General features: G+C 40.9%; 2 protein-coding genes and 1 pseudogene across 41 annotated transcripts; all 3 read left to right on the forward strand.

Moving 5' to 3' along the window:
• Positions 1–12,518: 12,518 nt before the first annotated feature.
• SCEL (sciellin) lies at positions 12,519–137,771 on the forward strand. Of its 38 annotated transcripts, none has more exons than XM_089680413.1 (31): positions 12,519–12,661; positions 46,156–46,212; positions 51,296–51,425; positions 51,778–51,840; positions 55,785–55,850; positions 60,342–60,407; positions 62,392–62,415; positions 62,500–62,562; positions 75,417–75,476; positions 77,522–77,554; positions 78,887–78,961; positions 81,425–81,487; positions 83,453–83,524; positions 86,743–86,802; positions 88,965–89,024; positions 91,193–91,252; positions 93,421–93,480; positions 98,113–98,172; positions 98,478–98,537; positions 102,117–102,176; positions 107,598–107,660; positions 109,844–109,900; positions 110,753–110,806; positions 113,274–113,336; positions 115,432–115,494; positions 118,135–118,185; positions 124,178–124,483; positions 130,906–130,980; positions 132,274–132,382; positions 134,065–134,167; positions 135,663–137,771. In XM_089680413.1, the coding sequence occupies exons 2-31, from the start codon at positions 46,179–46,181 to the stop codon at positions 135,677–135,679; spliced, it is 2,130 nt and encodes a 709-aa protein (XP_089536539.1). In that variant the 5' UTR covers positions 12,519–12,661; positions 46,156–46,178; the 3' UTR covers positions 135,680–137,771. The 38 variants fall into 38 exon arrangements, with proteins under 38 accessions (XP_089536539.1, XP_089536541.1, XP_089536542.1 ...); XM_089680415.1 differs by having other exon boundaries at positions 107,601–107,660; XM_089680416.1 differs by having other exon boundaries at positions 62,503–62,562.
• LOC149459912 (U2 spliceosomal RNA) lies at positions 30,403–30,519 on the forward strand (annotated as a pseudogene).
• A 29,760-nt stretch (positions 137,772–167,531) lies between the features above and the next one.
• Positions 167,532–248,538, forward strand: SLAIN1 (SLAIN family member 1). 3 transcript variants are annotated; one of them, XM_089680455.1, is made up of 8 exons: positions 167,532–168,222; positions 185,862–185,998; positions 215,111–215,260; positions 217,531–217,680; positions 221,976–222,329; positions 231,168–231,317; positions 243,764–244,046; positions 247,230–248,538. In XM_089680455.1, the coding sequence occupies exons 1-8, from the start codon at positions 167,819–167,821 to the stop codon at positions 247,303–247,305; spliced, it is 1,704 nt and encodes a 567-aa protein (XP_089536581.1). In that variant the 5' UTR covers positions 167,532–167,818; the 3' UTR covers positions 247,306–248,538. The 3 variants fall into 3 exon arrangements, with proteins under 3 accessions (XP_089536581.1, XP_089536582.1, XP_089536583.1); XM_089680457.1 differs by lacking the exon at positions 167,532–168,222 and adding an exon at positions 182,739–183,883; XM_089680456.1 differs by lacking the exon at positions 215,111–215,260.
• Positions 248,539–288,358: the final 39,820 nt, after the last annotated feature.

Below are 288,358 nucleotides of genomic sequence, written 5' to 3' on the forward strand. Positions count from 1 at the left end.
GCATTGAGGGGACGGACAGTGAGGCAGGCACTTCAGACACCTCTTCTCCTCGGAGTTTCAGCAGAGGGGCAGGTCCACATCCCTGCCACGGGTGCTGAAGGCAGAGTGCTGGAGGGGTGGGCAGAGTATGCAGCAGGTAAGTATGTAATCCCCGTACCCTGGTGACAGCACTGCAGCTTCATTTATTAGGTAGGGGGGAGAGGGGGGGGGGGAAGAGGACATAGAGAGAGAAGACAGAGAGGGGGGGGGGAGAAAGAGGGCAGAGAGAGGAGAGAGAGAAGGCAGGGGGGGGGGGCTTGCTTTAAAACGTACCTTTTTGTGGAGCTGGTGGAGAGATCAGTTAGGCTGCAAGCCGACGATCCCCGCAGGATGGATTGGATCTGCGGATTGGGGAGGATAATGGATCGGACTCCGGTCCATTATGCTCAATCCGCAGATCTGATCCATCCTGCGGGGATCGTCGGAGGGGGTGTCACCAAATGAATAAAAAAAATAAAAGTCACTAAAAATAATACCTACCTGAAGATAAGCCCTAGTGCATTTTTTAACCTAAAAGTAAAATAAGACACTGTCTTATTTTCGGGGAAACACGGTAGTAGTAATAATAGTTTTTTTCTAGTTCTCTGTGTTTGCAGAAACTATAAGCTAGCAGTCACAGAGAGCGATTTAAAGAACTACGGAAACTGTTATTAAGTGTTCTTGCATGGCAAGACCACTTACTGTTATCTCACATATATATTCTTATTATTATAGCCAAATTTACCACCCTAACTCCTCCCACAGTTTTTACACTACATAGACAGTAATATACCGAAACGTGCGGATTGTTCCCAATTGGTGTGCTGTTACTTTGTGGAACGTTTCGCTGAATGGTTTACGAAATATCGCCGTTTTTGTGGTGAAATTGGTCCCATAGGAATGAATAGCGCAATGTTCAAAACTAGAGTGGGAGCTGACAAAGCTAGAGTGTGAGCTGAAAAATCAGGACATGATTTCTAAACTGCCATCACTCCCTCATTGTCAAGCCCACCTACACAAATCTTATATCAAAACGTTCAGCTATCTCTGCTGCCAAAAATGTCGACGGCTAAGCCATAGTCCCGATAGTTTTTACAATATGACCATTTGTTTGCAACTCACGCCGCCCATTGACATTCATTGAAACTCCACTCTAGACACCTAAAATTTGAAGGGCAATTTCTAAACTGTGACTGTGCCTTCATTTTTAATATTTCAGAGACATGCTATGCATCAAAATGTAGGTCTGGGTCCTGTGATTCTCACAAGTTCTTCGTTGTAGGATTTATAATTTTAAAACTACAACCGTTTGAAGATGGCAACCGCCAGTGAAGTGAGCAAGTTGGAGCAGTTTGTTTTTAACCGCTCCTCTGCCATTGCTGTAGAGTGAGTTGCCATAGGAACCCAGGTGTGTGAGCATGCAGCAGAGTGACAAAAGCTACTCTGCCCACTCAAGTTGTAGACTACTGGTGGAGGCAAGAACACTTCACACAATTTCCCCAGAAATTGTAGTTTTTCTAGTTCTATTTACTATGATGGGCTAGAACACTAGAGGAGCTCAGAAAAAAGAGCCTGGTAGCTTGCAGTCATAGACAAAGTAGAAAGAACTAGTTTAAAAGCCAATATTATATTGCTAATATGGTTCTTTCTGGTTTCACAGTTCCTAGCTAGCTCTTTCTGCGCTCACCGTGACTGTAAGCTCGCAGCTTCCTTCAATTGACAGTGCAACAGTATGCAGCACCAAGTGTTTTTGTACATGCCATGCCAATGTAATGTATGTGTAATGTAAACTGCATATAAATGTAATGTATGTGTAATGTACATGTGATGTATATTTCATATAAATGTAATGTAAGTGCAGTGTACATGTAATGTATATTTAATTTAATAACAGTTCTCTCAAGTTTTAAGAGTTTATCCTTCAGGCAGCCCAAGGTTTGAAAAAATATACCAGCCTTATCCTTTGTGAGCTAATTCTTTACTTGGAGTTATACTTTTTTTTTCATTACCTCCTTTACGGTGCTACCTGGTGGTCCTTTAGGTGGGCTTTTATGCAGCGCAGCTTCTTTATCATGTGACTGCTGTGATTGGCTGTCATAGCAATGACATGATCAGGGGTCTGTGGGACAGGCTTCCCATGGTGAGACCACGGTGACAGCCAGAAGCATTGACTAAGAGCTATTGGTGACAGCTCAGTCAACAAGCTGGTAGCGTGCAGTTACCATCAGGGGTGAACTGACAACTCATGGGGCCTCCAGGCAATAGGAGATCATGGAGCCTCTGTGTCCTAGCCCACACCCAAAAAAGCCTTTGAAAAAGCCAATGAAGGGTACCAGGGGCATCTCATGGGGCCCCCTACTGACCCCGGGCCCTCGGGCAGTGCCCGAGTGTTCAAATGGTCAGTCCACCCCTGGTTACCACGCTGTCTCATGGAAGCATATGTGCAACGGCTGGGTGTTAAGGCCTCATACTTACTGGGCGTTTTCCCAGCTCTTCTAAATGCATTTCTCCTGGTAGGAGAAAAGCAGCTTCAAAAACGCACCTAAGCCACACTTTTTCAAACACGTTTACAGGTGTTTGGATGGGTCAGTCGTTTTTTCTGCCTAAATGCTCCTCTCTTTAACCATTTGCCTACAGGGCACTTATACCCCCTTCCTGGCCAGGCCAATTTCCAGCTTTCAGCGCTGTCACATTTTGAATGATAATTACGCGGTCATGCAACACTGTACCCATATGAAAATGTTATCATTTTTTTGAGACAGATAGAGATTTCTTTTGGTGGTATTTAATCACCTCTGGTTTTTTGATTTTTTTGCTAAACAAACCAAAAACTACTGAAAATTTTGAAAAAAAAAAATTTTTTCTTAGTTTTTGTTATAAAATTTTATAAATAAGTGATTTTTCCTTCACTGATATGTGCTAATGAGGCTAATGATGGGCACTGAGAGGCTGCACTGATGGGCACTGATGAAGAGGCACTGGTAGGTGGCACTGATGGACATTGACAGGCATCACTGATGGGCACTGAAAGTCAGCACTGATATATGGCACTAATAGGCGGCACTGATGCGCACTGATAGGCGGCACTGGTTGGCAGCACTGATAGGTGGCACTGACTGGCATTGATAGGTGGCACTGACTGGCACTGATAGGTGACACTGAAAGGCAGCTCAGATGGGCACTGATAAATGGCATTGATGTGCACTGGTAGGCACTGATATGTGGCATTGATGTGGCACTGATGGGCACTAGCAGGTGGCATTGATGAGCACTGACAGCTGGCATTGATGGACACTAACAGGTGGCACTGCTGGGGCTACACTGATCATCAGGGCACACTGATCATTGGTGCCCTGATGATCAGTGTACATGTCCCCTCTGAGTAATGCCGATTACCGGCTCTCCTCTCCTCACGAGCTATCAGCATGACAGCTCGTGAGGAGAGAAATGCCAATAACCGGCATTTCCCTATTTACATGCAATCAGCTGTGATTGGACAGAGCTGATCACATGACCGAGCCGACGTCTTCGGCTCTTTCCATTGATCGGTGATCCTCTGTGTCCGAGGGACACAGCGCACCACTGATCGCCACGCGAGAGAACCGCCTTGCGCCCATCATTATCTTATATGGCGGGCGGGAGACGGTTAAAGCCCAAGTGATTTATTTTTCTGCCTCTAAATGCTTCTGCCTCTAAACAGCTGTAAATTCATATATGTGCATGGACACATACAGTAGGCTTACATGGAGGGGTGTTCTTGAGCTGTAGTGTGCATGAGGCCTAAAGCTCACCTTTCCTGCTGTTGCATATGTGCATCATGTGGTTGTCAAGAGAGTAAAGGTTAAAAAGGTATAACCTATACAGTATGTAATGCATATTTCTGGAATGTAATGCATGTAGCATAAATTCTTTTATGATACTGATGCTGTGGACATATTTCTGATGTGTCATTATGGTGCCGATACTGTCTCTGTAGACATGTTGCAGGTGTGTCAGTATAGTACTAATTATATCTATGTAGACATGTTTCTAGTTGTGTCAGTATGGAACTGATGATGTTCGTGTTCTGGTTGTTATTGCAGTATTGATTCTCTGTGGACATATTTTTGGTTTTGCCAGTTGTCATTGTTTTTACTTGTGTACCCTCTTCAGGAGCTCTGAGTTTTTGGGTCCCCCTAAGCTCTGCACAGCCAGACAAAACACATTTTCTACACTTTCATCCACAGTCAGTAAACAGTCCATGAGCTTGGTTTTTGTTGTTTTATTAGGGATTAAAAATCTGGATGGGATGCCCAATTTGATTGAAGAAACAGCAGAATGAGGATGTTTCCTGCTCTAGCACACAAAAAAAAAGACAAACGCTTGACTGCACTCCAGCTGGAACCATCACAGTCCTTAGTAGAATAACCCCCATCTAGGAGCTTGGTGTCCCCGAGTGGATTTTTTTTAGCAACATGACAACATGTAGGAGCTCTTGGTCCCCTTAGTTTACAGAATAGCAGTCCACCTGCCTACGATATCTGATCCCAGGATAAGGGAATGGGTAAGCTTTGAACTGTCCCCTGAAGACTTGTCAGAACTTGCATCCAGCAGACTTCTCCCGTCTAGGCCCTGGGAGTGTAGAGGTACTCCCACTGTCCTTGTCCTGCAGCTGTGGATAGAATTACTTTCATGCTTTCTAGCTGGGCTGGTTCCTCTCCAAGCTTTGCAGGCTGTCCTTCCCCGATGGACTGCAGGGCAGTGGAGCTCCCTCTTTCAGCTTCTCATCAGCTTCCAACCTCCAGCCTGGAAACAGAACAGAAGCCTTCCTCTGGGGCTCCCTCCCAGGCTACAACACAAGACCTTCAGCAATCCATATTCCACCCAACTCTCTCATATTTATGGGCTAGTCTACCACACTACTAGGGCCTCTTGGCCTAAGATTGGTCAGAATCCAGTGAATATACAGATTGAGGTCTCCAGCTTTCCGCCTACTGGCTTCTGGAAGCTTCCATGGACCTCCAGAACCAGGTGGAGGCGATAGAGTCCCAATCTGCTGAGTCAGCCTGACCTCACACTGAACCCACAGTAAATCAGACTTACTACCATAAGCCAAAAATAAACATACCTTACACTAGCCTCACCTAGTGGGCGCTACACTTTGATTTGTAAGGGGGGCTAACTTTTTCATGGATACAAAGACTGTGGCATTAGTGACAGTGCACTTAGTATGCTGCCTCCTGTTTAAGGGTCAGTTAATACCACAACATGCACATTTTGTAGCATTTCCGCACGGCATGTTTTTTTGACAGCCCATTAATTTCAATGGGTTGGCAAATGCGTAGGAATGCGCAAAAAGCAGCAGGCACAACATTTAAAGCTGTGCCACACTAAACCACATGATACTGCGGCACCATGTGTTTTGGTGGCCACAAATGGAATCACATTTTCTAGATGCATTGGGGTGCCATTAACAATTAATGGTACCCGCGTGCGTCTAGAGATGGCTATTTGTTCCCACAAGGTGCAGGAAATACGCATGGAAACTCGCATTTCCCACCTTACAACTGGTGTGAATGAGCTTTTAAGCCCCTTAATTTTTTGCCACACCCACAATTTACTGTGGTGTACTGTGCATGCTGCCTAATTCTCTTTTGGGTGCCCAAAGCTGAACCCCTTTCCCAGGACAAAATAACTTTTTACAGTTTCTAAATTCTATTTCACTATTGAACTTTAAATGTCTGACTTTAAAGGATAAGATCACCTTTCATAACATATTACATGTTACACCCATATTCAGGATGTAACATGTAACATGTTATGAACGGACCGGCCTCCGCACCCCCTTGATCCCCATTGTGACAGTTGGCGGGGGATCTTCTCCTCCTTGCTAGCTGTCATAATTTTTTTTAAAATGTGCCCGTGCAGGGCTCCGCCCACCTGCATCGCTAATTCACAGTATTCTATGAATGGGAAAACTACAAATCCCGGCAGCCTTTGCGGCTGTCGGCTTGTAGTTCTCAATGAACTACCACAGCGCTCCACAGTGGCTTGGTAGTTCATTGAGCCTTCCTGTCAGTAAGTATCTGCTTGCCCATACAGGATGTACGAGCAAACAGATACACTGACAGGTCAGAGGGAGACCTGCATGGCACCAGCGATCTACTGATCGCTGGTGCAATGCTTTAGAGGCTCCAGGAAGAAAAAATAATAAATGCGCATTTTTTTTTACCTGCAAAAAATGTGCATTTCTGATTTTTTTTTAAAAGATGAAATTACCCTTTAAATGCTGTCTGTGTTCCCATAAAAGGGATTTCTTGTGCTGTGTGGCACCTGACAGGAAAAGACTTGAAATCTCCTTCATGGGATAATAAATCTAGACCTTCCTCAGTAAAGAAGTTGTGTTTACTGCTGAAGGTATCTTTATTGGGGGATTCTGTTCTTTTCATGTTCTCTTTGGCATCCATCAAGGAAGTTAGAAGATTTCCATCCACTTTCCATTCCGTTTTAAACTTGTTTAATAGAGGGGGTACACAAAAAAAGAAATACAAAGATAACAGAGGTTTTAACCCTTCCAGGAATATACAGTATATATAATATAATTCTTCATGAAATCTTGTTAGCTGCTTAAAGGTTTCTTGGGAGTATTCCATTTCAATTGCATATATATATGCAAACGCATACCTCCTTATAAGCAGATGGTATGAACACTTGCTGACTTGGCTCCATCCACTGGCATTTCAACTCTTCACCAGAAGTTGAATAGAAGTTGAATTTTACTTTAGGTAAGTCCAGCACAAAGTTTTTTCAGTTTTTTTAACCACTTAACATCTTGAAGATTTTGCCCCCTTCATGACCATTAGATGCTGTACTGCAATGGCAGTGATCAACGACTTATAGTGGGACTGTGATAGGGTGGTGGGAAATCTGGTGCTAAAAGACACTGGTGTTGATTTACTAAAGGTAAGTATACTGTGCACTGCAAGTGTAGTTGCTCCAGAGCTTAGTAAAAAAAGATGAAGCTTCGCTTAGCAAAGAATACACAAATACATGCAAGGAAAATAAAAAAACAAAATTTTTGCTTGCACATGATTGGATGATAGAAAGCAGCAGAGCTTCCCTTCATTTCAGATCTTCCCCCCAGATCTAGAGCAACTGCATTTGCACTGTACTTGCAGTGCACAGACTATTTGCCTTTAGTAAATCAACCCCACTATCTGTGAGGGTCTCTGACACTGACATTGCTAGTGACACTAATATTGACACTGCACTAATGACACTGGCTGGGAAGCAGTTAACAACCAGGGGCAATCAAGGGGTTAACTGTGTGCCTAGCAATCTGTAATGTGTGTAATATGTGCTGATTTTACTTTGCTATCTGGCTGAAGAAACAGCCAGATTGTTGTTCCTATGCACACAGAACTCTGTGTGTGATTGGACACAGCCAATCAGTGGATTTTAGCCAAAATCATTGTCTGAAATCTGCTGCCAAACTTGTGCTGTGTCTAATCACAGCAAGGGATTGGGTACATACGTACGTACATGATTGTGTCTGTACCTGTCACCCACTCACTGTATATTTACTCTGAGGGGCCAGCAGGTGGTTAAAGTTTAAAGACAATAGCCTTATGCATTCTGTATCTGTAATGACTAACACTGACTGGGGAAACATGGAAAAAGCAGGGAAGATCTAGTGAGGACTGAACTATATAGCAACAAACAGGAGGGAAGCACAGAGGGAGATACCTAATACAAAGATAAATGACTTGTAGTGGCACTGAACTACCACCTAGATGTCAGCACACATCAGAACATGAATAATAATGCGCATACACATTTACTGTAAGTGGGTGGATGTACACATTACTGAGAGGGGTACCTTTAGGGATGGCTGTAAAGTATCTGGTGCCTTAATTAGCAAATTTAAGCCGACTAACATTGGGACCTATCTGTACAGTGGTGCACGTTACTGTCTCTTTAAACTGTATGCAGTGGAGGACTGTAGGATTTCTAAGTAATTGGCAATCTCTACTGACATAAACTGTGGTCAGTAATGGGATAAGCATAGTTGGTTCTGCTCACCACTCCTGGTCAGGGGTGGACTGGCAACTCATGGGACCCCTGGGCAATAATGGATCATGGGACCCCTGTGTCCTTGCCCTAACTCAAACCACACCCAAAAAAACCTATGAAAGGTACCAGGGGCATCTCATGGGGCCCCCTACTGACCCCGGGCCCTCTGGCAGTGCTCGAGTGCCGGAATGGTCAGTCCGCCCCTGCTCTTGGTACACAACAGATCCAGTCCCAAATGATTGGTGGTTTGTGGTGGCTAGGTCTTCACGATCATGTCCCCACAAGGTGTAGACACTCACATGGCAACAGGTCTCTCCAGCTCTCTTCCCAGCATAGCGACTTACTTTTCGGTGGCTCAGTCCTCAGGCTCTCTCAGGTTCAGTCTCTCTGAATGTGGGCACAGACAGGTAGGAGCAGCAGGTCTGTACCCCACAGTGTGAAGCACAAGAGGCTTATATTGGCTCAGTCCTTGGCACTCCAGCCTTCACCAGGCACTCTCCATGGGAAAGATCCAAACAGCAACAGGTCCGCATTCCTCCAATCATTTGCCTGGGAAAACTCTCATGCTCTCCCCCCTCCCCCATTTGCAAGGCAGGTCTACAGCCCCCATTCACTTGCATTGTAGTGCCCTTCTGGAACTACAAGTCCCATGATCCATTGTGACCTCCGTGTCCAAGAAAGAGGGGAAGGGAGCAGCTGCGCTCACCTATTGTGATGACTTGTAATCAGGACTTTGCTCTCCTATTGTACCCACATTCTCAGCACACAACCTACTCTGACCAGAGCACAGCAGTGGGAGAGGGGAAGAGATGGCAGACATACACAGCCCGCAGCTTTGCCGCTCTGCCAACACACAGCAGCAGGAAGAGGGGAGAAACTGGTTCTTCTCTAGCCAGTGGGTGCCAGCTACATCATATTCTAATTTGATTTTAAAATGTATTTTTGCCAAAACCTTTATTCTGAATTTCAATAAAATAGGGAAAGGTTAGAACTTCTGGCATTTTGAACTTCTGTCATCACCTTGACTTTGTACAGATTAATTTTCTCACTTCCTGTTGCCGTCATGATAAGGGAAGTAAAAAGAACTCTCCCCAGTGAAACTTAGACAGCAAATAATCACAAAATAAATAATAAACAGGAGTTCTGACCCCTCCCTAGTCTATTCAAAACTAAGAAGAAAACAACATAGCTATACATACACTTTAAACTATTTCACCTTGTGAAGCTGTTTGGTTTTTCATTGAAAGACAAAGAGTCAACATGTGCAAAGCTAGCGGTATTCTTTCTTATACTGTACATATTAGTAACACTGTATAATGTTAGAAAAACAAGTCTTTATAAAAGGTTGCCCTTGGCAATCTACATAGAATTGTTAGAATAAATGTCATTCCTTCCTTTCTGAGTGATTATCAATTTGTTTAAAAGAGCTGTATACTTTTTCATGTTATTGTTTTTACTAAGAGCTGAGGTTTCAAATGCTTTGGTTGAAATAGAGGGGAACACTAGTTCTGGTGACAACCAGGAATTCCCTTAGTTTGGGGGGATTTCATCTCATTTCCTGTTTTGGCAATGGGACTGGAAGTGAAGATCTTCCAAATTAACATGTTGCAAAAAAAAAAAAACCCCAAAACTGACAGATTATAACTCTCCCTAACAGTATCCAAAATGAAAAAAAAAAAAAGTTTGGACTTTTGCCTACGTTAGTATAAGTGTCATATTTTATCAGTAATGCATATGCTTTGCATCTTAGTATCATGTCATAGTCTTAGTTATATAATATACAGTATATGATTTTAATTAGGTAATGCTATTTATTCAATCCATATGACACGTTGTCCAAATGCTGTTCATTACATAACTAGTAGCTCTTCCAAAAAAAAATATTTTTACAGCTGGAGACAAACGTATATGTATCTCCAATTGTTAATATCTCATAAAACCTTTAACATGTTAACGTCATTTCAAGGTCATTTTCAATATTTTCAGATGTGTAGCTTTACCACACTGTACTGAGAGGAAATAAAGGATAAATATGTTGCAGAAAAATATTTTAATAAAAATATTGTTTGTTTTCTTGGAAAAACAATAAAAAGAATTAAAGGATAAGTTCACCTTTTGGACAAAAATAATAAATGCACATTTTTTTGCAGGAAAAAAAATGTGCATTTATTATTTTTGTCCAATTGAGCCTAGAAAGCATTGCACCAGTGATCAGTAGATTGTTCATGTCATGCAGGTCTCCTGCAGACCTGTCAGAATATCTGCTTGCCGTACGGGATGTAAAATTCTGATAGGAAGATTTAATGAACTACCATGGTGCTCCGCGCCATGGTAGTTCATTGAAAACTACAAGCCAATAGCCGCTAAGGCTGTCGGGACTTGCAGTTTATTCATTCATGGAAGTCCATGAATGAATGATGCAGCCGTATGGGCAGACCCCCGCACAGCTGCGCTGTTTTCAAATCTGAAAAAGGGGGGGGGGGTTGTGCTGCTGCTATGGGAACATGTTACATGTTCCACCCTAAAAATGGGTGGAACATGTAACATGTTCCAAAGGTGAACTTATTCTTTAACCGCTTCTTGTCTGTCCTATAGCATATATGAGTACTGCTATAGGGCAGCATGGGTGCGCAAAATCACATATACATGTGATTTTGTACCTTTGGGTAGGGGCACACGTGCCCTACCCTGGGCCACCATTTGTGGCCACGGCTGTCAATCACCAGATCCCGGCTGGTGATTACTTACCGCTGCCCGGTGATTGCCGAGCATCTCCGACGGGGGGGGGGGGGAGAACTGTTTGCAAACAAAACAGTTCTCTCCCCTGTCAGCCATGCAAAGCAGTGTACTTACAGTGAAGCAAAAACACACAGCCCAACAGTAAAACACACCCAGCACACAGTTAACCCTTTGATCGCCCCACATGTTGACCCCCTCCTGCCCAGTGTCATTAGTAAAGTGTCAGTGCTTTTTTTTCTTTGCACTGATCACTATTGGTGTCACTTGGGATGTCAGTGACACCAAGTCAGTTCCTCCCAGTGTCAGAATGCCCGCCGCAGTCCCACAGTCCCGCTATAAGTCGCTGATCGGCGCCATTACTAGTAAAAAAGAAAGCAAAAATCCCAGTATATATACCGCCATTTGTAAACGCTATAAATTTCACATAAAGCAATTAATTTACACGTATTGGGATTTTTTTTAGCAAAGAAATGAAGCAGAATATATTTTGGCCTAAATTTATGATGACATTTTATTTTATTTTTTTTACTGGACATTTTTAATAGCAAAAAGTAAAAAATACAGTTTTTTTCTCAAAATTGTCGGTCTTTTTTTTTTTGTAGCGCAAAAATAAAAAACACACAGGCAATCAAATACCATCAGAAGAAAGCTCTGTTTGTGGGGAAAAAAGGACGTTAATTTCATTTGGGTGCAGCGTTGCATGACTACGCAATTGTCGGTTAAATTAATGCAGCGCCGTAACGCAAAAAGTGGCCTGGTCAGGAAGGGGGGTAAATCCTCAGGAGGGCAAGTGGTTAAAAATAATATATTATAAATATAAAGTGCAGCGCTCTCCCTAAGAGAGATACACATGCGGCCCTTTGGTATATGATGTGTGGCTCTCAGACCTCAGCAGTCTGTAGTGGGAACATTGATTAGGGGTAATAGCACTGGTCTCTATTAGTCTCTGATCATCATTTCCTCTATTAAGTCTGCAGTCTGGCAATCCTCTCAAGTATTTCATACATTATGCACAGCTCCTAGGTGATGTCAGGGACCACAGTTGAGGCCCCCTGTAACTCATAAGTTGACAACCATTAATCTAACTGGTTGGCATGCTCTGCTGGCAAGGATAGTTAAAGTATGGTTCCTATATTATTATTATACAGGATTTATATAGTGACAACAGTTTGCTCAGTGCTTTACAATATGAAGGGAGACAATACAGCAACGATACAGCTCAATACAAGAGGGTTAGGAGGGCCCTGCTCCTTGGAGTTTACAATCCAAGAGATTATTGAATAGCATCAAGAGCCTATTCGGGATTCAGGCTGTCTTATATAAAGTATAGGGTTAAACATTTTTACGAATTCTATTATTCTTCAGCTTTTTACAGCTTGTAACATGATAAGCAGCATTCTTCAGGTATTTCAGTGTCTACCCTCCAGCAATGCTCATGTAAACTAGGTTTTTACTTACAGATGGGCTGATATTTACAGTATATATATATATATATATACAGTACATATATAGATATATATATCTATATATATTACAGATGTAAATGTACAGCCTAGTACATAAATACCAACAGTGTCTGTTGTTGGCTAGTAAGCAGTTGCCAGTTATGTAAAAAATGCAAAAGTGCTTTGACACACACAAGCCCTTAATATGTGGAAAGAATTTACAGGTGACACCCTTTTCCACACCCCTGCCTCCTACAGGAGTGACTCACATTCTGTAAGGGAGAAGACTTGCGGATGTTTTTTTTCGTTCGCTCACAGAAGCCTGGCTATACCTGCACAGCAGGTGACTTACGTTGTCTGCTAGATAAGACCATTGTTCTGGCTGCAGAGTGCCCTCTGTTTGTAAGGTAGGTTGATACTGACATTATCTTGCCTTTTCGGACCTGTCTATGTAAGGATAATTAAGAACAGGCAGATGTCTCATTGAGCACAAAGAGTGGTGATACAACTGCCTGTCCTTGAATGCTTCGAGCAGTGCCAGGACCCACTTATACCTTCCAACTAATGAAAGAGGGGAATGCATGTGGAGTTAAATCTTTCTTCCCTTGTTTCCTTAGACAAAAACATTATATATTGGTTGCTACGGGCTTCTGCATTTAACACATTATTGCCTTTGACTGTTTGCTGGATCCTCTACATTTGTCTTTTTTTTCTAGATTTAAATGCTTTGTATTATATTTGCATATTTACACTTTGCTCGTCTGTTCTTTTATGATTATAGATCTTTATAGATCCTTTAGAATTAAACACGTATAGTATGTCTTTATCTTTTCTGCTCTGTGCAAACTAAACTTATTCTACTCAACTGAAAAAGCAACGTCATTTGGCTCTTTTTTATGTACCTTAATTGCAGGTGTTCATTGAAGATTTAGTATAGTTATTTAGGTATGTATTTTATGCCAGACATACCTACCAACATGAACATGTATTATTTATAAGAAGTTAATTAGTATTATGGCTTTTAAACAGCAATATTAAAGTGCTAGTAAAATTAAAACACAAGTTACCTGCACATAAAAGAACTCATGGCATTCACAGATATGCTTGCAATAGTCCCCATATTTTGTACAAAACTTGAGATATAAGGTACTGAAATTGCTATGATTTTAGCATGCTGTTCTTTTATATCACCCATTTTATGGTAAAGGAAGTCATTTTTTTTTTATTTTTGAACTGAACTTTAGATTGTGAGTTTGAATTTTAAGTCGTGCAAGCCAAGTTTAAGCAGCTCCCTGTGGTGTAATGCAGATATAACACAGTACGTACCGCAGTATCACACAAATTTGGACCCATTCATTTCTCTGACTGCAATGTGGTATGTTATGGAAAAAACAACATACATACGTATTACTGCATCAGTGTGTGTTTTAGGCACAGAAAACCAGTGTGGAACTGTAGAAGCAAATTATAAATTTGTCTGCACTTACAGTTTTCTCTTTGTTTCCCTGGAAAGTCCAACAAATACCCATTGAGCCTGCCAGTGTAGTCTGCCTAATGTTTCTTCCTGTGATGGTGTGGCAACAATGCTGCACTGCTCCTGAATTTAGAGCAGAGTTGTTACTCTCTTGTAGACTATGGCTGCTTGCACTACAGTGGGATGAAAAAATGTTGCAGAGGACGTGTCTTTCAGTATTATCACTGCTGATTCACAAGACTGTAGCCTGTCAATCATCACCTACTCCTGCCCGCTATTACCTTGATTGACAGTACTGCCTCTGTTGCACAAACCCTCCCACTGGGAGCTGCAGAGCCTGGAGGAGGGAGTGAGTGAGGCACAAGTGAAGGAGGATTTGGCTTTGTAAGGGGAGGTAAAGAACAATTTTGTTTACTTTATGAGGCTTATGCATCATGTAGTTACTGAATTTGGTACTTGTTTAGACTGTCATACAGGAGTCTTCAGTTGTACTTTAAGTCAAGAACATGCAGAAAATTTGCCTGGACACTTAACAAAACATGTACTGATGCATGTGAAATAAGGGTCACCACACAAAATGTATGAAAACGCATGCCAACTCGGCGGGTGGGCCCTAACAGCTGTGGTAAAAGTCCAGTCCAGTTACCAGCAGCTAAGCTCTCGATTGTTACTTTCGGGAGCTTTCCGATCATGTGACCACTATTATTATTATTATTATTATACAGTGTTTATATAGCGCCAAAAGGTTTGCTCAGCGCTGTACATTATAGTGGGGGACAGTACATGAGACAATACAGTAACAAAACAGTATATGAGGGGTTCAAGGGCCCTGCTCTATCGAGCTTACAATCTAGGAGGGAGGGGATAGTGGCACAGGAGGAAGTGGCTATGACAGCCAATCATGGTGTTCACATGATTAGAGACCCCACCTCCAGAAACTCTTTAACGGGCCGGGAGGCATCGGTGTTAAAGGTTAAAAGTGCCACTAGCTGTTGCAAAAAATTTACAAATTGGTATTTACTTGCCTGTGTAGTGTCCACATTCCTGCATACTAATGCTTCACTTTTCTTCCTCTGCCAAACCCATGCTGTCATCTTGCCTTGTAGAAGTCCTTTTTTGACATATTCTTCTTACTTCTTCTCTATTGACCCACCTCATCTTACACATGTGCCATCACAATTTAGACTCACCTGTTGAAAAAAGTAATTTTTTTCCTGGGATCTCACAAAACCTTGCCTCATAGTTTAGGAACAAAATCTCCTGGGAAGGCACTGGTGATGTAACCTTTCCATGAGGCATCTGTGGGGCCATGGCTACATCACCAGTGCCCAGGGGCGGACTGACAACTCATGGGGCCCCTGTATCCTCGCCTACACTCAAACCACACCCAAAAAAGCCTATGAAAGGTACCAGGGGCATCTCATGGGGCCCCCTACTGAGCCTGGGTCCTCGGGCAGTGCCCAAGTTCCCGAATGGTCAGTCCGCCCCTGCCAGTGCCTAAGAATACCAGGAAGTATTACATTAAAGGTAAGTACCAGCAAAATTATTTGTTTAAACAAATGCAAATTCCCATTACATTTTCACAAAGTTTTGCGCATTTTCTTTTATGCAGGCACTTTCAAAAGAGCTTAGTAACAGTTTAAAGTGACCCCATGGTCACTTTTAAAGTGCTTGAGTAGTGGCAACTAGGCCACTAGGGGTGCCTAATGTATAATTACATACATTGTATAGTTCTTGACCAGCCCCAGAGATCTGATGTGCAAATAACAAATTCAGGAACTTAATTTGCACTTGACCTTACCCCTTGCTCTCCCAGACCTCTATATTGATCTGAAAGGCCACCTATGCTTATGGTCCTATAGGAGATACAGATAGAGGAAAGGGATGGGCCTAAGTATGACAGTTCCTGTTTGCATTTCACATCACAAGAGATGTATGCACCCATCACTGATTAATTTGTTTGCACTTCAAAGCAAACACATATAATTGAAAGCTGTATACAGCTGTATCACAATGGATAGCAGATCTTCATACTGCATAACAATACAGGTCACAATAGGTAAACTCATTATGTATTTGCTTACCAGCACTTTGACTCTTATGGAAATCGAGTTTAAGAGTAAATATGAAGTTAGAATGAGATAACACACCAGAAAAAGCCCTACTGTATCTGGTGTTACAGCACCTCTATCCCTTTTTCTCTTTCACAAGTGACAGCATTAGTGACAGCTCTTTTGGGAATTTACTAAAGTTCCTATTAAATGACGCATGACAGTTCCGTGATCCCATCTGTGGACTCAGGCAGCCTATAAAAAGACAAGCTTACCCAACCTACCCTGGAAGAACTAGTTCTGTAAGTTTTACTGTCATGGACAGCCAAAGACTGCATTTCAAACATATCTGTACTCTGTCTCGCTTAAGATTTTTCATTGTCTTGTCATTTTTGTCAAATTAAGGGGAATAGTAATTATTTCTTGGACTAAAGAGAAGCAGCAGTAGACATATAATTATTGTCTAGTTTATGAAACGGCAAGATTTAGCTGTGGACATTTGTTCTAGTTACTGCATGGAAGAAAATATGATTCATTTGGGCTGATTTGCTGAAGGCTTGGAGAATCTTCACTATAAATAAATTGTGTGAATATTCACTTCAATTATCTAATCGTATAAAAAGCATCTGCACGTGCTGGGGTGTTCAAAGGAACCAGTAATTAACTTTTCACGTGATTGGACCATGGAAGTGAACAATCACACAATTTTATGAGTGAAGATTCTTACCTCTTTGAGTTAAACAGCCTCAATGGCTTATTTAAAAATAGTGCAAAAGGTAACAGACCTATCCTGGCTGGTGTGGGCTCTTGTGTACTTCAGTTAGCCTATTTTTCTAAATGGAAAAAACTAATGTAGCCATACCTCCCAGCTTTCTGAAATGGGGACACCTTTTAGCTCACAGTATGTTGGAAAATGACACGTGCCTGCCATGGCCCTGGTTAGACGAACCATAAAGATCTAATAGGCTGATAATGACTGACTAAACCAGTTTTTCTTTTCAACTGGCTTTTCATAAAAACAAATGCAGTAATATAGAGGCTGGATAAAATGTTTAGTGCAGAATAACACGTTTGGTAGTAAAATAGTAAAAAGAGGGAGAACTGAGGTTGCACAAGGGTCTCAAAAGGAGGGACAGTTGGGAGCTAGGCTGTAGCTTCTATCTATAGTAACTTGCAATTTCTTTCCTCTTTTCAGTCTACATATTCTGCAGTGTTTTGAAGAATGTATTGAACAACACAGATGAGTGCCTTCAGGTTTCTTCATGGGTGCCTTGGCAATATGTATAGAAATTGTATACAAGCCAGCAGATGGATGAAGCCTTGCCTTTTAGTTAAAAGGTTTGCAGTGTGCTCCATTGCAACCTTCAGGCATTGGCATCCTAACAACCAATGACATCATTGGCTGATAAGGAGGACAAAGGACACCTGCACAGCATCCTTGTTTGCCCCTCTCTGTCAGCACTGGGGTTGATGTTGGGTGTCCTACATGTGTGGATGTTGCTTCATTATGTAAAACTATTTGTTTAGTTTTTTACATTTTACAATGGGGTGTATTGAGATTGTGCAGAATTTTAAAGGGTGTCTTAGCTGAAAAAAAGGTTCAAAAACACTTTTCTATACAGCAGAGGATTTTTCAGTCTGATATCCTTTTTGGCGGCAAAGCGACAAACATTACCGCAAATTTGGGTGAAAACCAATTAAACTACCACTGCAGTTTTGGGAGGAAAAAAAAACAAGAGGAAACCCACTTTAATAAAGATAATGCCCTTGGTGGATACTGAACCAAAGACAATACTGCAAAAACTCAGAACTTACAACTAACCATTATACTGCCCCAACTGGCTTCTGATAGTTTGCTGGGTCAATGTCATCCTCAATATATGAAAATGTATTGTTGTTTTTAAAAGGTTTGGTCTTGATGATTTGCAAATCAGCTTTTTTGGCAAATTTTTGAAAGCTAATCTTTGCTTGCTGTGCAGTTCATGTCTCATTTTTTAAAAATATACTCTGAAATCTCATCCTTTAACTTCAGATGTATACCATGTGGTACTTAAATATTTATTACAATGGGTGTTTTGTATTGCCTGCCATGAGGCTTTGAAGTGGGAGGTGTAGAGCATCATAAAATCCATCTCTAATAAAAGGCCCTGTTTGGATGTTCATCTACACAAAGCAATAGCGTCAAAGCTTTTTGGGGGCACGCCAGTACAAGTGCATCCTAGCTTCACTGGGCTGATCTGTCGTTAAACAGTCACATTAGTTTAATATCAAGTTTTATTGGAAGTGTTTCTGCTGTAATTACATACTCAGACGCCTTTCACTATTAGCACTATAAAAATGATAAACAATTGATGGAAATTACATTTCATACCTTTTGATGGCTGCCTAACTCCTAGGGAAATATTAGTTTTACAGATGCATTACAAATAGGCACAACAAATGAGAATTACTTTAGTGATAACTAAGAGTATTTTTAATAATGACATTCAAGTCTTGTTTTCAGCATTTAATGGGTAAAATATGCTTATGAGTTTTAATGTTTTTTAGGGACACTGATAATAAAGTTTTTTGACTCATCTATGTACAGTATAGTATTATTCTTCAAACAGGATTTAAACCCTTCCCCACTAGAGCTAAGCTTTGTTATATATGCACCATGGTGGTACCTGCTTCTGTATGCATAGGGAACACAGCACTGTAATATAGATCCTGTATCACCAAACTCATTCTAAATTTTCCAGAAAGAAGGACTATTTGGCAGTAAGACTCTTAGACAGTCCCAGAAGCCCTTAAGCTGGCTATAGATGGTGTGATTTTATTTCCTGCAATCACAGTCAGTGTTGATGTGGGAATCCCTCCCATGTAGCTATTGTGTTCTCCCTGCAGGGGAAGCACTCCCATTAGTGAGAACACATAGTGATTATTGCTAGCTTCTACAGCTATGAAAAATTCGACATGCTTGTTGTACACTAGTTGATCGATCAATCATCCTGCCCATACATGGTTTTGAATCTTGTCAGGGCCCTCTAAACTGATCAAGATTCGAACCATCTGTGGCTGGCTTTACTCAGATGATGTTCTCACCTTGCTGTATCATTGGAAAGGCTCTGTCCTTATGCAGAAAATAGTATATGTTTTCTTTCATTTTTTTCCATGTGCTGTGAGCAGTGGTGGAGGTGGATCTTAATACCCCACCTACACTGGCCATTACTGTAAGCAGGCAATTTTGCATGGGCATCCAGTGTAAGGGGTCACTCCTACATCGACCGGCATTGTAAGAGGGCAGTGGAAAAAAACATAAATTTCACAGTCTGTTTCTTTTCTGGCAATTATTATTATTATTTTCTTTTTAGAATAATGCTCAAATAAATTTTTGTAATGTAGAGCAATGGGTTTACTGGGTGGAAAATTCTTTTTGTTACCTACAATTTACTGACCCCATTAATATACAATGCATTGTAGATATACGCTTTCACAGTGGTTCCTTAGGAGCTAACAATTATTTCAAGGGTACCTCCAGGGAACAAAGGTTGAGAAAGGATGGCATGGATACATGGTAAAAAAACAGGTGATATTTACACCCATTATTTTAAAACTGATATCTGTCAAGAATTATTTTCTTGACAGATATCAGTTTTCTTTCTTTAGGCAAAAGAAACTGGCTTTGCTTTCTTGTTTACTAAACATCAAAGACTTCAGTGTGTACATTGAAGGAATTTTAATGGTTGTTCCAGTAGTAGTGAACCTGGTTTAGTATATGTTCCTCCTTATTGGTTGCTTAATTAACATATTATTAGCAATGGGTATCTGTTTGTGACACATTCCTTTATGTAAAGCCCCATATACACTGGCCAAATATCAGGCGGTATCAACAGTGACGTCACTAGGGTTGGTGTCACCTGGTGCAGTAAAACATGGTGTCACTATGTTTTACCACATTGATGCATCAGCGTGGCTCTCCCCCCCTAGCCTGCCACAGTGCTCTGTTCTGCCACTGCAGAGTGACAGCTCGAGCAGGACAGAGCAGTAGACACTGGGCAGGCTAGAGTATCGGGCTCTCTCCTGTCTAGCCTGTCTCAGTGTCTTGCAGGGCACTGGACAGGCTAGTTTCGGGCTTGATATGCGCACTGGCCATCCCACCAAGTCCTTCAGTGCACCCACTTTCACCACTCTTACAACTTAATATACAAAAAGAAAAATGTATTCCAAGTCATCAGTGCTTTCAAGATTTAACAGTAAGGAATTATATTTTGGCCAAAGAACAGCAAAGCGACAGCCCCATATGTTCAGCCAAGAGTTGGCCACAGTCAGAGGCAGGCTGGCAGTACAGGCCTACATCCACACATGTAGCTCCTCAGCATCCCTATAATCCCAGTCTACATGAATGTCAGCTCTCAGGAATTGTGCAGCAGCAATACTAGCACCTACATTCTGCGAAAGCTCCCCTAGGCACACACTACCATTCTGGTCTCTTCATCTTTCTCTAGTCTTCTGGCCTCAATTTGGCTGAACAAGGCTCTACCACTGCTGGTAATGTGATGACCGACGCCTGTGCCCCCACTGGCAAAACAAAGGAAGCTGCAGGTGAGAAGAGCTCTGGGTGGCTGGGCCCATTGGGACACCTGGGCAGCCGGGCATCTTGTGGCCCTGATGGTGTCACCCAGGTGCGGTCTTTACCCCCTGCACCCCCATAGCAATGCCACTGGGTATCGGCTAGTTCAACAGAAATTGGCCGACATATGGTCTGTGTGTTCGGCAGCCGGTCCAACGAAAGCCAGATGAATGAAAGGGCATGACCAAAAAAGGTCTGCTGATCAACTTCTGATAAGTGCTCCCAGCCAATGGCTGTCCCAAAAGTAGCACCAGAATTTAAAAGATTATAGTATATTTCAGTCTAATCTCCTAGATTCCTGAAAGAATAAGGAAGGTGTGTGCTCCACAGCCTGCACATTTAACAAAAAAAAAAAGAGATTGACTTTCAGAGGTATGATCTGCAACAAAAACTTGGAAAAGATCAGCTCAGAAACATTATACTTCCTAGCTATGGTATGTAATGAAGAAAGACAACCAGGAAATAGAATAGGGATTTTGTTAACCCTAAATTGGGAGAATGTTTTTTATTTTATTATGACATCTACTGTATGAATGCTCTGGGTGACAATAAGGAGATTTATTCTGGGGAAACCAGTAAAGTCCTAACAACAATTACTTGGTCCCTTAAGAACTACCTGCACTAATTTAGGCAAGCATTTGCACCATTGTTGGCAACATTATCCCAGCTAAAATGTAAATGTAAGCAAAGGGGCTGGTGATGAGTACTTCCGCTTTAATTTTGATTGATTGCACACGCAAGTGGCCAGATTTGAAAGCCGCTATTGGACTGAAGCTGTGACAGGTACCTGAAGTGGGCCCAACACTGGCACTTTAGGTGCTGTACTCCTGACAGAATTCTAAATTGTGTCTGTGACACCCTTTGTGAATTCTGATTGTATTCTAGAAACCAAGTCCAATATCATTGAGATATAAGGTGTCAGAATATGTAAGAGAGCAAAAGAAAAAAAAAAAAAGATTCGAGGAATCAGTAAAATAGGTTCATGTTTCATCATGTCCTGTCTTACAGAAAGTAAGCAGAAGGTTTTTATAAGGTATCTATTATACAAAACCTGTTAGATTGTAATCTAAAGTATTCTGCCATAGAACTTCATGCTTTATAGCTTTGTTCACCATGAAACATCCTGGCTATACACAGGGCAACTTCACCACTTATCGTATGTACTCTCTAGTGCCTCAGGATATGCACAGCCAAAAGGGAAGCCAAGGGAACCAAGACAGCAACAACCAAAGGAAATGCTTCAGGGGTGCAGCCCTCCTCAGACGGGAAGATCAGCTACTAGATAGAGAATAAACAGGTGGCGCACACACCTAGTGCATTATCCTAGTGCATTATCCAAGGTTTATTGAAAGGAGTGAAAAGTAAAAACATACTCACAGAGGAAGCATGTATCTAAAAAGCATTTGCATAATGACGATGGCCACAACGGCAAGCAAGGTGTTCCAACTGTCATTGGGGTCAAATGGCTGACGCGTTTCCGGGACAAATTCCTTTCCTCAGAGCTACTGACCAGCCTGTATTGTGGTCAAGCGGTAAACAACGTCACCACTCCATGGGCAATCACAAAAATAAATGAAAAAAAAATGCCAGCAATCTACTATCCTAGAGTCAGATAAGCCATCAGAATTTGGTTGAGTTTGAAGTTGAAACTGGATAACAAATCGACAGCTTCAATAAAAATGAGAAATGGAATAAAAATGGGAAAACTGCCGCAATCTTGTAGGAAATTACCTGATTTTTCTGACACATCGATTGGGTTAGTTATGATCTCATCTCCTAGCTTTTTATATGTTTTCATTTTCTTTTTAAATGGAATAAAAAAATGTGATCATTTGACATGTGTATGAAAACCTGACAGGCAAACCTGATTGGAATGCTCATGTGAAAAGGACCTTAGCATACACACACGCTTAACTGCCCATTCTCATATTGGGCTAAAGCTGCATTCAGATGACTAAATAACTGCAGCCAGGGGTGGAAGGTGCTTACTGGTGGTTGATTCCACATAGTGTGCGCAACTAGTAGCTGCTGTCAGATTTGTACAAACTAATGGGAGGCACTGCTGCACATGAGTCCGGGGTGGGCATTTCTGAGGAGTATTGGCTGCAAACAAACTGGCTGATGATAGTTGGCTAGTTTGCACTCAGTGTTGCTGCATCCAGAAGTGTGTTTACCTACCTCTGAATTTAGCAATCTAGTTATAGATATTCAGCAATCTCAATTCCAACTGATTCAGTCTTTTAACGAATCAGCCAAGCCAAGATCAAGCAGTGGACAGTATAAATGAACATACAGTATTAGCAATAGGGTTCTTGTACAAATGCATCACCCATCCTAGCTGTTTAATATCCAAAGTGTCTTTGCTGCCTTTAAAAATTATAAGTATCGTATAATAATGACAAATGTGAAACTACCTAATCTAAGAGGTTTATGTATGAGCAGCTTTCATCAGCCAACACACTGGCAGGTCCCAGTGTTAATGAGGAACAATCTGACAACTGCCCATCTTCAAAAGATCTGACATCTCACAATTTATTATGCCATTTGATGTATTTTAACATTGGAACATGTGTTCATTTAATGGACTGATATTTCTTGGCTGATTGCTACTTTTCACAGTGATTTTATTTTTCACAATGCATCATTTTTCCAGCAGAAATATCTAATAGAAGCAGATTTTTGTCCATCTGAAATGCTTCTTTTAATTGACAAACATCTTTCAACAAGTCAGAATGTTTGCAAAAGAGAAGTCTATTAGCATTTTAAAGGACAAGTGCCTCTTTGTTTTACAAATGAATACTGTAAGGAACCTAGCATACTTAATAAATCAGCTATATAAATGCTAAGCCTTAGATTGTGCTCATTTAAGGGTGCACTCACACTAGTGGTTTGAATCAGTCCTGGGTGTAGTTCAGCTCCTTGGCCCTGTTTGTTTGTGTATTGTGAGTGCTCTGAACTTCAGGATCAGTTAAACGCACTGAGCCTGCGACAACGTGGAAAAGGTGATCCTAGGCATGGTTCACTTGTGGTCTGGAACGTTTTGCTGCAGTGTGAATGCAAACCTTGCCAGAGTACAGAACTCTTAATAAATACCTGTGTACAGAAGCAAGGATCACTGGTCTGGTAGGGGTGATAGTATAAGTGTGCCTGGGACCACCTGCCTAAAGTCTAGTGTGAGTGCAGGCCAGAGGGGGAGTAGGGAGAGGGGACAAGTAAACCTGGGCATGGTTCACTTAAACCAGTCCCAGTGAGACCTACCCTTAATCTGTTACTAAAGTCAATTAAAATAGTGGGTGCTTACATCATCACTAAGTGACCATTCAGGCTCCTGTGGAGGAACAAGTACACAGGAAATGCTCTCCTGTGCGCTACAAGTCCCAGCATTCAATGAAGCTGAGGAAAGTTGCCCTTGCAGCTCCCCTCTGTTTGTTTCATCTATCTGTTAGCCAGCTGGCGGACATGCTAAAAAGATTTAATAGCATTTCCATACTTATTAATCTTCCTCAGCAGCGATGAATGGAAGAACGATGTGCCAGTCTCTGGCATTACACACCAAGATTTTAGTTTCAACTGCCAGTCTTTCTGCCTACAATTTAGCCAATTGGAACTTAGCATTGGCAAAATCTTGCTTACTTACTGATTATTGTCATCTTCACCGAACTGTGTATTACTAGGGATGAAAGTATCATTCTTCCATTTATGAACAGGAAATAAAACTGTGTTACAGGTACACTCAGCAAGACACAAAACTGTTGTGTTAATGCTATTGGCAGACTGCATTGTATATGTCATATTTGATTTTGCCCATAGTTACACAGTAAAGAAAAAAAACAATATTAGCACCATCACAGGTTTATAATTGTATCAAACCATACTTTTTTAGTTTAGTAAGATCTAAAGTACCTTTTCTTTACTAATAATGGGTGCTCTCATGTTGGTCAGTGATCTCACAATGTCCAACAGAGTACTGATTTTGATCATATAAAATACATAATATATATGATAATATGTTGAATCCAAGCACAGTTGCACTTGTAAAAGCCTGGAAGAGAAAAATCCTTACTTTACCTCGCAATTTGGATTTCACACCCTGATTACCTGGAGTACCTACTTTTGGCAACTAGCTTTCCCTTGATGACACTTTTGTTATTCAGTTCAATACTACTTTTTGGCTTGGCTAATGGACCATCTCAGTGTTGTCTTAAAAGGGCATCAGAGTTCAGATGAAGTATATAAAACTTCACTGATCTCCCCTCACTTTCTGTCCTGGGGACAACCTTTTTTACCAGACAGGAACCGAGGATATTTATCCAACGGAGCTTCTGACCTTAGAACCTGTCAGGGTTTGTAATCCTTTCCCACTCTATCCACAACTGAAAAAAAAGTTGGGTATAGATACACCATGCAAGGGAATATATCTTTAATTTATTGAATGACATGAAACTCTGTTGACTTAAATCAGTGGTCTCCAAACTGTGTCCCGGGGGCCAGAGGGGACCTTTTGCTTATCTTTTCTGGCCCTTGCGGCACTATTCCTCCAACTGACACCAGTGATGAGAAACCATTCTTTCCACTGACATCATTGAGGGCACTATTCTTTCCATTGATACCAACAATGGGACCTTCTTACTCCTATTAAAACCAAAATATGGGAACTGTTTATGCCAACTGATTCCGGGGTATTTTCTATTCCCACTGGCCACAGTGCAGACCCCCCTTAAAGCCTGAATGACAGTAAACTGACCGTTTGCATAGAAAGTTTGGGGACCCCTGGCTTAAATCATCCAAACATAAGATCCTGGATTTTCCATGCATGTGATTGGGTAATCTTTGCAAAGTGAATTTTTTACCACATTCGCTAGGATAAGAGAAAATAGCCTAGCAAAATGTAAATTCCCTTGCAATGTGAACAGTCTATTTGTATTTAGTTAATTAGCCCCTTTAAGTCCAAAAAGGTAAAATTATTTAAACACCGTATGCCACACAGATATATTCTCCACAAGCTCATAGTCTATTCCTTTGACTCTCTTCAACCATAACACTGTAAAGTGCACTACTCTTTAGAGGTCCCTCCTGTCTTCTAGTTTTCTGTCCAGCTCTCTGTTTCATTTCATTCTCATCTCTGTATAAAAAAAAATGGAACTGGGAAGTTATCTAAGTACAGTACTTTAGAAAGTAATGACACAGCAAAGACAGAAATCAGATGTGCAAGAGCAATCTGACTACTCTCCTGCATTCTTGGATGGTCCGCCTTTGCACCTGAGGGCTTGGCTCAGAAAAGTATTTGTGTTTAAGCTTTACAGGGTGTTTGAGAGAACAGGAAAATGGTACAGGCAAAATCTTTTGTTCCTGCCCTTAAAAGAAACACTAGGAATCAGAATACAGTATACTTTCAGGGAACACTACCAATCAGAACAGGTTTTCAGACTTGTAAAACTGCTTATTCCAGTCAGCAGAGGAACATCTGCCAGACCCATCGGCATGAGGGAGTTGTCAGATCTCATATCTTTTTCTTTGGTCACTTTTAACAGAGATAAAATGTGAATTGACAACACAAAGAATGAAAGGAATAATATAAACAGTGAAAATGTATTGTATAACATAAAACGCACTACTATATAAACAGGGACAGACTGACAACTCATGGGGCCCCCAGGCAATAGGAGATCATGGGGCCCCTGTTTCCCTGCCCACTCAAGCTGCACCCACATAAAGCCCCTCCTACATATTACACTGCCCGCAATACATGTGTTTGTCACAGAATTTTTCTACAATATGTTCATTACACAAAATAATGAAAAAAAACACATTAAAAAATACATTAAAGAGATCGCAACGATGGTACATTTCAAAATGAAGGTTTTAATGAATGTTTCCTATTCCTCCCAATGACACCAATGATAGGGCACTATTCCTCCCACTGACAGCAATGATGTGGCACTATTCTTCCCACTGACACCAATGATAGGACGTTATTCCTTTCACTGACATGAATGATAAGGCACTATTCCTCCCACTGATACCAATGATGGGGCATTATTCCTCCCACTGATACCAATGATGGGGCACTATTCCTCCCACTGATACCAACGAAGGGGCACCATTCCTCCCACTGATTCCACAAAGGTTGGGGCACTATTCCTCCCACTGATACCAATGATGCGGCATTATTCCTCCCACTGACACCAATGATGGGGCACTATTCCTCCCATTGACACCAAAGGTGGGATGCTGTTCCTCCCCCTAATACTAGAGGTGCACTCCCACTGATGCCAGGACAATTTCTGATCCCAAAGACCACAGTCCGGCCCCTAAAAACCTGAAGGACAGTAAACTGGCCCTTTGATCTAAATTTGGGGTCTACAAACATTCTAAACAAAGCAAATTCATGTGTTAGAATGGCTCAGTCACAGTCCAGACCTCAAAATTGCTGTTCACAGACGCTCTCCATCCAATAACAGAGCTTGAGTGATTCTGCAAAGAAGAATGGGCAGAAATGTCCCTCTGTAGATGTGCAAAGCTGGGAGAGATGTCCCCAAAAAGACTTTCAGATGGAATTGCAGCCAAAGGGGGTCCTACAAAATACTGACTCTAGGGGGCCGAATACAAGTGCCGCCACACTTTTCACAGATTTATTGGTCACAAATGTTGAAACCATTTCTCATTTTCCTTCCACTTCACAATTATGTGCCACTTTGTGTTGGTCTATCACATCCAATCCCAATAAATACATTGTAACATGACAACATGGGGGACATTTCGGGGGGGGGGGGGGATACATTGTAACATGACAACATGGGGGACATTTCAGGGGGGGAATACATTGTAACATGACAACATGGGGGAACATTTCAGGGGGGAGAATACATTGTAAAATGACAACATGGGGGACATTTCAGGGGAGGAATACATTGTAACATGACAACATGGGGGACATTTCAGGGGGGGAATACATTGTAACATGACAACATGGGGGACATTTCAGTCGTGAGGAAGACTTTTTCAAGCCACTGTATGTATCACTGATATCTATACACTGAGTGCTATTCCCTATATATAACACTGATATCTGTACACTGGGTGCCACTCAGTGTACAGATATCACCGTTTTATATAGGGAATATAGAACAGAAGACTACTATTAACCACTAGCCTACCGAGCACTTATACCCCCTTCCTGCCCAGGCCAATTTTCAGCTTTCAGCGCTGTAACACTTTGAATGACAATTGTGCGGTCATGCAACATTGTCCCCGTATGAAATTTTTATCATTTTTTTTTAGACAGATAGAGCCTATTTTGGTGGTATTTAATCCCTGTGGGGTTTTTATTTTTTGCTAAACTAACCAAAAATCAACTGAAAATTTTGAAAAAAAAGTTTTTCTCTTAGTTTCTGTTATAAAATTTTGTAAATGAATAATTTTTCTCCCTCACTGATGTGCGCTAGTGAGGCTGCAGTGGTGGGCACTGATGACGTACTGGTAGGTGGCACTGATGGGCATTGACAGACATCACTGATGGGCATTGAAAGGCAGTACTCATATATGGCACTGATAGGCGGTACTGATTGGCAGCACTCATAGGCGGCACTGACTAGCACTGATAGGCAGCTCAAATGGGCACTGATATGTGGCTTTTATGTGCACTGGTAGGCACTGATATGTGGCATTGATTGGCACTGATATATGGCACTGATAGATGGCACTGATAGGCAGCACTGGCTGGCAGTGTTAGGTGGCACTGATGGGCACTGATAGGCATCTCAGATGGGTACTGATGTGGCATTTATGTGCACTGGTAGGCACTGATATGTGGCATTGATTGGCACTGATATGTGGCATTGATTAGCAATGATATGTGGCATTGATGTGCATTGATTGGCACTGACAGGTGACATTGACGGACACTGACAGGTAACATTAATGGACACTGACAGGTGGCACTGATGGGGCTACACTGATCATCAGGGCACTGATCAGTGCCCTGATGATCAGTGTAGATGTCCCCTCTGAGTAATGCCGATTACCGGCTCTCCTCTCCTCACCAGCTGTCAGCGTGACAGCTGGTGAGGAGAGGAATGCCGATAACCGGCATTTCCTTATTTACATGCGATCAGCTGTGATTGGACACAGCTGATCACATGACAGAGCCGACGTCTTCGGCTCTTTCCGCTGATCAGTGATCCGCTGGGTCCCAGGAACACAGTTCACCACCGATCATTGGAGTGGGAGGACGTCATATGATGTCCTCCCAGAACAAGAGAACCGCCGCCTGCCTGTGATTTCCTTATATGGTGGGTGGGAGGTGGTTAAGCTGCAGTGCTGTCAGTGTCACGGGGGTTGGGGGATTACACACTGACCTGCTGCAGGATACAGGGCAGGTCAGCACAACGATGACTCCGCTCTCTTCTCTGGCTGCCCTTCCTGTAGCAGGGATGTGGGACCCGACCCTCTGAGGAAACTCTGAGGAGAGGTGTCCGAAGTGACTGCCGCGGCGCTGCCCCGTTGCAACACTTCCTTTTTTCCTCCTTTCAGCAGCGGCATATCCAGAGGACGGACTGAGCCTCTCATGGGGCCCTCTAGTGACCCCAGGCCCTCGGGCAGTGCCCGAGTGCCCAAATGGTCAGTCCACCCCTGTATATAAATGATATGCTCTCAACCTTCATTTAATATGAAGCAGTACTTATCTTTTAACTTAGGGCATGACTACAAGTGGTACACTGGCTGCAACAGCTCATGAGTCCATTAAATTAAGAGACAAAACTGTGTCTTATTTTGTCAGCTTTGTGCTCAGACTACATCAGCACATGATAAAGCAGCATATCCCTATATTCACATTCTCTTTTTTCCTTATACTGCATGAACTAACCCCCCCCCCCAGCCACCCCTAAATACTTACCTTAGCCCAATCATGATCCAGCGCTGTTTCTAAGAGCAGAATCTCTCTCTGCTCTCTCTCTTTTCACAAGACACAGAGGCAGCAGTGCAAGCCGTTGGCTCCTGCTGCTGCCAAACAAATATTGTGAGGAGGGAGCAGGAAGCGGGCTGAGCCACGCTGTCTGTGTCTGTGGATGCTGGCAGCCTGGCTCAGTATCGAGCCCACACGAGTGCTCCCATAGGAAACAGCTTCCTTTTGGGGAACTCACCGAAGAGGAGGAGCCAGAAGCACCAGCAGGGTACCCCAGAAGAGAAGCATTGGGGCTGCTCTTTGCAAAATACAGATTTTGTTTAATTTTATAATTTATTTAACTTAATATGGAAACAATACCCTGCTTAATGTTTGAATTTTGCACAGGATCCTGTGTTTGGATGAAGGATAAAGGAGACCCTTTTTTCAAGTCCTTATGTTTATTCATTGTACGTCTAGCTGAACCTCTCTACTGGTACAGCAAGGCTTGCTCCTGTACACAATGCAGTGAGGTAGTTCTCCACTCTTTCCGCCAGTGTACATGGATCAAAGTGATGGAGGGGCCAACTAGGGATTAGGGAATCAGGTTAAATTCTCTCCCTGCCTTGTGATAAGAACACTTGTCAAACAGGGCACAGTATACCTTTTATAGGGTTTTTTTTTTATAATATATCACAATTCAGTGGCAGAATTTGCTATTTTGGAAATCCAAAGTTTAATTAGTATGGTTAGCAAATATTTAATGATTTTTGTTGCACATAAGTGATTAATATGAACACTGCTGACTGCACATATTTGGTAAATTTGCTAAGCTTCGACATATTTAATTAAAATATTGTTAACACTTCACAGAAGTTAGTGGATTTGACAGAAGTGGCATGGTTTTAAACCTGGCAGCATTGGATGGACCAAAACATGATATCCCAGAGGTGTTCTATTGGATTTAGGTCAAGCAAGTGTGGGGGCCATTTAATGCCATCAATTCCTTCATCCTCCATGAACTGCCTACATACTCTCGCCACATGAGGCTGGACATTGTCATGCACTTGGAGGAACTCAAGACCCACTGCACCAGCGTAGGGTCTGACAATGGGTCCAGGGGTCCCATCGCTTCTTGGCCTTTTGGCTAAGGTCAAGTGTAGTATTTGTTCTTATCAGTGTCCAGTAGGGGTGCTCCACCATCATTCCTGCTTGCGGGGATGTTTGGTTGTATAGTACTCCTGCTAGTAGGATGGGGGTCCTGATGGTTAATACAGGGCGGAACAGAAACCGAGGTGCCCACAGGCAGTTGGGGCCCGGGAGTAATTCCCCCTAGGAATGCTAGAGGGGCCCAGTTCCTCCTGATTTGAGCGGATCTACCTTGTCTGGCCAGGGGCCGGGGAGGCAGAGAGTCCACGGAACAGTGTCCCCTGAGTGGTCGCCTCAGGGGTGCTCTTAGTAGCACATGGGGATGGGATCCCACGTGTGAAACGTGCACATGGTCACTGTTCTAAACACGTTTTCTGCACTGCGCCTTTTAGGACTAGGCCTTTTGGCTAAGTCCAGGGAAATTTTTATGCTACGGGCCTCAGGGCCTAGCCAGTGCACAATTGCACGGCCACTTTTTTATTTTTACTTATTTATTTAATTTATTTTTTCTCCCACTGTTTGTCACTTTTTTACTTATGTGTGTGTTTTTTTCCTCACGGATGGTAGGGTGTGGGTCCTCAGGCCTACCCTGAAGTCTAGAGGGAGGATGTGTGGCCTTCTGGTTCCTTCCTCCCCTGTCCCTAGGGGGTTTCTCTTTGGGAGAGCCCCCTTACCAAGTACTTGGTGGCTGGCTTAGGCTAGCCACAAGGAAAGGGGTCCGCCAGGCCTTTTGGCTAGGTGGACCACATGGGAACCTTAGTCCCTGTCAGAAGCTTCGTGCCCCGGGGGATCAGGGTAGAGGTCCTACCCCTTCGGGGGGTGGACAAAGCACACCCCTAAGTGCACTTTTTTGTGTTGGTTTTGCACTAGCACGTTTTTTGTCCACTTACGGGTTTTTGTTTTTTGCACTTCCGCGGACTTTAAAAGAAAAAATGGGTCCAGGGGTTTCATACTGATACCTAATGGCAGTCAGGATGACATCGTGTAGCCTGTAGAGGTCTGTGCATCCCTCCATGGATATGCCTCCCCAGACCATCACTGACCCACCACCAAAATGGTTATGCTGAACGATGTTACATTCAGCATAACATTCTCCATGGCTTCTCCAGACCCTTTCCCGTCTGTCACATGTGTTCCGCGTGAACCTACTCTCATCTGTGAAAAGCACAGGGCACCAGTGAGGCACCTGCCAATTCCGGTGTTCAATGGCAACTGCCAATCTAGCTCTATGGTGCCAGACAGTGAGCACAGGGCCCACTAGAGGATGTCAGGCCCTCAGGCCACCCTTATGAAGTCTGTTTCTGATTGTTTGGTTGGAGACATTCACACCAGTGGCCTACTGGAGGTGATTTTGTAGGGCTCTGGCAGTGCTCATCCTGTTCCTCCTTGAACAAAGGAGCAGATACCGGTCCTGCTGATGGGTTAAGGACCTTCTATGGCCCTGTCCAGCTCTCCTAGCGTAACTGCCTGGAATCTCCTCCATGCTCTTGAGACTTTGCTGGGAGACACAGTGAACCTTCTGGCAATGGCACGTATTGATGTGCCATCCTGGAGGGGTTGGACTGCCTGTGCAACCTCTGTAGGGACCAGGTATCGCTTCATGCTACCAGTAGTGACACTGACCCTAGCCAAATGCAAAACTAGTGAAAAACAGTCATAAAAGATGAGTAGGGAACAAAATGTCAGTGGCCTCCACCTGTAAAACCATTCCTTTTTTGGGGATTTTCTCATTATTGCCCATCTACTGCACCTGTTGTTAATTTCATTAACACTAAAGCAGCTGCAACTGATTAACAACCCCCTCTGCTACTTAACTGACCAGATCAATATCCCAGGAGTTTAATTGACATGATGCTATACTCTGATTAAAAAATGTTCCTTAAATTTTTTTGAGCAGTGTACATTTACTTGAATTATGTTATCTGCCAAATATTTGTAGTTCTGTCAAGCCACAAGTTGTGTTTCAGCTAACCCTACCAGATATCAGAGCCAGTTCATGGACTCCTTTGCAGCCTTCAGTGCAGTAAAATAGAGTCTTGTCCAGGATCTATCCCAACTTGTAACTGGACCATGAAAGAAAGTCAACACATTGATGAGGTCATCCTTATGTAAACATGTTCACTGTGTGACCAACAGCTTTATACAAAGCAGTAGAGCACTGAAGGCTTCCCATTCACAGAATACTGTGAATGAGTGACATGTCTGGGCGGGCAGAGCCCAAGTCTATTTTGTATTGTGGCAGCAGACCCAAGGAGAACTTCCCTGGTCTGCTGTCACAGCAGGGATGGGGGGGGAATGGGGCAGCTACAGTGCTAACATGATAAATGTCACACCCTGAATACAGGTGTAACTTGTAACATGTTAGAAAAGGTGAACTTATCCTTTAAGACATATTTCGGTTGGGATACTCAACAGGAGTTGTATTTGATTGTCTCCTATTTTCAGACAATGTATATTATCCTATACCTTATAACTTTTGAGACACTTTTAACATTTAAGCCTCTGCTCCAGTCTCATTGTCTAATTGATGAAAAATGGTTATTATGCATATATCTTAGAGCAAGGAACTGCCAAGCCAGATCACATTTGAAGTTTCACATGTCGGGATATGTCACACTATTGAGTAAAAATCAAAACATTATATATGACAGCAGCGTTTGCAACTGTCTATCCAAAATGCTGAATGTGAACAAAAATGTCCTTGTATAAACAAAAAAGAGTGAGAGTTACTAAATCAGGTGCACTCAGAATCCTGTACATCTGTGCATGGTAGCCAATCAGCTTCTATGTTTAGCTTGTTCAGTTAAGCTTTGGCGATAAAAACTGGAAATTGATTGGTTTCTATGCAGAGCTGCACCAGATTTTGCACTCTACATGTTTAGTAAATAACTCCCACAGTGTCCAAATGTGATGAAATGTTGAGGTGGGTACCTTGCAAAACCACTGATCCTCATTGTTATTTAGTTTGGATGTTCAGGTATCAATATTCACCACTTACGCATTTTGTGTCTAGAACCCATATGTCTTTAGAAATTAGGTATGCATGAATGGATTTAAGAAAAATAAAACCGATTTTTAAAATATTTTCTTCATTTCGCTAATTTTGTAGCATGCAGCTTTTTGTCTTTTGTTTTCCGTAGTCTTTGAATCCATAAAACCCTGATTAATACATCATGGCTTAATTAGGTATGCTATTCTCAGTAGACCAGGGTGGATTATGGGAGTACACTGAGAGTAATTAGATGAGATATCGGGTTCAATGTAAGGGCAAGGGCTTAATAGATCTATTCAGGTAAAGAACTAAGAAGCTGGAAGAAATATTTACATAAGGGAGAGGCACACTTGTAATGACAGCCATGGATAAGCGAGCTATTGCCACTGACAGCTCTGATTATAAACTATAAAATCTTGTTTATATATCCTTTCTCATTGTTCAAGGTTTGATTATTCTTCTTCTACCTTGTGTTGATGCATCAACAACATTTCCATAATTTCTGACAAGGCATTGCAAAGCTTTCCTTCAAGGCACTGTAATAGCTCAGATTGCAACAATTGTCTAAAATAAGCATTCTCCATCATCACAGTGCTTGTTGGGTACCGTGGAGTAAGCAACTAGTAGCATGTAACCCCTGTGATAAGAATGCTTATCAGACTTATACTCTTTAAAGTATTCTTTTAATTTTAAGTTCCTTTTAATGACTTTTTAAGAACGTTGAAGTTGTTCTCTAACCGCTTTCCCTCCGCCCTATTGCAGAAATACTGCTACAGGGTGGCAGGGCTGAGCAAAATCACGTGTATATATATGTGATTTTGCATTTACGGGCAGGGAGTGCACGAGCCGCACGCACGCCCTACCCGTGCTGCCATTGGCAGCCTCACCTGTCGATCACCGGGTCCCGGCCGGTGATTCCCTGCCGGCATGCAGTGATCGCCGAGTATCACTGACGGGGAAGAGACCTGTATGTAAACAATACAAATCTCTGCCCTGTCAGCTCCTGCAGGTTGCTTTGTATGGCTCTGCATAGCAGAGCCATAAAAGTAGTGTGCTGACAGTGTAAAACACACACAGTGCACACAGTAAAACACACACAGCACGCAGTTAACCCCTTCCTGCCCAGTGTCACTAGTCTTTTTATTAGCATTGATCACTGTATTGGTGTCACTGGGGATGTCAGTGCCAGTTAGTCAGTTCCTCTCCAGTGTCAGAATGCCTGCCGCAGTCCCACAGTCCTGCTATAAGTCGCTGATTGCTGCCATTACTAGTATATAAAAAAAAAATCCAGTATCAGTACTGCCATTTGTAGACGCTATAACTTCCACGTAAACCAATTAATTTACACGTATTTGGATATTTTTAAGAAAAAACATACAGAATACAGAATACATTTTGGCCTAAATTTATGACGAAATTTGATTTTTAAAATTTTTTTACTGGATATGTTTAATAGCAAAAAGTCAAAAATATAGTTTTCTTCTCAAAATTCTGGGACTTTTTTTTTTTAGCGCAAAAAATAAAAAACGCAGAGGAGATCAAATACCACCAAAAGAAAGCTCTATTTCTGGGGGCATAAATCAGTGTCTCCTGATTGATTGTCACTCTTTCCTCTTTCTGGCTATTCTCACTTTCAATCTATTTTATCTATTCCTCCTAGCTGTAGGAATCTAGACGAAAGTAAAATTTGGATTAGTAGTCATGTTATTTCCAGTTATTTCCAGTGTCTGTAGTCTTCAGTTTACTGCACCAACGTTTGCAGTCTTGAGGAAGTATCAAAAGTATCAATCAGCAAAGGATAGTCTTTGCATTTTTAGCTGAATTTGCTAAGTTTCATTTTTCCTTTAAGTTAAACTGCCAATCTTACCAGATCATACCATGACCACAGAATGGTGAGCAGAGTGCTTTGCATTGCTGCCATCCAGTCATATCTAGGTTCCAAGATTGCTATAAAACCAAAGCTATGACGTTTAAATGGACTCTTCCTTTTAATGTCGGTGTCTTCCTGTTTGTATTTATGTAGCGCTACCCCCCGAAGGAGCCGCTTGTATGTTCTCCACGGGCTCCCCTTGCTTCGCCTCATAGCCAAACAAAGTGTATTTCTGCAGCCAAATACACTCACACACACTTCCGCTCGTTGTCTTCAATGGCCAGTCTAGGGGATGTTTCATTTTGGGAGTTTATTGTAGAACTGGGGATAGGGATTGTAAATTTAGTAGGATACTCCAAAATTAGAACTATTCACAGTGGGGACATCTAGCTAATCTCTTAGTTGAACACCTATGAAGTCTTGGCTGACAGTAGATAGCAAACTTCCTTGTAACATATAGCAGCAAGTAGTTTAGGAGTGAGCAAAGTCCCTTTTTGTGGTAGTAGTAGTTACAGGGATGAGCTCCTCGGGTATATGCCAGTTACGACAGACTGCGACAGCCCAAAGGTAACGTAGCTGAGCAAAGTCCTTCACATTAGGAACACTTCAACAAGCTCTTCAGAACGCTAGCTAGTGTTCCCTTTTGCCAGACCCACGCTGACTATCAAACACCAGGGGAGGTAGCAAGCACACAGAGTCCCCAAATTCTTCAATGTCAGTACTTACAAGGCCCAAGGACAGAATGGTTGACTCCTTCCAATCTTCCAAACAAAACTACTGTACTGTACTGTAGATCCCAGGTCACTCTCTCTCTAACTTCAAGTCCTCAGATCGACCCACCTAAGGTCGCATGGCAACAAGTGCCAGATGAGGCAGCCTGCCTCCAGCCTGGCTTGTGCAATCCACTTTTTGCAAGTGCAAGACACTGAACCGATGTGCTCTCAGAATATAAATACCACTTCTCCAGCATTCAGTGGGGCAACCCTCCCATGCAAATGGCCAAGGTTTTATCCATATTCATGCTGTTCATTTGCCTAGGCCCTACCCATGTTCTGGAAGGCTCTCATAGTTTTCTGAAGGCCAGCAGAACTCAGAAAAACTCCAACAGCACCAGAGCAGCATGAGCAAACCAAACTCATCAATCACAGCACTCTGTTAAGCAGAATACCAGAATACTGAATTTACCTGACAGCCTCTCTAGTAAGCAGAGAAACACAGCTATGCTTAACCCAACTATACACATCCTAGCACCTGACTAGGAGGGTGCTACATTTACAATGGCAAGTCCTAGAAAGAAGGCACAGATGATAATGGGATTTGTTTCTGAATTACTGAAGAACAGGTTACACTAGTTAAGAAAGAAAGAAAATCCAAAGATATTCTGTGCTGTAATAACTACATTACTGCCTAATTGAAATATGTTTGGAAAGTCTCCAACCAGTGAATAGAAAGACTGTCCACACACATCACAGACTGATTGTACAATCTCTTGTAGATGAACCTACAACTGTGTAAAGTGAGGGCTTACCTGACAACTCATTCAATTTATATGCAAACAGAAAGTCCATGTCTGTGAACCAAATGCAAAATCTGGGTGCTGCTCAGGTTCTAAAGAGTTCTGGTCAGGGCTTTTTTTTTCTCAGAGAATACAGTAGGTGCAGGTACTCCTTCTTCTGTGACAACCCTTGCCTCCACCCCTACCCGCCTCTGAGCATTGTCCCTTGGTTCCGTGCCCTACCCACCTTACAGTATGGCCCTTTTAGAGTACACAGAACCGAATATCGTTTTTTGTGTTAAATAATTTGTATGCAATTTGTTATTGATAAAAAGAAAAGCAATATAATAGATCCCCTGCAGCCAGCAACAGTAGACCCCACAGCAATAATATACCCCTGCAACAAAATATAATCCCCTGCATGTAGCAATAGATCCCACCAGCAACTATATATATCACAAAAATGTGCAAAAATAGACCCCTCCCTCAACAGTAGAACCCTCCCAGCAACCACTGACTCCCCAGCAACAATAGATCCCTCAAAAGCAACAGTAGGCACAACTGTTACAATAGATCCCCCAGCAGCCAGCAACAATAGACCCCTCCTCCAACAGTAGATCCCTCCCAATAACAACTAACCCCTCCAGCAAAAATAGATCCCTCAGAAGAAACAATAGCCACCCCAGCTACAATAGATATCCCAGCAGCCAGCAACAATAGACCCTCCAGCACACCCTGTCACTCCTTGCCATTACATGCATTCAATGCTGGAGGAGCCGAAACCTTGTTTCCCCACGTTCCCACTGAAAAAAAGCACTGGTTCTAGTCCAATGCCAACTGCTGTCCATCTCGGCTCAATCAATTGCTATGTCAGTGTGTAGCAAGAAAAATATCCCATGAGCTACAAATCATTGCAAACCCACTGTGAAAGAGTATGTGGCAGCCTCAGCCTGGGCTTCAGCCAGGCCACGTCCCCAACGCATTTTGCTCTGCCCCTTGGAGCTTAGTTATTATTACGTTCCTATGGGCGGAGAAAAACATCTTAGAGGCATGGCGCAGCTGGAGCCCAGGCTCAGGCTGCCACATACTCTTTCACAGTGGGTTTGCAATGATGTACAGCTCATAGTATATTTTTCTTGTTACACAAGGAAGGCCATTTCACTCCATTTCTGTTGTTAAAGGATATTGCACATTAAAATTGTAAAGTTTTAAGGGAATTTAGCTAAAAAGAATTACCATGCTCTCTACATTTCCTAAGATTTCATGATCCTTCCTAAATAATATAATAATAATATAATAATATTGACAAATAGGTGTTTGCTAAAAGCCTGATCTGCTGGTATAAGTATTTGGCTCTTAGTTGTGCTGCATTTTAATCTTATCTTTCCCTCTAGTCAACATTAGTCTGTTGTTAGGTGCAATATGCAGTTTATACTTACCCTGCATTGCATTTTATTACACTGTAAGGCCTAATGCACACAAGGCATTTTTGCAGCCACTTTTAGGGGCGTCAGGCATTTTTTTCAAATAGCCTTCCATGTTATCCTATGGGGTTTATTTACTAAAGCTGGAGAGTGCAAAACCAGGCTTTACTTCTGTATAGAAACCAATCAGCTTCTAACCTCAGTTTGTTCAATTAAGCTTTGGCAATAAAACCTGCAAGCTGATTGGTTTCTATGCAGAAGTGAGCCTGATTTTGCATTCTCTATCTTTAGTAAATAACCTCCTATGTGTCCATGCGAACATAGATTTTAAGAATCTTTTAATAGCAGGAGTATTTACCAGCAGAAAAAAAAACAGGGCCAGTGTGTCTAGGAGCATCAGTGTTTTGGCAGGAAAAATGCTAGGTGCGTTTAGTGCTTGAGCATTAAGTAATTTCAATGGCCAGAATAAATTATTATTCTGGCCGATGCAATGAATTAACTCCCAAGCACATGATGCTTTCAAATACTCCTAAACTCTTGTAAAAATGTTAGACACTTTCATAAGTGTCAGGTGTTTTTTCTGCCAAAATGCTGCTGCCAAGAGGAGGAGCATTTTTAAAACGTCCTATGTGCATGAGACCCTAAATCCTTTAAGGGATAAGTTCGGAGGTAAATTAGGCAGAGGGTAACTGCCATTTTAAATTGGTTTGATAATCTGTGTAACTTTGGACAAAGAGCAGTATTACAGTCAAGGCCAAAAATATTGGCACCCCTGCATTTCTGTCACATAATGCCCCACTTCACCCAGAAAATTGTGGCAATTATAAGTGTTTAGGCATTTTCATGTTTATTTATTTTGTTTGTATTGGTATGACACAAAAAAGTGGAGAAACAAAAAGGCAAATCTGACACATTCTATGCAAAACTCCAAAAATGGACTGGACAAAATTATTGGCACCCCTGATTTAGTATATTTGGTAGCACACTCCTTGGATAAAATTACTAAAATCAATCACTTGCTGTAACCATCAATGAGTTTCTTAAAAATAAATATGTGTGCTTGTGAGCTACTATTTAGTATTGAATAAATTAAAAATAAAATAATTACTATTGTGGTTCACTGACACTTTTTACACATACCCATATAACTGTGCAAAAATAACTAATATATATTTTTATATGTGTCGCACTCCACTGTGAATAAATTATTATTTTATGAAAAGATATATATATATATATATATATGTGTTTAAAACACCATTAATTAAATTATTAAATATCTGTGACAAGCCTTATTATATATTTAAAGTGCAATATGTGCTCAAATAAATTATTATAAATAATCAATATACTCAAAATTTATGAAATATAATCATGTCTAGATAAAAAATAAATTCAATAAGTGTTCAATTCACAATATAGTGTCCTAATCAATAAATCAAACAATTCCAAAGTAGTCCACTCCGTGACTGTAATCAGAATATATCTAGCTCAATTTTAGCCAAACCGTCAAGTTAGGCTAAAATAACTGTTATGTCCTTATGTGGTCAAGATGATAATTTTCATGCTTTAATCCTGTTCCAAGTCGATGGGTAATTAACTGTAATATTGCACTTTTCCCACTGGGGGTCTCCTGGGCTTGCTGATCGCTGTTTGTGTTATGGATGGATGAGGGATTTCTCCCTCTGTCCTGCAGGGGACTGTGCAATTCCTCCACCTCTCCTCTTTATTCCTCCATTTTTTGTGTTACCATGCAAAATAATAAATATATAGTGTCTTATCCTTTTTCAACATATCTTTATTAACAATCCATATATGCACTCACATATTTACAATTCAAATTGCGCTTTGTAAAATCAATTTTGCCTCAGTGTGTGCTCTGCACACAATCTGTACTCGCCGTGTGTGTTGCCTGAATGGCGTCGTGACTCAGAGCCCCTCCCCTACACGTTACGCCAGCGAGTCACGTGGCTTCATCAGGGGATTTGATTGAATCGAATATTATAAGGCTTATCACAGATATTTAATGATTTCATTAATGGTGTTTTAAACATATATATATATATATATATATATATATATATATATATATATATATATCTTTTCACAAAATAATAATTTATTCACAGTGGAGCGTGACACATATAAAAATATATATTAATGAGTTTCTTACACCTCTATACTGGAATTTTGGACCCCTCTTCCTTTGACAACTGCTCCAGGTCTCTCATATTGGAAAGGTTCCTTTTCCCAACTGCTGTTTTGAGATCTCTTCACAGGTGCTCTATGGGACTGCGATCTGGATTCATTCTGGCCAGTCCAGTACTCTCCACGCTTTGTTTGAAACCATTTCAGGGTGCTTTTTGACATGTCCTTTGGGTCATTATCCTGCTGTAAGACCTATGAACTCTGATGGAGACCAAACTTTCTGACACGGGGCCGTACATTGCACCCCAGAATTCTTTGGTAGTCGATTTCATTATGCCGTGCACATGGTCAAGACATCCAGTGCCTGAAACAGCAAAGCAACCCCAAAACATCAGATAACCTCCACCATGTTTGACTGTATTATTTTCATTCTATTGCTTTTTCTGAAAAACAGTAGAATGATGGGCTTTACCAAAAAGCTGTAATTTTGTTTCATTTGTCCATAGCACATTCTCCCAAAAGGATATTGGCTTTCTCAGATACGTTTTGGCAAACTCCAATCTGGCTTTTTTATGTTTCTGAGCAGCAGTGGGGTCCTCCTGCGTTTCCTACCATAGCATCCCTTTTCATTCAGATGGAGATGTATAGTGCGAGCTGACACAGTTGTACCCTGTGCCTGACGGTCAGCTTGAATTTGTCTGGAAGTTGATCGAGGCTCTTTAGCCACCAATTGAACAATCCTTCATTGCAATCTTTTATCAATTTTTCTCTTTCGTCCACGTCCAGGGAGATTAGCTACAGTGCCATGGGCTGTAAACCTCTTGACAATGTTGTGCATAGAGGACACAGGAACATTAAGATTTCTGGAGATGAACTTGTAACCTTGAGATTGCCCATGTTTTACACAATTTGTGTTCTAAAATCCTCAGACCATTCTTTGCTGCTCTTTCTCTTCTCCATGCTCTATGTGGCACACAGAGACACACAACAGAAAGGTTGAGTCAATTTTTCACTTTTTTAGCTGGTTGCTGGTGTGATTTCTATATTGTCAGCACCCGTTAATTGATACAGGTGAGTTTAATTACAAATTTCAGGAGCATTACAAACTTGGAATGCAATTATTTCTTACAATTTTGAGAAGGTGCCAATAGTTTTGTCCAGTTCATTTTTGGAGTTTTGCGTGGAATGTGTCAAATTTGGCTTTTTGTTTCTTGACTCTTTTGTGTCACACCAATACAAACAAAAAAAAATAAACATGATAATGCCTAAACATTTGTAATATAGGGGTGCCAATATTTTTGGCCATCAATGTATGTTGACATCCACACAATTTCAGTTAGTCTTAAATTGTACTTAAACCCCAAAACAAAGATATTATGTATTGTATTCCTTGGATGTGTTGGCTTTATTATTTTTATGTTTAAAGGCCCTCTCTTTTATTTTCACCTATTGATCGTTCCAGTAAATCATTTCTTGTCCTAGGGTGACAATGAATACTCACTGTACTATATCTATCTTTATTGTCCCCCTAGGCTGCTCTCCTTATACAGGCTACAAAATCCCACTCCCTACTCAATTCATAATATATAGGAAAGTTGCTTTGTAGCTCACAGTAGATAGCTGAGGAAAATGATAACGGTGTTTGAGTTTTCAGTTCAGTCCACACGAAGTTAGAAGGATAAGGGTTTCTGTCAGGATCAATTGGTATTTGCACTTGGATAAATCAACTTTAATTCAGTACAGAATTAAGACCCTAGAATTTGCTTTGAATGGGCTCAGGCACCCATGTGAAAGAGGCTTAATAGGGATGATGGATTGGTGAGAAAACATCTCTGTGGTCTGTACATTGACTATAACTTATACTTTGTGCACAGGTGTAATAATGTGAAAACTGTCACTTCATCTGGAATATTGCCCTCCCTAAGTTGACAACGGAAAGATTATCCTATATTTCCTGTACCAGAGACACAATGGGAAATGGGTGGAAATCTTTCAATAGTGAGAAGAAATCTCACTTTACACAGCTGTCACTGGAACAGATGGCCTTATTACAGGAATGGACTGAGGGCAGGGCTGGGCTGAGGGGTAGACAGAAGAGACAGTCACCTTGAGTGTTTCAGCAGGAGGACATAAATAGGGAAGGACCTGCAACGTAAGCTGCTGAAGAAGTTCACAATCCATGGGTGGGTGGGTGAGTGGGGCATTTTGGCCTTTTCACCTTGGGTGCTAAAGGACCTTGTGCCATCATTGCTTCATTGGATGATTCTCATTCATCTTTTGTTCTGGTGACAAATTTTTGATTTTTTATCACTTTTTTGACCAGGTGTCACCAGGACAAATAGAGAGGGTGAATCTCCCTAGCAGGGATGCAGACAGCAATCAAAAACTGGCAGGGGTTCTCAATGATCCTTAGTCTATTAAAAAAAAAAAAAAATTAAAGTAACATGTTATTAATTTTACATGTATTATTATTATTATGTGTAAGACAGTTAAACGTTGCACTAGTTGGGCTGCAGATGCCATCAAATTGTTTTGGCTATTTCAACAATACATAAGAATTATACATACTGCAAATTACAAAAATCTCTATGGAATCATACCAAATACATTTTTCATGAATAGCAGGTGGTATCACTTCATACTTTCCATGTTAACTAGCCAGTACTACAGAGATTACTCATGTACTAAAAAGAGCAGGTAAGACAAGGGCAAGGCTGCAGCCCTTCCCACATTTCTCTGTCACATGATAGGATCGGGTCAGAGAATTATTTGGCAAGATGCAGTACAACTAAAGAACCCGCCAGTTTCACTGTGTGTCTCTACATATTTTAAAGAGGTGTGGTACCTTAGTCACCTTATCTTTTACTCTGCTATGATTTATGATCTAAGTAAATGTCCTAACTATCTGGAAAGGTCTGTTCGTTAAAAAATGTGCATACTACTGAGGGCTACACTTTCCAGGTAGTTTTATAGCATACCTTGGTTTTGTTGGATTTAATCCAGAAGCTAAATAAATTATGCACATGGAAAATCTTACTTACTTGAACTTATCTGTATTGAACTTTAGCTAAACAGGATTACTGTATTGTAACTAGAAGAGGCACAAGCACAGTTGTCTAGGGTAGAGAGCAGGCTGGGGCATTTTTATTATGATTACCATTCTCCAAGAAATGTATTGTTGCAAAAGATATATAGAACTATGCAAATGTAAGGCTGGTGACACGCGGGTAACTCTGCCACTAGTGTTCCTGTCACTCAGAATTTGACAAAATTGCCAGCAGCAGGATTGCTAAGAGGCTGCCTGTTTAATTCCTATAGAATCATACCCTTTGGAATCTGAGGCCGAGAGATGTGGCTCCCATCAATAGTGATCAAGATTCAGCAGTGTTCAGGCCAAAGATAGAGAAGCATCTTGCTAGGTGTGGCTACAGAGGAAGTGATCCCACAAGGATACACAGGCAACCTTTTTAGTGACCCTGCCACTGGCTATTTGTCCTGTGTGTCATCAGCCTAAAATGGACTGTGGAATAACATTTTTTTTCTATTCTGTGGTAAAGTAGAAAAGTGAAGTTAGGATATTTGAATTGGTAATTGTTATTTACATTTTAAAATGCATTATGTACATGACATAATTAGGCTATGTTCACACTATCTTTGTTAGCAGGTGTTAGACAAGCATTTGGGAAGTGTTTTTAATGCTCATCAATCGCCTATGAAAATTCTACACATGGCAGCACACAGCGCTGGTCACACTGAAGCGTTAGCGTCACGGCAAAATTGACGCCTCATGTTGAGTCAGGAGGAGTTGAAGCCTCCCATTCAAGTCTATGGTGATGCTCCTCAAACGCCTGGCAGGTGTTTGTGGGGCATTTGTGAGGTGGTTGTGAAGCGTTTGTGGAGCATTAATACCATTAAACTTCATTGTAGGCATTTGTGGTGTGGTTTTAACGCTTGGCAAAAGCCTATTAAACGCCTCAAAAATGCTCATAGGGCGTTTGAGGAGCATTTGAGGAGCGTTAAAAATGCTTCCCGAATGCCTGTCTATGCCTGTCAAACGCTATAGGGGCAACGACATCATAAACAATTAATTGTATCAAAATGTTATTTTTTTTTGTTTTAAATAAATCCAATGTGCATATGTCTATAGTGAAAACAGACAATGGTGCTTCGTGACAATAATATGTGCCACATCAAAATAAAAATCAACACAGATACATAAATATCCATAAATCTGCATATACTAGTGCTAAATGAATAGTGTATACAAATACCAAATGAACCGTACAAAATGGTGAACTGTCCCTTTAACACTCCAATATCTTCACATGTGCTTGTGCGATATATCTCCTGTGCATCGTGTACCAAATATACCATCAACAAGTGTCCCAATATTATGGTATCAAAATGCAGGTGAACCGTCCCTTTAAATCCGCTGTGCTCCAAGTGGATCTGAGTGATCACACTACTGCATACACATATACGGTGCTCCTGTGTCACCCCATAGTGCTTATCCACCTCTGACACACTACTGTGCTCACCTTCAGGTTTGACCTGAATACTCAGTTCAAACTATGTCTTTCCCTTTATCCTGGGAGGGAATGCTGGTACAAAGATCCTCACCACCGTCAGCACTTAAAATCTCCAAAACGCTCCACAGACACATGAAAAAAAATGCTCCATATAGTGAAGTATAGCCAAATGTAACCAACATTATTAAAATACTGCTCAAAATACACTCACATTTAAAAGTGTCCACCTGGGACACTACAGGTTCAAAGACTCATTATACAGTATCTTTCTTGAATAAAAGTGCATGGATCTCTTATCCAAAATGGCGGCACATGCACTTTCGGGTTAAAGGCTTGACATCATCAGTGTCATAGGGTACGCCGATGACGTCAAGCCGACAACCGGAAGTGCATGTGCCGCCATTTTGGATAAGAGATCCATGCACTTTTATTCAAGAAAGATACTGTATAATGAGTCTTTGAACCTGTAGTGTCCCAGGTGGGCACTTTTAAATGTGAGTGTATTTTGATCAGTATTTTAATAAAGTTGGTTACATTTGGCTATACTTCACTATATGGAGCATTTTTTTCATATGTCTGTGGAGCGTTTTGGAGATTTTAAGTGCTGACGGTGGTGAGGATCTTTGTACCAGCATACCCTCTCGGGGTAAAGGGAAAGGCGTAGTTTGACCTGAGTATTCAGGTCAAACTTGAAGGTGAGCGCAGTAGTGTGTCAGAGGTGGATAAGCACTACGGGGTGACACAGGAGCACCGTATATGTGTATGCAGTAGTGTGATCACACAGATCCACTTGGAGCACAGCGGATTTAAAGGGACGGTCCACCAGCATTATGATACAATAATATTGGGACACTTGTTGATGGTATATTGGGTACACGATGCACAGGAGATATATCGCACAAGCACATGAGAAGATATTGGAGTGTTAAAGTGACAGTTCACCATTTTGTACGGTTCATTTGGTATTTGTATACACTATTCATTTAGCACTGGTATATGCTGTTTATGGATATTTATGTATATATGTTGATATTTATTTTGATGTGGCACATATTATTGTCACAAAGCACAATTGTCTGTTTTCACTATTCACATATGCACGTTGGATTTATTTAGCACCGTATTTGAGTTTATAGTACTGCGCTGCATTCTTTTCATTTCTGGTTTACATTTGGGAACACTGTACATGCTAGCTGCAATACTTATTTTAAAGGAGGTCCATTGCGCTGAGGGTTTCTCATATATGTTTTTTTTTCTTTTCCCTGTTTACTAGATATAAAGAAGTTGTTCAGCAAGATGACTACTTACTCCTTTAACAAATCTGGAAGCGGTAATGGCTAAATTATACATTAACTGAGCACAGTCAATTCTTTTAGTTAATAGTCCATGAAACATGATGCACAAATTCGAGGCATGCCTTAGCCCACGGCAATTAAAGTGGCATTGAACCCAAAATAGAAAAAAAATTAGATACAGTATTGCAGTTTAAATGTGGTAGCTGCATTGGTTTTCTTTTTTTTTCATATTTTTCCCCTTATTTACATCGGGTGATCTTGCCACTAATGCACTTCTAGTCTTAGGGTGTCTCCACTCTGGATGGAATAGACACAGACACCTTTGGACAGCAACATTGTCAGTATGTGGAGAGGGTAGTGTTAGATACACTAGCAGATTTAAATGGACTTGACTAACAAATTAAAGCCAAAATCCACCTAACATTTTTTAAGCAATTAGAGCAACAGTTTTTTTTTCCTTTTGCGAATAATGTTTTACATAAATTAATAAATTCTGACCACGGTAAGTACTGCTGTCAGTTTTAAATGATTTTTCTCAACCCTCTAACTGCCATGTTTCCTTTAACTCTCAGTCTCCTAAAGCTCCATTCACATCTGAGCGTAGCATTTTCGTGCATTTTTTGCGCATTTTGTTGTGCATTTTTATGCGTGTTAGCGAATGTTTGTGTGCAATTTGTTCAGGTGTTTTCAGTCTTTTTTTTAGCTCCGGCGTTTATGTATTAGCCAATAGAGAAAAATTTCATCTGTGACATCAGTTGTTGCCATGTTTTGCCATGCAAGAAAAATGCTTTTGGTTGCACGACAAAATGCACGAAAGTACATGAAAACGCGTGATTTGCGCTTTTCCATGTATTTCTATAGGAATGAAAACGCATCAAAAACACATAAATCTGCCTGAATGAGCTACAAAAGTAGCTTCAAAACTTTTTTGAGCTTCAGTTGGTTTGCTTCAGGCGACTTGGAGTGGAGGTGTGAACCATCTCCATACAGTAATATGGATTTTGTCTCCCTGAGGGTTTTGGAGCTTCGAGCTTTGCACTACAAAACTCTCAGGTGTGAATGGGGCCTAAAGGAAGTTGAAAAACTGCAGGCTTACTGGCTGGATCACCAGTGAAAACAAAGGAAAAAAACAAAAGAAAAAATAAAATGAATGCAGCCAACACACCTAAGAATTGGTAAAATGTAATATAATAAATTTTTGCTTTAATATCACTTTAAGAACAAATCTGCTTGCTTTAGTGTGGCTGACAGATACATGTTTAGATACTTTAGGTGGACATCCTTGCTTTGTGCATAGTGGTACTGATTTATGAAAATTGAAGGTATTGCCAATAGCTACCAATCACATTACTTGGCAACTGTCTGTATTTAAAGCTAAATGGTTGTTACAGGTTATGTCACCATTTTTTTCGCTATTAATTAGAAAATGTGTAATTCTCCCCACCCAGATATGAGCAACATGGGCTTCAAAGAGTTAAAATATTCATCCCTATTATCAATATTATTATTATATAAGATCTATATAGCACCAACACTTTGTGCAGCACTTTAAAAAAATTAGGGCAGACAGTACAGTTAAAATTTAATTCAATACATCTCTACAAATGTCAGCCCCATGATAAAAAGCTTGGGGGGGGGGGGGCGGTCATACCTGGAATCATTTATCAAAATTACTTACAAATGACTGTTTCCCTACATCCAACTATTGTATTCAAAGCAGTGCAGTGAAATGGAATTTAGGGAATGACATTTATAATCTGACTGAATGCTATGAGGCAAAATAATATAAACCTTGATATTGTGCTCCCCAATTTGGTAAATTGAAGCGGTGGTCAGTTACTTTCTTTTTACAGTGTATCTTAAAAATAAGGTTACATTCAGCTGGATGTAGCAGGTAAATGGAAGCCGATAAGGCATATCTCCCTAAATGTTGCAGGGGTGACCGCCTCCAGATAGAGTTAGGTTAGACTTTTAAAGGATTCAGAGTCCCTGTGAGCCAGCCAACAGGATCAGGTTGAGAAGGCATTCTTGGATTAGTTTCAGTCAGATACCACCCGGGTCTCCATAGTGATTATGTCATTTAGAATCTGTGCCCATTTCACAAGGTTGGGTGAATGTGTGGATTTACGGTGTCTAGATATTGAGACCCTGGCTGTTTATAGGCAGTGTTTCAAAATGCCTTTTTAGAGAGGTACCCAGGTTTCATTAGAGTCAGCCAAGTGGAAGCCGGATGTGTTATATTTGCACATGCTATTATAGAAGACGTTACTTAAAAAGGGAAATAATAGATGACATCCCCACCAAATGTGGAGATAATTACATAGCTTCTTAGAGTATTTCCAATAACAACTTGAAGTTGATGGATAGATATGGTTTAACTCTAGGGAAGTGTGGTACCATAGGAATATGACTTTGTAGCTTTTTACCTGAAAATAGGAAGAATTGTCAGCTTATTAGTAAGTACATAGCATTTATTTCAGTCATCATCAGAGCAAGACTCCCCTGGTTACTGTTCCTATTTAGACATAGTAGGAAGTCTACTCCAACAGTATCTCTAAAGCTGGCCATACACAGATCGTAATTTGGCTGGTTTAGCAGGAACCATCTGAATTTTAATCTATCTATAGGCAGAATGGTTGTACTGAAGTTCAAAAGGTTGAACTATAGTCTTTGTCATGTGAATAGAGAAGCTGCCACATATCACAGAGAGATATGGTATACATGTAAGCCTGTTAAGGCTGAAAGAGAGAGAAGGGATCTAATGAAAGAAGTATTGGAATCCAGGACAAGATTCAGATAACCTCCAATGAGCTTGTTGTCAGTCTTGTAGATGGCAGATAGTTTTGATTCCAAATGACTTTGGTTGGAAATATAGCCATTAACAATTGTGTAGGTAGTGTTATAAAGAGAGAATTTCAGGAACAGCAATTTGCCTTGGCCATTTCTAACAGAGTCAAGAAAAGTACAGGGCAGATTATTTTAGAAGGTTATGGACACTTCAAAGGATTTAGTATTAGGTTGGGCAATGTACTCACAGACGACAATATTTGTTTTCTACGGTGGAGAGGCATCACCCTTGAAATAGGTTTCGTGTAAAGACAGTATATCGGCTTTATTTTTGTCCAGGTATATTCATACAATTTACATTAAGCAGATTTTAGGAAGGACCATTATGAAATGGAAGCAATACAGGGTACAGATAAAGCCTACTATAGTGTAGTCCAATTAGTCATAAAGCAGGTCAAGTGGTTAGTGACCAGGTGCAGGTTAAAAAGAAGCGTTCAGGTAGACATATTGAGAGGAGTTGTGATGTTCCAGGGATGTTTGGGGGATACTACAAGATCAGCATAGATATTAGAAAAAGTGAGGTTTTAATCCCCTCCAGGAGCTCAGGCATCTTTATTCTGATCCAATGGGAAAGCATGGATTTCTTGTTGACATTGTAGTTGCTAGGCTTATTTTGTTGTCCAGAGATAGTTTTCCATGATTGTATTGGGGGGCAACCTGGAAGAATAGTTTTTGTTGGAAAGTCAGGGAGTGAGACTTGCAGACGTTCAAAATTCCCTACACCTAGGAGATAGGGCATGTCATCCTGATGGTGAAACATGACTGAATTCCAGTTTTTGTATGCTACCAGTTGAAAGGGATATTTTATTTGTCATTTTCTGAGCAATTTGAGAATTGGCTTCATAGTTTGGCTTAGTAATCAGTAAGTCAGAATAACTTCATTAGCAGTTGATTGGGGGCCCGTGGTATCCCTCTTCTGGACTTAGTAGCCCTGACAAGTCTGTCTTTGGCCAGCACTGGGAATGGAGAAGGAGCTGTTGCAGTGGGAGGTGCTGGTGGTGCTGGTGTGCGCATCAGCTTGAGACAATGCCACATTAGTCCTTGTTGATCATATCCGTTTTGCTGGAGCGCCCAGTGGCAAAGGAGCTTTTTTTTGCTTGGAGGAATCAAAGAGGGAACTCATCCTTCCAGGAGTAAGTTTTGGGACCAGATCTTTTCACCCATCTTGGGTCATTAACCCCTTCACGCCTAAGGGTAAAACAACAAACAAATCTTAAAGCCTAAGTAAAATTTTACGACTTTGACATGTGTTAGTAAAACCGTACAAATCACCACAACTACTTTGTACATCCAGATTAATTATACCTTGGTATTTTTCAGGACAAATTGGGCTTTGATTTGGTGGTAAATGGTAATGGATATCTCCTGATTTTTTTTTATTACCAAAGGAAAACTGGCCCGAAACAGTAAAAAAAATATTTTTTTAAATTTAGCTGTGTGTTTCTTGTTACTACCATAACCTACCACCAAAGAACAACCCAAAATACATTTTCCAGCTCTTGACGATTGCAGCGATACCATATATGTGCATGTTATTTGTTGTTTGTACCTGTAGTACAGCCCAGAAATAGTGCACATTTTGTTTTTTGGTTTCTTTACCTAAAACACTGGCACTAACTGACACTGATACCAATTAAAAAATAAATAAATAAAAATCTTGACCTTTGACAAACACTAACTCTAGCACTGAACTAGATCAAACCTTGATCTAGGTATTTTTTCTTTATTTTCTTTATTTATCTTTTTTTTTTTTACAAACAGTTTTCTTTTTTTTCTCTCTCTACAAAGTATCTCCCTCGTCCATTCAGAGAGAAAAAAAAACAAGGAGGGCAGGTTTGAGTTGACTGATCAATGTGATAGCCAATCAGAGGCTATCACAGCGATCATGTGACTCAGAATCTGGTGTCCCGGGTCCCGATCGTTAGAACGGGACCTGGGGCTCTCAGTGACACCCCGGTCTTTGTGCTGAGGCATACTCCCAGCACACAGACAGGTACGCAAATATGCGGCTCCACAGAAGAAAGCCCAGTTCTGTGAGGCCGCATATTTGTGTGACGACGGTGGTAAGTGCCCAGGTTAGGATGAGAGCTGCAGTGGTGAAGGTTCTGGACTATCACTGGCAAGCCACATACCCTTTACAAATGTGCTGTACTGTATATTATTTTCTTTTTTCAATCAGTCAATCAATCACTACCTTGATGACTAGATAGGAGACACTCTCCAGGTCTATACAAGTCTTGTATACAAGTTTTTTCTTTGCTTTGTTTCCAGCAGACTCTAAAAGTAGTACCCTGGGATCTGTAAACAGACAGAATGTGATACAAGAGACAAACAAGAGAAGAACTTTGCTAACTGACAATAGCTGGATAAAAACACGGCCAGAAGATGAAGAAGAAAAGATGTAAGAAAGTAAACTTTTAAACAATCGTGTTTGTTCAAAGTTTCATTCTAGGGCCCTGGAGTCCACACGTTCACCGTTGTAGACAGTGCTTCATCACCTAACCACACCTATCATAACATTCAGCAAATTTGCCAGCGGTGTTGTTAGAATATAAGGATGTTTCAAATCAAAACCATCAGTTTTTCTAGATTTAATAACAGAAGAATTCATGCTTATGCATACACAAATGTATGTTTATTGTTTTGTTTAGTACCCCTTGGGTTAGTCTTCCCATGCCGTTTTACATTTGTAACTATTTTGCTTGATATTATACTGTATGTATGTTTGAATATTTTTTTCTCATATTTTACAGGAAAGAAGAAAACTATGGGAAAAGTATACTAAACAGATACAAATCCCAGGACAACCTGGACAAGTAATAAGAACTATTCTGTCCTGCAAATGCTATTATATGTACTGATAGAAAACCCTTTCTAGCAAAGTATAAATCCCTTATGCTTATGTCTAACTTTCCTATATAAATGAGATGTGGAGAAAACAGATCTGTTGTCAATAACTCTCGGTTTACTGTAATGACAGATTTAATAACAATATGCTATTATTAGTAATAGTAAACTATCAATGGACTGGTTTATAAAATCTGATTTAAAGGATTGGTCCCCTAATCAACATAACACCATAACACCTCCTTTCCTCCAATGTTATTTTGATTATTCAAATGCTCCTTCTTAAGGTTTTAACATTATAAACAGTTGCATTTATCGCATTGTTTTGTTGACACATAGGCAAGGTAGCATGTCAAAATAGATGATACAAGACATGGTCCTTTGACCAACAGAGTGTAGATTCAAGGTAAATCCCCATTTGGGGAGCCTGTAATCACCTACACTTATCTCAAAGGATAAGCACCTTTGAGAACATGTTACTTATTCCACCCAGTTTTAGGATGGAACATGGAACATGTTCCCAATGCTGCAGTCGCCACCTGATCCCCATCCCCCCTGTGACAGCAGTACAGGGGGAAGTTCCCCATACCTTTGAATAGAGTGTGACTGTGTGGGGCTCCGCCCACATGGCCACATCATTCATTCACAGAGTTGTGTGACTGAATGAACTACAAGACCCGACACCCTTAGCGTCTGTCAGCTTGTAGTGCTCAATTGACTACCACGGCGCTGTAGAGCACCGTGGTAGTTCATTAATTCTTCCTGTCAGTATATCAGCTTGCCTGTACATCCCTTATGGGCAAGCAGATACACTGACAGGTCTGCAGAAGACTTGCATGGCACCAGTGATCTGATTGCTGGTGCAATGCTGTACAGGCTCCTGCAACCAAAAATAATATATGCTAATTTTTTTACCTGCAAAAAAATGTGCATTTATAATTTTTGGTCAAAAGGTGAACTTATCCTTTAAATGTTGGACTCAAATGTGTCATATTTATTATTTTTCATGGCAAACATTTGTCCATAGAAGCAATGGAAAGGCAGGAATATTAACCTGTTACCCAACAGTCTGATGTCCGTGAGGTCCCTCTCTTTTCCTCGGGTTCCTCCAGCTACCACTCTTTAGCTGTGTTGATTGCCTGGCATGACATGATGTCACTCCCGCACATGCACAGGAGTGCCAGAAATCTGACTCGTGGAGTTCCGTTTACCTAATTTAGAGGATTGTAATCAGGCAAGTAAGTGCATTTTATTGCAGAAGCAACATTGCAAGTCGCTTCTTCAATAAAAGGCCTGCTTGTTTGCAATTTTTTGTTTTGTACATTTAGTTCTACTTTAGATTTAGCAACAAGGATGTATAGTACAACCGCCTTGGCATCATTGGGAAAATCATCAATATAGATATGCAGCCAAATGGTTTCTTTAGTAGTGACTGTTGGTTGAAAGAAAATGTTCAAAATAAGTTTAAAAATATAATTTCAGTAAGGGATGTGCAATGCCAGAATATGTGTCAGTGACCCAACAAAGCCACACCTCTCCTTTTAGCAGAGGGAAAGGTTAACAGTACAGGGTAAGGTACCATCTGTAAATAAATTTTGCAGAAGTACATTGGGTAGCTGCATATGATAACTTAGTATTAATTATTAAGCCCAAAACCAAAATATAATATATTGCAATTTACCAATCCTTAAATGTGGTGGCTTCATTGGTTTTCCCTCTTTAGGCTTTTTATCCCCTCTGTTTTGATCTGGTGATCTGTCCTGTAATACACCTCCTGTATTAGAGCGCCCCCACTATGGGAGAAGGAGCATAGGGGCACCTTTGGTCATCAGAACTTTCAGTCTGGGGGGGAGGAGAGAGTTAGATGGACTAGCAAATTTAGATACATTAACAAATTGAAGCTGAACTCCAGCTCACACTGCAGTTACACAAACAGTTACAGCAGCAGTTTGTTTTCTTTTGTGATAAAGGTTTTTATGAATAAAAAAAATTGATCATTTTTAGCACCCCTGTCATTGGTGAATGATTGGTGAAATATGAGCTTCACCCCATTGTGTTTTGGAGCAATGTAAATACTTGATTAGTTTTGAGCTATGTGTATTTAATAGAAGATAGGAAGGCCTACTTGATGTAATACTGGCACAGAATGATTTTGCAAATAACGTATTATCAGTATATAGCGTTAGTATTCCCCCCGTGGGATAAAATTTGCAGTCCTTACTTGCGTCCAGGCTCTCAGGTAGATGTGAAAGATACAATATTTTAAATACCATAGGTGGTAAAATGTGTTGCATAGTGTAAAGCTGGCGATACACAGCGTTCCTAATGAACCAGTCAAAATCTGCTTTGTGGGTGGTCCTGTTGCCACCCTCCCATCTGACAGCCTTCAATTGTTTTGTTGAAAAAATATACTTTTTTTTAAGAAATTACATTCACTCAGTGGTATTATGCCTAACGGGTTGTGCGGAGCAATTTCCCGAACTATCATGTTATACATGCTGCTTTACCCTTAGCAGTATGGCCTCTAAGGTACCACCAATAAAGCCCAGTGGTCAATGTCAGATGTGTAGTGCTTCAGTAAGGCCTCTGCTCCACACCTTCTATATAGTACCACAGCAAAAACAAAAACTTAAAACATTTAATTGGATGTGATGGGGGATAGAGAAGAGATATAAGGGAAGGGAAAAGAGTTCACAGACCCAAAGCTTTATTGAAGACAAAGGGGTTAATCCACTAAAGGATTTTGCATGCGATATAAAGGACACGTGACCCAGAAATAAAATATCGAATGTGCGGTAAATACCGCACATTTCTAAAAATGTGAGCTAAATACCATAAAAAGATAAATAAATCATTACAGTCAATTCACTAAAGAACACACATTTGTTATTTATCAACTGCCAGTAAGCAGTCAGTATTTTAGAAAAGTACATAACAATAAGGGGATCTCTGCAAGGGCCAGTAAATGAAAGCTATACAATGTATCGATGTGGAAATGTTCTGCCCTGAGCTCAGGAATTAAAACAAATTGTAACATTTCACCAGAAGGAGATTGTTCTCTGAATTAAAGCACGCTAGAATGTTTTCACAGTTTCATAATATTTCACTGTGCATTTATTTCTTCCTTTGGTGCAGTGTTAGCTTGGAAAAAATAATAGCAAAAAAATAAAAAAATAATGCTGAGTTTAAGTGATAAGTATTGTGAAACATAAATATTTAATGCATTCTGTAATTTTTTTTGTGAATTGACTACTTTTGAGATAAATACCGCATGGGTTATTTTAACTCAAAAATGTATGCGGTATTTATATCTTAGTGAATTAACCCTAAAGGCACATAAGGGAGAGTGAGAGAAGGGAAACATCCTTCAATTGAGATATCAAAGGAGCCTGATGGAAAATTTTCAGCCAAAAAGCAGCTGCATCCAATCAGATGCAGCCACTGCCCAGGTATTCAGGCAATCAGCAGCCACTGCCAGAATACAATAGATGCAGCAGAAGATTCCTCCATCTGTGTTTTATAGTGTGGATGGAGGAATCTGTTAAATTTTCTTTGTTCAGCCTGACTGTTGAATGAAATTAATCTAAGAGTGCATGGCCAGATTTAGAGTTAGATGTAGTCAGTGGGTGTGTATGCCAAATGGCTAAGGTGGCTTGAATTGCAGGGTGCGGTAAAGTAGATGGTGGGTAATACTAAGGGGACAGTTCTAAAGGCATAAAAAGTGTCTTTATTTTAAACTTTGCTGTTATTTTTATATAGAGAAGAACCCAGTTCTTTTTACAGGTGATTGGACATGTACTAGTCAAACTATACTCTACATATCTGCTATTGAAATAGAGATGCACTGTACATATGTGTTTGATTTTCCTGTTTTACAATATTATGTCCTGAGCTGTTTGCATTTGTTTCCTAGGAATAATGATAATGAAGAGAAGGCATCCATACACAACAGGTTCAAGTCAGATGATGCACTGGACAGGTACTGTTTTCTGTGCATTGTATCTAGTGTCTGCTGGGCTCAATGAGAATATCTACAATTTTGAGTTAGTTTAAAATTTGTCACAGATAGACTATTTATGTAGGGCATCATACCACTTGTTGGTAAATCCAAAGGATATTGTAGAGGTTGTATGTAAGATCAGTTGCCAGCCGTATAAATTGTTATCAGTCAAATTTTTAGGAATCCAGTGGAAGGACACATCAGAAAAACAAAGCAATAAACGCAGGGAATAAGTAAAAAAATATTTGTTTCAAAAGCATTTTTTATTTCCCTATGGCTCTCAACACTCTCAGACTGCTAGGCTACATGCTAGTGCTTGGACAATACATTTACTCAGAGTCAGTATGAACCTTTATTTATTGCCTTACAACCAGTTTTTGGTTGAGAAAGCCACTGCTGTCAGCTAATAAAAGTTACTTCATGTACATGGGTGCATTTACCATGCATTTATATTGATTTGTATTAAATAATAAAATCAAAGTACAAAGTGGACGGACCTTACTTTATTCCTGTCCCTATGTAAAACAAATATGAACAATAGGTAGCCTGTAAAATAAGAAGTTTGTACACACCTTTCCGGAGGGTGGTGTGCTCAATTTTCCCTGTCTCAAAGAATTCTGGGTGCCATTGCTCTCAGACACTTTTGGTTGTGTTGAATAGTCTGTCTTCTGCTGGATGCTCTGGATGCTGTGGTCTCTCCTACCAGCATCAGTAGTAACGTTATAAGGGCCAGCAGGAGGAACTACAGCACCTTACAGGGGGTGCTGGTGTATTGGATACCAGTAGTGCCTGGAACTCTTCAAGGGGTGAAGTATGAGTCAGCACCCAACAAAATGGTAAATTAAAATTTTCTTATTTTACAGGCTGTGTTTTGATCGGTTATCTTTACATAGCAATAGGCTAACATTAAAGCAACATTTTCTTTTTGTCAATGTCCATCCCTGTTGAATATGAACTATTCAACCTATAAAAAAACTCCCTGATTAAAAACTTTGCTCTAGTTTGTCCTATGGGGCCCGAGTTATTTTCTTATTGTGAGCTCGCATTTTGCCTTTTCAACAACTTAGAGAAGGTAGATTCAGGCATGTCAAAAACATTTCTGTTTTTCTTTTTTTCTGTCCCAGCTTCAGGCATAGCTGCTGACTTTTGACAAAAGACAAAATTTGCATATGGGTTCCAGCTCTGACAAGTCTGCTTAGGCTGCTTGTTTTGGGGAAAACAGGAGTGTTTAGTGCCTAGGAGCTTGGAGAATGGAAAGATACATTGTAATTAACTATTCTCAAAAGCCTAGGCTAAGGCTGCATTCACATTAGAGCGTTTTGTAGCTTGAAACTCCAAGCTTCAAAAAAATTCAAACTTAAAAAATCAATTGTTCTCTATGGTGTCTGTTCCCTGGATCAGGTGTGAACAGGCTTCAGCACTTTTGGAGCTTCGAGATGCAAGCTACAAAACACTCAAGTGTGAATGCAGCCTTAAGGTAGTTAGAGACATGAGATGAGTGTTTGCCAGCTTCAGCTGATACATAGATCTGTAGATAGCCACGAGCAGCAGTCGGTGATGATGGCTCTCATGGGAGCCAGCTGTTTGCTACGTTGGATATTTCCAAAAGACTCCTACTTTTTTTCCTTTTTTTTTTTATTAAGCCAGTCAGGTGGTGTCTACCACCCTGTTTTCTAGATAGGTGTAAGCAGGGCGTGGATAAGGGGGTACCATCAGTCCTCCTGGACAGCAGGGGCCAGGCAGCTGGGTGAATTTGGATGTGGGCACGGAGGATGAACGGCATGATGGTGTGGGGGGGGGGGGGCGCAATTACAGAAACAGATCCACTGTATGGCTCTCTCTGCAGCGGCTGAAATCTAGCTTCTCCTTTCCCTCCCACCTTCCACTGGCTTTCAGCTGCTGCAGAGAGAGTCATACAGGGGATCTTTTTCAGTAATTTCCCCTGCTGCACCCATAACCCTCTTTGTGCACTATACATTCCCCCTGCTGCCCAGAACCCCCTGTGTGTCCCTAACCCTGCAGTGCTGCTGGCTTCCCTCCTCTCCTTCCCACCAGCAGCTGCAAGCACACAATAGGATCCTTCAGGATGGAGAGTGGTGAAGGGTCTGGTAAAAATGTCACATTTACCAACCCCTTCCTTTCTTGAATGAACACATTGAATGATCAGTACTGATCACTCACTGTGTTCATTCATAACATAGTTACATATATTTTTTCTTTTTTTTGGGTGGGGGGACCTGTCAGGTTGGCTTTATGGGGCCTCGTGGTTTCTAATAGCAGCCCTGGGTGTAAGCTTGCACACCTGGGTGTAAGCTTGCACACCTGGGTGATCTACGCATGCATGTTTCTAGCAAGATTTATAGAAAAGATGCCTTTCAGTCATTAATCTGTACCACTACATCCACTCTCTAACACCTATGGCCAACTGAACACAAGTATCATCTGCAGTGACAAATTTTGGTGTACTATATGAAGTAATCAGACAGAACAAAGAAAATAATACTGTAAGATGCCACAGACCAGAGAATCAGAAGGCAAATATGGTCCTTTGCTAGTAAAGAACTATATTTTTACATATATTTTTACATGCCAATACAAAAACGGGGATGTTTAAACATTAAGCTTCATTCAAAAGTATTGTTACAGCATTTTAATGTTACAATGTATCTAAATTATGAATAACGAAATCTGCATGCTCTTTACACTAGCTATTTAATATTATATATTCTTTTTCTGACATGTAACACTACTTACTGAATTTTAATATTGTAATCTAATAATATTATTATTCTGTATCAGTCATCATACATGTATTGAATTCTTTAGCTCATTTATTTTGTGTGGTTACCCTATAATAGTTTCATTGTCCATTTTAATAACAAATCCTCTATACATTATTATTATTGTTGTTGTAATGATAATGGTCATTCTCATTGCAAGTATCCAGTGAGTACTATATAGCACATTTTGCACATTGTATTTCCTGACAGACGCAGAGAAATGCACTTTTTATACCACACAATTTACTACATAGCAACAACAAAGCTGACACAAAAAGAAAAATAAAAGATTACTACCTTTTACATATTTTCTTTACCTTATGCCTGTACATGTTTCTACGCATTCTACTATTTTTATTTAGTTTTATTACATTTAAAAGCGTAACAGAAAAGTATAGTAAGATTGATGTGCACAGGTAACTTTTGATTATGCTATTGTAATCTCACCCAGGCTGTGATCAATCATTTATCTGGCTCTTGCCATATACTGCAGACATAATGGGGAAGATTTACTAAAACGGGTGCAGCTGTTCATGGTAGCCAATCACTGCTTGTTCAATTAATATTTGGCAATAAAACCTGGAAGCTGATTGGTTTCTGTGCAGAGTTGCACTAGATTTTGCACTTTCCAGGTTTAGTAAATAACTCCCTTTTTGTCATCAGTTATATACATGACTAGTATAGTGTTAAAAATCAGTCTTTCCTGTGCACAAACCTTTCAATAAACTATCTGATGTTGCTGGTAGACCTCCATACAGTAACTATGATGATGAATGAACAGCTTTTCCTAAACTGCCAGTTATCATGGTCTAAGCCAGTGATGGCCAACCTAGCAGGTATAAGGAACCTCAAGTGCAACCTTTGATTTCACCAGGGGACCATTCCTAATGTTTTGTATTGGTAATCCCACAGCAGACTGTCCAAGACTGCAAAAATACCATTAGAAATTGCAAACATATTACAGATATAGTTGGAGACTGGAGTACGTTTGATGGCCTCTTCCAATATTTCAGAAAAGTCAGTTCAGGGGCAGTAGGACTATTTGGTTTATCCATACCTAGTCTCCAAAATACATTTTTCCTGAAGGAGTGTATCAGGGTTGACTACCATGTTGCACTCTGGGCTATCTTTCTTCTCCAAGTGGCCCCCTAACTCAGCTGCAAAGCAGCTCCAAACTATTGCACAAAAACTTTTTCTGCAAGTCAGCCAGGGTTGTCAGTTCACCACATAAACGTTCCATATGCACAACCAGCTCTTGCACATTAACAAGTTCTGTTTCTCGACAAGGACTGCAGTAGCACTGCCCTCCAATTAATTAAAGACCAAATCCACTAGCTAGGGCTGAGGCACATAGTACAGACACGCTACAGCCTTCAGTTTCTCAACCTTGTCAGTTAAGGGTATACTTTGTCCATCAAACGTTGGAATGATGACTATGGAGGCCTCCATGGGTACCACTACCATGCCTGTGGGTGACGCCAAAGAATAACTTGGTGACTATATCCTGCCAACTATGCCAAAATGTGAAACCTGTAGCAGTGGCCTACCCTGTTTTCTGAGCAGCATGGAAATGAGGGTCTGTATGGGTTATACATTTTCTAATTCTAAAGCAGAAAACCTTTTTACAATGTCTTATCTTATCCCACATAAACACCTTTATTTAAATCTATGGTTCCATATTTTCCTACAGAATTTCATTGAGAAATACATCAGAAAGAGGAAATAAATCTGCAACACTGGAAAGAATGCCCATGAGGTAGTCTTGCAAATCAAGGAACGCTTAGCTATGCATTTTGAATAGATAATTGAATTTTACATTATTATTTTTATTTGCCACAAATTACAAGCTTTTTGCAGAGGGTTGTCACGCTTGGCAATGCTTTTCCCCCATTTAAAGGCTTGATACCACTGTATGGAAACAACTGTATTTTCCTGATAATCAAAGAAATGTCATCTACATTGGGAAAGGGGCCCTGTTTTTGTTTAACAGAGGGAGATAAGGTACTTTGCATTGGATTGCACTGTGTCACCAATTAAATAAGGCATTCTCATTCATAATGGGAATTTCCAATAATCTGATTTACCTGATGAAGCCAGCCTTCACCCTGTAGTAAAGTCCTAACAAATTTGTGGTATTTGATTCATAGATAATGGAACACCTGAGTGGATACAACATATTTTAATTGATTGCAATTCCAAAAAGAGAACACATTTGCTGATTAGCTCTGTGCCTGTCTGAAAGGAATGAATCGATGAGCTTCCTGTTTCCAGTGAGCAGCTCGCACTTGCAACACAGCACACAAGCATAATGGGTGCATTCTCGCTTTGCATTGCTCTATTGATCTATTGCTTGCCGGCTTAGCAATATATATTACCAATATACTATATATATCAACAATGTCTTAAATATGCATAAGTTCAACCTAAAATATGTTAGATATACAAAGGACCAGATTTTTTGACAAACTGAATAATCATAGTTTTCCAGGTGAAAACCTGCTGAAAGCATACCCTAAAACTTATTCCTTTAACAAAAACATACACTTTATGTTTGTGCAACCTAATTAACCTGATACTTGGCTATGAAGGCTTTTTCTCATAGCAAATTGTCTTAACAGTGACTTATTAACATCCAAAAATCCAACTAATGATTTTATTAACTGATCTCATTAACAATCTAACTTGGTAGAAGCTTTCAAATTTATACATAATTTGTAAAATTATAATAATTTTGCTATAAAACAGTTTATTCAGATATTGTTTTAGAATATTTTGTTTATGTACTGTAGGTCAATTTGATCTCTGAAAATAATAAAAAAAAGTTCCTGACATGTAAAATACATTTACAATTACATTTTTGGAAGAACTAAATCATAACATTTTTACATGATATGCCCATAAATTTTGTGTTGTATTCCAAAACATCTACAATAGCATTTACAGGATAAAAATGATTTTTAGTTACGGTATCTCTTTTAAGTGCACCTGTACCCAGACTATGGACATTAAATTATTTACACATCATCAAAAAACATTTTAAACCCTGGATCACACTGAATGCACTTGAAGTAGTGCATTTTCAAAGCCGCTGGTCAGTGTGATTTCATGTGCAGCTTGCTTGACATCTGTGTGACGTCATGCACAAATATCTATGCAAGTCACACATGAAATCTCCAAAAATAGTGCAGGAACTTATTTTTCAAAATTGGTGCTGCACCGCAAAGTCGTATTCACACCAATTTGAACAGTTCCATAGGTACAAATAGGGTGGAACTTATCATGCAATTTGAAAAAATTATCCAGGGCTAAAACAAGCAATCTATTGCCTGTCTAGCTGTTTTTTTAGGTGAAGTTATTTTTTCTCAAAGATGATCAAAGATTACAAAAAAGGCCCTATTTTTGGGTATTGGTTGGTTTCTAACAGCTTAGAAACACCTGCTGGTAGTTTACATTAGAAGGTTGTCAGCCTGCCAAAATCTGAGAGAAAAAAGCTAAATTTTGACTGCCTGTGTTATGAACTTTGAAAAAATATTTTTTTCCACAGTGCTTATAGAAACAGAGGTGAATGATGGCTTGTTTTAAAGTGCTCTTACTGCTTGACCAGCATATGCAACTACTCAGTGTGCGTAATTTGGACACAAGTTCACTTTAAAAATACTGAGCATCTATCTGCTGGCCTAGGTTTAAAAATTTACTAATAATGGTACATAATTCTACATTTTTCTCATCTCTTTTAACAGTGAGCCAGAGCCCGTCAACAAAAGGTATGAAGGCATTTGTCTAAATACTTAATATTGCTGCACTAATATTTGGTTTCATCATTTTAACAATAAATATTACTAAATCAGCAGGCAATCTTGGGCTCCCAGTAACAAGACAACAACAACTACCACCACTGAGGAATCAAAGAGGTATTTATGCAAAAGAACTGCCATTGTCTTGTGATGTATCACCCCTCTTGGTAGATTTTTATGTGTGCAAATGCTCTAGAGCAGGGGTATTAAATTAAAATTCTCCAAGGTCCAGGCAGTAAAATTTGCATGCATCAGAGGTCCGAATCTCATGTAGGCCCCTGTGGTGCATTTTCGTTTGCGCCAAACCACGTGTTGCTGCGGTGCGATTTTGAAGAAAAACGTCTTCAGGATTCTAGGAGGTAGTGCTTACCTACCCACAACGTGTGCACCAAATGCACATGTACAGCTCACTTCTCAAATTAGTGTCCTCAATCCCCACTGTACATCACAGTCCCCTCCTCATTTACAGCAAGATTCCTCTTGATGAGTGTCCTCAGCTCCCCCTTTACATCACCCCCCTCCACCTTTCACAGTATTGTTCTCACACTACCTTGATATCAACCCCCCCCCCCCCCAACAGTACTGTCCTCTACCTCTTTCACTGAAGATTACTCTGCCCCTTATTAACCATTTCCATACCGGGCACTTTTACCCCCCTTCCTGCCCAGGCCATTTTTCAGGTCTCAGCGCTCTCACACTTTGAATGACAATTGCGCGGTCATACAACATTGTACCCAAACTAAAATGTTATCATTTTCTTCACACAACTAGAGCTTTCTTATGGTGGTATTTAATCACCACTGGGGTTTTTATTTTTTGCTAAATTAACAAAAGCCTGAAAATTTTGAAAAAAAAACAACACGTTTTTCTTTGTTTCTGTTATAAAAGTTTGCAAATAAATAATTGTTCTTCATAAATTTAGGCCGAGATGTATTCTGCTACATGTCTTTGGTGAAAATAACCCAAATTAGGATGTATTTTTTAGTTTGTAGGAAAGTTATAAAGTTCACAAACTATGGTATGGATCTGAAAATTGATCAATCCTGAAGTACTGACAGCCAATCTAATTTCTTGAGGTCCAAGAATGTCAGGACAGTACAGATATCCCCCAAATGACCCCTTTTTGCAAAGTAGACAGTCCGACGTACTTCATAAGAGGCATGGCAAGTTTTTTGAAGTTGTATTTTTTTTGTCAGAATTTTTCGGAAAATGAAAAAATTATTTTCACTATTTTATTTTTACATACTGTCACCAGTGCAGTACAGCGTCATCATATAACTGGCATGGCGGTGATCAGGGACACTGACTGGTGACAGTATGAAAAAAAAATTTTGTAATTTTGTTTATTATTTTTAATTTTTTATTACATTTTTTCTTTTTTTTAAGATTTCATTTTCATATTTCACTATGACCAAAGTAGTACAATGTTACCATAGTAACATTGTACTACTTTGGGAAAGTGATCAGTATTTTTTTTTTCACAATTTGCTTATAGGAAAGAATTACTTTGCTATAAACAAGCATTTACCTGAATGACATTGATTCATTCAGGGCTTTTTTTTTTTTTTGTTTAGCTGTGATTTGGCCACAGCTAATCACATGACACAGCTGTGATTGGCCCAGCTTGTGCATGTGATTGCTGTGACCATTCACAGCTAGGCACACTAGTATACAATGGATGGCATGAATGAAGCCATCCATTGTATACAACTGTCGTGTGACCTGCTGTGATTGGTCACAGCAGGTCACATGGTACCGGCAACGAGGCTGGTACTCAGATCTGTCATCGGCCGTGTCCGAGGTGCACGGCCGGTGACAGATCGCGCCTCTGCATGGCTCTGCAGGCGCGCAAACTGCGCATGCTCAGGAGGACGCCATATGGCGTCCACCCGGAACTGAGGAATTTTGCCGGCCGCCATCTGGCCATAGGCTGGGCGGGTAAAGGTTAAATAATCCCCCCACATTACTGTCCCCAGACCTCCCCATGTTACTGTCTTCAGCCTCCACATTACTGTCCTCAGCTCCCGCCACATTACTGTCCTCAGCTCCCATATTGCTGTCCTCAACCCCTCCCACTTTAATGTCCTCAGCCCCCACACACCACAGTCCTTAGCTCCCCACATTACCCCCACATTACTGTCCTCAGTCCCCCCACATTCAGTCCTCAGCCCCCCTTCAAGCTAATGTCCTTAGCCCCTTTAACTTCACCCCCCCCACTATCCTACCTTACACAGACAGTGATTGATAGACAGTGATTGATTGCTAGGATTGCCCTTCATCCTAGCAACCAATCACCTGCTTGTTAACCTCGGGCAGCTCCCGCCCTCCATCCAGAACTGTCTTGCCTGCCACTGTCAGCTCTGTGAGGATGACCATGAGACAGCTGGGGGAAGAAAAGGCTCCTAAATGGCAGGACTGCAGTCCGCCATTTAGTGATGCCTGCTCTAGAGGGTTAAAGATGTTTTCCTTGGGTAGCAGACATATCAGGATCCTGCTAGCAAGCATGTCTATGGGCATCTCCCAATCTGCTCTTATTTCAGTAACAGAATATCAGTATGGGTGTTGCACCTTTTTCTCAAACTCATTCTGTCTAAAATTGAGCTTGTAATATTGCCTTCTCCCTGATCACCTTCTTGAATTTACCATTGAGATCAAATGCACAATTATTGTTCCCTCCACACACCAGGGTGTTAGGTGTAATCATAGACTCTAACTCCTCTTTCGGGCCCCACATTCAATAACTTGTTAAATCTTGCTGCCTTACCCTCTTGAAAAGTTGCAGAATTTGCTCCTTCTTAACTAATGACACCACAAAACAACGTATTCACTCCCTGGTTATCTCCCGCCTTGACTACTTCAACTCTCTTCTCACAAGCCTACCTTTACATAGGTTTTCCCTCCTTTAGATTATCATGAATGTTGCTACTAGACGTATACACCTTGCTAACTGATCCATGGCTGCATCCCCCCTCTGCCAATCCCTTCATTGGCTTCCACTAGCCCAACGTATAAAATTCAGAATACTAACTACAACATACAAAACCATCCACAACACTTCCCCCAGCTATATCACTAACCTCATCTCGAGATATTGCCCAAATCGTCCACTCCGCTTCTCCCAAGACATTTAAATCTCTATCTCCCTTGTTTCCTCCTCCCATGCTCACCTTCAGCACTTCTCCAGAACCTTTACCAGAACTCTGGAACTCCATACTGAAGTGTGTCTGGTTAGCTCCTACCCTAGGAGCAGCATCTGCTCTCATTTTTATGTTTAGAATAATGATGCAAGTATTTTGTCTCTGCCACTTTTTGTTAATTCCACCCAATATTGCAAATGAGTTAGCACATCCAAAGCTACCCAATATGACATATAAAGCTTGAAGAATCCTGTAAAAAGTTAAGCTTGGCCCTGCCCCACATGCTTCTCTATTGGTAACTAAGGTTGCTCATCACAATTAGTAACTAACTGAGAGGCTTTGAAAAATGTTGGGGCCAAGCCCAACCCTTACAGGAAAATTAAAGGTCTGCATTTAACTGCAGGTGCTGAAATTACATCTCCGAAACCACCTGTCTATCATTTATCTATCTATCTATCTATCTATCTATCTATCTATCTATCTATCTATCTATCTATCTACAGTGAGGAACAGAAGTATTTGAACACCCTGCGATTTTGCAAGTTCTCCCACTTAGAAATCATGAGATTTTGAGCAACAACCTCCTTCCCTCAGTCAGAGCATTGAAGATGGGTCGTGGCTGGGTCGTCCAACATGACAACGACCCGAAGCACACAGCCAGGATAACCAAGGAGTGGCTCCATAAGAAGCATATCAAGGTTCTGGAGTGGCCTAGCCAGTCTGCAGACCTAAATCCACCTGCAATGTGAATTTCAGACCCCTCCATGATTTCTAAGTGGGAGAACTTGCAAAATCGCAGGGTGTTCAAATACTTCTGTTCCTCACTGTATCTCTCTTCCCCTCGCCTCACTCCTTCAGTCTCCACGCGAATCACTAGCCTTCTGAACGACATATCAGACTGGATGTCGCTCCACTTCCTCAAATTAAACCTTGCCAAAACCGAGCTCCTAGTTTTCCCACCAGCCCGTGCCCCCCCCGAGCTCTTTATCACGACCAACAATGCCACCATCAGCCCCACCACGCAAGCCAGAGTACTAGGTGTCATTCTAGACTCCAGTCTGTCTTTCCAGCCCCAGATCCAATCGCTGACAAATTCATGCAGACTCCACCTCCACAACATCTCCAAAATACGCACGTTCCTAACTCCAGAAACTACAAAGCAACTCATTCACTCCCTTATCATCTCCCGACTTGACTATTGCAACTCCCTCCTCACCGGCCTACCCCAACACAGGCTATCCCCACTTCCGTCTATCCTGAATTCTGCGGCCAGACTCATCCACCTTACCAACTGCCCCGTATCCGCCACCCACCTCTGCCAATCCCTCCACTGGCTTCCGATTGCCCAATGCATAAAATTCAAAATATTAACATTAACGTACAAAGCTGTTCATAATACTGCCCCAAACTACATCACCGACCTGACATCCATCTACCACCCAAAACACACTCTCTGCTGCTCACAAGACCTCTTTCTCTCCAGTTCCCCTCCTCCTCCCGTGCCCATCTCCAGGACTTCTCCAGGGCTTCCCCCATCCTCTGGAACTCACTACCCCAATCCATCAGACTGTCACCTTCCCCCCACACCTTCAGGCGCACCCTGAAAACCCATCTCTTCAGAGAAGCCTACCCTGCCCTCCCCTAATTTGCTGATCTCCTCCGCTCTTCCCACCACTCCATCCCCCACAGCTATTTCCTCCTGTACCACTCTCCCCTCCCTCCTATATTGTAAGCTCCAAGGAGCAGGGCCCTCGAACCCCTCGTGTATTGTATTGTACTGTATTGTTACTGTACTGTCTCGTGTACTGTCTCCCATTATAATGTACAGCGCTGAGCAAACCGTTGGCGCTATATAAATAATTTGACACTCGATTTTTACTAAGGGTAATGTGTGCTAACACTTGGTTGGAAATACATAAGTTTGTGAATTAAATAAATAAATTAACTGTATTGTTAATTTTTTTTTCAGTTGTTCTGTATGTTTAGAATTTTATTTTCCTTGACTATACCCACAATGACAATGCTTGTTCCCTTGGATATTTAATACTGTCAGCTTCCTTCTCCTATGCAAGTCATCCAAAATGTTTGGGATTTGTAATGTAACAGTTACGTGCTCATACACTGTGTATCCTAATACTGATTGATCATTTTACTGGCCTGTCATGTAGTGAAAATGGCATGGAAACACAATAGTTTCATCAGCAGTCCATCAATAATCCGTCCCCATTACTTCTCCTACACTGCCGCATCTCCCACTGAATGTTCCTTAACATGGTGATCTAGCTAAAATGCATGCCCTCAGAGATTACTGTGACCTTTTCTGTCAGCACAAAGTAGTCTGTAAATCTCTGCATTCATACTATTAATATTTCACTCATGCAATAGGAAGCCTGAGTGGCTTGTTACTCAGTTATGTACTTTCCTGTTATTTGCTTCTATGTATATCTTACATATACTATACAAGTAAGTAATTTTACGAAGGTTAGTAAAGATTTATGTATACTACAGTTAGAGAACACAATCAAAACTTACTGCAAATCACGCTGACCTTTTTTGTTCCAACAGGGGAAGTGCAGGAGATACACAATACTTTGGTAGGCAGGCATGCATCACTATCTGCGTGGGAATTTGGACCTTTTGAATAAATTATGTTTTAAATTAAGTAGGCAGATTACATTGCCTGTGTTAAAAGCCTCTGATCTCAGCAGCCTGTTTTGACTTGTAAGTTATATCTTAGTTGCAGAATAGACACAGTACAGCTGAACATGAATTCCTTCCATTTGCTGCTATAGTCTTAATAATGTCAGTATGTATGCTTTTGACTTGGCATCACTATATTCTAACTGTCCCAATGTATCTCCTAGTTTTGAAGGATTTCTCTATTATACATTTGCTCAGGGATGGATTTCCGCTTAACCAACATAGGCTGTGGCCCAGGGTGGCAGGGCTGCCATAATACAGTGTAGATAAAATTTACCCAGGTTTGTACACCTAGAACTGAACAGCTAGCAGAATAAGGTGACATTATAGTCCATTTGTTCTGGTCATTGACTTAAGGCATATTGATGAAGTGACCAAGCTGTCTCTTTCAGCCTCTCTACTCAGTGTCAGTGGGTCTTGTGTGGCTAAGATGTCTAATCCTTGTAAGTGTGATACGAAAGCTAGTAATAATTAAAGCCATATAGGCTGAAATGCGTCAATTAACTGCATTTGTGCATACTGTACACTGTGGTTTTCTGAATAAATTCAAGATTTTACAAGCTACAACGGTTGTGCAAATCAGCTATCTGGATGATACGAAAGCTAGCCAGTTGACTGGGGTGTAAAGGTTGGAAGAGATGGGGGCACACAAGATAGGTGGCCTAGGTGAGGTAAGAAAAAAGGATTAGGCATTGTATATGCACCTAATTGTTATAATTAACCACTGCAGTTTTAGAGGCCCTAAATGTACAGGATTTATTCCTTCTTAAATTATAAACACACATAAGGGCAGCATCTGTAGTAAGCATTTACAAAGCATTGAAGTAGCTTTGCATAGATTTACTAAAGAAATGAATAGGAGGGATGTCTTTAAATTAGCTTTAAGTAGGCTTCTATATGCTTTAGAAAACCTATGACGGTGCTTTAAAAGTCTGCTGAAAGTTGCTAAAAGCTGGTTAAAATAAAAAATAGTTTAATCCTGACCAAGGCTTTTTTCTCAGAAAATAGGTACAGGTATCCCCCCCCTTCTGAGTCATTCTACTACTCCGCCCCCTACTCACCTCTGAGCACTGTCCCTTGGTCCTAACCCCTACCCACCAACCAGTACTGCACCTCTTTTAGAGAATTCAGATCCAGATGTAATTTTTTGGTGCCAAGTGATTTGTATGAAATTTGTTAATGATAATAAAAAAACAGTAAAATAGATCCCCTAAAGCCAGCAGCAATAGATCCTCCAAGCAACAATAGACCCCCCCAGCAGCAATAGACCTGCTCAGCAACTATTGATCCCCCAGCAACAATAGACCCCCAAGAAACAATAGGCCCTCCCAGCAATGATGATTATTATTATTATACAGTATTTATAAAGCGCCGATAGTTCGCTCAGCGCTGTACATTACAAAGGGGGACAGAACATGTGACAGAACAATACCAATACAATGCAAAACATGAGGGGATCGAGGGCCCTGCTCTTTCGAGCTTACAATGATAGATCCATCCAGGAACAATAGACGCACTGCAACAAAATACTACCCCAGCAACAATAGATCTTCCAGGAGCCAGCATCAATAGAACCACTTGCAGCCAATAAGGCCCATTTCACACGGGCGTTCCGTTTTTTTTCATCAGTTCAGTCACATTTTTTAAGAAAATGGATCAGTTCACATCAGTTTTTCATCAGTTCACATCAGTTTTTCATCAGTTTACATCAGTTTTTCATCCATTTCTCACCAGTTTACATCCATTTTTCATCTATTTTTTTATCTGTTTTCATCCGTTTACATCCGTTTTTAATCCATTTACATCCATTTTTCATCCATTTACATCTGTTTTTGTCAGTTTACATCTGTTTTTCGTCTGTTTACATCTGTTTTTGCCCATTTACATCTGTTTTTCATCCATTCCGTTTTTTTAACGGTAAAAAAATAGGGCTTCTTCCGTTCAAAAAAAGGGATGTTAACAGATGCATACATTAACGGATGTAAATAGATGATCTTCCGTTGACATCAGCTAGTCCATAGAAATACATGGGTGTCCGTTTTTCATCTGTAAATGGACAGATGAAAAATGGACATACGGAACGTCCACGTGAAAGGGGCCTAATAGTGGTGGTCAATGGTGAAGTTCCCTCTTACACTGGAGATCAGGGTAACAATGCCCCCTAACATTGGTGGTAGAGTGCCCATATATTGGAAGTCAGTGTAGCAATGTTGGTAGTGATGGTAAGTGGTAAAGTGCACTCTTACATTAGAGGTCACTGTAGACATGCCTCTAATATTAGTGATTAGCATGAGTTCAGCTAAAGAAATGATTAATGTCAGTGGATACCTAAGTGAGCAGAGGCTCCTTGACCAATGGTTCTAGCTCTACCGTGTGTTCTAATTACTAATTGGAAACAATAGCTCTAATTTTTATGGGTCACATTTAACATTTAATGTTCACATGCACATTACTCTTCTGCATATGCATTCACAATCACAAGCGATACAATGTTAACTGCAGTAATGCAGGTGGCACATGAGCCCATTACTGGTCTAGAATGAAAGCTTTCATGTCTGAGAACTCTTTGTTCAGCCTTTTTTTTTGTTAAGAATAACTGTATGAATCAGAGTTTGTGCTGGACAAGCTTTGCTTACTTTGGCTTCATTCACAGCATTGTACTCATTGTGGAAGAAATCAACATGAATGCTTGTAGTGTTCTTTGCATTCAGTGTTATTATCATTGTTGCGTTTAGTTTTGTCACTGCAATTTATAAGGCGTCAGCAAAAACTCTGACACAGACAATAGATAATATGGAAAAATGTGTGAATGATGACTTTTAAGTTTATATGTATTCATTGTGACTATTGATTTAAAAAATTATAAAAGAGAGAGGCTGAACCATAGTTCATAGACAGCATAACAATTTGCATTAGCCACTGTGCTGCCCGCACAGTGGTTAGCACTTCTACCTGGCAGCACTAGGGTCATTGGTTTGAATCCCAACCACAGCACCACCTGCCTGGAGTTTGCATGTTCTCCCTGTGCCTGCATGGGTTTCCTCCAAGTACTCCAGTTTCCTCCCACACTCCAAAGACTGGTAGGTTAATTGAATCCTGTCTAAATTTGTCCTAGTATGTGTATGAATGTAAGTTAGGGACCTTAGATTGCACACAGTAAAAAATAGGACTATCCAGTTCAACTTGCCAGCCTACCCCAGTCTAATAATGGCTATTGTCGGCAAGGAACATGGATAAGTATAACTTATCAAAAGAGGGGGATAAGAAAGCCAGTTCAAACTGCCAGCCAGTTAGCCAACTATCAAAAACCAAATTAACCTGTCTAAGAACATGCGTTTAAAAACAGGAGTTTAGTTAGCACACATTTGCAAATACATACGTAAGCCACAGAGCCACATCACGGCACTCTGAGTATCTGTGGTCTTAACTCTATAAATCTAGAGAGTCCTCACAATGGAGGCACATGCATTTAAATGGATAGAAACAAGGGCAGGTGAACCTGAGGAAGCCCACCCCTCATTAAGGTCATGGGAGTGCACCTGACACCCAGCATGTAGCACAACGGCAGCCAGGGTGTCCAATGCACCCACTGAACAAATTAACATACAAAGAAAAAACTGGTTACCTACCCAGGTCTATAACTGGCTTTTTAAACAGTGAACATGGAAGGCGTCACAAAGTAAAAAATAGGACTATCCAGTTGAACTTGCCAGCCTACCCCAGTCTAATAATGGCTATTGTCAGCAAGGAACATGGATAAGTATAACTTATCAAAAGAGGGGGATAAGAAAGCCAGTTCAAACTGCCAGCCAGTTAGCCAACTATCAAAAACCAAATTAACCTAAGTACATGCGTTTAAAAATAGGGGCTTAGTTAGCACACATTTGCAAATACATACGTAAGCCACAGAGCCACATCACGGCACCCTGAGTATCTGTGGCCCTAACTCTATAAATCTAGAGAGTCCTCACAATGGAGGCACATGCATTTAAATGGGTAGAAACAAGGGCAGGTGAACTTGAGGGAGCCCACCCCTCATTAAGGTCATGGGAGTGCACCTGACACCCAGCATGTAGCACAACGGCAGCCAGGATGTCCAATGCACCCACTGAACCTTAGATTGCACACCCCTTGAGGGTTAGGAACTAATGTGAATGTACAATATCTATATCTATATATATATATATATATATATATATATGTGTGTGTGTGTGTGTGTGTAAAGCGCTGTGTAAATTGACAACACTATATAAGTACCTGTAATAAATAAAATAATAATAAATTAGCTATTCTGGAATGCCTTTTCCATAGTAAACATCAGCATGTGAAACAAACATCTACCTGGTTAAGGAGTGTGGTGAAATTTCACTTTATGACGAATACCCAATCAAATTATTAGGAAAATTCAAAAATTGCATTTTTACTTGTACATATTTGCATATTAACGCCTTTGGCGCCGACACCTCCTGTATTTTTAAAGGGTTTGTGATTCCGGGAGGTGGGGGCAGGGTTTAGGGTCATTTGACCACCACGATTGGCTGTCACAGCAGGCACATGATCCGAAAGGTCCTGATTTCAAGTAGTGCAATTTTATAATTTCATAATTTACTTTTGGTACACAAATCTGCAGCTGCTTGGTGTCAAGGTCCAGCCACCGAGAGGCTGCATATTTGCATACTATCGGAGTCAACGGGTTAAAGTCAATAGAGTGTCACTACATTCACCAAGCTCTGGGGATAATTCCCTTGCAAAGTGCAACTTCCCGTGTAAGCAATCTATTTACTTTTAGTAAATCAATCCCACTGCATGTAGGGAAAAGGCTCTTAGGGGATGTACATTAGTTCTTAGGGTCATGCTCATGTCAATAGAAACTGAAAGAATTCCTGCAAGAATTTTTCACGTCTGGTGATAATGTCACAAAGAGTAATAAAAGCTGTTTCTTGCTACAGGAACAGGGTAAAGAAAAATTAGTTCTAGGACATTCTTTAGAGGGGGTGAGGAAGGTTTGCGGAAACATTTGGGTAATGTCTGAATATACTCTTTAAGGAGAAGGAAAAGATAAAACATAGGTTCAGTATTTCCAGGGCTGTATTCAGACTTAATACTGCCATCATGCTGCACAAGCTTCATCCTTTTTGTCATATGACTATTTTAGTCAATACTACTGATAGGATACACTACTAGAGGTAGTATGAATTTTGCTTTATATGCAGAACTACATTTCAGCAATGTGTATATGTAACTGATGTTGCGCTACTCAATTAAAAAATCAACTGACCCACAAATGGTGAAAAATAACAAATGTGACAATAGAAATATTAAAACAAGTAGTAGAGCATAAATAGTAAAACAATAGTGACCAAAACAGTGACCAATAATAATAAGTGAACCAAATAATGTGAATAAGTAGCATAAATCATAAATAAAGTGAACAAACTAATTTGTGTATAAAGACAACAACAAAGTGAACAGTCCCAATAAATCTGTGTATCTTCAGCAAGACTATGAATAAACCAGTGACCACTGCAAAAGACAATCCTCCACCAGCTAGCTGCGCACTCACCTCTGGCTGCGACCCACAAGGGGTCATACAAGGCTTGAAATAAACTCAGCGATGATATCTCTGTATTACCCCTCGATAACTTGTCAGGGCAATCCTCTTTAGTAAAGATAGTGAGCAATCCCAAATGCACCAGCCGTAGTATTTCAGATGTCCCCTCCGAAGTATAGCAAAAAACTCTCTCCTCTCCCATGGGCCATATTTTTAATATCTCTACTGTCACATTTGTTATCTTTCACCATTTGTGGGTCAGTTGATTTTTTAATTGAATAGCGCACCATTAGTTACATATACACTTTTTTTTTGCATTGTTGGGATTATAGTTAGGTGCTTGCGGCTACTTTGTCATTTGTAGGGTCATTGGCAGCACAGGAGGATTTTTCACTTCATTACATTTCAGCTATATAAACCACCAAAAAACAGAAAGTAAAGAAGATTCCATGAACAGAATAAAGAGCTTAGGTACCTCTACCATGACATGGACATCTTACCCTACACTTGTCTGTTGAATTTCACCACAAATGTCCAGAGTTCAGAACAGGAAACAAAATAATAAAGTTCTAACTATTAGTACATTTTAAAGTTTGGTGATCCACCCCTCCATACCCTATAGCTCTAGGCACTGGCCCATTGGTGCCAATATCGCAAACACTGTACAAAGTATATTTATTCTTTTTTTCATTGCATACCTTGTCTTATTTTGTAAAACCAGTTCTGGTCTTTTTCTAGTGCAATTACATAAACAATGGAATGGTTCTTTTCATTTATTAAGAAAATTAAAGAAAGTGAAAATAATTTGTATGCTATGTATATAAAGAATTCTTTATATTTTCATAATTTGGTTAACAGAGTTCCATTAAGACAACACATTTTTTTAGGTATGAAGGTTTTCATCCATTCCTATCGGTACTGACTTAGGTGTCCATTTATGAACCAGCGGTAATAGATCGCTGCTCAGTTCTCCGGCATTCTCGGAGAACACAGTTCTCCTGTGAATGCAGTTTATGAAGCAGTTCTCCGAACGAAGGGAGAACGGTCTCCAAACGCCGGAGAACGGTCTACAAACTCTGGAAAATGGCTGATTTTACTATAATCTCGCGAGATTACAGTAAAAGATCAGTTTACTAAGCAGAGGTAAATTATCTCTGCTTAGTTTGCGGTCCCTCTGATTCTCCAGCTCTGGGCTGGAGAATCTGGAGGGAGAACACAGATCTCCAGCGAAGGGCTGACATGATCTCCTGAGTGTCATAAACTGTGAATGACCAGAGAATAGCTGAGATCCGTTGAATCGCAGCTATTCTCTGTGTCATAAACGGACACCTTAGATGGACAAAATACTTAAGGTTCATTGTGTGTAATAAAGTTTTTATATGCCGAAGCTGAAAAATCAGCATGAATGCAGAATAATTAGCTATTCAGCACAATTGGATCTGTATTTATTATGCAAGGAAAATTATCTTACAAATTGTCTTACAAATCTTCATTACAACTCTATTCCTGATCAAATAATTGGCGCAAGGCATGCATGGTAACAGTGAAATCCGTGGTTGAAAACATTATTTTATTTTATGCAGGAAGTCCTGGGGTCCAACAAACAGGAGCACAACCACCACAACAACCACAGAAACCAAACCGTAAGAAAAATACTGATGTTATAGTGTACATAGAAAATAAAATATGCATGTGTAGAAATACCGCGCACTGCCCCCCTCTGAGGTGTAAATCTCACAATGTACAGCTAAACACAAAAAATTATGTTTAGACCAATCTGTGTAGGTGTATGTGTAATAAATGGTGAAAACTGGTGATAAGCAGGGTTAAGATTTTTCAGAGTTTATCACAGTGATAGGATCCAAGTGATATGTTTAATAAAGGGTGATAAGTCAGGCAGGAACTAAAAACAGATTTTTTTATTCCTTCTCTTCACCATGAATTCTCAGTGATAAGTACAGTATAGGGAGAGTAATAGGAATGGACCTGTTTAACCACTTCCTGTCCGGCCCATGTATATAAACAGATGGATGGGAGCAGTGCAGGGGTGGGTGGCCGTTTATAAATGGCCTCCCCACCCCCTGCTTGTGTGCGCTACCTGGGAGTGCGTAGCACCGCGATCTGTCCCTCCAGACACAGTGGAACACTGATCATTGTACAGGACCTCTGTGTGAGGTCCCGATCACGTGATCACTGATTGGCCAATCAGTGATCACATGAAGAGTAGTAAGCAAGATGTCACTTCTGACATCAATGCTTACTACATGTGAAATCTGTGAATGATCACAGAGGTCATATGGTACAAGGCTATTCACAACAGCCTTGTACCATGTGATAAGCTGTGACCAATCGCAGCTCACACAGTATTTCTCAATGGCTGCAAGAATGCAGCCAGAGAGAAGGAGAAATGATTTTCAGCCTTTATGGGTGAAAAAGCAATCAGTGTAAAAAGAAAAAAAAAAAATCCTCATAACACCCCCACAAGTAGTACAGTGTCACTGTGGTGACAGTATGTAAAAAAAACCCATAAAGATTAATATAAAAAAAATAAAATAAAAATGTAAAACAAAATTTAGAAAAATTATAATTTTTGGTTATAAACTAATTTGTGTTATTTTTTTTTTTTACTAAAGAGATAACTGAAAAAATTTTGGCCAAGGTTTATGAAGAAAGATTATTTATTTGCAAAATTTTATAAGAAAAACACTTTTTTTCACAATTTTTGTACTTTTTCATTTATATAGCAAAAAAAATTAAAATCCCAGTGGTGAATAAATACCACCAAAATAAAGTATTATCTGTCTCAATAAAAAATGTCCGGACTTGAAGTGGTTAATAAAGAGTGACAGGAACAAAAATGTCTTATCACCATGATGATCATGGTGGACCTCCATCATCGGGACCTCTGTCTTTGTTGTACTGTGCCATGTATTGTCCCCCCCTATTGTACAGCGCTGAGCAAACCCTTTGGCGCTATATAAACTCATAGTAATAATAATAATAATGATGAATACGGAGAAAAGACCCCTAGATTTATCACCAAGTCAGACTTGGTGATAAAGGCCTTTTTTGGAGAAAAAACTGAGAAAAGAGCCAGGAAGAGACCACTTAAATATTAATCAAGCATAACTGCAGGATTGCTCATGCTGTAAACCATCTAATTGGGTGCTTTTCAGCACATAGTTCCTCATTCACCCTGCCTTGACCCTCAGGGAGAATTTATTATCAACTATAGGACTGTTTTTTTGTTGTGCAGATGCATCTGAAAAGACTCAAGAGTCAGACACATTCGGTTTGGCAATCGGCAATTTCACGGCTGCTTGCAAATGCTGCATCAAATGCACTTAGGGCCTGTTCACACAAGAAGGGACACTTTATGATGCATATAACTCATAATCACAGTGATATTTCACTGCTTTTTACCGTGGCTTAACACTGTGATAATTCAGAAACAGGCTGAAACTTTTCTCCAGCAGTAATAAAAAGTCATGGTGATGTGCAGAGAAAAGATGAACAATGATAATGAAGGAAATTACAATACCTATTATTAAATGGATTAGTGTATATTAAAGGTGAGCAATAACAGTTAAATAGACTGTATTTGCATATAAAGATTCATTTACATAACTACAAATTACAATGTTTCAATGTCTATTAAGTAATTATGTTACTTTTTACTTATGAACAGGGCTGTTTCTAGCACACCAGATGGACAAAAAATGTAAGATCTCTTATTACCAGCTTTATTACTGCTTATTAAAGTACTCAGTAAAAGAAGAACGTAAATCATATCAAAATAAATAGACCATCTATTATAATCTACATAGCTTGGTTTATAAAATTAAATATTCTTCCTTTCTGATTAAATCGGTGTAATTATGTCGATATGAATCCCTTTCTTATATAGTATAACTAACCAGGTTAAAGAGACCCTGTCACAATTGAATTAAAAGAGTATGGCCCAAGCTTTTTTGTTTCATACTTCTCTTCTGGGTCACAGGAGTGCACTTACTTTTGTTCTCCTTTGACACAGAATCAGCTGACAGCTGGCTTTAGCCTGTTACAGAGCTGCTCCAGGCTCTGGAAGAATCCTGACCATATTGTCAGGATCCACTTTGATGCCTGAGCAGCAGCTGGCTCAGCCTCTCAGTAGTCATGCAAATCATATCTCTATGCCTTTGTGGCCCATGAAACAGCTACCTTACAGTAAGAAAACAACATAGAATATAGAGTTGTTTGCCAAATATGCATATAGTCATTTTTGGATTACTTGCTATCATTTCAAGATGTGGAAACTGTCTTCTATCGACTGGACATTTGGAAAAGGAAAACAGTATAATCAGGCTGACTGTTGTGAGTTGTCCCAAAGGGAACCAAAAATTCCTGCACTAAAACACTGTTCTAGGAGAAGGTATTTACAGGTCACCACTTTGTTATAAATAACAAATCAAGGCTTTGAATGCAACATAATGTGAAAATGGAAATCTGCCCTGGCCCTATCTGAAGTCATTGATAAAATGGATTTATATTGTACTCCTGAGCGATTACTTGCTATGAAAAATGATACTTTACTGAAATACTACATTTCTTGGAATGCTTGGCTCAGACATTGTTATTGTAATATTTAAAGGGCCATTTTATTTTTAATGATACCTTGGTTAATGTTCTTCATATGCAGTTGCTAGTATTGGATAACATCTGACACCTACCTATGGATCTGCTATAACATTGCTCACTTGAAATTGTACCGTAATGTGATACATGGCTTCTTGGACACCTGGATTTCTCTTTGGATAATACTCTCTTTTATAATCTAATTATCCTGGCTGATGTTTGTTTCCCTTTTTTCTGTTCACGCTAAAACATCAGTGAAGAAATAATGAAATAAAAAATCAAGGCTTTGTACCTTATTTAAAACCTTTTTTTATGGATAGCTATAGCAATTTGTAGTATAATATGTAATATTATGGATAGTTATCAATCAATATTTAGTGTTTAATTTGTAATTTCATATGAACAAATCTAATTCTCATATATCTCTCTGTGTATATAGCACCATCTACTCATCAGACACCAGGACTACAGATAAGCCAACAAGGACCAATTTTATTGACAGTGCCAGATCAAGGTATTGTTGCCAGTAGTTGCTTTTAAGTGCAACTAAGGTCTGCATATATGGTAGTTTACATATCCAAAATCAGTGGTTCTCATAATAAAACTTTAGGTGATACTTGTCAGGATATGGAGTGCACCTAACATTTTTGTATGGATCTCTGCTGTGTTTTGTAGTCAGTTAGGTGTCAGTATCATGGACAGGCAGGGCTACTGATTATACATTTAGAGGGTTATGTGATTCATAGAGTGCTGAAACATTGATGGCAGGAGCATAATGAAATATTCTGAGACAGAAATGGACTATAGAGTTTAGGAGCATTGCAAGTATTGTGAAAGACTTAAGGCACCCTATGGCGCAATTTGTGAATGGTGGGCATAACCAGATTTCATTAAACACTGTGGCTTACAGGGGTTGGTTAACTAGAATCTGAGCCCACTTGCTGTATTCATTGCACAGATAAGCCACAGTGCTTGTACCCACAAAACGCACAATAACTATCCTGGTAATAATGGTCGCCAGGACAAATATCCCCAGTGTGGATACAGACAGCACAAATAACTTCATTAAAACTCATATAATATAACTTTTTTGTGATATAATAATACAATTAGACCCTAAAGTGTCATATAAAATCTCAGAAATCCCAAAAAAGTGTCCAAAAAAGAAAACTCCAAAGAAAAGTCCAGTGTTCAAAAAGGTCCCAGATTTCCAAACTTTTTCATCCAATAGGAAGGATTGAATCCTATTCCATCCAGTAAAGAACCTCAAAAATAAAAAATAAATACTCTAGTGCATTACCTTTATATAAAGGAATAATCACTCAGTGCAAAAACTCAACCACTTAAAAATGTGCCAAAAACCTTTTATAAAATAAATACATTTTTTATATAGTGCACATAAGTACTACAAATTAGACTGTGAGCACTCTGTGATCACTGTAACACTGTGCATACACCAAAAACCAGCACCAATAAATATGCACAGTGTTGCAGTGATCACAGAGTGCTCACAGTCTAATTTGTAGTACATATGTGCACTATATAAAAAAATTATTTATTTTATAAAAGGTTTTTGGCACATTTTTAAGTGGTTGAGTTTTTGCACTGAGTGATTATTCCTTTATATAAAGGTAATGCACTAGAGTATTTATTTTTTATTTTTGAGGTTCTTTTCTGGATGGAATAGGATTCAATCCTTCCTATTGGATGAAAAAGTTTGGAAATCTGGGACCTTTTTGAACACTGGACTTTTCTTTGGACTTTTCTTTTTTGGACACTTTTTTGGGATTTCTGAGATTTTATATGACACTTTAGGGTCTAATTGTATTATTAAATCACAAAAAGGTTATATTATATGATTATTGCACTTTCTAGGGAGAAAGTATGACTTTTTGAGGGGTTTGAAGTGGAGGAGGTTATATATTTATTTGTTAACTTCATTAAAACTGTTGGGAACAACTAAGCAACCAAGGAACCTTTTGGTAAAGAGTATGTAATGTACAATACAGCTTACAGTGTAGCGTGGTCAAGACTATATAACAGTCAACATAGCATATAGAATACAGTGGTAAGGATGGTGTAATACACAAATGAACCCCTTTGTGACTGCAATATGACTTTAAAAGTTCAAAGGTAAAGGCCCCTTGCCATGAGAATATTAATTACCTTTGCAGCAGAAAGCAACTTATTTGCAAATGTGCGTCTTTCTAGATCTTAGACCTGCTCAATTGGAAAAATTAGCCATAGAGTCATTGTCAAGTTAAATGATGAATATCAGCACTGTTGGTTTTGGCATCTCAGCTTCAAAGAACACTGGTCTGAAAAGGTTAACAAGGTCAGCAACCAGCAGTGTGTAATATTCAGCACAGCTTGCGGAGTGCAGCGGTCAGCAGTATGTCAACATATGAACTGTGCAGAGTGGCTATTGTTGGATTCTCTTATCTTGGTGGTCCGTTTTGGGTGGGAGTCCATGTTAAATACTTTTGCAGCTATAGATAAAATGTAGCACAAAAAAGACATAGTGCTAATACCAAATATACTAGAAAAGCAAAGATAAAAGAAGACAAAATACACTGTTAACTGATACCCCAAGGCATACTAAATTATTGGATATTTGAAAAAATGAAATCCAATGAAATGTGTCACCTTTGGGATGCTACAAATGTGAAGAATATTAGCATGTAACAGTATTGGTGGTCTCCTGTGAGGAAATGTGTGGGTTAATATCACTCAGCTGGTTTAATCTCATCAGTTCTGGAAACGATAGACATTTACATTTTGAGGGTTGCTATAGTAACAGCTCACCCTTCTGATTACACACACAGCATATGAACTACAATGTCACTGCTGTAAGCAGTACATATCTAATTCAGAGACTCCAACAAAAGCTCCCATATTTGCATCATGCAATTAAGTGATGTATTTTGTACACCATGCTCATGAGATTAAGTTGCGCCCTGTTCGTTGTCATTTTTAGATTTGAAAAAACAGAAGAACAACCTAGCCCACCCACTTCTCCACCACCCAGAATTGAGAGCAGGTAAATGTTTTATAATATACATACCGTATATTACTTTGTACAACAACTTGAATTTGATGGAGCTAAAAAAGTAAAGGATAACAATTGCAGAATTTTGGGTGGCCTTTTAAAGCACAGCTCCTGCCAGAATATTTAGCTAAAAATGTTTTGGATACAGCAAGGGAAATATAGTGTTCCCTTCAGATTTTTATTGCTGTCTGGGTCCTTGTTGAGGAGCTGTCCCCTTGTTTCCTGTTGGAACAAGAAGTGATGGGAAACCATTGCTTCAAGGAAACAGAAAAACACATTTTAGTACTGCAGAGTTTGAACTGATAATGTTTTTAATATCCCATTATAAGAAAACCTGGTTTTAGGTAAACTTTGGTGAGCTAGATCCATGCAAACTCATCATGCCTCTCAGGAATTCCAGTGCTCAAGATGATCAGCGTTTCTAACAAATACATGTTTTGATAAAGGCTTCTTGTTCTCTTGTCCCAGCAAAGGACATATTACTTTCTACTCAATGCTTTTTCAGTCTCCTGTCCATACACAGGTCATTTCACTTTCTCCATAAAGGTTTCTAGTTCTCCTGTCTATGCACTGGACATTTAATTTCTCCTCAAATGTTTCTCAGTCTCCTGCCCATTCAGAGGACATATCACTTTCTCCACAAAGTTTTCTGTTCTCCTGTCCATACAGAGGACATTTCACTTTCTCCATAAAAGTTTGTTCTCTTGTCTATGCACTGGACATTTAATTTCTCCTCAAAAGTTTCACAGTCTCCTGCCCATTCAGAGGACATATCACTTTCTCCACAAAGTTTTTTGTTCTCATGTCCTGCAAAGGACATTTTACTTTCTTCTCAAAGGTTTTTTAGTCTCCTGTCCATACAGAGGACATTTCACTTTCTCTATAAAAGTTTATTGTTCTCCTGTCTATGCACTGGACATTTAATTTCTCCTCAAATGTTTCCCAGTCTCCTGCCTATTCAGGGGACACATCACTTTCTCCACAAAGTTTTTTTTTCTCATGTCCATACAGAGCACATTCACTTTCTCCATAAAGTTTTCTTGTTCTCCTGTCTATGCAGAGGACATTTCAATTCTCCTCAAGGCTTTCTCAATCTTCTGTCCATGCAGAGGACATTTCACTTTGTCTACAAAGGTCTCTCTTTCTCCTGCCCACGCAGAAGACATTTTACTTTCTTTACAAAAGGACATTTCACTTACTCCACACAGGATTGCTTGGATCTTAAAGAAGGGGACATACCAAAGCTTGTCCTGAAAAATTGTATGTTAGTGCAAATAAAAAAAAGTATCACAGACAGTATTAATTGTTTCTGTCACAAGTGCACTAATACAGCTACAATCACCTCCACGCAGGTTTATCATTCTCCTGTTCATGTAGAGGAGGTTTAATTGCTGATGCTGCATTCTTCATAGAAACAAATGAAAAGACCAACTTCCTAATGGGTGCAGCAGATGGGCAGAGTTATGAACTGCAAAGATTTTGTACTGTATTTCCAAGAAGTATAAGATGTCAATAGGTGATTCAACATGTTGGCTTTCATGGAAAACTAAATGTAATGGTAGGTGAACTAACCATTTGAAGAGAAATCTGCCATAAAGCAAAACACCTATGTGTGAAAAACATCTGATGGAAGTAACCATCCATGGAACATTCACTCTTTTAATGGGTCAGAAAAGAGATGCATCCTTGCTGCCTGGAAAAGGCTTTAAGTGCCTTTTAACACAGGCAAAGATAAATCTGCGTATGTGAATACTGCAGTCATTATATTTTCAGCATGGAGGTTTGAAATGGTAAACATGATCACACCACTTTATTTGCTAAAGATGTGCCAACAGTAAATGCATACTTAATATTTATTTGATTATCGGTATATATAATTCATTGGTGGTTGTATACTTAATGAAAAATAAACATTCACTGATATGCTGTGCAATAATAAATATATTTTTATTTTAGGCCGGCATACCCTTCTAAGCCTGTTACACCTGACAGTGGAGAAAGAAGAAGTGCAGTTGAGCGAAAGCAAAGGTAATTAACGATGAAAGTAGGAATATCTATACAAATCCAATGAGGTACTACAAAGTACACAAATAAAGTTTAGTAATCAGTATCATTAATCAGATATTGTGATTTTTAAATTATGTACCAATGATACACTTTGAGTGCCAACAAAATCACCCATGCAAAATATTCTAAGGAATATTTTCCTAAGACTGGCCACAAGCTTGATCATCTTTTACTGAAAGCAAACTAGAGGCATTTAGATATGATGCTATCTTTCTTGCAATCACAGATCTTCAAGATCTGCTGCGGCTTTGGTCTCTAATTTGGCCTAAAATACATTAAGATACAGGCTCAGCACTGATCAGTTTCTTGTGGATAAAAGGGAATAATGACCCATTAATCTGAGATTTCCAACATTTGTATAAGCAAAAACCACGAAAAAATACAACTGAAAATTTTTATTTTTTAAATCATGTGATCTTTTTGGATCATACATTATATACATATGCATTCTCTTTATCTGGCAACATCATTTTGGTATTATCCGGCACCATTGCATGTATATTTTGCAAACATTGTACTTTAGTAGATTCAATTGCTACTGTCTATAAAAATGATCTTTTATAGACTTACCTATGGGAACAAATCTAGATTGGACGAGGATATCACACTTGTCTTATGGAACACCTCGCTAACTGTGTGACAGAAAAACAGAGCAGCAATCCAGATGTCAGGTTTTACCTCAATGGTACCAGTTGGAGAACATCCATCTAACTGACATCTTGGGTGATTGGTAGGATTTTTGCAGCGTGGCAGATGTCTTTATGCAGCTGAACTTTGGTAGCGCATGCCCTAGCTTGGGGGACAGCAACCTGTAGACCGCGATCTACCGGTAGATAATGGCCAGGTGACTGGGTGACCCACCATCCCAGAGCATCAGAGTGCAATGCAGAGGGACTACTTGTAAAATTGGAGCTGTAGTAGGGTGCAAGAGCCACATAAGCCTATGCCTCCTCTGTAGTGCTGGCTCTTGTCCCATGCAGAGTCATACCATCTGCACTCCACCTCTTATCCCAGCTAGCGATCTTCAGATTCTTCACCCCCATCCCAACTGCACCCCCTTTAGCTGCAGTGGCCAGGGGTGTATACATGTAGCAGCAGGAGTTATACACCCTGTCATAGTTGGTGGGTGTAGCACCTGCCATGCATAATCCATTCACGCAAATGCGGCCTCTCTGCAAGTGCCCTGCAACTTGTTGCAGTACAGCAAACAAAAGGTTAAAGCAGGTAACGTTGAGTCTGTTTTAACCCCTTTGACCCCGCAGAAGCATGCAGTTTCGGACACTTGCATAGTGGCCCAATTTATGTGAATTGGTCATGATTGGCAGGTGGCAGAAACCACCAAAAGCAACAAGGGGTTTACTTCTGCTGTGTCATGTGTACACCTTTGGCTGCCTCAGCAGCTAAAGGGGGTAAGGATTAGAGGTGGTATAACTGCCACTCAACTGCAGGATTTTACCACCTTTGACTTTATGTGTGAATCAGGGGTGGACTGACCATTTGGAAACTCGGGCACTGCCCGAGGGCCCGGGGTCAGTAGGGGGCCCCATGAGATGCCCCTGGTACCTTTTTTATAGGCTTTTTTGAGTTTTGGCAAGGACACAGCGGCCCCATGATCCCCTATTGCCCGGGGGCCCCATGAGTTGTCAGTCCGCCCCTGGTGTGAACAAGCCCTAAGGGCACCACTGCTGAATGCTCATTCACAAGGGCTCATTCACAAGTGCAGCAGGCACTGCTGCTCCTCTGAAAAGCAATCTGAGTGTGTTTGACAGGTGGTGAGGACGCGATATGTTGCCTTCTCAAGACCTGATATAAACCCATGATTTCTGTGGAATGTATGCGATTGCCACACGGCAGTAGTATGGTAGTTAGAGGTTTAAATCAAGTGTGAGGAGGCGACACTGTGCCCGGTGATATTTGACTTCTCCCATGTTGTTCATGTAGATCTCCACCTCTTTAAGGTTTCCTACCCCTGCCCTAACCAAATATATCTTGCCTACACTCCAAATGCATACCACGTTCATATTGTAACTTTATTTAAAATAAATCGATTTTTATTGGATAAATGCAATAAGTGTCCATCCTTCCCATGATTTTCTATGCTCATCAGATCCATACAGTGGCTGCAATGCAGTATTTATTCTGATTGAGGTATTGTAGGAAAAAAAAACAACTCTCCCTCAAAGTTAGCAGCAGAAGTATTGAAATTAATCTTTCAGCCAGGACTTCCCTCTTCCAGCAGTGCCATGGCAGCCTTTCAGCCTTCCAATCTCTAATGTAAACATGGAAGCAGCATTAGCGAAGCTGCGGAGAGAACAGAACAGTCTGAAGGACTAAGGTGTCCATTTATGACACAGAGAATAGCTGCGATTCAACGGATCTCAGCTATTCTCTGGTCATTCACAGTTTATAACACTCAGGAGATCATGTCAGTCCTTCACTGGAGAATCAGAGGGACCGCAAACTAAGCAGAGATAATTTACCTCTGCTTAGTAAACTGATCTTTTACTGTAATCTCGCGAGATTATAGTAAAATCAGCCATTTTCCAGAGTTTGTAGACCGTTCTCCAGCGTTTGGAGACCGTTCTCCCTTCGTCCGGAGAACTGCTTCATAAACTGCATTCACAGGAGAACTGTGTTCTCCAAGAATGTCGGAGAACTGAGCAGCGATCTATTACCGCTGGTTCATAAACGGACACCTTAAAGTGTTACTAAACCCTGGACCCTGCATTCACTATATCTGGTCTCCCACAGTACATAGAAAATGTAAATTCAATTATTTTAGTAAATATAAACTGATAAATACCTTTTCTCATCAGCATTTAGAGCAGTCTTGTGACTTCTATCAGTGTCCAGCCTAGCACTGGTTAATCTCGTAGGAGGAGTTTTCATTCTCCTCTGACTGTCCTATGACGCTGCATAACCCCTGATCCATTCTCTGGACACTGCTGATTGGCCCTGTGCTGATCACATGCACCCCCCCCCCCCCAAAGAAAAAAAAAATTCTCTAGCAATACACAGCAACTGTTACAGCGGTCAGTGAAGGATTGATTTAAAACTCATTTACTGCCTAAGAATATGTAAATGCCTTAATGTCCATAGCCTGACAACAGGTTGACTTTATCTCTAGCTTGGAGTTTTGAATGTAATTCTTGACTGTGCAATTGTAATTTTGGTTACAGAAGTCAAGATCTGGATAATCTCATTGAAGTATCAAGCTCTAGAGTTGTGAAGAGCAAAGGGTAAGCTATGGCTAGCGATCTTCAGATTCTTCACCCCCATCCCAACTGCACCCCCTTTAGCTGCAGTGGCCAGGGGTGTACACATGTAGCAGCAGGAGTTATACGCCCTGTCATAGTTGGTGGGTGTAGCACCTGCCATGCATAATCCATTCACGCAAATGCGGCCTCTCTGCAAGTGCCCTGCAACTTGTTGCAGTACAGCAAACAAAAGGTTGTAGCAGGCAGCGTTGAGTCTGTTTTAACCCCTTTGACCCCGCAGAAGCATGCAGTTTCGGGCACTTCCATAGTGGCCCATTTTATGTGAATTGGTCATGATTGGCAGGCGGCAGAAACCACCAAAAGCAAAAAGGGGTTTACTTCTGCTGTGACATGTGTACACCTTTGGCTGCCTCAGCAGCTAAAGGGGGTAAGGATTAGAGGTGGTATAACTGCGACTCAACTGCAGGGTTTTTCACCTTTGACTTTATGTGTGAACCAGGGGTGGGCAGACCATTTGGAAACTCGGGCACTGCCTGAGGGCCCGGGGTCAGTAGGGGGCCCCATGAGATGCCCCTGGTACCTTTTTTATAGGCTTTTTTGAGTTTGGACAAGGACACAGGGGCCCCATGATCCCCTATTGCCCGGGGGCCCCATGAGTTGTCAGTCCGCCCCTGGTGTGAACAAGCCCTAAGGGCACCACTGCTGAATGCTCATTCACAAGGGCTCATTCACAAGTGCAGCAGGCACTGCTGCTCCTCTGAAAAGCAATCTGAGTGTGTTTGACAGGTGGTGAGGACGCAATATGTTGCCTTCTCAAGACCTGATATAAACCCATGATTTCTGTGGAATGTATGCGATTGCCACACGGCAGTAGTATGGTAGTTAGAGGTTTAAATCAGGTGTGAGGAGGCGACACTGTGCCCAGTGATCTTTGACTTCTCCCATGTTGTTCATGTAGATCTCCACCTCCTTAAGGTTTCCTACCCCTGCCCTAACCAAATATATCTTGCCTACACTCCAAATGCATACCACGTTCATACTGTAACTTTATTTAAAATAAATCCATTTTTATTGTCTATTTAAATTGAATGTGTGGCCAGGCTATGGACATTTGAGTACTTTTTTTATTGTAACCAAATAGTAAATGAACTTTTAAGGAATCTATTTAAAAAAAAAAAAATTTGGATAAATGCAATAAGTGTCCATCCTTCCCATGATTTCCTATGCTCATCAGATCCATACAGTGGCTGCAATGCAGTATTTATTCTGATTGAGGTATTGCAGGAAAAAAAACAATTCTCCCTCAAAGTTAGCAGCAGAAGTATTGAAATTGATCTTTCAGCCAGGACTTCCCTCTTCCAGCAGTGCCATGGCAGCCTTTCTGCCTTCCAATCTCTAATGTAAACAGGGAAGCTGCATTAGCGAAGCTGCGGAGAGAACAGAACAGTCTGAAGGACTTAAAGTGTTACTAAACCCAGGACCCTGCATTCACTGTATATGGTCTCCCACAGTACATAGAAAATGGAAATTCAATTATTTTAGTAAGTATAAACTGATAAATACCTTTTCTCATCAGCATTTAGAGCAGTCTTGTGACTTCTATCAGTGTCCAGCCTAGCACTGGTTAATCTTGTAGGAGGAGTTTTCATTCTCCTCTAACTGTCCTATGACGCTGCATAACCCCTGATCCATTCTCTGGACACTGCTGATTGGCCCTGTGCTGATCACATGCACCCCCCCCAAACAAAAAAATTATCTAGCAATACACAGCAACTGATCATGTGCAGACTTGCCACTGCTGCTCTATGGCAGATGGATTGGCGACAGCAAAGGAAGGGGAGGATAAGAGAAGACAGGATCAAACATCCTTTTTACACAATGCAGAGGATTAACCCCTTAGGTTCTACTGTGAGTATAACAAGCATGCTTTACTGCGTATACAGACTGATTTTACTGTTGTGGGTTTAGTAACACTTTAAGTGCTTTGGCTATGAACTTTGGGGCTATTTTGCTCAACAGTGCTTGCTGTTACAGCGGTCAGTGAAAGATTGATTTAAAACTCATTTACTGCCTAAGAATATGTAAATGCCTTAATGTCCATAGCCTGACAACAGGTTGACTTTATCTCTAGCTTGGAGTTTTGAATGTAATTATTGACTGTGCAATTGTAATTTTGGTTACAGAAGTCAAGATCTGGATAATCTCATTGACGTATCAAGCTCTAGAGTTGTGAAGAGCAAAGGGTAAGCTATGGCTAGCGATCTTCAGATTCTTCACCCCCACCCCAACTGCACCCCCTTTAGCTGCAGTGGCCAGGGGTGCACACATGTAGCAGCAGGAGTTATACGCCCTGTCATAGTTGGTGGGTGTAGCACCTGCCATGCATAATCCATTCACGCAAATGCGGCCTCTCTGCAAGTGCCCTGCAACTTGTTGCAGTACAGCAAACAAAAGGTTATAGCCAGCAGCGTTGAGTCTGTTTTAACCCCTTTGACCCCGCAGAAGCATGCAGTTTCGGACACTTGCATAGTGGCCCATTTTATGTGAATTGGTCATGATTGACAGGCGGCAGAAACCACCAAAAGCAACAAGGGGTTTACTTCTGCTGTGACATGTGTACACCTTTGGCTGCCTCAGCAGCTAAAGGGGGTAAGGATTAGAGGTGGTTTAACTGCGACTCAACTGCAGGGTTTTACCACCTTTGACTTTATGTGTGAACCAGGGGTGGACTGACCATTTGGAAACTCGGGCACTGCCCGAGGGCCCGGGGTCAGTAGGGGGCCCCATGAGATGCCCCTGGTACCTTTTTTATAGGCTTTTTTGAGTTTGGGCAAGGACACAGGACCCCATGATCCCCTATTGCCCGGGGGCCCCATGAGTTGTCAGTCCGCCCCTGGTGTGAACAAGCCCTAAGGGCACCACTGCTGAATGCTCATTCACAAGGGCTCATTAACAAGTGCAGCAGGCATTGCTGCTCCTCTGAAAAGCAATCTGAGTGTGTTTGACAGGTGGTGAGGAGGCGATATGTTGCCTTCTCAAGACCTGATATAAACCCATGATTTCTGTGGAATGTATGCGATTGCCACACGGCAGTAGTATGGTAGTTAGAGGTTTAAATCAGGTGTGAGGAGGCGACACTGTGCCCAGTGATCTTTGACTTCTCCCATGTTGTTCATGTAGATCTCCACCTCTTTAAGGTTTCCTACCCCTGCCCTAACCAAATATATCTTGCCTACACTCCAAATGCATACCACGTTCATATTGTAACTTTATTTAAAATAAATCGATTTTTATTGTCTATTTAAAGTGAATGTGTGGCCAGGCTATGGACATTTGACTACTTTTTTATTGTCACCAAATAGTAAATGAGCTTTTAAGGAATCTATTTTAAAAAACAAAATTTGGATAAATGCAATAAGTGTCCATCCTTCCCATGATTTTCTATGCTCATCAGATCCATACAGTGGCTGCAATGCAGTATTTTTTCTGATTGAGGTATTGTAGGAAAAAAAACTATTCTCCCTCAAAGTTAGCAGCAGAAGTATTGAAATTGATCTTTCAGACATGACTTCCCTCTTCCAGCAGTGCCATGGCAGCCTTTCAGCCTTCCAATCTCTAATGTAAACAGGGAAACTGCATTAGCGAAGCTGCGGAGAGAACAGAACAGTCTGAAGGACTTAAAGTGTTACTAAACCCAGGACCTTGCATTCACTATATCTGGTATCCCACAGTACACAGAACATGGAAATTCAATTATTTTAGTAAATATAAACTGATAAATACCTTTTCTCATCAGCATTTAGAGCAGTCTTGTGACTTCTATCAGTGTCCAGCCTAGCACTGGTTAATCTTGTAGGAGGAGTTTTCATTCTCCTCTGACTGTCCAATGAGGCTGCATAACCCCTAATCCATTCTCTGGACACTGCTGATTGGCCCTGTGCTGATCACATGCACCCCCCCCTCCCCAAAGAAAAAAAAAATTCTCTAGCAATACACAGCAACTGATCATGTGCAGACTTGCCACTGCTGCTCTATGGCAGATGGATTGGCGACAGCAAAGGAAGGGGAGGATAAGAGAAGACAGGATCAAACATCCTTTTTACACAATGCAGAGGATTAACCCCTTAGGTTCTACAGTGAGTATAACAAGCATGCTTTACTGCGTATACAGACTGATTTTACTGTTGTGGGTTTAGTAACACTTTAAGTGCTTTGGCTATGAACTTTGGGGCTATTTTGCTCAACAGTGCCTGCTGTTACAGCGGTCAGTGAAAGATTGATTTAAAACTCATTTACTGCCTAAGAATATGTAAATGCCTTAATGTCCATAGCCTGACAACAGGTTGACTTTATCTCTAGCTTGGAGTTTTGAATGTAATTATTGACTGTGCAATTGTAATTTTGGTTACAGAAGTCAAGATCTGGATAATCTCATTGACGTATCAAGCTCTAGAGTTGTGAAGAGCAAAGGGTAAGCTATGGCTAGCGATCTTCAGATTCTTCACCCCCACCCCAACTGCACCCCCTTTAGCTGCAGTGGCCAGGGGTGCACACATGTAGCAGCAGGAGTTATACGCCCTGTCATAGTTGGTGGGTGTAGCACCTGCCATGCATAATCCATTCACGCAAATGCGGCCTCTCTGCAAGTGCCCTGCAACTTGTTGCAGTACAGCAAACAAAAGGTTATAGCCAGCAGCGTTGAGTCTGTTTTAACCCCTTTGACCCCGCAGAAGCATGCAGTTTCGGACACTTGCATAGTGGCCCATTTTATGTGAATTGGTCATGATTGACAGGCGGCAGAAACCACCAAAAGCAACAAGGGGTTTACTTCTGCTGTGACATGTGTACACCTTTGGCTGCCTCAGCAGCTAAAGGGGGTAAGGATTAGAGGTGGTTTAACTGCGACTCAACTGCAGGGTTTTACCACCTTTGACTTTATATGTGAACCAGGGGTGGACTGACCATTTGGAAACTCGGGCACTGCCCGAGGGCCCGGGGTCAGTAGGGGGCCCCATGAGATGCCCCTGGTACCTTTTTTATAGGCTTTTTTGAGTTTGGGCAAGGACACAGGACCCCATGATCCCCTATTGCCCGGGGGCCCCATGAGTTGTCAGTCCGCCCCTGGTGTGAACAAGCCCTAAGGGCACCACTGCTGAATGCTCATTCACAAGGGCTCATTAACAAGTGCAGCAGGCATTGCTGCTCCTCTGAAAAGCAATCTGAGTGTGTTTGACAGGTGGTGAGGAGGCGATATGTTGCCTTCTCAAGACCTGATATAAACCCATGATTTCTGTGGAATGTATGCGATTGCCACACGGCAGTAGTATGGTAGTTAGAGGTTTAAATCAGGTGTGAGGAGGCGACACTGTGCCCAGTGATCTTTGACTTCTCCCATGTTGTTCATGTAGATCTCCACCTCTTTAAGGTTTCCTACCCCTGCCCTAACCAAATATATCTTGCCTACACTCCAAATGCATACCACGTTCATATTGTAACTTTATTTAAAATAAATCGATTTTTATTGTCTATTTAAAGTGAATGTGTGGCCAGGCTATGGACATTTGACTACTTTTTTATTGTCACCAAATAGTAAATGAGCTTTTAAGGAATCTATTTTAAAAAACAAAATTTGGATAAATGCAATAAGTGTCCATCCTTCCCATGATTTTCTATGCTCATCAGATCCATACAGTGGCTGCAATGCAGTATTTTTTCTGATTGAGGTATTGTAGGAAAAAAAACTATTCTCCCTCAAAGTTAGCAGCAGAAGTATTGAAATTGATCTTTCAGACAGGACTTCCCTCTTCCAGCAGTGCCATGGCAGCCTTTCAGCCTTCCAATCTCTAATGTAAACAGGGAAACTGCATTAGCGAAGCTGCGGAGAGAACAGAACAGTCTGAAGGACTTAAAGTGTTACTAAACCCAGGACCTTGCATTCACTATATCTGGTATCCCACAGTACACAGAACATGGAAATTCAATTATTTTAGTAAATATAAACTGATAAATACCTTTTCTCATCAGCATTTAGAGCAGTCTTGTGACTTCTATCAGTGTCCAGCCTAGCACTGGTTAATCTTGTAGGAGGAGTTTTCATTCTCCTCTGACTGTCCAATGAGGCTGCATAACCCCTAATCCATTCTCTGGACACTGCTGATTGGCCCTGTGCTGATCACATGCACCCCCCCCTCCCCAAAGAAAAAAAAAATTCTCTAGCAATACACAGCAACTGATCATGTGCAGACTTGCCACTGCTGCTCTATGGCAGATGGATTGGCGACAGCAAAGGAAGGGGAGGATAAGAGAAGACAGGATCAAACATCCTTTTTACACAATGCAGAGGATTAACCCCTTAGGTTCTACAGTGAGTATAACAAGCATGCTTTACTGCGTATACAGACTGATTTTACTGTTGTGGGTTTAGTAACACTTTAAGTGCTTTGGCTATGAACTTTGGGGCTATTTTGCTCAACAGTGCCTGCTGTTACAGCGGTCAGTGAAAGATTGATTTAAAACTCATTTACTGCCTAAGAATATGTAAATGCCTTAATGTCCATAGCCTGACAACAGGTTGACTTTATCTCTAGCTTGGAGTTTTGAATGTAATTATTGACTGTGCAATTGTAATTTTGGTTACAGAAGTCAAGATCTGGATAATCTCATTGAAGTATCAAGCTCTAGAGTTGTGAAGAGCAAAGGGTAAGCTATGGCTAGCGATCTTCAGATTCTTCACCCCCATCCCAACTGCACCCCCTTTAGCTGCAGTGGCCAGGGGTGCACACATGTAGCAGCAGGAGTTATACGCCCTGTCATAGTTGGTGGGTGTAGCACCTGCCATGCATAATCCATTCACACAAATGCGGCCTCTCTGCAAGTGCCCTGCAACTTGTTGCAGTATAGCAAACAAAAGGTTAAAGCCAGCAGCATTGAGTCTGCTTCAACCCCTTTGACCCTGCAGAAGCATGCAGTTTCAGGGCACTTGCATAGTGGCCCAATTTATGTGAATTGGTCAAGATTGGCAGGCGGTAGAAACCACCAAAAGCACAAAGGGGTTTACTTCTGCTGTGACATGTGTATTATTATTATTATCATACAGGATTTATATAGCGCCAACAGTTTACTCAGCACTTTACATTATAGTGGGAGATAATACAGCAACAATACAGTTCAATACAAGAGGGATTTGAAGGCCCTGCTCCTTGGAGCTTACAATCTAGGAGGGAGGGGTTAATGGTACAATAGGTAATAACTGTGGGGGATGGAGTGTTTGGAAGAGTAGAGGATTCCAGTGTTAGCAGAGGGCGGGATAGGCTTCCCTGAAGAGATAGGTTTTCAGTGATCGCCTAAAAGTAAGCAGAGTAGGCGATAGTCTGATAGATTAGGGTAGGAAATTCCAGAGGATGGGGGAAGCCCTGGAGAAGTCCTGGAGACGAGCATGGGAGGAGGAGACAAGGGAGCTAGAGAGTAGGAGGTCCTGCGAGGTGCGAAGAGTACGGTTTGGGTGATATTTAGAGACAAGATCGGTTATGTAATTTGGGCACTGTTATGAATGGCTTTATATGTCAGTGTTAATGTTTTGAATTTTATTCGTTGGGCAATGGGAAGCCAGTGGAGGGATTGGCAGAGAAGGGTGGCAGAAACAGAACGGTTAGTAAGGTGGATGAGTCTGGCAGCAGCATTCATGATAAACTGAAGAGGGGATAGCCTGCGATGAGGTAGGTCAATGAGGAGGGAGTTACAATAGTCGAGGCATGATATGACAAGGGAGTGAATAAGTTGCTTAGTGGTTTCCGGGGTTAAGAACGGTCGTATCTTGGAGATGTTGCAGAGGTGAAGACTACATTATTTTGTCAGCGATTGGATCTGGGGCTGGAAGGACAGATGGGAGTCTAGGATTACACCTTGGACCCTGGCATGAGGGGAGGGACAGATGATTGTGTTATCGATCTTGATGATGAAGTCATTGGGGATGGCACGGGCTGGGGGGAATACTAGGAGCTCAGTTTTGGAAAGATTGAGTTTGAGGAAGTGGAGTGACATCTAAGCCGATATGTCACTTAGTAGGCTAGTGATGCGAGTGGAGACTGAAGGGGTGAGGTGAGGGGTAGACAGATAGATTTGCGTGTCATCAGCATAGAGATGGTAATTGAAGCCGTGGGAGTTTATCAATTGACCAAGGGAGGGGGTGTAGATGGAGAAGAGAAGGGATTCAAGGACAGAACCTTGAGGGACCCCTACAGAGAGAGGGAGTGAAGAGGAGGTGGCAGCGTTATAGGAAACATTGAAGGAGCGCTGCGATAGATAGGAGGAGAACCAGGAGAGAGCGGAGTCTCTAAGGCCAAGAGAGTGCAGTTTTTTGAGGAGGAGGGGATGGTCAACCGTATCAAAAGCCGCGGAGAGGTCGAGTATTAGAAGTATTGAATAGTGGCCATTGGTTTTAGCAGTTAGTAGGTCATTAGAGAGTTTTAGTAGGGCAGTTTCAGTGGAGTGTAGGGGGCGAAAGCCAGACTATAAAGGGTTTAGAAGGTTGTTGTTGGTGAGGTGGGAGCTCAGACGATTGTAGACTAAGAGTTCTAGGAGTTTAGAGGTGAATGGCAGAAGGGAGATGGGACTTAGGTTGTTCAGGTTGGTGGGGTCCAGGGAAGGTTTTTTAAGTATGGGAGTGATGCTTTAGAGGGGAGGGGAAGGCACCAGTAGAGAGGGAAAGATTGAAGATGTGAGTGAGGGAGCATAGGATGGAAGATGAGGGTGACCGAAGGAGTTGCGAAGGGACAGGGTCCAGGGGGCAGGTGGTGAGGCGGGCTTCTGAGAAAACCTTAGTGACCTCTTCAGTAGTAGCAGGGTCAAAAGAGGAAAGTTGAGGGAGGTTTAGTATGAGGAATGCTAAGTGGAGTGGATGTCTGTGCACTGGCGATGTCCCTACGAATTGCGTCAGTCTTGTTTTTGAAGTGGTTTGCAATCTCGTGGGCAGTGAATGACGTACTAGGTGGCGGTGGAGGCGGAGAAAGTAGGGAGTTAAAATTAGAGAAGAGCCGACGAGGACTGGAAGAGAAGGTATTAATGAGAGTGACAAAGTAGGCTTGTTTAGCAGCGTGGAGGGAGGAAGTGTATGTTAAGAAGGCAGATTTATATCGGGTGAACGCTTGGTGGGATTTGGTTTTACGCCATAATCGCTCCAGCGCACGACTGTGTCATTTGAGGTTTCTGGTGTTGTCAGTCTGCCAAGGTTGTAACGGTCGGGGCCTGATGCTTCGTGTTGTTAGGGGAGCAAGCGAGTCTAAAACGGATGAAAGCGAATTGTTGTAGACAGCAGTGGCCAGGTCAGGGCAGGGAAGGGGATTGATACTGTCATAGAGTTGGTCAGTTGCAGAGTGGAAGGGAGCAGGGTTCAAGTTTCGGAGATTTCTGCTGGTAATTGTTTGCTGTTTGTTGGGATAGGTGTTAGAGGATGAGGTGACTGTAAAGGTGATGAGATTGTGATCAGAGAGGGGAAAGGGGGTGTTTGTGAGGTTGTAGGGAGTGAGTGGAGGACTTTATACACTGTGCTAGTTCAAACGAAGAGGTTATGTGGAAGAGTTGGGATGTAGCCGGGTTATTGACGTTAATAGGGATATTGAAGTCTCCGAGAATGATAGTGACTAGCTCAGAGGAAAGAAAGTAGGGTAGCCAGGCGGCAAAGTCATCAAGCGGGACATGGGTCCAGGAGGCCGATAGATCACTGTAATCTACATCTTTGGCTGCCTCAGCAGCTAAAGGGGGTAAGGATTAGAGGTGGTATAACTGCGACTCAACTGCTGGGTTTACCCGCCTTTGACTTTACGTGTGATCAAGCCCTAAGGGCACCACTTCTGAATGCTCATTCACAAGGGCTCATTCACAAGTGCAGTAGGCACTGCTGCTCCTCTGAAAAGCAATCTGAGTGTGTTTGACAGGTGGTGAGGAGGCGATATGTTGCCTCCTCAAGACCTGATATAAACCCATGATTTCTGTGGAATGTATGCGATTGCCACACGGCAGTAGTATGGAAGTTAGAGGTTTAAATCAGGTGTGAGGAGGCAACGCTGACACTGTGCCCAGTGATCTTTGACTTCTCCCATGTTGTTCATGTAGATCTCCACCTCTTTAAGGTTTCCTACCCCTGCCCTAACCAAATATATCTTGCCTACACTCCAAATGCATACCACGTTCATACTGTAACTATATTTAAAATAAATCCATTTTTATTGTTTATTTAAAGTGAATGTGTGGCCAGGCTATGGACATTTGACTACTTTTTTATTCTCACCAAATAGTAAATGAGCTTTTAAGGAATCTATTTAAAAAACAAAATTTGGATAAATGCAATAAGTGTCCATCCTTCCCATGATTTCCTATGCTCATTAGATCCATACAGTGGCTGCAATGCAGTGTTTTTTCTGATTGAGGTATTGTAGAAAAAGAAAACAATTCCCCCTCAAAGTTAGCAACAGAAGTATTGAAATTGTTCTTTCAGACAGGACTTCCCTCTTCCAGCAGTGCCATGGCAGCCTTTCAGCCTTCCAATCTCTAATGTAAACAGGGAAGCAGCATTAGCGAAGCTGCTGAGAGAACAGTCTGAAGGACTTAAAGTGTTACTAAACCCAGGACCCTGCATTCACTATATCTGGTCTCCCACAGTACACAGAACATGGAAATGCAATTATTTTAGTAAATATAAACTGATAAATACCTTTTCTCATCAGCAGTTAGAGCAGTCTTGTGACTTCTATCAGTGTCCAGTCTAGCACTGGTTAATCTTATAGGAGGAGTTTTCATTCTCCTCTGACTGTCCTATAAGGCTGCATAACCCCTGATCCATTGTCTAGACTTCTGATTGGCGCTGTGCTGATCACATGCACCCCCCCCCCCAAAAAAAAAAAAATCTCTAGCAATACACAGCAACTGATCATGTGCAGACTTGCCACTGTTGCTCTATGGCAGATGGATTGGCGACAGCAAAAGAAGGGGAGGATAAGAGAAGACAGGATCAAACATCCTTTTTACACAATGCAGAGGATTAACCCCTTAGGTTCTACAGTGAGTATAACAAGCATGCTTTATTGCGTATACAGACTGATTTTACTGTTGTGGGTTTCAGTAACACTTTAAGTGCTTTGGCTATGAACTTTGGGGCTATTTTGCTCAATAGTGCCTGCTGTTACAGCTGTCAGTGAAGGCTTGATTTAAAACTCATTTACTGCCTAAGAATATGTAAATATCTTAATGTCCATAGCCTGACAACAGGTTGACTTTATCTCTAGCTTGGAGTTTTGAATGTAATTATTGACTGTGCAATTGTAATTTTGGTTACAGAAGTCAAGATCTGGATAATCTCATTGACGTATCAAGCTCTAGAGTTGTGAAGAGCAAAGGGTAAGCTATGGCTAGAAATGATGGCACTTGCCAAAAGTGTTACTTAACATGTCCCAAACTCGGTGTGACTAGCCCCTACTGAGCTCCAGATATTGGTGTGATTTTTGTGGTGTCAAAAAGTTTTCTTTTGTAGTTGGACACTGGCTATACACATCCTAGCCAAGGTCTAATATAGTAGGCTAACCTCCAACTTTTGATGATAACATTATATACAGTAAAACACATTCAAGTTTTAATGTCAGTGTAGAGCATCTCTGGCTATGAATGTGAAAAATCATTGATTTTGCAATTATTTTTGGTCACAGAAGTCAAGATCTGGATAATCTCATTGAAGTTTCAAACCCTAAAGTTGTAAGCAGAAAGGGGTAAGCTACTGCTGTAAAATAATGCAACCTTTCAGGAGTGTTACATATGTCATTCCAACATATTTTCGTAATTATTCCATGTCATTATAATGCAGGCTGGTATAGTTTAGAATAAAATGCCTTCAGCTGAACTCTTCACAAAAAAAAAATAATTAAATTATTTATTTTTAAGAACATTGTAAGTGTTAACCACTTGCCGCCCAGCCACTGTAGAAACACGGCGGCAGGGCGGCACGGCTGGGCAAAAGCACATTTTAAAACGTGCTTTTGCAAAACAGGAAGGGGGCACGCACGAGGCGCGCCGCCCTACCTGCACTGCCGATCCCGGCCGCGGGTGTCAGTCGCAGGGTCACGGCCGGTCATTACCGGCTGTGTCCCGCCGATTAGCGGCAATCACTGACAGAGAGCACGACTGCAGTAGCTCTGCTTTCTGTCAGTTCCCTGACAGCTCCTGACATGCTGATCGGGAGAGAAGAGTTTATCTCTCCCGATCAGCGTGTCCCCGTGCAGTGCACACCCCCGCCCCATAGTAAAACTCTCCCCTCACACAGCTAACCCTTTCAGTGAATAAAAAAGTTAACCCCTTCCTCCCCAATTCCATTAGTACAGTGTCAGTGTTTTTTTTTTGCACTGATCACTGTATTGGTGTCACTGGGGATGTCAGTGACCCTAAGTCAGTTCCCCCCCAGTGTCAGAATGTCCGCCGCAGTCCTGCCATAAGTCACTGATCGCCGCCATAAGTCGCTGATCGCCACCATTATTAGTATAAAAAAAATTAAAAATCCGAGTATCTTTCCCGCCTTTTGTAAACGTTATAACTTTCACGTAAACCAATTAATTTACACGTATTGGGGTTTTTTTTAGCAAAGACATGTCGCAGAATGCATTTTGGCTGAAATTTATGACGAAATTTGATTTTTAATTTTTTTTTACTCTACATGTTTTATAGTAAAAAGTCCAAAATATTGTTTTTTTTTCTCAATATTGTCAGCCTTTATTTATAGCGCAAAAAATAAAAAATGCACAGGCGATCAAATACCACCGAAAGAAAGCTCTATTTGTGTGAAAAAAAAGGACATAAATTTCATTTATGTACCATATTGCATGACCGCGCAATTGTTCGTTAAACTAGCGCAGCGCTGTATAGCAAAAAAATGGCGTAAATTGCAGTATCTATACCATAGTTTGTAGACGCTATAACTTTCACACAAAGCAATCAATATACACTTATTGGAATTTTTTTTACCAAAAACATGGAGCAGAATACATTTTGGCCTAAATTTATAACCAACTTTGAGTTTACTATATATTTTTTATAGCTGAAAGTAAAAAATATCGTTTTTCTTCAAAATTTTTGGTCTTTTTTTGTTTATAGTGTGAAAAATAAAAAGCACACAGGGGATCAAATACCACCAAAAGAAAGCTCTATTTGTGTGAAAAAAAGGACGTAAATTTCATTTAGGTGCAGCATTGAATGACCGCGCAATTATCAGTTGCATTAGTGCAGCACCAAGTAGCAAAAAGAAGCCTGGTCATTAAGGGGGGTAAATCCTCAGGAGGGCAAGTGGTTAAATATTGTTCTTTGATAACACGAAGAAAAATATTTCACCACTAATTTCACCAGTAATTTAGGCTATTTTTGTGGTCCATCAGTGCCATATATATAAAAAGTTTATTTTTATTGTGAAGATTGACCGGTAAAATTTTATATATAGTATGTGTGGCATTTTTTAAATAAAATTTAAAACAGGGATTTTCTAGATTTCTGGAGTATAAACAAACATTATCTCTGCTGAGGTATATGGCATGTCTATATTGCTGCTCTCTACTTCAAAATGTATACTTTTGTTTATGCCATATAGTACAACTCTCCTTGTGGATAAAGAGCTGTCTTCACAGTACACATGGGGTTTTGTGAAGCAGCGATCCAGCCATGACATACACCTCAAAAGCAAAAAAAATAAAATAATACAGTATTGTGCCATAGTGACTTTTAACATACTAGCATGCACCAATTAAAACAAATAGATATTTTGCATTTTTTAAAATATAAATTATGTAGGCAGTGCAATTCTGTACTTTTAATACCAATTTGGGAATAATGTTGAAACTAATACAGTACAGTTTTAAGTATTCACCAAATAAATATGCAGCTTTGATATGGAAAGAGTTATTTGCGCTTGATTAATGCTTTTAGTATTTATTTTCTGTTCTATTTCTGTTAGATACTTATATTTGTGAAATCAGTTGTGTTTAGCTGACTTTTATTTGCTCATAAGTAGAGAGGGGTAATAAGAGGTGTGACACAATAATACACTTTCTACTTAGCATTTAGTTGGGTGCCTGGAACAAAGGGGAATAATCAATACTTGATTACCACATATGAAAACACTACACAGGCTCCAAAAAGTCCACACCTGGCATCAGGAGGATAATTGTGTGCTTTTTATTCAACTAAACAAGAATCATTTTTTTATATAAGGTCCTTGAATGATCTGTGTTTTAATAAAATTATTTGAAGAGAAGGTTAAAGTGTTACTACACCCATGACCCTGCATTCACTATATCCGGTCTCCCACAGAACATGGAAATGCAATTATTTTAGTAAATATAAACTGCTAAATACCTTTTGTCTTCAGCAGTATGTAGCAGTTTAGTGATTTCTATCAGTGTTCAGCTAAGCATTGGTTAAAGCTTGTAGGAGGAGTTTTCATTCTGCTCTGACTGTCCTATGAGGCTGCATGACCCATGACCCCTGTCTGGACAGTGCTGATTAGCCCTGCTCTGATCACATGTACCCTCCCAAAGAAAAAAAAACCTCTCTAGCAATATGCACCAAACTGAGCATGTGCAGAGTGTGTCCTAGGGCTCTGCACTATCAGCAGATGGATTGGGGACAGTAGAAGAAATGGAGGATCAGAGAAGACAGGATCAAACAGCCTTTTTACATAATGTGGAGGATTAACCCCTTAGAATCCACAGTGAATATGACAAGCATATTTTACTGCATATACAGACTGATATTACTGTTGTGGGTTTAGTATCACTTTAATGCATTATTTAATGTGAGCCAATGACAAATGAAATGTGCTTAGTGTGCCTACTCTTAGTTGCTGAAAGTGGATTTCTGACTTGATGTTATGTATTTCATATAGCATACAGGTATAAAGAGAGGTTATTCAGCATTTATTGAAAAGTTGAAGTATGTAAAATAAATGATGGAAACCAATGGCTTATGAACCTCCGATATCTCTCAGCTGTCACTGATGCTACTTGTTAATAAATAGTTGTCTGAATATGTACAACATTGGACAGTTCCTGTAAGCTATGAATCAAACAAAGTTTCTCCAAATTATATAATTTTATTTACATGATTAACATCAATTTCAACACAGGACCACTGAATGCTGCTTTTATATGTAGTGTTGTCCACTGTTACAGTGTTAAGTGAATGTGGCTCAAACGTTCTTGTGGTTAGCAGTCTTGTTGATGCCACAAATAAAACCAAGCTGCTTATGGATTATATGTGCCCATGTTACTTTACATAAATGTTAAATTTGTGTTTTTATTTATTGACAGAACTCAAAATGTGGATAATCTGATTGATATCAAATCCACTGTAGATAAAGGAGTGAAAAGGTACATGAAATAATATTGTTAAGCATTATTACAGAAAGAGGAGTTATTGCTTAACTTTACTCACGTACCAACATGAATTCATTGTTTTTGTTGAGCTTGCCATGCAAATTCCATTTAATCAATAGAGAAGATGGGACTTCCAGGGTGCATAGACATGAATACCACACATTAAAAGTTATATAATTTTTATTTCGTATTTTGGTAAAACACAAGAAAGGAAAAAATACAAAAACATAAAAACAATTTCAATTCTAAGAATACCAACTGAGATTCAAACTTGGTTAGGTAAATGTAGTATACTCCCTACATGTTTCGCCCTCACGGCTTCTTCAGGGGAGATTTTGTGAGGAAATTTCTACCGCCAAGGCAGTCCTGGATGTGAAAGCTCACAGAGCTAGAAGAAAATGACCTAAATATCTTAATTGGCCTACACGTCCAAATCAAATTCCATTGCATATTCAGGGTTCTGTTAGAAGATTTTACTTAAAGGATAACTAAAGGCAATATTTTTTTTTTTAAGTTTTGGACAGAGTGGAGAGGGATTAGAATGCTTGTCAGGTTATATTGCTGTCTGTGCCCCTGGTTAGGGAGATGCATCCTCTCTATTTGTCCAGTGTACCATTATCATTGAAAGTGAAAATAAAAGAAAATCCCACATTTTGGGTTGTCCCCAGGAAAGCAATAGAGCAGAAATCTTCTAATGGGGACACTAGTTCTGGTGGCCTGGGGGGTCCCCAGTAATTCCCCCAATTTGATTTGATTTCCTCTCACTTCCTATTTGGCTTTGGGACAGGAAGTGAAAGGAAATCTAAGAAATGGGACACAGATGACAAAAAAAAATCTGATGGGGTTAGAACCCTCCCATAGTGCCCAGTCACACCTGTGAGATTTCAGGTGTGATTTGAGAATTGAAATTGCACCTGAAATCACATTTAATGAATGTGAATATCAGTGTCTTAACATGTGCAATTTGCTGCAGCATGATTTCTAAAGTAGTTCTTGCATTACTTTTTCTGCAGTTTTGTTGCGATTTCACATACATAGAATATAATGGAAATCACACTGCAAATTGCAAGAAATTGTTGAAAATCTTCACAAGTAGCAATAAAGACTTTAGAAATTGCACCTGAAATCGTGCTGAAATTGCACACAAATCACACGATTTTAAATTTCAGCAGTGTGACCGGTGACTTAATCTATCCAAAATGTGAAACAAACTTTTGCCTATAGTTCTAGTTTAAATAAATTTTTACAATATGATCATGTAAATTACTTTTTGCCTAATCTGCAATTCTTTAACCTTTTATGATCAGAGATCATTGATGCTTAAATGCCCTGTCCAAATTAAGCAACATTGATGTGTGTTGGTTAGCTTGACAATAACTCTGACCTAAATAATTTTTATATTTTTGAAGGGCATATTAAGCCCTACCCTGTTTTTTATCTTATATTTTTTTTTGTTAATGGATTTTATAATATTATTATTTTTTCTGTTATTATGTTGTAATGGATTTAGAAATTGCATGGTACTGCAGTTTTCATCCGCAGGTTGAAAGGTTTTTTTTCCCCAGCAAAGTCTTCAGCCTACATGTGATCACAATGTCATACTGATGACTGCAGTAAACTATAATTGTTATTAGTTGCTAAAGGAAACTGCACTTTCCAAACAACTGGTGCTTTTTGCATAAGTAGGTAGTCTGAACATGTTGTGCACCATTGATATCTCTTCCGTGTCATCCATGCAATGAAAATAATCCTTAATAAAGCTGTGCTGCCTGTCTGTATAGATAATAACTGATATAAATGTGCAAATCTATCTCAGTAACGACTAACAATCGGTAATTATATTTCTGCCCATTTTTTCTGCAATTACATATCCAGGTGATTTGTAGACGTTTCCTATGTCAACTTGACTGATGTGTAATTGTGGCCCTTGCATAACACCGTGTTCTGTTCTGTGGCAATATAATAAGATCATGCCTAAAAACATATCTAGGCTATAAATATGTATGTATGTATGTATGATTCCGAGCCACATGTGCTTCATAGCTATCTTTGATGTTGCCTGTGGCAAGCTGTCAGTGGGTGCACAGTACTTGTCTGTCATTTCATTCACAAGTTTCATTAAACACTGAATGCTGCTTTCAGAGTAGAGTAGTTCTCTGCCAGTTGCTATCTAATTTGGCTCACATATTGATAATATGTGTGGTTAATAACCTTGCCACTGTTAACATGTGTCCTTTTAAAATGCAGATAAAACAAGTAAATGTATAAATAATGTAGTGAGAAAATTTATGAATTTACGTGCAAGCATTAGAAATCTAATTGACTGCCTTGGGATGTTGCATTTAAAGGGAAACTAATAAGAATTTGGGTACTTTTGGTGTAATTAACTTTTTAGGTTAATCATTTTAAAATTATATTTATTTTACAAATAAACATTTTAAGTAGACCCTAATCAGTGGCTAAATGGGCAGCACAGTGGCTAAATGGTTAGCACTTCTGCCTGGCAGTACTAGGGTTGTTGGTTCAAATCCTAGCCACAGCACCACCTGCTTGGAGTTTGCATGTTCTCCCTGTGCCTGCGTGGGTTTCATCCAGGGACTCCTTTTTACTCCCACACTCCAAAGACATGCTGGTAGGTTAATTGGCTCCTGTCTAAATTGTCCCTAGTATGTGTATGTATGAGTGTAAATTAGGGATCTTAGATTATATGCCCCTTGAGGGTTAAGGACTGATGTGAATGTACAATATATATGTGTAAAGCTCTATGTAAATTGATGGCGCTATATAAGTACCTGAAATAAATAAATCTAACTACTAATATCTCATACATTTTTACATGTTTATGTAATTTCAAAAGTTGCTTATAATCTATTTAAATCTGCAACTTTTGTTAAAAGCATATCCAGAGTGATCTTGCCGCTCAACTCCTTGTTCAGGCACTTCCTGATAACCTCCCTGGTTGAATCTACAAGCGGCCATGCTGACACACATTGAGCAGGCATTGCTCATTATTGTCACTATCAGTAAACTGGTCCAGAGCAATGATGTTCAGCCGATGTTGGAGCCTGTACTTTACAAGTACAAAGGAAATGGCTGAGGGAATCAGCAACACTGAGATGCAAAAAAGCTTGAAAAGGTGAAAAAGATATTTTATTTTTTTATTTCAGGTACTTCTTTATTGCCGTCAATTTATGCAGTGCTTTATATATATATATTGTACATTCACATCAGTCCCTAACCCTCAAGGGGCATACAATCTAAGGTCCCTAACTCACATTCATACATACAAATACTAGGGCCAATTTAGACAGGATCCAATTAACCTACCAGCATGTCTTTGGAGTGTGGGAAGAAACTGGAGTACAAAGAGGAAACCAATGCAGGCACAGGGAGAATGTGCAAACTCCAAGCAGGTGGTGCTGTGGTTGGAATATAAACCAACAACCCTTGTACTGCCAGGTGGAAGTGCTAACCATATAGCCACTGTGCTGCCCATTTTCTGAATAAAAAAACCCAGAAATTGCTTATGATGGACAGTACTTTAGGAAACTAAATGTAATCTACTTAGTGTTTAGATCTACTTTAAAACTATATGCACCAATGGCACAGGATTCACAAAGCCTTGTGGATTTTTAAAGAGAACACAATAGAAGCCCATGAAGAAAAAGTATCAACACAACACCAAAAAAACCTCATTGATTCCCCCAGGGGACCAAGTACATGTAGGACCTGGTCCTATTTCAATCCATCCCATGGTTGCTGAGCTTGTTCCAAGCTGCTGTCCACCAACATTGCTCACAGGGAAAGGAATAAATAAATAAGGTATGATTGACAGCTCTGATTTCTGGCAGCAGGAGCATGCTGGAGAGGGGCACCATCATTTAGCATAGCAGAAGTAGGGATCAGCTTGTATCACAATGCATTGCAAGGGTCGTGTGATCCATCTGCCAGTAGATGTGGTTGAAGGAACCCTGTGATCTTGCTGACTGGCTACTAATAAACACCGAGGCACCTCTGAGCAACACCAAAGACTTCTAAAGCAGTGGTTGCAGCTGGGTTTTTCAGCAGACTGTGAGAATAAAGAAATGGAGTGGAGATGGTGCCTCTAAAGATACACACTGGGGGAGATTTACTAAATCTGGTGCACACACAATCTCCAGCAAGTGTCTCCTAGATCTGCTGCAAACCCAGCTGCCACCACGGCTACAATGTGTGGAATAGCCTACAAATTCCTGTCTCCCCTATTCCTCAGCAGATCCTCTTTAAGGGATCTGTGTATGTGAATGCTAATTTCACAGAGTGGGTTGTGTTTTCAGTGTGTTCTCTCCCTCCAGATGGTTTCTTGTGGGGTTTTGGGCTGTGGCAAGATGAACAGGTCCTGTCGGGTGATGGTGGGGGGAGGGGAGGTTAAGTTAGATTGCCCCACAGTTAGCAATCTGATTATCCATTTTATTAATGCATTTAAAAAAAGGGAGATTCTTGCAAAAGGGACAGTGGCTATAGGCTGGCTGTAACTGCCCCATAGGAATGCACGTGCATTGGATTTCAGCCGGACTTGGAGCTGACAACCGACACAAACAGAAAAAAAAAATGCTGAGCTAAGTTCTACATGTCCTTGGCCCCCTGGGGGATTCAATAAAGTTTATTACATAGGGTTTGATATACTAAAACTGGAGAGTGCAAAATTTACTGCAGCTCTGCATAGAAACCAATCAGCTTCAGGTTTTATTATCAAAGCTTAATTGAACAAGCTGCATTTATAAATCCTGTATAATAATAATTTAGAAGCTGATTGGCTACCATGCACAGCTGTAACAGATTCTGAATGCTCCAGTTTTAGTAAATCTCCCCCAGAGTGTGGATACTTCTATTTTTGTCTAAATAAACTCTTTATGGCCCCATCTGAAAAAAAGGCATAGTGGGGGGGGGGGGGGGATGGGGACTGCGTATCACTTATCTGGCTCATTCAGTTCTGTGCATAAACATGAGTTTGCACGACTGAGCTCTGTAAAAAAAATTTTTTTCCACAGAACAGCTTTGAATATATAGGTTTACATGTGAAAAAGCCTGTTGGCTTGAAATAAATATAAAATAACCAAATATATTATATTCACCTGATTTAAAAATATAAATTCTATTTATTTGTTACCTTCATTTCAGTCCTGATCATATAACAGACAACATACTGTGTGTGTATCTATCTATGTATCTATCTATGTATCTATCTATGTATCTATCTATATATATATATATATATATATATATACATATATATATATACACACGCCCACACACACACACACACAAATGTGATGCATTCCTTTGATAAAATAGCATTTTTTATTGAATAAGGCCTTTAGTAACAATATTCTGTGTTGCATCACGTGAATGTTACATTGTATTTTGATTTTTTAGCAGAGCTCAAAATATGGACAACCTTATAGACATCAAACCCACTGCAAACAAGGGAGTGAAAAGGTATACTAAATGATGAAAATCTTTAACCTATAGTATAGAAAAGTTTTTTTTTTTTCTAGCACAGAAATCATGCATATATTTATACAGAACTATATTATACAATAAAACAAACGTGTTATGCATTATTATTACTATTCAGTAAAATGTACTCCTAATGCATAATAAAACAAAGTCTCAAGGCTTATATGTTCAGTGCTACAATATTTTAGGATCCTAAGTGCAAAGGCCAAGAGCATTTTGTGGATCTTGGAACAATGTGCACAAATTACTGGAATGACAACAATAAAAAGGCACTTATGTTCCAAGAGAGGAACAATGGGAAAAAAATAACAGTCATTCTTGAATCAGGGTTATTGTGCCACTGTCCAAAAAAATTGTATGGCTCAGTTGGGTTGGTTTTCTGAAAGACAATAGTCTGTTCACTTTGCAAAGTGAATGTTAATTTTTAAGGTAAAGTTACCTTAGCTTAGTTAATAAGCTGAAGTTCTCCTGATGTCCATCATCCAATCATGTGCAAGCAAAAATAAATGTTTTTAAAATTTTCTTATAATGTGATTGGGTATTCGTTTCAAAGTGAACTTTCACCACATTCACCAAGCTAAGTGAAAATCCCCTTACAAAGTGAATATGTTCTACTCTTTGTTTAATACTGTAATTATGAAAAATGTACTGAAGATCTTTTTGCAAATTAGTTCTTTTAAACAAATTAGGAACTGATTGTTCTTTAATAATTTGTCCAGTCCTAGCTAGAACATACAGTATCACCAGACAAAGGTGACTACATTTTACTGTTCTTTTTTTTTGGATGTTGTAGGTTGCATAGACTAGTTTTAGTAAATATCTGAGAGCTGAATCACCTTATGGTTGTGGTGAGGTGTTTGCGCTGTGGTATCCAGAACTGCATGCTTTTTGGGGCCATTACCAGGGGGTTAAAATCTTCCTGCTGGATTTTAATTTATTTTATACTATGCAAATGTAACTGGAGGGTTAAGAGGGTCACCCCCAACTCTGAGAGCCAGAGCAGGGTTATTGGAGCTGAAGAACCCAGGGGATGTAAAAAGCCACCTAGTGGTTCAGCTCTCCAGTGTGTAACTACTAGTGAAATATCCCTTTTGTTTTTTGCAAACCTTTGTGTTCCCCAGAATACTATGTTTCTCTAGTTTAGCCACAAATTCACTTCTCATTTTTATGTTCATGGTTATACTGTATGCTCAGCAGTTTTGCAGATATACTAAATAATCAAATTACAAAGGGATGCATACAGCCTAATGCCACATATCACTGCAAAAAATTAATGGGCTACATTTAGCTTGCTTAAAACTGCATTCCAGAGAAATAATGAAATACATATATGGAACACACACACGTGCACAATATACACTAGTCATTAGACGTGATAGCTGCATTAATTTTTCTTTTTAGGCCTTTTCCCCTCTGTTTTCAGCTGGTGATCTGGCCAGTAATACACTTTCTGTCCTAGGGTGCCTACACTCTGGATGGAGGAGCAACATAGAAATAGAATATTATTATATTATTATTATACAGTATTTATAAAGCGCCAATAGTTCGCTCAGCGCTGTACATTACAAAGGGGGACAGAACATGTGACAGAACAATACCAATACAATGCAAAACATGAGGGGATCGAGGGCCCTGCTCTTTCGAGCTTACAATCTAGGAGGGAGGGAGTGGTGGCACAGGAGGAGATAGCTGTGGGGGATGGAGTGGTAGGAAGAGTGGAGGAGGTCGGCAAGTTAGCAGGGGGTGGGGTAGGCTTCCCTGAAGAGATGGGTTTTCAGGGTGCGCCTAAAGGAGAGGAGAGTAGGTGATAATCTGATGGGTTGGGGCAGGGAGTTCCAGAGGATGGGTGACACCCTGGAGAAGTCCTGGAGGCGGGCATATGGGAATATAGAAAACAAAGCTTAAAAAAAGAAAACAAATTCAGTCATCAGATCTAAGAATTGTCAAAATGCAATATGATAGATGTTTACTTCTGTAAGTGTAAATTGTTATTACCAGATCTGAAAAAGAAGTATCAATATTAAAACAATTGCAACAATTAATTATGCTTTTTCTCGCTCTCTTTGCCTTTTTAATTACAGCAATAATTTTTTTTCTCTCTCTCTCTTTTATTTACCTCAATTAATTCTTCTTTTTTAACACTCACTCTGTCTCTTTTTAAGTGACCAACTGGATAACCTTATTGAAATATCAGACACTGCAAAGAATACTCGTAAAAGGTGGAACAATATATATAATTTTATTTCATATCTAATAAGTATTACAATGAGATTCAGATAGAGATATATGGCAATAGAAAATAATTTTGTGCTTGTAAATGAACGTAGGAGAATGTATTGATCCATGGTAAAAAAGAAGTATGGTAAAAGAAGTATAAAGAGGTACGGTAAAACATTTCAGCAGAATCTTCAGAAAGAGAAAACATTCTTACAGTAAATGTCATAAATCTGATCAATGTATACTGAAAAAAACTTGAAACAATATATAATCACAGGTTACCTTAATGAAAACCTCATGCCAATTGAATCAGTACATTCAGAAGTATAAATGTCTAAATACGAGTGCAAATCATGGCATTTCATGTAATAGTTGAGCTTTGGACCCAACCTTTCTACCTCCAAGTCCACATATTGGTCATTTATTGTGATGGATGGCAAAATGGATCAATAGAGAGAGAGAGTATGAAGTGAAACAGCTTTTGCTGTGTTCTCTCTTTTTATTTGGGGAAGCCCTTTATTTTATAGTGGAATAAAGTGGAGCTTGTCTCGCTCCAAAAGCTCCAAATCATCACTGACTTCTGGGTCCAAAAACTAGGCTACTGGGTACACAGTATGCACAATATACCACTGAAGCCCTTCAAATAGCAAATATTTTATACCACATTAAATATGTACCTATACATTTGGTTATTCTTTGAAAGATAATTTGATTAAAGTTTTAATAATCTGATACTTTTTGTTATTTCCACCATTTAATACATTCCTCTCTCAGTATTTGCAGTATAGTTTTGTATCCGTTAAACACCAATTCATATTCTATCTCATAGAAGTATAAATATATATATATTCTAGGGAAGATCAACTCAGTGACTTCATTGACATAAAAAAACCTGAAGCAAAGGCCAGGTAAATATCTTGCTTAAAATGTTAATAATCACAACTACTTCTACTACTGTTACTATTACTTTTTATTCAACTATTGCTACTTTAATTTTACTACAACTACTATAATACTACAATGTTAATAAAGAGATTTTTGCTTGGAAAACATTTAGCTGAAGTAGGAGAGGAAAGGAGGAAGGAAACCTCTTTTCCACGGAAACAGCCAAATTTAGCAATGTCACATTTCTTTATAAAACAGTGTTGGCTTCAAATAATTATAGCTGAAATCTATGGCAATGACTGCATGTAGACAGTTGAAACACTTTTATGCATTAATGAGACCTTAATTATGTTTTAGGGAGGAAAAGGTAGGGTAAAGCCTTTGGAATCTAAAGAGTACCAAACTGCATTAAAGTAGAACTAAAGGCAACACTTTTTTCGATTTTGAAAAGAGTAAGGGAATATTATAACCCCTGTCAAGTTTTTTCCCCTATGTGTTTCCCATAGGGGAAATGTCCCTTCACTTCCTGTACCATAGCCAAAACAGAAAGTGACAGAAAATCCCACCAAAGTGAACTAGTGTCACATACTTGTTCGAGGCAGAGCTGACGTGAGGGCTTTCCCTTACATCTCCTATCCTGTTTCTCCTGAGGTTGATGACAGGATATAACAGGGCACAGAGTGGCACAGGTGCCTTGTAGGAGATCATGGCTGGAAGATACTTGTAGCAGTTGCAGAACACAGGTCACAAGCCAGAATCATCAACAAGGTATCAGGAACAAACAGAGTAAAAAGGCCTGGTACAGGAGCAAGCACAGGATCAGGTCACAGACAGTAGAAGCTGACAACCACTCAGCAATCCTCTAGTGCAACTTTAAATAGGCAAGTGGCAATTTGGGTAACCATGACAAATAGGGGAGTAGAACTCCCTAATGGAGCAACGACAGAAACAAAAAACTGACCCATATTCTAAACCCTCTCCACTCTTTACAAAACTAAAAAAAAGATTTGTCTTTAGTTTATATACTTGAAATGTTGATCTTTATAGAGTTGGTAGATCAAAAAATATTACGAACATATCATTATATCATGATTGAGTTTGAAATATATATAAGGAACATACATCTCTTTGATGTTAGACTACATCTTCCCATATCATTATCCTATCTGTATTTCACCTGATGTACTCTTTCTACTCTATCATATGTGAAAATGTATTATGAAATTATTGGTTTGGATGCCACTGACCTTTGGATATTGGATCTGAGTTACATTTTGAGCTTGGAAGAATTGGTGATTTTGTTCCAATCTCCGCTCATCAAAGATCTTTGTTATATGTCTTCCCACAGCCCAGATTAAAGAAATTATACCCTGGCACATCCCATTTTAGTTTTAGATGTTATGAATATCTGTCACACTTGAGTTTAATATTTTGAAGAAGCGATTGTTACCGTAAAACGTGTCAATGTATAAAAACAAGTGAACAATTTATTCTTTTTATTGATGAACTGTACACTTATGTGCTTTTGACATATGTCCAATAAAAGTTGTTAGGATTACTTTTTATGCTATTATGTCTGTAGAGTTGGCCATATATATAATATAAATACCAGTGGGTCACCCTAGAATACCCCTTTTCTGACATAAAAATATTTTGCTAGGTGTGCCCTTATCAGCGACTCAGAAAGATTACAGACAGAGACATACAAGAAACTTGTACTTTTAGATGGAGGTCAGCTATGGCAGCTCATCTGCTTCTCTTAGTGTAGACAGCCTTTAAATGGCTCTGATAATTAGTTTTATTCTGGCACTACTGTAAGTCAATTTTGGCTTCTTGGCAGTGCATGTGTTACAGCATGGTATACATTTTAACCTGCCCAGAAATGTAACCTACTACACCAACTTTCCCTCCCATCTACTTGCCAGTCAACCACCTTCACCAGCCCCTACAGGGTGAAGCCTAGAGACATTGGGGTAGATTTACTAAAACTGGTGCACGCAGAGTCTGGTGCAGCTGTATATGGTAGCCAATCAACTTCTAATATCAGATTGTTCAATTAAGCTTTGGCAATAAAACCTGGAAGCTGACTGGTTTCTATGCAGAGTTGCACCAGATTTTGCATTCTTCAGCTTTAGTAAATCAACTCCAATAGTATTATTAGAAAGCATATATGTATTTTTGCTGATGCTAACCATGCATATGCTTCTCGTACAATTTCACCCTATTCATAAAATCTGTACTGAGAATGGGTGATTGAGATTGCTTATGCTCTCCTTCTAAAAATGCTAGCTGTCAGATTTTCGTACTTCCTGAGGCACTGAACAAGTATACAGATTGGCAGCGCTAAGGTCAGTAAGGTCTAAGGCAGCCCTATATTCCTCTACTGGTGTCCTTTTAAATAGCTGTAATAATTTGTGTGTTTCATTTTTCTCAAACAATCTTGTGTTAGTATAATTTCATTCAACAATACTACATATATATATTTTTCAGGACTCAAAATGTTGACAATCTAATTGAAATTAAAAATACTAACACTGCTAGTACAAATAAGGGGTAAGTACAACATAGAAATTATTAGATTTATTTGACAATCACTGTAGATGAATAGGCCAAGTCAAAACTGTTAACTCTGATTTGGGTGCATGTTGATAGTTTATCTCTCAACTTGCAGGTAATTCAGTCAGTCACAGTTTCCACAGTGGAAAACCACTTTTGGTTAGGTGGCTGTTTAACTCTCATGATGTGAGTTTCTGAAGGTTTACCAGGCTGCCAAAACTTTATTCCCTCAAAATCCCAATCAGGTTGAGTTGGGTTTTCCAGTTTTGCTTCCAATTTATCCTTAGCCCAATTGGCTGCTTAAAACAATTTTTTGTATTCTGTTCATTAGAATTTACAACATTTTATTATAAAAAGTTTGTGTGCTATCCTGTGGTTGATGTGTTAAAGTACAAACTGACTGTACAATCTTGGTTTAGATTTATAAAAACTGTGAGAACCTCTGAACTATGCATTGAATTTATATACAGTCAGGCAGGCCCCTACTTTACAGTTGATGGTAGAGCTAAAGGTGATTGTAATTTCAGACCGCAACATGTGTTGTGTGTTTTAGTTTTTTGCTTCTTGTGGTGTGCCTATTTAATGCACTTTGTGTCAAGGGAGTTTATTTATTTGAATGGGCATTCATTTATTTGAATGCATCAGAACAGGCAAAACAAAAGATATGTAGCAACACAGTGCACCACAATGCATGAAAATCAGCAGAACTACAATGTACTAATGTGTTATAGTGTTCTAACATGTGTTGCGGTTACGTGCATGTTCCCATGGCTGAGAATGGGCCTTTAAGCTCACCATTGCCCTTAAAACTAAATTAACCCCTAAACCCTTAACATTAACCTAACTTATAAGTTTAACATTTAGCCTGATTTTAACCCCTAAATAAAACCCAAATTTTACTATCAAGGCAATATTAACAGTGAATTGTATTCATTTTTTTCAGTACATTCAAAGCTGGTTTCCATCACTGTATCATGTAGACCAATGGTCCCCAAACTGCAGCCCAGGGGTCAGATGTGACCCTTTGCTTGCCTTTTTCCAGACCTTGAGGCATTATTCCTGCCACTGACATCACCAATGGGGCATAATTCCTGCCACTGACCCCAACAATAGGGCACTATTCCTTCCACTGACACCAACAATGGGACATAATTCCTTGCACTGACATCAACAATTGGACACAATTCCTCCCAATGACACTAATGATGGAGGGCTATTCCTCTCACTGATATGAAAGAGCATAGTTTACTCCCGTTCAGCACAGTCTGCCCCCCTAAAGTTTGAATGACAATAAACTGGTCCTTTGTTTAGAAAGTTTCTAAACCCCTAATGTAGGCAGACAAACATAGTTCCCAAGGCAGCACCCCACAAAGATCAAAGCTATTCTGCTGATCATTTATTTGTTAACTGGTCCTGTTCCAGTTTGGTTTATTGTGACAATGCCTAAAGAAAGCTTATAACATTGAAGATACTTATTTTTGTATTCTGGTAAACCTATTGGGAAGTTTTTGGACTAGGTATATAGTATACTAAAGCATTGTTGAGAGTCTATCTTGGCTTTTTGGCAAGGAATGTGTATGGTGAATATACCCAATACTTACCTGGAAATCACTACTCTAACATCCACAGGCCACAGCTTCAGCCAACCCATATAGCCACAACAGAGGGAGGGTGGCATGGGGATATCAGGAAGAGGAAAAGGAATTTAAATAATGCTGCTACTGTCAACTAAGCATATGTTCTTCTAACTACTGTTTCACTAAAAAACTTTACTGAGATAATATGGAGACTGCTTTTGTGACCTGTTCTAAATATGCCTGGAGCTTGAAAAGTATGCAGATTTGGAGTTCTGAATTCACTCTAGCTTTATAATCTCCATACTTTTTCCAGATCAGTGACTAAGAAAGTACTAAATCCAGAGACAGCCAGGAAATTAATATACTTAGAAGGAGATCACAATGACCACCTCTGTATTTCTCTCAGTAGAGGTTTTCTTTAAATAGCTGTAATAATGTGTGTGTTTTGCTTTGTTTAAACAATAATGTGCATGTGTGAGTGCTTTATTAAACAATAATGCATGTATATTTTTCAGGGCACAAAATCTTGACAACCTTTTTGAAATTAAAAATACTAACACTGTCAGTACAAATAAGGGGTAAGTAAACTGCATAAGTAATAGAACTACTGTATATGACATAAGCACAGTAGATTAGTAGTTGGAGGGATAAAGGTTCATTCAAATCATGGCGGTTCACTGCGGTGTGTTCAACGCACAAGCGTTTATGTGCATTATGTTATACATTAATATGAATTGCGCTGTGGCAGCCAATTCATGTGAACGGACTGCCAACACACCTCAGTGGACTGAAAATTAAACCTGCAGCAAGTTTGGCCAGACCTCTGCAATGCAACACCAATCCTTTTGCATTAATGCACGTTACGTTTGTTGTGCACTGAAGTTTAATTAATTGTAAATGACAGCCGATGCTCTTCCAAAATACACGCGTGTTGCAATGCATTGTAGTGCAGCACAACCCAAGGTGTCCTGCATATTGAGCTGCAAAATATTGCAGATGGCACATGACTGGCTTTTTAACACAAAGGTTTGTTTATTGATTGTGTCATCTGTCATTCAGTTTTTCATAAGTAAGGTGAGATCATGCTAATAATATGCACATTCATAGTATTCATTCATATGCATTCATAGTATATATAATTTTTTATTGTAAAACTCTTGTTTGCCATTTTGAGTTTGATGTGTTCGTTTTTGGCTTTCAAGAATCAACATGTTTTTTCCCTGCATTGAGAGTTTTGTTGCCAAAAATGCTGCACATATTTACTGCACAAACAGCTTTTATAATGTTACACACTTATCACACCTGAAAACTTGACACTCACTAATGCCATAGAAGATGAACTATGAGTTGCAGCATAAAAGATGGATCAATTCTCAGCCTGTCTTTGCTGAACTGGCTGAGATTCGATCCATCTATGGCCTAAAAGTGTATCTAATGCCAAATCTTTTATGTTTAGATTTTGATAGAGCAGAGAAAGGTCAGAACCCTTGTAAGGTTTTTTTTTTTTTTGTTTTCTATGTGCCCATCAGATTAACTCTCTATTGTCTTAGTGACAACTATCTTTGGAAGTGAAAGTGAGAAAAATCCAAAATAAAAAAAAGTTTGCCTTGAGATATACTTTAATTTCAGCATTTGCCCTTTAACCTACATTAATCCCTAAACTAACCTCAGCCTAACTCATGAATTTAATGATAAACTTGCCCTTCAACAGAGCAATAAACACGATAATGAAATACTAATGTGTAAGCACCCAAACTTAGCCCCCAAAGGACACCCCTCTGCTTGGTCAACACCTATAAAATAAACATTTTTAGCATTTCTTGTCTTACCCTGACTTAGATTATTGTGTCAATGTGTACGAAAAGCATATATGAGATGACTATATTTGTGCTGAAGATGGAAAAAAACTAAAGCCAGCCATTGATGGTTCAAATATTGGCTGGTTCAACAGGAACCGGCCAAGATTTTAACCATCTATGGGCAGGTTGATTGTACTCAAATTGATTGTACAACTTGGGTGCAATCAGCCTGTTGGATTTTTTAGGCGATTACTGCCAGCGGTTATAGCCACTAGCAATAATCACTGTGCTGTCCCCGTCAGGAGAACACAATAGCTCCACTGGAGGGATTCCCCCATGAACACTGACTGTGTTAAACGGAGTGATTTTTTTCCGTGCAACCCGTGGTTGCTGGAAAGAAAATCGCATCATCTATGGGCGGCTTTAGTGGCATATATTGAGAGCTTTGGTACTTCTTTAAAGTGCCCCAAATTGTCCTCACTGAAGATATCTGCTTGAGGTGATTGTAGCCGTATTAGTGCACTTGCGACAGAAACAATTGAGTACTGATGTGATACTTTTTTTATTTGCACCAACATACAATTTTGAGGACAAGCTTTCAGGATATGTCCCCTTCTTCAAGGTCCAGGCAGTACTCAAGGTACTGCCTGGACCTTGAAGAAGGGGACATACCCCGAAAGCTTGTCCTCAAAATTGTATGTTAGTGCAAATAAAAAAAGTATCACGTCACTACTCAATTGTTTCTGAAGATATCTGAAAATCCCTAGTATACAATTCATACCACCTAAGGTCAAAGGTGCTCAAAGACAGACACAAAGGAATAACCTGCGATATGAAATAAACAACACACCTAGAACCCACTTGATTGGGAAGTGTAATTATATTTATAGGAAGAAGAACAGGAAATGTAGTCAATAAATATGTTACTGCCAATCTACCTGGATAGAAGGGAGTTGTTTGCCGAGACCACTTCTCCACTTCCCATTGGTTGCTAAATTGTAGGCAGTGCACAGCAACATTGACGTTTGCATAACACAACTTTATTGTACTTTAGATGTAATAGTGTAGGCAGCTACCTACACTATAACAACCAGGGATGTTGTGCAACCTGGAAGCTGAATACACTCAGGGCTGGCCTTAATGACATTTTCCACCATGTCTCTATGAGTGCAGAAGAAGACCCATTCTTATTTGTGTTAAAAGTTTAGTCTGTAATACCAAACTCTGTTCCTATCCATCTGGGAGTCTTGGATGAGAAGGGCAACCCTCATAATGGTAACAGTAGGCATGAAGATTCAGGAACTTAAATCCAGATACCCTATTTACAGTTGCAAGAAAAAGTATGTGAACCCCTTGGGATTATGTGGAGTTTTTTTTTAGTTATACATCTCTAAATTTTCTTTTACTGGTACATTGAAGAAAACAAGATTTGGATGACTTCATTTCCATAGCAGGAGAAGGAAACAAGGGGTGAGAATATTAATTATACATAAGATATTATTTCTGCAGAGCAACTTTGATTAATTATTCTTAAAGTGTATCTAAGGTGAAAACTTCAATTTGTTTTAGTTTTGGACAAAGCAGAGGAGAGGTAATTCTCTACTTGTCCTTGTGTCTATTGTCACTGGTAGCAAAAATACGAAAAAATTCAAAATATTGAGTTAAGAATAAACTATATGCACAGTGACATAATAGACTAAGTGAGATGTTCTGTGATTAAATGTGACACTTTGCATTCCTCTACAACTGCCAATCATAGTTTTCAGGCTGACTGAAGTCATGAAAGTTGCTATTTGCATAAGGATAGGCATGCCCACCATTACAGTGCCCAGTAGGGAGCTAGTCTTTACAGTTTCCAAGCAGCACTGCATTGTGGGCAGCAGTGTGGTGTGAGCATGTTTCCACTATTCTCAGAAGTACTGGACTCTTCTTAAGGCTGACAAAGCCCGATGAAGGGCAGGCAGAGGTGTGCAATATGTAAGATGAAAAATGGGAGAGTGGCATGTGTACATGATTTAAAAAAAATATGCTATGAGACAGATGTGATTTTAAGTTATTATTCTTAGAAGAGTTAGTTCTGATTTAATGCACTTAAAAAAGAATATAAGGAGGCTGCCATTGCTTATGTTTTTTGAAAAAGCCATTTGCCTGACTGACCCTCTGGCTGCAATACTTTAATTTATTGAGGCAATGAGACACAAAAGACTCTTGACATTCCTAAAGCTGCCCATACAGGTATATGGCTCAGCTATTTTCATTCAGCCAGCGGGCTGAATGAAAAAACTGAGCTGAATCCCCCATCCACACATTCAAGGTAATGCAGGAATCATCCCCCCTGTGTAAATGTATTCCAACAGCGGGACTCCCCCAGCATCAGAATACACTGATCAGTGCTGCAACCAATTGGTTGCATTGCATGTGCTGTTTGAACCAACATTTTTCAACAGCCAGAGATGGCCGACCATATTTTGATCCATCTATGGCCAGTTTTTGACTTTCCTGATTGGCATATTTGTTCTGGGTCAGTGGCTCATACTATTAAAGCTAGAGAGTCAAAACCAGTCAACTACCATTTCCATAGTCAACATATTTCTGTATACACATGTACATTTTAATTAGTACTCTTTTATTGAATACGGCTGCTTATCATGATCAAGCCATGTTCATATGTGAAGAAAAGCAATAATTGTACTGAATTCATTTCCTAATGGATGGTTTTAATTTGTATGTGATGTAAATGTGATAACAAATACTTTTTAGAGAACATGGAAATAATTAACAGCCATCTGAAAACAAGTGAAGGATAAGCAATTCCTACTAATTTCAGCTGGGTTAGTGCAACAGATTCTAAATTTAGACTGTGAATGCATTGTTCTGTTATAGTACACAAATAGCGCCATTCAGACACAACGAATCTGCTTTGTCATTTGCTATTAGAGAATGGCTATGTTAGAGGATCATTTTTAATGTAAAAGCCTGCAACACTGGCAAAATAATGAATTACAATTGATCACTGACTATATGTTCAAAAGGATAGGTAGGTTAATGTTTTTTCAAAAGCCTTAGCAGATACAGTGTATTAAAGTCTTATGATTATGTTTTAACAGAGCAACAGGCATTTGTAACAACCTGTAATTTCATTCTTGAACTGTTACAATTATCAAGTAAATTTTTTAAATTTACTTGTATTCTCTCCCTGTCAGAGCTGATAATAGACAAACAAAAACTTGCCATATTATTAATAATAGTAAATATATATATAATTTATATTGATTAAGACCTCTTGCACACAGTAAAAACGCCATATTTTTTTACTGATTTTAAATTAGATGCATTGTTGTCTATGGAACAATGCACACATAATCTGGCTGAAAAAAGACAAACTTCCATCCAGTTCAACCATAAAAAAAAAAAATATAATCCTATTTGCACAGTTGATCCAGAGGAAGGCAAAAAAACCCAGCAAAGCATGATCCAATTTGCTCCTGCAGGGAAAAAGCTTTCTTCCTGATCAGCTGAGTAAAGATATACAGTGATGAGTACAGAGCCTTAAAAACAAATATTTTACATTTGAGAGCAGCAATTTACACACATACATATGTTTACGCATCTATAAGCATCTATTTATACAAGTATAAATTAGTATGTTACAACACTGGCAATGAAGAAGAATTTTACTCGTCTATATATACCCCACCACCTGCTAACCTGCCGACCTCCTCCACTCTTCCTACCACTCCATCCCCCACAGCTATCTCCTCCTGTACCACCATCCCCTCCCTCCTAGATTGTAAGCTCCAAGGAGCAGGGCCCTCGATCCCCTCATATTTTGCATTGTATTGGTATTGTTCTGTCACATGTTCTGTCCCCCTTTGTAATGTACAGTGCTGAGCGAACTATTGGCGCTTTATAAATACTGTATAATAATAATAATATGCTTGTGCACCTTTACACACCTATACGCATGTTTAGGCAAGGTCTTTACAGAACATTTTACTCACGATCTTTCTGTCAATAAGATCCTGAGTATAAACATCAGTAAGTAATTACACCTGTGTGCAACTGGCCTAACCGTATTGACCTCCTTTAGAAGAAAATGTGTGATTTATCAGCCCTCAGCTCACACAGGTAAAAGCTTAAAGATAGCCATAGATGGATTGGTTGGTTCAGCAGGGACCAGCAGAATTTCGATTCATCTATGTTCATTCCCATGCAAGAGGAGTCAGTCTAATGATTGATTTCTCTTGAACGGGACTGTTGGAAAACATTTGTATGATCAGCGCTACAGCCAATTAGCTGTAGTGCTGATCAGTATATTCTAAGAGCGGAGAGTCCCCGCTGTCAGAATACAATAGAGCAGCAGAGAGGATTCCCCTCAATTGTGTGAATAGGGGAATCCATTTGTTCTTTTTTTTTTTTAATCAGCCTACTGATCAAAAAAACAATACATGGTATGGCCAGCTTAACTTGAGGGTGTTACAGCCTGATACTGGCCTGACATGTTTGCTTTGAGTGGACATGGATTTGAACACCTGTCAGGTTTTTATTGATACTTCTGCCCCCATTAGGGAGTTTCACCCTCTCCATTTTTCTTGTTTACCATTATCATTTAAAGTGGAAGTAAGAGAAAATCCCAAATTTTGGGTTGTCCCCAGAACAGAAATAGAAGGGAAATCTTCTAATGGGGACACTAGTTCTGGTGACCTGGTGAGGTTCCCTTAATTTGCAGTGACTTCCTCTCACTTCCTGTTTTGGCTATGGGACCGGAAGTGAAGGTAAATCTCCCATCTTGGACACAGATGGCAAAAAAAACTGGCAGGGGTTATAACCCTCCCTTACTCTATCCGAAATGAAAAAGGAGTTTGCTCATAATTTTGCTTTAGGAGTGGATATACAAATGACCATTTCTAACTTGTTCTCTTTAATTTGTTGTTTTCTTAGGCTTTATTTATATTCATTGGTTTTATTGTAGCAAAACACATCCATTATGCCATATGGAAATGCATTTCAAGTAGAAATCCCTTTCATTCCTATAGGTTTTGTTCACATATACGAGCTGCAGTTTGCTGTGAATGGGAATCTATAGGGGCCCTAAGTGTGTATACTAGCTAAGTGTGTATATTACCATGTGTGCTGCATGCACACCGAACAGTATAAATCCAGCCTTAGGCAGTGACAATGAGGGTCTATCATCCACCTGGCAACAGGAATACACACTTCCCTCTGTTATTGTATTATAGAAAGGCGGAAGGCATCACACAAAGAAGTTTTAATATATCTTACTAGATGAGCCAGGATACCATATTTCTGCAGAAGGTGATATAAATCCACAAGTCTTAGTTATCTGTCAGGGAGAAACTGGTTTTGTGTAGAAAGGAGCTGAAGCTGGGATTCAGTTTCAATTTGACTCCAATTTAATTTAAAAAGGTTTGTCTTGGGAACCTGTAATTTTTTTTTTTAGAAATTATCTTTGCTGATATGGTTGTTTATCTGCCAAACACTGAAAATTGTTGCTTATAAACGTCAATCCTGGTCAGGGACTAGGCAAGGACTAATACAATAAAGGGAGGTGCAACTCATATGTGAATGTTTAAAAATCAGTCTTCTAGAACAGAGTTGTCCAATCTATTTCCATTGTGTGTTTTATGGAATTTTATGGTTTGGTTCAACCAGCCATTACATACATATGAGAGGTTGCCCCATTGGATACAGATTGCCAAGTGGGAGACTTCACTTTTACAGAAGCTGCCCTGTCACTTATGTTAATGAAAAGCAAAACGCTTGCCAAAACATGTTGAAATTAAGATAATTTAATGGATGAAATGAGATTCCAAACAAAATGGAATGGGTTATTATGGTAAATGCAAGGGCAATCAGGGATCCCTTTATTAGGGATGTATTGTGATATATATATGCTTATAAACAGGTAGTGCATTTATTCCAAAACTCCATGTGCCCATGTGTGGTGCTTCTTTACATTTCCTTTGCTTTTGGTGAAAAATTTACTGAGTTCTGCAATTACTATCCTTCATTGCTAAACAACCTATTGCATACATTAATAGTGGTGTAGCGGTTACTATTGTTGCTACCTGATCATGTTAGTTGGTTTTACAGGCAGAACTTCTTTCTGGCATAATCTTTTCTGTCATCCCCTGGTTCTGGAGGTTGAACAACAGAGCCAAAAGATAGCTTGGAAGGCTGAGCTCAAGAGCACTTTACCTTTCTAATGCAGTGGTTATGTCAACCACTCAGGGCCAGTGCTAGACTATTTTGCACCCTAGTCAAGACCAGCTACTTGCGCCCCCCCCCCCCAAAAAAAAAAAACACAGTGGAAAATATTAAATCAACAAAACATGAAACTGCTAAATTTCTTTTAATTTGCAAAAATAAGTGCCATAGGATGCCACCAGCACAGATATTAAAGACAAAATCAGTGTCATGGACAGACTGTATCTGTGGCTGTCAGTGGCAGAGGTCACAGTTGTAATAAGTGGAGGATGATGGATCCACACTGACAGATCCCAGGCTGAAATACCCCAGGCAATGCGGGAGATAATATTCTATAACAGCAGGCAGACCAGCCCACACACATAGAGAGAACACCTGAGCTGAGCGATCCCACACAGTGACAGATCCGACACAACACAGCACTACTGACACAGATCAGCAGGCACTAGAACAACAGGCTGTGGGATCGTGATGATGTCATCACTCACTGACACATTGCACATGTGATGGTTGGCTGGCCGGGTCACACTCACATAGACACGAGACATCAGAGTCAGACATTACCTGAACAGACCTGACCATTACCAGGTCAGCTCCACATCTGCTGATGAATGGGAAAAGAAGGGAACTCCACAGTGAACAGCAGCCACCAGCCAGCTTGCAGTAAGGTACTGAGTCTGAAGAGGATCACTGGACAGAGCGGCAGACCAACTGCTACACTGGCCCCAGACACTGGCATGTTCCTATGTCCGTTCATCCTCCCCTCTGCCTCCCCTCCCCTTTGCTGAAAGATCATTCATGATGTGGTGGCATCCCACACAGAGAGAGTGCTGTGCTGCGCTCAGGCACCCTTAGGTGGCAGTGCACCCTAGATGACTGCCTAGTTTGCCTACTGGAAGAACCGGCCCTGCAACCACTATACTAACAACATCAAGCTAAGTACTGTATGCTTGATGCTAGAATGCGAAAGGTAAGACCGAGAAGTCCTAATTAAAAAAGAATAGCTGAAACAACTATTTTACAGCACAGGTGGGTTAAGTCAAAACAAAAAAAGCATATTTAATGATTTGATTTGGGACTTATTGAACACAGCTGTAGCTCTTGAGTATAATATTTGCTTGCTTCTGTTTGCAGTATTTTAGCAGTTTTTAGTAACTGTTTCTAGTCAGTGCGCTATTAAGATTCTGTCATATACTATATGATGAATATAAAATTCATAATTTAATCTTTTTAGGACAACCACATATCCTGCTAATAGCAGTAATACTACAAACCGTAGTTCAACTACAACCACCACATACAATGTTACAAGCGACACCTCTGATGCACCAAGCAGACGTTCAACCACAAGCAGAACTTACAATGTTACCAATGACTCCCAAGATTACCCGAGCAGAGTTTCGACTTCCACAACTACTTACAAACGTTCAGATGACAACAGTGAAGCTCCATCCCACCGTTCTACAACAACAACAACTTATAAAGACATTACAGATGGGCCAAGCACTCGATCCAATGTTAGCTACACACAAGATTCATGGTAATTCAACAAAGTAAAACAGATATGTTTTGTGTATTAATTGATCTCCATATGTTTTTCAACAAAATGCTAAAAATTCCTGATTTTTCTGTGGCACAAATATCATTTGGTGTTTTTTTTTTTCTTTCAAAAATGCCAATTCAGTTTTACAAAATATCAGGGATGTAGAGAAGACAACATACAGTCAGCCATATAATACGGTAGTTACAATGCCAAATACAAAAGAGTAACAGGAAGATAATGTTACAATTACCCCCATCTTTAAGACACATTGTATGAAAAACCATAAACACACCAATCAACAGTCAGGTGGTGGGAATGTACAAGGGGTTACCAAGGGCAAAACCCAGAATATGTGCTTAAGGGATTGTCTCCCAGCATGCATTGTAATGCATCACTCATGATAAAGTACCTTATTTATATAAAAGGCTGATGATGGGATTCATGCATAAAAAATGAAAAAAAGGAAGAAACAAAAGAAAAAAAAGATCAAGAGAGAAAAGAAAGGAGTAGGGAAGGAGGAGACTTGGGATTCTCAAGTAGTGAAGGTACCACATAGTCAACTTTGTGAGAAATGTAAGGCTACCTTCATATAGGTTGCACACGGTTCCCAGGTTTCTTCAAACATTGCTTGTTTATCATTAATCACACTAGCCACCTTTTCATGGATCATGATCCCGGATATCTTATGTTTCAAATGGTTGATGGATACAGAGGGTTTCTTCCACGACCCTGAAATGGTGATCTTGGCCGCTAGCGTCTTCATAACATTAGGAAGGGAGGTAAGAGGGGAGGTGATAAAAAGGAGGACATCAACTTCAAATCATGTGCATTTATGTTCTGTAGGTCCACAGATGACCCCTTTAATATCTTGATTGTCACAAATAGCTATAATCACTGTTCCAATCGCAAATGCGAAGATAAGAGGAGACAGGGGGCACCCTTGATGAGTGCCCCTTGCAATCTCTATGGGGTCAGAGTGGTAACCTGCAAACTTGACCTTAGCTTTTGGGTGTGAGTACAAAGTTCCCATGATCTGGAGGAAGTGAGGCCCAAAGCCCCAGGCTTTCAATGCTTGAAACATATATGTTCAGAACACTGAGTCAAAAGCCTTCTGTAAATCCCAATTGTAAATGTGAGAGGATAGTAATCGCCTTCCTTATATGATCCGGGCCTTATCTGCCAATGATAAAGCCCACCTAGTCCTTGTGCACATGACTCTAAATGACTCTGAATGAAGTAAAATAATCTGTTGGCCAACACTTTCGTAAATAATTTTAGATCATTACCAATCAGAGATATTGGGTGATAATTGTCTTTAGTAGGCTTAGCACATTTGAAATATATGCTAAGAGTGAAGAAGGATCCAGGGGGGTGCCATCCCGTAGAGCATTGAAGAACCTGGCCATGTGGGGGACCAATAGGTCTTGAAACTGGCGATAATATAGGGCCAGGAAACCATCGGGGCCCAGGGCAGAACCCGATTTCATAGCTTTAACCACTGCCAATATTTCAGGTACAGTAAAGGGTGCTTCCATACGTTTCTTATGTTCTAGGTAATTGGATGCCTGTCAAGTATTGAGCACAGGATTGAAGGTCTTCCCCCACTGGAGCTTTAAACAAAGAGGAATAATATTTCCAAAAGACTTCTGATACCTTATGGGGATTTTGAGAGTAAGAACCATCAGAGCAATGAAGCCTAGGGACTGCGTTTGTACATATTTTAAGATTAATTTTATGAGCTAAAAGGGAGCCAATGCTATCCTTGTGCATGTAAAAATGAGGCCCAGCAAACAAGTTAAAACAGATATCTTCGCACCAACAGGGATTTGATAAAAGGGAATCATTTAAGCAACATTGTGTTGCCCAAGCAGGTACGGACAGAGTTATTAGGGAAGCAGACACCAGGGAATGGTCGAACCATGCTACCTCTCTAATAGTGGCTTTAGCAATACGGGTACCAGGGTAAATGAGACAAAGATATGATCTATGTGTGAATAGGTGGAGTGAGGGGCCGAATAAAAGGTATAATCTCAAACTGAAGGATTATCTCCCGCCATATATCTACTAAATTAAGATCATGGATTACTTTAGCCACTTTAGCCTGCTTTAGGAGCCCTTTTAAGAACAGAGTGCTTGGGATTAAGCTTATCCAAACTCAGGTCAAGGGCTAAGTTAGTGTCTCCCCTGCATAAAATTTGTTCCTCCAGGTAGGGAGCCAGAGCTTGCATTAACTTAGTGAAGAGTGTGACTTGGCCACTATTTGGGGCATAATAATAAATGAAGGTGCAGAACTGTTTGCCTGCCAGACCCTTCACCAGAAGAAACCTCCCACCTGGATCCCTAATACATTTGGCGAAACAGATAGCAACTCCTTTGGTTTTGTCAGGAGCGTTTGCTAACACTGGATAATGTTTGTGTAAAAAGGAGGGTCTGTAGGAATAGGAAAAATGTGTTTCCTGTAGCAGGAGAATATCCACCTGACATGCGTGGTAATGCTGGAATGCCTTACGGCGCTTAATGGGGTAGTTAAGACCCTGTGTGTTGTAGGAGATCACCCTACAGGGGGTCGAAGAGACAAGGGGCATACTCATAGTTCCAAAACAAAGTCTCCATGGCATATAATAGCACTTACTTTCTCCCAATAAGAACGCATCTTTACCATTTCCAGTACACGCTTACATGGATAAGAGGCAGCAAACTTGTTCCTAAGTCTCCAAAGAAAGAAAAGAAAAGAATTGGTGGGAAAAGAGAGAAAAAAATACAAGATATGTATACACAAACTGCAACCAGAGGGTGGGAACCTGCCCCCAGGTTAGGGCAAAAAGGTTTGGACCACGACCCAGTCATGCGAGAATTGGGCCAAAAGCCTGCATAAGCAAGATGCTGGCACAATTGAGGGTGTATGACAACCTGTCCAGGCCAGAACCACATAATACTGTAATTACAGAACCTCAGTAAACATATAAAAATAGTAATATTACGTTTATCAAAAACTAAAAAAGGAACAGTAGCATTGGGAATCCCTGTCCAGGTGAGGCCCAAAGGCACCCAGGCAGGGAGCCCCTCAAAACATCCCCCAGGCGGTAGCAAGGAGACAATAACAAGCTGAAAAAGGATGCAGTAAAAGTGCAATAAACAATTAAGAAACTAAAGTTCCAGACTCATTCATGGTCCTCATGGGACCCCCAATTCCCAGCAGTTAAGGTGGAAAGTGAAGAGAGTTAAAACCCGCTTTCCCCATATGGGGACATCTCAGATTTTTCAAAGAGACCTAGGCCCAGCGCCCAGATGAAACTTGGTGCCATAGCGGATATAGAGGGTGGGTAGAGCCTTCAGGAGGGCCCGAGGTCATAGGAATGAAGGCTCTCGGGGATGAACCATCTTGTGAGATCAGGCCAAGACGCAGTAACAGTTCCTCGCCCTTCCTGAAAGTGGAAAAGGAATGTTGGCAATTGGCATATGTGAAGTATAAATGGAAAGAGAATTCCCATTTATATTTGATAGCTTTGCGTGTCAGCACCTGCAGCAAAGGCTTCAAGGCCCTGCTCTTTTGGGCCGTGAAGGGGGAGATGCCCCCAAAAACTTGTATGTCATGGCCAAGGAGGGAGAGGGAGGATGTTTCCCTAGACTTCTGCATGACCAGCTGCTTGGTTTTATAATAATGAGGCTTGACAATGATATCTTGAGGTGGGCCATCAGATTGCAATGCACAGTTGACCCTGTCCAAGACAAGGTGATGGTCAGGTAGTTCAGGTAATAATTCTGAGACTAAGTGCAGATATGAAAGTTATATCTTCGGGATCGGTTTTCCAAGTTATCTTAGCTAGGGCCTTATCCAGTTGTTGTAAGCTTTCAATGCAGCCTGTATTCTGATTAGTCTGGGAGACTGTAGCCTCTAGCATGCGCTCAATAGCATGGATCCTGATGCCCAGTTCCTGCAAATCAGCCTTAATTGACATAGTAATCTGTTTTGCTGTTCTGGCTTGCTTAGAGCAGATCTGAAAATTTAGCAAACAGAGTTCTGTGGTCAGTGTCCTTAGCGGGGAGCAGACTGGCCATTGGTTTAGAGCCATTTAAACTAGCCAGAGACTGCAAAGGGTGTGAGGACATTAGATTGTCCAGAGTCCGCTATGACAGTGACTTACTAGATGCTGGGGACTACTGTGATGGAGAGGTTTTACTCACAGGAGAATGAGATACAGGATGTTTTGTGCTCAGATCAGCATGTCTTGAACCCCCTGAAGCTCCACCACTCTGAGATGCTGACTTAATGGAGGTAGGCGCCATCTTACTCTTGTCTGTCAAGGAGCACTTGGTTGGCAGGGGATGGGAATGGTCCTGGCGCTCGGTTCCTCTGGCCATCGGTCAATGCCAGGTGCATTCCTGGTATGCTGGGGAGCAGGTCCGCCATCACCACAAAGGGCCTTTATTTCCTTGGCCAGGTGTGACGCTCAAGGGTTAAGTGGCATTCTTGGAAGCTGTGTGCATGCGCCCCAATGGTGCAATTTTTTTGTGCACTTCAGTTTATATCAAGCTGACTTCTGGAAAGTCTATGGTAGGAGTATACAATAATGAGACCCCATGTGAATATATTTTCTATAAATAACATTTGAAAAATTGAAAGGGTAGGTATGTTTTTTTCCTGTGGAGGATCAATCAGTTTGGCTATCAAATGTTCTTATTTGATTTATATTTTCTATGTAAGAGCCAATAGCCATCTAGGACACAATTCACTTGATATATTCACTTTGCAAGGGAATTTTATCGTTAAAAGGGAATTTTCACTTAGCTGAATGAATATGGTAAAAATCAACAGTGCAAAGAGTTCCCAATCGCATGCTAGGAAAAAAAACAGGAATTCTGCTTGTACATAATTGTATGATTGACATCAGCACAGTTTCACCATGTTCACTAAGCCAAATGAAAATTCCTTTACAAAATGAAAATTCACTTTACAAAGTGAACATGCTCTACTCCTTTGACAAACAAACGAAACCAGTGCTCAAATCCTCATGCAGACCAAAGGAAATTTCAGAATGCCAAACGAAGAGGTGCTGCCCTTCAAAGATCTGGAAATCTGGACACTGGTGAACAAAAGCAGACAAGGGCGCACTCTCACCGTGCATTACCGTGGTACACCACGTATATATTGTGTAGAAAAATGGATATATACTCACAAAACAATGGAATTTAAAAGCAGAATAAGTAATCCGCAATAACAGTCAATGCAATAATGTGCCCTTAATCGGGATAAGCTAGCTCTGAGGAAGGGGGTTCATCTCCCGAAACGTGTCAGCTTATCCCGATTGAGGGCACATTATTTCATTGACTGCTATTGCGGACTACTTATTCTGCTTTTAATTTCCATTGGTTTGTGAGTATATATCCATTTGTCTACACAATAAATACGTGGTGTACCACGGTAATGCACAATGAGAGTGCGCCCTTGTCTGCTTATGCTCTACTCCTATAGTAAATTAATGTCTGTAGGTTTGTGTTCCCTGACAACCTTACTTTGTCAGCTGTGTTACTGTTTTTCAAGGCAAGAGTCTGGACCTAGAGGTCCAAACAACCAAAGGTAATACAAAGAGAATTTTCTCTTTTTCTCTGTGGTCATAGATGTTGTTTTTTGGAACAGAATGTTCAGCTAATGTGAACAAAAACTTATATATGACATTTATATCTAGTTTAAAGTACAATTCCAGCTTACAGCTAACTAGTCTTAAACATGTCCCCTGTCCTGTATTAACACCTATTCTAAGTAACCTGTGTAAGAAACATGTATATACTTACCTATTTTCAGGCCATTCTGGTCTGACCTCATTATCCTAGCTCCTAGCCATTGTCAGGAGCACTCTCTCCTCTCCCCTGCAGCTGCCACTGGCTGTCACAGGGGAGATCACATGAACAAACCTATAATCATTAAGTGAATACATTTTTCTTACATAGGTTAGTTAGCATAGGTGTTAGAAGAGTAGTGGGGACAGTTTTAAGGCTATATGGGTATAAGCTAGAATTCCATTTTACGTGCATATAATATTTTAATTTGGCTGGTAACTACTACATGTATAGTGCAACATACATCATATGTAGCATCAACTGAAAACATCTAAAAGTAAAAAGATCAATGGTGTGCACGTACTCATAACAACAATCTAGACATTAGTTTCTAACAGTTATGGGTCTGATTTACTAATCTCTGAAGTAAACTTGTATGATCAGATGTTGGAATACACACGTTTACTTCAGTTAAGCTCAAGTCACAATTTAGTATATGGATCCCTTGGTGTAGTAAGGATAACTATAGATATTTTATAATTGGTAGCAATAGGTTGTTGCAATTCATTATTTTTATTACCTTGTTAATAATAATTGCCACTGACATATTTTTTATGCAGTATATTTATTTATTTTAACAGGAAATCATCACCTAGTACATATGGACAATCCATTATCTCAAATTCAATTAAAACTGTCTATTCCACTGCTGATCGGTAAGGGCAAAGCTTTCTTTTGGTAACATGATCCTGCAAAAATTATTTTATTTGCTGTGTAATCTATACCCCAAAAGACATGAAAGCATTAAAACATTGGTTTTGCTTTTTTTTTTCAAATAGCTTTACCGTAGTAAAAACTATTTTAATCTATAATTTGTACTGTTTACACTAACACTAAAATTATTTTTCTGGTAGAAAACATGGCAAAGGTTTTGTAAGTGTAAATTATTTTTTTCTCAATTTGTGCATTTTTTTCAAAAAAAAAAAAACAGTAAAAAAAAAAAAAATAAAAATCTCCATAAAAACAAAAGCTAATGGGAGAACAATGAGAAAGGGGTGAGGGGTGAAAGGGGGGGGGGGGTAGTAGTTAACTAAGGGCTAATAATGGGTTAAATAGGAACATTTTATTTAATAAAACTTTTTTTTACTTCTAAGATTTTCTTTAACTTATGCCACATGCAGATCAAAACTCACATCTTTTATCTGCATATGAAAAATCATGAAGAGGAATAAGAAAATGTAACACGTTGTAATACTGTATTACTCAATGACAAACTATTAACAAGTGTAAGTTTACAAAGGAGTGGCTGCAATTGTACAGCTGCCCCCACTATATAACACTTAGCAATTCCTTGCTGTCATTTTGACAGCAGGTAATTGTTGGTAATAGCAGCAGAGACAGGGAGAGAGAAGCCTACATAGGAGATACTGTATGTCCTAGAAAGGTCCTGAAGTGGATATTAGCCTATATTAATGTTCATATTAGGAGAAACAAAGAGTATAAACAGTAGTTCTCTAATACTAGTCTATGTTTGAAATGCATTATACAGTTGTAGCATGCAAGCAAATAGCTTTTGTCCTCTGTCACATGGTAACAGAAAATAGTGTCAATATAGCTGTTATGAGTAAATGTGCTTTATATGTATATACCTAAATAATATAGTTTGAGTATAGAGCAGGGGCGGACTGACCATTTGAACACTCGGGCACTGCCCAAAGGCCCGGGGTCAGTAGGGGGCCCCATGAAATGCCCCTGGTACTTTTCATAGGCTTTTTTGGGTGTGGTTTGAGTGTGAGCGAGGACACGTGCCCCATGATCTCTTATTGCCCAGGGGCCCCATGAGTTGTCAGTCCGCCCCTGGTATAGAGGAAATGAAATCTAGCATTACATGGCATTTGTGGGTGCAGTTTTTCTACTATTGCATTCGTTTTTAAAGGACATGATAAAAACAGTACATTAGTTTATATGTTTAATAATGTATGAACTAATTACCATTTTATATTAAATAGATCTGTTATTGAAAAGGACATGTGTACTTACTGTCGGAAGCCACTTGGCATTGATGCCAAGATGATCCTTAAAGATTTAAACATATGCTGCCATGCAACTTGCTTCAAGGTAAAGATAACCAATCATAATTGGACTTATAAAGGAGTGTGAATATTCAGTCGTTAATTATTATAATTGTTAAGGATTATCGCTAAAATCATATCTTCCTCATACATAGCTTTGCTGGATTTGTCTGAACCGAACACTTTAGCTGAAGTTGCTGTATAACATTCACCTTATAGCCTAGAAGGCAGTTGGACTATGGTTAGTGTTAGGTTTAATTGATACCTGTATCCCTCTCAAGGAAATTTCACATCACTTCTGCTATGGTAACGAAACAGGAAGTTTGGAAATCTCTCCATCCAAGACACAGATAGCAACAAAAACCAGACAAAGGTTATCAACTTCCCCATTCTATTTTTACAAAATGTTTTATTCCTGTTTTTGACCCTAATTGGGAGATTTCTGTTCTTCCTGTCTCAATGACCACACAGGAAATTGGAAAAATCTACAATGCTTGCAGAAAAATACTTGAAGCCAGTATTAACCCTTCCACACTTTGTCCAAAACAAAAAAAAAATGTTTTGCCTAGAGCTGCACTATAAGTATGATTAATGACGGGTAACAAAAATGGTGAAAGATCTGGGGGCTAAAACGTATTAAGAGCGACTTTGGGAACTTAACATGTACAGTCTGGAGGAAAGAAGGGAAAGAGGAGACATGATTGAGAGTATAAAGTACATCAAGGGGGTGAACAAGGTTCAGGAGGGCAGTATATTCAACATAAAACCAAATACAAGAACACATGGGACATGACATCAAACTAACTGGAGGAAAGTTCAAAACTAATCTCAGAAAATACTATTTCACTGAACGAGTAGTTGATGCTTGGAATAAACTTCCAGAAGAGGCAGTGAGCCAGTCAACAGTAAATAGCTTCAAACATCAAGTGTTGATCTATACTCAGACAAAAAAGTTAACAAAAAAAAAAAACAAAAACCAAAAAAACAAAAGCAACCAAACAAACAGAAACCCCCCCCCCCCCAAATAAAAGCAAAACAAGAATAAAACAAAAACGGATGGACCACTCTGTCTTTTTCTGCCTTCACTTTTTTATGTTTCTATAATGAGCAACCAAGATACAGTTTTATTTCTAGCTCCAGTTCTACTCCATTAGATACTTCACTATGGTGTACGTTTGTGTTTCTTCAAACACATACACATGAGTATTTTTTTTTCCAAGTGCAAATATTTAAGAGTTTCACTAATGCACCATGGAATGTAATCCCAATAGGCTCAGGTGGCAACAAACCAAATTTAAGTTTATGCTTACTTTTGTCCCTCAGCCCACATTTTCATCCATCCATGGTACAGTGCATTTTTCTGTGTAGAATCTACCAGCAGGTAAGGAATCACTGCTCTAATCTGAATGCTATGAGCAAGGTTGGCCATAAATGACCCAGTCCTTTCCTGGTTCTCTGCCTAATAACACCCTAGATGTTTATAATCTGTCTGCTGGACATTGGAATCACTCTCAGAAACAAATATTCATTGCATCTTTCAATTCAACAAGTATATCATACGATTAACTCTGGTGAGTCTCAGAAACATAGCTGACATATAGATATTAGCTTATGTGTCAGTGTAGGGGAAACATTTCTATTTCTATCTTTGCAGACAAAGCATGTTCATTCATTACATGGTCTTAGAATCTTTACATCAGCTAAATGAACATTTCTCTTGTATTTCAGTGTGAAGCATGTTCTGGTTCCTTGGGGAATCTAAGGGCTGGTGACAGCATGTGGATCTATAGGCAAACGATTCACTGTGAGCCATGCTATTTTTCTGTTAGAGGTAAGCTGTAAAATGCAAAAGCCAAATACAACAATCTAAGCTCCTTACCTTTGTTGTGAAAAAGGGGATGTTGCAGAGATCAGTAGCTCATACTAAAAATCTTTGCACAAGTGAATGGGTCATAACAATGACTCAATGTTATCTGTTGTTTAATGGGAGACATAATGCTTTAGATGGACATATGAGGCTGTGCTTTCTCTTTAGCTATCCCATAGTGGTATAAAAATAAATAAAAAAAGAACATAATCCCCATCATTTACAGTATATGGTTGATTTTTTTTATATGTTTGCACACTATTTTCCAGTGTCTGTGTTTTGTACATCTGGTCATAGAAAGCAGATCTCTTACTGATACTGATGGGTGGTGATACAAGTGCATCAAAACATACTTTTTGAAAGCCAGCTCTCCTTCATTTCCATTGAATTACCCTTCTGTGTACACCTTCCTACTTACTTTTTATTTACATTATGTGCAACTAAATCCTGTGCAGAGCCAGTATGTGCTTTTAATTTGTGTAAATCATACTATGCCTTGAGCAGAACACTCTGTACTAGCTGTACTGCCTGGCTGGGCTGGACCAATGGGCCAGAGAAATATTAGTACAAGGAGCAAAGCAAGGAACCTTGAAGCAGACTTTTTTCCTTGACTACTGGCCTTGTAGGAACCAAATGGGCTGCTGTGCTAGCAATGATTTCACAGCTATCATTGGAAAGACTGCAGATTATTTAGTAAAGGCAAAAATACTGTTCATTTTGCATGGGAAGTTACACAATGGAATTGGTGTCAAGGCTTAATGAATGGGGTGATGTTCTTCTGACTTCCATCATCCAATCATGCGCAAGTAAAAACTTTATTTTCCAAGAACGTGAAGGGGTATTCTTTGAAAAGTGAAACTTGCCCACATTCACTAAGCTCTGGGACAAATTCACATTGCAAAGTGCAACTTCCCTTGCAAAGTGACCAGCGTACTTGCCTTTAGTAAATCACCCCATTGTCTCAGATGGCTAGACTATTCAATGAGACTAAGTACGTGTAAATTATTTCATGTATCTGTCTATTTGCATATTGTATTAAATGAACAAGTTGTAGATTATGGATTTGACTGGATTAAGCAATGGCAGGACTAACATTGAGCAACCATTCTTCAGATCGACTTTCAGCAGGCTTTGCACTAAACAGATACAAGGTGATCAATGATTGGTTGCAATAATTTGGAGTAGCGCTTTGTTATGAAATACATGTGCGCAGCAAAAAAAATAAATGAATGGCATGAAAAAGACATCTCTGCCAGCTGTGAACTGCAGAACACATGGTAAATCCAACAGCAGGCATTTTACAAATCAGATTAGCTCTGCCGATTTGGTATACAAGCTTTCTTTTATTAAACAGATCAGATTATTTATCCAGCTGTCCGTTGTAAGACTGATGTGCTCCAAGAGTCTAGTTTGTGTTCTTATTTGCATGTAGACTTACAAGCTGTCTTTTCTCTTTCAGAAAAATGGATCATCTAAATTGAGGACCTAAAACCCAACAATAGAAGATCAAATATAGAAAGCGTCAATATATAGCTTTTCTTGTGTAACTAACTACGGCTGGGGTTATAATGTATAAAGGCTGGAGAAGAATTATTGACTTTCCTCGATAAAGATTTACAACTTTCTATTTTTAATACAAAATTTATTTTAGAATAAAAATAGTGTAATGTACAGAAAACATTTGTTTCCAATTAGTAATAAAGCCAAGAACATTCTGTTGCATCATTTGAATTATGGAATGAAAGAGTTGTTCTCTGTTCCGTAACCAACAACACAAATAGGACTTTTGTGTACCCTTAGATATCTGCAGGAATAAAAATGAAATACAAATACAGTAGACACATAAATAATTGCTTAATAAAAAACAAGGCTGATTATATACCATCAAATTGTACATCTATGACATAACGTGGACCCTGCCAGTCACAGAAAAGAAAGACACTCCTTTAAACCTACATTTTCTCCAGACTTTTTCAATATATGTATAATAAAGGATGTTTTTAATGTAAGTTATTTGCTGAGATTTCTCAGTACTCTGGAGAATGGGACTTATGAGTGCTTGCCCCAATATAAGAAAAGTTGTGAAAATATCAGTTTGCTTACTGTAATGAAGACATTGGTAATAGAAATCAGTATGTGTATGGCTTTTACAACAGAATGATGCATACATTTGGATTGATTTACTAGACTGTTCACTTTGCAAGGCAATTGTCCCCTGAGCTTAGTGGTTGAGGTCAAGTTGTGCTGACTTCCATCATCCATTCTGTTTTTTTTTTCTATTTTCCTGTGATCGGGAATTTTTTGCAAAGCGAAGCTTCACCTCTTTCAGTAAGTTCTGAGGATAATTCCCATGCAGAGAGCAACTTCACTTGCAATGTGAACCGTATATTTGTCTTAAAAATCAACTCCAGTTAGTTGCATATTTTAATGTGCAATTATATATAAATAATATGTGTGTGTAAAGAGCAACTCTAGGCAAACATAAACCTAGTTAAAATGCATGTTAAGCAATGATTCTACCCATTTTATCTGGCAAAATATTTCTACTTCACATTACTACTCCACATTCTGTCTACAGACTAAAGCATGTTATGTATATATTTGCCTGGAGTTCTTAAAAGAGCAACTTTAGAAATATTTAATTAATACTCAAATCAAGGTTTGCAAGAGCGCAACATGCGCTATATATAGGTGAGCTATGTTCCGGTACTGGAACTCTGTCCTTGTTTTATGAGAGTTATCTTCTGATAGGCTACATATTATTAAGAGGCTAGTGACAATTGGCTGCTAATATTTTTAAAATGCACTCTGTACCAGCTTTTTTGGGATGGCATACAATGTGTTGTTTGGTGTCCACCTATAATTTGAAATGTTGTTACTTCTTTGGGTATTACCATTATTTGTCTCTGTAATTACCATCTGTAAAGTACTTACAGTAATGTTATTAGTAGCTCACTGCTCTGTATGATTTTACTTTAAGCACTTAGAGTACCATATCTAATCTTCTAATAATACATATCCAAATATACAGTATGACTGACTTATGAAAACTAGAACATAAGAGAATGATTACCTTCCATTAGCAGTCACATATAAAGTGAGCCTGGACTATAGACTTGCTGAGATAGCAAAAAACAGATGAGCTAAAATTCTTGCCTGTCATAGTCTTTGCTGCAAGAGGTGATGAGCTAATCTAAACTCTGATCCTCTCTCTCAACTGAGATCACATAACTGTGTATAGGGCTTCAGATGTGATCAGCACTGAAAGAAGCCAAGAGCAGCATTTCTCCAAAGCAGGAAAGTATTTCAGCTTCTCTGTTATTTTTGAGTATAACTGCTAATGTTTAAATATACCGTAGGTCTACATTGAGTTGTTATGTTCTAGACAGAAGGTGTTTGGTTTACCTAACATGGTAAATCAGCTATAATCTATCATTTTTTTCCATCTTGTCTGTCATTTGTAAAGTCACATTTTTCCTTATATATCGTATTCACTTTATTTTATACTTTTACTTTTCTACTGTATTATGTATTACTATATCAGGACTAATAAATAACCATATTCCTATTTGTTTTGTTTTTATTATTACAGAAAGTGTACAGATACAGAGATATACAACTGTCAATTGTTTTTACCTATTAGGGCCTGCTCACACTATGTGCAGTTACCTGCATTCTTCCTCATGGATAAACACAAGTAACTGCAATGACACACAGAAAAACAATAGTTTTCTGTGGGTCATATTCACACCATAATAATGCACCTCTCTGGATGGCTCTGCATGCCATTGCACAGCAAGTGATGTCACTGTACACTGCCATTCTGTACACTTCACAAAAGGGGGGGGGGGGAGCTGAGCACATAACACTGCCCCCTGCTGCATGGTTCTGCAGCAGGAACGAACAGCTGCCCACACACTAAACTGCTTTGGGACAATGTATTTGATGCTTTATAGTGATGGGTAATTCTGCCCAGGTTGTTTCTATTAGGGCTTGGTAATATTGTTTGAAATTTAGTGAACTCAAAAAATGAGGCAAATTCCATTAAACAATTCTCAACCGCGCTATAGCCAAAAGATGGCTACAGCGTTGTCGGCTAGTTCTGGGAGGGGGTCCCATGGATGTCCTCCCAGGATCACAGTCCCCACATGCACCCTGAGGCATGCACCATGTGCAAGCTCTGATTGCTGTGTCCTTCTACCACAGCTGATCACGTGTCCAGGTAAAGGGCCAATCAGAGCCGCCTTTTACCATGTGATCAGCTAATCACAGCTGATCACAGTGTAAATAGGAAATGCCAGCCAGGGGCGGACTGACCATTTGGAAACTCGGGCACTGCCCGAGGGCCCGGGGTCAGTAGGGTGCCTCATGAGATGCCCCTGGTACCTTTTTCATAGGTTTTTATGAGTTTGGCCAAGGACACAGGGGCCCCATGATCCCATATTGCCCGGGGGCCCCATGAGTTCTCAGTCCGCCCCTGATGCCAGCCATCAGCAGTCCTTTCCTCACGCTGACAGCATGTGAGGAGAGGAGAGCCGGTAAGCAGCATTTCTCAGAGGGGACATCTACACTGATCATCAGGGCACTGATCATCAGTGCCTTGATGATCAGTGTGTAGCCCCATCAGTGCCCACCAGTGCTTTGTATCAGTGCCCATCAGTGATTATCAGTGCTTTGTATCAGTGCTTTGTATCAGTGCCCATCAGTGATTATCAGTGTTTTGTATCAGTGCCGTCTGTCAGTGCCCCTCTGTACTGGCTATCAGTGTCCATCAGTGCTGGCTGTCAGTGCTGCCTATCAATGCCCATCAGTGCCGTCTATCAGTGCTTGTCAGTGTCACATATTGGTGCAGCCCCATCAGTGCCTCCTCATCAGTGCCCATCAGTGCAGCCTCATCAGTGCACATCAGTGAAGGAGAAAAATCACTTATTTACAAAACTTTATAACAGAAACTAAGAAAAACTTTTTTTTCAAAATTATTGTTCTGTTTTTGTTAATTTAGCAAAAAATAAAAACCCCAGTGGTGCTTAAATACCACCAAAAGAAAGCTCTATTTGTCTCAAAAAAATTATAAACATTTAGTTTGGGTACAGTGTTGCATGACCGTGCAGTTGTCATTCAAAGTGCAACAGCGCTGAAAGCTGAAAATTGGCCTGGGCAGGAAGGGGGTAAAAGTTCCCGGTAGGAATGTGGTTAAAATCTATAGTGGGATGAATCTTGTAAAATTCTTGCCATTTTTAGGGAAACTTTTGTAACATTAAAGGCATGGGAATCTGGGCTCCGCCATGGGAGACATACAGTATATCAGACGAAATTGTTTTTTTATTTATTTGGTAAACAGTTTGGGTGCACCTATAATAATTTATGGAAATCTCCCAGACCTACTTGAGATTGCTGTAACTGGGCATAGATGCAAACATACAACGTGTCAATCATGATCTGTGAAATCCGTTCCCAAGGGGCACTCTGAACAAATAAGCATTTCGTAGGCCAAGGAGAAAAAAAAGTGTATCTTTGCTGCCCAAAAACTATAAGGAAGAAGATTGGTAGGGTTCAATGCAAACAGTTAAAAAAAAACAAAAAATAATTGCATAGCAGGTCTTTTTATGCAGCTTCAAGGGAAATAATGAAAATGCACAAATCCTTCAAATAACATGCTTGCGGGATGCTTTAAAACTGTACATAGTGCTGTAGAAGTTCAGGGCTTTTTTTCAGCTGGAACTTGCTGGAACTCAGTTCCACCACTTCCAGCTCAGACCCTCTGCTCCCTGCTGAGAAAAAAAGAAAACACAGAAGAGCCTCTGAGTGCAGACTGTTGGCTGTTTATTAAAGAGGAGTAATATAGGAAACTCACATTTAGCAGGATAAAACTGGCTTTAAAAGTCCATCTCCAGTGCACTAGGGTCACTGCTCTCGCTGTCGGTTTGTAGCCGTCGCTCCTCTGGATCCTGGAAGCTGACCATATGTGGAAGAGAACCAGGAGAAAGGGCTGGAGCACTTGCGGAGTGCAGCATCAGGATTGACGTCACCGGGCATATTGCGATGCGCACTGAGAGTTACACACCAGGTGTGCTCTTTTGTCAAGCACATCCTCCTTCCTCACCACTATCACTTGTGAACACATAAGTCTGGCTTCTATGTTTATAAGTGATAGCTTGTCACCCAGTAGCTTCCACAGATCTGATATTCTGAGTGGCTCCCACTGAGTTCAGGATGGGGACAAGTGAGATGCAGGTGCCCAGGGTGCAGTGCAGTCATGGGCAGAGGAGGACATTGCATGGTAGGTTGCATCCTCTGTGATCTCCATTTTTCCCAGTTCCTGGATTCCAATGCCCCCACTAAATTATCTCCCTGTAAGTCAGAGAGGTGGAACCACGCACAGTATTTTGGGAGGTACTAGAATTAGCTTGGTGCTTCAGCTTAATACAACAACAAAAGTAAGACACATGGAAGATGGTGGATGGAGGGGGTTGGGTTCAGAGGTCATGGCTGAGGAGGGGTGAAAGTGAGATGTATATGGGAGATGCAGAGGTTAGCAGCCGTGAAAGAGGGCTGAAATCTACACTCTGTGTGTAGCACACTCCTGAAATCTGAACTCTGTATGTGTTGCATCCTTGAATTCTGCACTCTGTGTGTAGCACACCTCTAAACTCTGCACTTTGTGTGTAAAGCACTCCTGAACTCTGCACTCTGTGTGTAGCACATCTCTGGAATCTGCACTTTTTGTGTAATGCACTCCTGAACTCTGCACTCTGTGTGTAGCACCCCTCTGAACTCTGCACTTTGTGTGTAATGCACTCCTGAACTCTGTGTGTAGCACACCTCTAAACTCTGCACTTTGTGTGTAATGCACTCCTGAACTCTGCACTCTGTGTGTAGCACCCCTCTGAACTCTGCACTTTGTGTGTAATGCACTCCTGAACTCTGTGTGTAGCACCCCTCTAAACTCTGCACTTTGTGTGTAATGCACTCCTGAACTCTGCACTCTGTGTGTAGCACATCTCTGGAATCTGCACTTTGTGTGTAATGCACTCCTGAACTCTGCACTCTGTGTGTAGCGCACCTCTGAACTCTGCACTTTGTGTGTAATGCACTCCTGAACTCTGCACTCTGTGTGTAGCACACCTCTGAACTCTGCACTTTGTGTGTAATGCACTCCTGAACTCTGCACTCTGTGTGTAGCGCACCTCTGAACTCTGCACTTTGTGTGTAATGCACTCCTGAACTCTGCACTCTGTGTTTAGCGCACCTCTGAACTCTGCACTTTGTGTGTAATGCACTCCTGAACTCTGCACTGTGTACATAGCGCACCCCTTGAACGCTTCAGTCTGTGTGTGGTGAACCCCTGAACTCCACCCTCTGTATATAATGCACTCCCGGAATTTAATACCCCATTAAGAACCTCCCACTGTTAGTGAAATTTGACCACAACTTCTATTTGATGCAGTTTGGTGGTTGTGTGTGCGCGCGTGTGTGTGTGTGTGTGTGGAGGGGGTGCGGTTGTGAGACATGGTTGAGTTCCTGTACTTATTTTCTGAGAAATAAAAACGCCCTGTGCAGAAAAAATATGATTTCCATGGGCAGTCTCAGTGATAGCATAGGCTGGCAGCACATATGTGGCTAATAAATTGATTTCTTTCTGTACAATTAACTTGGCTTACATACAGCAGCAGCACCTCAATTTGTTTCATCAATGTTTGAAAAAAATGCTTCCATTTTAGCAGCTACACATGCTTTATTAATCAAACAATAATAGACCTTCTGTGACAAGCAGATAGACATCGGACAGTAATTTGTTTTGGTTGTCCCTGCTTTTGTTTAAGAACAAAGAAAAGCAAAACTGTGCTGCTGCTGGCCAACTTCTATCAAGCTCTCATTAGGAATAGAGAGATTGCATATGATACAGCAGTGCAAAATTGGCCAGCAGCAAAACAATTTTAAATAGCAAGGCTATGCCCAAATTTAACAGAGAAAAAGAGCACTGGCTGGAGTTTTACTGCAAGCATTAAGATACTGCAGTGTAAACTTGGCCAGCAGCAGAACCATTTTAATCAAGGACAATAGGCCCAAGTATAGTATGCCTAAATGTTCTTCTTCACCGATTTTTATTTTCAAAATGAAAACATAAAGCACAGCATATACAGTAATTACAATAGGCAATACAATTGCTACATAGTCAACACTACAATACATTTTTTGTTTTCCAGGTTTAATACCTGATATAAAGTGATACAAAATTTATTTTTGGGGGTTAAAATAAAACAAAGGTTATATTTACCTGCTTTGTGCAATGATATTGGTCCTTTACCTACTCTTTGAGAGTCCTCTAGCAGTACTGTCCATTCCTTCTTTTGAGTGCCCCCTTAGCAAGTCTGCTGTTAAGGGGCACTTGTGTGGAAATAGTCCTGTTCAAGGCCATGTGTGTCTATAGAACCATTCCCCCTCACCATCTTCACAGAAGTTTGACTGACAGCAGCAGGAGCCAATACCTCCCACTCCTGCCTGTGTCTCCTACGAGACCACAAAGAGAGAGCAGGGGTGCTGCAGATGGGACAGTGTTGGATTGGTTAGATTGAATGCAATAAGGTAAAAACACTATTTTGACTTTAGAACCACCTTAAAAAGACTCTTTGCCCTGCATGACTTATACTCACCTTCACAGCACTCCCCTTTAGTTCCTTCCTCCATAGCAGTTGTCACAAAATACTTAGTGGGGGGAGGGGGTTACTTTGCCCTGAATTGGAAAAGCCTCCTTGTCTGCAGCAAAAATACATCTTGAGTAGTCATATAAAAGATTGTTTAAAAAATTCAATGAAAAATATGTTTACTACACACTTGATGTTCTCATTCAACCCATTTCATATCTGAATGAAAATTAATGTGATGTGATAAACAGGGCTCTGATAACCAAGTCAGGCCCAAAATAAGCTACATTTGCCTTGTAACTGGCACATGTGTGGGTAGTTTGAAATACATCCAGGGGAGCTGCCTTTCCTGAATAAAAAGAAGAGAATGTACTTGCATAGCTAATTAAATACAGTTGATGCACTACTAACAGCAGTAAGAGTACATTATAACATGAATTCTGCAATAAGAAAAAAAAAGCTATAAAAGTATGACATCCTAATTATTATGTTACTGTTTTTACTTAGAGAGTAGACTATAATACGTTTGTTGCAGTGTATGCTAAAATTAACATCCAATCCCAAGGATACAATACTGCTCAAAAGGAAAATTTACTGTAAGCATTTAACACAACATTTTTAAATACTTTGTAAGCGAAAAAAATAGATACCCTTTGGCATTCTAGTTTTTTAACAAACATTTATGTAAAAAGTCATTGGGAGATTTAGGGCTGGATTTCCATCACTGGGTCCTGTGTGCCCAAAGCAACACCACTCTGCTAGGAATACATCTTTTATACACAGCATTTTCTTGTTTTATTGGTTTTAACATGGTTTGAGATGGCCACAAATGGAAAAAATGTGCAGCCAATAATTGTCCATGGAAAAGCCACCTTTGCAGTGTATGGGCAGAAGCAAAGGACATTCATAGGTACTGATTTTCTTTTTTTAGACATAGTTGTTTGGTTTTGAAAAAAAAAAATGTTTTAATGACATACATTCCAGACACAAATGTTCAACATATAAAACTGCCCCTGGAAATCAGGGATGCTTGGATTCTATAAAATTGCTACAGTTGCAAGAAAAAGTATGTGAACCCCTTGGGATTACGTGGAGTTTTGCATGAATTGGGCATAAAATGTGCTCTGAACGTCATCTAAGTCACAACAATAGAAGAACACAGTCTGCTGAACATAATACTACACAAACATTAGACTTTGCCATGGTGTAATTGCACATAACATGTAAACATTCACAGTGCAGGGAGGAAAAAGTAAGTGAAGCCCTAGCTTAATGACTTCTCCCAGAGCTAATTGGAGCCAGGAGTGAGCCAACCTTGACTCCAATCAGTGTGATGATATTGGATGTGTTGCTGACAGCTGTCCTGCCCTTAAAAGACACACACCTGTTTTGGGTTTACTGGTTTCGAGAAGCACTGTCTGATGTGAACCATGCCTTGCAGAAAAGAGCTCTCAGAAGACCTACGATCAAGAATTGTTGACTTGCATGAAGCTGGAAAGGGTTACAAAAGTATCTCCAAAAGCCTTGATGTTCATGTGTCCACGGTAAGACAGACTGTCTACAAATGGAGAAAGTTTAGCATTGTTGCTACTCTCCCTAGGCGTGGTCGTCCTGTAAAAATGACTGCAAGAGCACAGCGCAGAATGCTGCATGAGGTAAAGAAGAATCCCAGAGTGTCAGCTAAAGACCTACAGAAATCTCTGGCACATGCTAACATTTTTGTTGACACATCTACAATAAGGAAAACATTAAACAAGAATGGAGTACATTAGAGGACACCACGGATGAAGCCATTGCTGTCCAAAAAGAATTTTGCAGCACGTTTGAAGTTTGCAAAAGAGCACCTGGATGTTCCACAGCACTAGTGGCAAATATACTGTGGACAGATGAAACCAAGATTGAGTTGTTTGGGAAGAACACACAACACTATGTGTGGAGAAAAAAAGACACAGCACACCAACATCAAAACCTCATCCCCACTGTAAAACATGGCGGAGGGAGCATCATGGTTTGGAGCTGCTTTGCTGCCTCAGGGCCTGGACGGATTGTTGTCATTGATGGGAAAATGAATTCCAGAGTTTATCAAGACATTTTGCAGGAAAACGTACGACCATCTGTCCGCCAACTGAAGCTCCGCAGAGGATGGGTGATGCAACAGGACAATGACCCAAAGCATACAATTAATTCAACAAAACAATGGCTGCAACAGCACAGAATACGCCTTCTGGAGTGGCCCAGTCAGAGTCTTGACCTCAACCCGATTGAAATGCTGTGGCATGACCTTAAGAGAGCGATTCACACCAGACATCCCAAGAATATTGCTACACTGAAACAGTTTTGTGAAGAGGAGTGGTCCAAAATTACTCCAGATCATTGTGCAGGTCTGATCTGCAACTACAGGAAACGTTTGGTTGAGGTTATTGCTGCCAAAGGAGGGTCAACCACTTATTAAGTCCAAAGGTTCACATACTTTTTCCTCCCTGCACTGTGAATGTTTACATGTTATGTGCAATTAAACCATGGCAACATCTAATGTTTGTGTGGTATTATGTTCAGCAGACTGTGTTCTTCTATTGTTGTGACTTAGATGACATTCAGAGCACATTTTATGCCCAATTCATGCAAAACTCCACGTAATCCCAAGGGGTTCACATACTTTTTCTTGCAACTGTATTTGACTGACTCACAACTAAAAAACAACTAGCATTTACTTGATGTTAAGTTGATTATTATTACAAAGGGAAATTTTGCAGTCTTATAGTGGACATCTAAAAAGGTTCAATATGCCAATGTGGAAACCAGGATAACTTTTTTTTTTTCTTTAATCCTGACATGCACTTATTGGCAGGTGGCCTACTGCTTTGTATGTTAAGTTGTTTGGCTGCCTGGGTCAGAGGGGAAAGAGTTAATTTTTTGTTGCCTTGCCTGAGTATATTTGTGGAGTTTTTTCTCTGGGGTCTGGCCTCTTCATGTATATGGAAGAGCTTTGGGTCCCAGGGGGTCAAGGGTTTGACAAGAAATGGGAGCCTTGCTGCAGTCTTCTGGGACCTGCCTGTCTACCTTCAGAGCACCGAATCACCGTTACACATCAAGTCATGGATATCTCCATTCAAGGTTTGCCATTTTGGACTTTTCTCCTAAAGACTACTCCTGTGCAAGTACGCTGGGGCAGCCACAAATAGGTGTAGTTAGGGTGAGAATGTTATACATGTTGTACATGTTGTGCCAAGTCTTCAATAAAAGTTATTTCAACTGCTTTGAGCCTGGTCTGAAGTCATTTAAGGGGTGCATATTGGATCCTGGTGTATTCCTGAAGAACTTGGGTCTGTACTAACACTATAGGGAATGTGTAACACCACTACAAAAGTGAACTTGCCAGGCAAAGTAGAGGAGGTAGTTATTTTGGGTAACCGCAAGGAAGAACAGCAACAGAAAAAAGTTGTTTGACATGCTATCTGGTTGGGTGACAAGTCCTCCAGTAGTGAGGGGGTTGATGCTCTGACTCCATTCTTAGCTGTCCATCTCCTCCAGTCACCAGGAGCAGACTAGCATTACGGAGATCTAAGGCCTGATCACTAGGTACGGAGAAGGAAATAGTTAACTCAGGACATGCATGGGACCCATTACTGGGCGTGAGGTACTGGAAGTACCTTGGACTGGTGGAGTGGGCAATGGCTCTGCATCTCCCTCTTAATGCTACGTATGCATCAGTACAAGTGTGTACTGTTATGGGATGAAACATCTTGTGTACATTATTGCTGCACACAAGTGGCTCATCTCTGAGTCGAGGACTGCCTTAATGTTTGATTCTTCACACCGTCTGGTCCCAGGCTTTGGTGAGCCCGCATTCGGGCGAGGTGTTACCCAACATGCATGGGTGCAGCTAGACCCTGCCCCACACATTTCCTGTCATCTAACTGCACCTAGACTGTTCAGTGTTTTGAGCCACACAGACACAACTTTACAGCTAAAAGGGAGCTGGCTTGAGTTCTCATAACTATGCAATGTTGTGAGAGATCAATTAAGGCTTGAATGTTAACCTATCAGTTATCAGTCATCAGGGGCAGCTCTGACATCAGAAAGAAAAGCCCTTTACCAAGATGGTTGCCTGCACACAGAGACACGGTGTGAAGCAAGGCATGGTAAGTCAGTAAAGAGGAAAAAAACAGCTACAGGGTGCCAACAGGCAGCAATGGGGACTAGTCCTTTACTGTCTTCTTGTCCTATTTGGCACAGCTTTCATAGTTCAGGTCCTCTTTAATCACTTCAGTAAAGGACACTTTCACCACCTTCCTACCCAGACCAATTTTCAGCTTTCAGCACTGTCACACTTTGAATGCCAATTACTCAGTCATGCAACACTATACCCAAATTATATTTTTATAATTTTTTTGAGACGGATAGAGCTTTCACTTGATGGTGTTTGTTCACCACTGGGCTTTTTATTTTTTTGCTGTAAACTAAAAAAATACCATAATTTCTGAAAAAAAAAATTTTTTCTTTGTTTCTCTTAAAAATGTTTGCAAATAAATAATTTTTCTACATAAATTTAGTCCAAAATATATTCTGCTATATTTCTTTGGTATAAATAACCCAAATCAGTGTATATTATTTAGATTATTTATAGAGTATACAAACTATGGGATATACAGTATATCTGAAAATTGATAGTACTAATGGCCTATCTCATTTCTTGAGGCAAATGGGAAAATACAGTTTAACCACATGCCACCCGCCTGCTCGCACTTTACTACAGGTGAGAGGCAGCTTTAGGCAAAGCGAGGCACTGGTATGTCGACACCTACTTCTGTTTTTTGGGAGGACATGCTTGCCCCCTGCTCAGCACCCACTGCGATTCATGGCGAGGAACTGCTGATCAGCTGTGTGCAATCACAGCCCAGAACTCAGGTATTGGTAAATAACACAGAGTTCTGAACCAAGGGAGTGATCTGTCAGTTTCCCATGCCTGCAAAGCGAGGCATGAGAAACTGAGAGATCAGTTAGTAAAAGCAGCACACTGTACATACATTACACATAGTTAGGCACATATTTCTCCCCTTGAGTGCCCTAGATGTTAACCCCTTACCAGCCAGTGTCAATAGTACAGTGACAGTGTAAGGTATTCTCACTGATCACAGTTTTAATGTCACTGGTGATGTCAGTGTCAGTCAGTTCCCCCCAGCGTCAGTTAGTGTCAGATTGCCTGCCACAGTATAGCAGTCCTGTTATAAGATGCTGATCACTGCATTAATTGTATTTAAAAAAAAAATTCTAGTATATATATATATACCATAGTTTGTAGGCGCTATAACTTTCAAGCAAACCAATCAATATACACTTGGGATTGGGATTTTGTTTTAGTGGATATGTTTTATAGGAGAAAGTAAAACAATTTAGTTTTATTTTATTTATAGCACAAAAATTAAAAACTCAAGTGGTGATCAAATACAACCAAAAGAAATCTCTATTTGTGTGAAAAAAAATTATATAAAGTTAATTTGGGGAAAGCGTTACATGACTGTGTAACCACCAGTTAAAGTAATGCAGCGCTGAGTGCTGAAATCTTCTGGAACTCAATTGGTTAAAATATACCAGGACATAATACGATGTGTATGTTTACCTGATTTTATGCCTTATTTAAAGAGGAATTACATGTATGGTATATTTTTACATATTTACTTTAGTCCAGCTTGGACCAATAGAATTATTATTACTTTACAGAATTTATATAGTGCCAACAGTTTGTGCAAAGCTTTAATATATAAAGGGGGACAGTACAATTACAATTCCGTTCAATACAGATGGAACAGGTGGGCACTGCTCATGGAGCTTACAATATAAATGCAGGGGGTGGTGGTACAAATGGTAATAGCTGCGAGAGCTGATTTGATGAAGGTGGCCAAAGTACAGTTTTTAGGAGGAGCTGGGGTAGGCTTGTCTGAATAAATTGAGTTATTAAGGTTTCCCTAAAGGCAGACAGGGTAGGAACTAACCAGACATACTGGGGTAGAGAGTTCCAGAGAATGAGAAAGGTTTTGTAAAAGTCCTGGGGCTAGCATGGGAGTATAACAAGGGAGCGATCAAAGCAAGATGTCTTGGGAGGAACGGAGTTGACAATTTTGGTGATATCTCCAGATAAGGTTTGTGATGTAGCTAGAGGCAGTGTTGGGGATGGCTTTGTATATTGTGGTTAGTATTTTGAATTTGATATGTTGGGATAGTGGAATCCAGTGAAGGAATTGTGGTGTTGTTAGTTAAAAAGGGGTGTTTTCTGGAAATGTTATGGAGGTTAAGGCAGCAGAGTCTAGGATTTCACCTAGCACTCTGGTGTGTGTGGAAAGACCAATAATTGTGCTATTGATCTCAAAGATAAAGTCTCAGGGGGGTAATCAGAGAGGAGGAAATATTACAAGCTCAGTTCTTGACAGACTGAGTTTGAGGAAATGGTATTACATCCATACTCTTAAGTCGTCCAATAAATTTGTGATACATGAAGAGATTGAGGAGGTGAGCTGGGCAGTAAAGAGATAGATCTGGGTGTCATCAGCATATAGGTGGTATTGAAAGCCATGGGAGGTCAACTGGTCTAGGGAAGAGGTGTAGAGATAGAATAGGAGGGGCCCAAGGACAGTGCCTTGGGGTAACTAATATGTATATCCTAATTATACATATACCATACATGGTCAATGTCCCTAGAAGCTGGAAATCACTGAAGTAGACAATGGTGCCCATATTGAGCGGCTGACCTTGTGTGTTCACAATGCATCAGGTTGGCCACTCAGTACAGAACCTGAAAGCAAGCTGAGAGTAACTGTGTCTACTTCAGTGATTTCCAGCTTCCAGGGGCATCGGCCAGTTATGGTATATACATAGTTACATTGGTCCAAGCTAGACTATGTAACTATGTAAAAATATACCATACCTGGAATTAATCTTTAAACAGGCCCTTGTAATGTATTTATAAAGATTGTACATATACATTTTTCATCTTAAGACTGCCCCTTAATATAAAAAAAATGCTAGAGGGCATGCATATTAGGCATAGCGACATATCAAGAGATGTAAAAATGGCAGAAAAATAGGTACTGTGTGCATTTAGTACAGTATCTAAACTTAAACTAGACATACATGGATTGAAATTTGGCTGGTTCAGCAGTGACCAGTTGAGAATCAATCCATGTATGGGCAGGTTGATTGTACTCTTGTTGATTGCTCGATCGAATTGGGTACAACAAACAAGCCTGTTAGATTTTTTACTTACAATTACTGTTGGCGGCTATAACCACTAACAGTAATCCTTGTGTTCTGAATCGAAAACTCCCGCGCTACCACTAAATCCAAAAATATGTATTAAATAATAAAACATTGTAATCAAAAGAAATTATATATATATATATATATATATATATAAAACAAATTGATTGCATCAGCTGTTGACATGTGCTCCCACACGAAAAACACATTTAAATATAAACTCTGCGCAATCAAGTGTTAATGCAATTGTGAACTCATGTGATTAGATGTGATTAGATTAAAAAAATCATATATACAATTCATATAAATAAATAAAATTCAATATATGTGAAAAAAATTCAAAAAGTTACATAAAAAAACAAAAAGCAGTGATCAAGTACACATACAATAACATATATTAGTGTGTAAAAGTCCGCTATACTCTTCCACCTTAAGAGTGATCCATATACATGTAGAAATATCACCAGTGCAGCTATTTGTGATCAATCACAACAGAAAAAATGTGTCTTCTGCCACCTTCCAATCAGCCTGCTTACCTCAGGATTTTTAACCTGTAAGAATAGGTATATGCACCTTGCCCTTTAACAGGGCTATATCCCCATGCAGCTATGTCTGTACCCTATCTTCCCAAGGATCATCTTTCCTCCATACATGCACTCAAAAGAATAAATAAAACTTATTGCGCAACATGTGAAACTCCCATAAACCATTTATTAAAAGGATTAAAATATCACTCACAAAATAGGTGCACTGTGCCCAGTACACATAGAATAGATTGCCTTTTTAAACATCAAACAGTTTCCCCCTTAAGGCTAGGTTCACATCTACGCAGTTTGCGTTTGATCTGTTTTTTTCAGTGCTTTTTGCACTGCATATTGCGTTTTTACACATGCTTTTTTGATGCGTTTTGCATTTTTCTCCAACTTGTTGCTGGGCAGAATAAAACGCATCAAAAATTAATCAAAAACGCATCAAAAATGCACTGCGTGCTTTTCTGCAGCGTCCCCATTGAAGTCTATAGAACCAAAAATGCAACGTTTTGCGTTTAAAAAAGTCCCTGACCCTTTCCAGAAAACACACCGGGTGAAAACACGTAGATGTGAACCTGTCCCATAGGAAATCATGTTAAATGGACTGCCGTGCATTTCTGCAAAACGTTAAATGCAGTGGAAAACACATAGGGGTGAACCTAGGCTGGATTTTGGCTTCAGATTCCTCACCAAAAATGGCTGACTTCCGATTCCTGTGTACGTGATCAGGGGCAGACTGACCATTCGGAAACTCGGGCACTGCCAGAGGGCCCGGGGCCAGTAGGGGGCCCCATGAGATGCCCCTGGTACCTTTCGTAGGCTTTTTTGGGTGTGGTTTGAGTGTGGGTGAGGACACAGGGGCCCCATGTTTCCCTATTGCCCGGGGGCCCCATGAGTTGTCAGTCCGCCCCTGTACGTGATGACATCATACGGCCACGCCCTTACCTCTTTGTGTTCTCTCTGTACGCACCCCCCCAGCCGCCAATCCCCTACACCCCCACCCCCAGCCCGGTGGCAGAACACAATATTGCTGCAGGAGTCATTCCCCCATCAATACTGACAATGTTGATGGGAAATCAAGCAATTTTCTTTTCTTCTACCTCTGGTGGAAGGAGAGAGTGTCGAACAAGCTATGAGCTGCTTACTGTGACATTTAAAGATAATATTTTGGTGACAGGTTGGGTATGAGTGAGCTCTTTCAGCGTCAATTGTGCTGGTAGCAAAGGCGTTAAAGATTAAAAAAATGTCATCTGTATCTACTGCCTTACAAGAAAGCTTTCAGTCTCCAATTTTCATTTCCACCGAGTGAAGGGTGTGTAATTGTAGACTTGATAATATCATCTTTAATTATAGCTCATGCCCTAAATTGTGTTGGGGGGGGGGGGGTGAGGAGTAGAGCCAAAAAACACTCATGTAAATTCAACATCTTTGTTACGCTAACAGCAGTAATTAATGAAATCCAGTCTAGCAATGCAGTTGTATATTGATGCATGATCAGCACAAAGAGACATAGATATAGTACACCTGACATATACAGAGGAGGATTTTAGTGTACATCCCTATATTTGAAATAATATGTGGAAATATGTCTTGTGTCTAAAAGATCTGTGTCTAAAATGTAAAGTACTGTAAAGCAATGTAAAACATGTTCTTTATATAAGGAACATAGGATGTACTTTTATCAGGTCAGGGACAAGCAGCATTAGCCTAGAGATCTACTTTAAAGGCTAAGCTAAGCTAAGCTAAGCTTTTAACCACTTGCCCTCCTTCCTGACCAGGCCATTTTTTACGATACTGCACTACGTTATTTTAACTGACAATTGTGCGGTCATGCAATGCTGTACATAAATTAAAGGTATGTAATTTTTTTCCCACAAATAGAGATTTTTTTTGGTGGTATTTGATAACCTCTGCATTTTTTTGTGGCACTATAAACAAAAAAAAGACTGACCGTTTTGAAAAAAAAAAACAATGTTTTTGACTTTTTTGCTATAAAACATATCTAATAAAAAATTTAAAAAATACAATTTCTTCATAAATTTAGGCCAAAATGTATTCCGCTACATGTCTTTGCTAAAAGGAAAAATCCCAATAAGTGTATATTAATTGGTTTATGTAAAATTTATAGCGTCTACAAATGCTGGAATTTTTTTTTAATATACTAGTATTGACTGCCATCAGCGATTTCTAGCGGGACTACAGCGGGCATTCTGACACTGGGTGGGAACTGACTAACTGCCACTGGCATCCCCAGTGACACTAATACAGTGATCAGTGCTATATGGGCAGCACAGTGGCTAAATGTTTAGCACTCCCGCCTGGCAGTACTAGGGTCGTTGGTTCAAATCCCAACCACAGCACCACCTGCCTGGAGTTTGCATGTTCTCACTGTGCCTTCGTGGGTTTCCTACAGGTACTCCATTTTTCTCCCACACTCCAAAGACATGCTGGTAGGTGATTTGGCTTCTGTCTAAATTGGCCCTAGTATGTGTATGTATGAATGTGTGTTAGGGACTGTACGCCCCTTGAGGGTTAGGGACTGATGTGAATGTACAATATATATGTAAAACAGTGTAAATTGACAGCACTATATAAGTACCTGTTATAAATAACAAAAAGCACTGACACTGGGCAGGAAGGGGTTACCAGCTGGGGTGGCCAAAGGGTTAACAGTGTGCTGTTTGTGTTTTACTGTTAAAGTATGTGCTGTTTTATAGAGAAACCTGCTGCTTTCTATCTCTCTTTTGTGTTTATACACATATCTCTCCCCTCTCAGCATCACCAACGATCACTGAGTCCTGGCCGGGAATCGCCGGAATGACTGACATCCTTAGGAACCAATTGTAGCATAGGTAGGGCAGCGAGTGTGCGCCCTATACCCGGAAATACAAAAGCATGCATATTTTAATAATTTTGCATAGCACAGCCATCCTGTAGCAGTACATCTACTATGAGGTGGTCGTCAAATGGTTAAATAAGTCTTCTGCTTTCAGGAAAAAAGTGGAAAACTTGTATCCAGTATGGCCAAACAGCTCAGTGGCTACCACTACTTGGAGAGCTCAGAGACATCATCCATTCTAGGCAATTATGCTGTTTCTAGTCATGATGACACAGTTTTCAGTTTTCAACAAATAATATAATCAAATGTCATTCGGACTAGTTTTCTAAAGGTCTTTAGGCCAGGCTAAGAGTTCCCTGGAGTGACACTATTCCCCTGGAAGGTCCTGGAAGAGATGTGCCCATGGAGGAGGTGACTGCAGAGAGGTGGAGAGAGACTGTTTGAGGGAAGGTGGCTTACTTAAAGGGCTGCCTGGTGCTTTCACATGTGATTTCTATGGACCATCTACAAAATGTGATTGACAATCTACTGTCAAGTGCAATCAGATAGTATGTTGCTATGATGTGACTGTTTGTGCCATTTTCAAAGTACCACCAGTAAAAAGCAGCAACACTATTTATATGTGGACATTCCTTCCTTTGGGAACATACAGGTTAATGGCTGGGGATGGTGGGAGAAGGCCTCCGACATAGAGTGGGCACAAGATGGTGGAGGGGATAGAGCCTCAGTAGGAGGGTCACTGTTCTAGCAGGAGAGGAGCTGCTTTTGGCAGCCAATCGCAAGCCCCTCTTACACGGGGGATACGCACAGTGGGCAAATGTACATTATCTGAAGGCTTACTTTATCTTTAAGCATGAGTGCATTATTTACTAGATAGCTTTAACAATTTACAAATTATTTTCCTTGTTTTTCTTGGACTGTAACTTGCCTTAAACCATATGCACCAATTATTTAGGCAAGCAAAAAACAAACAGCTCAAGTAACACCCATCTCTTAAGCAATATTGCTGACAACTACAAATGAGAAATATTCCAATATGATAAGTCATAAGGGATGGAGGAGTTTTTTCTTTGATGTAAAATTGATGGACGATGCTATAGTTGTATGTAGGCCAGGATAGAAGCTTTGCTTACTTGGATCAATAGCTGCTATAAAGCACATTGAAATGAGATACTCCAACTGCAGCAGCTTACTGCATAGAGCAATAATAGAAATAGGAAAGCTAAAAATAGCAACATGATGTGAAACATGCATTATGTTAAACATTTATTGGAATCTGATCAGGGTGAGGTAACCTTCGCTTTCTAATTCATTTTGGGTTGCATACAAAAATATGTACATGAGTATGCTAGATATATAACACTACAATACATAATGTTATTGTAAATCCTTCAAAGTGACAATATTGTTGTAAAGTCTACATTCTCACAATGGTGGAATGGTATCTTCCAAGCGTGTTTTCAAATAATTTCATAGAGGCGGCAAACAAAAGACTGTCAGGCTTGTTCAATAAGGCTCAGCATAGAAAGGTAGATGTGTTCCCAAGAACGACTGATAGACATCCCATGTGACTCTCCCGAAGAATTAATAAGGCGCACATACATGGCATTGTCAGCCTGAGAAAAGGGTAGTGTTAGGTTGGCCATGGCTTGATTAACCACTAGCCTACAGGGCACTTATATCCCCTTCCTGCACTGGCCAATTTTCAGCTTTCAGCGCTGTCACACTTTGAATGACAATTGCGTGGTCATGCAACATTGTACCCATATAAAATTGTTATCATTTTTTGAGACAGATAGAGCTTTCTTTTGGTGGTATTTAATCACCTCTGGGTTTTTTTTATTTTTTGCTAAACAAACCAAAAACTGACAATTTTGAAAAAAAAGTTTTTTCTTAGTTTTTTTTATAAAATTTTGTAAGTAAGTGATTTTTCTGCTTCACTGATGTGCGCTGCAGTGATGGGCACTGATAGTCTGCACTGATGGGCACTGATAGGTGGCACTGATGAGGAGGCACTGGTAGGTGGCAATGATGGGCATTGACAGGCATCACTGATGGGCACTGGAAGGCAGCACTTATATATGGCACTGATAGGCAGCACTGATAGGTGGCACTGATAGGCGGCACTGATTGTCACTGATAGGCGGCACTGACTGGCACTGTTAGCTGGCACTGGATGGCACTGTTAGGCGGCACTGATAGACAGCACTGATGGGCACTGATAGGCGGCACTGATGCGCACTGATAGATGGCACTGACTGGCACTGATAGGAGGCACTGTCTGGCACTGATAGGCGGCACTGATTGGCAGCACTGATAGGTGGCACTGACAGGTGACACTGGATGTGCACTGGTAGCCACTGATATGTGGCATTGATGTGGCACTGATGGGCACTGGCAGGTGGTATTGATGGACACTGTCAGTGTACATGTCCCCTCTGAGTAATGCTGATTACTGGCTGACAGCATGACAGCTCGTGAGGAGAGAAATGCCGATAACTGGCATTTCCCTATTTACATGCAATCAGCTGTGATTGGACACAGCTGATCACATAACCGAGCCAACGTCTTCGGCTCTTTCCATTGATCGGTGATCCGCTGTGTCCGAGGGACACAGCTCACTACCGGTCGCCGCGCTGCATGCCCCCAGAGCTACCCATGCGCAGTTAGAGTGGGAGGATGTCATATGACGTCCTCCCAGAATGAGAGAACTGCCTTGCACCCGTCATTTTCTTATATGGTGGGCAGGAGGCAGTTAAAGTGAGGTGGCAGGAGGAAACCTCCCTGCAGTGCCATTGTCCTCCACTGTTAGAATAAACTGATCAGCGGCTGTAGCCAATTGACTAAAGCTAGATTGTCAAGAGAAATTTCCCAGAAGTCAATTGTTAAATTAACTTCTGTAAACAGGAGTGGTCATAGACGGATCAAAATGTGGCCTGTCCCTGCTGAACTGTCCAAATTTCAATCCGGCTTTAGATGGCCAGCTTCAGACTAGCAGATTTAGATGGACTTGACTAACAAATTGAAGCAGAACTCCAGCTAACAAACTATAAGCAATTACAGCAACAGTTTGGGATAAAGGTTTTACATAAATGAATAAAAGCTGACCATTGTAAGCAACCCTGTCAGTGTTAAATGGTTTGTCTCAACCCTCTAACGCTAGAACCTAAATGGTCTAATCCTTGCCCGAGGCATGGCTTCAACTGTCAGACTGGCAGTACAAAGAACAATTTTCATTTACCAAGAGTAAGCAACCAATCAGAAATCACCTCATTGGATTTCAGTTAGATGAAATTTGATTAGTTACTAGAAATTCTACCCAACGGGTAACAGACAATGGGAAAAAAAATAACCAGTAAGGGATGTAATTCTTCAGCACTCTATCCAAGGTTGAAAACATATTTAGGATATACATACATTTTAATTAGTAAGCCAGTAAAGCCCAAAAGTGGACTAATTGAAGGGATTCAAAAGCATCAAATGGATAGAAAAAGTCAACTCAAGAGGAGTATGATATCAGGAGTAAAGTAATAAATCTATATGTTCTATTTAGCTGGTCCTGTGGTCTTGGTATCTTTGACAAACAGCACAATCAGGTCTGTGACTTTTTCCCAACGGTAGTTAAAAAATGTCAACCTGTCACCATCCTCTGAAATGGACAAGGAAAGAGCTTCACTACACTTATGAGGTCATCACTCTGCTCACACTACCCTCTCCTTTTTTTGAGCAAGTTCTCAGTGTTACATTGACAGCACAACGTAATAAAGTATGGTATGGTTAGCTTCTAGTCCAGTCCTCCTGAGTATGGAACCCTAATAGATTAATACCAGCTACAATAAAAATTCAATTGATTACATTTTAGGAAATCCATAAATGATTGAGGATTTTGCATTAAACTACTGTGGCGCCACCACGATCCCAGTGCTTTGATTGCAGTGATGACACAGTTCCATTGATTACAAAGGAAAACCTTGGCCAGTGGCAAAGTTTGCCAAACTTTGTCTGCCAACTACGATGCAAGGTCTAGTTTTGTCTTCTAACCTTTAAAAATGAATTTCAGTGACTTTTAAAAAATAATTTGCGTGTAATACAAAATTAACTATTCCTCTTTTTCTAATGATCTTTGAATACATGAGTTACTGCATTACACTCACTTTCATGACCTGAACGAGCAACCTTTGGCCTTGAAATTGCTAAACCCACTTTTGCTCCCTGGAGTTGCCAGAATTAGTAGTCAGATACAAAAAAGCATATTGTGCTTTTTTGATAACCTTTGTTAGCCTGCTGCAGGGCAAAGTGCAGGGAGCAACTGTCAGGGAAAGAGACGAAGAAGCCCAGGCAAATGCGCCAATGCCCAATATGGCCACGCAAAAATATGCCCACGTAATTGGGCACCCATGTGCGTGAAAGTGCACCGCTACACACAGGGCGTGATAATTGCTGACACCCAGTGGCCTTTATAAGGACTGCAGCTCCTCAGAACAATTGCTGGATTATCATCAGCCTCCTGTTCCCTAGTTCCTGTGTGTATTCTCCTGCTGATTATCAGCTTGACCCTGATCTTCTTTGGCTCTTCTCCTGGCTCTCTACCTCAGCTTGTCCCTCAGATCTGCTCCTGCTTACTCCTGATTGATTACCAGTGTATGACCCCAGCTTGATCCTGACCTTGCTCCTGCCTGATGTTCTGTGTTTGACCCTGGCTCTGACTTCTGGCTTCGCTTCCTACTTTGCTCATCCACCTAAATCCACTAGTCCTCTGGAGGGCCCCCTCCTGTATCTGGTCCACCCACGGGTATCGTCTCATCAGGCATCTTCAAGCTTCCATACCATTGGCAACCCATGCTTCTTTGGGCACTGCACCTGCTGTTACCACCTTCATGGGTGCATTGCACTCAGCCGTAAGGGGGGCCCTCTTTTCAACTCAGCCTCCAGTCAGGTAGGTGACAGCAACAATACACTTGGTTTAGCAATACGCATTTTTGACAGTACACAGAGAAAGTTCTGACTGCTGCATCTGCCAAAAAGCAGTCTGGCAATGTTTATCAACAACATTGCTCAACTGAGAATACAGAAACATACAAAGAAACATTGTTTAATTTTGTATCTTTCTGTTTATTCATCTACAGATCAAAGGGATGAGTTTAGATCTGCAGATGAAGTCAGCTAAAGCAACCTGACAAGAAAAAAAAAGTGGTTATTTTTTTAAATTAAACGTTCCTCTGCTTAACCCCTTATTAACCCTTAGCTTACTCTACTCAGTTCTAATTAAAGCGATTGTAAAGGTAACTGAAAAAAGCAAAACAAACGTCTCTCTACTTACCTGCTCTGTGCAATGGAATTGCACAGAGTGGGCACAAACCTCCTCTTCTCAGGTCCCTCCAACAGTGCTCATGGCCCTTCCACTCTGTTAAGTGCCCCCATGGGAAGTCGCTTCCCATAGGGGCACTCGTGCGTGCTCATTTTTGAGCCCTGCTGCTGTGTCCATTGACACAGATAGCAGGACTCTGCCCCATCCCCCACTCCCTTGTCACTGGCTTTGATTGACAGTGCTGGGAGTCAATGGCTCCCAGAGCCCCAGTAAAGCAAGTGAGACACAGAAGTGAGGGAAGAGAAGAGGTCCAAGGTGTGGAAGGTGCTGGATCGAATGAGGGCTCAGGTAAGTAAAAGTGGGGGGGTGAGGGTGTATGCTGATGCTTAAGCATTTTTACCTTAAAGTGTTACTAAACCATGGACCCTGCATTCACTATATCTGGTCTCCCACAGTACACACAACATGGACATGCAATTATTTTAGTAAATATAAACTGCTAAATACCTTTTCTCATCAGCAGCTACAGCAGTCTTATGACTTCTATCAGTGTCCAGCCGATCACTGGTTAAAGCTTGTAGGAGGAGTTTTCTTTTTGCTCTAGGAGGGTGCAGAACTCCTGACCTCTGTCTGGACAATGCTGACAGGCCCTGTGCTGATCACATGCACTCTCCCAAGAAAAAAAAAAAACCTCTCTAGCAATACACACCAAACGAAGCATGTGCAGAGTGTGTCCTAGTGCTCTGCACTATCAGCAGATAGATTGGGGGCAGTAGAAGAAAGAGAGGATCAGAGAAGTCAGGATCAAACAGCATTGTTACACAATGCAGAGGATTAAGCCCTTAGGTTCCACAGTGCGTATAACAAGCATGCTTTACTGCATATACGGTGGGGAAAAAAAGTATTTAGTCAGCCACCAATTGTGCAAGTTCTCCCACTTAAAAAGATGAGAGAGGCCTGTAATTGGCATCATAGGTAGACCTCAACTATGAGAGACAAAATGAGAAAAATAATCCAGACAATCACATTGGCTGATTTGGAAAGAATTTATTTGCAAATTATGGTGGAAAATAAGTATTTGGTCACCTACAAACAAGCAAGATTTCTGGCTCTCACAGACCTGTACCTTCTTCTTTAAGAGGCTCCTCTGTCCTGCACTCAATACCTGTATCAATGGCACCTGTTTGAACTTGTTATCAGTATAAAAGACACCTGTCCACAACCTCAAACAGTCACACTCCAAACTCCACTATGGTGAAGACCAAAGAGCTGTCGAAGGACACCAGAAACAAAATTGTAGACCTGCACCAGGCTGGGAAGACTGAATCTGCAATAGGCAAGCAGCTTGGTGTGAACAAATCAACTGTGGGAGCAATAATTAGAAAATGGAAGACATACAAGACCACTGATAATCTCCCTCGATCTGGGGCTCCACACAAGATCTCACCCCGTGGGGTCAAAATGATCACAAGAACAATGAGTAAAAATCCCAGGACCACACAGGGAGACCTAGTGAATGACCTGCAGAGAGCTGGGACCAACGTAACAACAGCTACCATCAGTAACACACTACGCCGCCAGGGACTCAGATCCTGCAGTGCCTGACGTATCCCCCTGCTTAAGCCAGTACATGTCCGGGCCCGTCTAAAGTTTGCTAGAGAGCATTTGGATGATCCAGAAGAGGATTGGGAGAATGTCATATGGTCAGATGAAACCAAAATAGAACGGTTTGGTAGAAACACAACTCGTCGTGTTTGGAGGAGAGAGAATGCTGAGTTGCATCCAAAGAACACCATACCTACTGTGAAGCATGGGGGTGGCAACATCATGCTTTGGGGCTGTTTCTCCGCAAAGGGTCCAGGATGACTGATCCAAGTACGGGACAGAATGAATGGGGCCATGTATCGTGAGATTTTGAGTGCAAACCTCCTTCCATCAGCAAGGGCAATGAAGATGAAATGTGGCTGGGTCTTCCAACATGACAATGATCCCAAACATACCGCCCAAGCAAGGAAGGAGTGGCTTCGTAAGAAGCATTTCAAGGTCCTGGAGTGGCCTAGCCAGTCTCCAGATCTCAACCCCGTAGAAAACCTTTGGAGGGAGTTGAAAGTCTGTGTTTCCCAGCGACAGCCCCAAAACATCACTGCTCTAGAGGAGATCTGCATGGAGGAATGGGCCAACCTACCAGCAACAGTGTGTGCCAACCTTGTGAAGACTTACAGGAAACGTTTGACCTCTGTCATTGCCAACAAAGGATATATAACAAAGTATTGAGATGAACTTTTGATATTAACCAAATACCTATTTTCCACCATAATTTGCAAATAAATTCTTTCCAAATCAGCCAATGTAATTGTCTAAATTTTTTTTCTCATTTTGTCTCTCATAGTTGAGGTCTACCTATGATACCAATTACAGGCCTCTCTCATCTTTTTAAGTGGGAGAAATTGCACAATTGGTGGCTGACTAAATACTTTTTTGCCCACTGTACAGACTGATTTTACTGTTGTGGGTTTAGTAACACTTTAATGCAAGGAATGCATTAAGGTGAAAAATGTTTAGGCTTTAGAACCACATGAACTGCTTATTCCCCTTCTCCATTCAATTATTATTTTTCCTGCTGATTTTTTTTTAGTTTGTTTTTATTTTATTAACAAATAATATTTAAAATTTTTTTGTTTGTTTTGTTTGTTAATATTTTTACAACTTTAAAGGATAAGTTCACCTTTGGAACATGTTACATGTTCCACCCATTTTTCGGGCGGAACATGTAACATGTTCCCATAGACGCAGCCGCGCCCATCGTCCCCTGTCCCTCTGACAGATAGTATGGGGAGAAAATAGATCATATAGTGCAGCACTATTAAAATATCATAATAATAGCTATAATATGATTCAAATATAACTATTCAAAAGCAAATGTCACACGTGCTCTTATAATAGACATGCAATAGGGTGGGTGGTTTATAGTCCTGTACCAACTTCAAAGCTAATATTGACGTAATCACTTTAACATGCGTGATAGCCGGTACTAGTCCTTTTACATCACACGCAGCAGGCTTGATTGGTGAACATCAATAATGGCCAAAGTGAAGCACTACATTCCTTTTTAAACAGTTCTTACTTAAACAATCGTGCTCAACTTCAATAAAAAACATGCAGGTGGCAATAACGCATGTGAAATCCAGTGATGGTGTCAAAACACTCCTCTTGTGGCTAGATTGCCCCTTTACCTTAATTCTGTGACCCAATGGGCCCTCACGCCTTTAAGATCACTAAAGGATCTTTCTCCCAGGGTAAGTAACCTCAGCGAAACTTCTGTGGACCCCTCGGTAATGGGTACGTTTTCAGGACACTGTGGGTACTGCTTTCAACTGGGAAGGTCAATAGGATAAAATTTCACTTCAATGGAATGAAAACCGCATGCCTGATAATACTGCATGGGTCCTGGCTTGTTCAGGTGTAGAAATATGGCCGCCGCACTGGATGTGCGTCACCGCGGACCAAACCGGAAGCTGCGTCACGGCGTATCTACGCGTTACATCACTGTGACTTATGACTTTGTCAGGATTCAAGCCAGGACCCATGCAGTATATCCAGGCAAGTATTTGAACACACTGCGATTTTGAAAGTTCTCCCACTTAGAAATCATGGAGGGGTCTGAAATTCACATTGTAGGTGCATTCCCACTCTGAGAGACAGAATTAAAAACAAAAATTCAGGAAATCACATTGTATGATATGTAAAGAATGTATTTGTCTTGCACTGCTGAACATAAGTATTTGAACGCCTGAGAAAATCAGTGTTAATATTTGGTACAGAAGCCTTTGTTTGCAATTACAGAGGTCAAATGTTTTACTGTAGTTCTTGACCAGGTTTGCACACACTGCAACAGGGATTTTGGCCCACTCATCCACACAGATCTCCTCTAGATCTGTCAGGTTTTGGGGCTGTCGCTGAGCAATATGGAGTTTCAGCTCCCTCCAAAGATGTTCTATTGGATTTAGGTCTAGAGACTGGCTAGGCCACTCCAGAACCTTGATATGCTTCTTACGGAGCCACTCCTTGGTTATCCTGGCTGTGTGCTTCGGGTCGTTGTCATGTTGGAAGACCCAGCCACGACCCATCTTTAATGCTCTGACTGAGGGAAGGAGGTTGTTGCTCAAAATCTCACAATAAATGGCCCCATTCATCCTCTCCTTAATACAGTGTAGTCGTCCTGTCCCCTTTGCAGTAAAGCACCCCCAAAGCATGATGTTACCACCCCCATGTTTCACAGTAGGGATGGTGTTCTTGGGCTGCAACTCATCCTTCTTTTTCCTCCAAACACGACGAGTGAAGTTTAGACCAAAAAGTTCTACTTTGGTCTCATCTGACCACATGACTTTCTCCCATGCCTCCTCTAGATCATCCAGATGGTCATTGGCAAACTTCAGATGGGCCTGGACATGTGATGACTTGAGCAGGGGAACCTTCCGTGCAATGCATGATTTGAAACCAGGACGGCGTAGTGTTCTACCGACAGTGACCTTTGAAACTGTGGTCCCAGCTCTCTTCATGTCATTGACCAGCTCCTCCCTTGTAGTTCTGGGCTGATTCCTCACCTTTCTTATCATCAGTGATACCCCACGAGGTAAGATCTTGCATGGTGCCCCAGTCTGAGGGAGACTGACAGTCGTCTTTAGCCTCTTCCATTTTCTAACAATTGCTCCAACAGTTGATCTATTTTCATCAAGATGCTTGGCAATTGCCCCGTAGCCCTTTCCAGCCTTGTGGAGGTCCACAATGTTGTCTCTGGTGTCTTTTGACAGCTCTTTGGTCTTGCCCATGGTAGCAGTTGGCGTCTCACTGACTGTCGGGTGGACAGGTGTCTTTAAAGAGCTCAGACAGGTGCTACTAAGTTAGATTAATGAGAGGAGTAGAGGTGGACTTTTTAAAGGCACAGTAACAGGTCTTTGAGAGCCAGAATTCTTGCTGTTTCTTAGGTGTTCAAATACTTATGTTCAGCAGTGCAAGACAAATAAATTCTTTAAAAATCATACAATGTGATTTCCTGATTTTTTTTTTCTAATTCTGTCTCTCAGAGTGGGAATGCACCTACAATGTGAATTTCAGACCCCTCTATGATTCCTAAGTGGGAGAACTTTCAAAATCGCAGGGTGTTCAAATACTTCTGTTCCTCACTGTATGTCAAGATGACTCCCCGGAAGACAACACAGGCCACTTTGGTCAGCATCACCCTGTCCTCCCAGTCAGCTTGGAGTGATTCATCCCGGGCAGCTTGGCACAGATTTAGCCTAATCCCCAGGGTATTTCCAATGCCTTCCCTGGCCATCATGGCTTGGTCCACCCAGCCGGCTTGGCACAGATTAAGGTCTATTTCAATGCACTCCCCGGTCAGCTTGGTGCTGTCCTGTCCCGGCCAGCTTGGCATAAATTCAGCTGAATCTCCAGGGCTTTGTCAGTGCCCTCACCGGTCAGCTTGGCGCAGTCCTTGCCCAGTTAGCTTGGAGCAGATTCAGCTGACTCTCCAGGGGTTTTCCAATGCCTTCACTGGTCAGCTTGGTGTGGTCCTTCCAGGCCAGCTTGGTGAAGATTCAGCCTACTTTCCAATACCCTCAACACTCAACAACCACAGGGGTAAACAGAACTATAAGATAACAACTAAAATCCCTAATGCACACCCAAAATCCCCTCCCCCTCCATTTCCAATACCCCACCTGCCAGCTTTGTAATCATTCCAATGCCCTCCCCCGGAGAGCTTGGGGCAGATTCTACTTCCCATGGCTTTGCCAATGCCCTCTCTCAGCCAGCTTGGTATGGTCCTTCCCATACAGCTTGGCACAGATTCAGCCAAATCCATGAGGATTTTCCAATGCCCTCCCACAGCCGGATTGGTGTGGACATTCACGACCAGCTAGGCACAAATTCAGCTTGATCTCCAGAGCTTCCCTAATGCCCTTGCCTCACCATCTTGCTGTTGTCCTTCCCAGACAGTTTGGTGCAGATTCAGCCTAATCCCCAGGATTTTTCCAATGTTCTCCACTGGCCAGCATGGAATAGTCATTCCAATGTCCTCATCCAGACAGCATGGCACAGGTTCAGCCTAATCTAGAGGGCTTTTCTAATGCCCTTCCAAGTCCACCCTTGTGTTTTCATTCCCAGACAACAAGGCACAGATTTAGCCTATTACCCAGTTCTTCCTCAATGCCCTCCCCTTGGCTACCTTTCCCAGTCAATCCAATGCTCTACCCTGGCCATTATAGTGTGGTTCTTTGCCACTGCCTTCTCCAGTCAGCTTGGCATGGGTATGTCGTGGTGAACCTCCTGGTTTTCAGGCGCGCATGTGCACGCTCCCTGCTGACGTCCTATGATTGGACATTATGTTTCTCCTCCCTGAAATCAACTCTGAGTTCAGGGAGAAAAAGCAGCCTGATCTGTGAGTAAAAACAGCACATATTACACTTGTTAGGCACACAGTTAACCCCTTCACTGCCCCTTGAAGCTAACCCCTTCCCAGCCAGTATCATTAGTACAGTGTAAAGTATTATCATTGATCACTGTATTGGTGTCACTAATTAATAGTCACTGGCCTAAACTTATGAGGATTTGTTTTTTACTGGCTATGTTTTATAACAGGAAGTATATTGGTCTTTCTTCGTTTATATAATAAAAAAAACAGCAATGATCAAATAGCACCAAAGAAAGCTCTATTTGTATGAAAAAATTACAACTTAATTTGGGTAGAGTATTAGATGACTAAGCAATTGCCAGTTAAAGTAGCCAGTGCCGGGACAAGGTCATCTAGTGCCCAGGGTAAAGATGTCAAACTGTGCCCATCTCTTCCAGTTCATGGTGTGTAAGCTTAGGGGTTCCACTTATGGGGTGCACAACCCATACCTCCTCCCGGCTCCCTCCTCACTGCTCCCAGTGCTGGGCTGACAAGAGTAGTGATGCTGCTGTCACAACTCCCGCCAGGCTTGTAACAGAAGGAACAGGGTGACCCCATTCCTGCAATAAACCATTGCGCCCAGGACATCCTCCCCTTCTGCCCACCCCTTGTCCCATCCCTGAAAGTAGCACAGTGCTGAATAGCAAACATTGCCTGAAAGAGGTAAAACTTTCCAGAGGTCATGTAGTTAATAATGTAACACAGTGATGGTTACAATATCATATAGTGCTAATTGTGTTTACAACGTCATATAGCAATGTTAACCATGTCATATGGGTATGTTTACAGTGCCATTTAGTGATGTTTACAATGTCACATAGGTATATTAACATTGTTATATAGTAATGTTTACAATGTCATATGGTTATAATTACAGCGCCATGGCGTGATGTTTACAGTGTCATATGGTTATGTTTACAGTGCCATATAGTGCTGTTTACAATGTTATATAGTAATGTTTACAACATCATATGGTTTTGTTTACAGTGCCATGTAGTGATGTTTACAATGTCACATAGTGATATTTACATTGTTATATAGTAATGTTTTACGATGTCATATGGTTATGTTTACAGTGTCATATAGTGCTGTTTACAATGTTATATAGTAATATTTATAATGTCATATGGTTATGTTTACAGTTCAATGTAGTGATGTTTACAATGCTATATAGTAATGGTTCCACTGTCATATGGTTATAGTTACAGTGCATGTAGTGATGTTTATAGTGTTATATAGTAATGTTTACACTGTCATATGGTTATGTTTACATTTCAATGTAGTGATGTTTACAATGCTATCTAGTACTGTTTACACTGTCATATGGTTACGTTTACAGTCCGATTAAGTGATGTTTACAATGCTATATAGTAATGTTTACAGTGTCATATGGTTACGTTTACAGTCCCATTAAGTGATGTTTACAGTGCTATATAGTAATGTTTACAATGTCATATGGTTATGTTTACACTGTTATATGGTTACCTTTACAGTCCCATGTAGTGATGTTTACAGTGCTATATAGTAATGTGTACAATGTCATATGGATACGTTTACAGTCCCATGTAGTGATGTTTACAATGCTATATAGTAATGTGTACAATGTCATATGGTTATGTTTACACTGTCATATGGATACGTTTACAGTCCCATGTAGTGATGTTTACAATGCTATATAGTAATGTGTACAATGTCATATGGTTATGTTTACAGTTCCATGTAGTGATGTTTACACCGTCATATGGTTACCTTTACAGTTCCATGTAGTGATGTTTACACCGTCATATGGTTACCTTTACAGTTCCATGTAGTGATGTTTACACCGTCATATGGTTACGTTTACAGTTCCATGTAGTGATGTTTACACCGTCATATGGTTACCTTTACAGTTCCATGTAGTGATGTTTACACCGTCATATGGTTACCTTTACAGTTTCATGTAGTGATGTTTACACCGTCATATGGTTACGTTTACAGTTCCATGTAGTGATGTTTACACCGTCATATGGTTACCTTTACAGTTCCATGTAGTGATGTTTACACCGTCATATGGTTACGTTCATAGTTCCATGTAGTGATGTTTACAATGCTCTATAGTAATGTTTACACTGTCATGTTCCCTACATCATATAGTGCTGTTTACAATGCCACATAGTAGTGTTGATGTTGTCATACAGTGATTTCACAATGACCAATGTGCCATGTGCTGTTTAGGACATGCCATCCAGTGTCACATGTGTGCAGCATATAGTGGACATCAGCTGTGTATAATGAAGAGGATCCCATGTGTGGGGAGTGACTCCACCCTCCTCCTCCTGCTGTGATCAGTGATAGATGTGGGTGTCAGTGGATATCGGATGCTCGGTGTGTCCCCGGAGCCCGGATCTCTTTGTTCCATTGTGTGTAGCCCCCTCTCTGTATCCCCCCTCTCTCTCTGCCCCCCTCTCTATTAGCGGCGGTGGGAGGGAGCCCGGCGATCACATCCATTCTCCCAGCACTGACAGGAGGATGCAGCCCGTACAGAGGCATCCGTGAGTGAGGCGGACACCGAGGACAGGAGCGGAGAGAGCCGGAGGGGCAGCGGAGATATGGCGGAGGTGAAGGTGGCCTCGGGGGCCACCAATGGGCTGGTGGTGAACGCCGAGCTGGAAGTGAAGAAGCTGCAGGAGCTGGTCAGGAAGCTGGAGAAACAGAACGAGCAGCTCCGGAACAGAGCCAGCGCCGTCAGCAACTGTACCGCCAGCCCGCACCTGCTGCAGCCTCCTCCCGCAATGCATCAGCCCTGCCTGCTGGCCAGTCCGACCCTCGCCCGACCCGCCGGCCTCTGCCTGCCCAGCCCTGTGCCCACTCTGCTCTGCCAGAGCCTCTACCCATCCGACCCACCCCTGGGCTACTACAACAGCAGGCTGGCCTGTCAGTCCCCGGGGACCACCATCCTGGACGAGGTGGACATCCTGGACCTGGGCGACGGCTATGAAGACGAGGATAGCTGGTAATCAAGGGGGGTGGGTGGGGGCTGCTGTCATTGTCTACCATCACTGCTCCCCTGGACAGGCTGGGAGGGAACAGGTTGGCTGCACTCAGGAGATGCATGTCTTGAATGCTGATCACTGGGCTCCACCATCAGGAGGAGGGGGGCTTCCAGAATAGGAGGGGGTGGCTCTGATGGACTGGCATGATGATGGTTCTGATGGACTGGGAGGATAATGATGGGTTCTGATGTCCTGGTGGGACTGGGATAATGATGGTGGTTCTGGTGTACTGGTGGGACTGGGATGATAATGATGGTGGTTCTGGTGTACTGGGAGGATTGGCTTGGTGATGGTTCTGGTGTACTGGTGGGACTGGGATGAGCATGATGGTGGTTCTAGTGTACTAGGAGGATTGGCATGATGGTGGTTCTAGTGTACTAGGAGGATTGGCATGATGGTGGTTCTGGTGTACTGGGAGGATTGGCATGATGGTGGTTCTGGTGTACTGGGAGGATTGGCATGATGGTGGTTCTGGTGTACTGGGAGGATTGGCATGGTGATAATTAAAATGTGACATTGGAATGTCAATCAACATATCCCAGTCCAGACTTGGATATGTTGGTTGACATTCCAATGTACTGGCAAGACTGGGATGCCTTGATTGACATTCCATTGTACTGGCAAGACTGGGATGCCTTGGTTGACATTCCATTGTACTGGCAAGACTGGGATGCCTTGATTGACATTCCATTGTACTGGTAGGACTGGGATGCGTTGATTGACATTCCATTGTACGGGTTGGACTGGGATGTGTTGATTGACATTCCATTGTACGGGTTGGACTGGGATGCGTTGATTGACATTCCATTGTACTGGTAGGACTGGGATGTGTCGATTGACATTCCATTGTACTGGTTGGACTGGGATGCGTTGATTGACATTCCATGGTACTGGTAAGACTGGGATGCGTTGATTGACATTCCATGGTACTGGTAAGACTGGGATGCGTTGATTGACATTCCATGGTACTGGTAAGACTGGGATGCGTTGATTGACATTCCATGGTACTGGTAAGACTGGGAACTTTTGATTGACATTCCATGGTACTGGTAAGACTGGGAACTTTTGATTGATATTCCATTGTACTAGTAGGACTGGGTTGTGTTGATTGACATTCCATTGTACTGGTAGGACAGGGATGTGTTCATTGGCATTCCTTTGTACTGGTAGGACTGGGATGTGTTGGTTTGACATGCTGATTGCACTGGTAGGACCGGGATGTGTTGGTTTGACATGCTGATGGCACTGGTAGGATTGGGATGTGTTGGTTTGACATGCTGATGGCACTGGTAGGACTGGGATGTGTTGGTTTGACATGCTGATGGTACTGGTAGCACTGGGATGTGTTGGTTTGACATGCTGATGGTACTGGTAGCACTGGGATGTGTTGGTTTGACATGCTGATGGTACTGGTAGCACTGGGATGTGTTGGTTTGACATGCTGATGGTACTGGTAGCACTGGGATGTGTTGGTTTGACATGCTGATGGTACTGGTAGCACTGGGATGTGTTGGTTTGACATGCTGATGGTACTGGTAGCACTGGGATGTGTTGGTTTGACATGCTGATGGTACTGGTAGCACTGGGATGTGTTGGTTTGACATGCTGATGGTACTGGTAGCACTGGGATGTGTTGGTTTGACATGCTGATGGTACTGGTAGCACTGGGATGTGTTGGTTTGATATTCTGATGGTACTGGTAGGATTGGGATGTGATGATTCTAAATTCTAATGTACTGTTAGGACTAGGCTGTGTTGGTTCTGATGTACTGGTAGCACTGGGATGTGATGATTGACAGTTGGACGTACTGGTAGGACTGGGTTGTGGTGATTGACCATTTTGATGTACTGGTAGGGCTGAGCTGTCATTACTGATAGGAAAGGCCTTGATTAGCCAAAGAGGATTTAGTCTGTCATTGCTCGGATATTGGCAGCAGACGTGCAATCTGTTCCAGGCAATAGGATTTGGAATATCCTTGAGCACTGGCTGGATTTATTTGCTCACTTAAATCCTAATTTATTTAGGGCTGAGGACCTGCTATTAGGGTGTCGCGTCTTTGTCACATTATGTACAGGTTTAATTTATGTCTTTTTTGAATGGCACAGCGTCATCAGTTTCTGTGGCATGTTGTGTCGGATTGGTGGGTAGAGATGTGGGTGTTTTGTTTTGGATCACGCCACCTCTATGGTCCTATGCAGTGCACCCTCCTATATGGTACTACGGAGATAAACTGCTTACTATTCCACAACATAGACTGTACTCGGAGTCATGCAGTATTCCTTTTAGCTGGGTTTCTCCATATCAGTGTGTGCAGAGCAGGAATGGTCATGTTTTTCAGGTTTGCTACACACAGTCGCTGATAAAATTGAGGTCTGCTTCATAGAAATTAACCCATTCTTAGAAAAATACAGAGGCTACCTTTGTTGCCCCTCCTCTATAAAATGCTGCTTGTCTGACTTTTATGCTGAATCTTTTGCTATTCTCTGATATATAAGTCAGAGCATGTCAGTAGTGCTGACTTCACTGGTTGCCAGGGGCGGACTGACCACTCATGGGGCCCCTGGGCAATAGGGAATCATGGGGCCCCTGTGTCCTTACCCAAACTCAAAAAAGCCTATGAAAAAGGTACCAGGGGCATCTCATGGGGCCCCCTACTGACCCCGGGCCTTCGGGCAGTGCCCAAGTTTCCAAATGGTCAGTCCACCCCTGCTGGTTGCATACTTGTTCCAATTCTGAGCTATTGAGTTTAGAGCGTAAGCTTGATAGCCAGGCAACTAGCATTTTTTTTTTTTTTTAGGAGGTCACCTCTGACAGCCCCTTATATTTTGCTGCACAGGTTGTGATTAAACTCTGCATTGGACATTTTCATGACCACAGTCTGAACAGTGACATAGACTAGGGGCAGCAGAGATGCTTCTTCTTCCTTTTTTTTTTTTTTTAACAATATCAGGCTAAAAAAAATACTGATTTGGTGATTTAGTAAAACTGAATCCACCCTCTTTGTTTTTAGGTGCATGCATATTTCATTGGTGTTCCGAATGCACTTAGCACTGCACATCAATGTAGTTTAGATTGTACGCCCCTTGAGAGTTAGGGACTGATGTGAATGTACAATATATGTAAAGCGCTGCGTAAATTGACAGTGCTATATAAGTACCTGAAATAAATAATGTGCATAAAAATCCAGGTCAACGTGGGTTGAAGTATGCTTTTACTTGCATTGACATGCCTTTTCATTGACTTTCAGTGGAAATTAATTTGTATTAATACGCATAGGTGTTTTCCAATTCCTGGAAAATCTGTTCTAATCAAAACTGGTTGTATAAACAATAATGGCACCCTTGGGTGATCATTAAGCTTAACAAAACCTGTACTGAAAAAAATATTCAGGCTGCTATTGCTGACCTCTTCATTTGATAGTACCAGTTGCCTGGTTGTCATGCTGCTCCAATTGCTTAAAACGGAACTCTAGCTTAAAATAATAGCTCTTTAACAGATAAAAATAAAACCAGCTGTTGCTGTAATATCCATCTTCAATGTAGATATTTCCCGCACAGTAAATTTTTCCACCACTAGATGTCCTCAGTCTGATGGCCAGCATTATTCAACACACTTCCTCTGAGCCTAGGTTGTCATGAACCTGCCCCAGCTTGTGACTGGATAGTGAAGGGAGAAGCAGTATACTGTAGTAATGAGCTAATCTGTCTGTCACTCTGCTTTCTCCTCATATCAGCATTATTATGGTTAGTACATGAATTGATTGGCTCCTTTAACTACTTCCCCTTCTCATGCTCCAGTCCTGTTGTACAGGCACTGCAAGATTCAGATACCAGGCCCAATTCAGGCACTTACACTGCTTGCATTTAAAAATGCATTTGCTGTATTGTATGTATTATTGATTAGAGCTACATTATTTTGCCCTTTCTTACATGCCAAGAGGTCAGCTATAAGTATTTTCTGAGATATTGACCTCGGAAAAACCTATTCATCAAAAGTTTTGACTTCTCTTGGTGCATGTTTATTCCGGCTCAGAAATCATTGAAGCCAGTGGTGGCCATTTAGCTAGTAATTTGAAAAGGAAGTCCGCAGTGGCACTCTCCATTTTTTAGGTTTTCTAAGCATGATTGCTGGGTGATCAACTCAGCCATATCTAGTTGGTTTGGACATAGGTGAGTATAAGGATGGGGATGTAACTGATTTAAAGTTAAGGTTGATCTTTAACCTCTTTGCGCCGGCCGAACGCAGATGTGCGGCCTCCCGATGTCTAGGCCTAGATGCTGAGCGGCCACACATTTGCGTTCTATTAAAAAATACATATGTGCTGAGAGTGTGCACCCTGCGTGCTCCCAGCACACAAGTCTGGACCTTTCCCGATCATGTGACGGCGTGTCACAGTGGTCACATGACCCTTAGCCCCGCCCCCGGCTTCTGACACCCTTAAAGGGCCAGGAGGCGCCGGTGCCAAGGGGTTAAAGGATAGGTTAACCTTTCAGAGCATGTTTTCTTATATTTATTTATTACAGGTACTTGTATAGCGCTGTCAATTTACTCAGTGCTTTACATATATACACTGCTAAAAAAAATTAAAGGAACACTTTGAAACATCAGATCTCTATGGGGAAAAATATTTATATTGTAAAGCACTGCGCAAACTGTTGGACCTATAAATCCTGTATAATAATAATCATGCTGGATATCTATACTGATATGGACTGGGTAATGTGTTCGGAACATAAGGGGGCCTCAAAGTTTGAGGACTGAATTCAAAGACACCATAAAAATCAAAGTGAAAAAATTATGCAGTAGGTTAGTCCATTTTGCTGAAACTTCATTGCAACAACTCAGAATAGTACTCAGTAGTTTGTGTGGCCCCCATGTGCTTGTATGTATGCCTGATTATGTTGGGGCATGCTCCTAATGAGACGACAGATGGTGTCCTGGGGTGTTTCCTCCTAGATCTGGACCAGGGCATCACTGAGCTCCTGGACAGTCTATGGTGCAACTTGACGGTGTCAGATGGACCAAAACATGATATCCCAGAGGTTTTCTATTGGATTTAGGTCAGGCAAACGTGGGGGCCATTCAGTGGTATCAATTCCTTCATCCTCTAGGAACTGCCTACATACTTTCGCCACATGAGGCCAGGCATTGTTGTGCACCAGGAGGAACCCAGGATCCACTGAACCAGCGTAGGGTCTGACAATGGGTCCAAGGATTTCATCCCAATGACTAATTGTAGTCAGGGTGCCATTGTCCAGCCTTTAGAGGTCTGTATGTCTCTCCATGGATATGCATCCCCAGACCATCACTGACCCACCACCAAAACGGTCATGCTGAACGATGTTATAGGCAACATAACATTCTCCATGGCTTCTCCAGACCCTTTCATGTCTGTCATGTGCTCAGGGTGAACCTGCTCTCATCTGTGAAAAGCACAGGGCACCAGTGGTGGACCTGCCAATTCTGGTGATCAATGGCAAATGCCAATTGAGCTCTATGGCATTGGGCAGTGAGCACAGGGCCCACTAGTGGAAGTCGGGCCCTCAGGCCACCCTCATGAAGTCTGTTTCTGATTGTTTGGTCAGAGACATTCACACCAGTGGCCTGCTGAAGGTCATTTTGTAGGGCTCTGGGACTGCTCATCCTGTTCCTCCTTGCACAAAGGAGCAGATACCAGTCCTGCTGATGGGTTAAGGACCTTCTACGACCCTTCCCAGCTCTCCTAGAGTAACTGCCTGTCTCCTGGAATCTCCTCCATGCTCTTGAGATTGTGCTGGGAGACACAGCAAACCTTCTGGCAATGGCACGTATTGATGTGCTATCCTGGAGGAGTTGGCATGCCTGTGCAACCTCTGTAGGGTCCAGGTAACACCTCATGCTACCAGTAGTGACATTGACCCTAGCCAAATGCAAAACTAGTGAAAAACAGTCAGAAAAAAATGAGTAGGGGAAAAAATGTCAGTGGTCTCCACCTGTAAAACCGTTCCTGTTGTGGGAATCATCTCATTGTTGCCCATCTGGTGCACCTGTTGTTAATTTCAATAGCAAATGAAATACCAACGCTTTTATATATATATATTTCTATACTTGTCCAGGGGGATAAGCTTGTTCCAGTTGCTGGGGTTGATGCAATTTATTATTCTTAAAGATTTACCTGAGCACTGGTTGCCAGAATTGAAAAATATACCTAACTGCCTGTTCACAATGCTCACAGAATGCACACTGAGCAGCACAGCACTATATGGAGCCGCCATAGAGTTGTGGCTCCTTACACTGTGTGCATCAATAGAAACACACAGCCCCTTAACCTAGAATGGCAAGGCATTCCTCTGCTCCTCCTTCCTCACTTCTCCAAGCAAACAGACTGGCTAGAAACTGCTCTGTCCACTATTCACTCTTTCCTGTGAAGACCAGATGTTCAGGAAAGCGTGCAGGAGTCAACAGCATTGAAAGTTGTAATCTGCAATTGCTGGAGCATGAATTTTTAAGAAATGCTTTACTGGTTGATTTACTTTATTGTGCTCAATGTGTTAAGCTAAAACTTCCTAGAACTTAATGCTACTAGCCTTTTTTCTTAGAACCGTCTTAGAGCAGAAAAAATTACTTTGGGTCCTTTGGTCCATGGGCCTTCCTCTGTTCTATTTACATGTTATCAGCTGTTGGCTCTATCAAGGTCTCTCTGACTGCTTATAGCTTTAACCTGCTTTCCAGTTGGTGCCTTCTGCAGAATAGGAGACCATCCAAAAAAACAGATGTTAACACTGCCTGCTGTGGCAGAAAGCCTGGCTGGAGAAGAGGGTCAGCATTTCGTCTAAGGTCTATGTAGGTCCCACAAGGTAGGAGGTGGGTGGGATGATTCCACACTCAGGGATTTTTTATGAGAGTGCACTTTATCTTTAAAGGAAACCTGTACTGATTGAAGTATGAAGACTGCTGCTCCTGACCTATTTTTCTAAGAAATCTGCTTGAGGATTCATTGAAAATCTATTGCAAGTGTAGCACAGACTGCAAACTGGGCTGACTGTTTGGTCCCAGGTTACATTCTTTGATAGGCACATAGCAGCCAGGTACACAGCAGTTCATAGTCACTCAAGTCATAAAACAGGCTTTGCATGTCTTTATGCAGTTTATTTGCTGGTTCAAATTTGATGGGGTGAGGGTGAGCCTTGGGATGCTCCAAAACTAGCAGAAATGCAATAGTGGACACCTGAAACTGATCTTCTCCTTCAGAATGTAAGCACCCTCTTGAATTTGGAGTATAATTGAACTACAATACAGGAGACCGCTTAATAGAGGTATAGTCCTGAACAGGGGTGGACTGACAACTCATGGGGCCCCCGTGCAACAGGGGATCATGGGGCCCCTGTGTCCTTGCCCAAACTCAAAAAAGCCTATGAAAAAGGTACCAGGGGCATCTCATGAGGCCCCCTACAGACCCTGGGCCCTCGGGCAGTGCCCGAGCTTCCAAATGGTCAGTCCGCCCCTGGTCCTGAATCAAGGTAACTGTAATGATCTCCCAAAGGTGGCAATGATAGTCTCTAAGATCCTTGAGGCTAGTACTTACTGTGCCTTGGATACTGTAATGCCTTCTGTAGTACCAGCCCTTCAGTGTACTGGATGCCTCTGGCCTGGATCCCTTGCTAACTTACTGCATTGCTTCAGGGTAATCTGGACAAGGGCGCCTGAGCTCTAGCTGGAGCTGGGACCCCAAAAGAGATTTATTCTGTTGTATAGTTGGCAGCCCAGAGAGCCTCAGCACTAAACCTTTGTCTTCTTCCCACAGGAACAGAAGACTGCTGTTCTAGGCCACAGACTATTTATACCCCTCGCAGCCACCTGCTGGTCACTCTGCTGACCAGGGATAGACTGAGGCTGTATGACTAAAAGTGTTAGTAAACCCAGGACCCTGCATTCACTATATCTGATCTCCCACAGTACTCTGAACATGGAAGTGCAATTATTTTAGTAAATATAAACTGCTAAATACCTTTTCTCATCAGTAGTTAGAGCATCCTTGTGACTTCTATCAGTATCCAGCAGAGCACATGTTAAAGCTTGTAGGAGGAGTTTAAATTTTGCTCTAGGAGGATGCAGGACCCCTGACCTCTGTCTGGACATTGCTGATTGCCCCTGTGCCGATCACATGCACTCTCCCAAGAAAAACAAAACAAAAAAAACCCCTCTATAGCAATACACAACTGAGCATGTGCAGAGTGACCCACATGATATGTCTTATCAGGAGATTAGAGGGGGGCACTGGAAGAAGGGGAGGATCAGAGAAGTCAGGATCAAACTGTTCTTATACAATGCAGAGGATTAACCCCTTAGGTACCACAGTGAGTATAATGAGTATGCGTTACTGCATATACAGACTGATTTTACGGTTGTGGTGTTAGTAACACTTTAAGGCCAGGGTCTGCCTCTGACACCCACTATATTCCCATACTCAGTGGAATGCAAGGGGAAGTAATTGCACCTGCACCAGCAGAACCGAGAACAGCCAAGAACAAGTGATCACTGCTCCCCTTCTACAGGGGAGCCAAAACTAAATTTGCCTAAACTCTAGCATCCTAACTAGGAGGGTGCTACACAAGCATGCACAGGTATGGAGTTCTGATTGCACATAATTCATGCCAACTCCAGGGTAGTGACTGAGAAAGTAATGAAGCCAGAGGAATTCAGGAAACTAGCATTTTCATTTTTAAGCTAAGCAAATACACATAATTTTTTGTTTATTTACTTCAGTTAGAATTTTCAGCAATGTTGAATATTAATTTGAAAATGCTTTTTGGAATTACATCCTAAATTCCACATCCTCATAAAAAAAAAAAAGCTGTTCCAAGATTTTAAAGTCTTTAGAAAGCTGAACAGAGAAAGGGAATAATGTTCTCTTGCAGTGTGGCTGCCCTGGCACCGCAAGCAATAAATGCTCTTCATGTCTGGGTAGGAGGGGCAGAAAAAAGCTTTTTACTTACACCATCTTCTGCTCCTGCAGCCTCCCTTCTAACTGCAAAACCGGTGTAGAGCCCATAGGCCTGCGTTGAATGTGAGGGCACAAGGACAGTCTACTACTGGTTAAATGCTGTTCCTGTTCCCCTTGATCTAAATGAGTAGTTAAAGTGATGGGCAGCACAGTGGCTAAATGGTTAGCACTTCTGCCTGCCATTACTAGAGTCATTGGTTCGAATCCCAACCATAGCACCACCTGCCTGGAGTTTGCATGTTCTCCCTGTGTCTGCGTGGGCTTCTTCCGGGTACTCTGGTTTCCTCCCACACTCCAAAGACATGTTGGTAGGTTAATTGGATTCTGTCTAAATTGGCTCTAGTATGTGTATGTATGAATGTGAGTTGGGGACCTTAGATTGTACTTCCCTTGAGGGTTAGGGACTGATGTAAATGTAAAATATATATGTAAAGTGCTGCATAAATTGACGGAGCTACATAAGTACCTGTAATAAATTCCAAAGGCTTAAATACAAAAACTAAAACCAACATGTCTATACTTACCTGCTGTGTGCAGTGATTTTGCACAGAGCAGTCCGAATCCTCCTCTTAGGTACCCCGTCGGCGCTCCTGGCCACTCCCTCCTGTCGGGTGTACCCACAGCAAGCAGCCTGCTATGGGGACACCTGAGCATGCGCACTCCCCAGCCGTTGCTCTGTGTGTTCATTCACACACGGAGCCACGTATCGGCCCCACCCCCTCTTTTCTCACTGGCTGTGATTGACAGCAGCGGGAGCCAATGGCTTCCACTGCTGTCTCTGCCAATGGGGAGAGGGAGTCCCGAAATAGCTGAGACTCCAGTACACATCACTGGATCCCAAGGGGGCATAGGTAAGTATTGGGGGGGGGGGGGTTATCTTCATGCATAGAATGCATGAAGGTAAAAAACCTTGAGCCTTTACAAGCACTTTAACTCTTGTGCTGTGGTGGTAACCCCATTGTTAAGGAACCTTTTTTTCTTTCTCTGTGGATGGGCTTTCAGATGATGTAGGTCTTTGAGGTTGGCAATATCTAACTACCCCAAAGAGCTATTTTGCTAGTGGTGCAAAGTATTCTAATAACATGGAATTTTGGCTATACAGTGAAGGAAATAAGTATTTGATCCCCTGCTGATTTTGAATGCTAACTCAAAAAGAAATGATCAGTCTAAAAATCGAATGGTAGGTGTATTGTAACACTGAGAGACAGAATAGCAACACAAAATTCAAAAGAAATGCATGTATAACAAATTATGCACTGATTTGCATGTTCATGAGGGAAATACGTATTTGATCCCCTATCATTCAGCAGGATTTCTGGCTACCAGGTGACTTTCATACAGGTAACAAACTGAGATTAGAAGCAGTCTCTTAAAGGGAGTGCTGCTAATCTCATTTGTTACTTGTATAAAAACACCTATCCACAGGAGCAATCAAACAATCAGATTCCAAACTCTCCACCATGGCAAAGACCAAAGAGTTGTCCAAGGATGTCAGGGACAAGATTGTAGACCTACACAAGGCTGGACTGGGCTGCTAAACTATCGCCAAGCAACTTGATGAGAAGGTGACAACAGTTGGTGCAATCATTCGCAAATGGAAGAAACACAAAACAACTGTCAGTCTCCCTAGGTCTTGTGCACCATGGATGATCTCACTTCGGGGAGTGTCATTGATCATGAGAACAGTGAGGAATCATCCCAAAACTACACGTGAGGATCTTGTCAATGATCTCCAGGCAGCTGGGACCACAGTCACAAAGAAAACAATTGGTAACACACTACGCCGACAAGGATTGAAATCCTGCAGTGCCTGCAAGGTCCCTCTGCTCAAGAAAGCACACGTCTAGGCCCGTCTGACGTTTGCCACTGAACATCTGAATGATGCAGAGGAGAACTGGTTGAAAGTGTTGTGGTCAGATGAGACCAAAATCGAGTTCTTTGGCATCAACTCAACTTGCTGTGTTTGGAGGAGGAGGAATGCTGCCTATGACCCCAAGAACACCATCCCAACTGTCAAACATGGTGGCGGAAACATTCTGCTTTGGGGGTGTTTTTCTGCTACGGGAACAGGACAACTGCACTGCATCAAAGGGACGATGGACGGGGCAATGTACCGTCAAATCTTGGGTGAGAACCTTCTTCCCTCAGCCAGGGCATTGAAAATGGGTGGTGGATGAGTGTTCCAGCATGACAATGACCCAAAACACACGGCCAAGGCAACAAAGGAGTGGTTCAAGAAGAAGCACATTAAGGTCCTGGAGTGGCCTAGCCAGTCTCCAGACCTTAATCCAATTGAAAATCTGTGGAAGGAGATGAAAGTTCAATGACTTGGAGAGGATCTGCCAAGAGGAGTGGGCCAAAATTCCTCCTGAGATGTGTGCAAACCTGGTGGCCAACTACAGGAAATGTCAAACCTCAGTACTTGGTGGCAAATCCCTTGTTGGCAATCACAAAGTCATGTTTTGTGAAGGGGATCAAATACTTATTTCCCTCATGAACATGCAAATCAGTGCATCATTTTGTTAGACATGCATTTCTTTAGAAATTTTTTGTTGCTCTTCTGTCTCTCAGTGTTACAATACACCTACCAGACTGATCAATTCTTTGTGAGTGGGCAAACATTCAAAATCAGCAGGGGATCAAATACTTATTTCCTTCACTGTAGATGAGTTCAAAGGACAGCCAAGCTCATCTCTAGTCTCTATTACCAACCCATGCAATAGGGTGACCTTGCAGGAGAGCTGTTGGGAGACAGAGTGTTTCCACCTATTAACAGCAAGTTCCTGAACAAGGACCTCCATTGCAGGATCACCAGATGTTGTTGTTTGTTTTGTTTATTTTTGAACTGAAAAATTGAAAAAACTTTGGAAATTGCAATAGCAGTTTAAAGGTCTTATTGGAGTCTAGGGATTGGGATTCCATATACTTTAAACAACTGCTTGCTACATCCTTGGTGCATTCTCCATAAGGATGATCAGTACCATATGTAAATGCACTACACTGCTACTGCATACCATGAAAAGAAAGGTCTGAATGGGCCCTTATTCCTGTTATGTAGTCTCGTCAGTCATCACCCAGACATTCCGGTAAACTGTTAAATTACCCATGGTTATATTCAATGGCCATGTACCATCTCTTGTTAATGGTTCAATGTGTTTCTTCTGTGATTCCTACCAGGCTAAATGGAGTTTGAAAAGAACGCTCTACTTTTTTCATGGAATACATTTAGTTTAAAATAAAAAAATAAATAAATAAAAAAAAAGATTATAGCCAGCTAATTAAATATTTGACAAGTTGTTTCTTTTCTTTAATAATCTTTTAAATCCTGTAGTTATTTTACAAGCTCATTTTGTTGTTGACATGAGCAGCCTACTTTTCATTGAGTTTTTCTGCATTGCTGCACATTCACGCTATTGATGCTGTTCCTGAGAGAGCCTTTTCTCTAAGTGGGTCAAGAAGTGGGTAACAACATTCATTGTGAACAAGGCCTGCAGATTAGCTTCACTTTCAGGGCATGTGATCAACTGCACTTGTAGAAAACAAGAAAATATCTTTTGGTTTTTAAACTCTGTAGACAATGCTTACTTTCACAGTTATAGGTTTAAAGCAGAACCACAGCAGTGAATGCAGTTGTGTTCATTTCAAAAATCTTGGTTAAAAAAAAAAAAGATGGCCCTGAGTATTAAAAATAAAAAAAATCTGTTTTATGTATTATTACAGACTTTTATATAGTGCTGTGAATTTAACTTGCAAATCATGTTTGCCATCAATCTAAGGTCCCAATTTCTCATGCATACACATACTAGAGTCAATTTGGACAGGAACCTAATAATAGCCTACCAGCATGTCTTTGGAGTGTGGAAGGAAATCCATGCAGTCAGTATCCTTACAGGGATGAAAACCAGTGACTCCAGTTCTGCAAGTTAAAAGGGCTAACCACTAAGCCACTGTGTTGTTATACTTGCCCTATCTTTGCCGCTGACGCATGCAAACTTATTGCTCCATGATCCAACACCAATCCTCTTCTGGATACCATGATGTCCAGCTTGTCATTGAACTGACTCCCTATATTCCCATGGCATCAAGATGCCCTGGGTTCACACAAGAATGCTGCAGGGGACAGAACTGTGTTATTAATTGACTCTGATCTCTGGAGCATTAAGGCCACCCACTGCTGGAGGAAAAAGAGAACTTGTGTTGTGATGAGACTTAGGTTTTGGGCTCCATGCTCACTGGCTTAAAAAAGCACTGCTTGTAGAGTTTAGTGTTTTGCCTGTAGAAGCAGCTCAATGTTCTCCTATGTGTCCATGCACATTAGGACATTTAGAGGCACATTTTAAGCTTAGCACTTGGAGGCTGATAACAACCCTTCTGGTTTTCTGGCAGAAAAAAATGCTAAACGCTAATACAAAAATGCTCAAAATTAGCATTTTTTGTTCCTGCCAAGAGCGGTGGCCGTTTTTTTTTTTTTTTTTAAGCCAGTATGCATGGACTCTAAAGACCCAGGGAAAAGGACATGTACATGATATTAGTTTTTAACTATAGGGGATAGGGAATGCTCCAAGCAAAGAGGAGAAAGCAGCCTGGAGATGGACATTAAATGCATTTTGAATAAATGCACAGTATACCTAATTTTAAGATTTTTTTTAATACACTGTTTAGCAACACTTTGGGAAAGAGAGGAAAACACTTTGGGGTTTATTTACTAAAGCTGGAGAGTGCAAAATCAGACTCACTTCTGCATAGAAACCAATCAGCTTCCAGGTTTCATTGCCAAAGCTTCATTGAACAAGCTGAGGTTAGAAGCTGATTGTTTTCTATGCAGAAGGGAGTCTGATTTTGCACTCTCCAGCTTTAGTAAATAAACCCCTTTGGGTCATTCGGTTGTGCTGCATTCACATGCTGGCAAGGAAAATTCTGACAATAGGAGAGAGCAGATACAGTACATCATCTCATCAGTATATTGTTGCTTCCTCCTTGTCTAATGTAGTGGTATTTAACTTGAAAATTTATATAAAGGGCTTTGAATGTGGCCTTTAACACTTCAAGCATGCTCCACAGTTGCAGCCTATTCAAAATGAATGGGTTGTAATGCATCTCAATGGTTGAAAAATGTAGTAATTTTTTGCAGTATACTACAGTGTACAATGAAGAGGACATGATAGAAAATAATTCCCATGATTGGTGGGCATAGCAGCACAATGGCTAAATGGTTAGCACTTCCACCTAGTAGTACTAGAGTCATTGTTTCAAATCCCAGCCATGGCACTACTTGCCTGGAGTCTGCATGTTCTCCGTGTACCTGCGTGGGTTTCCTCCAATGCTCCAAAGACATGCTGGTAGGTTAATTGGATCTTGTCTAAATTGGCTCTAGTATGTGTATGTATGAATGTGAGTTAAGGACCTTACATTGTATGCTCCTTGAGAATTTGGGACAGATGTGAATTTACAATATATATGTAAAGTGTGGTGTAAATTGACTGCGCTATATAAGTACCTGTAATAATAATGGCCACAATCCAATCCCCCCAGAATTGGTGTCATTGGACATCATCCAAACTCTTAAGCACTGGTGTCAGGGGCTGCAACAATAACACTAGGCATTGGTGTCAAACTGCAGTCATTGGTGTCAGTGGATGTTCTAATAACCTGTATCCCCCTATTGGTGGTCAATGGCAGTGATAATTATCATCCCCTTCATTGGTGATTGATGTTTTTAACCCTACCTGACAGTACAGTTCTTATTTCAGTGCAAGGTGCGGAAACTCATTGTGTGTTTCAAAGCCCTGCATTCTCTTGTGCCCAGGCAGCATGTCCAGCCCAGCACATGGCAGGCCATACACAGTCAGGGGTGCTCCATATGCCTTGCATGTGGGACACCAGAGGTCTAATCAAGCAACTGGGGGCAGAGAGATAACCTAGCTGTGTTGCCTAACTAAAGGTGAGGTTACTGACATGGCTCTGCTGTCTGGCAGGGCTGTTTACACCTCAGAACAGAAAGACAAATCATTAGGCAATCAAGACCGCTCCCTCCCATTTATGTATTGGCTGGAGTTCGATAAAAGTAGTAAAATATATGGGAAGTTTTCTTTGCCCTACTTTATACAGTAGAAGTACAATAAAAGTGTTTTACTACCTGAAACAAATTGTGCTTGGCCTGTGTTTTTGATGCCAGCCAAGTGCTCTCCAGATGTTGAGTCCCAAATAATGTATTGTGCGTTGCATATAAAGTTGCAGCAACAAAGGTGACCGATGTGCTTCTGCATCCAACACCCAACCCACATCTGCCACAAAAATATAACGTTTCTAGTGACCTTTTTGCAATTTTTGCGCAGACAATAGTTGACAATTAAACGCCAGGCATCTGTGCATGCCGGCAAATATCTGGACATGAACCATTGCATTGATGTATGCCAAACAAGTTGGGGTTTTCTAATCTGTATGGTTGTGGCTCCCACTTCTCCTCCAATAGGCCTTGGCTGGTGGTGTCTGTTAATGTTTGTTGGCGGGGATATTGACTATATAAGTTTGTTTTGTAATGTTTATACCTCCAATTGAGCTAAAAAAAGTAGCATGTTCAGCACATGATGGGACACATTGTAAAGTGTTGCAGCATCACTTAAAACTGAATTCTGGGGTAAGCAAATATTGTCTAAATGCAAGTGGGATGTGTATTTGTACTTGATCTGTGCTGTAATCCAGTGTGAAAATGTACCTCTGTGCAGGAGCTTCCTGTAATTAAGACCAGCGAGTGATGTTTTCTCTCCGTGTGCAGGATGACTGGTCCTGTACCCCTGCCCCACACTTCCTGTAGCCTCCAGCAGGCAACTTGTAAGTGGACCTGCTGGGTCCCTCCGATAGCCCTGCTCTCTGCACAGGCTTTGTGCTGCACAATGATTATCACAGCTACATTTAAAAGGTTTTATCTGGGTTTGCAAAGACATTTGGTGCATACAAAGTGGCTTTATATCCTTGAGTGTGTAACACCCTTTTAGTTAGGGGGAGCTCTAGCTTCAATTGTTAGGGCTGAGCAACAGCCCAGGTGCAACAGTCAGAGGGGGGTTAAGTTTGGGCCAAAGCTGAGAGGCTCTGCAGGCCAGCCCCTCTGGAATTTCCATATATAAAGAGACAAAAAGAGGGCGCATGGGCCTAGTGCATTACCTTTTTAAAGATGAGATTTGATAAAAAGTAAAATACTCGAGCAATAAAATCAGAGTATGTCACAAGGAATGCAATGTGGTCCAAAAACCCCTGAAGGTAGTCTGGTGGGGGACTGTAGAACTCAGCATATCTGGTGACTGACGCGTTTCGAGGTTGTACCTCTTCCTCAGAGCCATTCTGACTGGCTCTGAGGAAGGTAATGCACTAGGCCTGTGCACCCTCTTTTTTGTCTCTTTTATATATAGTTCTCTTTGGATTTCCCTGGTTCGTTGAGGGCAGCAAGGCTTGCATTCTTTTCATATACATGTGAGAATATTGACACTGTATAGACCATTGTCCAGCGCAGAAGCTCAGGAATTTGGTTGCTTTTTTTCTTCTTACCAGACCTCTGGAATTTCCCCGTGCTCTAGAACTTTGGTGGGTAGATCTGATGAGTGGCTGGCTTCGACTCTTAAGGGATCCTGGCCAATCCCCAACAGGAGGCTTGGCAAGGGGCCAGGACAGCCGTTAAACCGAGAGCCTGCTCAGCTGCAGAAGAGTTTGGGTGGAAGATGAAGTAGGCTGAAGTGCAGGAGCATAGGAGGGGGCCCAGATGGGAGTGGGGCTCACCTACAGGTGGAGCTGCTGGACAGGAAGAAAGCTTGCACCCTCACCGGCCCCCTGAGAGAGGTCCACTTGAGCAGCAGAGGAGGAGTGGCCCAGCTAGAAGGCCTAGTAGCAACCACCAAATTTATAGCAGCACAGGAGAGGGAAAAGTGAATAAACCTACACCCCCTGGGCCAGATAGAGGAAGGAGCACTCTGGTGGGAAATTGGATTAGAAAACCTGCTGTACCTGTCTTTTTTTTTTTTTTTTTTTTTTTTTAAAGTGGCAGAACTGGATCCACTGTCCAGGGATTTCATTCAGGCAGCCAGATTGAGGAATATTTGGGGTCTGGAGAGGTACACTGGGAGATGCTGGCTAGCTCTCCAACAGAGACTGTGTTGCAGTGGACCTGTAACTAGTTCAAGGAAGCTGTCCTCAGTTCATCGGTTCCATTTGGCATCCCATATACCCCTTTCCTCCTCCCAGGTTGATATCCCCTCACTAAAATATCAAAAACAAGCTCATGGACTGATTTTTGCCTCCTGAAAGCAAGTCTGTGAGAAATGCATGTTGCCTGGCTGTGCAGGACCATATGAGCACCCAAAACTTCAGCAACGCCTAGGGAGGTAGTGCTACAAGTACTTATACTCATTTCTCATCTAGAGTGTCCCTGTTTTATATATTCTGCTAACTTTCTTTTCTACTAGAGAAGTGAGTTCCACTTTAGGAAGTATAGAACATGTATAATTTTGGGGCTTAAAAAAAAAAATTAAATTAAAAACTTTTTTTTTTTTTTTTATTTTATTTATTTTTTTGAGGTCATTGGCTTTTAATCTGACTTGATTCTTTTTCTTTTTTCTTTTCTTTAGGCTTTATGTGTCTCCTAAGAAGAAGAGGCCATTTGAGACCAGCCTTAGCCCACTGGAGTGGTGTAGGCAAGTACTGGATAATCCTTCTCCTGAAATAGAAGCTGCAAAACGTTCTCTCTGCTTCCGACTCGAGCAAGGTAATCGTTATAATATTGACATGTAATATGCTTACTCTGCCTATGTAGAAATTTTAACCACTTCTTCTTTATATATAGTTGTATTTTGAGAACATAGAAGGTAAGGGATGAGTGTGTATCAGATTTTAATATAAAATGAGAGGAAAAAGGTCATAAACTGTGGATAAATATTATTAAAATTGTCGTTCAGTCTCGAATAAATACTTTGTGGCGTATTTATGGGAATATTGGGCTGAATGTTCTGGTTAAGTCCTAGCTAAAAACATTGTTTCCATTGTTGCTGATCTCCTTTGATTTCTGGTCAGACACACCTTGTCTGGCTAAAGCAGAGAAACTCAGAGGAGGACCAAACTGAATTGCATGATGTTAATGCAGGCTTAAAGGGAGCCTGTCATAAGAGATTACTGGATGTTACCATTGCTGACCCCCCCCCCCCTCTTAAAAATGCTTGTCCTCCTGGCTGTCATTCAGCTGCTTTTGACTTCAGTTCTGTCTGTTGCTAAATATAAGTAGTTCTGACACACGTTTACAGCATGTATGTTCTGAAGTCAGATGTAACCAGACATCTAGCACTTTCAGAAGACAGGCCTGCAGTGGTAGCCACTATACACTGATGACATTTTAAGAGCCCACTAATATTTTTTTATAATTTTGTTATTTCAGCAAAATGGTGTTTTCCACTCATGCAGGTACTAGGACTAGTACATGTTATATTACAACCATTGTGCATGGCAAAATGAAAAACAAATATGTGCTACCTGATTATTTCCCAATTCAAGTGTATAGCCAATTGTAGATTATTTCAGATTTTTTTATATAAATAAAATGGCAGCTTATAATTTGTAGTTCTGTAACCACATTTTATAGGTGACATATTGAAAGTGTAAAAATGGCAACCAGCTATAATAATACAGATACAATGCATAAAATATTAAATAAAAATGCATAACTACATGGTAAATACAGGTGAAACTCGAAAAACTAGAATATCGTGCAAAAGTTCATTTATTTCAGTAGTGCAATTTAAAAGGTGAAACTAATATATGAGACTCATTACATGCAAAGCAAGATAGTTCAAGCCGTGATTTGTCATGATTATGGATTACAGCTCATGAAAACCCCAAATCCACAATCTCAGAAAATTAGAATATTACATGCAATCAATAAAACAAGGATTGTACATAGAACAATATCGGACCTCTGAAAAGTATAAGCATGCATGTGTACTCAGTACTTGGTTTGGGCCCCTTTTGCAGCAATTACTGCCTCAATGTGGCGTGGCATGGAAGCCTGTGACACTGCTGAGGTGTTATGGAAGACCAGGAAGCCTCAATAGTGGCCTTCAGCTCTTCTGCATTGTTCGGTCTCATGTCTCTCATCTTTCTCTTGGCAATGCCCCATAGATTCTCTATGGGGTTTCAGGTCAGGTGAGTTTGCTGGCCAATCAAGCACAGTAATCCCACGGTAATTGAACCAGGTTTTGGTGCTTTTGGCAGTGTGGGCAGGTGCCACGTCCTGCTGGAAAATGAAGTCCGCATCCCCATAAAGCTCGTCTGCGAAAGGAAGCATGAAGTGCTCCAAAATCTCCTGGTAGATGGCTGCGTTGACCCTGGACTTAATGAAGCACAGTGGACCAACACCAGCAGATGACATGGCTCCCCAAATCAACACAGACTGTGGAAACTTCACACTGGACTTCAAGCATCTTGCAGTGTGTGCCTCTCCATTCTTCCTCCATACTCTGGGTCCTTGGTTTCCAAATGAGATACAAAAGTTGCTCTCATCAGAAAACAGGACTTTGGACCACTGAGCAACAGACCAGGTCTGTTTTTCTTTATCCCAGGCAAGACGCTTCTGACGTTGTTTGTTGTTCAGGAGCGGCTTGACAAGAGGAATACGACATTTGAAGCCCATGTCCAGGATCCATCTGTGTGTGGTGGCTCTTGATGCACTGACTCCAGCCTCAGTCCACTCCTTGTGAAAGTCCCCAACACTTTTGAACGGCCTTTTCTTGACAATCCTCTCCAGGCTGCGGTCATCCCTGCTGCTTGTGCACCTTTTTCTTCCACACTTTTCCCTTCCACATAACTTTCTATGAATGTGCTTTGATACAGCACTTTGGGAACATTCAACTTCTTTTACAATTACCTTTTTTGAGGCTTTCCCTCCTTTATGGAGGGTGTCAATGATGGTTCTCTGCACAACTGTCAGGTCAGCAGTCTTTCCCATGATTGTGATTCCTACTGAACCAGACTGAGAGACCATTTAAAGGCTCAGGAACCCTTTGCAGGTGTTATGACTTAATTAGCTGATTAGAGTGGGACACTTTGAGCCTAGAATATTGCACCTTTTCACAATATTCTAATTTTCTGAGATTGTGGATTTGGGGTTTTCATGAGCTGTAAGCCATAATCATCACAATTATGACAAATCACGGCTTGAACTATCTTGCTTTGCATGTATTGAGTCTATCTCATATATCAGTTTCACCTTTTTAAGTTGCATTACTGAAATAAATTAACTTTTGCACGATATTCTAATTTTTCGAGTTTTACCTGTAGTAATTTATGAGGTCTAAATTTGCTTTCTTAAAGTAATTTGCTTAAATTATAACTAAAAACAGACCTTTTTTCTTTACATTTGGATAAAGGTCTAAGGGGTTACAACCACTGTAATGTCATCTTTGCTGTCTGTGTTCCCGTTAGGGAAATATACTGTTTTGATCACCAATATGACATGGCATTAAAGAAAAATAAATCCAGATTTATAGCTTGTTACTAGTATCTTCCAATGGGTGTTAATGTTGCAGTTGTTTCTGTGACAACTCTCTAAAAAAGGATACCCAATTCATTTGGAAAGTTATCTTCTCGCTTCCTGTTAAGTCTACAGGACAGGAAGTGAAGGGAAATCTCCCTAATGAGACACAGATGGGAAAAAAAAAGCTAACCGTTTAATACCCCCCCCCATCCCCCATTCTATTTAAATAAGGGAGAATGTAGTTTTGGCTTTGAGTGTGCTTTAACATCTGCCTGGTTTTTATGCTGGCTGTGTCACACTTAGAATTTTTTCCTTTTGTTCTTTTCTGCTGTGTACTTTCTCTGGCACAGGAAGTGAAGGGAAATCATCTGAATGAGAACATGCTAAGAAAAAAAAAATACTGACAGAAGTTCTAAATCTTCCCAAGTCTGGTAAAAATGGTTTTATTGCTGCATGTGTTCCTATTGGAGAGATTTACTTCCTGCCGAGGTGACTAATCACTTGGACAGTGAACAAAAGAAACCCTCCCTAATGTGGACAGAGCCATAAAAATTCAAGAGAGGTTCGAAGCCTCCCTTACTCTGTCCCAAAGCAAAAAAAAAAAAGAGAGGCTTTTGCTGAAGTTTCAGTTAAAAATAAATATATACACTGCTCAAAAAAATTAAAAGAACACATTGAAAACACAGCAGATCTCAATGGGGAAAAATATCACACTGGATATCTATACTGATATGGACTGGGTAATGTGTTTGGAATGTCAGGGTACCCCATAGTTTGATGGAAATGAAAATTATCAACCTACAGAGGACTGAATTCAAAGACACCCCAAAGGTCAAAGTGAAAAAATTATGCAGCAGGCTAGTCCATTTTGCTGAAATTTCTTTGCAGCAATTCAAAATGGTACTCAGTAGTTTGTATGCATGCCTGACAATGTCGGGGCATGCTCCTAATGAGACGATGGATGGTGTCCTGGGGTATTTCCTCCCAGATCTGGACCAGAGTATCACTGAGCTCCTAGACAGTCTGAGGTGCAACTTGGCAGCATCGGATGGACCGAAACCTGATATTCCAGAGGTGTTATATTGGATTTAGGTCAGGCAAGTGTGGGGGCCATTCAATGGTATCAATTCCTTCATCCTCCAGGAACTGCCTGCATACTCTCTCCACATGAGGCCAGGCATTGTTGTGCACCAAGAGGAACCAGGACCCACTGTACCAGTGTAGGGTCTGACAATGGGTCCAAGAATTTCATCCCGATACCTAATGGCAGTCAGGGTGCCATTGTCTAGCCTGTAGAGGTCTGTGCATCCCTCTATGTATATGCCTCCCCAGACCATCACTGACCCACCACCAAAACGGTCATGCTGAATGATGTTACAGGCAGCATAAGATTCTCCATGACTTCTCCAGACTCTTTCATGTCTGTCACATGTGCTCAGGGTGAACCTGTCCTCATGAAAAGCACAGGGCACTAGTGGTGGACCTGCCAATTGTGGTGTCTAATGGCAAATGCCAATCAAGCTCTATGGTGCTGGGCAGTGAGCACAGGGCCCACTAGAGAATGTCAGGCCCTCAGACCTCCCTTATGAAGTCTGTTTCTGATTGTTTGGTCAGAGACATTCACACCAGTGGCCTGCTAGAGGTCATTTTGTAGGGCTCTGGCACTGCTCATCCTGTTCCTCCTTGCACAAAGAAGCAGATACTGGTCCTGCTGATGGGTTAAGGACCTTCTATGGCCCTGTCCAGCTCTCCTAGAGTAACTGCCTGTCTCCTGCAATCTCCTCCATGCTTTTTAGACTGTGCTGGGAGACACAGCAAACCTTCTGGCAATGGCATGTATTGATGTGCCATCCTGGAGGAGTTGGACTGCCTGTCCATCCTCTGTAGAGTCCAGGTATCGCCTCATCCTACCAGTAGTGACACTGACCATAGCCAAATGTGAAACTAGTGAAAAACAGTCAGAAAAGTAGGGGAAAAATGTCAGTGGTCTCCACCTGTGATACCATTCCTGGTGTGTGTTAGATATAGATAGATTAGAGATGTATCCTTTTTTTTTTTTCTTGTTTAAAGTAATAATATATGCTATATAAAAAAAAAAAAAAATTCATACCTGCTCAGGGTAGCCCTGATCCTTGTTTTCTCGGTTGCCCTGCTGGTGCTCTTGGCCCCTCTCTCCTGCCAAGTGCCTCCCACAGCAAGCAGCTTGCTATAGGGGCATCCGAGCAAGCTTACTTCCAAGTTGCTGCTCTGTGTTTTACATTCACACACAGAGCCACGGCTCGGCCCTGCCCCCCCCTCTCTCCTCATTAGCTCACAGCCAATGAGAAGGGAGAGTCACCTGAGAGCTGAGGCTCTCATGCACAATGCTGGCTCGTGATGAGGATCAGGTACGTACTAGGGGGACTGGGGGAGTGCTGCACATAGACAGTGGTTTTTTTTTTTTTTTTTTTTTCTTTAATTTTTTTTTTTTATTTTCATGCATACTATGCATGAAGGTAAAAAACCTCGAGCCTTTAGAACCACTTTAAGAATGATGTGTGTTTTGTTTGGTTTAGTAGCTTAAGTGGCAAAACTAAAATCACTCTGGTTGTGCAGGTAAGTAGGGATGCAAGTATGTAGCTTTGTAGCATAATATATTATCAAACCATGTTCTACTAGGAATGCCATGTGTGTACCATATTTGTAGGATAGGATTTTGCTTCGTAAGCCACCAGTTTATTATTGGTTATGTGCAGCCTCCTGCTCCATTGTGTAGCCTCTGAATATCATACCTGACAATGGTAAACTACTAAGGGACATTACAGATGTCATGGAGATGGAAAGAATGCTCTCCCACGCACCTCTCTTCCATGACTGGAAATCCTTTGTAAGCAACAGTTTTGAGGTTGCATCGGTAGAAACATAAAATGCCCTTTCATGGCACTCGGTATCTAAGGATATCTAATTAGACAGCAGAGTGCTAAGTGGTCAGTCTGGAATTATATGTCATTGAAGTGACTCTATAAAATGTATTTTGGTTGCTTGCTGAATAACAAAAACTCTTCTATACATGGTTTCCAAGGTCAGAAGTGCTTACATCACGTTTGGGGGGATCAATCCCCCAACAGCCCAAAAAAAAAAAAAAAAAAGCTTTGGGTCCTAAATTCAGTTGACCTCCAGTGCCATTTCCTGAAGACTCACTGATTCAGCTCTACATTGCTCCTACTCTGGGTTGAATGATGCTCATCTTCATTTAGCCCAGTTGTTGTGAGCACAGGGCATCAAGGCTCGGTTCTCTTTCTGGACTTGCAGGAGAATTCCACTCCACTTTGTGATGCCCCTCTCTGTAGAATTTAGGATCTATCCATTATACAGTGGATATAAAAAGTCTACACACCCCTGTTAAAATGTCAGGTTTCTGTGATGTAAAAAAAGAGACAAAGATAAATCCTTTCAGAACATTTTCTACCTTTTTAATGTGACCTATAAACTGTACAACTCAGTTGAACAACAAACTGAAACCTTTTAGGTGGAGGGAGGCAAAGATAAAAAACTAAAATAATGATTGCGTAAATGTGCACACCCTTAAACTAATACTTTTGTTCAAGCCCCTTTTGGATTTAGACTTTTATCTAGTGTGTGTGTGTATTTATGTATGTGTCTAATCTATATATCTATTTTAGTTTGTGTGTTTTTGGTTTAGTTTTTCTTTTTAATGAATGAATTTCAGCAAAATGTGCTAACACACATATTGTGTATTAACGTACGTTACCCCATTGCTTCCAATAGCAAGTGTGTTTTGGCCCAATGGCTTCTTACATTCCAGCTAGACAGGAGTCAGTACAATAGGGTTGTGTCGCTTAAAGAATTGTTCAAAAAGAGTGTTCATTGTCATCAAGATCTCGGAATTGTTGTAAAAAAACCTCCAGCTAATCCTGCAATATTCAAAAGTCCTTTTAGGTTCACTGTGTCCTGTAGTGACATAGGGGCCAGTGGGAGAAACCACAATGCACAGCTAGGGGCTAAAGCTGGCCATAGACGGATTGAAATTTGGCCAGTTCAGCAGGGACAAATTTCAACCCATCTGTGGGATTCCCACTAGACAGAAGCTGATCTAACAATCAATTTTCATTGAACGGGAACATTGGAAAATTTTCATTAAATCAGCTGCTGCAGCTAATCCGCTTCATCTTTAATTAGTGTGTTCTGACAGCAGAGGAGTCCCCACTGTCAGAGTACAATAGCACAGTGGGGAGGGTTCTCCTCCATCCACCTTCCTTGTGTGGATGGGACAATTCATATGTTGTTTTTTTTTTTTTTTTTGATTGGCCCACTGGGGGAAAATAAACTCCTCTATGGGCAATCTAAGAAATAGACTCTCTGGAGCTGCTGGATTATGCAGAATCTTCTTTACCTGAAGGATTTTCTTCAGTACTGAAGAGATCGCTGGCACTGACAGCAATAGACGTGAGTATAGGAGCAGACTATTTTGTACATTTATTTTAGCAGCTTGTTGCTTGTTGTGCTGACTCTTATCTGTAAGAAGCCTGTATGTCATTACAGGTAAGTGCTTGTGAACTGCATATTGAAGTACATAGAGAAAGCTCAAAATAAAGAAGGATACATTTCACAAGAAATTAATTTATGCCCCATTCACACTTTGACGTTTCAGGAACTTCTTTTGGGTGACACGCTTCATGCGATGCTGTTTGCTGCAATTGTAGCATGATTTATTGTGATTTTGTCATTTTAGCAGAGTGTTTTGAAATCATAGGTAGAATCGCAGCAAATCTGCCCGCGATTCAAAACACTATTGTGCGAATGGGGCCTTTTTTCCTTGCAATCCCTTGGGTACTGATTTTCTGTCTCATGAAAGTATTTTACTCAGAAGTGTTTTACAAAAGTTTGGCTTTGCATATTTAATCCAAACTTTACAGAGCATCACATTTATTTAAAAGTCTGCTAAAATGTCATTCACTTCTTAATGTGCTTTCTTCTGTTTGTAGAGGAATATTTGCATGTTTTCTACAAAGGGCATATCCCTTAATCTCCATATTTTTAATTTGAAGTACAGTAGAGGATGTTACAGCAAACAAATAATCAATGATGCATATACTATATTGCCAAAGTATTGGGACACCCCTCAAAATCATTGGATTCAGGCATTCCAATCACCTCCATGGCCACAGGTGTAAAATATCAAGCACCAAGGCATGCAGACTGCTTCTACAAACAAGTGTGAAAGAATTGGTCGCTCTTAGGAGCTCAATGAATTAAAGCGTGGTACAGTGATAGGTTGTCGCCTGTGCAACAATCAATTCGTGAAATTTCCTTGCTACTAAATATTCCACGGTCATCTGTTAGTGGTATTATAACAAAGTGGAAGCAACTGGGAACAACAGCAACAGGCCACATATAGTGACAGAGCGGGGTTAGCGCATGCTGAAGTGCACAGTGCGCAGAAGTCGCCAACTGTCTGCAAAGTCAATAGCTAAAGACCTCCAAACTTCGTGTGGCCTTCAGATTAGCACAACAGTGCATAAAGAGCTTCATGGAATGGGTTTCCAATGGCAAAAAGCTGCATCCAAGCCTTACATCACCAAGTGCAATACAAAGCGTCGGATGCAGTGGTGTAAAGCACACCACCACTGGACTCTAGAGCAGTGAAGACGTGTTCTCTGGAGTGACAAATCACGCTTCTCTGTCTGGCAATCTGATAGACATGTCTGGGTTTGTTATTTGCTAGGCACTTGCCTGACTGAATTGTGCCAAGTGTAATGTTTGGTGGAGAGGGATTATGGTGTGGGTTTTTTTTTTTCTTTTTCAGGGTTTGGGCTTGGGCCCTTAGTTAACTCCTAAGGGTAGTCAGAATACCAAGACGTTTTTCACGACGACAAAATTTCATGCTCCCAACTTTGTGGGAACAGTTTGGGGATGGCCCCTTCCTGTTTCAACATGACTGCGCACCAGTGCACAAAGCAAGGTTCATAAAGACATGGATGAGCGAGTTTGGGGTGGAGAAACCTGACTGGCCTGCACTTAGTCCTGACCTCCAACCTGATAGAACAGCTTTGGGATGAATTAGAGCAGAGACTGCGAGCCAGTTCTTCTCATCCAGTGCCTGACCTCACAAATGCACTTCTGGAAGAATGGTCAAACATTCCCATAGACACACTCCTAAACCTTGTGGACAGCCTTCCCAGAAGAGTTGAAGCTGTTATAGCTGCAAAGGGTGGGCCAACACAATATTGAACCCTACGGAGTAAGACTGGGATGCCATTAAAGGTCATGTGTGTGTAAAGGCAGGCGTCCCGATACTTTTGACAATATAGTGTATTTGTATATGTGAGATTTTCGCTCTCTATGCTATTCCGCTTGATTTGGCGTAGTCAGCCAATCATGTTCCTGGTGCTTCAGCAAGTCTAAATGTTGCTTCATAGCCCACTTAAATTTATTTATTTTTCCAGTGGCAAAAAACTGCATTTTTACCACATAAACCTTAATTTTAGGTAGAAATCCCATTGTTTCTTAAATGGCTGGTCCAAACTTATGTTCTGCTTTTTAGCCTTTTTTTTTTATTTTTTTTATTTTTTTTATTTGTACATGTGGCCTTTTTGAATATTTTATGTTTGTTAAGCAGAGGCTTAACATGTGTTGGACAAATGCATGTCTTGTCTTTGGTGCTTTTATGCGTTAGTAGCACATGTTCATCAAGAGCAAAATCTGTTTGAATGTTACTCCTCCAGTTTGCATAGCCCTTTCTCTTTAATGAATGTTTAACACATGGAAAAAAACAGTAGGAGGTGTAGTTGAAAAGACACAAGTGCATGTAAAAATGGATGTAGAAATGTACATCACTGCAAATGTATAGATGTGAAAGAGCCCTGAGCGCTCTGATTTTGACTGCGGTATGTCCAGTTGTGGCTGCTGTTAAGAAACCTCTTTAGGCTCCACGCACACTGGCTTAAAAAATGCTGCTCCTAGAGGAGTTTAGTGTTTTGCCTGTAGAAGCAACTAATGTTATCCTATGTGTCCATGCACATTTGGTAGTCTAGAGGCATTTTTTTTAAGCTCAACATTTAGAGGCAAAAAAACCCTTCTGTTTTTAAGTGCATTTTAATGGCAGAACAAACGCTAAACGCTGCTAAACACTAGTATGAAAAATGCTCAAAATTAGCGCTTTTTTTTTTTTCTTTTTTTCTGCCAAGAGCACTGCCATTATTTTTAAGCCAGTGTGTATGGAGACTAAGTCTGTAACTTCACAAAGTGGTAGCAACAATACATTCTATGTTTCAAACCCTTCATCATTCCCCTAGAACAGAAGTCTCCAAACTTTCTAAACAAAGGTCTGGTTTACTGTCCTTCAGACTTCAGGTGGGCCAGATTGTGGCCAGTCGGGGTAGAACATATCCTGGATTCAGTGGGAATAAACAATGCCTTGGACTTTGTGGGAGGAATGGTGCCCCGTTTTATTAGTGTCAGTGGGAGGAATAGTGCCCCATACTTGGTGTCAGTTGGAGGAATAGTACCCCACTCTTGGTGTCAGTGGGAAGAATAGTGCCCCACTCTTGGTGTCAGTGGGAAGAATAGTGCCCCACTCTTGGTGTCAAGGGGAGGAATAGTGCCCCATACTTGGTGTCAGTTGGAGGAATAGTACCCCACTTTTGGTGTCAGGGGGAGAAATAGTGCCCCAAGGGCTGAATAAAGGATAACAAAGGGCCGCATTTGGCCCGCGGGCTGCAAGTTGGAGACCCCCTGCCCTAGAATATTTGCAGTGGCACTGTCTGCACAGCCAGGATGGTGGGTGTGTGTGTTAGTGTTATTATTAGTGTAAAATGTAATTTTGGTAAGAATATATAATCTGTCAATAACTGGCACCTAGTTTTCTCTGTCTGCCATGGACTCCTTTTTAACGCCAGTGCTGTCTAATAGCAGAGGGATTAGCTGGTCATGGAGCTAGTACTTCTGATTGCTATGACCACATGTGACTAGGGCTTGAATGACTTGTACTGCAGGCCTAAACTCGCAGAGGAAAAAAGCAAAAAAAAAAAAATGCACATTACCAAAATATTTTTATTTCAGGTCCCGTCAGTCACAGGATTAAAAAAAAAAAACCCGGTGGTGCTGAAGTTGTTGCCAGAATGTGTGTGTATGCTATTTTTGGCTTTTTCTCTTAATATACTCAGTGATGTCTTAATACAAGGAAAGTAGACAAAGACATACTGGTAAGAGGATGAAATATGTTCTTGGCATGCTCTACTGGTTTGCGTGAGAAATCACTTTGCTCTTAGGATTCACCTGAATAGTCCAGCGCTCCCTTAATGATGGTCATCTTGTTTCTGTCTCAGATGAGGCTTTGCTCAGTTTATAACCATATTCTGGAGTCATGCTTCACTACACATGAGAGGATTGGATCTAGGGAACACAGACAGAGCATTGCTTTAAAGGAACAGTAAATTCAAACTTCAAGATACTTTGTTCAAAAGAATTACTTATGTCCATAAATGTCTTTTTAAAAGCAGAAATACAATTGTGGTTGTAACTATAGAACAAAGTTGTGATATTTGACATTACTTTTAAAGCTGAACTCCATGCAAGGTATACAGTGCACAAATTATTCTATTATACAGTATAGTGCTAACAATTTGCACAATGCTTTTACAATATAAATGGAGACAGAACAGTTACAATACAAGGGGGTTAGGAGGGTCCTTCTCATAATCTTACAATGTAATATGGTGGGGCAAGTGGTAAAAAAGGTAATGAACTGTGAGGGATGAGCTGATGGCAGAATTAAAATAGGTGGAGGCGGCACAGGTATCGTCGATGAGTTTTCAGGGATCAGCTAAAAGTGGACAGAATAGGAGATAGCTGGGCAGATTGAGGTAGAGAGCTCCAGAGAATTGGAGAGGCTCTGGCGAGTCCTGGATGTGAGCATGGGAGGAAGACAAGGGACCTAGGGCCCAGGTGGTCTTGTGAGGAGCAGACATTATGGTTTGGGTGACATTTTGAGGCAAGAATTGTGATGTAGTTTGGGGAAGAGTTGTGAATGGCTTTGTATGACGTTAGTATTTTTAATTCTAATTCGTTGGGCAATCGGAAGCCAGTGGAGGGAATGGGATAAAGGAGTGTCTCACAATAAGCGGTTGATATGATAGATTTTAATTTACTTCGTTGGGCAATCGGATGCCAGTGGATGAATTGGTGCAAAGGAGTGGTGAACAATATGTGGTTGATAATGTAGATTAGTCTGGCAGAAGTATTCATGATAGGCTGAAGTGGTGATCGCCTGTGTAGAGGTAGGCCTGTGAGAAGGGAGTTGCAATAGTCAAAGCAAAGAAAGCAAGAGTGAATAAGTAGTAAGAGTATGGACATTGGATTTAGCAGTTAGTAAATTGTTAGTGCGTTTTAGCAGAGCAGTTGTGTAGTGACCAGCGCTCTGAAAATAATTTGTTCAATATGGTCTCTGTATAACGGAAGATCAGATGTCATACATCCATCAGCTTCTTCCTGTGAATCCAGTCTTCCCATACAGTGATCCTTCATATACTTGTATATCCATTATCGGCAAGATAGTCAGGTGTCCAGGAACCAAAGGCACCCAATCCCAAATACAGATATGGCACATATTAACAAAGAAAATTTTTTAACGGTGCCAACATATAATCCAACACCAAAATATTATAAAAAAATATACCAATTTTATTGAATAACAACATATAAAAATAAACACTAAAGATATTGTATTATTGGAAAAATCACTTAATTACGATTGAGGTCAAGATGACTCTGAACATTGTTGTATATCCAATCAATTCTTTTCAGATTCACTTTAGCTCTGTGTCTCCTTGTATAGGGTACTTCAATGGTTCTCACATGAAGATCCAAACTATTTCACCAAAAATACAAAATGCCAATATAATGCAATATTGTTTTTCTAAAAAATTCTCCCAGATAGAAAGCCATTCACATTTATAATATATTAATTGTGCATTCCCATTAATACCCATAGAAGGATTCACCAAGTGTGTCACCCCTGCCAAAGAGGCTCCAAGATCCTTACTGAACTTCCAATAAACCATGTCTTTAAAAAACCATTCCACTTTCTTCCTGCTCTTTGCCAGCGTGACTTGTGGTAATGATCCCCAAAGAAACAAAGACTAATATAGTGTGATATTGCTTACCAACAACGCATGAAAAAACTTAAAACCACTCACATTTCCTTACCACCAAAATAGTGCATATCCCTTTAAATGTTACAGACCCACCACATACAAGTGTTTCATAATGTCATTCCATGCACCTTACCAGATTGGTGCCTTTCAAATCACTTTCCACCAAACTCCTCCACTTTCAAAAGTGCCCTTCTGAACTCCAACTTCTCTCCAGGATTCCCATGCAAGAGATATACAGAGGCCATAGTGCAGTAAATCCTTATAAAACCATATATTTATTAAAATCTATGCACTTACAAACATTCAGTGTAAAGAAATGCCTGTAACTACTTCCAAAATGGCTGCTGTGGCACTTCCAGCGTTAGAGAGCCCTGAGCAGTCAGCACTGACCAAGGAAACCTCCGCCAGGGTGCTGTGCAGGTCCAAGCAGTAGATTCCGGAGCAGAAAGGGGAAACTGAGTCCTTGAAGGTCTGAATGACTAAGCTCGCTGTGATGGGTGAAGATCGGATCTCCGTTTTTTTTTTTTTTTTTTTTTTTTTTTTAAACCGGATCCTGCGACAGAATTGGTAAGTTTTAGTGGCAGGCTCACTTTTAAAGTATTTTGGACAGCCAGGGGTCCTTTTCCTTGTTGGCAACTAGTAGTAATAGGTGTGCTCACATTATGGCTTGTGCCTCATCAAACTCATTGCTCTTGTGTGCTCTGGTTTGGGAAGCTGTCTGTACTTGGAAGAACACAGGGGTCACAGTCACATGAGTGCAATCAAGGGGTCTGGATGCTGGCAGCCACAGGGGGCCCTTCATTACTTCTTATTGTACTGCCTTATCGCACTGCCACTGCATGATTGCTGCATGGATTACTGCTTTGTGCTGCATTTGCTTCTTAGTTGGCTGATAGCTACTACTAATAACTGCATACTTGCATAACTGCATATTTGTATAACTGCATACTTGCATAGTGTGCATATTTGCATAAAGGCATACCTGCATAAATGCATTATTGCATACCTGGTGATAGGTGCATAGCTGCATACCTGTGTGACAGCATGCGAGCATAGTTGTATACCTGCATAGCTACGTAATTGGGTATTGGCAGCAAAGTTGGTACAATATTACCTGCAAAACATTTAAAAGGAAGGGCTTCCAGAAGGAGGAGTAGGGAAAGCACAGCCTAGAGGGGAGCACCAGTGAACCAGTGTAAAGTCAAGAGGACTCCAGTCATAATCCGCTGTTTTCTCATCTCCCTGTAGACCACAAGCATCAGGTGTACCTGAAACACTGTTTCTCTGGCATTGCACCTACTCTTAGCATGTCAGTCTCAGCGTATGTCAGTAAGGATGACTTTGCTGTGGAATTGACAGGCCTGGAACTGCCAGAATGATTGCTTCTGGGCACAGAAGTCACTAGTACAGTACCTTTCTGCATGGTACGCTCTAACATTAGGCTGCCTGCGGCAGAAACCTTAGGACTGATGTTATATTATGGAGAAATTTTAATGGAGGGCAGTATGCAGTGATCTCCTACTGTCTAACTTGCCTATATTTTTAGGTTCCAGCCAACAGGAGGCTGGAATCTATTTTTCTAAGTTTCTTTATCCTTTGCTGGCTCTGCTATGTAACCTAATGTGACAGCCATTGGTGTTTGCCAAAACATGGAAAAAAAAGAACCCAGCAGATGTGGAGGAATTTATGGAATCACTTCAGGCTGTGTGGTTCACAGCTCTATCCAGCAGATTTCATTGGGCTCTGTTGTCAGTTCACAGGTGCAGGGTTCTGTGATTAAAAAGCTGATCTGCTGAGCTGCCTGGTTGGTGGGCTTTCTTTGTCCAATCCTCACCAACAGGTGTTCTCCATGAAAAGTACTTGTAAGGGATCTCCAGGGAAAGCATTCCCTTTTTGCTATTTAAAAAGGTCAGGCGTCTGGTTTATAGAGGAACGGTTGCTTCACTAGATGGCACCTCGTCATCCAGGCCATCTTTTCTGTGCCCACGAGCCAGAGGGAAAACACAGTGCTAGAGGTCTGGCCACAGCTCCAGAAAAACGCTTGTCTGAGAAATCAGGTCCTGGAAGCTAAAGTAGGCAAAGGTTCCTTTCGATACGTCTTCTCCATGAGCTTACTGGGAATGACGGTGTTCAAGGCCATTTGGTACGCTCAGTTTCACTCCCCATATGAACATGAAGGGTCAGTGTATGGATTGCTATATGTCCCTAGGTCCCAGTGTAGCATTAGACTGGTGGATTCATCCTCAGAACCTGGACAAAGGGAAGTCTTTACTTCCAGTAGTCTGGTGGATAATGTCTATCAATGCCAGTGTGTCGGGTGGGAAGCCAGTTTGGGATCTGCCTCAGTACAGGGATCTTGGTCAGGAAATGTGTTTTTGCCGATCCAATATTCTGGTGTTTCGGTTTGCACTGGATGAACCGGGGGGCGGGGTCTTCGAGTAAAAGTTCAGTCTGACAATGCCATGGAGGTAGCATGCATCAATCACTAGGGCTGCACTAGGGTCAGGCTGCCCAAGAGAAGGTGAGTCATATTCTGACATCCAGGTTCAATGACAAGGTGGATTTAGTGGAGTTGACAGCACTTGGACTCTTCTGGTCTGGCTAGACCTTTTGTCTCAGGGGAAAGTCTTGCAACCTCACAATTGCTCATTGGCAACCTGGCTATTGAAGGTACTGAAAGACTGTAGTATCTCTGGGCCAGTTATCTCTACTCTGTTGAATACAGGAAACCAGCATGACTTGTGTGTGCTGCTGTGAAGCCAGAAAGTGGCATCCTCCTGAAGTTTTTGATTATTCAAATTTTGGCCTTTCTCCATACAGGAGTAGAGATAAATTTGCCTTTTAAGTTCCATTGAAGGCCAGTTATTAGCTAAGTCTCTTTTTCCAGAGGCCGATTGCTTTTCATTCATTGTTTTGTTGCTTCCTTTCGGGGTGTCCAGTATGGTTCCACCTGTCAAACCATCCTTGTGTCCTTGGGATTCGAATTTGGTATTGGCTGTTTTGCTGAAAGCACCTTTCATCCAGTTCATGATATCAGTTTATTTAGTCTTATTGACTTTAAAGGTGGTGTTTACTAATTCCTTTTTTTTTTTTATGGTTGTGATCGCTTTGCCGAGAAGGGTATCTGAGCTGGCAGCTGTTTTGTGTAAGGAGTCCTTGTTTTGGTCCTTAACCATGATAAAGGGTTGTTTTGCCCTCATTCATCTCTTTTGCCAAAAGTTTTTTCAAGTTTCATCAGGCTGTCAGTCTTGATTGTTCTACTAGAAGGGTCAGGTGGCATCTAAGACACCTAATTCACAGTTTATCTGCCAGTTAATCACTGAAGCCTATTGCTTGAAGGATGAGGTTCCCCCTTTCGGGTAAAAACACACTGTACTAGGACTGTGGGAGTGTCTTGTGTTAGTCTTCATCAAGCGCCAGTGACTCAGGTCTGCAAGGCCTCAATATGATTTTCGATACATGCATTCACAAGGTTTTTCCAAGTGGATGTGGGAGCTGCAAAGGATACTGCTTTTGGCCGTACTGTGTTGCGGAAGGCAGAATAGGTTCCTTAGGATTGATGATGGTTTTTTTGTCTGTGTTTCCCTCCCATCAAGTGCATTGTTTTGGGACATCCCAGCTAGTAATGATTATAACCTGCACTGTGTCCTGTGATGTACTACTATGGGAGAGGACAGCAGGAGAAGCAAAGTCATATTCTTGAAGCCAGGTTTCAGTAGTGGCAAGTATGTTAAAGGAATGGGAGATATAAAAAGGTCAGTCACAGATGGAGTTTGTTACAGATTGAGTGGGCAATCCAGAGGGCACATGGGAAGGGAGGGCTGGTCTTTGGAAGCAGGGGGATAAAGATTAAACTGAGTGGAATACAGCAGTTGCCAGAGTAGAGAGGAAAGGTTGCAGCTAGATAATGGAGGGCCAAGATTAGGGAAAATGACCCCGGAGACCTTAGGAGGAGGGTGAGGAAAGGTGGAAGTGAGATGTACAGTATACTTACTTGTTATACCCTGAATATGGGTGTAACGTTATGAAAGGTGAACTTATTTTTTAATGAGAGAAAATCTATTGATTCCCCAAGTTTTGATCAATGGCATAGGTGGAGAAATCTCCTGCAGCTGCCTGAATACCTGAGCAGTGACTGCATCTGATAGGATGCTGGGTGGAGCCATCAGAGACACCCATGGTTCAAATTTCATCTGTTTAAGCATGAATCGTCTGAAATTTGAGCCATACATGGCAGGTTTACCAAAAATAGTGTAGGTACAGATTAAGGGATAAGTTCACCTTTAGTAACATGTTACATGCTCCACCCATTTTTAGAGTGTAAAATGTAACATGCTCCGTCCTCCTGCCACCAGCACTCCCCATTCTGTAACAGCGGGTGGGGGATCTTTTCCTTGCACCTACTGTCACAATTTGAAAGCAGTGCAGTCGTGCGGGGCTCCACCCACATTACTACATCATCAATTCACAGAATTCTGTGAATGTGTGAGTTAACCGCTTCCGTGCCACCCTATTGCAGAAATACTGCTACAGAGCAGCACAGGTGTGCGAAGTCACGTGTGTGTGTGTGTGTGTGTGTGTATGTACGTGTGTGTGTTTGTGTGTATATATGTATGTGATTTTGCAATTCTGGCTAGGGGGTGAGCACGCCCACCCACTTCCTGAAGAAGCCACATGATTATCGTGGTGTAACGCGTAGAGCGCGGTGACGTAGTTCCGGTGTCGAGAGCGGTGACACATTTCCGGTTCCTGTACGTCATCTTGATACACCCTAAATCCCTGAGTACACCCATGGCACATGGGAAACCGCTGAAGTGTACCGGATTATATGTGAGTGTCCATCTGTTTGGCGTTTTTTGTGTTATCTATTAAACAGTATTGCACTATGGAGGTCTCCTTTGTCTATTCCTCTATATACATCCATTATGCGTGAGCCTCACCACGGGGACTGTAAGTGTAGAGGACCTTCAGCCCTGTAAGTGGAATCCTCCCAGGTGGAATTCCTCCCAGGTGTGAAACATCTAATGAGCTGTGGCCCCTAGGGGTCGAGTTAAGGAGGTGAGGAGGCACTCTAGCCATTTAAGGATAGTCACACTAGAATGTCACCAAGAGCACATATCAAGTTGGGAGTGAAGATGTAAAGCATGTTTTGCAGTATTTGCACATTTATTATTTGCACCTATTGATTGGCACTTTCATTGTGGACTGCATCCTTTCCAATTTTTATTTATATTGCATATTGAGCACTTGCCACTTTATCATATTCAGTGGCACATCACTCATTTATTTCACTGCATTAGTCTGGTCAGCCACCCGGTTGGCACACCAGGCATTGGTTTGCACTTTAGTGGATTGCATTATTGATTGTATTTACATTTATGTGAGCACTTGTCACTTTATCTATATTTAATGTGTGATATATCACGGTCATTCACATGATTGTTCTGGTTAGCCAATGGTTGGCACCCCAGATTATTTTGCACTATTATCACTAGAAATATATATATATATATATATATATATATATATATATATATTTGTTTATATTTATTTTCTGCTTATTACTGAACATGTTCTAATTTATGGAGATATGGATTTTTAGTACATTATTTATAACACAGGTGTATAGGTTTGTATATTTATTTTTATTTTTTTTATTCTATATTCATCGAATATTGCACTTTGTGTTTAGCATTTGGCATAGCGCTTCACCATTTTTGTACTTTATCTGATGCGTCCTCTGGTATAGGGAAAGGGTGGTAGCAGCTGGCACGGCTTTTGAGGGTTCTTATACTTGTGGAGTGCAGGAGTATTTTCCCCCTTTTTTATGTATATGTGTGTGTGTGTGTGTGTATATGTATGTATGTATGTATGTATGTGTATATATATATATATATATGTGTGTGTGTGTGTGTGTGTGTGTATATGTATGTATGTATGTGTATATATATATATATATGTGTGTGTGTGTGTGTGTGTGTGTGTTTGTATATGTGTGTATATATATATATATATATATATATATATATTTGTGTGGGTGTATATATGTATGTGATTTTGCCATTCTGGCTAGGGGGCGAGCACGCCCTTCCCACGCTGCCATTCGCAGCCTTGGCTGTCAATCACCATGTCCCAGCTGAGTATTACCGATGGGGGAGAGACCTGTGTATAAACAACACAGATCTCTCCCCATCAGCTCCTGCACACTGCTTTGTATGACTCTGCATAGAGCCATACAAAGCAGCGTGCTTACAGTGGAAAGCGCGCACTCAGTGACACAGCACACAATCCTTTAATCGCCCCACATATTAACCCCTTCCTGCTCAGTGCCATTAGTACAGTGTCAGTGCTTTTTATTAGCACTGATCACTATGTTGGTGTCACTGGGGATGTCAATGACACCAAGTCAGTTTCCCCCCAGTGTCAGAATGCCTGCAGCAGTCCCGCTATAAGTCGCTGATCACCGTCATTACTAGTAAAAAAAATTAAAAATTCCAGTGTATATATACCCCCATTTGTAAACGCTATAACTTTCACGTAAACCAATTCATTTACACGTATTGGGATTTTTTTGTAGCAAAGACTTGGCGCAGAATACATTTTGGCTTAAATTTATGAAAAAATTAGATTTTTAAAAACATGTTTTACTGGACATGTTTAGTAGCAAAAAGTTTTTTGTTTTTTTTTGGTCTTTATAGCGCAAAAAATTATAAACGCACTGGCAATCAAATGCCACCAAAAGAAAGCTCTATTTGTGGGGGGAAAAAGAACATGCATTTCATTTGGGTGCAGCGTTGCATTACCGTGCAATTGTCAGTTAAAATAACACAGCACTATCGTCAGGAAGGGGGGTAAATCCTCTGGAGGGCAAGTGGTTAATGAACGTCTGATATGGAATGCTTCTTGAACAGTGGTTTTGTTAATGGAACTTTACGGTCCTTTTCAGAGCTGCTTTATATTGAGTATAAACAAAATATAAATGACGAAATGACAGTACAGAAAGATATTGTATCTTCCTTGTTATCACTTTAAAACCAGTTTGGGCTTTACAAAGACTTGCTTTCATGTTTCCATCCCTTTTTGTTGTTCCATAAGTAATGAGGACTGCTTAGTTTGGGTTGTGCCTTGTGGGACTTCTGTGGGTGAGATGGTGGTTTTTGCATTGGCATACTTTCAAGTCTGAACAATAAAGCTATTGGAAAGCATGCTTTTTTTTCTTTCTTTTTTTTTTTTTTTATTGAGGGAAATCATTGGAGATGATGTACTTCATCTCTTCATCTTCTTATGCTTCATCCTGTAGGGATTACTGATACCAAACTACTGTGATGATTTGTAGTAAAGTGTTAATCTATTTATCTCTGTGGGTTTGATGCAACACCTGCTGTACATGCATATTTCCTCCTCCTTCCATTATTCATTTTAAATGCATGCTAACCATCACAAAATAATAGTGACCATTCATTACAAAGTGCTTTATCTATTTCCAGTGTAAACTACTAATGTTCTGATAAAGACAGCAAGGCTGATTTTATCAAGCAGGATATTTACTACAAGAAATTTAGCTGGGCCCAAAGTTGATGGTATTTAGACACCTGAAGCACCATGTAGTATAAACCCTTGGCTTAGTAAAAAAACAGTTTTTACTTTTATTTGCATTCTCTGCTGCATCTCGGTGCTGCTGATCTCACGCAGCCATTTCTTGTCTGTGCATCAGAATTGGAAGCCTGCATGATGGGGTGAGTGTGCAGGAGCACAGTCAAGAGACAGGGACATAGCGTTGTCACACTGGACCAGAAAGTGCCTGAACAAGGACCTTTAAGGCAATATCACCTGGTTTTTCTTAAATAAAAGTTGAGTATAGAAAAAAAGAAAAGGAAATTACATTTAACATGTTAAAGCTTTATGAGAATTTTAGTGATTGGGTTTAAATGTACTTGGCAGTGCAAAAGGTGAAATTTGTCAAAATGTGTGCCAAGTGGGGCTTTCTGAATTTTTTACAAGCACATGGTATTCTAGTGGTGTAAGGAATACTGTGCGCCATCCTATGTTTAGAAGCTGACACATTGCTCAAGTGTGTAGTCAGAGATTAAGGCCCAGTTCAATATATTCTCATTCATATTTGAGTTGATTCATGAAGCATGTACTTGGAGAAATACAGGGGTTAGACAAAAAAATGGAAACAATACATGATTTGAAGATGTGAAAGTGACTACATGTTTCACCTTGCAAGCAGAAGTGATGTAACATTCCTTTACCTCTGCTGTGTGATGAGACACCTAGCTAACAGGTGAGAAGCCTCACTTTCATTATTCACTGCTTGTGCTGCTAGTAATATGGAGTCATGTCAGATCTTACTGAGCTTCAAAAAGGGAAAATTGTTGGTGCCCGTTTTAGCTGGTGCCTCTGTGAATGAGGTTGCCAATTTATTTGCAGTGTCATGAGGTACAGTATCAAAGGTTATGACAGCATATACAGGTTCCGGGAAAACATCATCTGATAAGCATAAGTGCGGTCGACATGGTCAACTGACCGAAGGAGACAAAAGGACATTGCACAGGATTGTGACCAGGAATAAGAAAACAAGTGCTGCAAAAGTGACTGCAGAGCTCAATCTGAGTCTTCACGGGACTGAGATTGAGCGCTGCAGTAATTTTTGCAGCAGTTGTTTTCTTATTCCGGGTCACAATCCTGCGCAATGTTAGTTGACCATGTCGACCGCACTTATGCTTATCAGATTATGTTTTCCCAGAAATTCTATATGCTGTCATGAACTTTGATACTGTACCCCGAGGCACACCTGCAAATCATGTAGTGTTTCCATTTTTTTTTAGTCTGAGGGCTTGTTCACACTTGACTAAATTGCAAACTCTTCAAAAAGCCCCCATAGCGTTAGTATGGGCGTTTATACAGGCGTTAATGAGCTTTAGTATGGGCATTGTACAAGCATTAAAAACGTTCTCCAACCACCCTATACGCGGTTTTGAGGCATTTTATAGGCATTTTACAAGCATTTAAACCGCACCACAAACGCCTATAATAAACTCTAATGGTATTAACGCCCCACAAATGCCTGCCAGGGCGTTTGAGGAGCGTCACCTTAGACTTCAATAGGAGGCATTGAAAGGCTTCAACTCCTCCTGACTCTATATGAAACTTCTATTTTGAAGCGACGCTAACGCTTCATGTTTTGATAATTTAAACAACACTGTGTGCTGCCCATAGTCTCATTTGCAAAGGCGTTTGAGGAGCATTAAAAAACACCTGCTTTCAAAGCTAGTGTGAACTAGTCCTAACTCTCTGTATGTAGGATGAATTTGCAGACTTTTCCAAAAATGCTTGTTACATGGCTGCTCCAATGACCCAGTAAAAGCTGCTTACTTGTTTAGGACAGTGACTGAGTATTGTAGTCATTTTATCATATGACAGCCAGGAAACTGGCAATTTTGTGTAAGGGGATGTTAGTGGAAGCAGCATATATTTCTCTCAGTATAGGCAGTCAGCCAGTTGAAGTGAAATCCAAATTTAAAACCCATTTTTTGCCATGGTGTAGCAAAATTTGATTTTTTTCAGAATTAAAAGGATGGGGATATTGTAGTAGTATTACATTACATGCAGAGTGACTTTCCACAACTGAATCCTGTAGGCACACAACCTTTTGATACCTTTCCATAACTGAATCCTGTAGGCACACAACCTTTTGATACCTTTCCATAACTGAATCCTGTAGGCACACAACCTTTTGGTGCCTTTCCATAACTGAATCCTGTAGGCACACAACCTTTTGGTGCCTTTCCATAACTGAATCCTGTAGGCACACAACCTTTTGGTGCCTTTCCATAACTGAATCATGTAGGCACACAACCTTTTGGTGCCTTTCCATAACTGAATCCTGTAGGCACACAACCTTTTGGTGCCTTTCCATAACTGAATCATGTAGGCACACAACCTTTTGGTGCCTTTCCATAACTGAATCATGTAGGCACACAACCTTTTGGTGCCTTTCCATAACTGAATCATGTAGGCACACAACCTTTTGGTGCCTTCCCATAACTGAATCCTATAGGCACACAACCTTTTGGTGCCTTTCCATAACTGAATCCTGTAGGCACACAACCTTTTGGTGCCTTTCCATAACTGAATCCTGTAGGCACACAACCTTTTGGTGCCTTTCCATAACTGAATCCTGTAGGCACACAACCTTTTTGGTTCCTTTCCATAACTGAATCCTGTAGGCACACAACCTTTTTGGTTCCTTTCCATACCTGAATCCTGTAGGCACACAACCTTTTTGGTGACTTTCCATAGCTGAATCCTGTAGGCACACAACCTTTTGGTTCCTTTCCATAACTGAATCCTGTAGGCACACAACCTTTTTGGTTCCTTTCCATAACTGAATCCTGTAGGCACACAACCTTTTGGTGACTTTCCATAACTGAATCCTGTAGGCACACAACCCTTTGGTGTCTAAAAGCAACTTTAAACCTGGGTTTCCGGAGTTAGAATATTAGGACAATGTATTAATAAGCTTCTGTAAGATGACTGTAGTTCTAATGATGTTGAAAAAAAATGGAAATACAGGGAAGAACCACTTTTTTACTGATGCCTACAGGCCTTTATTGCTTAGCTTTTCTGACTATTGTATGAAGTTCTAATACATTTTAACAAAATTGGACATCCCCTTCAAACTTATAATATTTAAACTATATTCAGAACTTTTCTTTTCATTTTGAGTGGTGTGTGGAAGGGTATGCTATCAAACTTTTAAAGTTTGTGCCTGAATTGGGGGATTTTTTCTCACTTCATGCGTATGTGGGAATGGGTAAAATAGAACAAGAAGTGAGAGAGAATCTCTTTATTTCCTGCTTGACAGTTCTTGGAACAGACAGCAAGGGCAACATCTCTCAAAAATGGATACGGGCAGCAGTAAAAACACATTTTATAGTATGAGAGAGATTTAGAACATTTCAATGTATGAAATGTATTTGCAAGCTCCATATTAGTTGAGAACCAAAACTATGGCACAGCTTGTAACAGAATACTTCACCTGATTTTCCACTGTTTCATTCCAACATCCTTTCAGAGCTCTTGTTTAGGCCTTGAGCACACTGTGGTGCCACATCTTTCCTGAGGTTTGATTACTTGTACCGCAAGTGATGCGAGATGGTTTCCATTTGCACTTAAAGTAGAATTGTGGTCAAACCCTACCTACTCTTAATCATATCTCCCTCCCCTCTCTTAACACCTATTCTGACTAATCTTTAGGCTTCTTCAGTCCAGTCACATGATAGACTCTCCTCTGTCAGCCAGCACTGGCTGTAAGGGAGAGGAGGGAGTGCAGACAACTGATGGTCCTTGAGAGCCTATGGGTGACATCAATGCTTAGGCATTACCATCCATTCTTGAGAACTCTCTGCATTCTCCTCTCTTAATTCCTGCAAAAGAGAGCAGTTCCTGTGATGAATCCTGCCATTTCATATCTTAACAAGACCCACACTGCCCCTATGATTGATATTCTTGTGTATAGGGACTTGGTAGGCAGGAGGTTAGAGGCCCTCTTTAAAGCTCTTTTTTTTTTTTTTTTTTTTTTTTAGCAGGCCCTGCCATTCAGCCTGTGGTTGCTTTTGTACCAGACCACTGCTGTTTGGCCTGAGATCTTGGTTCCATCCTAATGAATGCCTTTACCTGTGGAATCTGTCTGTCTCAGCTTCCCTCTCTCATGATAGCCTCCTCTGGACTCACTCACCCAGTTCCAGCAGATGACAAGGGGGCAGAGTTGTCCACCTCTTTCCTCACAAAGCTTGTTCCATGTTCTTCCTTTACCTCCCTCTGCTCTTTTGAAGTGCACTGTATTTGTGTTTTTTTTTTTTCTCCGGTTTGTCGGAGGATCGCAGTCATTTGCTGGTCTCACTGCTCAGTGTCACTCTTTCTTTTCTCTGCATGGCTACCCTACTTTTTCTCCTCCTGAGGCACCTGCCATCATCCTCGGTGACTTTAACATTCTAGTCAATGTTAACACTTCAGCCACCTCTCAACTACTCAACCTAACCTCCTCTTTTAACCTAACACAATGGACACAAACCACCACTCAATCCAATAGGAACACCCTTAACCTTGTATTCTCCCTGTGCACTCCCTGTAGCCTCTCTAACACCCCCTTTCCTTTCTCTGATCACAACTTTATCAGTTTCGCACTCTCACTTTCTCTTACCTCCCATGCCTCCATTCAGCAAACAGTTACCCATAGAAACTTCCGCCACCTCAGCCCTTCCCTTCTTTACACTGCTACTGAGTGCCTTTACGATAAAATTGCAAATTAAAAATGAAATCCCTACAAGACTTCACTCTGTACAAGTCTGCTCTTCTCAAATGCAACTCCAGCCTTCACGCTACTTTTCAAACCTACTATACCACTTTCATCAAAACCCTCTCATCCAATCCTCGTCGACTCTTTTCTACCCTTAATTCCTTACTTTATTCCCCACTGCCTCCACCCCTAAACTTACTTGCTGCCCAGGAGATTTCCAGTCATTTCAAAAACAAGATACACAGTTCATGATCAGATCTCCAGCATTAAACTTTATCTTCCAACCAACATACCAGGTCCAACACCACACTCAATACTGTCCTCCTTTGACCCAGTTACCATGGAGGAAGTTGTCAAACTCCTTTTCCGATGCCTACTTCACCACCTGTCCCCTCAGTTATTGCGGCCTCCTTCCTGCTCTATCCTAAACTCTAACCCACATCTTCAACCTCTCCTCTCCACCAGCACCTTTCCTTCCCTGCTCATAGCATGCACTGGTTACCCCCATACCAAAAAAAAAACCCTTGTTGGACCCAACCTGTTTGAATAACTTAAGACCCATCTCCCTGCTCCTGTTTGCCTACAGGCTTCTCAAACTCCTTGTCCACAACTGTATGAGTTGCTACCTCACTGACAACCATTTCGACCCCCTACAGTCTGGCTTTCGCCCACAACATTCTGCTGAAGCCACCATAATAAAACTAATGAATGACCTGCTAACTGCTAAAACCAACTACCATTACTCCATACCAGGGGCGGACTGACCAATCGAGAACTCTGGCACTGCCCGAGGGCCCGGGGTCAGTAGGGGGCCCCATGAAATGCCCCTGGTACCTTTTTTACAGGCTTTGTTTGAGTGTGGGCAAGGACACAGGGGCCCCATGATCCCCTATTGCCCCGGGGCCCCATGAGTTGTCAGTCCGCCCCTGCTCCATACTCATACTCTTAGACCTTCCCGCTGCCTTTGACACAGTCGACCACCTGCTTCTCCTCTTTTTTAACTCCACTCCCTTGGCCTCCATGACTCTGCTCTTTCCTGTGTTTCCTCTTGCCTATCTTACCGCACTTTTCAGCATCGCATACAACACCAACTCCTCCGCTTCTCTTCCTGTCAGGGTACACCAAGGTACTCCATTCTTTTCTCTCTCTACACCTCCTCCCTGGGCCAATTGAAACCCTCCCATGACTTCCAACACCCAGATCTATCTCTTTGCTTCCCAGCTCACTCCCTCAATCTCCTCGCGTATCACAAATCTACTGAGCAACCTATCAGTATGGATGTCACGCTAATTCCTCAAACTCAATCTTTCTAAAACTGAGCTTGTAACATTTCCTCCTCCCCGATCCCCCCACTCATGACTTTACCATCAAGATCAACAGCACAACCATTTGTCCCTCCCTACATGCCAGGGTGCTAGGTGTAATCCTAGATTCTGACCTCTCCATCAGGCCCCACATCCAATCACTGGCTAAATCCTGCTGCCTCAACATTTCCAGAATTTGTTCCTTTCTGACTAACACCACCACAAAACATCTTATCCACACCTTGGTTATATCCTGCCTTGATTACTGCATCTCTCTCCTCACTGGCCTAGCTTTACATGGGCTATCCCCCCTTCAGTACATTATGAATGCTGCTGCTAGAATTATACACCAATCGATCAGATAATGCTGTATCTCTCTGCCAATCCCTTCACTGGCTTCCACTAGCCCAATGTATAAAATTAAAAAAAATTAACCACAACATACAAAGCCACCTGCAACACTGCCCCTAGCTACATCACCAACCTCATCTGCTGATATCGTCTAAAACCTTCGCTCCGTTCCTCCCAAGATGTCTTCCTCTCTAGCTCCCTTGTCACCTCCTCCCATGCTCACCTTCAGGACTTCTCCAGAACCTGTCCTCTGGAACTTCCTACCCCATTATGCCAGGTCAGCCCCCATGCTGTCCACCTTTTGGAGAACTTTGAGAACTCTTATTCAGAAAAGCTTACCCAACTCTACCTAAGAAGAACTGTACTTGAGTCACCTCCATCAGATCATCCCCTGCAGCTATCACTTTTTGTACCACCTCCCCCTTCCTTTAGATTGTAAGCGGGGGCCTTCTATTCCTTGTTAGTATTGCATAAGGATAAGGTTGTCTTGTAGCCTAAAGCCTCCTTCCTCCTTAAGCTGGTCTCTCTCTCTTGCATCTTAACCTGGATATTTGTCCTTTATTCAGTCATGCCCTGAAATTTCTCTCCACTGTCTTAATGTGGTATGTGCTGTGAGAATCTACTTCTCTGCTACTGCCATCTCTCCTGTCCCTGTTGAGGCACACTTTACCAGATCTGCTTTATGGGCTTTTAGTATCAGACATTCTTTACTGATTTGTAATACTGCCACCTGGGCTTCTGTTAACTTGTTTAAGTTCTACCAGGTAAATGTTCAAGCACCAATTTCAAGCACAAGGTACTACAAGCTGCTCTGTCTATCAAGCCATTCTGGATCCGCTCTTATGTGGACCTGGTGGCTGTGTTGTCTACCCATCTGTTTTATAGCTTTTGCATGTCCCATGTTAAAGACTAAAGTTTCTTTGCCCTGTAATATACAACTAAGAGAATTGGAATTTTGACTTGCCAGTAAAATTAGTTTCTTGGAGTACTGTATGGACCACAGTTCCTTCCCTACTGTTCTTATGATCTCCCTATTGCTTATTACAAAATGGAGTCTATCTGGGAGTGGGAAGGGTTATATAGGGGGATTTCGCTGCAGTCTTCTTTTTTTTTTTTTTTTCTTTCCCCAGCATCTAGTCATCTGCAGGTAGCTGCAAACTGTATAATCCATGGTAAAGACTAAAGTTCCTGTGCTCTGCAACTGGAAAAAAATCATGGCTTTTTTTTTTGCTGTGAGATGTGCATTGCCTGGATTTGGTACTTGTTTAGACTGGCACACAGGAGCATTTAGTGGTACTCCTAAGGCCCCTTTCACACAGGCGGACTCCACAAGTAGGAATCTGGTACCCGATGAGCAGGCAGATGACAGGCCCATGCCACAGACTCTGCACGCTGTCCTCTTTGGGCAGTCGGATGTAAACAGTCCACCTGTCTGGATCCCATCCTTCTGTTTTTAGTAGAAAGGATCAGATCGGATGCAGGTAGGTGTAAATGGACACATTTCCATTTACATCTGCCACTCCACAGAGGGCAATGGATGGTCCGATCGGGTTTGCCTGAAAAAGACAGGCGGACCCGATTGATCTTCCCATGTGAAAGAGGCCTAAATGAGGCCATGTATTGTATTCACTAGAACAGGAGTTCCTAAGTTGAGGTATACATACCCTTATGGGATCTCTCTGATTTATTAAACATAAAAACAACTGTGTATTTGTGATTTGACTTTTACTTATCGGTACGATAAAATCCTTATGATTTTTTTAAATTATTGTTTTTATAGCTATCTGTGTGTGAAGTAAAACTAAACTATTGACATCTTTTAAAGTCCTACTGGTATCTAGTAACTAGTGCTTATTAAACTTTTTTCTAAAAAACTTTGGATTGGGCCTTCAAAGTATCATAGATGTGTTACATTAATGCAATTCCACCTAACACTCTGTAGGTGTTAATAAGTGTAAATGCAGTCTTGTCAGAACAGGTATGTGTGATCCCATGAATGATATTGACTTAAGCCCTGTGTATTGAAGTTCCACCCAAAATTGATAGAATATGGTGCGTTATGCAACCCAACGTCCGCAAAACTGAGACATCAAAGGTTTGATTCCCCTTGATCATTTGGCTTTCTGGAAAACTGAATTATTGGTTTTGGGTGAAGATGACCTTCAATTACTGTTAGCCTGAACCGTGCTTGTTATGGTTTTAAAAGAATACTAATCAGTGATTTCTGTTCCTTTATGTTTAGCTGGTCGCTGGAGGAGTCTCTTTTCCACTCCTGTTTCCATGTCTTTTCCATATAGTCCAGTTGCGAGACTCACTCCATATTGCAACGGTGTTAATTCTCCCAGCATCCTTAAAACCCCAACTAAAGCAATACTAACACCAGAAAAGACAGGTAAACCTACAACTTATTCTATTTTGCACTGAAATGTTGTGGGTTTTTTCTCCCTTTTCACAGTGTAATTGGCTTTCTCTATTTGCTGTGTTTTTTTTTAATTTTTTTTTATTTTGCCATTGATGTTTTGACGTTTTGTGGTTGTTTTATGCCACTGTACTTTTTTTTTTTCTTTTCTTCCTTTATGGTGATTTTTTTGTTGCTTTTTTTTTGCTATCATTTATTCTAAAGGCTGTAATGGATGTTTTAGGATGTGTTTGTTGGTTACAATTTATTTTTCTATTTTGTGCACAATGCTGTAAATCATCAAAAGTTTACATGTGGCTGCTTGTGGAATGCATACTTTCACAAATAGATCTTAACATGTGCTGGTAACAAGTTGTATTCACATTTTGTTTCCGATATGGATTGAAAGCAATTGCCTACAGTACTGTCCTCTTCATTTAGGACTGTTTTTTCCTGCAGACCAAACTACCACTTTTGCTGGTTTTGAAGCAGTCCGTACTATGACCATATATCAGACTAAATCTATCTTCAGTGGAGTCTACACACTTTAAATACAGTAATGGCGTCCATGCATCAAAATAATTCTGGACATGTCTTTCTTTAAGGACCAGAACTTAAGTGGCTGTGGTCAAACCTGTCCTACACTAGACTGCTGATTCTCAGTGTGGATCTTAAGAGTGATGCACGAAAACGTGCCAGCATTTAAAAATGACCTTTCTCAAACTGTGTGGTTTGGTTTATTTTTTTTTTTAATTATTATTTTATTTCCTTTAAATCTATTGGGATGAAAAAGCTGCAAATTGCTGTTTTTAGTTATGGCTACAATTGGAACTTTGCTGCTGTATTAAAACGTTGTTCCAGCAAGCTACTGATGACTAGCACAGGGACATTTCTCCATAAGTCTGCCACATTACCAAATGTGGTGAGGTTTGTGTGTGGAAGTGTTCCTTCAACAGTCCTCAACACTTCTGCTGTAAGGGATCCTTTAGTGCAAAACCTTGCCACTCAGCAATCCTCTGTTTTTTATTTTGAGTGTTACTAGAGGGACAGTAAAGGGAGTTTGAGGGCCTGACCAAGGCTCCACCTAGAGAAGGGACCTAATCGCAGTTAGCCCTGGTTCACAATGATGCGACATCAGGTGCGAAATGAGATTTACAAAATCCACCTGAAGTCACATCTAATGTATTTCTATGGCACTGTCTTAATAGGTGCAATTTCAAGTAGTTCGATTTGAAAAATAGTTCCTGTATTACTTTTTTACCACTTCAGTGCAATTTTGCTCTTAGACTATAAGGTAAGTGACACTGAAATCTACCTGTGTCTATATCAGCTCTACTTTGAGGTTGCTCTTTAAATGGGACCAAATCACACCACTTTAAAATCGTGTTCGGTGTGAACCAGGGCGTGCTATAAGAGAATGGCAAAAAGTAAATAACCAGAGCATAAGGCTCTAGAAAAAAAAGAAGCTGTGTTGATGGGATACGTAGCAAATACACATAAAAAGATTCTGCTTATGTAGTATTAAATATTTTTTTTTTTCATATAAATGTTACAAAAATTATACAAAAAATAAAAAGCAAACAACATACCCCTCTACCATCACTTACAAGCAGAAAATGTTGTTTTGCAATCCCCTATATTATGTTTGCCTAACCACTTTTTGAATCGCAGCACAAGTATAGGTATCCACAACCCATAGGTCTTGACCAACATTTAACCCACTATGCTTCAGTCACAAAAGAAGGAAAACGCCCCTAAACCACTAAAGGACATAAACAATATTATAGATACTTCAAAAGTGGTTAGGTAGATATAATAAAGGGGATTGCAAGACAATGTTGTCTGATTTTAAGTGAAGGTAGAGTGGTGTGGTTTTTACTTTGCTTTTCTATCATTTTTGTGATATTTATATGAATAATGATATTTAATAGTACATAAGATGAATCTATTTATGTGCATATGCAACGTGTCCCATCAATACAGATTCTTTTTTCTAGAGCCTTATGCTCTGGTTATTTACTTTTTGGTATTTATTTTTGGCTGAAGGGACTATACTGACTGCACCTAAAGATTGGTTTGAACCTTTTTTTATTTAACTCGCTATAAGTAAATGGGTCACAACAGTCACAACTTCATTTTATGTTTCACGATTCGTATTATAACTTTTTGTTCTCATTTTTTCTTTTGTTTGATTCTAATATCCTAGTTTGTGTTGATAATATATATGTATCGTATATCATTTTAATAATGTTCTTGTTTTTCAGGTTACAATTTGAAGAGCTCCCCTTTGAGCCCACAGTCTTCAATAGACAGTGAACTTAGTACTTCAGAACTGGAAGATGACTCAATTGCTATGGGATACAAATTACAAGACCTCACTGACGTTCAGATCATGGCACGATTACAAGAAGAAAGTAAGCTCTTTTATGTTATGGTAGATATGTTAAAGCCAAACTCAAGTAGAACCAAAACTACTCCCTTATGTGTGGCTGCATCTGTGCTGTAAAAGTTAATTACTTGTGTCTCTCTAGGGCAGGGCCTCCAGCTGTTATGAAACTACAATTACCTTCATGCCTCTGCCTTTGTGAGTCATGCTTGTAACTGTCAATCTTGCAATGCCTCATGGGACTTGTAGTTTGGCAACAGCTGGGGGGCCGCCAGTTTGATACCTGTGCTCTAGGAGATGGTAAAAGCATTCTACCTGCCTGGTTCTCTGCTCACCTGACAGAAGGCGCTCCCCCATTCTCCAATGGTGGACTGTCCCTCAGTGTCCTTTTGTACAGTACAGGTCTCTGTAACCTGGCTCGGTCTTGAGGACATTAGAAGATCATGCATTAGTTTTGTTTCCCAGGCTTGAAAGTAGAGCTATAGGCAAAACTTTTTTTTCCCATTTTGGATAGAGTAAGGAACGGTTATAACCCGTCAGATTTTTTTTTTTTCTCGCCATCTGTGTTCCGTTTCAGAGATTTCCCTTCACTTCCTTTCCCATAGTCAAACAGTTAGTGAGAGGAAATCCCTGCAATTTAAGGGAATCCTTTGGAGACCCCCAGGTCACCAAAACTAGTGTCCCCATAGGAAGATTTCCCCTCTCTTACTTTTCTGAGGACAACTCAAAATTTGGGGATTTTCTTTTACTTCCATTGTCAACGATAATAGTAAACAGGACAAATCGAGAGGATGAATCTCCTTAACGGGGGGGAATAGACAGCAGTAGAAACTTGCAGGGGTTCTAATCGCTGCACTCTATGCAAAACTTAAAAAAAAAATGATTTGTCTTTAGTGTATACTTTAAACTTAAACTCTCCCATCAGCTGTATTATATTTTTTTCTGCATATAGTGCTATTGTATTTTTGTTGTACTTTGTACTGTACAGTAATCTTTAACAAAATATAACACAGCAAGAAACAATAGGCATGACTTCACAAGTATATATCAACACTTGCACTCAGATTTTAAACTGCAAAAATAAATAAAATAAATTAAAAGCAGCTTGCACATGTAAAGGCAATATTATGATGTGAATTAAGAAAATGCAGCGCTAATTCTACAATAATATTAAGTCACTTTAAATAAAGTCCATATAAGTTCCCAAATGAATGGAAGCAGGTGCATAAAAGGAAAATGTTTGATCCAAAAACCGTCACCATAAACCCGAGACAGATTGGCCTCTTACCAGACAATTTGACTGCACAAAGTCGGTCAACATGCGCAGTGTGACATAACATCAATACAGCAATCGATCCTCAATACAGATCCCCTCAAGGATGAAAAGTAACTTCTCCATCTTCAATGATCTCCAAATGGCATAAACTCCCATCCGATGGTCAGGGAATGAGTAAAGAGAAAAGGCAACACAGTGTAATATTTTAAAATCTAATTTGGCAAATTTATTTAGGTTCCACATACATCAGAATATAAGATAGCCAGCATGGGAAAACGAAGTTTCTAATCAACAAGATGGCCATCAACCTTCCACGTCTTTTTGACAAAACGCGTTGGGTAGAGCCTTGCAGTATGACGTCATCGTGCTCTGGAGGGACAGCAGCCATCTTGTTGGTTAAAAACCTCTTGTTTTACCTTGTTGGTTATCTTATCTTCTGATGTACGTGGAAGCTAAATAAATTTCCCAAATTAGATTTTAAATACTACACTATGAGTTGCCTTTTCTCTTTACCCATTCCCTGATCATCGCATGGGAGTTTCTGCGATTTGGAGATCATTGAAGGTGAAGAAGTTACTTTTCATCCTGGAGGGGATCTGTATTGAGGACCGATTGCTGTATTGATGTTATGTCATACTGCGCATGTTGACCGACTTTGTGCGGTCAAATTGTCCAGTAAGAGGCCAATCTGTCTTGGGTGTATGGTGATGGTTTTTGGATCTAACTTCTTCCTTTTATGCACCTGCTTCCATTAATTTGGGGGACTTATATGGACTTTATTTAAAGTGACTTATTATTATTATTGTAGAATTGGCGCTGCATTTTCTTCATTCCCATCATAACTTCACAAGTACAGCCTTCTAGCTAACAGGTGATGCCAAACAAATAATTTGGAGGGGAGGTAAAAGTAAGAAGTGATCCTACTTATCCACTGTACACACCCTTCCATGTACTGTTCCACTTCTCTGATGTGTTTATAAGTCTGTGAAGTGGCTGAGGTAGTTAATGAATAGGGAATGTGATGGGTGTTGCCAGTAGTGTATTTAGATTTTGTGCTGCCCTAGGGAACGCAAAAATTTTGCGCCTCCCCCCTCCCCAATGAGAGAGCGAGAGAGTTCAATAAGTGTGTGTGTATATATGATTTTCTCCCCCTTTCTTCCTGTTCTCTCTCTCTCTTTTTTCTCTCTCTCTCTCTCCTCTCTCTCCTCCCTCTCTCTTCTCTCTCTCCTCCCTCTCTTCTCTCTCTCCTCCCTCTCTCTTCTCTCTCTCCTCCCTCTCTCTTCTCTCTCTCCTCCCTCTCTCTTCTCTCTCTCCTCCCTCTCTCTTCTCTCTCTCCTCCCTCTCTCTTCTCTCTCTCCTCCCTCTCTCTTCTCTCTCTCCTCCCTCTCTCTCCCCCCCCCTCTCTCTCTCCCTCTCTCTCTCTCTCCCCCTCCCTCTCTCTCTCCCCCTCCCTCTCTCTCTCCCCCTCCCTCTCTCTCTCCCCCTCCCTCTCTCTCTCCCCCTCCCTCTCTCTCTCCCCCTCCCTCTCCCTCTCCCCCTCCCTCTCCCCCCTCTCCCCTCTCTCTCCCCCCTCTCCCCTCTCTCTCCTCTCTCTCCCCCTCTCCCCTCTCTCTCCTCTCTCTCCCCCTCTCTCCTCCCCCTTCCCTCCTCCCCTCTCTCTCCCCTCCCCTCTCCCCCCTTTCCTCCCTCGCTCTCCTCCCTCCCTCGCTCGCTCTCCTCCCTCCCTCCCTCCCTCGCTCTCTCTCCTCCCTCCCTCCCTCGCTCGCTCTCCTCCCTCCCTCGCTCGCTCGCTCTCCTCCCTCCCTCCCTCGCTCGCTCTCCTCCCTCCCTCCCTCGCTCTCCTCCCTCCCTCCTCCCTCTCTCCTCCCTCTCTCCCCTCTCTCCTCCCTCTCTCCTCCCTCTCTCCTCCCTCTCTCCTCCCTCTCTCCCCCCTCTCTCCTCCCTCTCTCCCCCCTCTCTCCCCCCTCTCTCCCCCCTCTCTCCTCCCTCTCTCCTCCCTCTCTCCTCCCTCTCTCCTCCCTCTCTCCTCCCTCTCTCCTCCCTCTCTCCTCCCTCTCTCCCTCTCCCTCTCCCCTCTCTCTCTCCCCTCTCCCTCTCCCCTCTCTCTCTCCCCTCTCCCCCCTCTCGCCTCCCCCCTCTCGCCTCCCCCCCTCTCGCCTCCCCCTCTCTCCCCCCTCACCCCTCTCTCTCCTCCCCCTCTCTCCCCCCCCCTCTCTCCCCCCCTCACTCCTCTCCTCACCCTCTCTCCCCCCTCTCTCCTCCCCCTCTCTCCCCCCTCACTCCTCTCCTCACCCTCTCTTCCCCCCCTCCCTCTCTTCCCCCCTCCCTCTCTTTCCCCCCTCCCTCTCTTTCCCCCCTCCCTCTCTTCCCCCCCCTCCCTCTCTCCCCCCCCTCCCTCTCTCCCCCCCCTCCCTCTCTTCCCCCCCCTCCCTCTCTTCCCTCTCTCCCTCTCTACTCTTTCTTGCTCTCCTCTCGCTCGCTCTCCATCCCCTCTCTCTCCCCCCTCCTTTTTTTTTTTTTCCCATGCTTGTAGCAAGTCCTCTCCTTTTGTTGAAACCTATTACTCTCAATTCCATGCAAGCTTGCATCTGTGCAATAAAATCCTCTAAAGAAGCAGCAGCTATCTCGAGTCCACTTGTGTCATTTCTTTCTGAAGAACTTTAGTTATTCAATCACTTCTCTCCTGTCTCTTTCCTACCTCAATGCTATTGGCTTTTTCTGACATCAAATCATTTTGTTCCCAAGCATTATGTGAAAAACCTATCCCCAGCATCTCTTTTAGAAGTGCCTGCCAGCCCCTCCCACTACACTTGAAGCTAGGACCATCAGACAGACCCAGTGATGATATCACTGGGTCTAAAAAGAGGTGATTGAAAAACTTTAATAACATGTTAATCCTTTAGTTGGATATGAGAAGGTATTTATATATGTACATTACTTCAGCTTTAAAGTGTAAACCAAGCCAATTTATTTGAGTAGATTAGACTTTTTGGCAAACTTTTTGTTTCTGTGTCCCCATTGATCAGCAATCATTTTTTGTTTTGCAGGCTTAAGGCAAGATTTTGCATCTACCTCTGCTTGCAGTTCAGTATCAAGACATCGCTCTAGCCTTTCGCTATACTCTGCAAAGAAAGCACCATGTGCCAACAGTGACCAGGAATCTGATCGTTACAGTGTTGAAGACGAAGATGAAGATTTTGACCTCTTGCCACCACCTCAGCCTCGACTTAGTCGCTGCTCTCCACTGCAGAGAGGCATTCCTCATTCACAGACTTTCTCTAGTATTCGGGACTGCAGGAGGAGTCCCAGTTCCCAGTATCTTAATTCAAATGGATATCAGCAATATAATTTTTCATCCCAAGCTCAGACATCAGAACAAATGCAAAACAGAACTAATGCAGGTAAAGTAATTTATTTGAGTACCATTTGATGTTCGGAATCCATTGTAATTCAAGAATTTGCTAATTTCTAGCCAACTTGGTCATTTCAACAAAATTTAAGACACTTTTCCTGATTATACAGTAAGCTTTGTTAATCATGATGACTGGGTTATGTACAGCTACCAGCAGATGATTGGACACTGGCAAAGAAAGCTAGTCTCAGTTTTTTTGCTAATGTCCTTAGGTGATGGACCTCTTTCTACTGAGCAGCTTATCATATCACATGGAAGTTTTTCTCCTGAATGAATATACAGAGCTTTTTTTCTTTCAAAATCTTAGCTGGCTATATCCACTGTGGCTTTTCATGCAGCTTCTGGATCAGCTATCAGCTCGTAAGAGCCTTGGGAGACTATACCTGGACCCTGCCAGCTGAGAAGACGCGGGGCCAGACTATAATGTTGCTGAGGCACTAGACTCTGCACTGTATGACAAGAGGAGAGCCCACAGCAATGTATAGAGTTAGCTGCAGCGAGGTTTGCAGGTCATGTCTGTTTTTCGTCCTGGTGCAGAGCCATGTCCTTGAAGAACCCTGTGGAGGTATGCCCCATTGTGTATGGCAAAGCCAAAAAGGGTTAATTCCTCTTAAATCCTGCATCTTTCATGGTAAGTAAGGGCAGAAGGCCTTTAAATATTCATGCTCCAGGGTGGCCTTCCCTAAACCACATCTTGGGATACAGGTAAATCACTAACTGCTTGCAGGCTGTTGCGACAAAGACCAAGTTAAACAGTTCTTTTTAAACTTTTGGCACCATTGTTGCCTATGGAGAGTGCCTGTACTCAAGCTGCTTCTGCATGCATGCTAGATAACAGATGGAGACCGCGCCTCTGGAACCAATATCACAGGCAATATAACACTTATAATCTTAATTTGTTTCTCTAAAAGGTGTTTTAAATTCCAAATATATAATTAAAATTTTCCTCCTGATTAATGCCAATCTTTTTATTTGTAGAGTTGAACACTTCCTTTAAATTGACTGCTCTCTTGTCCATATACCGAAAGATGTCCATGGCTGCTATAATCCCTAATTTGACTCCCAAATCAATCCTAGCAGACAATAGCATGATCGATAACAGATGGGAACACAGCGCCTCTGGAACCAATATTGCATAAAGGCAAATATAACACAGAAGAAATAAATATATATATATATATATATATATATACTGTATATATGTCAATTGGCTCTTCCTATAATCAGAATGGGACTTGGAGGACGAAAAAGGAATTCACATAGTGTAAAACCATCCAGGCTTTATTGAATGCAAAAACGTGTTAAATACCCCTCACATTAACAGTTTCAGAGCCGACACTAGCATCACAAGCATAAGAAATCACTATAATAGGTATTGCTCTGGTCTAAGCAGACAACGGCTGCTCACCCATATGTGTTAGTCACCTACGAGGCCCCCCTACGCGTTTAATCATCCGTTATCCAGGAGCTGAAGGACGTGTGACACCACTGGCTGACATTTTATACCCTGCATGATTACTCCTGCAGCGCCAAAAAAACATCTTGTAGACCACCGAGAGCAATCTACAACTAAACTACATTGCTGCATTAGGCCCTGAAGTCGCACAATTCCTGAGGAGGAAGAGGGAGATATCGAGAGGGAGGATCCCTCTTCTCCTGGGGCATCCAATCAGGATGACAGCCCTAAACTGAGATTTTACCCAAGCTAAAAGAAACTATAGCTACTTTTTATTTTCTTTCTATGCTTTTGCTCATCTTTGAAGCCACCTTAGTCTGGTCAAACCAAGGTGACTGTTATGGGGTCAATTAAATTACCTAAAGCATTCCGATCCACTCACTGGGAGAAACTGTCCTGTATGGGGACTGGCCTCAATTGGAGATTTTATTTTCCTCCTACAAAACATTTCAACAAATATATTTTATGATATTTCCTTCATAAGTGGGTAAATCCTGTAGTAGATCCTGCCTTAATAAGATTATCTTAGCCCCTGTGGAGGATAATTATTTGCTCAAAGACCTGATAGATAAGAGACTAGAAGCATTCCATAAAGCTTTCTTCTCCCTGGCAGGCCCCATTGTGCAACCTGCAGTTGGTTCTATGGCAGTCTGTCTGACCATTTTTTTCTGAAAAAAATGGATCATCCGTGATCCTAGTTGAGTCCTGATGGTTGCTTTTGTCCACAATCAGTTGGACCTGTTGCCAACAGCCATATGCTACTGCATGAATTCCCTGGCAGATGCACCTCAACAGATTTCTATAATAAGTCTTCTCTCTACCCCAAAAAATATCTTAATGTGATTTTTGTTCACATATTAACTTGAAACACAGTAATAAAGTGCTGAATAGGCAAAGTGTAACATGCAGATAACTACAATAACCCCTTCAATGTACTGTATTTCCACAATTATCATTAATGGGACTCAAATATGAAACATCTAAACAGAAAAACTCAGTGGGTGAAATGTGCTTAAAGTCCGTGACTGAAATCTTATGCGTCAGAACGTGAATATGGAAAATGTCCTATCTGTTCAACCAAAAGTCTGTTAAATGTTACCTCTTCATCACCTTCAATGCTGAAATCAAACTTGTGCTCCAGAGTGCCCCTTTTTAAAACGTGACCACTCACTGGATTTAGTTGACTCCTTATAATCAGTAAGAAGCTCTGTCAGAGCTCTTAATGTAACATTCTCCTTCTCCAATGGAAATCAACCCCCCCTTCCCCCCAAGAGGCACAGAACAAGACATTCAAAGGTGTATACAGTTGCATATGTTTTAAAGTTATGGGGATACAAACCAATAGAAGTATCATTGCACACCATCTTTATTAAAAACTGTCCAATATAAAGCAAAGGAGATGCACTCGCAATAGGTGCCCATCTGACAACCAGAATTACTTGCTTACCAAAAATCAGGAAACTGATGCAGCTCACCTTACCTTGGAGCCAGCATGTTTTCCACTGAGCAAAAATTACATCTCGGGAAGTCCCGCCTTAGCACGTTTCATCACCGATCAAATGTTTTCAGTGGATGTTTTGGCCCTTCCTTGGATAAATACATCAATGAGATTACAGAGGGTAAGGGTACTCTTCTTTCCCAGAAAAAAACAGCCTGTTTGTCTCCAGGAGACTCACTTAACTTCTGCGCACATTCCACAGTTTTTTTTTTGACCACCAGTACTCGATATTTGATCATGGTGGGGACACTACATGAATGAGGAGGTGACATTCTGTACATATCATGCCCCTAATTAGTGGCAAACTTGATTCTTTTCTCACCCCTCTATTGGTTTACAGACTCACCAGAAGGGTCTCTTGTTACTTAGTGGTGATTCTAATCTTGTCCTCAACCCCGCAATTAATCCCCTTCTGACACAGTGCCCTCCTCCTCTTCTTCAACAACTGTCAGTCTCCCTAGGTCTGGTGCACCATGCAAGATCTCACTTCGTGATTGTCAATGATCATGAGAACAGTGAGGAATCATCCCAGAACTACAGGTGAGGATCTTGTTAATGATCTCCAGGCAGCTGGGACCACAGTCACCAAGAAAACAATTGATAACACACTATGCTGACAAGGATTGAAATCCTGCAATGCCCGCAAGGTCCCTCTGCTCAAGAAAGAACAAGTCCTGGCTCATCTGAAGTTTGCCACTGAACATCTGAATGATGAAGATTAGGACTGGTTGAAAGTGTTGTGGTCAGATGAGACCAAAATCAAGCTCTTTGGCATCAACTCAACTCGCCTTGTTTGGAGGAGGAGGAATGCTGCCTATGACCCCAAGAACACCATCCCAACTGTCAAACATGGTGGTGGAAACATTCTGCTTTGAGCGGTGTTTTTCTGCTAAGGGGACAGGAGAACTGCACCACATCAAAGGGACAATGAAAGGGGCAATGTACTGTCACATCTTGGGTGAGAACCTTCTTCCTTCAGCCAGTGCATTGAAAATGGGTCGTGGATGGGTGTTTCAGCATGACAATGACCCAAAACACATGGCCAAGGCAGCAAAGGAGTGGCTCAAAAAGAAGCACATTAAGGTCCTGGAGTGTCCTAGCTACTCTCCAGACCTTAATCAGATTGAAAATCTGTGGAGGGAGCTTAAAGATGGAATTTCCAAACATCAGCCACCAAACCTTAATGACTTGGAGAGGATCTGCCAAGAGGAGTGGGCCAAAATCCCTCCTGAGATGTGTGCAAACCTGGTGGCCAACTGCAGGAAACGTCTGACCTCTGTGATTGCCAACAAGGGATTTGCCACCAAGTACTAAGTCATGTTTTGTGAAGGGGATCAAATACTTATTCCCCTCATGAACATGCAAATCAGTGCATAATTTTAGACATGCATTTCTTTTGAATTTGTTGCTATTCTGTCTCTGTGTTACAATATACCTACCATTCGATTTTTAGACCGATCATTTCTTTGTGAGTGGGCAAACATTCAAAATCAGCAGGGGATCAAATACTTATTTCCTTCACTGTACCTTTCTATCTTTATTCATTTTTTTACAACTTTAACCACTATTCAATCTCAAGATTGTGCCCTTATCCTCCTAAAATGACAACCTCCAGAGTATATGTACAACCCTTCAGTCATCAGTCTCCATAAAATGGATGTGACCACTCTCCAGTGTATGTATCCTAATCTCTGTGACCAGTCACAAGAGTGTTAACCCCTGTTGCAGTCTCCACTGCAAATGCATACACTCCCCAGGGAACTGTTTGGAAAATTGTTGAATCTGTCTCCAAAAGTATTTGCACTAAACTCTTTGCCACCTCTCTCCACTATATGAATATCAACTCCTTGGTGACAATAATGTAGAGCAGGGGTGTCCAAACTTTTTTGGAAGAGTTCCAGATTTGATGAAGTGAACATGTGCGAGGGCCGACCATTTTGCCCGACATTCTGATGAACCATTAAAATTAAATGCAAATTAACTATTTTATGCAAAAGTTTATTGAAAACGGCATACTTTTCATTTTGTGACTTGGATGACAAATCTAAACAGGTGTTAAATCACTCTGCCTTTAATCTCAAAAAAACAGGAAGCTGAAATATGTCAGGAACCTTAGAAAGTACATTACACAAAGTATGAAGGTTGTCTGTCAACTTTTAAGTTCAAAAAATGTGAACAGGAACATAACACCAAGTATACATGTGTTCAAATATATTTAGAACTGATTTAGACCAACTGACATTAACTGAGATTTTACAATGTATTCCTCTCAATTGAAAAAAAAACTTGCCTGCACTAATGTGAAGGGTGAAACTGAGATCTGGACTGCAGCACATAGATTAGGTCTGGTTCAAAGGCCGTGGTTTTGATGCGCAAAATGTCACGCAGGTGAGAGTCACAACAAGCTCAACATTTTCTTAGCCAATGTTCGAATCTCTTGAAACCGGCTCTTATCCAGTTGGCGGTAAAAGTTCACAAGAGAGAGCTGTTGGTGACGACTGCATAACTCGCTGTCACAATGCAGCTCAATGAGCTTGAGCTGCAGCTGATCTGGAGCATTGCCGGGGTCAACAGAGAATGGAGAGGAGAAAATGCTGATCTCCTTTTCAATAGCTGCAAAATCTTGAAAGTGCCGTTTAAACTCCCCAGCCAGAGATGCGATGTCTGCTGCATACCTGCTCGTTTGTGCACTGATATCATCCTGTGGAAAACTGTTCATTATTTCCTGCAACGCTAAAAAGTGAACAGTATTGGGCTGCGTTTGTGACAAATGCCTTAGGAAAAGTTGCAGCTTTGTTCCAAAGGCTTTGAGGTGTGAGTAAAGCTGGTTCACCGCTGCATCTTTGCCCTGAAGACTCGTGTTCGGTACATTCAGATGCTTTGTTATGTCGACTAGAAACCCCAAATCAGCCAGCCAAATAGGATCAGATAGTTCTTGCATCGGTTGTCCCTTTGTTTCCAAGAATTCTCCAATTTCCTTTCTGAGAGAGTAGAAACGCTGCAGTGCAGACCCCCGACTGAGCCATCTTACATCATTATGATATAAAACATCTTCGTATTCAGCCTGGATATCCAGTAAAAACTGTTTAAACTGGCGGTGGCACAGGGCTTTAGAGCGGATGCAATTAATGGTCTTTAGCACCGGTTTCATAACATGATCATATTTGAGATGTTTAGCACAGAGAACTTGTTGATGAATGATACAATGAAGTTTGATAGCGTTGCCTCCTTCTTCAATCACCTTGTTACAGATTAGGGTTGATAATTCACTTCGTTCACCAGTCATGGCAGGTGCCCCATCAGTAATAATCCCAGTAACCTTGTTCCAAGGCAGTTTCTTGTCATCTATGGCAGAACTAACAGAGACAAATAAATCTTTTCCTCTTGTTTGGTCCTTAAGGCTCTGGAGGTCAAGCAGCTCCTCAGTCACATTTCATGGTCCACCCCTCTCAGAAAAATCAGCAACTGAGCTGTGTCAGAGAGGTCCGTGCTTTCATCACAGGCTATTGAAAAGAAGTCAAAATCAACTCCTTTTGACGTTAACTGTCTCTTAATATCTGATGAAATTTCTTCAATTCTCCTTGCTACGGTGTTACGAGCCAGGCAAATGTTGGCAAACTCTTGCTTCTTCTCGGAACAGATATTCTGCACCATTTTCATGACACATTCTTTGATAAACTCACCCTCAGCAAAAGATTTGCAATTTTTAGCAATTAACGCTGCCACCTCATAGCTAGCCTTTGTGGCATTTTCGTTTGATTCACGGGCTCTTGTAAAAAATCGCTGTTGTGACATTAAAACAGCTTCAAGTTGCTTCAACTTTTCACTGCGGTCGCGCCCTGTTAGCTTGTCGTATGTGCTATGTCTCGACTGGTAGTGTCTCTTGATATTAAATTCCTTATAAACAGCCACAGTCTCTTGGCATATCAGACAAACACAGTGATTCTGTATTTCAGTGAAAAAATATTCCACTTTCCACCTGTCCTGCAAGCGGCGGCCCTCACTGTCAACTTTTCGTTTCTTATTTGTAGTTGCCATTATAAAAATTGGCCAGAAGGGGAGAAGTTATGTAGAGACTACGAGGAGCAGAGGGTGGAACAGCAAAGATAGGATACTGTAACACAGGCAGACAATAGCAGGCTGTGCAATAGTAACAAATCAGATAATCATGGCATTATAGCACAGTGAAGGACAGTTAGGGGTTAATGAAGGGTATTACAGCTTGCTACCAGATTCCTATATGCTCCCTTGTCTGCTTTAATGTATCCTGAGCACAGCCCGGCCTGCCTGTCAGTGTGTTGTCTGTGTTTTTTTTACTTTTAATATTCTGCCTTAATGGTGGCCCTTGTGGCTTTGTGTGGAGGCTCAGCACTCTCTTGCCGTTGGACTTGACGTCATCAGCCAGCACAGGGAGAAGGAAAGCCCAAATCTTGCGAGATCTCGGAGGTCGCGAGATTTGGGCTTTGTTTCTCCTTGCACTGTCCCTCGGCCCACGTTCCGGACCCCACAGATGAGCTGCCCAATATATAACTTACGGCCCTCCACTAGTGATTCTGCGAACGCCACTGAGGACTCCAGGGATCTGTCGAGCGGGAATTGACGTCATCAGCCAGCACACAGAGAAGGAAAGCCCAAATCTCACGAGATCTCGGACGTCGCAAGATTTGGGCTCTCCTTCCTGCGCCAGCTGATGCTGTCAAGTGCCGCAGCTAGAGATCGCTGGAGTCCTAAGTAGCTTTCAGGGAATCACTACCGGGGGCCGTAAGTTATATATTTGGGTAGCTCACCTGTGGGGCTGTTTCAGTCCGGAACGCGGGCTGAAATTGGCCCGCGGGCCGGACTTTGGACATGCCTGATGTAGAGTATTAATGCCTCCATGACTAGACTTCATTGTATGTGTAGTTATTGCAGTGACCCGCTCCAGTGCATGTGCATCTATCCCTCAGTAATCAGTCCCCAGAGAACATGCATTATTTCTGATCAGTCCCCACGGTAAGAGCATTAACTCTTCAGTGGTAATTCTTCATAGTACTTGCATTGTTCAGGCTCTAGAATACAAATGTTAACCTATCATTGACCAGTTTGTTCTATGTGCACCAACTGCTCTATGACTAGTCTTTGCAGTATGTGCAAATACACCTCAGTGGCCACTCATTAGAGTATGTGTGTTAACCCATAAGTGACCACTCTGTGCAAAAACGTTCAACCCCAGAAAACTGCTAAAAATGTGATAGTAATACAGTACATAAATGTATTGTTCTTCTAATCTTTTGATTTGGGCTTGGTTCAAACCAGAATTGCACAGGAATGTGGTCCGCATTTTTGTGCGGTTTTCTGTGTGTTCCTGCAGTGTAATTTGTCAGCCCATTCATTTGTGGACTGCTAATCACACTGGAATGCACAAAAAATAAAGCTTGCAATACTTTGGAAAAATGCGCTGCACCAAATTTTATAGTACTATGGTGCCATGTGATCTGTTGCCTGCAAAGGCACTGCATTTGCGATCTGCTTTAGGAGTGCCGTTAACATGTATTGGCACCTGCAGCGATCTCAAAGGCAGTGTGTTTTGAACATATTATGGTGTGAAGTGGCCCTTACACACCACACAGCACAGCTTTAAACTTTCCTCATCACATCCATGGTCGTTGAACGAATGTGTTTATGCTGATTCTTGGTCCAGTGAGATAGACAAGTGACAAAGACCACTGTTGCCGGACGAGTTTGATTTAGGTGGTTATAAAAATTATTAGAAGATGGGGTTTGTTATAATGTATTGGTGAAGTCATTTGTGTTTTTAAAGGCCTTTTTCATTCCTTTTTAATGTTAGTTTTGTATGTATCCTTTGACTAGAATGCTATCTTGTTTCTATCTAGATAAACTACGAAGAAGCATGCCTAATTTGGCTCGAATGCCAAACACAACAGCAAGCACAGTGGTTTCCCCAGTCACTGTACGAAACAGCCAAAGTTTTGATTCTAACCTCCATGGTGCAGCAAATGGGATGTCTAGGCTGCAGTCAAGCAGTAAGTACACTGATCATTTTTACATTTCATAATGTCCTTTTAACCACTTTGGCATTAGAGCAATTTTTGAACACGTTAAAATTTGCTTTTTTTGGTTTTAGAATTGCTTAAAACCCTCAGAACAGAATTTTATCTATTTTCTGAAAGCAGAGGACATGTAGCATAAAGAGAGAGTTGCAATTTTTTATGCCACACTGTATTTGTGCAACTATTTTATTAAACACATATTTTCTTAAATATGAATTTTAGTACAAACACTGACCACGTAATAGCCATTTTTGGTAAAATTATAAAAGATGAGATTTCATCAAAAAGAAATGGATACCAAACATATCGAGTCATAGAATTACGTGCGCCCATGATATTGCAAAAGACTATGGTACCCAGAAATCTCTATAGGTGATGCTTTAAAAGCCTTTACAACTTATCAGTTTAGATTTAAAGTGATTCTTAAGGTTCATTTATTTTAAAAATAGCAAACTCGTCATACTTACCTGCTCAGTGTAATGGTTTTACACAGAGAAGCCCAGATCCTCCTCTTTAATGGGTCCCCTACCAGCACTCTTGGTTCCCCTTCTTTTTTTCCTTCCAAATCCCTCATAGCGAGCTGCTTGCTATGAGGCACATGTGTGGGTGCAATCCTGAGCCAGGATGTGTGCTTCCATTGACACACACACAGTGCTGTTTGACCAGACAGTGGCTCCTGCTGCTGCCTTTATGTCCAGTGAAGAGAGAGAGGGATTTGTAGTCTCCAGTGTGAGGAGGTCAGGTGACTGATGAGCAAGGAGTTATACCTTTTGCTGTTACCGAAGACGGGAGAGAGAAGGTGGTCTATTTGGAGCTATCAACAGGAGATATTTGAAAGCCCCTAAATAGGGGACCGTACATGGTGGCCTATTTATATTGTAGGTCAATTTCTTCAGGTGAGTTTAGAGAGTGACAGCTGATGGAAACACATGTGGGGATCACTGGTTGAATTATTCTCAGCACGAGTTGAATGTATATTCAGTTTAACACATGGACCTGATTTAAAGACTGCACATATTGTTTTACACATTAGATGTGTATTGTGGTTTTTTGGAATTTTGTTTACACATTGCATCACAGATTGCAGATACAGTTGTGCTCAAAAGTTTGCATACCCTGGCAGAAATTGTGAAATGTTGGCATTGATATTGAAAATAGGACTGATTATGCCAAAAATACTCTTTTATTGAAGGATGATGATCATATGAAGCCATTATATTTATTTCCTCTTTCAAAATGCTATATATCACTTGCACACAACAGTCTTTCTCTCTACTACCTCTCTTGCCCTTAGGCAGGCCATAGATATCTTGATTTTCTTTCCTGCAACCATGGGTTGCAGGAAAAAAAGCTGTTACATTCCCCCATCTACACAGCCAGTTGATGGGGGAATGCTGTGTGTGTGTATGGAGGTGGGGGTGGTATGTGGAAAGCCATCCTTGCTGGGAGAACACAGTGATAATTGCTAGCGGCTCTAGCTACTGAATATGTAATGTATGTAGAAATCCGACATGCTGTTGTACCAGCTTAGGGTCCTATTATAGGTGTCCGTCCACATATTATTGTAATGGTAGATGTTAGTGAGGTTTTCTCCTATTGGGCCCTTTCCAGATTCACTGTAACCATAGCTGGTTTTTATAAATTCTGTAAGAGAAAAGAGCTGTCCAAAATCTATACATGAACAAAATAAGACAAAACAAGTGCAGTCATTTAGAACCAGGTATGTGTGATGCCAATCGCTCAACGCTTGGGACATGCAGTTCTGGTCGCCGGGCAAGAGCTTTTTCTTCACATTTAGCCCTGCTGCGGGGAAGCGGCAGCGTTTAGAGCTGATGGCCCCCCTCCTCCTTCCACTGGCTGTCCTATTGCACTTGGGTGTGCGGCTTGGCCCCTAAACTCCTTCTCCTCTAGACATGTCATGGCCGGGCAGTGCGGCCCACCTCTTCCCCTCTTCCTGGAGCTCCTCCCCCTCCTGGCATGTCACCGCTGAGCTATTGTGGCACCCCCTTCACCTCCCTGGGCCTGCAGCATGGTAAAGTCCGGTTACCAGGAAGACTGAGTACAGGCTGCATTGGCCACCCCATGGATGCTGGGAGTTATAGTCCTTTCTCTGCTAATGTCAAGTTTCTCTAAAGACTAGATGGTTTGTTACTTGGGGGCCCTTGGTGGACCTTTCAGACTTCATTGGGTGGGGATGCCCAGTAGTCAGGGGGGAGACCTCCATACAGGGAACAAAGATGCCATCAATACCTGTCCTTATATAAACCTCTGAACACTATTTATACTAATGCAGTGCGAATCCTGTGCATTTCCTGCATTGCAATCATACAGCGTTCGTGCATTCTGCTTCAGAGGTAAATGTTAAATTAATGACACCCTGAAACAGATTGCAAAATGCCATGCAATGCGATTCAGGTGCAGCCAAAAAAAGGGCCCTGCACCATTTTGGTTCGGATGTGATGTGCACAAGAATTTGGTGCAATTCCTGGGCAAATCACATGTGGTGACCTGCACCACACAAGTGTGAACCTAGGCTGAGAGTGCAGCCTATACCAGCCCTCAAACCCTCACCCCCCCAGCTCTCTTGTAAAAGCAATTTGAGTGGCTAACCATCCACTGGATCGCTTTTACAAGAAGCAGGAGGGAACGTGCTGCCGCCTTATGCAGGCTGTTCCGTCCCACTGGGACACCCAATCAACCAGCCGACACTTCTGCCAGCTGATCATAGAGGCGGACAAAGACTGGAACAGCTCTGTTCACCTCTATAATATAGGAAACCGGAAGCAATGAGCATACAATCCAGTTTCTCCGAATGTAAACCGCACCATTTTTAAAAAAAGAAAAGCATTTATGCACACAGATCTTGGTGTAATCAAATGCTTTATGGGCAGAGGAGGGATGTCCCATCCCCCCATGCATGCGTGCAAAAGTGAACACACGCATCGGTCCCACACACATGCAAACAGCGTTCATCACCTTAGAATAGTAAATTTACATTGTTGCCGTTGCACAGGTATGTGCAATTTTAAAGTTTGACATGTTTGGTATCTTTTTAATCGGCATAAGATCATCTTATACATTTAATTAAAAAAATGGTTATGAATTGTGGGGTTTATTGCATTAAAATTTTAGAAAGTGTACATGTTTTCCAAACAAATTGCTTCTAAAAAACCGCTGTGCGAATATTGGGTGACATAAAAAATTGCAACACCCACCAATTTATTCTCTAGGGCTTCTGTTTTAAAAAAAAATATATGTTTGGGGGTTCTAAGAATTTTTTCTTCATATTTTACATCTTGGCAAATTTTTTTTTTTCAATCAGGACAAGTAGATTGTCATGAGGGACAAGTAGATTGGGACCCCGATTTAGTCCCTTGGACAAGTAGTTCTTTAAAAAATGTCCACACCCCTGTAGAACATTACTACAAGGTATCATTACAGGATAAGGTCTGTATGACCTGATTACAGCGGTCTTTCCTTTCTAGTAGCACATTTTAATTTTAGAGAACAGTCAAGAATTATTGAAGAAAAGCTGGGAAAATAGTAGGAGGAAAGTTTTTAGAAAGGTGATTGGAAGAGGGGTATAAGGGGAAGTAGATGTAGAATAAACTAGTAGGGGAAAAAGAGGGTGGAAGAAAAGTAGAACATTGGAGGGGAGGAGATTGTCCAGATACTTCCAGCCATCCCCTCTTAATAAGATTCATAGAGTTGGCTCTTTGGGTATTGATACCTAGGGCTGAGGCTTATGGTGTGGGAGCTAGGAGAGTTTGGTCTCTATAGAAGAACCAGGGTCTCCATGTTTGCTAGTATTTCTCATCCTGCTCTCTCAAAGCCATAGTAAGCTGTTCCATCTGTTGAATTGCAGTGATCCTTGTCTGCCACTGTGAGATGGTCGGAAGTGAGCTTTGATTCCACATTGTCGGTATGTAGGCTTTTGCAGCATTAAGGAGGAATTTAGGTAATGAGGGGAATGGGGTGTCTTGCAGCAAATATGCTGCTGGCATTCTTTCCAGAGCCACATCTGTAAGGGTATTGATCATGAGCTCTGCAAAATCCCAGAACTCCTACAATTTAGGACACTATCAAAAAATATATATAAGGGTTCCTTCTACCTCCAAACATCTCCAACAACAGGTGGATACTTGAGGAAACATTTGATGGAGAGCACTGGGAGTCCTGTACCATCTGGTGAACAATATGTAGTTACTTTTGTTTGTTATTTACAAGTGGTAGACACCTTTTGCGAATTGACTGTGCAAACAGACCAAACAGTTATTGTTTCTGCACATTGTATATGCAATAAAGAAACTGTTGAAAGTGCAGACCAAAATTATACTGGTGTCTGATAAAGGTAATAAATTGCTCGACTGACAGTGTATTGGTCCTGGGACTTTGTGTGTTTTGTATAAATGGAAAGTAGGAAATTACAAGCACTCGATTTGTTAGGACAGTGCCTTTATTCAGTACTTACTCAGAGTAGACATTGGTTTCCTGTCAATCTTCAATACATTTTGAAGTCCTTTTTAAAGCTCAGTGTGTGTTGGAGATCCACAACCTTTTCCTCAGGATTAATAATAAACCTATTATGTGAATTGTAAGACCAGCGGGGGAACATCAAAATCAGCAAGAGCTCATTAACTGCTTCATGAACATGTGTTGTATGTTAAGAAGAATTGCAAAATAACGAGCATTCCTAACCTGTTATCCGCGGACCACCAACAGCCGCTAAATATGGAGTCAGTGGGTTTGTGTAAAGTCTCAGACAGAGCTGTGGTAACTTCTATAGGGCGTTTTATAGAGAGGACAACGTGCTTTGGAGGTGGAGTGTCAGTGCAAGGGCTACATAATATTATCAGACATTTGTATCAATACAATCACTTTATGTATGTGTACATTTCTAATTGTATACAGTTTAACCTAAAAATATGTCCTGATATGCATTTATTTTCTGTCAATGATACAAAATCAAAAATAGAGGAAAATCTGGACATTCTTATTTTATGTATGTACAGTAAATATTCCCCAATACATTTTGTCACTAGATTGATTGATTGTTTGGGTTATGGTGGTGTGTTATTTTGAATTCTTTTTTTTTTTTCTTCGTACGCTTGTCAAGACATCTCATAGGGGTAGCTCCACACAAAAACCAAGCCTCCATATTCTTGATTCTGAGACTAAAAGTTACAGCCTGTGCTTTAGCCTGAGTAGGTCTGGGTTCCCTGTGTACTTCTGGAAATACTACAGGGCAAGGCCTTTAGGAGACATACTTAAAGGATCAGTGAGGCATGTGATAATGACCTCATACGAACACAATCTACCCCCCCCCCCCCCCCGTCCCCCCCGTCCACTGACTCCTGCTTGATTGATTTTCCAAGACACCTTTAAAAAAAAAAGAGTGCAGCAAAGGCCTGATGCGTCCAGGTAGAATCGAAAGCACGAATTGCAGCTCGGATGCACTTTTGACTGCTGCCAAATAGCATATTCAATTTCCAAACCTTGATCTTTGTGAGAGAAGTTGAAATATTTCTGACCGATCCATTGATTAGTGTTTCACCTAAAATGCAGCTTGGTGATGTAAGGAATAGGTCATCAAAGTCATACCCCTGGCTCTTCTAGATGTTCTGTTAGCAGCCCCCGGGAATCTGAGCTTGAAGATGGAACAGGAAGTACACGTACTGATCTCTAAAGCTGTCTGTGAGCAAATAGCTTGAGGATTCACATAAAGAACAATATAAATTCGCTCTAGACCTATGCTCTTATATGTTTTATATAAATCTTTAGTGTGGTTTCAAGGAAATACTGGATGCACCATTGCACAGTTCTAAAAACTCACTTCGTTTACCAAAGTAAATGTGCTTTGGAAATGACATTCTACATCAAACTTGGATAAATTCCAGATCAGAATTAAGAGGGTGAGATAGCATATAGTTTGATTTTTAGTTTCTTGAGTTTGTCTTTCAAGTGTAAGTCAGGGCTGTGCAACTCCTGATTTTAAAGTTATCTCATTACAAAAATAAATTGGACTTTTATTTATTCCCCCCAAGGGGTCAAGTTGACCCTTTTTAGGAGACAGATTTGTGAGTGAAATTTCTGGTCTCTGGCAGCAGGGCTGCACTGGCAACCAGCAGTGCCATTCACAAAGATCACACAATCTGTGATGCTGTGATAGTCATCTTTGGCTGTGTGTGCCATCTGCAGCTGCTTGTAAACAATACATAGCCCCACAACGCTGGGTGATTTTTTTTTTTTTTTTTTTTCTTTTATGAATGAACACTCAGAACTTTTGAGCTGTCATACATGGCATTGGCCTGACATAACTAATTCAATCAATCATAAAATTAAAGGATAAGTTTAACTTTGGAACATGTTACATGTTCCACCCATAATTGGGGTCCTGTCTCCTTTAAAGAAAAATCACACAGCACTGTGGTGGGGGTGTGTGTGTGAGTGCGTACGTACAGCGGGGCTGTGCAAAAGTAGCCACATATAGATTACACAGAGCCGCAGCATTGAGTGATCAATCACTATTATAAATGTAACATCAGCATAGCTTGTTCATTTATGATCGTAAAAGAACACAAAGAGCTGCAGTTCTGTGTGATTTTTGTCTGCAGCTGCTTTTACACATACAGGGCACTGGCGGACTACACAGAGTCACAGCTCTGCATGATCCTTTACTATTATGACTGAGCAAGCAGTTCTGATTGTTAAGTCATAAAAGTTAAGATCACGTAGCTTAAAGAAGGGGAGAGGGCTCTGCTGGCTTTACCTTCCCCACAGAAAACACCTATAACTTGGGATTTAGAATGGAGTGGGGGTATAGCCAGCATAAAAAATAAGATATGAGAAAACAAAAAAAATTTTTTATTGAGAATTATTCTTTTAAGAGTAACTTTACTTTTGTGGGAAAAAAATTGCAGATAAAAACAATATTGCATATATAATTGCTACACAAGCCCAATTGTAATTGAATTATTAATATCAAATACAATACCTGTGCTTAGATGTAACCACACTCCAAAATCAAAAATACAATAAAAACAAAAAATCAGCTTGCACATAAAAGGCAATATTGCAAATGTAAACAGAAAAAATGCAGTGCTAATTAAAAAACATACAAATGTCAGTCCATATGAGTCTTCAAATGAATGAAACAAATTGCAAGAGAAGATTCTGATTTCATGAGCCATCACCCTACACCCGAAAAATGAGCCCCTTACTGAAGACTTTGACCGTTGACCGTATAACCCCGGTCAATAGGCGCAGTGTAATAAGGAATCAGTATGGCAGGTAATCAGTAGAAATCCTCTCCCAGATATATAGGATGGCTTCTCCGCTTTAAGGACATCAAAAACTTGAAGAAACTCCCATCCCATTCAAATAAATAACAAAAGCAACTCATGGTGCAGTAATTCATTAAAGTTTTGACAGATTTATTACAAGATCCACGTACATCAAAGATTTAAAATAACCAGCACTGAATTGGTTTCAAACCAAAAACATGGCTGCCGTCCCTCGAGCGTGGTGACGTAACACGCCGAGGCTCCACCCAATGTTATTAATTACTTTTTCAACCTGCACCACTGTACTTTTCTGTAACGTGCAATATGACAACCTGAAGGTATTCTGTACACAGTTGGTATTCAGAGCCTCCCCAAAATGTAATTTCCTGCTTGTGTGATTTGGCTCAGTGATCTTCCAAAAGACTGCACTAAAATACAAATCAGTTTTTAGGCATCCTCTGCAACAAAAATGTTTTTTTTTTTTGTTTTTTTTGTGAGATACTCCCAAAGGATTAATCACTTCCCAAAGAAAGCTGACACAGCTAAATTCCTCCTTAGAACAGGCAAGTACATCAGCTGATTGATCCACTTTTGTGTCTTTTGGATACAAATTCTGTAAAGGAATGACTTTTTCATTATCAAACAGCTTTTTCTACAGATCAGAAACAGATTGCAAGTATGCTAAAAAAAAAAAATTGTTTCAGATTCTGATGTACATTGACCACTCAGAGGGGATGTTTTCTTCACAACAGTGGAGTTACTCTATAAAGGGCATAAACAGACCAGGTTTATGTAGCAGACACTTAGTAAACCCTGGATCAATGTTGGCTGTCTAGAAGTGGCCTTACTTCAGTCACCTGCAGCCTAATTGTCCATGTTTTTTTTTTTTTTTTCTTTTTTTTTTTTACTGGTATGGTGTCAAGCTGCATGACTAGTATAGAATGCACTGCAACACTTTGCTAAATGGCCTCCACTCCTCCAGATCCTCTATGCAGGTAATCTGCCCCTTTCTAAGATCCACTGTACTCCATCAAATTACTCAGAGGAACGCATAGTGAAAGCGTACCATGGTACGGTTTACACGGAGTTCCTCTGAGTAATTTGATTGGGTACAGTGGTTCTTAGAAAGGGGCAGATTACCTGCATAGAGGAGTGGAGGCCATGTGGCAAATGTTGCAGTGCATTGTGTGCTGGGAGGCGCATATTGACTTGTGTATGCAAGCGGTTACACGTCATCTGGTTAGTGCGATGTGTGGTGGAGAGTCATGCAAGTGCACGGGGTGATTTTTTTTTTTATTGAAGGCGGACCTACAAGGAATTGTGTTTTATATAATTCATGAACTTTCTTTTTATTGGAAGAGCACATTTTTAGTTTATTTTGGACATTTTTTAGTTGGATTATTTTGCCATTGTTTTGGATTATGCATGCTTATACAGTGGGGATCGAAAGTTTGGGCACCCCAGCTAAAAATTTGTATTAATGTGCATAAAGAAGCCAAGGAAAGATGGAAAAATCTCCAAAAGGTATCAAATTACAGATTAGACATTCTTATAATATGTCAACAAATGTTAGATTTTATTTCCATCATTTACACTTTCAAAATAACAGAAAACAAAAAAATGGCGTCTGCAAAAGTTTGGGCACCCTGCAGAGTTAATATCTTGTACTGCCCCCTTTGGCAAGTATCACAGCTTCTAAACGCTTTTTGTAGCCAGCCAAGAGTCTTTCAATTCTTGTTTGAGGTATCTTTGCCCATTCTTCCTTACAAAAGTCTTCCAGTTCTTTGATATTTCTGGGCTGTCTGTCACGCACTGCTCTTTTAAGGTCTATCCATAGATTTTCAATTATGTTGAGGTCAGGAGATTGTGAAGGCCATGCCAAAACCTTCAGTTTACGCCTCTTGATGTAATCCCCCGTGGATTTCGAGGTGTGTTTAGGATCATTATCCATTTGTAGAAGCCATCCTCTCTTTAACTTCAGCTTTTTCACAGATGGCATCAAGTTACCATCCAAAATTTGCGGAAATTTTATTGAATCCATTTTTCCTTCTACTCGTGAGATGTTCCCTGTGCTACTGGCTGCAACACAGCCCCAAAGCATGATTGATCCAACCCCATGCTTAACAGTTGGACAGAGGTTCTTTTCATTAAATTCTGTGCCCCTTCTTCTCCAAACGTACCTTTGCTCATTCCGGCCAAAAAGTTAAAATTTAACCTCATCGGTCCACAGAACTTGTTTCCAAAATGCATCAGGCTTGTCTATATGTTCATTTGCAAAGTTCAAACGATGATTTTTGTGGTGAGGACGTAGAATAGGTTTTCTTCTGATGACTCTTCCATGAAGACCATATTTGTACAAGTATCTCTTTATAGTGGAATAGTGTACCACAACTGCAGTGTCTGCCAGATCTTTCTGGAGGGATCGTGCAGTCAAATGTGGGTTTTGAATTGTTTTTTTCACAATCCTGCGAGCTGTTCTGTCTGATATTTTCTTGGTCTTCCAGATCTTGCTTTAACTTCCACTGTTCCTGATGACTGCCATTTCTTAATTACATTCCGAACAGAGGATATTGACATCTGAAAACGCTTTGCTATCTTCTCATAGCCTTCTCCAGCTTTGTGAGCGTCAACTATTTTCAGTTTCAGTTTTCTAGACAACTGCTTAGAAGAACCCATGGTGCTGATTGTTGGGGCAAGGTCAGATGAGCCTGGGGATTTAAAACCTTTGAGATTGACATCACCTGGTCTTCCCAGACGATGATTGAGAACAATCCATGACACTGGCAGGTCTCAGCTTGGTAAAGGGGGCAGTGCATGCTATAAATTCTGCAGGGTGCCCAAACTTTTGCAGACGCCATTTTTTTGTTTTCTGTTATTTTGAAAGTGTAAATGATGGAAATAAAATTTAACTTTTGTTGACATATTATAAGAATGTCTAATCTGTAATTTAATGCCTTTTGGAGATTTTTCCATCTTTCCTTGGCTTCTTTATGCACATTAATACAAATTTTTAGCTGGGGTGCCCAAACTTTCGATCCCCACTGTATATGATTTATTAGCGTTGTCTTATTTCAGATGTTCTGTTAGTAATCACAGGCCGGATAGCTGCTGCACCTAACCATACACATTTTTTTTGTTCACATTTGCTAGACTAGGAAGTATAGACTAGGAATAATAATAATTATTATTATTATTATTGTAGTGGTAATAATATTTTTTTACTGTGTGTTTAACTGAACTGAGCTGCCTTGTGTCAGCGGTACACTGGAAAGCCGGAGCACTGATCTTGCATAAATGTAGTTGTCCGGGTCTCCAGTGGTTCAACTGGAATTTTTGAGGAGTTTAATTTTTGTGGAGGGGGTGAACTGGACCACCGAAGACCTGGTCCTCTGCACGCGTGCTGTATGAAAGCAGTGGTTTAGCTTTTCTAGCATGTTGCTGACACAGGGCAGCTTAGTATAGTTAGTGTTACTAAACCACAACTGTAAAAGAAATCTGTATATGTAGTAAATCGTGCTTGTTATACTCACGGTGGAACCTAAGGGGTTAATCCTCTGCTATGTGTGTAAAAAAGATTTGATCCTGTCTTCAATAATCCTCCCCTTCTTCTACTGTCCCCAATCCATCTGCTGATAGAACAGAGCCTTGGGGACAAGCTGCACAAGCTCAGTTTGGGGTATATTGCTAGAGAGTTTTTTTTCTCTTTCTTGGGAGAGTGCTAAGAATAAGTGATAAGCACAGGACCAATCAGCACTGTTCAGACAGAAGGTCAGAAGTCCTGCAGCCTCATAGGGGAGAATGAAACTCTTTCTTCCTAAAGGTTTTAACCAACGCTCTGCTGGACACTGATGGAAGCCACAAAACTGCTCTAACTGCTGATGAGAAAAGGTATTTAGCAGTTTATATTTACTAAAATAATTGCATCTCCATCTTCTGTGTACTGGGGGAGACCAGAAATAGTGTTGGTGTCTTCTTACTCAATATTCTTCCTTCACAAGTGATAAATTCCTCTTCTTCCACTTAATACCCTCAAAAAAATTAAATTGCATATAGTGCATTATCCACAACACATGATATCTTACACAAAAAAAACACTTACAAAAATAGTGCTAATAAGTGCAAAAAACACTCCACCGTGCGTCCACTACTAAACATCTGTTATCCTTACCCTCTCCAAAACTTGAAAAACAAATTCCACCTTCCTCCATAATTAGACCTCCCAGGTCCGTCCACCTTCACATAGGGAATGTACCTCCGAAAAGATTATATATGATGTAATATCCTTTTAAACAATACACATTCTCTCATGCTCCCCTCACCCCATAAATCCTCCGTGTTAGTGAGCACACTATCCACCACCTTATACACCATGCACCTTACCAGATGGTTTAAATCCACTCACATAGATAGAAAAAAGGCTCCTCTCACTCCACAAAGTATACGATTCCCAATGGCATCATAACATATGGCAGAACACATCAAAATAGTATAGTAGGCAATGATAGGAATATAACTCTTTAATAGTTAAATTGCGCTTACAAATAAAAAGTGTGTCTCCGCATGTATTCAATTCAGTGGAAGAAGAGGAATTTATCAGTTGTGAAGGAAGAATATTGAATAAGAAGATACCAACACTATTGGGTTCAGGACACTATGACGCTGATTAGGAACTGGACTGTGTGATTTGGACTTTCGGGGGAAACAGTATATTTTGGCGTCTGGGGTTTATTGTGTTAGCACTAAGTATCAGACCAAAAAAATATGTTTAGTAACACTTTAAGCACAAATCTATTTTAAAAAATGACATATTTTTGTTGTTCATACTTACATTTTAAAAAATAATCATCACTGGCAGGTGCATTATATCTCTCCTGACAGTTTTCTCTAACAAAATGCCCTGTGGAAGCTTCAGGAGATGAGGAATAGAACTTCAGAACAACTTAGATCATCTCTCACTTTCCATCTCTGTGTCTCTGCCTTTCCAGCCGTACTTGTGATTATGTCAAGTACAGAATAAGGATCCTTAGTATAAAGGCCTACTTTTTGTTTTACAATGACTATTTTGTATGTAATGTTCGCATTCTGATTTTTGTAATTTTTTTTTTGTGTAGTCATATAATCTATTTTCTCTTTCAGTACCATCCCCTGGTCAACTGCAGCAGAGGGTCCACAGTGTGGGGAATTTCCCAGTATCAGTGAGGCCACCTCTGAAAGCCACAGCCTACGTCAGCCCGACCATACAAGGCAGCAGCAGCATTCCACAGTCAACTAGTTTACAGTCTTTATCAAGTTCTGGGATCCCTATGCCAAACAAATCTGCAAGTTCATTGCCTGTCAGAAGTGCACTGCCTAGGCCAGCGCTGTCGAGCACAGGGGCAAGCAGTATACCCCGCAGCAAGATTGCTACACCACCACGCAGGTAATTAAGTAGAATATACATGTTCAATTAAAAAAAAACCCCATTGAAGTTCAGGTATGCATAATTTTGCATAGGAACATTTGTTCCAGCTTGTACCAGTGTAAATATTCATGTCTCATACCTGGCAGATCCCCATGTAAGCTGGAAATAGCTGTAGAAGGCACTGCTACTACAGTGATTGCCACTAGAGGGTGGAGTTAGATTTTAACAGTTAAAGATAATTTGTGGTCTTTATGCTGTCACATGTGCTCAGGGTGAACCTGCTCTCATCTGTGAAAAGCAAGGGGCGCCAGTGGCAGACCTGCCAATTCTGGTGTTCAATGGCAAAGCAGCTCTATGGTGCCGGGCAGTGAGCACAGGGCACACTAGAGGACATCGAGCCCTCAGGCCACCCTCATGAAGTCTGTATCTGATTGTTTGGTCAGAGACATTCACACCAGTGGCCTGCTGGAGGTAATTTTCTAGGGCTCTGGCAGTGCTCATCCTGTTCCTCCTTGCACAAAGGAGCAGATACCAGTCCTGCTGATGGGTTCAGAACCTTCTACGACCCTGTCCAGCTGTCCTAAAATAACTGTCTGTCTCCTGGAATCTCCTCCATGCTCTTGAGATTGTGCTGGGAGGCACAGCAAACCTTCTGGCAATGACACGTATTGATGTGCCATCCTGGAGGAGTTGGACTGCCTGTGCCACCTCTGTAGGGTCCAGGTATCGCCTCATGCTACCAATAGTGACACTGACCCTAGCCAAATGCAAAACTAGTGCAAAACTGTCAGAAAAGACGAGTAGGGAAAAAATGTCAGTGGCCTCCACCTGTAATACCATTCCTGTTTTGGGGGTCATCTCATTGCTGCCCATGTAGTGCACCCGTTGTTAATTCATTAACACCAAAGCAGCTGAAACTGATTAACAACCCCCTCTGCTACTTAACTGACCAGATCAATACCCCAGGAGTTTAATTGACTTGATGCTATACTGTAATTAAAAAGTGTTCCTTTAATATATACTGTACATACTGCATGTATTTTGCAATGTAAGAGATTGTGCTTTACTCTTCCTCCCTCCCTTTACCTTTCTTGATGCAGGTCTATTAATCTGCTCAAACTGAGTGTATAAAAACACCCCCTTTTGTTACATGTCAGTACCATAAAAGTACAGACTGCAGCTGTACCTTTACCTGACCCCTTTAGTTCTAGTGGTGTCCCTAATCCCAAGCTTCTATTTTGACATTTCTTATAGGATGTCCACTTCTGCCTGTACTGTTGATTTCAGCAGTAGTGAATGAAGGTCCAGCAGCATCTCACCTTTCCAGGAGTCTTGATTTCCTGGTCCCCTGCTTTGCCTAATGGTTTAATCCGCTGGTCCCTTCAGTCTACTGTATCTGGTAGTGATTATAGGGGAAACCACTCCCTCCCTCCTCCTCCTACCTATCTTGCCTACCCTGTGTAAAAAAAAAAAAATCTGTATACTTGCCTTTCTTTAGTCCAGTTTAGTCCTGTTCAGTACCTTTTTTATAATAATGACAAGGGTGATTGAACAGTTAATCAGGAAGACTTGCCTAACTGACTGAAATACATGTTTAATGCTAGAGAGAGAACCTACTGATCTACTACTCAAATAGCATCATGATAATCTAGAACTAGGTGGAGGTACAGTCATGGCCAAAATTATTGGCACCCTGCATTTCTCACAGTGCACCATTTGCCCAGAAAATTATTGCTATTACAAATGTTTCAGTATTTGGTGCTCATGTTTATTTCTTTTGTTTGTATTGGTATGACACAAAAAAATGGAGAAACAAAAAGCCAATTCTGACAAATTCCATGCAAAACCCCAAAAATGGACTGGACAAAATTGACACCCTCCATTTAATATTTGGTAGCACACACCTTGGAAAGAATAACTGAAATCAACTACTTCAAGTAACCATCAATGAGTTTTACACCTCTCTACTGGAATTTTGGACAACTCTTCTTTTGCCAAATGCTCCAGGTCATTCAGATTGGAAGGCTTCCTTTTCTCAACTGTTGTTTTGAGATCTCTCCACAGGTGCTCTATGGGATTGAGATCTGGACTCATTGCTGGCCAGTTCAGTACTCTCCACACTTTGTCTGAAACCATTTCTGGGTGCTTTTTGATGTGTGCTTTGGGTCATTGTCCTGCTGTAAGACCCATGATCTCCGACAGAGACCCAACGTTCTGACACTGGGCCCTACATTGTACCCCAGAATTCTTTGGTAGTCTTCAGATTTCATAATTCCGTGCACATGGTCAAGATATTCAGTGCCTGAAGCAGCTCCAAAACCTCAGTGAACCTCCACTATGTTTGACTGTAGGGACTGTATTCTTTTTTTTTTTTTTTTTTTGTTTTTAAAGGCCTCATTTCTTCTACTGAACACCGTAAAATGATGGGCTTTACCAAAATGTTGTGATTTTGTGTTATCTGTCCACAGCACATACTTCCAAAAGGATTTTGGCTTTTTCAGGTAAATTTTGGAAAACTCCACTCTGGCTTTTTTATGTTTCTGTGTCAGCAGTGGGGTCTTCCTGGGTCTCCTACCTTAGTGTCCCTTTCATTCAGATTGCAGCGTATAGTGCGAGCTGACACAGTTGTACCCTGTGCCTGAAGGTCAGCTTGAATTTGTCTGGAAGTTGATCGAGGTTCTTTATCCACCATTCCAACAATCCTTCGTTGCAGTCTTTGATCAGTTTCTCTCTCTTGTCCACGTCCAGGGAGATTAGCTACAGTACCATAGGCTGTAAACTTCTTGACAATGTTGCTCATAGTGGACCAAGGAACATTAATTGATACAGGTGAGTTTAATTACAAATTACAGGAGCATCACAAACTTGGAATGCAATTATTTCTTACAATTTTGAGAAGGTGCCAGTAATTTTGTCCGTCCATTTTTGGGGTTTTGCGTGGAATGTGTCAGATTTGGTTTTTTTCCCTCAACTTTTTTTGTGTCATATCAATACAAACTAAAGAAATAAACATGAGAATGCCGAAACATTTGTAATTGCAACAATGTTCTGGACGAAGTGGTTATTTGACTGAAATGCTGGGGTGCCAATATTTTTGCCCATGACTGTAAATGCTAATGCAATGAGTTACATTGTGTAGTGGCTAAAATGTAGTGCCTTTTTACATTTTGAGTCCTAATTATTGTTTTCCATTCCGTTTAGTTTTATTCAGCCTCCGAAGACTCTATCATCACTGAGCACACTGCGAGATGGAAACTGGAGAGATGGATGTTACTGATCTGTTCGAATGATGAGCTTACACTTAAAAGCAATTTTAATTGTGTTTATTTTTTTTTTTTTTTCCCCAGCGGGCTGGGTAAAAATAGTGTAAGACGACACATCTCCTGGAGATTTTAACATTTGTAACATATGTGTTATGTGAGAGAACTGTCAAAGACAATGTAGCTCTTTAATGTTTGACGTGAAATGCTAAATGGATTTTCACAACAATAACTGTATTATTTAATAACACACTGTACAACCGACAGACATATGCAACAGCAAATACTTATGTAAGAATCTGTTACAAAAACCTTTTTTTAATTTATTATTCACTCTGTTATCCTGTAAAAGCACTTAACTTTTTTTTTAATGTATGATAAGCATTACAATACTGGACAATATGTAAAGTTTCTGTGTATAGAATGATTAACCACACTTGGAGATGCTGCTTCACTTTTGTTCCACACAAAATTATTTTAAGTGCATTTTTCAAAAATGATTTGGTACACTTCATTTGGGAATCACTGGAAACGTACTTAAAATGTATTTCTTGTTGCAAAACACAAATAAGTACAAATAAGGTACAAATAAGGAGAATCACTGTCTTGTTCTATATAGCCACCTTAAGGTTGAATTAAAGGCATATTTTTCATTTTGGAAAGAGGAGGGGACAGTTATAGCCCCATCAGGTTTTATTTTTTGCTATCTGTGTCCCACTGGGGAGATTTTCCCTTCATTTTCTGCCCCATGGCCACTACAGGAGGAGATTTCTGGTTGTCATCAGGGTTTCTCAATTTTCCTCTCTATTCTTGTTTGGTGACAAACCAAAATTTGGGATTTTCCTTTTACTTTTCACTCTTGGTAATAATGATAAACAGCAATTAAAACCTGACAGGTGTTCTAATTCCTCTCCACTCTATCCAAAACGAAAAAAAAAGCTTTTGCCTTTAGTTATACTTTAATTTTGTCTTTTTCATGTTTTATGTTAATTTATTGTTTAATTATTGAATGTTTTTTCTTCTAAATAATTATGGATTTACTGCATCTCTACTGCAGTGTGGGCTGGGTTTTTTTTCTTACTGTCAAAATACTGAATTTCAAAGCTCTCAATGGACATAAAACTTTTGATAGGCATTTTACAGAATTAAATTGCACTAATGCTTTAATAAGACGGTATATGATTTCATAACAATGACATCTGTATACTGCTGTTTTGGAATGTTTCAGTAATAAAGAATATTTTTCAGCAGCGTTATTTTATTATTTTTTTTCCCACAAGCTTAGCCACAACTCTTATGGCAGGCTCATATGTGCAGAATCAGCATGTGGGGGTTTTTGATTTCCGTGAATATTCTCTTGGTCCAGCTTGATAAAGGTGTGATGCCCAAACTGTTTCATATTACCAGTAAATTTTACTTTTTTTGTGTGTGTTTCTCGTTTTTTAAAATGTATTTTAATACCAACACCTTCACTGCTGGGAAAAATAATAGTTAATAATACATTTTTATATATATATATATATACTGTTGTCACCTTCTCACCAAGCTGCTTGGCGATTAGTTTGGTAGCCCAGTCCAGCCTTGTGTAGGTCTACAATCTTGTCCCTGACATCCTTGGACAGCTCTGTGGTCTTTGCCATGGTGGACAGTTTGGAATCTGATTGTTTGCTTGTTCCTGTGGACAGGTGTCTTTTATACAGGTAACAATATGAGATTAGCAGCACTCCCTTTAAGAGACTGCTTCTAATCTCAGCTTGTTACCTGTATGAAAAACACCTGGTAGCCAGAAATCCTGCTGAATGATAGGGATCAAAATACTATGAATTTTTTGTTGCTATTCTATCTCAGTGTTACAATACACCTACCATTCGATTTTTAGACTGATCATTTCTTATTTCCTTCACTGTGATTGAGATAATATATATAAAATCTCAATTACCATGGGATATGTAGTCCTTGGGCAATGAACGTAAACGGCAGAGGAAAAGCTGCAAAGGGTTTAAGGGTATCAGAAGCTGGGAGGTGGGGCGGGGTTTAGGGTCACATGATTGGGAAAGGTCCTGATCGAAAGAGGAAATCGGGACCTTTCCGTGAGTACTGGACATGTGTGCTGGGAGCGCGCAGGGCACGCGCTCTCAGCACATATGTTCTTTTTTAATTGCACGCAAATGTGCGGCCGCTCGGCGTCTAGGCCCAGTTGTCGGGAGGCCTCACATTTGCGTTCGGCCAGCATGAAGAGGTTAAAAATGACTATTTTGATTTTAGAACATCACCAGTGTAATAACACTACAAAGTGTGCTGTGACCGTAGAACTTACAATATATATATGTATTGTATTTTAGATATGTTATTTATCTGTAAAAGCCTTCCTTGTGCAGACATCCAAAAGCCCTGATATTGTTGCTGGGCACTACCATCGTGGATGTGATGTCAGCAGCTCCAGGAGACGCAGAGCTATTAACCAAGTAAAACTTAGGGACTGATATACTAAAACTGGAGAGTGCAAAATCTGGTGCAGCTCTGAATAGAAACCAATCAACTTCCAGAATTTTTGTCAAAGCTTATTTGAAGAAGCTGACGTTAGAAGCTGATTGTCTACCATGTAGAGCTGCACCAGCTTTTACACTCTCCAGTTTTAGTAAATCAACAGTATTAACTTTGGCTCTTCCCTTGACAGTTACTTAAAGGTGAACTAAAGGTGAAACACAACTTGCTATTCTATGTTCTGCAATAAAACAAACTTGCCTGCCTATTTTACAATCTTCTATTGAATGTACACGGAGCTATTTATGCCAGTGTGTTGGGATGAATGACTCCTGTGTGTGTAATGTGTGGGAGCATTTTCATCCTTTCTGTTCAATCAAGAGGCTGAAAACCAGGAAGAAACCTAAAGAGAAGATGTCAGTGGCCAGCAAGGGATGGTTGCATCACTAGAATGGAGGCAAATATTCTTTATGAAAAGAAAAAGCACTGTGAGTAAAGCAGGCCATAGACTATGCACTTTCTTTCCCGCAACCACTGACTGTGTTTATGGCGGAATTTCTCCCGCAAAGCTATTGTGTACTTTCAGCAGGGGGAGCCGTCCCTGCCAGGAGAACACAGTGATTATTACTAGCAACTATAGCTGCTGGCAATAATTGCTTTAACAATCACACAGGTTGGTTGTATCCAAGTCACACAACAATCAGATTGAGATTCAAACCTTCTATGGGCAGGCTGATTGTACCCAGTCAGTCCCTGCTGAACTGGCTGAGATTTAAACCAACTGTGGCCGGCTTAAGCCAGGGAGATTTGACAGTAGTATTTTGTATCCGTAGTGTAACTATGGGAGAAAAAAACACAGAATTGGCAGCTGGAAAGAGGTGGTAGGACAAAACAGGAATACAGACCAAAAACAAATTTTTAGCAAAACAATCATGGTTTTTATTACTCTATACTCTCTTAGCCTGGTGACAACTGCTCTCTCTGTTTCTGGTACAAGGGGCCACAGAGACAGTAAGTAATGGAAAATTCTCCTTATTAGGTAAAAAAAAAAGACAAATTGTAACTTTTCATCAGTCTATTTTGAATATGGCAAGTAGAATATTGTCACTCTACATTCAGTTGAACTGGACTGAAATGTGGAAGATGTTTCACCATTCATCAAGTTGGCTTCCACAGTTATGAGCGTATAGAAATTTCTACCGACATGGGCAGGTTAGGCACCTTAATCCAAACACCATGTCATTGGTTCAAATATGTGGATGATCTGTGGGCAAAAATTAAACCATCTGTGATACAGGCTTGTAGGAAAGATGTATATTTAGTGGATGGCATCAGATTTGTGCAGGAAAATGTGCCGAATTGCAAATGGCATTTTTTTTAAACTGTCCTATATCAAGGAGTGAAGTGACTTTGACCAGGGGCGGACTGACCATTTGGAAACTTGGGCACTGCCCGGGGTCAGTAGGGGGCCCCATGAGATGCCCCTGGTGCTTTTTTGAGTTAGGGCAAGGACACAGGGGCCCCATGATCCCCTATTGCCCGGGGGCCCCATGAGTTGTCAGTCCGCCCCTGCCTTTGACATTAAAGGCCACATGAAACTTGCTTGTACTGATCATTTTCTACTTTTCAAATCTCGCCATGTTGAAATCTCATGAAGCTAAAACACTGGATAGTCAGAAGGTAGAAGTGGACCAGACAAAGTAATCTGGTCATGGCGTATGTGCTTGGAGTGTAGGGGAAAAACTCTCAAGGATATTTTAAACATAATTGCATCTGGTTTTCTTTTTTTAGCCTAGCAAAACACCTAGCTTATACATGTTAAAGACACAAAATCAAAGTATGAGCAACCTGAAATATGCTGCCTAGTGTAATGAGCAATTTGAAGACCTGTACACTGGGAAGACAAAACCTCTCAACAGACATGGTCCAACATTTGACTTTGAACCTTAGTCTTTCTATCTTCCTACTCAAGCAGAGTGTACATTTTTTGAAGGACAGCTATAGCAGTAGCAAAATAGGGGTTAAATCTCAACTCCGGGCAAAAAAATAAAATGTAAATATTGCATTGTACATTAATTACCTTAAAGAATATGTAAACCCAACATTTCATGTTCATATGTGCCTGCTGTACTATATACTTGTATGAAGAAGTATCCTGTTTTCTTTGTGTTGCTTCCTTTGTGTGAAATCCCTGGTGTTCCTGACAGTCCCTCTGCTTTTTTGTTTTATTAAAAACTGACCACACTAGACATGAGAGCAGTGTGGTCAGTTTTCTGGCTGTGATAGCAAGTGAGGGTTTACATACACTTTAATCCTCAGTATTGATACCAAACACCTCTTCCTAAGCCATCCTTCAGTGTAATGGATTAAAGTCATAGTTTCAAGTATGAGCCAAGCTGATTTTCTGCCCTGGGGACCAGGCATTTGTCACCACTCATTATCCTCTTGGGCACTGGTCCCCTCATCTGCCCTGTGAGTTACCCTGCCTCTGGAGCCTATGAGAAAGGAGGCCATTGCAAGTGTTGCCTCCACCAATTGGGTTTACACATCATTGCCTGTACAAGGTGGACGTTTCCTAATAGGTACCTCAGAAAATGAACAGAGGAAGAGAGAAGGATCATCACATGACCATCAGATGACTTTAGGTAAGTAAGATGGTCATTTGGATAGGGAGGGTTGCTAATATCCTGGATTTAGGCTTAAGATTTGATTGGCAACCACTCTTGAGTGGATACCAATCAAGTTCGTACTGTCAGTCACTGTTTTTTGCTCTGCCCCTCCAGCTCTCACTGGAGCCCTGGGCTGTGGGGAAGGGAGGGGTGGGAACGACTGGCTTAGAGATCTGGGTGGATTGCAACATTATTGTTGGGATCCTCTCAGAGACTGGAGTGGGTCTGTGATATTAGCTGACAGTGGACTTTAGCCACAAAGCTTTCTCACCCATGGGCATAGACCTTAAAATAGGTAATAGATTTTTATCATGAGGCTCTAAGGACTTCATTGCTTGTTGTAGGCAACATCACTAGTAAGGATCTAAAAAAAGGTATGGATACCCTATAGTTATTTATAATACAGCTCCAGCCAAAAATATTTTTTGTTTAAGCATTGAAGAATTAGATTCTTTTTCAAGTCTTTTATGTTGTTTCTATTGGAGAAATTTCATTTCACATCTGATTCTAAACTTGTCAGCACTATCCTGGTAATAAGTAAATAAAATACAAATGTAGACCATAAAATCTGAAGAAATACATTAGGAGGAATTCCTCTTGAATTCAAAAAAGTGTTTAGGAAACATGTAACTGCTGTAACAGGGTATGTAGCACCCTCCTAGTTAGCTAGCGAATGATTTTTTTATATAGAAGGTGGAGTAGCAGCCTGGGTGATAGTCATTGGGTCAGGGCTGAGAGGCTACGCAGATCAGCTCACTGATACCTCCCCCTGATATAGAGACTTAGAGAAGTCTCTAGAACTCAGTGGGTGTGGTTGAGGAGAGGCTGGTCTACATACTTAAAGGATCCTGACCAATCTCCAGGCAGGAGTCTTGGCTTGGGGTTGGGGCAGCCTTTAAATATGACTGAGTCTTCTCAGCACCAGGAGAGTTTGGGTGGAAGATGGAGTGACAGGAAGAGATGTAGAAGCCTGGGATGGGGCCCAGTGGGAAGGAGCCTACCTACAGGCTGGGACCTGGACAGGAGGATTGCTCAGCCACAGCAGTCCTCGGAGGGAGGACTACCTGTAGAGCCAGGAAATGAGCCAGCTCAGCAGGAGGCCACCTACCTAAACTAGCTCACAGGAAGTAGACTGAGTGAGTAATCCTACCCAGCCCCCTCTCCCCCAGAGCAGTTAAAGGGGAAAAGAGCATTCTTGTGGGAAACCTGATTAGTTCCTTACCTGGGACTGTTCAACTTAAAGTGGCAGGCACCAAAACCCCTTGTCCAGGGATTCCTTCAGACATCTGGGAAAAGAAAAGGATTTATCTGGGGTGGTACACCAGGAGAAGCTGCAGAGCTCTCCCAGAACAGTTTTGCTATGTAAAGACTTGTTTATAGTTGCCAGGAAGTTGTCCTCGGTTTACTGTTCCTTGGGCATCTGATGCATCCCTCAACCCCATCCAAGTTTATTACCCCTAATAAAATCCAAAAAAGGTTCAAGTACCGTTTACTGTCTCTGGAATGCAAGTCTGTGGAAAATGTGTGTTGCCTGGCTGTGCAGGACTATAAGGGGACCCAAATCTTCAGCAACTCCTAAGGGGGTTGTGTAACAAGTGCACTTTGCAATGTATCATAATTATTTTTGGTACAACAAATTTTATTACTTACAGATAAAGGGTGTTGCAATAGGGGCCAAGTTTGCCCCCAGCCTCGCAAACCTCTTCATGTCAAGATGGGAGAAGGCTGTCATATACGCCAGAGACTGGCCTGAACTGGTCTTGTACAAAAGATATAGAGATGACATCCTCCTCCTATGGGATGGAGAGGAAGATGCACTAAAAAACTTTTTTACAACACTGAATAATAACCTGAATATTCGGTTGACCTATACATATAGCCGGCAGCAGATCAATTTTCTGGATCTCACATTGATTAACGGTAATGGGAAGATAGTGACTGAGTCATTTTTTAAGGCTTCCGATCGAAATAGCTATATCCCACTAAATAGCTGCCACCACCCAAACTGGCTCAATAATATACCAAAAGGCCAATTCATGTGAATAAGACGCAACTGTACTGACTTAGAGACATATTGGTCCCAAGCAAGCATACTAAAAAACAGGTTTCTTGAAAAGGGTTATAATGAAACTGACCTTGATAACACATTATCCAATGTGGCGGGTTTAGATAGAAATGAAATGCTCTCATACAAGCCTAAAGGAGTATATACGAAAGTGTGCCCATTTGTAACCACCTTTTCGGTACAATACAGGCAGGTGGGAAGAATGATCAAGAAAAATTGGGATATCCTCAAAATGGACCCAGTCCTATCCCAAACACTACCTAGTAAGCCGGAGATCATCTTTCGGAAAGCTTCCGCTATTAGGAACCGAATAGCACCTAATGTGGTTGATCCTCCCATTAGGCTTACATTTTTTAATGAGCTAAAAGGATTCCACCCATGCAATAAGTGCATTATGTGCAGGTGCAATAACACTCTTAAGCGAAGAGTAGACACCTTTGACTCATCTATAATGGGAAGATCTTATGCTAGCAAACAATTTATATCTTGCCATAGTAGGTTCGTGGTTTACCTCCTTTGGTGCCCCTGCAACAAACAATATGTAGGATGAACCACCAGACGCCTACGCGATCGCCTGCGTGAGCATGTGGCAAATATAAAGGAAGGATATAGGGAACATTCCCTTTCCAACCATTATAGGATTTTCCACAACAAGGACCCCACTACGCTAAAATTCGTGGGTTTAGAGGTGATATCCCCACATTGGAGAGGGCTCCATAAAACCAGAGCCGTTTCTCAGGCGGAGACCCGATGGGTTTATGAATTAGACACCTTATACCCTCACGGTCATAATATAGAGGTCGATATCAATTGTTTTATAGCTAATAGCTAGAGTGTGAATTATTTATATATATTTTTTACTGCACGCCACAGAATGCTATTTAACAAAATTTACCTATGTGGCCTTGATTGGATAGTTTATGACTTCTATTATTTTGGTGAGCATTTTATGTTTTTAACTTTATTTGCATTTTATATCATAATATATTCTTTATAATTTTAACATTTTATAATTATTTTTCTTCATATATACTTATTTATGATATTTGTGACATTGTTTCTGATAAGTATTATATGATGATTTTTTATCACTTTCATATATCCGAGCACCTTATGTCATGGATGACACCATAGATGCTGTGATCATCTTACTATGAGAATATACAGTATTTTCCCTGTTTGGAGTATTAAGGGCGGCGGATCGTGCGCGTATGCTTTTTAAATTTTTTTTATAATTTTGTATATTTTTTCTATTTCTATTTTTCTATTTGATTTTTGATGTCGACTGGCATTTTTTGTATTCTTATTTTTATAATTGTAGATAATTAAATATGATTTTTATGATTTAATGCACCTTATGCCATGGATGAAATAGTAGATGTAATATCTAACATTTATTCCTGTTTGGAATGTTAAGGGTTAAGTGCTCCCGGTATATCCATAGGGAGCAGAGTATTGTTAGAATACCTAAATGCTCTCAGCATGTCCAGAGGGACCGGGGTATTGATATATTCACTCCTTTAACATATCTAAATATCGCTGTTTGAATACAGCATTCCACCTCCCCTGGGAAATCGGCACTGATCCAATGTGCCCTGCTATCATTTAGCATTTTTCCCGACATCTGTGTAGGCACACAGATCGTTGTTTGAGATCCACGGCAAAATGGCGGCTAGTAAGGCGCACATGCGCAGTTCTTCCCGCGCCTCGGGAAAATGGCGGTGGTTCGTGTGCGCATGCGCGAAATCCGCTTTTTAAGAAGAATCATTTCAGTCACACTGCTGATGGCGTCCCCCCTCTGATGATGTGCCATAGCACGAAAGGCCTCAGGAGGAGCCAACAGCACGTGTGACTTTCTGCACCGCCGTGACCACGAGGAGGTCCGGCGGCTTCTTATTGTGCCGGGTCAGTACATGTTCTTTTATTGCTCTAATACTGGCAGTATATGTATACATGTACCCCTGGTTGTTACTCTATCTGTGACCTAATAAATCCGTTTGAACCTACTACACTATTGGCACTCCCTCTCTGTTTTTAACCCTCTCTCCGGGGGTTTCAGATCTATAGCAGCTGGTTCCTAGTGCATCTTGTATCCAGAAGAGGAAGCTCATCCACCTTCACTTACTGGCTTTGAGTGTTCTCTGGACCTTGCTACATATCACTACACCCAAGGCTGATGATCCACCTGGGAGGGATGGTCCGTGTGTCTGGCTGATTACCTGATAGAGGGTCATATACATGCGCATATTTAATGCGCGGTCGGTGAGTGCGCATTTTATCTATACGATTCCAGTCACCTATTTTGATATAGAGAAGATTTTCACTGCAAGTTTTTCTACAAGAGTTTTTTTCGCATTTATGAAGATTTTATGAACTTTATGCTCACTTATTTGGTTACATATCTATTGACATATCTATATTACAGCGCTGCACTATATTTTTAATACTTATGATATGAGGTCTGGTGATTCTTTGGAGTGTTCTAGCAGCTGATTATAATGAGCACTCGCTATATTCCTTTTAACAAGTACACGAAGTTTGGGCAAGAACCATATGTGGAGGAGCACTAAGACCACAGCGTTCAAACACTTCCCTCCTACCGTTTCTGCTGCCACACAGACACTGCAGTGCTGAGGAATTGGTTGCTGGGTGGCCAGAACTTAATGTTTCTTCATCTCCTAGTTCTCCAGCAGGTCTGACTCCTTGTGATTGACAGCAGAAAGTGGGTGGATCCATAGCCAACAGACAGCCTACTATTAACTATAGAATCCACCCACTGTCTGCTGTCAATCACAAGGAAAGAGTGCACCTGATGAGTTACTAGTGTCCCAGCTTTCCCATCAATCTCTGCACTCTGTCAGTGTTGCTGGTTGCTAGGAGGCTCTTGGTGGTGTAGCCAACAGCATCCTTAATAACCATTGGCAGGTCGGGAGGCAAGGGAGTGGTATCAGTGGCAAATATGCTGCCTAATACATAGCGTATAGCACGGGTGTCAAACTGGCAGCTGTCCAGCTGTTGCCAAACTACAAGTCCCATGAGGCATTGCAAGATTGACAGTTACAAGTGCTGACTCCCAAAGGCAGAGGCATGATGGTACTTGTAGTTTCGCAACAGCTGGAGGGCCGCCAGTTTGACACCCCTGGCGTTTAGGGACAGACACTATCCTTTCAGCAAATTTAAATGGATTACTTATAACCTGCTGTACAAAGCTGCGTTAGATTATTATTATTATACAGTATTTATATAGCGCCAAAGGGTATGCTCAGCGCTGTACAGTAGCAAGGGGGACAGAACAGGAGACAAGACAGTAACAATACATTACACGAAGGGTTCGAGGGCCCTGATCTTTCGAGCTTACAATCTAGGAGGGAGGGGAAGGTGGTACAGGAGGAAATGGCTGTGGGGGATGGAGTGGTGGGAGGAGTGGAGGAGGTTAGTTGTTAGGTGAGGTCGGGTGTTAGGTGAGGTTGGGGTAGGCTTCCCTAAAGAGGAGGGTTTTCAGGGTGCACCTGAAGGTGAGTAGGGTAGGTGACAGTCTGATGGATTGGGTTAGGGAGTTCCAGAGGATGGGGGAAGTCCTAGAGAAGTTCTGCAATCGGGCGTGGGAGGAGGAGACCAGAGAGCTAGAGAGTAGGAGACCCTGTGAGGAGCAAAGGACACGGGTAGGGTAGTATTTGGGTATCAGGTCAGTTATGTAGTTTGGGGCGGCGTTGTGAATGGCTTTGTAGGTCAGAGTTAGCAGTTTGAATTTGATGCGTTGGGCAATCGGGAGCCAATGAAGCGATTGGCAGAGGGGGGAGGCAGATGTGGAGCGGTTGGTGAGGTAGATGAGTCTAGCTGCTGAGTTCAGGATAGACTGGAGTGGGGATAGCGTTCGTTTGGGTAGGCCAGTAAGAAGGGAATTGCAATAGTCCAGGCGTGACATGATGAGGGAGTGTACGAGTTGTTTAGTGGTGTCTGGGGTGAGGAATGTGCGTATCTTGATAGATTCTCTTATACTGACAAACGTGTAGTATTTAAATATCAATATAACTAATTGAAGGTTTATCTGTACAGTATATATAGGGAAGGGCTAATTGGAAGGAAATGTCTATAACTGGTCAAACTATGTAATTGATCCGATACGCAAAACCACATAAAATTTTTTGTGTCCATGTAGCCAAAAATCTCCCTGAATGAAGGTTGTTTTTTTCATTATTTTATGTTATTGTTTTCACTTTATTTCTTTATTTCATGTGATTAGCCCGGGTTCAGTGAGCCTGTGGCTTAGCCCTAAGCATCATGAGCCTCTAGTGCTCATTAGACTGAGAAAGCCCAAGGCTATATCATGGACTTGCAGCCAAAGTAACACTTTCACAAAGAACACTCCACACTACACATAGAATAGCTTGAGAAAAGAAACTGGCTGAAGAGCATCGGAAATAAGCGAGAGACTGGTCTGCAATAAGGAATTGTCTTGTGTTGTTCCTGAGACAATATTCTTAGCTGCAAAAGGGGTTTAATGTCTTTGAGTGTTTTGAAGTTTACATTGTGTTTGAATGCTCTAAATAAAATCAACTTTCCGAATTTCAGAAAGTCAAGACACCCTGGAGACACTTCTCTTTAGCCTGGCAGAAGTTATGTTTAAACCATAACTTTCAGAAATCCGATGAAATGAAACAGATTATTCTCTATGCCGTGTACGATGGACAGATCTGTAATATTGAGCATAAAAAATGTGTGTACACTGTGAGAACTCTGGGAAGGTTCCAGCAACATAAATACTACACAAGTTTAACTTTTTCACGTTGTTTTCCTTTTTATTGTACTCTGTTGACTGATATTTCTTTTGCAGTGATATTATTATTCCTTGATCACATACCATGCCTTGCAGTTTATTTGAAGATGAATTTCAGTTATGGTATTATAGAACCCTTCTAGATTAGGTTGCTAGAGTGGTTAAGGTAAATTTAGTCTTTTTGGCTACTCTGTAGTCAGTAGAACAAAGTTTGATTTTTTTTTTTTGGTTCTGGGCTTTGCTAGCTGCAAGTTCAGCTGCTTCTCCCTGCCTTCTAGTTGGTTCTAGAATGTAGTGGGCTAAGAAAAGGTGGGCCCTGAGCTTGAATATTTTTGCAACTCTAGCCAATCCATGGGGAGGTGTGCCCATAAGGTGGAGAGAGAGACCATACATAGTCTGAGGCCTGGAGCAGCAGGAGACCATGGAACAATCACCTTTTCTGATTGTTCGGACTTGGGACCAATGAAAAACAAATTAAGCAGCAACTAATGCCAGCAAATGAAACATTTCTAATTTAATACAATCTAGCAAACACTGCAACTGTGCTAAAACCAGATTCCCTTTGGTCTTTTGGTAGAATTGTTTTGCAGGTCTTGTATGCCAAAAAAACTCCTCCTTTCTTTTTGAGCAATATCTAAGTATGCAGTGTACAGTCATGGTCTATTCTTTGCATCTGTGAGGGATTTAGAGTAGAGCTTAGTGGAAGGATAATATAACTCCAATTAGCATTACATCAGGAACCACCCAATGGATACTAGGGTCGTTGGTTCTAACCAGCCGTGGCACCTCCTGCCTGGAGTTTGCATGTTCTCCCTGTGCCTGCATGGGTTTCCTCTGGGTACTCCGGTTTCCTCCCACACTCCAAAGACATGCTGGTAGATAATTTGGATCCTGTCTAAATTGGCCCTAGTATATGTATGCATGAATGTGAGTTATGGACCTTAGATAGTACGCCCCTTGAGGGTTAGGAACTAATATGAATGTACAATATATATGTAAATCACTGCATATATTGATAGCACTATATAAGTACCTGAAATAAATAAAATTATTATTATTATACAGGATTTATATAGCGCCAACAGATTACTCAGCGCTTTACAATATAACGGGAGACAATACAGCAACAATACTGTTCAATACAAGAGGGATTTGAGGGCCCTGCTCCTTGGAGCTTACAATCTAGGAGGTACTTATATAGCGCTGTCAAGTTATGCAGTGCTTTTACATATATATTGTACATTCACATTAGTACAATCTAAGGTCCCTAACTCACATTCATACATACACATACTAGGGACAATTTGGACAGGAGTCAATTAACCTACCAGCATGTCTTTGGCGTGTAGGAGGAATTCGGAATGCCTGGAGGAAACCCACGCAGGCACACGGAGAACATACAAGAGGGATTTGAGGGCCCTGCTCCTTGGAGCTTACAATCTAGAAGGGAGATGCTAGTGGTACAAAAGGTAATAACTGTGGGGGATGGACTGGTTGGAAAAGTAGAAGATTCCAGTATTAGCTGAGGGCAGGATAGGTTTCCCTGAAGAGATAGGTTTTATGAGATCGCCTAAAAGTGAGCAGAGTAGGCGATAGTCTAGTTCCAGAGGATGGGGGAAGCTTTGGAGAAGCTCTGGAGAAAGATTTTAGATGCGGAAGAAGCAGTGGAGAAGATGGCAAAAGCAGAGATAGAGCACGGAGCAGCATTAGAGGAGGGCAAACTATTTTTTATCATCTGGCACATGCACAGATGTGCTGAAGTGCTCTGCCAAGAACCCAGGAGCTGGCAAGCTGTGCAGCAGATCTGTGCATGTGCGGGTATGTGAACGCGGTGCAATTAGTAAGGCATGGGACATTTTGTTTGGTCAGTGCATGCACCAATTCTTCAGTGCATGCACAGACTGAACACAAAATCTTATTAATTCCTAACTGCATTGTGTTCCTGCACATGCAGAGCTCATCTGCACATGCACAGATGTACAGAAGGTCTCTGCTGGGTACTGATGGCTGAACAGACCCCTTCAGCATATCTGTGCACATGTAGATCAGGCTCCTAGGTGAGAAAGGCATAAGTGCTGCCCCAAAGCACAAAAAAAAGTAAAAAAATAAATTAGCCAGTTGTGAGAGAGAGAGGGTTGAAGCCATATACAATTTGTTTTTGGGGGTGAAGGTCCCCTTTAAGCTGGCTAAAGATAACCCTATAGTAAGGTTTCTGGTTATTATTTTTTTTTTTGCTATATATATGCATGTATAATTGAACATCGACATGTATACTCATAGAATTTATCATTTGTCAGTGATGTGTGTGAACATTCTTGCAAAGGCTATAGCAGAATATATTAACAAAAGTATTATTTTATAGAATGTATTTTCTAGCATCTGAGTATATGCCAGCTAAGTCATAGCTTGCCTAAAATAATGCTGTGACATTTCCCTATGGTGTTTGGATCTGTTCACGAGCTGTTAGCATTTTAGATGTACATACCACAGAGGAGTAAGGTTGTATCAAGTGAGGATCAAAATTGTTGAAGAAAACTGTAATAAAGCCTCATTTCAAACACCCGCAATGCACATTCCACTGTATTTTAGTCCTTGAAAGATCCTATAAGTACAGTCCTGTTATGGGAGGACAACACCCATCATTTTTGTGAACTGAGTGGTGTCAGCATGGCCCAATAGCATCAATAAAGTAACAGGTTAAAGTTAAGGCACTCATAGGTTTTGAAGCAGGAGAATGTGTTAAAATACATATACAGTATATATATATATTTATTTATTGTGCCAATGTTTACAGGGGTTTAGCCCATCTTTCCCACCTTGAGAAAAATGGGCTACACCACAATAGTTACTTTTTTTAAACACATTCTCTTGCTTTAAGACCTGTAAGTGCCTTAACTTTCAGTTATGCATATCTTGTTCTTGATAAAACATGGGACTTAACATAAGCACAGTGCCTAAATGGTTAGCACTTCTGCCTGGCAGTACTAGGGTCATTGGTTCGAATCCCAACTACAGCACCACCTGCCTGGAGTTTGTATGTTCTCCGTGTGCCTGTGTGGGTTTCTTCCAGGCATTCCAAATTCCTCCTACATGCCAAAGACATGCTGGTAGGTTAATTGGCTCCTGTCCAAATTGTCCCTAGTATGTGTATGTATGAATGTGAGTTAGGGACCTTAGATTGTACTGATGTGAATATACAATATATATGTAAAAGCACGGCATAACTTGACATCGCTATATAAGTTCCTCCTAGATTGTAAGCTCCAAGGAGCAGGGCCCTCAAATCCCTCTTGTATTGAACTGTATTGTCTCCCGTTATATTGTAAAGCGCTGAGCAAACTGTTGGCGCTATATAAATCCTGTATAATAATAATAATAAAAATAATACCTGAAATAAATACAGTAAATAAATGAATGCTACTGAAGTAGAAATGTGTAGGTATTTTCCTGCAGAGCTGATTCAGTACCAATACTCTACAGTAGAGGGCAGCAAGAGATTGTTTAATGCCTTGCTATACCATTTACAGTATGTAGAAATAAGACAATTTCCAGATACAGCATTTGCATCTGTAAAAACAGTTGGTTATAATTAAAATGGCTTGCACTCATAGTTTGTTGGAATTGTTTTATTAGGTGGAACAACAGTTCATTTATTATAATAAAATAAAAATAAATCTGCTTCTCTTTTAAAAAAGCTTAGCTTTTCTGCTTTGCTCTTTAGAAAGACAAAAACTACAATGGCTGGTTAAGATCAGTTCTAGGCTTTTCTGTTATTGCTTTTTATAGCCAGGCAGTCTGTGTACATCGATCATGGGAGAAAACTGTAGATATTCAGAACAAAATAAAGTTAAAGTGTTGCTAAACCCAGGACCCTGATTGTGCTATATCTGGTCTCCCCCAGTACACAGAACATGAGAATGTTGTTATTTCAGTAAAAAGAAACTGCTAAATACCTTTTCTCATCAGCAGGTAAAGCAGTCGTATGACTTCTATCAGTGTCCAGCTGATCACTGGTTAAAGCTTGTAGGAGGAGTTTTCATTCTACTCTAAGAATGACCCCTGACCTCTGTCTGGACAGTGCTAATTAGTCCTGTACTGATCACATGCACCCTCCCAAGAAAAAAAAAAACGCTCTAGCAATACACACCAAACTGATCAAGTGCAGAGTGACTCCACACAATATGTCTTATCAGGAGATAAGAGGGGGCACTGGAAAAAGGGGAGGATGAAAGAAGTCAGGATCAAACAGCGGTTTTACACAATGCAAAGGATTAACCCCTTAGGTTTCACAGTGAGTATAACAAGCATGCTTTACTGCATATACAGACTGATTTTCCTGTTGTGGGTTTAGTAACACTTTAAATAACTGAGCAAGAACACCTCTAAAGAGTGTGACAAAGTTACACAAACACATGCATTCTTATTTACAGTATATTCTGGTGCCTGTTAAAGGAAATGTGTCATCAGTAATGAATTTCATGTGACTCAGGCTTTAAAGAAGTCTCTCTTTTTTATTACAGTGTTCTGCTTAAAGGGGAACTCTGCAATATTTGGGTGCTGCCACAGGATGTAGTCAGACAGAACACCCTCCTACCTCTACAGACATCTGACTATGCAGCTAGCAAAGAGACAGCTGCACTGATAGTCGGTATTTGTCTCCCGCTCCATGCATTTTCCAGAGACAAGCGGCAGCAAGAGGAATGCTGTGGGGGCGCATGGCAGGGGGCATGTCAGTCTCTTCTTCTGCTTTCTTTTTGCTGTCCCTTGTCTTGGGAAAGTGCTTGAAGATGAGATATAGGAACTAAATGTCAATACAGCGGTCTCCTTGCTAGCTATGTTGCTGGGCGGCTGTGGGAGGCGGGGAGTCCTGTCTGACCACATAGTTAGCCTTTCAAGGCATGTAGAAAAATGGGAAAAAGTACTACATGTACTTTATTCTCTGGACAGAACACTGTGATAAAGAAATGAGACTTCTTTAAGTAGAGCCAAGCCACTAAATGTTAATGGAATTTCAAAGGTTGCTTTAAATCCTTTTTGACACTGATAGTCACTACTCTCTGCTCCAAGAAGACTGAGAACAGAGTGATCAGTAGTCATGTAATTGCTCAGTTCTTTGTCTTAGAGCTGACAGGGTACAGCTGCAGCATCACAGCAATGTTGTAACATAGAGGTGAATATGTATGGTTTTTTTTGTAGTAAACCCAAACTTCTCATACACCTTATACCTAAGGGCTCATGTACACTGCAGCTGCTAAACTGGCGTTCAGGAACTGCTCAGTCTTTTTTTCAGCAGCCCCTGAACTCTCCCTAATGTTTTCCTATGTGTCCATGTACACATAGTCGTTTACAGTTGTTTACAGGCAGATGAGTTTACAGTTGGTTTTTTGAACGCACCAAACTTGCGTTCAGGAGTAGATTTTACCAGCGTTTCAAACTCCAAACACTTTTAAATGTGTGTAAAGGCTTATAAATGCGGTTAACTGCATTTATAAGCGTTTGCATTTAGAAGCGTTTTTTAACTGTTCCATATCCAGATGCTGTCCAAAGCCTTTTTTCATCATCAGAAATGCACGCAAAGCATTTTCCATGTATTCAAATGGACCTAGTACACCAACGCAGTCAGTTCCAGGTTTCACGTGAAGGAAAAAATGGTAGAATGTGCTGCATTATGCTCATGATGGGATCCATAGTGAATACAACCAGAAAAGATAGGTAATCTCAACACATACTGCTCTCTCTGCTTCTGCTCTCTCTATTTCTCTCAAAATGTCTGAAATAGTACATTTTTTACTATTTTTCAGTGCATTCTGGGCATTTGGGAAGGCCTCCTGAGGTTATCTTTTAAAAACGCTTCTAAACGCAAACGCTTCTAAACACGCATAAACGTGGTATGCAAATGCCGCTAAACTGGCGTTTTTTAACCTACGTTTTCCAGCAGTCAGTTTCCATCGTTCAGAAGAGTTTTCCAAACGCCTCGTGTACATGAGCCCTAATAATATCCAATTTTTGTGATCATTAGCACCATCTAGTGGCTATAATGCAGTGTTTTCCTGATTCACTCTATTTTGTATAAATGAATAAAATTTGACCTAGAAAATAGCCTACTAACACTGATTTTGCCCTTATTGCCATTTCACTGGATGAATATATCTGCAAATTTTTATACACACACTCCTTAGTCTTGATGTGTCACTTAAAAGGATATGGTTGTGTTCTTATTTACCATATGAAGGGCATGAGGCTCCCCCCTCTAACTTTTGACTATGTCAAATGCAACCTTTGTTATACCTTTTAAAACAAAGAACCTTGATAACGCCTATATTACATTATACTATAAGGTATACTGTAATTCAGTACCAATTTTCTATCCCTCTCTAGTAACTTCTTATTGTTTCTACAGACAATTTTCTTGCTTTCTTCTTCTTCTCTTCCTTTCTTAGCTATTTAATACATATATGTCACTGGTCAGAGCATCAAGTCTATTTTTGTATTAGTGCAGTATGACCTCTTTTACAAAACCAAACCCATATATATATTTGACCATGTGTGACAAATGTGAGCACATGCCAGACAAAGTGGTTTTGCATGGTTCCAAAACATTGCACCCTTCTGTTTGTGATCTTTCATCAATAAATAAATGTTCAGATTTCTGGCTAATATTTACACTGTATCCTGCAACTCCCCCTCTTCCCTCTCCCTTCTTCAAGCTGGAAGACATGTTAGAGATTGCACTGCCCACTGTTAACTTCTGTAAAGATCTAAAGTTCAGGGAAGCAGCTCTGAGAGGACAGGAGCTAGCAGCATTGAAAGTTGTAAACTGCAAGTATTGGGGTAGACATTTTAACATATGGTTTATTGGGGAAATGTTTATTTTATTGTTCTCAATGTGCTAAGCTAGAAAACACAGGGCTCATTAATATTTGCTTCAAAATGTGGCATTGGACATGCTTTTTAAAGCATTCTGAATGTCAATCAAAGCACATGTCAATAAATATAATGGAAAGCTTACAGTTCTGTTAACACATTGCATTTGCTTTACTTCAAAAATGATACCCCATGTCGATTTCTTGGTTCTTCAAAGCGTCTCCAAAGCAGGGGCGGACTGACAACTCATGGGGCCCCGGGCAATAGGGGATTATGGGGCCCCTGTGTCCTTGCCCAAACTCAAAAAAGCCTATGAAAAAGGTACCAGGGGCATCTCATGGGGCCCTCTACTGACCCCGGGCCCTCGGGCAGTGCCCGAGTTTTCAAATGGTCAGTCCTCCCCTGCTCCAAAGCCTCTATAGAAGTTTATAACAAAGCTCTGTTACAGCACCTTCAGCTTTGAGAGGCTGTTATTCAGCTTTAGCGTCATTTTGTTTTGTATGTTTTGTATCAGCAGTCACTTCCAGTTCATATATATATTCTGGGAGTGTCTAGTGTAGACGTCACATCTGGTGTACAGCTTGGAGCAGCAGGAAGGTGGGCAGGGTTTGGACCAGAATGGAGCAGACGACACACATTGTGTGCAACATGGAAACACTATAGTGGAAAGTGAGTGGGAACCAGAGAGGACTGAGCAGCAGAGGATCAGCAGAGCTGGGGGAGCAGAGCAGGAGAAACTAGAAATGTCACACGTGGTGTGCAGCGTGGGATCAATATAGCAGGAGGTGAGCAGGAACCAGAGAAAGGAGGATCAGCAAACTAGAGGATCAGTAGTGCTGGGGGACCAGAGCAGGAGAAACTAGCAATGTCACATGTGGTGTGCAGCATGGGATCAATATAGAAGGAGGTGAGCAGGGACTAGACAAAGGAGGATCAGCAAACTAGAAGATCAGCAGAGCTGGGGGTTACTACTGAGAGGGGGATCAGCAGAGATGGGGGTTACTTTTGAGTTGGGGATTGGCAAAGCTGGGGTTACTTCTGAACAGAGGATCTGCTGAATGAGGGTACAAATAAGCTGGGAATCTGCTGAACAAGGGTACCAATGAGTTGGGGATCTGCTGAACAGGGGTACTAATGAGCTGGGGATCTGCTGACTGGGGTACTACAGATCTGGGGTTCTATTGGGCCCCTTTAAAACAAATCAAAGATCAACATACACACAGGGTATTTGACAAGCCTCATTCAAAAAGCGTCATCAAAAAATCACCAAAGCACCACTAAAGCATCGAAAACACATCAAAAAAGCATGTTGAAGCAGTAGGCGCTGTAATGTGTGTGAAAGTTAAAGTAACTGTAAGTGAGCCATAAGTGTTTAACACCTTTCAGCCTTTCCTATAGCAGATTGATGGCCGGGCAGGACACTCCTCCTTCTGACTGGTCGTCAAATGACATCCTGTCTGAAGCAGCAGCTCACACGGTCATGCAATCTGTCACCGGCTGTGTCCCATGGATGACATATCACTACACTGGCCCATTGCCAGTGTCATGTGACTGCTGTGACCTATCACAGCAGATCACATGACAATTGTATACAATGGATGGCTTCCTGCCATGCCATCCATTGTATACAATTGTGTTGTTATCTGTGATTGGTCAAAGCAGTCACATGGTACAGACAGGGCCAATCACGGCCCATCTGTATCATGTGATGAGCTTTGCCTAATCACAGCTAATCACAACAAAAACTGAATGAATCTGTTTCATTCAGTAACAATGATTGCAAATATCAATGAAATACATTGGTATTAGCAATCAAAATGTGTAAAAAAAAATCCTGATCACTTGCCCAGAGTAATTCAATGTTACTATGTTAACAATGTATTGCTTTGGTCACAGTGTGTTGAAAAAAAATAGTAAAAAAAAGAAAAAATAATGTATTAAAAAAATTAAAAATAATATAAAAATTTGAAAAAAAAAAAAATTATTATTATTATTCATACTGTCACCAGTCAGTGTCCCTAATCACCGCCACACCAGTTATATAATAACATTGTACTGGACTGGTGACAATATGTTAAAAAAAAAATTGTGATTTTTTTTTCCTACAGTTTCCAAAAAATTGTAACAAAAATTACAACCTCCAAAAAACTCACCATGCCTCTTACTCAATACCTTGGACTGTCTATTTTCCCAAAATAGGTAATTTGGGGGGTATTTGTACTATCCTGGCATTTTTGGGCCTCAAGAAATGAGATGGGCCATCAGTACATCAGGATTGATCGATTGTCAGATATACTGTATATACTTTATATATTGTCAGATGTACTGTGGACTCTAGAACTTTTCTACAGACTAAGTACTATACACTAATTTGGGGTATTTTCACCAAATAAATGTACCAGAATACATTTTGCCCTAAATTTATGAAGACATTTTATTTGCTAAATTTTATAACAGAAATGAAGAAAAAGTGTTTTTATCCAAAAGTTTTGAGTTTTTTTTGTTTATTTAGCAAAAAATAAAAAACTCAGTGGTGAATAAATACCACCAAAAGAAAGCTCTATTTGTGTGAAAAAAGTATAACAAATTTTCATGGGTACTGTGTTGCATGACCGCACAATTGTCATTCAAAGTGCGACAACACTGAAAGCTGAAAATTTTCCAGGGCAGGAAGGGGGTAAAAGTGCCCAGTATTGAAGTGGTTAATAATGTGTTAACAAGTAGACAGCCTCAGCATTCTGCATGTCCTCATCCCCACTCCCTGAGTAATAAAATAGATGAATCTCTAAATAGGCAATAGTGTTGCATGATGTCTAAGTTGCTTGAAGTCTTTGTTGGGTAAATGGCAGTATTGTAGTGACACTGTTGCAGAATAAATAGAAGCATACTGGGCGAACAGGATAATACATCTGACCAGCTGCCACCTGTAATTTTGCCAGCCATCTGCTTTCAGAAATTAAGGCTGCAGCACTGCAGTCACAGTTTGATTTTGTGAGAAATCTATTTTGCCTTTAGAAATGCTTTTAAGGAATTTTTGTGCAAACAACAAATTAAAAATAATTGAGTGCAGCTTTGGAAAATAATGAAATGTAGGACAACAGCTTGTCTGTTAAATGTTGATTGCAATTTATAGGCAGACTCTTCAGAAATGTCCATGAAACATTGTCCTGCTTTGGACATCAAGTAAGCCCTGTTCTCTGGCAAATATATGTTTGTGTTGTTTGTTTTATTAGTGAGTATATTTCATAATCCAGACCAGTGAGAAAGAACTGTGGTCAACATTAATTCAGATAAATTCAGCTACTTTTTATTAGCACAAGTGTTTTGAGTTTTCAGGAATGCTTTGAGCTAAGTGAATTTTCATAAGCATCTACTTGCTAGTAGTACTCAAAACAGATTGAAGTAAGATAATTATCATTCTATTCCAGCATTAGATGTAGAAAAACCATAGATTATTTTGCATGTTAATTGAAATTTAGGTTTATTTGTCCAGTAATTAAATATTATTTTTGTGTTGAAAGTCTGTCACAGGCATGTCTCTCTTCTCCTGCCTGCAATGCACCTTGTGGATGTCGTGAATTTTAAGACCTATGTCAGGTTCCTTCATAGTTCCCCTAGTATCCAGAATCTACATCCAACTGCTGGCATGCTGTTGTGGGCAAAATTCTAGATTACCGATCAAAAAAGGTGTCAGGTTCTCATTACCCTACTAATACATTCAAACGAATAGTGCTAGCAAAGCAAAAGATTGAAAAAGTTATTATCAGCAAACATACCTAGCAAGCCAGGCCAAATGTCTATGGCTTTTATGCATTGCCACAGTTTTTTTTCCTGTGGGAGATGCCCAGTATAACACTCTAAACCAGAGAAATGGGAAAACAGGGCTGTGCAATAATCATCTGAAAGGAAGCACTTTGCTTTTATTGTTGTCTATTATATCCAAACAGATTTATAAGTCCCTTTGGTTGGACATTTAACTGACACACATTGACCTCTGAATATGTCCTCCTTCTCTATGGGTAAGCATGAATGGCATGATCTTGCAGGTAATTTTATTGACCCTCATAGGGGATTTATTAATGTCTAACTGTAGTAATATATACTACAGTGCAAAGGTTTTAGACAGGTGTGAAAAAATGCTGTAAATTAGGAATGCTTTCAGAAATAGAAGTGTGAATACATTATTTTTGTATAGATGAACAAAATGGAAAGTAAATTAACAGAACAGAAATCCAGATCAAATCAGTATTTGGTGTGACTTCCCTTGGCCTTCAAAACAGCATCAATTCTTCAATTCTAGGTACACTTGTACACAGTTTTTAAAGGAACTCGGCAGGTAGGTTGTTCCAAACATCTTGGAGAACTAACCACAGATCTTCTGTGGATGTAGGCTGTCTCAAATCCTTCTGTCTTTTCATGTAATCCCAGACAAACCATCACTTCCAGGACTTCTTGTTCTACTTTATACTGAAGATAGTTCTTAGTGACATTGGTTGCATGTTTGGGGCCGTTGTCCTGCTGCAGAATAAAGTTGTGGCCAATAACATGCCTCCCTTATGGTATTGCATGATGTATAAATACCTGCTAGTTAGGGAGGGGCTGCACGTTCGACTCAAACATTGGCCGTTCGTGTGTTCGGCAAACACATGAACAGCAAGGGCGCTCGGCGGGCTGTTTACCCGCCACACCTCACAATGCACTGCGTCCTGACAGTGTATTGTAATTGGCCAAAGCAATGCAGCTGACCACAGGTCAAGTGCAATGCTTTGGCCAATCACAGCACATGATGACATCACAAGGGGGTGTGGTGATTCAGCCCCTTGCAACATCATCACACTATTTAAGAACTGTCATCGCGGTGCAGCTGTCAGATAGCCAGATGCCAGCATTGGTAGCAGAGCCACGGTGGCGGTAGGCATTGTGATTGATGTTGGATCTACTTCTGGGGACATTTTAAAAATGTTTGTTTTTAATAAAGGACTTGTCAAATACTCTCCTGTCATTGTTACGCTGCACTTTTTTTTGTGAATGGGTAGCGTTACCATGTACTCCATACTAATTTATATGGTGGGTGGGATCTGGGGGCCCCTTGTTAAAGGGGGCTTTCAGATTCCGATAAATCCCACACCCGCAGACCTTCACAACCACTGGCCACTGTTGTGGGGAAGAGGCCCTGAAACAATAAAGAATGTGTTTAGTAGCTGTGCAGTGTCTTATCCTATACTCAGATGCGGTAAGATACTGCTTAGTGAATTGTTCCCTCTGTTCAAAGTTCGTGGTTGAACTTTCATTATGTTTGAATGTTCAACCACGAACCGAATAGGGGGGTATTTGGCCCATCACTACTGCTTTGAATTTCTCAGCATTGAGGACACCACTGATCTTGTCCTGTGCTTGTATTTCACACTAGAAAAAATACCATTGTAGGTCCAGTTCGCTTCTGGCTTGTTCATATTGTTGCCAGTCAAGCCCTGATGAAAGAGGTGACTGGACCCACAAAATGTGTTGGCTACGTTTTTGGATTGTACCCTGAATTTTAATGGAATAAAGTTTTATCTGGACCTCTTAGCAGTGGTGTGGCACTTAAATTTCCATTCTCCTTACATTACGCTACAAACCAAGGAGACTGTGGAGAACCTCTGCAGTGTAGAAACTGCCTGCCCAGGAACCAGATCATTTACACCAACATCAATACCTTAAGATTGCAATACCAGTAAAATAACCCTTTGGGTCCAATGTTATCTATCTACTTTGCCAAACTGTCCGAAATTGCAAGGAACCTCCACCATGTTTCACTGTTGCCTGCAGACACTTATTATTGTACTGATTTCCAATCCTTCGATGAACAAACTGCGTCCTGCTACAGCCAAATATTTCAGATTTTGACTTATCAGGCCAGAGCACCTGCTGCCATTTTTCTGCACCGCAGTTTCTAAGTTTTAGTGTACAGTTGAATCGCTTATCCTTGTTTCCATGTTGGAGGTATGGCTTTTTGGCCACAATTCTTTCAAGAAGACTACTTCTGACCAGACTTCTCTGGACAGTAGATGGGTGTACCTGGATCCCACTGGTTACTGCCAGTTCTGTGCTGAAAACTGATGATCATTATCACCTGCTTGGTATAGTTGGTTATTCATACATCTGACTCTAATCCTAAAAAATCCCTGAATATGAGCAAGTGTAAGAAATTATGCTGGTTTGAAGCCAAAGGGTAGTCACGCCAAATATTGATTTGATTTGAATTTTTTTCTGTTCACTCACTTTGCATTTTGTAAATTGATAAAAATAAACAAGCAAAGCATTCTTACTTTACAGCATTTCTTCACACCAGCCTACCTACATGACTGTACTGTACATGTATACACACGTACATGTAGTATTTGTATACTGTATATTTTCTATAGACCCAAAAAGGGTCTAATGGTGGATGGAGGTGTGGAATTTTAGCTGCATCACCCATGGGTGGGTAGCATGGTGTAGTCCAGGTTATTTATTAAAGTAATACTGATTCCAAGGACTAATACTGCTTCAAATGTGAATCAGATCATTGTTCAAGACATTGCATGATCATTTTAATATAGACGCTGGCCACCTATATGCCTTCCCCTGTGGCCCCCACTAGGCAGCATCTGCCTTGTTTTGCAGAGTCAACATGCTCATTGAGATATCTATTTAAGCAACTGTATACAATGATAAAAAATTTTGAACTATTACAGTTCTGTTTGTTTTTCTTTGTGTTAGTGTTATAATTATTGTGAAACATCATGTTATCATGAGTTATTCCTAAATTTCTTAAAAAGGCAATAATGAAATATGTTAAATTCAGCCACCTCTACTTTATTGTATAGACTACGCTGTACCCACATGGAATCAAGTGCTTTTTGGACCCAAAGGGATTATGTTATAAATGTTTGATGCTTACTAGTGCACATATTAACAAGCATTATTTATTGTAGAGGTTAGAGGTTGGCTGCCAGGGATAAACACATGGCACACTATTTATTACTGGTTGTATTTGTGTCATGTGACAATGAATTATGCAACATGTAGTGGCTTTTACACCCAAAAAGTCCCGCTCAATTAAATATAGGTCTGTGTCTTTGAAATTTTATGGTGCATATGATCATCTATTAATAGATGTGGTGCATATGATCATCTATTAATCCATTTATAAGTAATACTGTGTATAATATAATATAATACTGTATATTTAAACCTATATCTAAATAGTAATGTAAATGTAGAAATGTGGTAAATATACTAGCCAGACAATCAGAACATAATAAGAATAACTACCTACTTCCAGAATGCTAAATTCATACACTTCCAATGTTTAAAGCAGCATTAAACCCAAAACCAAGAAATATAATATGCTGCAGTTTACCAATTCTTATGTGACGCCTGAATTAGTTTCCATTTTTTTTAGGCTTTTTTCTCTCTGTTTTCACCTGGTGATCTGATCAGCACACTCAGTCTGGATGAAAGATCACAAGGGTCACAGCAGACAGCAGCTTTGCCAGTCTAGGAGGGGGGGGGAGTGTTAGATTTACTAGCAGATTTAGATACAGTAACACATTGGAGCCAAACTCCAGCTCACACTGTAGTTACACAAGCAGTTACGTCAACAGTTTTTTTTGTTTATGGATAAAGATTTTTAAATAATAAATAAAAGATGATCATTGTAAGCACCCCTGTCAGTGGAGAATGGTTTGTCTCAACACTCTAAATGCTACATTTGCTGGAGAGCTAGTTCTGTTTAAAAACAATAAACAAAACTTACTGTTTGGATGACTATAAAATATGAAATAAAGGAAAGAAAGCCAAAAACAGAAAACCAATGTAGAAATCACATCTAAGAATTGGTAAGCTGCAATATAATAAATGTTTGCTTTTGGGTTTAATTCAGCTTTATTCACTGATCTGTGGTCATGTTTACATTGTACAATATATCAATGGGTGGACTGTTAACTGTAATGGTACTTTAGCCTAATAGGTACGTTGATTGAGAAACAATGATGTAATAAATAAACAAATGCTAATTGAATCTCAATGTCCAGGAAAAATGACATAAGATGTCTGTTATACATATAATGCAATCCATGTCACATTCTAAAGCTGAAGTCCATTGAACTTTGACATGTAGTTCTGACACCCTCTAAAATGTAAACAATGTTCAATCATTTTTGACATAATACATTCCTGGTTTATTTACAGTCTTTTCCATTCTTGTGAAGCTCATTAGGGTTATATATTCTCGCTAGTCCTCATCTTTATGATGAATAAGTGTATGTTCATGAATATATATATATACAGTGCTCAGTATAAATGAGTACACCCCTTTTGAAAGATAAGATTTTAATTCATATCTCCATGAACACAAGAACACTTTCCAAAATTTAGACAAAACTGAGTTTTATAGAACATTTGTTTAGTTCATTGCATGAAAGTAAGGTTAATATAATAACTTAGATTACATAATCTCCAGTTTTACTCAAATTAGTTGATGCAAAAATGAATACACCCCACAAGAAAAACTACTACATCTAGTATTTGTTATGACCTACATGATTTGTAAGAACAGCACCAAGTCTTCCAGGCATGGAATGGACAAGTTGGCGACATATTGCAACATCTATCTTTTTCCATTCTTCAAGAACAACCTCTTTTGGAGCCTGAATGCTGGATGGAGAGTGATGCTCAGCTTGTCTCTTCACAATTCCCCATAGCTGTTCGATTGGGTTCAGATCAGGAGACATACTTGGCCACTGAATCACTTTCACCCTGTTCTTCTTCAGAAATGCAACAATGGTCTTAGTTGTGTATTTTAGATCATTGTTATGTTGGAAAAGTGCACGACGACCAAGGGTATGGAGTGATGGTAGTACCTTCTCTTTCAATATAGAGCAATACATCTGTGATTTCATGATACCATCAATGAAATGCAGCTCCCTGACACCAGCAGCACTCATGCAGCCCCACAGAAGGACACTGCCACCACCATGTTTCACTGTAGGCACCATGCATTTTTCTTTGTACTCCTCACCTTTGTGATGCCATACAGTTTTGAAGCCATCAGTTCCAAAAACATTTATCTTGGTCTCATCCAGAGTACCAGTAGTCTTCTTTTTCAGCATGGGCCCTGGCAAATTCTAGGCAGGCTTTTTAGTGCATGGGCTTTAGGAGAGGCTTCCTTCGTGGACGACACCCATGCATGCCATTCCTCAGCAGTGTACGCAGTATTGCGTCATGGGAAACAATCACTCCAGTTTGGCTTTCTACTTCTGTAGCTAACTGCAGTGAACTTGCATGGTGGTTTTCTTCAACCCTTCTCATCAGAAGACGCTCCTGTCGAAGTGTTAATGATCATGGACAGCCTGGACATCTCTGTGAGATGGTTGCAGTTCCATCTTTGTTAAACTTTTGTATCACTTTTGCTACAGTATTCTGACTGATAAATAAAGTTTTGCTGATCTTCTTGTAGCCTTCACCTTATTTGTGTAAATAAATTATTTCCTTTCTCAGGCCCTGTGACATTTCTTTTCCATGTGGTGCCATTGCTGACAGCATGAAATGGGAAGGGGTTTTCTTTGTTAAGTAACGCCCTTTTATAATCAACTATTTGCTGGACACCTGTTTAATGAATAATTAGACACGCCTGTAGTTGAATTCTTGTTAATTAGGACTTTGTTGTCTAAGGGCTTGTTCACACTTGGCTGTTTTACCAACGCTTGCCAAACGCCCCTATAGCATTTGGCAAGCGTTGGTCCGGCGTTTGTGGAGCGTTTTTCAACGCTCGGCAAGCGCTCTGCAAACTCCGCATGCGCGGTTTAGCGGAGGTTGCTAGGCGTTTGCCGAGCGTTAATAACGCCCCACAAATGCCTATAATGCAGTTTGAGTGGTGTTACCGCTCTGCAAACGCCCCGCAACCGCACCACAAATGCTGGCTGGGCGTTTGCGGAGCGGCACCATAGACGAGAATAGGAGGCTTCAACGCCTCCTGACTCGACCAGAGGCATCCGTTTTGCCGCAAAGCGACGCTCCCGTTAGAACAGCACCATGTGCTGTAATGTGCAGAATTGGCAGAGGCATTTGGGAAGCGGTAAAAACGCTGTCCAAACGCCTCTCTGCCGCCTGCACACAGCGCTAGTGTGAACGTAGCCTTACACCAGTATGTCCCCTGACTTTGAGATCGTGCAACTTCACTGTAAGTCGCACGATTTCAAAGTCGGGCTTAATGTAAACGGGGTGTAAAATATAGCTTTGCTCCTAAGAATTTCATTGGGGTATATTTATTTCTGCAATATGGTCTTGAATTAATTTGTTGGTAAAAATACTTTTTTGTGTGTGCAATCTGACAAATCTTGTTTGCAATCAATGGCCCGCATCTGTGGGAGTATTTTGTAGTATAGTGTCCCATAGAAAATGTTGATTCTGAAAGGGAAGTAAAGGTTGTCACGGAAATCTGCTGGGGTGTACTCATTTAGGATGACCACTGTATAAATATATATATATATATATATATATATATATATATATTATACAGTGTATATATGGATTTTATAGCACAATTATTGTCTTTAACATTGGCTACCACATACTTACATGCATACAGCCACTGTCACTGACAGCTTCTAGTCTGAAGGTGGTAGCATGGGCTCCTGATCATGTGATCACTGTAACAGCCAATCACTGTGATCACAGGATTGGGAAGCCCAGTAAACTTCTCTAGTGTTAGGAACCCCCTAAAGGGCTGCAGGAAGTCAGCAGCAAAGGGTTAAAGTGTAATCCATATAAACTATTTAATCAGTCTTTAGTTAAGGTGCCTACATGTATTTTCTTTTCATCTAGCATTGCTGTGAATAACCTATTTCCTGTCCTTGGCAGGTCACACTCAATTCTCCACTGCATCTATGGAGGGAAGTATTGATGTAACATAGACTAGACAACAACAATTCATTACATGGTGGATTGGGAGATTAATAGTTTACAGAAGAAAGATAACATTGTTTTATGCTTTCAGTTAATTGACTGGTATGCTGCACTTTGGTCATAATCAACAGTTTTTTTCTGTTCTTGCTGAAGATGTTCGTAGCGTGAAAAATTAAACCACACACAAGTACCATTAAGCTACAATATATTCTTTTTTTGTTCTTGGGTTTAGTTATCCTTTTACACAGTGTAGGAATTTTTGGAAAACTTAATAACTTTGTTTTTTTAAATAATACCAAAATTTCATGCTCATTTTTCTTAAATTCAGTGATAAAAATACCTTTTTTTTCAATTTATAGCTAGTCGTGATTTTCTAAAACTGGCAAAAAATTAAAACACGACTATGTATAAGGGGCATCATCATGTACACTGTCGGTGTATAAAACTCCACAGAAATGTAATTTGTGGCCTATATGAATTGCTCTCTGTTCTTCCTAACAGTTTTTTAAATAAAAAAAATTAAGACTGATTGTATGATTATCAGAACAATGCTCCCAATCAGCACTTATTACCTAACTCCTGGTTTTGTGTGACATTAAATAGTTTGTTTGGACCAAGCTGGTTCACGAGAACAATTTGCTTTACTAACAGATGCACCGCTGGGAGTGCTGTCATCATGATGTGACTTCATGCCTCTCCACCTAAGCCTATCAAAAGAAGCCTTTCACTGATGAGAAACAAAGATTCCTGTGAATGGCTGAGCAGAGTTCAGCCCAACTTGATTTTGTTCCGGGAGCAGGACAGGAAGTCCCCATCCTGCTGCTAGAACACAGAACTGTACACTGTACGTAGCTGATGCTGCATACAGAGCTCCCGGCTAGTGCATCTGTTAGTGAAGCAAATAGTTCATTTGGACTGACTTGCAGCAACCTGGCGTTAGGCTTTAAAAAGCTGGAATGGATGCAGGAACCCCTCTACAACAGCTTTCAGTTCACTAATGCAATGGATTATCTGTACCCTTCCTTTATTATAGTGAGAGGAAAGTTCCATTTTTTGGACTTTCTTAAGCTGGTCTTAAGAATGTTATACTGTAATTGTTAATGTGGTCCAATCAAAATGTGTGTTTTCACCACAGTGATGAGAAAACCTTAAGGTGGATGACGAAAAATTTCTAATTTTCTTCGATAAAGTTAATTCCTATATTGAATGTTAAAAATAAAGAAACATTTTGAAGAACATTTGAATGATATTTATCAACTCATGGAATGTACTGAGAATTTTTGTTCAGATTGTTGTACGAATGTTGGTACAAATGTTTGTTCAAACTTCTATTAGTGTAGGACCTGTTTTAACTTGCTTTCCATATTTTGAAATCCATGTAGTGTATTATGCACATAAATTTACTGGAACCACGAATCTTAAACCTCAAGAATATGCTTCAAACCCTCCAATGATGAACATCTTTCCCTCAAACAGATATCTACCCTTAACTTTAGGTAGCTGCTTTGGTAAATTGCAACCTTTGGTGTGCAGGGAGTGCTGCAGTTGGCTATCGAAATAATCCAACATTATATATGTTTATTGTGGAACTTTATACTGTCTGGATTTCTTCTATAAATTTGACACTCCTTTACTGCTGCAATTATCACCCACAATGGCACATGATTATCACATTTCCTGAAAATTTGTCTTTTGACATTTTCTGTTTTTCTGGAACACAGCTCAGAGAAAAGTCTGGGTACATTTTGTTTGTTGGCATCTATTTCACAGGAAAAGTTCTGCACGCAATATTATTATTTCATTAATAGTTAGTTAGCCCCTGCATCTGAGAATAACATCTGCAATGGGCGGAACATGGGCCATGATGAAGAAGATCATAAACCCTGAAAACCTTTGAAGAGTCTCAGTTATCCCAAATGAAGCATGACTTACTACTATACATGAAACTGCTCTGTAAAAATTGGAAACATTCAGACTTTCTAGAATTCTCAGATTTAATTGTCAGCAATCAGAAAAATACAGAATGTTAAGTGGAGGAGAAAATCATTAGGGAGACCAGGCAATTATAACTGAAATGGAGCATGTTGTGTAAAATATCCTTGCAGGATTTGCAAAGGGAAATGCTTTCATTTGGAGGCTGAAACTTGGCAACGGAAGTGTGCAGAGAAGACATGCAGCAGAGGAATACTAAGGAACTCAAAACATCTGCCTATAGGACTTGCCTTAGGTCTGTGTGTGCTTAATTGGAACTGCATGTTCCCTGAGTAAAGAGACTTTCCATTTTTAGGAGGGACATGTATCAACAATTATCCAACCTGATAACAAAGGGAATATTTACAAAATACTTCTATTTGATCTGTATCATATGTAAATAGTCCAGCATATTCAGATTCTAATGCATTTAAAGGCAAAGGTTTTTCAGTTTTGAAAAAAGGCTGAAAAGGGGTTGACCCTGGTAAAGTTTTTATTATCGTCTTTGTCCTGCTGGGGAAGTGGGGGTTTCACCATAACAGAAAGTAATGGGAAAGTCAAAATTTTGTCTAAGATGACAATTTCCCTTTGTAGCCTGTCTTAGGTACATACTTGGGAGGAATTGCTCAAACAGTGTAGAATGCACCAATATCCTTTATGTAAGTTACATAGTTAGTCTAGCTGAAAAAAGACAAAAGTCCATCCAGTTCAACCGTAAAAAAAAAAAAAGTTATACTCCTACACGCACAGTTAAACCAGAAGAAGGCAAAAAACCCAGCAAAGCATTATCCAATTTGTTCTTGCAGGGAAAAAAAATCCTTATTGATCCCCCAAGAGGCAATCGGATATTCCCTGGATCAACTTTACTTATAAATAGTTACAGGTTATATTCTGTGTATCCAAGAAAGAATCCAGGCCTTAAAAGCAATACACTGAGCTGGCCAGAACCATCTTTTGAGGAAGTCTTTTCCAGATTTTCACAGATCTCACTGCGAAGAAACCTTTCCGTGTTTGAAGATTAAATTTCTTTTCCTCCAGACATAAAAAGTGCCCCCTTGTCCTCTGTGATGACCTCCGGGTGAATAACTCTACACCAAGTTTACTATATGAACCACTGATGTATTTATACATGTTGATCATATCCCCCCTTAATCTCCTCTTCTCAAGAGAGAATAAATTCAGTTCCTCTAATATTTCCTCATAGCTGAGCTCCTCCATGCCTCTTATCAGTTTGGTTTCCATTCTCTGTACTTTCTCCAGTTCCCCAATGTTCTTTTTGTGAATTGGTGTACAAAATTGACCTGCATATTCCAGATGAGGTCTTACTAATGATTTGTACAGGGGTAAAATGATATATCTCTCTCTGGAGTCTTGCTTTATTGCCAGTATTAAGCTTGTGATCTATCAGAACTCCCAGATTCTTCTCCACCAATGATTCCCCCAGTTGTACTCCCCCTAGTATGTATGATGCATACATATTCTCAGCCCCTAAGTGCATAACCTTACATTAACCAACCTTAAACCTCATTTGCCACATAGTTGCCCAATTAAACAGTGCATTGAGGTTGGCTTGTAAGTTGGAGACATCCTGTAAGGACGTTATTCCACTGCACAGCTTGGTGTCATCTGCAAAGACTGAAATGGGATTTATAATCCCAGACCCTATATCATTTATAAATATATTAAATAGTTACGGTTCCAACACTGAACCTTGGGGTACACCACTGACAACCCTAGACCATTCAGAGTCGCCAGTTTTCTATTAATTTACATACTGATTTACATACTGATTTTTCCAAGACTGTAGACTACCTTACACATTAGCCATGTGTGGGGAACTGTGTCAAACACTTTTGCAAAAGCCAAGTATACCACGTCCACCGCCACCCCTCTGTCCAAGGTTTTGCTCACCTCCTCATAAAAATAAATCAGATTTGTTTGACAACTTCTGTCTTGTATGAATCCATGCTGTCTGTTGCTTAAAATATTTTTTCCAGAAAGAGTTCATATATGTGGTCTTTCATTAAACTCTCCAGTATCTTCCCAACCACAGAAGTTAAACTAACAGGTCTATGATTACTTGGTAAAGATTTTGACCCCTTTTTAAATATTGGCACCACATTGACCTTACGCCAATCCAGTGGTACTATGCCAGTCATTAAAGAGTCCCTACAAAGGAGATACAATGGCTTTGAAATGACAGAGCTCTATTCTTTAAGGACCCGTGTGTGTATGCCATCTGGTCCAGGTGCTTTATTCACCTGTTATTCTGTCTAAATATGTTTTGATCATATCAATTGTGAGCAAAGTCTTGAGCAAATGTGTTGAAGAGGCAAATACACTGATCTTTGGGACTTTGATATATATATATATATATATATATATATATATATACAGTCAGGTCCGTAAATATTGGGACATTGACACAATTCTAACATTTTTGGCTCTATACACCACCACAATCGATTTGAAATGAAACAAACAAGATGTGCTTTAACTGCAAACTGTCAGTTTTAATTTGAGGGTATTTACATCCAAATCAGGTGAACGGTGTAGGAATTACAACAGTTTGCATATGTGCCTCCCACTTGTTAAGGGACCAAAAGTAATGGGACAGAGTAATAATCATAAATCAAACTTTCACTTTTTAATACTTGGTTGCAAATCCTTTGCAGTCAATTACAGCCTGAAGTCTGGAACGCATAGACATCACCAGACGCTGGGTTTCATCCCTGGTGATGCTCTGCCAGGCCTCTACTGCAACTGCCTTCAGTTCCTGCTTGTTCTTGGGGCATTTTCCCTTTAGTTTTGTCTTCAGCAAGTGAAATGCATGCTCAATTGGATTCAGGTCAGGTGATTGACTTGGCCATTGCATAACATTCCACTTTCCCTTAAAAAACTCTTTGGCTGCTTTTGCAGTATGCTTTGGATCATTGTCCATCTGCACTGTGAAGCGGCATCCAATGAGTTCTGAAGCATTTGGCTGAATATGAGCAGATAATATTGCCCGAAACACTTCAGAATTCATCCTGCTACTTTTGTCAGAAGTCACATTATCAATAAATACAAGAGAACCAATTTCATTGGCAGCCATACATGCCCACGCCATGACACTACCACCACCATGCTTCACTGATGAGGTGGTATACTTAGGATCATGAGCAGTTCCTTTCCTTCTCCATACTCTTCTCTTCCCATCACTCTGGTACAAGTTGATCTTGGTCTCATCTGTCCATAGGATGTTGTTCCAGAACTGTGAAGGCTTTTTTAGATGTCGTTTGGCAAACTCTAATCTGGCCTTCCTGTTTTTGAGGCTCACCAATGGTTTACATCTTGTGGTGAACCCTGTGTATTCACTCTGGTGAAGTCTCCTCTTGATTGTTGACTTTGACACACATACACCTACCTCCTGGAGAGTGTTCTTGATCTGGCCAACTGTTGTGAAGGGTGTTTTCTTCACTAGGGAAAGAATTCTTCGGTCATCCACCACAGTTGTTTTCCGTGGTCTTCCGGGTCTTTTGGTGTTGCTGAGCTCACCGGTGCGTTCCTTCTTTTTAAGAATGTTCCAAACAGTTGTTTTGGTCACGCCTAATGTTTTTGCTATCTCTCTGATGGGTTTGGTTTGTTTTTTCAGACTAATGATGGCTTGCTTCACTGATAGTGACAGCTCTTTGGATCTCATCTTGAGAGTTGACAGCAAAAGATTCCAACTGCAAATAGCACACTTGAAATGAACTCTGGACCTTTTATCTGCTCATTGTAATTGGGATAATGAGGGAATAACACACACCTGGCCATGGAACAGCTGAGAAGCCAATTGTCCCATTACTTTTGGTCCCTTAACAAGTGGGAGGCACATATGCAAACTGTTGTAATTCCTACACCGTTCACCTGATTTGGATGTAAATACCCTCAAATTAAAGCTGACAGTCTGCAGTTAAAGCACATCTTGTATGGCTTTGCCATCACCTCTTCTGAGGATGCGAAAGGTGTTAAGGAGGAGCCATACACGCCTGAGACGTCACGCTACCGGATCAAGGAGGTCCGGTGGCCCCCATAACTATCCAACTGGTCAGTTTTTCTAAATGGTTTTGCTGCATGCTTTGTCTACATTTCATTGGCGATAGCCTCCATTTGCTTTTATGTATGTTCATCACTTTTAACTATTATTAAAAGAATTTAAATTTTGACCTACTACACTATGGCCACTATTCTCTGCTCCACATCGAGCATTTAACCCCCCAGGACCATATGGTGACCACCCTGAGGCCCAGAGGAGAGTGACTCATATAAGCTGACCCCCATCACAGCTTCCACCTGTACAGAAGATCTCTCGAGGCGCCAGTATTGTGGGACAGCCTGTCCAGTGTGAACTGCACCTTTCACAGGATAAGAGGGGACCTCTGGCTATTAATATTGCGTTTACCTAATGCGCATCTGGTGAGTGCGCATTTCTTATATTTCCTACACGGTTTTGACGAGTGCCTCACTGGGAGTTACAAAGTCACCATTTCATCTATTTGTCATTTACCGGACATTGTTCCTATAGACTTCATACTGTCTATTTGAGGGTGTGGCCAGTCTCTGATATAGCACACTTAATTTGTTTATTAGTGCTGCACTTTTTCATATTGTATATATTCAAGAGGTTATATGGTTTCCTTGTAGTGTATCAGCAGCTTATGTTCTCACCATCTTAGCGCTCGCTGAATCACCTTTACATCTTGTACGTTTCATTTCAAATCCATTGTGGTGGTGTATAGAGCCAAAAATGTTAGAATTGTGTCGATGTCCCAATATTTATGGACCTGACTGTATATATATATATATATATATATATATATATATATTGTGGGGTTAGCTAGCTCAGGTGGAGGATCACCTTCCCTGGGAAAAAGCTAGACCGCACAGCAGGCTTTCTTAAAAATCTGACTGGTTGTCAGTTTTATTCACAGGTTTGCAAAAATATCAAAACAAACAAAAACAGCAAAATAAACCCTTGCCATCCAGGCACTAACTAAACATAGAACTTTTCCTCTCTCACAGGTGAAGGGCTTCTCCCTGTCACTCAAAAACAAAATACGCAAACCTCCTCTTGTTGGTATAACACACACAGCTCACTCAGGAATGGCTCTCTGAGTCCCAGGCCACAAGCAGCTCCTTGCTCCAGCCCTGTCTTATTTCTACCACCTGTTGGTGGTCATCAGTGGAGCACAAAATCCGGTCTGGAACCACCTCTGCCATTGTGGCCCGGAAAACCCGGAGTGGACTCCACCTTAAACTTCAAAGTATAATCGCATGCAAGGTGACACATGGGGGTTTATTTACTAAAGCTGGAGAGTCCAAAATCACTCAAGACTCCCTTCTGCCTAGAAACCAATCAGCTTCTAACCTCAGCTTGTTCAATGAAGCTTTGACAATGAAACCTGGAAGCTGATTGGTTTCTATGCAGAAGGGAGTCTGATTTTGGACTCTCCAGCTTTAGTAAATAAACCCCATAGCGTCCATCTATCACCTCGCCATTCATACTGTCGCAATATATATATATATATACACAGTATATACACTATATTGTATTGGAACGCCTGCCTTTACACACACATGAACTTTAATGGCATCCACTCTTAGTTCATAGGGTTCAATATTGAGTTGGCCCACTCTTTGCAGCTATAACAGCTTCAACTCTTCTGGGAAGGTTGTCCACAAGGTTCAGGAGTGTGTCTATGGGAATGTTTGACTATTTTTCCAGTAGTGCATTTGTGAAGTCAGGCACTGATGTCAGATGAGAAGGCCTAGCTCGCAGTCTCCGCTCTAATTCATCCCAAAGGTGTCCTATTGGGTTGAGGTCAGGACCCTGTGCAGGCCAGTCATGTTCCTCCACCCCAAACTCCCTCATCCATGTCTTTATGGACCTTACTTTGTCCACTGGTGTGCAGTCATGTTGGAACAGGAAGGGGCAATCCCCAAACTGTTTCCACAAGGTTGAGAGCATGAAATATTCCAAAATGTCTTGGTATGCTGACACCTTAACAGCTCCCTTCACTGGAACTAAAGAGCCAAGCCCAACCCCTGAAAAACAACCCCACACCATAATCCTTCCCACCACCAAATTTTACACTTCGCACAATGCAGTCAGGCAAGTACTGTTCTCCTGGTAACCACCAAACCCAGACACATCCATCAGATTGCCAGACAGAGAAGCATGATTTGTCACTCCAGAGAACACATCTCCACTGCTCTAGAGTCCACTGTCAGCGTGCTTTACAACACTGGATCCCAAACTTTGCATTGCACTTGGTGATGTAAGGCTTGGATGCAACTGCTCGTCCATGGAAACCCATTCCATTAGGCTCTCTATGCACTGTTGCAGGGGCGGACTGACCATTTGGAATCTCGGGCACTGCCTGAGGGCCTGGGGTCATTAGGGGGCCCCATGAGATGCCCCTGGTACCTTTTTCATAGGCTTTTTTGAGTTTGGGCAAAGACACAGGGGCCCCATGATCCCCTATTGCCCAGGGGCCCCATGAGTTGTCAGTCCACCCCTGCACTGTTGCTGTACAAATCTGAAGGACACAGAAGTTTGGAGGTCTTAGCTATTAACTCTGAAGACAGCTGGAGACTTCTGCGCACTGTGCTAATTTTATGTGGACTACCATTTTGTAGCTGAGCATCTGTTGTTCCCAGTTGTTTCCACTTTGTTATAATACTGCTAACAGTTGACTGTGTAATATTTAGTAGCAAGGAAATTTCATGGATGCATTTATTGAACAGGTGGCAACCTATCTTGGTACCACTCTTGACTTCACTGAGCTTCTGAGAGTGACCCATTCTGTCACAAATGTTTGTAGAAGCAGTCTGCATGCCTAGGTGCTTGATATTATACACCTGTGGCCATGGAGGTGATTGGAACATCTGAATCCAATGATTTGGAGGGGTCTCCCAATACTTTTGGCAATCTATATATATATAGCGAGGCTGAGTAGTCCAATCTCAGTATTTAATCAGATGTGTAACCGGAGAATGGTTTTAGTTAGCAGGGGCATTGTCCATTTTTGGAATGTGTATAGGATATCTTTGAAGCATGCCCTGGCTCCACAACTCTGTATCGATTACCAGAGTGTAAAAAATAAAAAGAAGACTGTCCTGAGCTTTCCCTTGTTGCCTGAAACCTCTCCCTATGCTAAGTACTGTCCATTACAAGTGGATTCCTATCTCTGACTGTTCACTTACCAGAAGTGTGTTAAAATGATCTGGATCCCTTTTTTAAAAGGTTCCCTCACCCAAGTCTTACCCAAGTCGAAGTCTTTTTAGAGTTCAGTGTCCAATCGGACTACTTTCCTATTTCAAAACACTGTATGGAATCCCTAAGGGACCAGTTCCCTTATGAGGTTCCCCTTCCCATGCAACAATGGCACTAGGCCACCTACAAGTGAAAAGGCTTACTGCATCTGAGTACACCTCACTTCAAGAGATTTCCTCTCATTTCCACGTGCATATTCAAGACAGAATGTAAAGGAAAGCGGGAAAAAAAAACCCTTTGGTTTTGCTTACACTTTAAGACTTCTATGACTTGACTTTCCACCTTTGAAATTTATCAGTGGCAAGGTCACAGTTTCATTATTTTTGATGATCCCTTGCAGATCTGTGAATCTCCAGAAGCACAGAATCACAAAAAAATACAAAGTTGATATTTTGTTTACTTTTTTTAAACCTTGATATTAGGTCTGTGTTGCTACTGGTGATTGCATACTAAATCCTGCATAATAATAAATACTGGAGTAATTGTTTTTGTGCTGCTGAGGTGTTGAGTACTGGGTGTTATCAATTAGCACCTGTTAAGTACTGGGTGTTATCAATTAGCATATGTAAGAGAGGTAACCTGTTGAATTTAAGACAGTTAGAAACTCTGTAGAGTTTATTCTGTAGACTCTACTCTGCAGACTTTGCTCCTTGGAAGTGCAGCCATACAGAAGCAGGACAAAAGTGCATGGTTTGAAGAGTAGTAGTTTGAAAACAGCAGGAGTTTGGAAACATCCAACTATCTTTGGTTAGTACTTGTATTTGAATTCAAGTAAATCTTTTTTAAAATGTCTGGTTTTGTTTAATGCAGTACTTGTTTGGCACTTGTTTTTCATGGTGCTTTTTGAAAGCTGGGATCCTGTCCTATTTGTATGCAGATTTCTAGCCTGTAATGACATTGCTTGTCTAAATTCACTGGTTAGTGCCCTGAAGTCTGAGATAAGGTGGCTGTCTAAGCCAATTTGTTATGTTTAGCTGCCTTGCAAAAAAGCCACCTCTTCCTCAAAGACTGCGCAGGAGAAGGGCAGTGTGAACAACTGTTGGGTCAGGAAGAATGAGGCCTGTGGACCATAAATATGTAGCTTTTGGTGTGACACTGAATACCTCCTATAGTGTTCTCTCTGAGCTAGAAGCAGATACAAACAGGGGCGGACTGACCATTTGGAAACTCATGCACTGCCAAGGGCCCGGGGTCAGTAGGGGGCCCCATGAGATGCCCCTGGTACCTTTTTCATAGGCTTTTTTGAGTTTGGGCAAGGACACAGGGGCCTCATGAGTTGTCAGTCTGCCCCTGGATACAAAGGTTGCAAAAATAGCTGATTGTGAGCATAGGAAGGAGGACCCTGGGACAAAAATAGTTTTGCTAAAAGTAACTGTTTTAACTGAGGTTCCATTCCAGACAAGTGTTGTGGAGAAGGCTCCTAAAAGGAGAAGTCATCTTCCTGTTGGTGATTCAACTGTAACAGGTGTTTCTTTAGGAAATCATGTGGAAGTGTCAAATGAAGTTAGATATTTACCTGGTGCTACTGTTAGGAGAGATAAAGTCGTATTTTAAAATTCTTTTAAAAAGCTAGTGAAGAGTGCAATGTTGATGTCTCGTGCAGTTTAGCACAAATGATTTGTCCCAGAAACAGAAGGAGTTACAGTTTTTTCAACAGGATCTTCAACAGTTTGGGTGTACTGTTTCATTTTCGGAGGTCTTACCTGTGCATAATGGACAACAAGAGAACGTACTTCGTATAGCAGAGTTCAATGTTTGGCTAAAGGATTGGTGCAAAGCTGAAGGTTTTGGCTATGTTAGTCATTATGCTATCAGGTGGTCTGACATTGAACTGTACAAAAGAAATGGTCTACATCCCTCACACAGCTGAGCTTCTTAGTATGGAATTTATGAGTTTTTTGGACATGCATTTATACTGAGAAATAGGGGCAGAAATGTCATTGTTGAGGATCATTTATAACCCCAGCAGGTTGAAACTAATGTGAAGGTTTGTGTTGCTAAGAACTGGGCT

Source organism: Staurois parvus, unplaced genomic scaffold, assembly GCF_062004578.1.
Source record: "Staurois parvus isolate SC_StPar_1 unplaced genomic scaffold, SC_StPar_1.0 ptg000243l, whole genome shotgun sequence".
Taxonomy (NCBI): Eukaryota; Metazoa; Chordata; class Amphibia; order Anura; family Ranidae; genus Staurois; species Staurois parvus.

Bases quoted from the DNA above. Each gene is read 5' to 3' on its own strand.
- SCEL (XM_089680413.1), top strand. From the start codon at position 46,179: ATGACTACTTACTCCTTTAACAAATCTGGAAGCG. The intron at 46,213-51,295 runs GTAATGGCTAAA...CTTTGTTTCCAG, and splicing joins CTTTAACAAATCTGGAAGCG to CAGACTCTAAAAGTAGTACC. The intron at 89,025-91,192 runs GTAAGCTATGGC...TTTTGGTTACAG, and splicing joins AGAGTTGTGAAGAGCAAAGG to AAGTCAAGATCTGGATAATC.
- SLAIN1 (XM_089680455.1), top strand. From the start codon at position 167,819: ATGGCGGAGGTGAAGGTGGCCTCGGGGGCCACCAATGGGCTGGTGGTG. The intron at 215,261-217,530 runs GTAAACCTACAA...CTTGTTTTTCAG, and splicing joins ACTAACACCAGAAAAGACAG to GTTACAATTTGAAGAGCTCC. The intron at 244,047-247,229 runs GTAATTAAGTAG...CATTCCGTTTAG, and splicing joins ATTGCTACACCACCACGCAG to TTTTATTCAGCCTCCGAAGA.